Genomic DNA, 242436 nt, shown 5'->3' on the forward strand with positions numbered 1-242436 from the left:
ACCACAAACATGGCAAATATTTCCCTAGCCTTTCCTCAAATTTGACAGAGTGTGCACTGAAGAAAAAGGAATGCCCAGATTTCTTGAGGATAGTTAGAATGAAGTCACAGCTGACACTGATATTAGGGAACCCACCCTACCACCATCATCTTCCAATAACAATGCCACCTAATAGATTCCAGAGTGTAAATAGTGTTTGGGCTCAAATCCATCTCACTGTGAATCCAATAGATCCAGGGATGCACTGTTGCATTTCTCTAGTCTCTGACTGCCTAATAGGACTAGATATACTTAGAATTTGGTCCTTAGTTTCCTGAACTGTGACTTAAGGGACATTATGATAAAAAGTTGCAATCCATCTTCCCATCCAGCCAAGATAGTAAATCAGAAGCAATATCATCTCCCAGGACTGCAGAATTAATTACCAACAAAGTGAACCAGGGATAGTGATTCTCATAAAATATCTAGTCATTTCACCTATCTAGCCTCTGCAAAAATCATATGGATCATGATGGACACCAGTGGATCACTATAAACTTAAAGTGGTATCCCCAATTATAGTGTCTGTGCTAGATAGAAATTTTATTGGAGAAAATCAACTCACCTCTGGCACTTCATTTGTAGCTATTATTTTGAATGCTTTATTCCTTTTTTAAAAAAATGCTTATTTATTTTGAAAGACAGAAGAAGACGGGGAGGGGCAGAGAGAGACATGGAGAGAGAGCATTCCAATCTCCGTCCTGACAGCACAGAGCCTGATGTGGGGCTCAGTCTCATGAACCATGAGATCAGGACCTGAACTGAAATCAGGAGTTGGACACTCAACTGACTGATTCCCCCATGTGCCCCTTGAATGCTTTATTCCTGATTCTTATCAATAGAGAGGATCAAACGCAGCTCACCTTTACATTGCAAGGACAATAGTAAATCCTCATAGTCTTGCTCTAGGTCTGTGTTGTATACTGTTGTGGTCTATTCTGTAGTTATCTCAGTCATCTTGATATTCTGCAGCACATCATGCTAGCCTTCTATATAGACTGACATTTTACTCATTCGACCAAATAAGGTGAATGGGTCAAGTAATTTGAATGCCCTAATAAAACACATATGTCAGAGACTAGGCTTTAAGTCCTTAATGATTAAGGGCCTGCAATATCAGTGAAATATTTAGGGGTCCACTGATCTGGAACATGGAGGGACACAGCCTTTGAAGTAAAGCCTAAGAGCCTGACTTTGGTACACCAAGTAACTGTACAACTGGGAGCTGTCCATCCTGAGCTTGGTATTAACAGAAACTCCTCCCCGCCACACCAAAAAGTTGAGAGGCATAGAAATAAACTACTATATAAAGGAAATAGATTTAGGAAAAGACGCAAGTAGTCCAGAAGATGAAAAAAAATATGACGTGCTGGGCTAGACCATATCACCTCTGTTGCACTGGTGCCACTTCCTCAGCTCACATCTGTGGCCTCATGGGAAATTCCCTATAACCAACTGAGGAGAAAGAAAGATCTTGAATCCAGTTCAAAAACAGTTTGGTATGCCATAGTGGGGTCTATAGAAATGGATCACTGCAACAATAAAATCTTGCTTAGGAGTGACTAAAAGAAGAGCATAGCCGCAAGGAGACTCTCAACAAGTCGGTAGATAGGATGACCCATTTTCTGGGTGTTAGTGAGCTTTTCTTCTTGGTCAATCCACTGGTTGCACAATGGGCTAATGAACAAAGTGGCTATAGTGTCAGGCTCAGATCCTATATAGAGATCCAAAAGAAGGGCTCCAGGAACCAAGGGGTAGAACTGGGATCAGCCTCTCTCACTATCTTTCTCAATTATCCAGTTGCAGAACTTGTTTTTGTTGGGTTTTGTTGTTGTTGTTGTTGTTGTTGTTGTTGTTCCCACAACCTTATATCTGCTGGATTAGAGACCCTGATTCCAAGAGGAACGTTGCTTCCTAGAAACTGTATTAAATGTTTCACTGAACTGGAAATTGAACTACTCTGAGCTCTTCATGCTAATGGATAAATAAGAAAAGCATTACTGTATAGATTGATTTAACTGACCTTGACTGTTATAAGAAGCTAGGGCGGTTGCTATAAAATAGGGTGGCAAATACAAGTACATCTGGACTACAGGACTCACTGGGGATCACCTCTTGATGATTCTGTGCCCAGTGACAGTTGTAAATGAACACTCACAACAACTATTGCCTGATCAAAGGAAAACCACCAAGGGTTCAACCTATCAGACAAGCAACCTAGAACAGCTGAAATGCTAACTGACGGTGAGAGAAACTGTAATGGTTGACAAGGGAGGGAGCTGATAAGTATTAGCTACGACCCTGGGACCAATTGCAACAGTGAGGACTACAGTTTGGTTTGCTAACCCTGTGTGAATCTTGTTTAAGGGATTGAAAATGACTACTGTCTAGGCCTGGCCTTGCATCTCACTTCTCTTCTTAAGGAAGTAGAGAAAGCATCTTGTCCTCACACAAGGTCTACTATATTATAACAGGAAAAAAGTAAATCTGATTGGTGCAAGGGATGTGATGTAAGAGACACAGCTGATGTATCACCCTAGATCCACCCATCCCTGCCTACCCCCATTCTACCCAGGCATCAACCATTTGCAAATATTCAAAATATTTTCAGAGTGGTTAAGTCCCAGCCACTGCTGTTGCCATTGTACACTACGGATCCCCACATGTATCCACTACTGACATGGAGAGCCTTCTGTGCTGCAAGCCAGAGGTTCTGGCTGCACCAATGGCTGCATAACACAACCTGGACACACAAGAAGTTAATGCCTTATAAGGTGGACTTCACCATGGGAAAAAAGGAGATGTAAAGGACATCAGGAGATTTCTTTCCTACCCTTCCTTCTCTTCAGTGGATTGCTCTGAGATGCAGTCTTTCCATATGGCTTCTCTGGAGACATTCTGAAAATCTAAGCAACTGTCTAATTGTGTTGTGAAGCTGTGGCCTTATCAGTAACCCATCTCTTTGAATTTTCACTCCTTCCTTTTCTGCCACAATTCCCTTTTACCCTCATTCTTTCTTCTCTGAGAATGTACCCTCGCCCCAGTAAAATGTTAGCGTGTTAGATATTGCCATAGGTAATTTTTCTGTGATCCTGAGCTAAGGTGTCAGCTATTTTGGTTTTTAAATAAATATGTGATTCAGGACTCTCACTTTCCAGTTCAACAGGTAAAGAGCTTACAAGTCACCTACTGCAGCCCAACAGCAAGTAAAAATCTGAACAAACTGAAAAATCAGCACCTCTTAGATCTGACAGAGAAGTGAGGTCATAGGGCAAACTGCTGCCCTAAAATTGGAAGAACACAGAGGTGAATACAGAAAATCACAACTTACCAGAACAGAAACCCATCAGTAGATAGTTCCTTGGGAACCAGTGCCAGGGTAGGAAAACCTGAGCTATACTTGATGAATTGCTACATGCTCAATGAGGACAAATCGGGAAGTTAAAAACTCTAGAGGGACCCAGTCATAGGAAGGTCCCCACACTTTTGCGAGTTTTACCTCCAGGAGCTCTACCAGGTCCTCACAGTGAATATTGGAAAAAATCCCCTCAAGCTTCCAGCAGTGGAAGGGAAAAGGAACTTTGTTGAAACATTCCAGAGGGTTCTGTTCTTCTTAACAAGGCTGTCCCTAGGAGAAACTATTCTACCTGAACTTAACCTGCTGGGATTTTATTAGAGCCTAACCAACTAGGGAAAAGGAAAATACTCAACTAAAGCCCTTCCTAATCCATCCTGTCCCACCTAAGAGGGGAAATATTGAGAAGTACTGGTGAAGTTCACAGTCCAGCGCACAGACTCACCAAAAACCAGAGACCTAATCATAGAACTATAGAATACTTCCCCTACTCACACACACATTACCATCATATGACTAAAGACCTAGATATACTTGTTCCCTTTACCCAGTACATCATGTACACCTTTCAACCAAAAATTACAAGGCATACTAAAAGGAAAAAAATACTGTCTGAAGAGACATAAACAAGTATCAGAACCAGAGTCAGATACGACAGGAATGTTGGAATTACTGGAACAGGAATTTGAAAAAAAAAAAAAAAAAACCCTGTAATTAATATGCTAACAGCTTTAATGGGAAAAGTAGGCAACATGCAAAAACAGAACAAGAACATATAAGCAGTGAGATGAAAATTGTAAGAAAGAATCAAAAAGAAATACTACAGATCAAGAAACACCTTTGATGGGGTCATCAAAGCCCATCTTTTGGGCTTGAAAATGTGACAACAGAAACTTCCAAAACTGAAAAGAGAACAAAAGTTGAAAAACAAAAACAAAACCAAAAAACAGCACAGAATATCCAAAAACTGCAGGACAACTATAAAAGGTACCATAATACACATAATGAAAATACTAGAAGGAAAAGAAAGAAAACAACAAAAGAAATATTTGAAACATTAATGATAGAATTTCTTCAGATTAAATGTCAGATACCACAGATTCAGGAAGCACAGAGGACAGCAAACAGGATAAATGCCAAACAAACAAACAAACTATATCTTGGCATTCAAACTGTGGAAAATCAAACATAAAATAAAAATCTTGAAAAAAGCCAAGGCGGGGGGCACCTTACTTATAAAGGAACAAATATAAGAACTACATCCAACTCCTCCCCAGAAGCCATACAAGCAAAAAGACAGTAAAATGAAATATTTAAGTGTTAAGTGAGAAAACCTATCAATGTAGAATTCTGTATCCTTCAAAAGTGAAGAAATACAGACTTTCTCAGACAAACAAAAATTAGAGAATTTCTTCCCATTCGACCTACTTTGCAAGAAATGTTAAATTCTTCAGACAGAAGAAAAATAATATAGGTCAGAAACTCAGTTCTACATAAAAGAAAAAAAAGGAGAGTATCAGAGAATAAGTGACGATAAAGTAAAACTTTGCTCATCTAACAATTAAATTTGTTCAAATAATACAACAATGTTTTCAACTATGTGTGCTTGTATGTATATGTGTGTGTGTGTATATGTATATGTATATGTATATGTATATGTATATGTATATGTATATGTATATGTATATGTATATAAGTGAAGTGAATGACAATAATGACACAAGGGACAGGAGGGAAGACTTTGAATTAATTTTGCTATTATAATGTACTCATACTACGTGTGAAGTGTAGTGTTACCTCAAAGTGAATTAGGTATAAATGTATATTGCTAACTCTAGGGCAACCACTAAAAAAAAAAAGTAAAATGAATGGAATCATATAAAATGCTCAACTAAAACCACAAAAGGCAAAAAAAAAATGTAGAAGACAAAAATAGGAACAAAAAACAAGGGCAACAAATAGAAAACAGTAACAAACATGGTAGATATTAATGCAACTATATCAATGATTACTGTAAATGTCAATAAACTAAGTAAGCCAATTAAAAGACATTGAGTGGATCCAAAAAAAGACCCACCTATATGTTGGCTGTAAGAAAGTACACTATAAATATAAAAACACATACAGATAAGCGAAAGAAGAGAAAAAGATATACCATGCTAACATTAATTTTTTATTTATTTTTAAATATTTATTTTTGAGACACAGAGCACCAGTAGGGGAGGGGCAGAAAGAGAGGGAGACAGAGGGTCTGAAGCAGGCTGTGCACTGATAGCAGCGAACCTGATGCGGTGCTTGAACTCACTAACTGTGAGATCATGATCTGAGCCAAAGTTGGATGTTCAGCTGAGTCACCCAGGCACCCCGGCTAACATTAATTTTCTAAAAAGTGAGGATAACTGTACTAATTTCAGACAGAGCAGACTCAAAGCAAGAAAAGTTATCAGGGTTACAGATGGACATTACATAATGATAAAGGAGTTGGTTACCCCAAGAAGATGTAATAATCCTTAATGTGTATGCACCTAACAACAGAGCATCAAAATACATGAGGAAAAAAATGAAATAGATGAATATACTATTATAATTAGAGACTTTAATATTTCTCTATTAGTAATGGACAGATCCAATAGGCAGAAAATCAGTAAGGACATAGTTGAACTCAACAACACCACAAATCAATTGGATATAAGTAATGTTTACTGATTACTTCATCCAAAGACAAGAGATTACATATTCTGCTCAAGCTCACATGAAAATTCATCAAGACAGATGACATTCCAAACCATGAAACACACCTTAATAAATTTTAAAGAATAAATATCATACAATGTCTGCTCTAAAAGCCACAATGGAATTAATTAAACTAGAAATCAACAGTTGGAAAATCCCCATATCCTTGGAGATTAAGCATCACACTTCTAAATAACATATAAATCAAAGAAGAAATGTATATTCATTAAATAAATTGAACCAATAATTAATAACCTTCCAAAACAGAAAGTACCAGGCCCAGATGGGTTCACTGATGAATTCTACCTAACATTTAAGAAAGAAATTATACCAATTCTCTACAATCTCTTCCAGAAGACAGAAGCAAAGGGAATACTTCCTAACTCATTCTATGAAGTCAGTATTACCCTAATACCAAGACCAGACAAGTCCTTGGAAAACCATAGACTAAAATCTCACTTAATATCTCTCATGAACATTGATATAAAAATCTTTGACAAAGTATTAGCAAATAGAATCCAACAACATATGGGATGAATAATACACTATAAATCAAGTGGGATTTATGCCAGGAATACAATGCTGGTTCAACATTCAAAAATCAATTAATGTAATCCATCAAAGCAACACGCTGAAGAAGAAAAATCACATGGTCATATTAACATATTCAGGAAAAGCTCTGACAAAATCCAGCACCAATTCATGATAAAAACTCTCAGAAAACTAGGAATATAGGGGAACATTTTCAACTTAATGAAGAACATATACAAAAAACCAACAGCTATCATCACAATAGTGAGAAAATTGAAGCTCTCCTGCTGAGGAAAAGAGAAAGGATGTCCACTCTCACCACTGCTTTTCAATGCACTAGAAGTCCTAGCTAATGCAATAAGACAAGAAAAGGAAACAATAAAAGGAACAAAATTAAAAGTATTCAAATTGGAAAGGAAGGAATAAAACTATCTTTGTTTTATGACATGATTGTCTACATAGAAAATCTAAAATAATTGGGGGAAAGGGGGAAAGACTATTGGAACTAATAAGTGATTACAGCAAGGTTTTAAGATACAAGGTTAATATACAGAAGTTAATTGCTTTCCCTATACCAGGAATGAACGTGTGGAATTTGATATTAAAAATACACTAGCATTGGGGTACCTGGGTGGCTTAGTTGATTAAGTGTCTGACTTTGGCTCAGGTCATGATCTTCTGGTCCATGGGCTTGAGCCCTGCGTTGGGATCTGTGCTGACAGCTGAGAGCCTGGATCTTGCTTTGGATTCTGTGTCTCCTTGTCTCTTTGCCTCTCCCCTGCTCACATTCTCTCTCTCTCTCTCTCTGTCTGTCTCTCTGTCTCTCTCTCACACAAAAATAACATTAAAAAAATTTTTTTTAAATCACTACCATTTACATTAGCCCCCCAAAAATGAAAAACTTAGGTATAAACCTAACAAAGTATGTAGAAGATCTATAGGAGGAAAACTATACAACTCTGATGAAAGATATCTAAGGAGAATGAAATAAATGGAAAGGTACTGCATGTTCACAGAAAGATTCAATATTGCCAAGATGTCAGTTCTTCCCAAACTGATCTACAGATTCAATATAATCCCAATCAAAATCCCAAAGTTATTTTGTGGACACTGACCGATTCTAAAGTTTATATGAAAACCAGGGGCACCTGGATGGCTCAGTTAAGCATCCAACTTTGGCTCAGGTCATGATCTTGTGGTTTGTGAGTTCAAGCCCTGTGTCAGGCTTTGTGCTGACAGTTCAGAGCCTGGAGCCTGCTTCGGATTCTGTGTCACCCTCTCTCTCTGCCCCTCCCACACTCACACTCTGTCTCTCTCTCTCTCTCTCTCTCTCTCTCTCTCTCTCTCAAAAAACAAACAAATAAATAAATAAATAAATAAAATATTTAAAAACGTAAATAAAGTTTATATGAAAATCAAAAGACTCAGAATAGCCAACTCAATATCAAAGAAGAAGAATAACACTAGCAAGGTTGTGGAGCAATGAGAACTCTCCTTCATTGCTGATAGGAATGCAAAATAGTACAGCCACTCTTGCAGACATTTTGGAAGTTTCTTACAAAACTAAATATATTCTTATGCCATAGGATCTAGTAATCATGTTCCTTGGTATTTATCAAAACTAATTGAAAACTTATATCTATACAAAAACCTGCACACAGGTATTTATAGCAAATTCAATCATAATTGCTGAAACTTGGAAGCAACTAAGATGTCCTTCAGTAGGTGAATCAGTAAACTATGGTGCATCCAGACAATGGAATATTTTCAGCACTAAAAAGAAATGAGCTATTATACTCTGAAAAGACATGAAAGAAATTTCAATGCATATTACTAAGTGAAAGAAGCCAGTATGAATATGCTATATGATCCCAAGCATATGACATTATGAAAAAGGTAAAACTGATGGAATAGTAAACAGATCATGGTTTCCAGGGTTTGCTGGAGGTAGGAATGAAAAGGCAGAGCACAAAGGATTTTTAGGGCATTGAAACTATTCTGTATGATACTACAATGGTGCATACTTATCATTATACATTCATCAAAACATCAAGACTCTATAATGCCAAGCATGAACTCTAACGTGAACTACGAATTTTGGGTGATGATGTGCCAACGTGGGTTATAAATTATAATAAATGTGATGTCGATAGTGGAGGAAGTTGTGCGTATGGGGGAGGAGGGACAGAGAGTATACGGGAACTCTATCTCCTACTCAATTTTGCTGTGAATTTGAAACTCTTTAAAAGACAGTTCATTAATTTTTTAAAGTGCGGTATTCATGGATATCATATGTACAGCAACATAACTTTCTAATTCTTTCCTTCCATTTTCAACTACCATATGTAATAAGTTTCTAATTGTTTGGACATCTGGAACAAAACCAGTATATCATGTCTCAGCATTTCTACCAGCTTGTGACTCCCTAAACACAAGTCCCTATTGTCATAATACTAGTACCCAGATGAATGCCTAGCCCAGAGTAGATGTTAACTAAATGTTTATTAAAGGCTTCAGGAAAAGCAATGGTAGGGGAAAGAAAGGGGAAAGAAAACCATAGTAGGAGCTGCAGTAACCTTACTTGGCTATTTCCTACCCCCCCCCCCCCCCCCGTGACCTTGGGTAAATCACATGTCCATTGAGATTCATTTTCGGTATCTATAAAATGGAGATAACCTCCACTCCTTGTGAAATTGTAAGGACCAAATGAGATGCACCACCTATAAAAGTCTTTTTAAGTTGCAGAATGCTTTAAAAAAAAATCAGCTACTCTTACTCATGGCAAATGACTACACAGATACTACATTAAAAGGGAAAGAAAAGGAAGAAAGGGCTGGATGGAAACAAGGAAATGAGAAAGTTAAAGGAAAACAAAGATATACTCAGTTATCACCATTCAAACTACTTGGAACAAGGTTCCGTACCTCTTCCTCCTTCCATGCACACGACAAACAGATACCAGACACATGCTTTCTTTCACATTTTCCTCATGTTCTCTTACTCACCAATTTTTCAAATGTTTACCAAATGCAAATAGGTACCAGGCCTTGAGCTAGGAAAAGGGCACAAGGCACAATCACAGTCCTCAGAGAGGTCTAAGTCTAGTGGAAGAAACAGACATGTGAACAGATTTATACAATGGAGTGGAATCAAAGCCCCCCACCTCCCACAAAACCCTAATGGGTTGGGTACAGGTAGGGGAAAGGAGATGACACAGAAAGCTCTCTAGGGGAAAGGATCCCCCAGGACACATCATGGAAAATATAGTCAGCAAAGAAGGAAAGGGCATTCCAAGACAGAGGAGACTAGGCGGTGGAAACAGACAAGGGCATCAAATCAAAGAAGACCTTGTATGCAAGGCTATGGAAGCTTATTTCATATATGATGGGGATCCACTAAAGGGTTTTAAGATGGCTTGGTCAGATTTATATTAAGAAGCTTTACTTTCACCCTCTGTGGATATTGCTATTGCTGGAGACAACTCTCCCAGGCACCTGTTGCCACTCAGCCTTGGAACAGTCTGTCTGGTCTCTAAGAAAGGAGTCAGATGAGAAACTTTGACACTTCACAGGGCTTGCTGTAGTCACACTTTGCAGAGACAGGGGGTGTCTTGCTAGTTCTCAAAAGAAAAAAAAATTGGAAAACTTGTTAATATATTGAGATTTTACTTGCTATGTGATTTCTTTGTGACTGAATGAGTCCTTGATCCATCCTCCAAACAAGTGAAATCCTAATCAGGAGTCTAATCTGAACACTGAAAGCTTGTAGTAAAAGTCAAGCATATTGCTTCCTCTTCTTTATTAGCAGTCCCACATAGTATGTATGAATTTGCTCTCTCCTTTTTTTTCTTAAGTCCTATCAGGAGAAGAATACTACTTGTGTGGGTAACAGACGCACACGGTGCTGGGGGGTGGGTCTGATAACCCATCACTTGACATCAACCATTTATGTCACCACTAGACCACTTTGAAATAGGGTTAACATCCAAATGTAAATTCTTGGATTTTTTTTTTTTTATAAGAATACCAATTCCATCAAACAAGGCAGCTAACTTCTACCCCTTTGCAAATGAATTTCAACAACTTTACATCATGTCAGTCTCTTTTAAGATAAGGGTACTTTAAAAACAAGCCAAGGTCTAAGGATACAACTTTGTAGGTTTCGAACCACCCCCAAGAAGACAAAAATATCTCAGGTTCATTAAGGGAATGAAATTGGGTCCCTCTCCCTTTCACCAGGACACAACTACCCCAACCAGCATCCCAGTGTTTGTCCAAAGAGAAGACCCTCAGCACTGGGGAAAAGTTCTGAGTTGGGGACTTAGGGCCATCAGGGTGCGATTGCTTTTCACCCCGCTCTTTCCCCACACAACAAAGCTTCAAGTAGTCTGATTTGCTGAACCCAGCATCTTGCCTGTCCCCACGCCCAGGGCAGGATTTGGGAAGGATTATTTTTAAACTAGCAATAGCAACACAAAATGCAAGAAACTCATTACATTTGATTTCTTTTCAAGTTACCTTACAAATATGGTCTTTAAATCATAATGAAAACACTCAGAGACATAAATTGCTGCTTAAACCTATCCCCTGTAGAAGCTATCTTCTGCTGTGAACAGATGAAAAGGAAAATATTTCTGAGTGCTCTGGGTCCCTTACTCAGCAGTCACATATGAGCTGCAACTGAAAAAAACACTCACCAAGTGTTTAAAAATCTGCTTTAATTATATTTCCATGAATTCCAAGAAGAACATCATTGCAGTTAATATTACAAAAAAGCAGAGAGGGACATCTGAACATGCAATAAAAAATGGATTCACAGTGAAAATAACGTATGTTGGTTCTAAAATATAGTTACGTGGCTCCGTGAAGGGAAAAGGTTTCTTCTAATTATCTATTTACTTGGATTTTATTATGAGAAAAATGCTTTGTTTTTTTTTTTTTTGCTCGACAGCTTTGGGGATGTTTTCAATCTGTGCTACAATTACTGTTAGCGTCTGACAGAAGTCCCTCGTTCTGAAAGCCATTATTTGCAGTCTATAATTTAATCAGAAAATTCAAAAGTACAACAAATAGCTTGGCAACTGTGTTCTTGTTACATACAAAGCCGTTAGCAAAAATATGTAACAAAATTTATGTAAAACAAACAATTTTGTCTCTATATACAGAAGTTTGTTTTCTCCCTCACACCCTCCCAGCCTACTCTAAAATGAGAGGGTGTGGGGGGAACAGCTACCAATCTCCTTTGAACTCTTATTCTGCCTGGGGTAGAGAAATCTTAAAAGGTAGGGTAACCCTTTCAATCTTCTTTTAGCTGAGTTATAAAAATGAGTTTGGGCTTCTCAGCAAAGAAGGAAAACTAGGAATGATGACGATAGCTTTAAAATAAAGAATGTACCCCTTTGTCCTTTGCAAAGTTTCTTAACGAACTCAGCAATTAGAGAGTAAAACTGACTACATTTGTGACTGTGATCTGAGGACACAGAGCAAAGGGGGTGGTAAAGAAACGTACACACATCATAACCCAAGCCGCTGAGAACTGTCACACCTAGGGCATGCACATATTTCTTACTGACGGCATTTACACTTCGGGGAAGAGAGATCATATGCACATGGGAAATGTCACCCCAATCTATATACAAACACATAAACAGGAAGAACATGTGGAGTCAAAGGGAGACCAAAGCACAAGTTTAAAAATACATTTTAAAATCATTTCAAAGCCAAGACCGTATTTACCGAAAACTCTGACAACTCTACGGAATACCTTGTAAACACTGAAAATGCAGCTTTACGTAATTCACAGTCTCAAAAGAAAATAAATTTCTGGTTTGTCATCACTGTTTGGCTCGGTCTGCAAAACAGAATTATCCGGACAAAACTGGTCGACGTAGCCAGGGCGCAAGGCTGCGCACGCCCCTTCGGGGATGCCGCGGCCCTCCGGGCCCCCGGCTTTGGTGCTCCTCAGATAGCCTGCGATGTAGGAGCCGGTGGAGTGCCGGTTGCCCGCAGGCAGGGGCGCTGACGGCTTGTTTCGAAGAACCACTCCTCCCGCGTGGCTGGGGTTTACACCTTTTTGCTTGTTGGCTTCCTGCTTTTCTTTGGCACGACTGGCAATATTGCGCACTCTGCTCTGACTTCTGGATGACAGCTTTCTGACCAGTGCCCTAGGGAACTGGTTGGCATCCTGCTTTGAGTAGAGCACTTGACAGCCCTCGTCCTGGTCAAAAGACACAAGCTTCCGCAGCTGCTCGGTCAGGGCGTCTATAGGCTCTAAGGACTTTGTCTTCACAGTCACACCCTTCTTGTCTCTAATGCCAGTTGTAACAAAGCTCTTACTGATACACTGGTACTTGCTTTCGAAGTTGCAGGCAATGTCCTCTGACGTTAGGTCCCCCAGACTTTTGGATTTGCAAGGACTGGGCAGCTTCAGAGCAGGCAGGGGAGGATGTGTGGGCTGCTTGGGGATGGGGGCATGCGTGGCTTCATCACTAGACAGGGGCACACAGGTCTGGTTCGTTTTTGCATCTGAATTTGAGCAGGTGTTATGCATAAAACCAGCACCCTGAAAGGCTAGACAGGAAATGCTTTGATTTTTGACATCTTGAATATTGTTGAAGATTTCAGAGACAGAAGAGTGGACAGTCTCTTTACAGTAGCCATTTCTCAAACCTCTTTGAAAATGTTCCACCACATCCTGACCGTACTTCAGTTTTAAAGGAGAATCAAGGTGACTTGTGTCCTCTCTTCTATATTCATAGGCTGTTATAGACAGGTTTTCTGAGTCCTCATCCATTTCCACGAGACTGCTCTCTCCAGAATTTAAACAGAGAGTGGCATCGGCTATTACATCTTCCAGCGTCGAGTCCGTGCAAGTGGCAGGGCCGTGGTTCTTTAGCATTTCCCAGTCTTTTCCATGGTTGGGACTTTTTGGTAACTGGCAGTGAGAAGTGTTAGAGGACCCAGGCAGGCTGTTTTCCACAGCCCCCGTCTTGGCCTTACCAGAAACGTTGTCATCTGGTTTGGTTTTAGAGACAGGAGTGCAGGTAGTTTCGCAAACTGTGTGTGTGGAGTGTTTGGAGGTCTCGGGACTTGAGAAAGCAATTGGCTCAGGAGATGAGCACAGGAAGGATGACCTGGGTTTTCCCATGGAAAAGTCATGCCTGAAAGGCAATTTTCCATCTAAGGGGGGCAAGGGAGAATGACGTGACACGGCACTGGCACCATGGACGTGAGAAACGACTGTGAGGTTTGCCTCATCGCTGGCCTCCTCACACTGGCCAATCAGGGCAGAGATGGAACTGCCCGGCTCGCTCTCATTCGTTAAAGTGACATCGTCAATAAGATGGGAAATTTCACTCTCATGCAGAACGGCAGTGGAATGTGAGTCAGGTATGTCAGAACAGAGCGTAGAGACGTCTGACAACGAAAAGGATGTTGCAGCTCGGCCCTTACCCCAGTGACCTTCCAAGTTCTTAATCTCCAAATTGCTTTGAGAGAAAATGCTTCCTGACAACGTGCTTTTCTCTTCCACAGAGCCCCCCACATTGCCACTTTCCTTGGTTTTCACACCACACAGACCTTGTGTTGGAGTAACGGCAGGATCAAGAACCAAACGCTGCCGCGGGGAGAGGGATTGGCTGGGGCATTCATGTTCCCGGCAATCACTTGACACGTTTGCTTTGGCTCTCCCACCCTTAGGACCTGGCACTCCCCACGGTTCTCCCGTGATTGCCATGCTGGCAACAGACGTGGTGGAGTTGCCTTGGCTGATGTCTTTGTGTAGGAGAGCGCTAGAGGAAGAGGACAACTTTCTGTTGAAATTTGGAAAATGTTGGTCTTTTACACTTGCCTTCCCTTTTCTTCCATCCTTATCTTCTGCTGAATGAAACAAAGAACATTTTAGGTAACATGTATCGCTTTTTATAGACCCTGCAAACACTCATGTTTGTCTTCAGACAGACAAATGGAGAATGCAGATCTGTTACATCGTGACAGAATATAGTTATGGATTGCAGAGGTTTGTAACAAAGTGTCTGTGTGATGAATAAATGGTAAACTATATTTATAGGAATTTCACTGAAGCTTCCCTTTGAGTATCTATTACATCAGCTAAGGATGTAATATTCATTGTCAAAAAAAAATGTCAATGAGTTACCATACTTTTACAGTGAGGATTACCTTAAGTTGTTTCCTATTCAGATTTGTACTACACAGAAGCATGGCAATAAAAATAGAACAAGACAGTTCTGTTAAACGAAGTACTGTGGTACCTGCAAGCAAGATACTATAAGCTTTCAAAGTTACACATGTATTAGTAAAAATCACAAATCATATTATTTTAAAAAACATCTTGGCAAAACAGCTACTTTAATCAGGTTCTGAAGCAGGTTAGAAGGTACAATAAATGTATTAAAATACCAGTATCTATTTGAGGTGTAAAACTAAAGACTTGGTCACCAATTCTATGCTGGTGCTAATATCTAATTTTTTGTTAATCATATTTTTGTTTTTAATACACAAATTTCATACTGCATTTTCCCCTAAAAGAGGCAGTAAAATATTGGGCACCATATGGAAAGCTATAAAAACACAAAATTCACAATACTTTGGGCTACTCCATCATGCTTAGGATAATGCTAGGATAATATCAAATGTTCAATTATTCTTGATCTAATTAATAGCTTTTTTTAATGCTTTCAGTCAGGATATATCAAAAAGAAGAATTTACTTAACTTACCAAATGCCTTCCTAACTAAAGAAAAATCCATCATAAAAAGTTTGATAAACCCAAAAATTATCAAGGAAAAAATGAAATACCCTATGATGTTACCACTCAGAGATAGCTACTGTAACCTTCTTTAGAGGGACAAAATTATATACAGAATTTTGTATACTGCATTTTCCCCACTTTTTTTTTTCTCCATTGTAACTTGAATCATTGCATGGCTATGTTTGTTCAATTGTTACCATAAGTCTCATATAATATACATGAAAATGACAAACTTATATAGCTATTAAAGGGAGGATACACACATCAACTAAATATTGCTTTCTGGGTTAACCAGTATTGATTTCTATTGAGTACAGATTTATCTTCCCCCAAAATGGGGTTCTGAAATAAACTTTAAAGTATGTATTTCATCTCTTCTCTGACACTGCTCCTAGCAAAATTTCAACCTTTAAACTCTCTTTTTCTCTTCAAATAAGCCATTCAAAAATTCATTTGTTCCCTTAGAATATCTTATAATAAAAATCCACATAAGCAAAATGAAGTTTGTGAGAAAAGAGAAGACTGAAATTAGATTGATTGATAACAGGAGTATTTTCCTAAAGTAAATAGGTATCACATCATACTTGTCTGACTGGATTCCGATTTAATTAAAACTCTTGTTGCAGAGACATCAAATGGACAGTTTTGGTGCTTAAATTACCAAGGGCGGGGGAAGGAGTCACTGACACAATTCAGGAGCTCTTTGGTACCGTGCAAAGCAGGCATCATTCTTTATCAAGTTCTTGATATGAATGAAAAAGCATTATGCTCAGATTAAGAAAAAGATGGGTAATGCTTGGTCCCTATGCTTGAGGAGCCTATAACCGGACAGGAACCATGGACATGCTTCCTTCCCTGCCAGTATCTGGGGATCAAGGAAACGAGACCACAGGAAAATATCACCTGAGCTACCTCTTGAAGAAGCAAAGATTTCTCAAGTAAAGAAGATGGCTTGCTGTTAACATCTGGCTTTACTTCATTCTCCATAAACATTTCCAATCATGGAAATGTGTTATACATTGGGGAAAGAAATGCAACTACAGGTAACTTCAGAAGAATCACTATGATTCTATTTAACCTCAGAACCATCAGTAACATTTGTACCCACTTGGTAAAACAAGATCTCTGCTCCTATTTTGCAGGTTTCCCTGCACGGCACCTCGCAGACCCACGGGCTCTGTACCATCACACCTGATCATTGCCCTCTCATTACAAACTTCGATGTTATTTTAAGGCTTTAGGTGACTAGAAAATAGCTCTTCTACCGCCCTCTTCCCAAAGTTTAAAATCCTGTCTAAAGGTAACATTAAAAATTACTTATTTTTTAGTATATTTTTACTTTGACTATAAAATGTCAACCAGGTCCTAATGGTAATCAGGGACCAGAATATGGGTTCAAAGGATTTATTCTTAGAGAAACGTAAAGCATCTTACCCAGGGAGCTTTCCTTTCCGTCAGTGTCCTTTGCTGTTTCAGATACAGGTAGGGACAAAGCCCCCAGCAGACTTTTGTCAACAGGCATAGAGACAGGGCGCTCTTGCAGACTCCGTGTGGTCCTCCTCAGGACACCATCCTGATCTCTCGCAGCCTCAGACACAGAATCCTTTATCTCTACCATTTCTTGGAAGCCCATTTTGCTCTTTTTCCTGCCTTTGGCTGGAGCGCTGGCAGTGCGTCGCAGAATTCTATCTCCAATTGATCGTTTCCGAACATAATGGGAATTGTTTTCTGAAGAACCGTGTCTGGGATTCTTATTGAACAATCCCTTCAGACCTTGGAGCTGTCTGTTCTGAAGACACAAAAGAATGAAGCACAAGTTAAGCAAATCCCACTGTGGCAACCGCTTGCCTTTGACATGACAGCTCCATGAAAAATGAACACAAAACAAAATTTTACAGCCATTGAAGTATATTCAAACCAAGAAAATGGCAGCTCACAGCATGTCTACACAACACCATGCAAGTCTTATTGACCTTACTTTGTGAGGAGGCAGCCTTCCATTTTCACCACCAAGCTACCCAGAAGTTTCCTACCCAGAGATGATGAGGTGATAGGAAAAGTTTCCACACTTAATAGACTGTTATGAACTTCGGCCGCCTTAAAGCAACAGATGCATGTTTCAAAGTGGTAAGCAGGAAATGGAGTGATATGAGAGAGCATGCTGCCATAACCATTTAAAAAGAAATATGTCGGCAAGAACAAAGCACCATGCTGAGAAACTACCTTTGTAGCTCCTAGAAAGTGCAATATAGTATAACTGGGGTTGAGTATTAAAGGACTCCACTGCAAGGGAAAAAAACAAAACACAACAAAACACAATTTGGGCTCATTCAAGAAAAGTGGCACAAGTAAAAACCAAGGAGAAGAATAAAAATGCTTCTATAAACCCTTTCTTCCACTTTCGGTGAGTGTTAGTCACAGGTTCATTCGTTGCTCAGCTCATCACCTCCGCATTGTGGATTATGTATCCCAACCCAAATACACCTTGAAAGTAATATATAATGTGACTTGAGGAAGACATCTATGTAGGAACATGGAAATCCTATGGAACACTTTCTTTTTCACATTTTAATTTATTTCTGGTTCAAGTTTTAAACGAATTCTGAATTTTATTGTTTCCCTCAAGCCTGATAAATGCTAGAGATACTACTACTTTCGTAACCTGGGATTCCTAGAAATTCAAGAATCATTTTCTAACGTTTACATTTGTGTGCAATTGTGCCAGAGGAAGCATTTCAACAAACAGCATGGGCAGAAACCAAGGATTAAACACAGAACATCACAGAATAAAACTTCACTACTCTTAGAAATTACAATCCTTAGTGCCCCTCCCATAGCAGCCGATGTACAGCTAAACATTATACCCTCTAATTCAGCCTGAATCGGTCCACTCCCTAGAATTTGGCTTGTAGTTATAACAGTATTAATATTAACCAACATTTTTGAACATTTACTATATGGTAGGCAGCTTTCTAAGGATAAGGATAGCGTATTGACGAGGTAGGTACTATTTTTACCCTACATTTATAGCTGAGGAAGATAAGGCACAGAGAATATATAGAAGTCTACAGGAGACTTTCTAATAAAGAACACTGGACATTCCAAGGTGCTAGTCAATGCTCTTACAGTCCTTCCAAATCACATCTGGTCCTGGAAATTCATTCTAGTGGCCAAATCCCCAATTACTTGGTGTGCCTACAGGATAGCCCATTGATTTGTAAACCTCAAGTGAGCTGTGTACTGAAGAGAACAGCACGAGGAGAAAAATAGGTTACATTTTTATAGTCTATTTCTTAAAAGAAAGAGTCCTTATAAAGTCCTTAAAATTCCCGTGGGTGGGGAGTTTTAGGTTTTCAGTTAAATACAAAGGCACCAAATGAACACCTCCTGCCTAGAACTGGCTAGAATCACAGTCTGGTTAGTACTCGTAATTCATCAAACATTCTGAGACACTACATTTCCTGCTGCAGCCAGCTAGGTCCTCTTAAGTATTTCAATAAAATTTAACGTTTAACTATGTATTTATTGTTTTAGTGAAACAAATGATCATCTGAGAGAATAGCAGTTTTCTCATAATCCCAGAGAGCCCCCCTGGGTGGAAGCAATGAGCACACACCCCAGAACAATGGAAGGAACACATGTGGATCAAGATGGGACCGGATAGGATAGCACACTGGGCTCGCTACGCTTCTCAACAGTTTTCTGCTAAAGAACAGCTTTGCCAAGATGTATGTTCCTCTTAAGCGATTAGTCAAAAAATAAGTTTGTTAAGGACTGCATTGTTGCTGCATGTGGCTTTAAGCACTACAATCTTTCTCACCTTTCCATAGATTTCATTGATTGTTATGTGGACAAATATGGATGCTTCTGTCAGTCCTTCCAAATAGACATGCCGGTAGCCTGATAAAAGCAGAGAAAACAGTTTCTTTTTACTTGAACTTACATTTGGCTTTCCCATTGGTGCAACTGAATTAAGTATTTGACTTTACTAGAATTCTTTACATTTCATAAAACATGTCAACACTCATATAATACGTAGTTTATATATCATATATGCCATATGTTGTGTATATCACATATCATATATTAAGTTTTCCAAAGAAAACTGAATGGTCAGCCTAGAAAGGAAAAGCCAGCCTATACCTACCCGGCACTAAGCTGCTGAAGGTCACGGTTCTTTGTCCAACAAAGTCTCGTCCAATCGGATCATGATCCCACACAAGGAACCGAACCAAAGCTATTTCTGGCATGTGTACTGTAAATGTCAGGGTTTCTTCCCACACAGGGTTAAATCCTCAGAGAAATAGGAAGAGAAAAATTAGAAAAGCAAAGGGCTTGACTAAAAATGAATTGGCAGCATCGCCTGCAAAGCAGACTGAAAATTGCTTGCAATGGTTATTAAACTCGTGAAGATGACCAAGCCACTCCAGGATGCCTTCCTGAAATAAAGCCTTGGAATTTGCCCCATTGCCAGAAAATAATTGGTAGGAAAATTGCCTTTAAATGATTACATCAATTCTAATAATCTTTGATGCCAAATTGCATTGTAGGGAAAGTTCCTTTAGGCAATTTCAGAATGCTTCAGTAAGCTCAAAGAGTACCTTTAGTAGTGGTCTAAGAATAATGTTTTAGGAAAAAAAAGGAAAAAGAAAAGAAAAGAAAAGAAAAGAAAAGAAAAGAAAAGAAAAGAAAAGAAAAGAAAAGAAAAGAAAGAAAGAAAGAAAGAAAGAAAGAAAGGGAGGGAGGGAGGGAGGGAGGGAGGGAGGGAGGGAGGGAGAGAGAGAGAGAGAGAGAGAGAAAGAAAGAAAAAGAAAGAAAGAAAGAAAGAAAGAAAGAAAGAAGCAAAAAAAAAAGAAAGAGAGAGAAAGAGAAAGAGATACTTTGCCAAATATAATCATTCTTCTCACCCACAAAAGATTCTGCTACTATAATAATCACCAGCAAACATTTTATAAGGTCCTGTGCAGGTTCCAATGCCACTGTACATATGGCATCTTACTTAATTCTAATGGCAATCCTCTAAGGATGGCAAGACAGGGTTTTGGGTTTTTTCTAATTCAGAAAAAAATACATACTATTTTTCAAAACTACACAACTTTTTAAAATTACACAAGTTATAAATGCTTTTTTAAAGGTAAGAAATGTAAGTATTTATAAGTCATTTTGTAGTTGAGAAAATTGATATTCCGAGAAAAGAATACACCTAAAGTCACACTAATTACAGAGCTGAATTAGACTACACCCTATTGTTTTCCAGTGGCTTCTCATGAAGCTAGACCTTAATACATGAAAGATACATTTTCATAGCCATTGAAAATAAATAGAAAGGTATATAATTCAACGCATATTCTCAAAGTAAAAATACACTTATTTCTTGATAAAATTTTCTCAGACAAAATAATTATATAAACTGCTAAAAATTCAAATACTCTGTAAATTTGTTTCTCTTTTCTAAAAATGCAAATAAGTTTTATCAAATACAGCAATCAGAAGGCATCAGCCACCTGACCCTATTAAATGCCTCAGGTAAGGAAATAATTATGGACTGAAATCACTGAGATGCCCCTCCTGAACAAGAGAAGAGACTATGTTTTTGTTAACTTAGTAATGACCTCTCAATTACTTCTGAGACTAAAACAAAAACAAAAACCAGAAAAAAACACACCACCAATGGGCATTGGTAGGAAAATGCAATATAGGAAGTTTGCTTCCTTTAAGCATGTCATTTCCTAAAGTCATAGGCTTATGCTATTCTTGAATCCCCAAATTCCTTTCCCTAAACTAGAAAATACCTAGGGTCTCACTATGAACCTCTAATTTCCTGAATGTTCTGAGCATTGAGGTTTAGAGTTCAAGTATTAATGACTAGAGACTGAAAAAAAATAGGTATGCCACAATGTTTGTCAAATATATGAACAAACCCCATTTAAGAAGATTACAAAGAAAAAGACATGAGGCTTGGGTAAAGAAAGCTTTGTTTTACATCATGACCAGAATACAAGAATGCTGCCAACAGACCAGATGCACATATCAAGAAGTCAACTTGCCAGTGCATGCTGCACTTGCCTTTAGAGTTTTACATGCTCCAGAAAAAGAATGAAAAATCATCAAGACATGTAGGCTTCATGAATGAGAGCTTTGAAGCAACTATGTCATGAAAACACAGAGGCATTTTCCTAATTTTTAACCCAGCCCTTTAAAATAACATTTATTCTCTTTATTAGGGAAAACACACACACACACACACACACACACACACACACACACACACACACACACACACAATTTGCTTCAAAAGCAAAGAATTTAGGAGCCTAGATTACAACATCCACCAGAACATACCATGCACCAAACCCACATTTACTCACTTTTATGTGTTTAAAAGATTTTAACATAAAATTCAAATGGCGGTTACAAATTTTAGGGATCTGTTTCTTTTCCACATAGATAAATTTTTCTTTTTCAGTACAAATTTTATTTTTAGAGCTTCTAGATAAAAAGTAAACAGATTATGAGGGCACCTGGGTGGCTCAGTCGGTTAAGCGCCTGACTTCAGCTCAGGTCAATGATCTCGCAGTTTGAGCCCCGTGTCAGGCTCTGTGCTGACAGCTCAGAGCCTCGAGCCTGCTTCTGATTCTGTTTCCCTCTCTCTCTGCACCGCAGCCACCCACCCACCCCCCGCCCCCGCCCCCATTTGCGCACGCGCTCTCTCTCTCTCTCTCAAAATAAATAAATAAATAAATAAATAACCAACCATTAAAAAAAGAAAAGCAAACAGATTATCATCTTACCATTGTCATCTACTACGCGAGTTTGATCTTTACAGCAGTCTACTGGCAATCCAATAATTTCAACTTCAACAAAAGGATCAATGATCTACGTAAATAAAGAGAGTATTATTACAACTGATACATTTCTATGTGTGTGTTAATTGAGAATATTGGCCACATTTCAACAGCAAACCATTTTATTAGGTGCTTACTAAGAAAGAGAAACTGAACAACAGATTTAGATATATGAAACATAACTAGAAGATTAAATTTTTGTTTGCCAGTATTTACTGATGCTACACAAATTTTATCCAATGAACCCACAAGTCCAGTTCAAGGTATATACCCAACAGAAATGAGACCTTTTGTCCATGCTCAGAGCAGCCATATTCATAATAGTCACACATTGGAAACAATCTACATGTGTATCATGAGTAGGAGGGATGAATTGTGGACTATTCATTTCATGACTATCATACAACAATGAAAAAGAAAAAGTTCTGGTACACAGACATAACGTTGAGCAATTCAGACATAGAAGAGAATATACTAGGGGTGCCTAGCTGGCTCAGTTGGAAGAGCTTGCAACTCTTGATCTCAGGGTCGTGAGCTTGAGCCCCACAGTGGGTATAGAGATCACTTAAAAAATAAAATCTTAAAAAAAAAAAGGAGTACATTCTATAAGAGTCCATTTACATACAAGTTGAGCATAGCACAATTAATCTGTTGTGATAGGGGTTGGTGTTTGATTTGAGGGTTGGGAATACCTATTTACTGGAAGAGTGAATAGAAGCCTCTTGGGGGGTTCTCAGATGTTCTGTCTGGATCTGGGTTGCATAAACAATAATTAATCAAGCTATCCACATTTGATTTGTGCACTTTACTGTATTTAAATCAACTGAGTACTATAATGTAACTTTAATTTTTTTTTAATGTTTATTTATTTTTGAGAGAGACAGAGAGACAGTGTGAACAGAGGAGGGCCAGAGAGAGAGGAAGACACAGAATCTGAAGCAGGATCTGGCTCCGAGCTGTCAGCACAGAGCCTGATGAGACCATGACCTGAGCTGAAGTCAGACACTTAACTGCTCTTTTAAAGTTATATTAGGTCAAAAAATTAAAAGACTAAGAAGGAATCAATAGAAAAACTGAATGCTTCGTCTTCTTTCCCACATCCCCTACATCCCCTATCCTCCAGAAGGGATCCTGATTTTATTATGCAAATAAGCTCTTTTATCATGCAAGTTCTGGATAATGAGCAATGAAAGACTGGAACCTAAAGAGTCCAGAAAGAGCAGATCTAAAAGTGTAAAGGAGAGACTAATGAAGTCTGAGAAAACATGTTCTAGGAACTGGGGAAGTAAGGGGAATATGGTGTTTTGGGGGGAGCTTCAGGGAATAAGAGCTAGAAGAATGCTGGAAAAACATGTTGAGAAAATTGGGTGGATACACATACTTTTTGTCTACTACATAAACTCTGATGTTTATTCATTTTCAATAGGGCATTTTATGCTAGAGGTTTTTCCTTTTAATAGAACCCTGGGCTAAAATTGGACAATTGGGTAGCTCAGATTTTGGGGGGCAACTAATAAGTATGACTTCTGACTTCTGTTCATAAGGAATTCAAGAAAACCACAGACTTGAAGAGCAACTTCCTGCTTCAAAACTTGGCTCCTGTGCTGCCTTAGGCAAGTATCTGTGCTTCAGTTTCCTCAAATGCAAACCTGAGACACCAGTGTCTGCTTCCACATACGGTAATCCAGCTGAGATGCTGGAAGAACAGAATTGGATGGTTGGCAGCAAGACTGGAAAGAGGTGTGGGAGGTAGAAGTCCAAGGAGATGGTAATATATCATATGTGGAGAGCAAAGACAAGATGAAAATTTAAGATGACAATCAGTTTTCTGAATGAAAGCAAGACTAATGGTTATTTCATTCTCAGATGGATAAACAATGTGAGAGATCATGGGTTGAGAATTCAGGGAGCCTGGATAGGGGGAAAAACTGTATCTTTATCTTATCTTTATTTTCATTAGCTTATGACTAAAGCCCAATATAATAGTACTAGAATTGTAATTTTGTATCTGGTAGAAATCATGGATGCTTTTGTGTCCTATTACAGTTGTTGCAGAAATTTCCATGTATCATCTACATTTATCACGGCTTCAAAATTCTAATAGTTAATAAACCAACCCCTAGATCCTGCTATTTATTGCATTAATAGATATATGCATATCACAATTTATTTTTAATATTTTGATAAGTGAATTTCAATATAACTGATTTCCAGTATATCCCTACATATTTTATTTTATGCATCAAAATTATTATTCTAGAAGGGGTCCAGATGGCCACATTATATACCAAAGGGTTCCATGGCTCAAGAAAAGTTGAAATCTCCTGATAGAGAACCTTATAAGCCAAGTTAAGGAGATTGGGTTTTATTTTAATGACCAAAAAAACCATATTTCCTCATATATATAAAAAATTACTCTAACTCCCCCACACTATATATTAGTTACAAAGGTAAACAGATAACTAGACAATGAAAAACACCTGGAAGAAGCCCCCTTATTCAAGTAATGTGATCAATCACTGAATAAAGTGACATCACACAGATCCTGATGTGATGTACTGAGAAGGACACAACATTGCCCAGGGAGTACTCCTGACAAATACATTTATGTTTATTCCATTCATGAAGAAGCAATCAGGACATTAAATTCAAATTGAAGGACATTCTAAAAATAACTGACTTGGGCATTTTGTAAAATGTCGATATCATGAAAACAAAACAAGAAAGCCGGAGGACTGCTGTAGAATTTAAAAGGACCAGAGAGGGGCACCTGGGTGTCTCAGTCAGTTAAGCCTCCGACTTCAGCTCAGGTTATGATCTCACGGTTCGTGAATTCAAGCCCCACATTGGGCTCTGTGCTGACAGCTCAGAGCCTGGAGCCTGCTTCAGATTCTGTGATTCTCTCTCTCTCTGATTACCCCCCCCCCACCTTCATGCTCTGCCTCTCTCTGTCTCTCAAAAATAAACAAACATTTAAAAATGTTGTTGTTGTTTAAAAAAAAAAAAAAAAGGGCCAGAGAGAAATGACAATTAAAAGCAATGTGTGATCCTTGATTGGATCCTGAATACATAAAGAAAAAAAAAGGACATAAGGACAATTTGGGGATAACTGGAGAAAACTGAATATTGATTTTATATTAGATAATATTATTGCATGAATGTTAAAAGTCATGCCTTTATTATGGCTATACAGGAGAACGTTCTTATTTTTAGGGGATAAATGCTGAAGATGGTATGTATTTAGGGGTCAAAGGTCATAATGCCAACAATTTATTCTCAAATGACTGCAAAGAAATGCAAATGTGTGTATTTGCACTTGTGTGTATATGTATGTATATATACACACACACACACACACACACACACATAAAATATACTTATGCACACATACATAAATACATTTACACATGAAAGAGAGAGAAAGGAAATGTAACAAATTTTGTAATTTTATAAGTGAATCTAGGTGCTGGAGATGTGGCATTAATTTTACTATTCCAACTTTTCTGAGGTTTAAAAATTTTCAAAATAAAAAGTTTGAGAGAAAAGGTAAGAAGTGAGTCCTCATTTTTGCAGACAGTGAAGAAGAGAAAGAAGGAAAGGAGAGGTAAGGATACATATTCTGACACTGCCCAATTACTCCTGCTGCTTAGAGGACAGAATGGCCACAGGGAGACCAGTCAGCGGGGAGGTTACCACAGCAGAACTGACAAGAGACAATGGTGGTGTGGATTAGGCTGGAGGCAACCGAGATGGAACAAATGGTCCCATATGAAGTTCCTACTTTCTGAGAAGTAGGACACGGTGCCATCTGTTGAAGATGAGAAGGAAGTGATGAGAACACAGGTTCGAGGAGAGAGAAGGCTGGAAATGGCCACTGTGGAGAATGGGAACGAAGGTTGACAAGGTGAGGTGGATGGCCGCAGGGTATCACGGGTCAGCTGAGATTTGCAACAAAGAGCTTAGGGTGGAACCGAACACCAGAGCTGTGTGGTGTCCCCAGTCAACATTCAAGATCCAGGCAAAGAGCCTGCGGTGATAGACCTTCTCTGAGAAGAAGGACATGAGCATGCCTCCAAAATAGAAGGTACACTGCATTCCAGAAGGAACCATGTGTGCTTTGCCCATAAGTCAGTTGATATCTGATGAGCTGAGGTCAGTGCTCATTTGTGAACACATACACATACACACATAGAGAGAGAGAGACAGAGAATTCTGAAGATATTTCAGATACAATATAAACATAATAAAATAATCACGTAATTAACATGTTCATACATGTGGCTTACCTCGCCTCGGTCTCCAAACATGGAGTCTGGAGGTTTGGGGAGTTGCTGTCCGCTGATCACTTTCAGGATGAGCTGCTTTTTGGGGTTGGCAGGAAGTGGATCACCAGAGAAAGGGTTGAAAGTACCTAAGCCAAATAAAGCGGAGGTTAAAATCTGAGGCTGGTAACATGGGAAAACACACACACACACACACACACACACACACACACACACACACACACAGTTTAAGCATGTAGAACAAAGAAACAGCAAATGCTGAATTACTACAGTGTTTTTTAGAGAAAAGAAATGATCATGTAACTATCAGTGTGGCTTTTGACCAAAGGCAATGCCAGCTGGCATGTCTATAGCTGTGGTTTTTGCTAGAATCCATGCTCCCAAAGGCAAAAGAATGGGCCAATTTGAAACATCTGTGATGCAATTATCAATCATGGCATGAGGGAAGAGAAGCATATTATTGGAATGCCAATAGTGTAGAGAAGAAGAGCAGTTATGTCAGATGTGAATAATCCCCTAACTTAAACTATCATAGGTATAGACAGTGAATATAACAAACGGAAAGAAGACCTGAAACTGAGTAAACAGAAGAGTAAGAAAACATGCAAAGCATAAAATCCAGAAGGCACATCTGTCAACGCTTTTTTACCTGAATTGTTAAAAAGCCAATTTGGAAATTTTTAAAAGAATTTTAATGAGCAGAGCCAAAAAGAAGTGTTTCTTGATCTAACGCTACATTATCTTTTCTTTTTTGTTAGCGCTAACAAAGACTAAAAGGGCTTGGTACAATGGTTTCAGGTGGTATTTTAATTTTGCTAGCAGGTTTCAGACTCACTTATACTCACGGAGTTTCTGAAAGACGGGGCTCAGACCTTAAAAGGCAGCACAATTTTATAAGTGAGCCCAGGGAGTATCACGCTGGGACACTGGGTTTCAGATAATGATCCATGGCTATCCACGTCCCCCTTAACATAAAAAACCTCACAAGAGAACATTCTAAACACCATGCTACCCAAACATTAAACAGTTGTGACAATTTGCATGCCAATACCTTAACCTATCTATTTTTTTAAAAATCATGTTGCAGGGGCACCTGGGTGGCTCAGTCGGTTAAGTGGATGCCTTCGGCTCAGGTGATGATCTCATGTTCACAGATTCGAGCCCCACATCAAGCTTTCTGTTGTCAGTGCAGACCCTGCTTCCAATCCTGTTTCCCTCTCTCTCTCTCTGCCCCTCCCCACATGCTCTCTCTCTCTCAAAAGTAAATCAGTATCGGGGCACCTGGGTGGCACAGTCGGTTAAGCGTCCGACTTCAACCAGGTCACGATCTCGCGGTCCGTGAGTTCGAGCCCCGCGTCGGGCTCTGGGCTGATGGCTCAGAGCCTGGAGCCTGTTTCCGATTCTGTGTCTCCCTCTCTCTCTGCCCCTCCCCCGTTCATGCTCTGTCTCTCTCTGTCCCAAAAATAAATAAACGTTGAAAACAAAAAAATTAAAAAAAAAAAATAAATCAGTATCAAAATTTTTTTATAAGAATCATGTTGGAGAACACTGATGTATCACATTTTGCAGAGAGTTCCTTCAATAAGGTTACCTGCATTCAGAGAGACAACCATGAAATGAACACACACCTTTGCACATTTGCTGGGGTTTGAGGACATAGCCACAATTGCCATTTGTCTTGAATTTGGCTCGATTTAACTGCATCATTCGCCCTTCAGACTGGTAGTTCAGTGCCACTGTGCAAGTTCAAAGTTTGAGAGAATTAGGCAAGACAGCAGCATAGAGTCAGGACATACAGAGAACCGCTTCTTCCCAAGGCATACGCACCTAGCTGGCAGCCTGCGTTCCAGTACGGCAGAGGGTTGAAGTTACTGGAATCAATGCGGTAAGCAGAGGGGTAAATCCTCGTGAGCTGCTTTTGGTTATAAATCATGAACTGCTCCGATTTCTGCTGAACCACCTGATGGGCTCTTGTTTCGCTAAATGATAACACATTCCCTGTGGTGCCTGGCAGTTTTTAATAAAGGAAAAAGAAAAGTGAGAGCCCCTGCCAAGAAAACACCAGTCACCAAGGACTTTTACCTACGTCAGATTATACCCATAATAAAATGCAGAGCAAAAGAGTGAATTCAACCAGAGTAGCAGTAGCTTCTAACCAAGAAAGATCCATAAAGCCCCATTCTTTAGCCATTTTGAGGACTCTTTAGCCATTTCGAGGCCAAATCAGAGGTGCACGTCTGGCTGGCATAACTGCATGTTTCTGAGTCCCCTGTTCTCCCAGGAATTCAAAACATGTCACTAATTCATGTCTATCTGGCTAATGTGATGAGGGCTGGCACAAAAATTGCTTTTTAGGGGCATGAGTCCAACAGAGTATCTTTGCCAAAGATATAGACAGTCATGGATAAATAAAACTATGAAACTTATTCCTGACCACAGGGAGACATTCATTGAAGGCATTCATCTGCAAAACATTCATGTGAAACACATATTAACGGATAGCATTCAGGGTCCAAGAAAATAAAAGACCAATTCCAAAAAAGAAAAAAATGAGTTTTAATGTTAACTTAGAATTATGAGTTGGAGTAATAGTGGAGGAAGATTTGTAAAGAGCATTATAAAAAAATAAAATCTCAGAAACAAGAACCATCATCCACCCTCCATACATACAATGAGAAATATAAAGGGAGGAAAAAGAACAGGAAGCCTATATTAACGTTTCCTGACTATCATCAGGAGGTGTCAATCAGGGCCAAGGTGGCTGCCAATTTGAGGGTCATGATGGAGGTAACCTCCCACCAAGCATTCAATTTCCTACCCTTTCCTCCCAATCCCATGTCTATAATGCCCCTACTACTCCTACCCCTTCACCAAACATCCACACCCTACCTCCAAAATGACCAGCCATATGTGTTCTGAAAGAAGCCAGCCTAAATAAAGAACCAAACTTGCCCAGAGCCTCATTCCCATTTCAGTGTTTACTCTGACAAGCTAAATATGTTGGAACCCAGACTGAGGGACACAGCTCATATAGCCAAGGAGCTGAACTACAGAGTCTTGCTGGGCCAGCTGGGCCAGAACCATACCCACACTGCATGTTCATTGGAGCACACAGTTTCCCAGAGTCCCTGTTGTCCTCAGGATTGTATACCCTTAGATATTAAATGCTGGCCAAATGACTGCCAGTTACACTCTAGAGATGGAACTTGGGATGATCATGTATACAAGATAGAGGCAAAGAAATAAGAGCATTGCAGTTTTTAATTAGATGATTTCCCTCATATAGACTCTTTCCTTATCACATATATTTTATTGACATACTTATTAACAAAGTTTACATATGTCAAGCATACTAAAAATAATCTTCTGCAGATTTTGATGAGCAATGCTTTAAACAAGATAGGAAGAAATACGCTCTTTTTGACAAGCCACATTCAGATGCACAAACGCTATAATCAGTACCACTGTTTTCTATGTCTCTCCACATAAATATGTACACATTATCATTAAGATGACCTTACTAATTAGGCACATATAAATTAGCATATGAATAGATTTGAGTTGCTTTGCATTGGGATAAGACATGCATTCATTATTTAATGCTCATTTTGTGGCCACACACACACAACAAAAACTCCTAACTTCAAGAGCTAAAGAGTACTCAATATTATTTTCCATTAAGCTAAGAGAATTATGATTACTTAAAGTATTTATTAGAAATTATATTCCTCTAGGGGCACCTGGGTGGCTCAGTCGATTAAGTGTCCAATTCTTGGTTTCGTCTCAGGTCATGATCTCATAGTTTGTGAGTTCGAGCCCTGCATCGGGCACTGTGTTGACAATGCAGAGCCTGCTTGGGATTCTCTCTCTGTCCCTCTCTCTTGGCCCCTCCCTTGGTCTCTCTCTTTCTCTCTCTCAAAAATAAATAAATAAAAACTTTTTAAAAATTAAAAAAAGAAATTATATTCCTCTAAACCAAATACACCTGTAACACCATTAAACCACTCACTGAGTTTATTTTCTAGCTATGGGTGGTTATTATAAGGATGCATTGTTCACTTGCTAAGAAAACCACAGTTTCTCATGTTCCCTCATGTGAAATTACTTTTTTTTTTAATTGTCACCATTTGAAGAAGGAATCAACACAAAAGGTAAGAAAATCTGTACACAGAAAAAGATACACTTGTGGAATGGGAAAAACAAAAAAGACAGATCTGAGGGAAGAATCCTGGAGGTTTGTAATGGACAGAAGACTCACCAAAATGTCATTTTCCCTTCACTAAGACTTGTTGGGAAAATGAGAGATTTTTAATTTACATTTCATTCCACTAAAATTAAAATTAGATTGAAAAGCCACATGACTGTACTTCATTTCTATAAGCATATTCAGTAACTGAACAAAATAGAAATGAGAAGGGAAGAGGGTAAAGGAAAGAAGAGCAGAAAAGTCCACGGTAAGAACACCTGTGACTAGGATTTCTCAGCTCAACACAAGGCAAATAATAGGTGAAAAACAGTGAAAAGTCCATCCTTCTGAAATCCCTGCTCTTTCTGCTAAAACTTCAATTTGTGCATGAAATTATTTTCATCAAAGTTGGGGTGCCTGGGTGGCTCAGTCAGTTAAGTGTCTGACTCTTGATTTCTACTCAGGTCATGATCTCACAGTTCATGAGTTCAAAGCCCCACATCAGGCTCTGCACTCTGGGATTCTCTCTCTCTTCTCTCTCTCTGCCCCTTCCCCACTCTATCTGGGATGCTCTCTCTCTCGCACTCTCTCAAAAATAAACATTAAAAAATAAATAAATAAATAATTTTCATCAAAGTAAAAACTTCCAATGAGAAAATATGGGGCTTTTTGAGGTGCTAGTTTAGCCAATTAATTTCTTCTTTCTTCTGGTCATTCACACTAGGAACATCCATCTGTTACCTGGCCACCAAACTAGGTCAGGTCTCCATAGTTCACGCCTTGGGCAAGACCTTGCTGTAATGCATTTGTCTTTGCAGAATAATGAAGTCCTCCTCGGCCCTGAAGGAAATTTCTCTAGCTCCAGCCAATCAGGCAACCACAGTAATCAATATACTCCTCCTGGTGAACTAAGCATTATACTGGCAGTCAGTTTCCTGACACTTACGTTGGATTCTACACAGTTCCAGAAATGTGTGCTGATGATTAACAAACAGTTGACAAAGAAAGGTCAAGAATTTATCCTAGAAGAAAAACTCAGTCCTTACCATCATCCACAATGTCTTGGGCTGCCACGGAGTTTGTATACACCACCAAGTCAGAGAGCTCTCGGCAGAGCTTCATGGTTTTCCTTCGGCGACCCAACCTGCGAAATACACACCCAGGACTAAATGTCATTGTAGAGCTGGAAGACGTTCGGGCTTTTGGTTACTCAACCTTCCCTACCAGCTCCTAATGGAGCCAGGATTAGGACCCAAGTTTGATTCCTAGTTCAGCTCTCTTTCCAACACAACACCCTAACTCATGTGGTTTTATTCAATGCTCATCTGAGAATCACAGGGTCCTCTTATGTATTTGTGAGTTCTGTCATGAAGGGCTTGATTGCCATTGTTACCCAGGTAGTGAGGAACACCAGAGTTCACTGGACATTTCCTCCACTTTGGCAGGAGAACCTGGACTTCTATTTGAGAACATTCACAGCAGAGGTCTCCTGGAAGGTGATCCCATCACTCTTATATCCTTTACTGTAGATATGTGTTCAATTTTCTGTACCCTAAGGGTAGGAACCACACACATCCTCTCTGCCCTCACTAGTTACTCTCTTATGTATGAACATTCCGTCAAAGTGAAGCTAAATATAAAATTTAATTGAGCACTAAATGTCATCCATTCCTACATGCTCTTAATTTCATTTAATTTCAGTCTTTCAATAAAGACACAGGGGTGTGTGTGTGCATTTATCTATGATAAAATTTACATTCCTCTGTGACTCTACTGTATACACAAACTGCCAGAAAATCATCTTACTCATCTGAAATTCTATTGGCAATAATAAAAAAAAAAGTAGCTAATATTTTTGAGTGCTTAGTTCATTGGAATAGGGATTATTGGGCTAAGTAGTTTACTTCCTTTAATCTTTACAATGAGCCTAAGAAATAGATACATATGAGAAGCCTAACTTGCCCCATGTTAATGTCGAAGGAGCAAGAGTTTCAAGTCTGGCTGATCTCAGATGCCTGGCTCTTAACATGTGCTCATGACCCATCTTCTCCTTTAGTCACCTAGGAGAGCTCCCTGTACTAGCTCATGTGGCCCCTCTCTCTTCTCTATAGCTACTGCTTGGGAAGAGTGTCAGGCACAGTGTAAGTCCCTTACATGTCTTATTATCTCATACCCAGTTGATCTTCACAGGTCCTGCTGCACTGAGCACTTGACCATGTGACTTGATTCTCTAGATACATACAACGAAGCAAGCTGATGGGGGTGGAGAGGCTCTAGGAGGCTGAGCAAAAAACGTGGACATTCTTACCTGTACAGCTGGCCAGTTTCCTTGCCAGAATTCTGCTGTGTGTCTTCCTCATCATCAGTACTATAAGACTTAGACCGTGATTTTGTGGTTTTCTGCCGGAAAAATCACAATAAACTTAACAACAAACTCACTGCATCAGGTACATCTACAATGTATGGAGAATGGACTCGGCATTATAATATATACAAAAAGGACAATTACCTGGAAGAAAACAAATTAACCAAATATTGCAGCTTGCCTTACTATCAATAACGAACATGCCTATGGTCATAATCATATTAGAATATTAAGGCAAAACTGAAGGTTTCATGCTTTAAGACTGACTTCTAAGCCACATAAGCTATAGATTTTAGAAAGACTTTATTAGTCATGCATTGGAGGTCTCCATGAATGGAAGGGTCAGAGTTGTCACATCTATTTAAATGACTGTAAGGGGATAAAATATTCTCTTATTTAGGAAACTTACTACTCCTGCTGACTCAAAAAAGGCAAATTTGATTAAAAAAAGACAGTAGTAATTTTTTTTCACGAATAACTTTTTCCTGCTTTTGATCAGCATGCATTCAAGTAACTGCCTAAATCAAACTACACTTTTGAGATTGTGGTCCATTTTAATTTCTAGCAAAAGGATGAAAATTATTACCCACAGGATTTAGGGTGAAAGGCTGTAGGACTAAAGGCTGTCAGAAAAAAAGCCTTTTTGGAATGATGCAGTTTCATCCCAACACATTAGTGATAACCCCAATATTTATCAATACGTAACAGAAAAACAAAAGATGGGGAGGGACCCTCTAATTGCAGAAAACCTTGCCACCAAAACTACGCCTTCCACAAACAAAAGTAAGACCTTTAGATGAGTTCCCTGGATATCTGAGGACTGCAGCTTAGGAAGGAAAAGGGAGCCCACCCCCGCGTTACCATGGGGCCATATCACTCTCCAGATTTTCTCTTACTCAACAAATAAAACCCCAAGCTGGCACAAACACACTCAGGTCTATTGCACTGATAACAAGGCGCCAATTTAATCTGGATTCTTCTCAGGTGTTACTGATGTTTTGAGAACCTCAGGGAGCACAGTGTGGGAACCCTAGCATCTATCTGATGATTTCATGTTCCAGCTTGGCCTATCACCAAGCTGGCTAACCTCTCCAGCTTCCTATTGTGTTTTTTAAAAGGACAGAACAGTAACAACAATTTTAAAGGATTATTGTGATGATTGAATGAGATAGGTGGAAAGTCACTGTGTCAGCTACATAATGTTAGCTTTCAATATAAATAATAAAATCCTGTTTATTAAGATAAGCTGTATGTAGTCTTATGAACATTCATTCATATGATTTGAGATATAATACATTTTAATTCTATAGCAGCTAAAATATTCCATGAAAGATTTACTTTGGAAAATAATTTTAATTCAAATGAGTAGTTGTAATCAGAAATGAAATTTTCTCCAATTCTACAGATCATCAGTAACTTGAGGTATTATAATAATAGATCTGTCTTTTTAAAATTCATTTTTTAAAAAATTTTTTAACATTTATTTATTTTTTGAGAGACGGAGACAGAGTGTGAACAGGGGAGGGACAGAGAGAGAGAGGGAGTCATAGAATCCGAAACAGGTTCCAGGCTCTGAGCTGTCAGCACAGAGCCTGACACAGGGCTCAAACCCACAAACTGCGAGATCACGACCTGAGCCGAAGTCGGATGCTTAACGGACTGAGACACCCAGGCGTCCCAAAGTTCATTTTTAAATATAAAATGTAAAATGTAGAAATAAGTAATGAATCGCCAATGGCCTAGTATTTGGAAAAATGAGGATATGTTTTCTTTCTATATAGATGTGACATCTTATTAAAGTTAACGTACTACATAATCAGTTTTTGACCTTACTCCTTTACTCAATGTTTTGCATGCTGAGCTCTTCAGAGTGATCATCTTTCAATGGCTGTATAATTATTCATTCTGTGAATGAATCATGGACTGAATAAGTCTTTATAGATGAACATTTTTGTTGTTTTTAATTTTTTATTATAATGACTACCTTGTCCAACCTTTTAATAAATTATCCTATTGATGGAGCAGGAAACTCCAGATACAACACTACTTAAAGTACAGGAAATAGCCTTACAGAAACCTCATGCATAAAGTTTACCATTCAATAATTGATTTCTTGTATAACACATTTTACCTTTTTATTGAAGTATAGTACACATTTAGAAAAATACAATCTTAAGTACACAGCATGATGACTTTCCACAAAGTGCTACATCCAAATGAGGATTAGCTGTCCAAAAGCCTTCTGACTCTCCCGTTCAGTCATTACCTTCTCCCTAAAGGTAACTACTATCCTGACTTTGACCTCATTGATCTTTTTTGCCTGTTTTTAAGCTTCATATAAATGGTATCAAACTGTATGTACTACATTGGATCTGGCTTCTTTTGTTCAATGTCATGTTTATAAAGATTTTATTGCAAAAAGTTGTAATTGTGTCATTTTCATTGCTGAAAAATATTCCCTTATGTGAATATATCACAATTTTTACACATTCTGTTGTTGACAAACATTTGAACTGTTTCCTGTTTATTCTATTACAAATAATGTCACTATAAATATTAGGTATATGTCATGAGGCTGAAACACAACAATGGAACTGATAAGACATGGTGCACAATACAGCGTTAGTAGATACTGTGAAACAGTGTGAGGTAGTTGCACAAATGCACACTCCCATTGGCAGTGTATAAAGATCAAGTTGCTCAGCATCTCCACTAACCCTTAGTGCTGTCAATCATTTTATGTCTGCTATTGTGATGGATATGTAGGAAATCTCATCACCATTTTAATTTGCATTTCCCAGAGGATTGATAAGGGTGACCACCTTTTCCATATTAGCCATTTGGAAATCTTCTTTTGTGAAAGCCCACTCAAGTCTTTTGCCCACTTAAAAAAACAAAACAAAACAAAATAAAACAAAACTATGGGATCTTTTTATTGATTTATAAGAATTCTTTATATATTCAAGATACAAGTCCTTTGTTGGATATATATATTGAAAATACTCTTACCAGTATGCTCTTCGCTTTTTGATACTTTTAATGAACAGAAGCTCTTAAATTTTAAAGTGGCTTATTAATCTTTTTCTTTTCTGGAGTCCTATTTAAGAAATCTTCAGTTATTCCAAAGTCACGATGATACTGTCCTGTTACTCTCTAGTTTCTTGAAATTAACTGAATCATGCACATTTGTCGCTCTTAATTCATACCTTATGTTTTCCAAAGTTGGTCATGAGGGATCGTCCATGTGATTTCTTTCCATTTTCCTTCACGTCTGGATGCTGAGTAAATAAAACATAATATGACTATTTCTCTTCCTCCCTCTTTTTTTTCCTCAGTTCTGGTGGAATGGCGGGGGAACCCTCTCTGCCTTAGGGAGAGCAAACAGGTCTTATTCATTTGTTGCTGTTCCACACCTTCACTACTGCAAAGGTTGTGGGATTTGCCTCAAGAGAGGGAGACACTGGCATGGAGAGGTCTGGGCACCAACCAGGAGACAGTTAACTGCCAACAACTTCCCCTAACTGGTGTCGAAGGCCTCTCAGTAACGCCCAGCTGTGCAGGTCCCTCCAGAGCCTGTTCGCAAGGCTCTCTACAGCACAAGGTATATTCTTTTGAAATGCCCTGAGTGGGGATAAATCATCTTCAGTTAAAAGGTAGATTTAATTTTGAAAAATGGCCAAGTCGTTAAGAGCTAAATTCTGTTGAATGAGAAAAAATAATAATCACACTGATTGAATACTGCTATTTGGGATTTTAAAACACTAAAAATAAATAAAATCCAAGCACATCTATTAGATAATAAGATTGGTTTTGTTTGTTTAAGTAAACCACAGCAGAGCTTATCTGTTCACTGAAATTAATTCCCTCTGTGGTGAGCATTTGGAAGAGGTATTGTAGCCTCATGTGGGTTAATTTTCCAGGTTAGAGATCTCCTTGCTCAAGCCTCACTAGGGGAAAGAAAGGACACCCTGGGAAGAGGGTTTAGACTCTTTTTCAATCGTCATCCCTAAAAATATGTATTAGCTGGTTCACAGCTAATGACATGATATAAGAACAGATAGGCAGGCCCCATCCTCCTAGGGCTCTGGCTAAACAGAGAAGAAACAGAGATAACCACATAAATGGAGTAAATGTGGGTGAGCAAAACTACTTAAAATCAAAAGGCCAGGGAGGCACTGACATATATCCATAGAGACTAGTCAAAGATGTAATTTGGGGTGGGGAGGAGAAAAGATTAAGACTTGGTTGGGGAAAGAGACAGTTCAGAAAATGCTAGAGCGGTGGGATAGGGGGATTACAGGGTAATTTCATTTGACTGGTTAATGTATACTGACTGCCTTTCAAGATCTATTGAAGCTGATCATTAAATGTTCAAAAACCCTGGAGTTAAGAAGGTAGCCAGAGAAGGTCATTAAAAGTAACACCTCTTTCCAAGTTAGGAGACCCAGTTCTGACACTAAGTAGATAAATGTCCTCTGGCAAGCCCTTTCTCTTGACCTCAGTTTTCTTACCTGTGAAATGGGAAAAGAATGGATCAACTAATCTCAGAGCTCCTCTCTGCTTCTAATAGCCCATCTACTGGTCATGGGACCATGTCATTTATTGTCTAAAACAGAACCCTTTTAAGAGTGAAATGAGGCACTTTTAACAATTATGCTGGGACAACAGGTATGAAGCAGGGCTGTCCCATATGAGTTGAGGTATATGGTCACCCTATTTGGTAGGCACCTATCTCCAAGGATTATGCTAAGTGCATTCCATATACTCTTATTTAGTATATACAACCACCCTCAGAGATAAGTACAGTTAAAATCCCATTTTACAAATAAGAAGTACAGTGAAGTTGGATAATATGCCCAAAGTTACAAAGCTAGTAGCTGATAAAACAGGGGTTCTGTGTAGCTCTAAATCTTCTCTCTGGCTTGTCCCCACCAACTTCTCCCATTGCACACCACCTCTTTACATAGAAGGGTTATACACACAAATATCTATCTCCAACTTGACCTCCCCCTGAGCATCAGTACCACATTTCTTAATGAATCCATGGATCAGACATTGTGCTAGGAACTTGGCATGTATATGAAGACGACAGCAAGGAAAACAGATGCAGACTCTGTCCTCACTGGGCTTGCAATCTAATGGTGGAGACAAGCGAACAACACTGTGTGATAAGTAATAAGACTTATGATGGGGGAAAGTGCAGGGCATGGCAAGATGGCAGGGAAAGGCCATCTACCCAGACTTGAGGATCAAGGAGGACTTCCATGGGGACAGGAGGCAAAAGCTGAAGCTGGAAGAGGGCAGACATTTTCTTTTTTATTAAAAGTATTTTTTTTTAAGTTTATTTATTTATATGGAGAGAGAAGAAGAGTGAGAGTGTGGTTGGGGCAGAGAGAGAGAGAGAGAGAGAGAGAGAGAGAGAGAGAGAGAGAGAGAATCCCAAACAGTCTCTGCACTATCAGCATAGAACCTAAACAGGTGGCTAGAACTCATGAACCATGAGATCATGACCTCATAATGGAATCAAGAGCCAACCAGGTGCCCCAAGAGGTAGACATTTTCTAAGTGAGATGAGAAGGAAGAAGTGTGTGGTGGCCAAGGGAAGAGCAAACACAAAGGCCAAGTGCTAAGAATGTGGTACTTTCTAGGAGACAAAGGAAGTAGGATGTGTGTGTACTTGTACATATGTGCACAGATGGACAAGTCAGAGCTGGGGCCAGAGCATGGAGAAAGGATCTTATGGGCTACATCCTGGAGTGTGAACATTATCTTCCAAACTTTCAAACTTCCAAACTTATCTGTGAATGGTTTAAAACATGAGGATGGCATTCTCAGATACACATTTCTGAAATATCACTATGGTAGTGGCATACATGAGAGATTGGAGTGGGTGGGATGGCAAAAGAGTGGGAAAAGTCCATTTAGGGAAAAACTACAGCCATCCAGATAGTTGCCACTGGTATGTAGAGAAGGGAGTAGATTTCAAGGACTCCAAAGAAGGCAGGCATCTTTCTTGGTCTACTAAATTCTTCCAGGCTGAAGGAGGAGCACTTCATTCTTATTTAACTGAAGTAAAAATAAAATAAGCTCTTCCGGGCTAAGACAGCACAGGAGAATACAGTGGTGCACTGCTGAATGACAGCCCAGCAAGAAGGAAGCTGGGGTGACATGCTGCCCTGAACCACACAGCATATCCTCAGCCTTGGATCTCAACATGCACGTATATTCAACACAGATGTACTTCCCTCAACAGTAACTTGTCTTTGCTTGTCTACTGAACCAAAACCATGTTTTGAAAATGAACAGTAGTGTTAAAAACCTCAACACTTTGCAGCCCACTTTATTGAAGGCACAAGCTCCACTTTCTCAGTCTACTGCATCCTTATAGTCACCCAGATTTAATGGAAAGTAAAGAATAAGCAAGAGGGGAATGAGTTTTGCTCCACCACATCTTGGAACTTTGAGATCTCTTACTATCTTACCTGATAGGAAAGTTACCATTGGAATTTCTTTCATGAATAGCAAAAGAAAGATGGGTTTAATATGTTTTATCCAAAATCTCTAAGACCTGCTGTGGCCTGTCCAATTGGAATGATCTAGGATGGAACAAAAAGTTTTCCAAAAGCATCAGGGGGAGCGATTAGCCCAGATTAGCTAATGAGAATTCAGTAAGAACAAGAAGCAGAATCAAACTGAGCTAACCAAATAAGCTACCCAATTTTATAGACATTTGTGTGGCTAAAACTAAGTGGCAGGAAGGAGAGGGTGAGGGGGAGAACCTTATTGCTATTTATAGAAGTTTCTAAGAAAATTCAAAATTGCATGATCAACGGTAATGGCAGTAATGCTGTAATTTACATTTTGGTTGCCTCCCCACTATTCCATTCTGCCCCTCTAACATGCAGCTGCAGAGGGGCTGACTTTGGCACCACTTCCAGGAGTAAGTTGTCTTATGGCATTAACAAGACAAGGCCTTGGCAAGTTATTGTTCCAGGAAGGAACAATAGGTTAGGGGTGGGCACATGAGCTAAGCTGCCCAACTAGAGCTCAGCACAAACTCTAGACAGTAACCACGACACTAGGTTGTCACTTAGATTCAAGGGTGGTCACCCCATATGGTCCTCCCACTAAGTGAGGATTCCTGAGTCCTGAGAGACAGGAGGTCCAAGCGGGGAAGTCTGTTACTGGCTGAGCCAGTGAGTTCATGGATCTCTAGGCCAGAATAAGTGCCCTGAATGCCCTGCAAGGGTAATAGCAATAAACCCACCCTCCTTCTTCCCTGCCCATTTCTGATATTTCTACTAGAAGGTAGAGTTAAAATCGCAGCCAGAGCCCAAATCATTCATTCATTCAACAACTTAATATGAAAGTCGCACTAAGGCCCAGGCACTATAATAAGCCAGAAAAATCATGGTTATTAGGACTGACATAGTTCTTGTTTTCATGGAATCTATAATCTAGTTGAGAAGACAGATATTAAACAAATAATTGCAAAGGTGTAAAAAAAAAAAAACAACCTTCATAAAAGAGAAGATATAATGGGAAGCTACCCTGGACAATATAAGGGGGATAACTAACCTAATCCCAGGTCAAGGCAGGACTCATTTAGGGCATCACACTGAAGGTGGAATTTAAAAGACTAAGAAGAAGTTAGTAAGAGCAGATGTAGGAATGGAGTGTTCTGGGCAGAGGGAACAGAATGTGAGAAAGACCATGGCATACAGACAGTTGTGTTTAGTGGGACAATGGTGGGAAGCAGTGTGATAGGGAAAATGAGAAGACTTGAGAGGTAGACAAGGATGAAATGACACCTTGAAAGCCTGGTTAAAGAGTTTGTAATTCATCCAAATCCTAATGGGAAACCACTGAAGAATTCTGAATAGTAGAGAGACATGATCAGATTTACCTTTTAAAACATCATGCTAATTTCAGAGTGGAGATTAGACTGAAGGAGGGCAAGAGAGGTCTAGGTGACAGTTGACATTGGCCTAGAACAGGACCCAGCCATGGACAAGGGAAGAAGACAGACGGAAGACACACTCAAGGAGGTGCAATCAATGCAGCACAGCGGATGACTGGCTGGAGAGGTGGGAGGGTGATGCACGTGGTGGGCTCGAGCTCCTCCCACACCCGAGCAGGCAGGGCAAGATGGGTCCAGGGCCACCGCACTTTGTCCTGAGGATCCCAGTGAAGCAGTATTTGAGTTATTTCCACCCCTGCCCATCCACTTTTAACAATTTCTCCCATCATTTTGCAATAGGAGATTTTCATTTCTCAAGTAAGATGAGGATAGAAATGCAAGAAACTGGAGAAGCAGTTCACAAATGACAAATGATTAGAAACAGAGTATGAGGTCCATTCTTTTTCCTGTTGAAGGACAAGTCCAAGGGAGAATTGTATACCTGTTTCAGATGTGCATTTAAGCCTTCGTGTGTGGCCTTCAGTAGTGCCCTCACTGTGAAACTATCAGGATCTTCTTTGTCTCGAATCTGAGATTCTTTTAACAATGACTCCAGTTTTTTCCTTATGAAAGACTCCACCTGATGCTCAGTGGTCCCATTATTCTGCAAAGAATTAAGCAATGTAAATTATTTCCCTGAAGAAACACAGAATCAGTTAGAACACACCCTTCATTCAAGCCACCACTGCTTTTATAATTTGATTATCTTTCAATTACCAGCAAGAAGTTAAGCACGTTATACGATTTTGGTCCTTCCCTCCCCAACACACACACTGATCCACCAAAATAATGATTACTATGATTGTATTCAACCCTCAAGAACCTTATAAGGTCTTATTTTATTTTCAGGGATACAGAATCTGATGTTTAGAGAAATCAAATTGCTCAAGGTTACAAAGCTAGCAAGTAGCTGAGGCAGAATTCAAACTTAGGTTTCCTAAATGCTTCCCACCATGCTACACTGCATCCTCGTGCGTGCTCTCTCTCTTTCCTTTTCTTTCTTTTTCTTTCCTTCCTCCCTTCTTTGTCCCCCCTCCCTCCCTTCCCCTTTTTCTCCCAGAAAGTTAGGGGAGGGGAGGGGAGGGGAGAGAGAGAGAGAGACAGAGACAGAGAGAATCTCAAGCAGGCTCCACACTCAACGTGGAGCCCAATGTGGGGCTCAATCTCACGACCCTGGGATCATGATGACCTGAGCCAAAATCAAGAATCAGACACTAAACCACTGAGCCACCCAGGCACCGCTACATTGCACTTTCTTTTTTTTTTTTTTAATGTTTATTTTTGAGAGAGAGAGAGAGAGCAGGTATGAGCGAGGGAGGAGCAGAGAGAGAAAGGGACAGAGGATCCGAAGCAGGCTCTGTCTTGTGCCACAGACAGCTCAAACTCACAAACTGTGAGATCATGATCTGAGCCGAAGTCGGACGCTTAACCAACTGAGCCACTCAGACACCCTTACATAGAGAGGAAGCAAAGGAGAGTTTTTGAAAACTAAGTTTTCTATATCTACATAGGTAAATTTGAGCAAAAAAATATGCTATTTTTTTCTTAAAATTTTTAATGTTTATTTATTTTTGAGAGAGAGTGTGTGTGTGTGAGCACAAGAGGGGCAGAGAGAGAGAGGGAGACAGAATCCAAAGCAGGCTCCAGGCTCTGAGCTGTCAGCACAGAGCCTGACGTGGGGCTTGCACTCATGAACTGTGAGATCATGACCTGAGCCAAAGTTGGACACTTAACCAACTGAGCCACCCAGGCACCCAAAATATGCTATTTTTTAAAAATCACTTTGCTTCACTGAGGGGAAAATAATGCTATGGAAATCTTTGGAATTGAGAATTATTCTGAGATAAAAATTTCTTTGGTATCTCTGATCCCAATATGTAACTAAAGAGAACTCACTTACTGACCTGTGCTATGATTCATCATTATAATTATGTTAAGATCACAAATATTTTGGATAATAAAGCTATGCTCACATCCAGATGACAACTTAGGCAATTTTCAGGTGAACAAGGGACATAGATTTCCTTGAAGTCTTGCTTAGCACGGCTTTTTGGGCACCTTGCTCTGCCCGACACCAGTAGCCCTGGGCTCCTCAGCTCCTTTCCCCTCTCCCTAGACCCAGTAATTGTGCTTAATTCTTCAGACACCTGCTGGAGGCCAGCCCCAGACACAGGGAAGGAGAGCGGTCCTCCTCCAGGAGAACAATGCCTCTATTCCTCACCAAAAGTTTAAGGCCTGTTTTCTACTTGCACATTTGTTACTAAGAGGTCATTATATTTAAACCCTGTAGAACCAGGTAGTTTTCTGGTAATGCCTTCCATTTTCACAAAATCTTATAAGAGAGAAGCAATATAAATGTCCTAAGGGAAATTTGGAAAAATAAGCCTCCACCACAGTAGGTTGCTGACTTTCCCTGTATTAAAATCACATGCACAAATGTCTTTAATATATCTAGTTAACAAGGCACTCTACTTCACTGGAGGCCCTCAGGTCCTGAAGGAAATGTAAAGATGGAAAAGAGCTGATCTGCATGCTGCCTGTGCCTGCAGAGATGCTACAGATGCCTATGAAAGCACAGATATCCAGTACAACAGCAGTTCCGAGAAGGAGCATGGCATCCCTGCCCGAGCGACCAACAAATCGTCCAAGAAGAGCTGGACATGTCTGGGGCTCAGCAACAATGAGGAAGACAGGGGGGTTCCCATCCTCCATAGTTCCGGCGAGGTTTCACCTTAATAATGTGTGCTCTGTACACAGGAGCAGACTAGTTCTCCTCGAGCACGAGTTCACAGAAGAGGGTACTGGAGGATAAAGCTAGAAATGTATGTTAGGGCCAGATGGTAGAGGTACTTGGATTAAAGAGGTATGGAGCTGCTCGAAGTCTCTGGGTAGGTACGTATCTGAGTAATATTTTAGAAATAATACTAACCTGGCAGCATGGGCAGAAGGAGGACAGGGGCCTGCAGAGGAAAAGCCAGACACATTGGTTCCTACACCCAGTACTAGACGCCTAGGCTGGGGAGGGATTCAACAAAGATGAGGGTTTGAGAACAAAATTCATGTTGTGTAAAACAAACCCATTGAGCTGTTACATGCCAGGTGAGAAACATTACTAAGGCACAACCCCAATGTCTCAGAACCCTCGGTGTCATGGACAAGACAGACACATGAATGGATAACTACACAAGCAGGTGCAAATGGTAGAAGTCAGGAGTGTCAAAGGGCATACAGAGGAGGGGCACCTCATCCACTCCCGGGAGGGTGGGAAAGACTTCCAAGAGCAGAGGAAATTGTAGCCAACCCTTAGATGATGAGAATAGTAGTTTCCTGTGGCTGCTGTAACAAGTTACTACAAATCTGGTAGCTTAAAACAACAGAAACTTTGGGGTGCCTGGGTGGCTGAGTCAGTTGAGCCAGTTGACTCTTGATTTCAGCTCAGGTCATGATCTCATGGTCGTGAGATCAACTCCCAGTGTCAGGCTCTGCACTGAGCATGGAGCCTGCTGGGGATTCATTCTTTTTCTCTCTCTCTCTTTCTTTCTTTCTTGTTTCTTTCTTTCTTTCTCCCTCTCTCTCTCTCTCCCCTCCTCCCTCTGCCCCTCTCCTCTGCTCATGCTCTAAAATTAAATAAAATTGAAAATTAAAAAAAAAAAAAAACAGAAGTGTGAAATCAAGGTATCAGCAGAGCTAATCCTCCCTTGCTTCTTCCAACTTGCGGTGGCTCCTGGCATTCCTTGGCTTGTCAGCCTAACTCAAGCCAGGGCCTCTTTTCTTCACATAGCCTCCTTCTGTGTGTCCCCTGCTTCTGCTGTGTCTTCTCTTCTCATGAGGACACTCATCATTGGATTTTTAAGGCCCACTTGGTTATGGATCAGGATGACCTCATCTCTACAGCCCTAAGTTAATAACATCTACAAAGACTCTTTTCCAAATAAGGTCTTAGGTACCAGGGGGTTAAGACTTGAACAGGCTTTTTGGTGGCCACAAATCAACCTCCTACAATGAATAAGAATTGACGAATGTGACAGAGAGTACAGTGACAGCATTCCAACATGGGTAAAGGTGCAGAGAAAACCAACAGTATCAATAAGAATAGTATCCATATGAACATGGAAAAAAGCACAAGGAAATATAGAAAAAGCAACTAAGACTATATATCATGCTAAAATTCACAAAGTACAGTCATATACTAATACTTTATCTGAGCTGCCCAGCACCCTTTAAGGTAGCACTAGGTTTAGCCAAATTTTATATTCATGATATAGAGGCAGAAAGATTCAAAACTTGTCCAAAAACACATGCCTAGGAAATGGCTGGATTGGGACTTGAACCTGAGACTTCCAATTCAAAATTCTGTGTCTATTTCACCATATAATGCTGCAGCCATCCCTCTCATACTGTTACAGAAAAAGATAAATTCTTGACTCTAATTAACCATGAGCAGGCTTATATTTTGACAACCATTATCCTTTTTTTATAAAGTTTTTTTTTTTTTATTTTGAGAGAGAGAGAACATATGTACAAGCAGGGGATGGGTAGACAGAGAGGGAGAGAGAAGATCCCAAGCAGGCTCCATGATATCAGTACAGAGCCCAGCTGGGGCTCAATCCCACGAGCCATGAGATCATGACCTGAACCAAAATCAAGAGTCTGCCACTTAACCGACTAAGCCACCCAGATGACCCTTGACAGCCATTATTCTTATAGGACACCTGGGAACTATATCCCCACAATCCCTCTGTGGGAAATAGTAAGTTTTACTTATTAAGTTCTGAAGGAAAAGAATTCCAGGTCAACACATCGGATCAAGTGACCAGAGCCTGGCAGGGAGCACATTTGTTGGGAGGACCAAAAGAGAAGGTATACACAGCATCCCCAGAGAGCTCCTAGCATGCCCAGGCCATATAGAATACCCTAAATAAATATCAGTCTCCTTTTCTGGCTCAGGGCTGCAGAAGCCAGAGATAGTGAGGAGATGAACTGTGGCTGCTATGCCCAGATACTTTCACTGTCAGCAAAGCAAAGCTAAAAATACAAAGCCTGGCCAACCGGTGCTGGAAATAATGAAGGCTTAATACAAAGGCTCTAATTATTCACCTCACATCCTCCAAACACTGGGAGTTGCTGAAGGAATGATATTACTGCCTGTTGATCTTTCTCTTCTCTGTGATGTACCGCACAAGAAAATTAGTAGCCGTGGAGAACAAATAAACGTGTGGCTGAGGTTTCATTAATGTGTTATCATTTGGTCCTAGAACCCAGGAGCACTACTGAAAGAAAGCTGAGACAGACACTTAACCCCTCGACCTGTTAGCCACTGTGCAGTGGCAGCAGGAACCACAGCTGAAAGCCACATGCATCTCACTCTTTTGTTCCTTGAGCCAGTGGTAGAGGAAGGATGCTGCAGTTGCCGGGGGCAGGGTGGGGGTGGGGTGTGGGTGGGGGGACAGGAAGCAGCTCTTTAAGATGGTTGGGAGTAGTTTCCACCAGAGAAGAAATCCAGGTTCCTAATTCCTGTTTCTGAGAGGTAAATCAGACCTAGGAATATCTACCAAAAACAACACTTCCTTGTTTTTTCTCCAGTGTAAAATTGAAGGACTGGAAAAGTAGACGGTCAGAACCACAGCTACTACCCCAGGCTGGGAGACAGCAGGAAAGGGGAGGAACTGGATTGGAGGGGCTGCCCCTTACAGAGGGACCCTCTCAAACAGTGGTGCCCTACTTCTGCTGCCCACCAGAACCCCCAGGGAGTGTTCCCAAATCCAAGACCCCACCCCAGACCAATTCCATGGGAATCTCTGGGTTGGACCTGGGCACTGGGATTTTTGAAAGCTCCCCTGTCATTCCAATGTGCAGCCAAAGCTGAGGACCTTTACTTTAAAACAAAACACTGGACTATCTCACCACCCCAAAGTGCTTCTTTCTCCACATCCAGGCTAAAATCTGGAGACAGGAAGGATAATACGTCAGCCACCCTTTGTGAGGGCCTTAGAGCTTTCCAAGCCTGGTATCTGAAGGTCTTGGGCTAAAGAACAGCTGCTTCTCAGCCATCCAAGTGTGTGCATTTCCTACTATCCTCTACTGTCTCCTGCCTGCTCCTTTAGCTCTCTTAGAGGACCCTCTGTTCAAGGTCCAGCTCAGGACTCACATTACCAATAATGGTGCTGCTACTGCTTTTCCTGTTACAAACAATATCTACTATTTATTGAGCACAAGTCATATTCCAGAAACTGTTCTGAGTCCTTTACAGGGTGTGCAGAAGTAGTTACGTGTTACTGTACAAGGGCTCGGTTAAAACTTGTTGGAAGGCTTCGTATTTATGGGGTGAGCTTCATGTACAAGACAGCTAATATTTGTGCCTAAGAGGCTGGCTGAATATAGATTCACAGAACACAAGAAAAAAGATAGTGAATAACTCAGTATTAGAAGAAAAACACCACTGAAGTTGAAATATAGGGGTGGAAAGTCTTTAAGTCACATTGACATTAGGGGATCCCGTAAAAATGAATAATGGTGAGTTGGCCTCACTGAATCAAATCTGTTAGATAACTGTACTGTGGTTGAAAGGAAACTGTCCCCTGTGTGTTTTGAGCTGCGTGATTCTTGAGTCACTGAACACACTGGCTTTTCCATGGGGCTTACATATATTGGGCCAGATTTTGTCTGTGGCTGAAGCCACAAAATGTATCAGGCAGAAACCGAAAGGATTCAATTAATTCAACAATTGAAAGATTGAATGAACGAGCAAAAAAATTTTGGTATAGTTTGAATCCCTTAGTTAGAAGTAACCATAGACCAGGAGGAATAAGAAGACCTGTGTGAGGGTCCTGCCTCCCACTCTGCTTTTTACACCAGGTAACGTGCGGGAACCTCAAGTCCTGTTTCTGGCCTTTGCATTTGCTGTTCCCTCTGCCTGGAACATTCTTCCCCATATATCAGCACAGCTAACTCTTCACTACTTTCAGGTGTTTGCTCATATGTTACCTCCTCTGTGAGATCATTCCTGGCCAACCTATCTAAAACTTCAATAGACTCTTTACATAGTACACATGCACATGCCCACACACACACACACACACACACACACACGCCCACACACGTGCATGCCCACATATGCGCATGTGCACACACACACCCACACACACATGCCCACATATGCACATGCACACACACACACACACACATACACACTTTCTACATGTTTTCCCTACCTTACTTTTTTCCCGTTAGTACTTATCACTGCCTAGTACCTTATACAGGTTATTTATTTGTTTTACCTCTTATTTATCCCCTCTTTCCCCATTAACGTGTAAACTTCATGAAGGCAAATATTTTTGTGTGTTTTTTGTTCACTGATATGTGCCCAACACCCACAACATGATGGCTGCATTTCCAAAAAGAGATGCTCAATAAAAAATGTTGAACATGCCCATGAGTCTTGTATAAGTCTGGTGAGAGTCAGTGACCTGGTATTCATGAATGCTAAGTTAAAATTTTTATTTATTGCAATAATTCAGATATAATTTGTAAATCTGACCACATTCTGTTAACTTAAAACTGAGGTTAAGAACTTCCTCTAAGGTAATTATTGGTTTCACATAAGCTATTCACGGTACATCCTCTTTTGCAGAAATGTGATCGGGCAATTTACATTCAACACTCAGATAAGGCATCTGAACCCTGTGCAGACAATAAGACTATAAACTGACTGATTACAGAATTACACTTTGGTTTTCTAAACATGGCACTGCCTTTTCTCAGAAGAGCTCAAAAACAGGAAAAAAAGATTCAAAAAAGTGAAGTAAAACTTTATATATTTCCACTGGAATATTGGTTCCTTTATGTATTTTCTCTCCTAGAGTGCAGCAAAGAGATACCTGTAAAATGTCACAAGTTAGGTGCTCTCTGCTTTTACTAAAGCCCAAATCAAAGAATCCAAATAAAAGATCATACGTATCTTTACAGAATCATGTTCTAAACTATCTACCTATATGGCTTCCTAGAAACCATCTAGGAGGCTTTGAAGATGGGAGGGGTCAGCTGGATATTTTCACAGGTGAAGTTACTGATTCGTTTCCATAAAACTACAGCTAACTCTATTTATAATTATAGATACTTCACATGAAAAGTTAGGAGTTCACTGATAGTAGAAGAAAAATTATATAACTGGGTGGATTTAGAATCTAAAACAAGTTGGGTTTTACTCAGCAATAAATGACTACGTTGTGGTAATAGCTGAATTTCCATCGCTCATTTTCCCTAAAAACAGTATTTTCTAACTACATACTTTAGTCAAGCCTCTCTGTTCCCTACTTTCAAATGATAGACTACTCTGAAGCTGCTAATCAAGAGATTTTGGAAAAAAGATGCAAAAATAATGAAGAGCAGAGACAAAAATTTGGTTTATAAAATAAAAGCTTAAAAAATAGAGCTACATTATCCATAATTGCATGTAAGTAATTACAAAAATAGTAAATAACTGGAAGAGTAAAAAATAAACTATTTAATATATCAACCATTTTCACTAATGTAAATCTATTTAGATTAATTTTCTATGACTATAGCCCTATTGGTGGTACTTGACTGCACTAATATAAACTATAAAAGGGAACAGATTAATACAGATGGTAATTTTTCCTTTTCAGTTCAAGCTGAATCTTTCCCACTTCATCCTTTTTAAATTGCATTAGAGTCAAGAAAAAAGTGTCTACTGAGACAACAGCTGTCACTGTACTTATGTCCCATTGGTAATAATGCCGGCTCCCTTTGGTAACTATAGGAAGTCATACTCATTACTATTATTTCAAAGAGAATGGACTGTTTTTTGCAATGTAATTACTGCATTCAGGGCAATGGTGTAAATTTGAATATTTTGTACAAAATTTATCTAGTTTTTTTTTTTTTTTTTGAGAGAAGAATAATAGTTCTGATATTTAGAGGAATACTACTTATCCATAGAAATGAAACTGCAAACCCTGTAACAAACTAATGTCGGGCTGGGGTGGGGGGGTTACTCTCAGGCTGCCATGTGATCCTGACAATCATATGAGTTGTAGAGGTGAGAAATCCTAGCCCCCCACGAGGAGGTGGGGGGGGTAATCTGTTTAAGTTCTACATTTCCTCTAGGTTTGCATTTCCTTTAGATTATCTGCCTAAATGATGCTTTTCTATGAAGGCAGCTCCTTGATCTCAGACAGGGGTCTGAAGTACCACGCAGACAGCAAACTACCCTATGCCATTTTATCCAAGATGTGGCAAATTAAAGATTTATCCAAGAGTCCTATTTCTGGCAGAGCTTGGAAACCCTCTGATCCAAAGTATCTTCTCAGGACAAGGATGGGCATCCTAGAGGAGCAGACCACATGCCGTTGGGTTCTGCAAGCCACCCTTGACAAGCAGCATAGTGAGGTTGCCAGCAGGAGGCAGAGGAGACAATGCTAAAGCCAGTTTATTTCAGCAAAGACTGTGACATTTCCAACAGCAATCTGAGTTTTGACAAAGTTGTAATAGGAGAGGATTTGTCCCTAGATAGAGGGTCAGAAAGGTTAATCACGAACATTCCTTCCAACTGTAAGACACAAAAATCCTTGACTCAAGAAACATCTAAGTGTCTGTTTCCCCAAAAACGAAGTAACTTTCAACAAATATCCCTTTTGCACCACAGCTACCATATTTGTGAGGATTCCAACACAGCAGTAATTCCTACCGCAACATAATGAGGGTAAAAATTATAACTAAGGCTGTAACTTACATAATGGAGCTTGAATTTGCACTCGTCCTCAATTTCATCTGCGCTGTCTTCGTCAGAAACTTCCCCTTCCTCTGCATCATCCCCAAGGTGATAAGGCAACTTCTTGCCCTGAAATGGAGCAACACGCCCAATTTAAAAATGAAAACACTGTGCATGTCTGATGTTTGGGGCAGGTTCACTTGATTGGGAGCATCTAGAGCATGTGCCTACATCCTAGCTCCGAGAGGCTGCAAAAGCCAAAATGTCTAGCATGTTCAGCCACTAGGAGGGGATTCCTTAAAATATAGGGATGGGGGGTAGGGGCGGCTGGCTGGCTCAGTCGGTTAAGCGCCCAACTTTTGGTTTCAGCTCAGGTCATGATCTCACAGTTTCGTGGGTTCAAGCCCCACTTTGGGCTCTGCACTGGCAGCGTGGAGGTTGCTTGGGATTCTCTCTTTCCCTCTCTCTCTGCCCCTCCCCTGCTCATGCACTGTCTCTGTCTCTCTCAAAATAAATAAATAAACTTAAAAAACAACAAAAACAACATAGGGATGGGGAGAACTCCTTAAACATGGAAGGATGTTCATATGCTTGGCAGCCAAAAATAATGATAAATCTCTAAACATCCCAGACTGCTAACCAGGCTGATCTTCTCTAAACTCAAGCCCCAGTGACTTCTCATTCTCCCACTCTCCACACCACTATTGGCCCTCTTCAACATGCTGGATTTTCTCCTCACCCACTTCTTCTATGCACAGGACCACCACCATAGTCAGGTTTTCAGAGAACTCTCCATCTCTATTTTCCTTTTTTTTTTTTAATTTTTTTTAATGTTTATTTATTTTTGAGACAGAGAGAGACAGAGCATGAACGGGGGAGGGGCAGAGAGAGAGGGAGACACAGAATCGGAAGCAGGCTCCAGGCTCTGAGCCATCAGCCCAGAGCCCGACGTGGGGCTCAAACTCACGGACAGCGAGATCATGACCTGAGCTGAAGTCGGACGCTTAACCGACTGAGCCACCCAGGCGCCCCTCCATCCCTATTTTCCTATACCTTCCCTGATACCCAGAGCTCTTGACCTTGGGTCCTTAGCACAGTGATAGTTTCAAAGCTGATTAAATCATTTATATAATGAACACAAAATCTTTATTAAGACTCTAAAGTCTTGGGGTTTGGATACTTAAACATTTTCTTCAACGTATAGAGGATCATTTATAGGATTGAAAGGGTAAGATTTAATTTCCCTTTGTAATGATATGTATTTTACTCCTTATTTGTATGTGCTATCTGCAAAGTGAAAACTACACTCTTTCCATTTCACACAAACATTTGTAGAGATAGATATAGATACATGCATACATACGTATATATAATTCTAAGTAAATACGGCGAACATTTTTTAACTTTCTCTGTATCATTAATAACAAAACAGCTCACAATTAAAGCATTTATGTCTATATATTGATTTAAGTCTTTTCTGATACAGAAGACTTCTATAAAATGAATTTATTTTTCTTTATTTTAGAGGGCACTATAGAGTAGCTATGTTAATATAGCAGCATCAGAAATAAAGTACTCAACCTAATGGTGACCAGACGTGTTCAGGAACACAAGACATCAAGTTAATGACCTCCTTCATTTATGCACCACCAACTACTTATTCAGAGTCAACTCTGTTTTGGGTACAATGACAGATAACCAAGATGGATCTGTCCACAAGACATTTGAAATATAATGACAGCAATTCCCTCTTTGAAATAGAACAAAGCCAACATATTTTTTAAATGTTCAGCAGAACAGAGCTACCAAATATGAGAAGTAACATCTGCAAGTAAGGAGTAATAATCCTTGAATGATATAAACAGTTCTGATACCACAAGACGGAAACAAAAGTGTAACCGTGATGGGCAAGCAGTGATGAGCTAGTAGGGAGCTGCACCAAGCTTTAGTTCCCCTTCATTTAAATGTGGTGGCAGGTGGGAGAACACATTACTATGGATGCTCAGAGCATCCATAGGTAACCTAATTTTCCTTCCTTAAAATTGAATTAAAAGATATGAGGGCTATATTTTTTACCAACTCTTCCATATTTCTGGTTCTCAAAAGTAATTTATCCAGGCAAATAGGAAGAAACGCAATGCAACAGAACATTGTTTCTTGATGCTTCTTATCAACAGTTACATCTAAGGAAAATTATAGAATAAATTAAGGCAGAACTTAAGGTGACTTAAGGAACTTAGCTGTGGTCCAGTAGATACAAACAAAGAATGTACAGTTGTCTTTTAGGGATCTCTTTCCGATTTACATACTATTTCATGCAGGAGTTATCAAGAATTAGATCAATTGGTCCATGATACATACAAGTATTGCTAGAGACTGGAATGGTAGCTACCATTCAGCTCTAAGCTATATGACCCAAGAAGAATGGTAACGACTCTGTGATTCACATCTGTAAAAAGTAAGAAGCTTAGACCAAATAGTTACAGTTTCTTTCGGCAATAAGAATCTACGGAAAATTACTGTTTGTTATTATTTTTGTTCAAAAGCCAACTTTTGTTTACTTTTCAGGAGATATGTGTGTATACATATACTTGGAAAGCATGTGTATTATAATTATAATAATACACAACTTGTCAATCTCTAAAGTGTTAATTGGCCACTAAATGGTGCCTTTCGGTTCAAAGGTGGCTCTGATGACAAAGGTACGTAGGAAAACCCATTCCTTTATTTTTGCTTCAAATGGAAATGCATTGGTCCATAGATCTAGGAGATCTTCTTAAAGTCTGAAGAACATTACTACTAGCGAATGAACCTTAGATGCCTTCATATGCTCACAGTCCACACTGCTGCCACTCCTCCCACTGAGTGCCCCAGATCAGCTGGTGCATCCTGGTGCCCATAAGCCCTAGGACATTCTATGACAAATGACCCAAAGTCCAATTATGCAGAAGGGACTCCGTGCATATCAAATGTCTTAAATTCCACTGTCCAAAAGGGAAGCATTTCAATCAAATGGACTTACTCCGCGTTTAACCTTCTGACTGCTTGCTAAAGACTACAGGAAACATGGAAACATTTACAAGGCTACTAAGGTGACATTTAGCTTTCTAACCCAGCAATCAGTTTTTACCACAAGAGTTTGCTTTAGCAAGATTTCAGGAAAATTGACCTTAATGTTATCTCTTACATTATTTGGAGCTTTTATTCGAAATGCTGTCCCACATACAAATGCCTGACAATACCTCTTTGATGAATTCAGTCTGTAATTTTCATTTAACTGATAGAAAAATGGGTTTTGACCTATTCCAAAGATGAATATTTCACATCTTTCCTATTTGCTGCCCTCCGTTAGAGACCCTATTAAACTATTCCTAGGAAATTACATTGTTTGACTTTCCCATGCCTCCTTTGTGATATCTGGTTTTTTGGTACACATTGCTGTTAAGTAAAATATGACCCGATTTGAATATTAATACCCTCTTGCTCTTCCTTAGGTTTTTGGTATCAAAATAATACAACTATCCAAGGTGGATTTATTCCAAACACGTAAAATTAACAGGAATTAAGTAAAATCACAAAGTCAGCCCTGTGAGATTTCAAGTAACTGTTTTTCTGGCTATTCTTCGTATTAATAACACTCATTGCAGGTAGTAAATTTCCTCCCTCAGAAAATCTGTTCATAAAATGTCATTCTCTTCACCTACTGCTCCTTCACATACACATGAGTCCTGTGGGGCATTATGTCTGTGCCTATGCTCTGCTTTCAAGTGAGCTCTTCTCACTTACATAACCAAGGGCTGATCAACCGTAAAGACTGTTTGTTTTTTCCTTTTTCCCCCCTTCTTTTTTTTTTGACAGTTATTGGAGCTTGAAATGGGAGAGAAGAATCTGAAAGAAATGCTTTCAGATGTGGACACAAGGAGGCTTCTCTCGCTCCTATGCACATACTTCTGGCCAGTGTAAACTATAACAGACTCAAATATTAAACATTTGGCTTACAGTATTGATATTCTCACTTCACAAAAACAACTCCCGAAATATGTGGTTAGTCAAAAACAAGCTTTTTCTTAAGGTATAACTATTAATAAATTGGAACAAGATGCAAACGCAAATCTAGGCGACCCTTCATGGATTAACTCTACTATTCTCCTGATAAACCAGTTTTTAGTCCTTAAGGGAGGGAGGGCTTAGTTGGTCATTAATGCCTTTCATTGCATTTCTGGAGGTAATTACCTTCACTAGGATTTTGCCTTTCAAACTCTGAGGGCTTGGAAGCTGTTTGGTCTCTCCTGTGTCTACAGATGACAGGTCCAGCTTGTCTCCAAATATTCCTTTCAGGTACTGAGCAATCTTCCTCTGTTGCTGGACACTGCAGTGATTCTCAATGGACAGTATGACCGGGAACCTAAGAGGATAGCGACATATTCTAAAGGCATCAAGTATAGGCAACTCACAGGGGTGTTTGAAAATCACTCTATATATTTACTATGCTCTTATAGTCCTAATGACAGTATTTGTGAAAGCAGTACTGACTAAAATGAGAAAGATGAAAGGAGCAATTTTTAAGAAACTCCTCTAACCAAATATATTTTGCCAGGCATGATGGCTGAGCAGAATACCCATCATGTGGGATGCCCTCATTTAATATTTTGCTTTTAAAAAAGGTACATACATTATGTCTCTTTTAAAAGAAAAAGAGAGAAAATTTTAAGAGAGATAAGCCTAAATAAAAAAACTCATATAATGTAATTTTGTCTTATCTATTCAAAAATCTAAAGGAGGAAAGAACATATAATCTTCAATAAATGGTGCTGAGAAAAACTGAACAGCAACATGCAAAAGAATGAAACTGGACCACTTTGTTATAGTACACCCAAAAATAAACTCAAAATGGATTAAAGATCTAAATGTGAGACCTCAGACTACAAAAATCCTAGAAGAGAACACAGGCAGCAATTTTTCTGACATCACCCATATCAACATTTTTCTAGATAGGTCTCCAAAGGCAAGGGAAATAAAAGTAAAAATAAACAATTAGAACTACATCAAAATAAAAAGCTTTTCTGCATGAAAGAAACCATCAACAAACAAAACAAAAAGGTATCCTACACTAAATGGGAGAAGATGTTTGCAAATGATATATCCAAAAAGGAGTTAATAACCAAAATATAAAAACACCAATCCCCCAAAAATCCAATTAAAAATGGGCAAAGGACCTGAATAGACATTTTTCCAAAAAAAAAGATGTAAGATGGCCAACAAACACATAAAAAGATGCTCAACATCACTCATCATCAGGAAAATGCACATCAAAACTACATAAGATATCATCTTAACATCTGTCAGAATGGCTAAAATCAAAAACACAAGAAATAACAAGTGTCGATATAGAGGTATATGCAGTTGGTGGGAATGTAAGCTGGTACAGCCACTGTGGACAACAGTATGAAGATTCAAAAAAATAAAAATAGAAATATCATATGATCTAATAATTCCACTACAGGCCTTCACCCCCCAAAACCCCAAAACACTAATTTGAAAACAAACACACCCGTATGTTATTGTAGCATTATTTACAATAGCCAATATATGGAAGCAACCTAAGTGTCCACTGATAGACAGATGGAACAGGAAGATGTGGTATACACACACACACACACACACACACACACGCACGCACACACACTAGAATATTACACAGACATAACAAAGGATGAGGTTGTGCCATTTGCAATAACATGGATGGACCTAAAGGATATTATGCTAAGTGAAATAAGACTGAGAAAGGCAAATTCCAAACGATTTCACTCATATATGGAACCTAAGAAAAAAAAGCACAAATGAATAAACAAACAAAAAGCAGAATCAGGCCTATAAATACAGAGAACAAAGTGATGGTAGCTAGAGGGGAGGAGGGCGAGGGGTTGGGCAACATGGACGAAGGGTAGTGGGAGATGCATGCTTCCAGTTATGAATTGAGTAAGTCATGGGAATAAAAGGCACAATAAAAGGAACACAGTCAATGGCATTGTAATAATGTTGTATGGTGACGTTGGTAGCTACACTTGTGGTGAGCATAGCATAATGTGTAAACTTGTCCAATCACCGTGTTGTACACCTGAAATTAATGTAACATTGTGTGTCAACTATACCAAAAAAAATAAACTTCAGTATGAAAACTTAAATAAATTCAATTTTCAAAAAAAGTCTATAAGCGTCTAAGAGACCACAGTGTATCATTATGTGCTGACATTTATTCTAAAAATATATTATCAGCCCCCAGTTTGAAAACTACTATTGAGGATAAAATATCATAATGGAATTTTGTGATTTATAGCATCCTATGCCAAGCATTTTAAAATCATTTGTATAAAATTATATACTAGTCTTTACTTTCAGAAAGGAAAAAAAGTCAAGCATTCACTCCCCACAAGCCCTCAGATTTCTGTGCAGAGTATGTGAAACCCAAGCAGACTGATTACCAAAGACAGCCTGGGGAGCTGGTGGCCAAGGCAGAAAGGGAACAAGGACTAATTACTGATCTTACTCTTCTTCTGATTTTTTTTCTTCAGAGTAAGAAATTATTTCAAAATTAGCTTGTTGTGGTTTTTTTTCTACTTTTCTATCACATATCTTCTGAAGTAATAGGCAATATCTATTTTTCAGAGTACAAAAACCAATATTTAAATTGGCTAATACATCTATGTAGAGAAAAACAATTTATTTCTGGGCTTGTCTGACAATAGCACATGCTCCACAGAAAGGGTTATGACCTCCTGAAACTACATTCTTTCCCCATTAGTAAAACCTGATGCCAAAGGTACTATTGGAGATGAACCTTTGTGACTGGAGTGGGTTATCTTGCTATAATCTGTTTGCTCTTGCAACCACATAGGTTTTATCCCAGAGTGTTAGAGAGAAAAAGAACAAACTAGCAAGAGATTGTCTATGCAATCACATCAAGGGGTTCTAACAACGAATTTTTAAATTAGCAATCTGTTTGGGGCCCCGAATGGCTCAGTTGGTTAAGTATCTGACTCTTGATTTTGGCTCGGGTCACGATCTCATGGTTCATGGGTTCGAGCCCTGCATCGGGCTCTGTACTGACAGTGCAAGCCTACTTAAGATTCGCTCTCTCTCTCTAAATAAATAAACTTAAAAAATAAGTAAATAAATTATTAATTTGTTTATAAAAAGCCTATTAGTGTTTAATGATGCTAAACATAAAGCAGTGCTTCTCAACAGGGGAGGGGGGAGACTGTACGGCACCCTTCCCAGACAGATAATTTGTCAACATCTGAAGACATTTTTGGTGGTCACAATATGAGGGACGGAAGGAGTACTACTGACATTTAGTGTCTAGAAGCCAAGGATGCTGCTAACTATCTTACAATAAACAAGACAGTTCCCCATGACAAGGAATTACATGGTCCAAAATGCCAATAGTGCCAAGGTTGAGAAATCCTGGTATAAGGAAGGCCTAAGAAAGGAAAGAAAAAGACTGAACTTTCAAAATGTGCTCAACAAGCATAGTAACTTTTAATGTGAAGTGCTTTTCTAAGTATTCCCAAACTTGAAGCACTGTCAAGTTATCAAAGGGTCCTCCAAGGTAGCACATCTTTTCAACACCTAACTTCACATTTTGGAAAATAATGGCAAAATCACTTCATCAACTTCGCTAAATCTAGTAGCAATCAAGGTAGAAGAGACCCATCAGAATTCAGTACTTGGGATTCTTCCATATAGCAGATACCATAAACTAAACCTGCCATGCAGCAAGTGTCTCTCATTAAAACGGCATTTTTAACCTCATGGTTAATAAATAAGAAGACCAAATATTAAAAATTCTCAAGGCCACTAAATTCTATAAAATTGATTTTATGCAACTGTAATTTTCTTTTTATTCAAAAATCATTTCTTAGCTTTACGGTATATTGCAGGCATCTGCTAGGCAATAAAGAATGAATAAGACAGGGGCGCCTGGGTGGCTCAGTCAGTTGAGTGTCCGACTTTGGCTCAGGTCATGATCTCCTGGTTTGTGGGTTCGAACTCCGCGTCAGGCTCTGTGCTGACAGCTCAGAGCCTGGAGCCTGCTTCGGATTCTGTGTATCCTTCTCTCTCTGCCCCTCCCCAACTTGTGCTCTGTCTCTCTATGTCTTTCAAAAAAATAAATAAATGTAAAAAAAATTTTTTTTAATAAAAATAACCATTAAAAAATCTTTAAAAGAATAAAAAAGAATGAATAAGACAGAGCCCCATATTTTCAATGAGGTCTTGGTCTTAAAGACTCAAAAGAAGGAAGGAAGCCAACAATTGTAAGAGGGTGCTATATAGATATAACAGAAATATGCTCAGAATGCTAAAAGCAGGGAAAGGAGCATTTAAATCAGATAGTGTAACAGTAAGTTTGCCAGAGGGACAATGTTTAAGCAGTCTTGTAGAATGAATAAGAATTAGACACGTGGAGTAATGAGGAAGAGTGTGCCGGGCAGAGGGAACAGCATATGCAAGGTAGGGAGATGTGAAAGAACTGGGGTCACCAGAGGATCTGAAAGACAAAGGAAGAACCCTCCATCTCTGTGGAGCATTGGTGGAAGACGACCCTGGAAGAGAAAGAAGAGGCCAAACCTTAAAGGGCACATAAGACATGACTGTGTACTACAGGGAGCTTTTGAAGGACTTTAAGAATACAACATCATGCTTATAGTTTCAGAAAGGAAAACACTGCACCAGTGAGGACAATGGCCCAAAGAGAAATGAAGAGAAGGCAATGGAGTCAAAAGATAATTTAGAAAGTATAACTGACAAGAATTGGCTGAATTTAGAATGACTTAGTTTTTGGCTAAAGACACTGACTAGGTAAGTGCTACTCCTAACTAAAAGGAAATAAAGAGGGGCGGCTGGGTGGCGCAATTGGTTAAGTGTCCAACTTCGGCTCAGGTCATGATCTCACGGTTTATGGGTTCAAGCCATGCATTGGGCTCTGCGCTGACAGTTCAGAGCCTGGAGCCTGCTTCGTACTCTGTGCTTCCCTCTCTCTCTGCTCCTCTCCTGCTCTCTTTCTCTCTCTCTCTCTCTCTCAAAAATAAATAAACATTAAAAAAATTGGAAGGAAACAGAGCAAGAGAAGGTTCGGCAGAATGAAATGCTGACTTTGGCTTGAGATGTGAGCTCCATGGTGGTAGGAGTCATCTCTTTTGTTCAGGGTCGTGCCTCTCTGCACCTGTTACAGTATGCCTGACTTAGAGTAGGCACCATTAAATATCTGAATAAATAATGACATTTGTTGATTCCGAGGTATGTATGGGACACTCAGATGAATTTTTACTAAGAATTTTGCTACACACCTCTGAAACACAGGTAAAAGTTCTGGACATATAATTAAACAACCCAAAAGGAGAACAATGGCAACAACTTAAGAAATAGTGACTAAAGGAATGAGGAAATGGAATAGAAGACCATAGGCCAAACAAACAAAACCAAGAGAGAAGCAATGACAGCATAGAGGAGAATGTTATAATAGAAGCCCCAAAAAAGCAACTATTGAGGAGAAAAGAGTCACCATTATCCAATGCCAAGGAGGAGTCAAGTAACACAAGGATGCTAGACACTTCGGTATGTATAGGACCATCCAGCAAGTCTGAAAACCTAGCTGTTACTATTTTACTGTATGTTAATATAATATCAACAAACTATTTATCATGTACAGTAACCTGTGTTTCCAAACTTTACGAACACTCTATAGAAATTTTCAGGTCAGTCTTTGCAAGAACATGCTTCAAGGAAGCAATGTCTTGAGAGAGAATGGAGTACATAATAAATGGAGCATGAGAAAGTACAAACATGGAGCCCTTATTATTTGCTCACAATGTTTTGTTGGCAAGGAGGGAGAGAATGAGGGGAGTAGAAAGGGAGATGAAGACTCAAGGCAAGATTGTGTGGTGTTGTAGTCATGGTACATCAGCCAATGCTCTCTATGCTGGCTTAGCTCCCAACTGTCGCTATACTTACTCATTCTTCACAAAGGCATGCCTGTTGATGGTCTCCACAACATCTCTGAAGAGAATTTTTGAAGTGAGAGTATAACCGTGGTGTACTACTGGCTCTCCATCTGGGCCATCCCAACAGTCAACTGTCAAAAACAGAACTTCACATCAACAACACAAAGTTTCTGGTTTTGCTAATATTGCTGGTAATATCAGACAAACATTATTTTACTATTTGAGATTATGCCTATTATGATGATGACAAAGATGTCAAACGGAGAGATGGGTGTTCTGGCATATTTATCAGAATAAGGAATTAAAGATAATAAGTGATTTGTCTCTGAGTACTTACAGTTAACAAAGATGTCACATTCACAAGCAGCCCAGCATTTACCAAGAATGCTCATTAGAAATCGATCTAAATCCAATCAAGCGGCCCAAGGGTAGTGATATTTCTTAACAGGTTGCTCCGCTAATTTCACTTCTTCCTCTTCAGTTTACTAAGGTCTTTTAAGAAGCTGCAGTGGCCCTCCCAAATCGATAACAGGGTTTTTCATTACTCCTCACTTAAACTCATTAGGTTTCTATTACATTTTCATTTTATTAATTCCACAATAGCTCTAAAATAACACTGACTTCCTAAGTTCAAATCCTCAGGCCCTGCCAAGATTTATATCAACATGGGCAAATGATTTAATCATTTAAAAACTTGCTTTCCTCACCTATAAAAGAAAATCATGGTAGCATTTGCATCATAAGTTTGAGTGATGACTAAGTATATGTAAAGCTGCTTATAATACTGCATGATACATAGTAATTATGATTATTATTGATAATACTGTTATTGTTATATGTATAGACAGCTTCACTGGCTGGCTCCCAGCTAGAGAAAGACAACCACTTCCTCACCATCTACCCTTAGAGTTTGTCTTCTTTGTTTTACACTCTACCACCAGACTAGATTCTCAAAACAATGGTTTCACCACGTTGTTCCTTTGCTCAGAAGACTACTCAGTGCATAACACAGCATCCAACACATACACAGTAGGTACTCAGTAGACACAGGCTGAATTTATTAATATCCTATAGCTCCTCCTGCCTGCTTAACCCCAAGGTCCTTATCTCTTGTACTACAGACTAGCTAGCCATTCACTCAGTCTGTATCCACTTTCACCCTGGCACACAGCTGGACTACACTGCCCAGCCTTCCCTTGCAGCAGGGTGTGGCCATCGAATTGTGGGCAGAGATTATGTGCACCATTTCCAGGTCTGGTCTGTGAAAACTTTCCCTACAAAGCCATCCAGACTCTCAGCTTCTGCTATCACTGCAGAAGACATGTGCTGAAGATGGCATGGCCACAAGATGGAAAGAGCCTAGACCCCTAAATCATTGCTTGAAAGACTCACCTGTAAGGAACACCTATTTTGGACTTTACATAAGCAAGAAATAAACTTCCTCTGTTTCAAGGAACAGAGATTTTAGATTTAATTCTTAAAGGAACCACAGTTGCCTTAATTAATATCGTAGCTTCTGTCTGACAAATCGATCTTATTTTCTCTTACCCCTGAACTCACAGACTTGTTCTTCCATTACACACGTTTCCTCACATAGGAAACCTCCATGATTTTGTGTCTTTCATTTAAGGTCAACCAAAATGCCCTCTTTCACTTTCCTTATCTAAATCCCAGTCAAGGCTAAGCTAGGAACCCCCCAAAGAATCCTGCCAGCTCTCATGACATTGCCCTTCCTTGTGGTAGTCTGGTAGCTCTGGTTGCCAGAGCCGAGAGAAATCAAAAATCTAGACATTACTCCTGTGAATTTTCCCAATTTTTAAATATCAGCAATTAATCTAGTTTTTAAATTACAATATGAGCCAAACATTCTCTGGCTAATGGAATGCCAGTTAAAATTCTGACTTTTAATTAGGGCCAGACATTTCATGACTACACCTGTTCTTTATTTTAGTACCTTCCTCATATGTGTGCTTTGTATACTATGTCAGGAGATGCTATGTTTATTTATTCTAATACTTTCAAATTGTTCACCATTACCATAATGTGATTCGATGGTAAATTTTATGTGTCAACTTTGCTAGACTATGGTGCCCACTTATTTGATCAAGTACCAGTCTAGATGTTGCTGTAAAGATATTTGTTAGATGCGATTAACATTTAAATCAATAGATTTTGGGTAAAGTAGATTATGCTCCATGAGGTGGGTGGGCCCCATCAATTAGTTGAAGGTCTGAAGAGTAAAGACTCCCATTTCCTGAAAAAGGAATTCTTCTAAAGACTGTAATGTAAGTCTCCAAGCTGCTGGCATGCTATACAGATTTCAGACTAGGAAATCCCCATGATCACGTAAGCGAATTTATTAAAATCATTCTTCCTCTCTCTCATATATAAGAGAGAGATCCCATTAGTTCTGTTCCCTAGTACAGTCACCTATATTACAATTAAACATTGGCTATAAATTATCCTTAGGGGAAAAAATGAAAAAGGTAAAAGGAGAAAAAAATTTTCAAGGTTAACACCACAGGAATATAAAAAACAAATTTTAAGAATAAAGATGCCATTGAGAAGATCAAAGGCGGGGCGCCTGGGTGGCGCAGTCGGTTAAGCGTCCGACTTCAGCCAGGTCACGATCTCGCGGTCCGTGAGTTCGAGCCCCGCGTCGGGCTCTGGGCTGATGGCTCAGAGCCTGGAGCCTGTTTCCGATTCTGTGTCCCCCTCTCTCTCTGCCCCTCCCCCGTTCATGCTCTGTCTCTCTCTATCCCAAAGGTAAATGAACGTTGAAAAAAAAAATTTAAAAAAAAAAAAAAAAAAAAGAAGAAGATCAAAGGCTTGGAGATACTAGCATGAAAAACTGTATTATGCCTTTGGGCCTGCAAATGAGGTCAAATGTATCAAAGACATTTTCTAAGAAGAGAAGCTCCATCCATGTTTTGACATGTACTTGATATTCTTTAATTTGTCTTTGGATATGGGTGTGGAAAGAAGGCAGAGATGTTTCAAAGGTACGTAATTTGATTAATTTATACTCTGATTTAGCCCCCTTGTGGAGGAAAGGCGGCATAACGGTTCCTCATAAATGAACTAATACCCTTTCAAAAAGAATGAATGTAGACAAGGCAATGCTATGCCTTATTTGATTGTCATGTACACATAAAAATAGCTCTTAAACCACATGGATCATGAAATAAGGTGCTCTTTTCCTATTATTTATAAACATAGGCAGAATATCCATAGTCAAGGATAGCTCTTCTAAAAATGTTCACACTTTAGATCTATTTCATCATCTATCCGGTGAATAAGGATAACCACACTCCCAAATGGTACCAGCATCCTAACATGTGGCAATCATAGCCAAATTCAAATGACAGGGAAGTTTCCTGTAAGAACTAATGCTGTAATGGGAATGCTAGCAAGGTAGAGACCCTCTAACTAATTCCCATGCCCACAAAACTGCCAGTGGCCCATTTTTCAATCACATCACACATTAGAGCCCTCCAAAAGCACTTGGACAAAGAGGTGGTTAGTTCTGCAGCCTAGATGAGCAGCTAAGATGACAGCTTTTCATAATGGAACTTAAAAGTACTCCATCCTGATAGCACTTCCAGAGATAACAGAAAGGTTGTAAACCAATTATAGCAGTGATGCAACATCAGTTCCATAATGAGAATGACAATCCCCTGGACAGAACATCCATATTTATTAGGCAACTTGGGCTGAAAATCAAGGGAAGGTAAGGCCATGTAAAAAGTGTTCTCAAATTGATTTGCTGACAAGCCCACTTCACCAAAAAAGACTTATTAGTCTTCCCCAATACTCTCTATGTGTCTTTACCAAAGACATTCCTACAGCTGTACTAATGGAGATGGAAAACACAACATTATAAAACTTGAAGCTTGAAAGTGGAGAGATTCTTCAGGTCACAATACCATGAAGAACCTGTCCAGAATCATTATTCTCTACCTTGAAGTGCTATCCTTGGCAAAAGCTGCTTCAGAAAAATGTCTGTGGTAACTGAGATTTTCAATCCATGACCTGCTACACTCTATACATCAGGTTCTTTAAATATTAGCTCCATCTATTTAGGAGTAAAAACAGCTTCATCTGGACCCAAGGTAGATGACATATCACTGGGTATATATACACTGATGTCTCCAGGTCCAAACTTCAGATGCGAACTAAGATCTCGAAAGCACAGCGCTGACAGAAGTTGTTAGGAAAGCACAAAAGATCATGTCATCAAATTCTAAGTCTTTGGGAACATCTAGTTAGACGGTAGTCCTAATCTTGAACCAAGCAAATTCCTTCTTCTCAAGCCAACGTCCCCTCAGTGCTTCACTTCAGTTTTTCTAGCTTTCCTTATGTGACTGATGACTGTCATTTGATCCGTGTTAGGGCTGATCATGCCATTCAAACTTCCTCCTCCAAAAAGCACATAGACTTCCCAGGGAAAAGTGGAGCAGGGGAGTTAAATCAACTTGAGTTAAAACCTCAGGTTGCAAGCTTCCCAGCTATGGAAACTTGAGCCACTTAACCTACTCCAAGATGGGGTATCCTCTTAAGGAGATTATTCTATCCCCCTTAAGGTTGTAAGAATCAAATGAGAATGTATAGAAAGCACTCACTCAGGACCTAACTCACAAAAGGGGCTGAAATCATGGTAGTTCCTTCTTACAGTACATTCAAAGCCAAAGTGATAACCCTAATTTGGAACAGGAAATAGGTCAAGGACAAAGCTGATCAAGTCTCCCAAACAAAGATAATTCTTTTTTTTTTTTTTTTTTAAGATTTTTTTTTTTTTCCAACGTTTATTTATTTTTGGGACAGAGAGAGACAGAGCATGAACGGGGGTGGGGCAGAGAGAGAGGGAGACACAGAATCGGAAACAGGCTCCAGGCTCTGAGCCATCAGCCCAGAGCCTGAAGCGGGGCTCGAACCCACGGACCGCGAGATCGTGACCTGGCTGAAGTCGGATGCTTAACCGACTGCGCCACCCAGGCGCCCTTTTTTTTTTTTTTTTTTTTAAACAAAGATAATTCTTGTCCTCAACAAAAACCTTCCAGAAATAGTAGTTTGACTTTCACTGTCCACTTACAGATTATTTCAACAGAAATAATTCAAGTAAACCAAATACAAGGGGAGGAATTTACTGACACGAACTGGTAAGGGAGATATTTGACAGATTGCGTGTCCTTTAAAATTACACCGTAACTGTATATATCCTCAGCTTGTGTGAATATCTGGAGCAGACAAGCTCCTACTAGAAAAGGAGAGCCAAGTAGCTTCTTTCTATTACTTTGGTGAATGGCAGTTAGGAAGAAAGAAGGGACGTACAAGGGAAGGCCCATATTCAATAACATCTACTGCACACAATTTCTAAACATTCTCATTTTAAAATCAAAAGACACTAAAAAAGGCTAAGACTAAAAATCATTTGTACCTTGCTATAAATTGTCTTAATCAGATAACTTTCCTTCTTAATAGGCAAAACTAAGCTGGAGGATTAGATGTTCTAATTCAGTATAAGGAGTTGATCATGGGAACATGGTTGGGCTTGGGTAGGACACTGATTTTTGACTAAAAAAGCAAAAAAGAGAAGACCAGTTACCTGGAGGACCTGAAAAGCAAAATAAATACCGTACGGGACACAGCACTTAACAAAATTGCAAAACTGTCTGGAGTTAACTATCATTTCACGGAGTCACTACAAGTCATTTTCCATACTTGGCCTCCAAGGAAATGTCACCATTTAAAATGATAGGCAACCATCACTGTGAATCCAAAGAGGCTTTTTGCCCAGGGAATCTCTGTGCATGTCAGACACGTAAAACTTCCTGAGTACTGAATGAACAAAGGGTTGAATAATGGCTGAGAGCAGAATGTCATCTCAAGATCTTCTAAAAGGTTTTTCTTTATGTTAATATTTTATAAGCATCTTCATTAGTTGCTTAAGCTACTCGATTGTCAGTCACTCATTGTCAGTAGGTGCTCTCTGCATTGACTGCAAAAATGACATCTCTTAAAGCATAAATTTCCAGAACACTAAATTTGTAGTGGTTCTAACTGCTCTGCATGTAGACAGTTCTTAATGCCTGTCCAGTTTTAAAATGTTAATTGACCCTGATAACATGCCAGAAACTATATGACAAAGGCCCATCTAGTTACTAGTCTTATCACCCTACTGCTTTATTCATTTCCCCTACACTGTTTCACCAGCCCAGGATGTGCTGTTATCTACTGCTAACTCCCAGCACATCCCCACCAAAAAGCGATTCCCCTTTGTTCCATGGAATCTCCATTCCATCACAAACTCCCTTCTATCATCCGACTCTTTTTGGAATTCTCTTTCAACCTCCTCATCTTAACAATCAGCTTACCTTGGAGGACACTACTTTTCTCCACAGATGTTTTTTAGTATAAATCACAGACCAAGAGTCATTCTCTAGGGCTTTTTTTTTTATGTCTAATTTGTTTATTTTTTTTAAATATGAAATTTATTGTCAAATTGGTTTCCATACAACACCCAGTGCTCATCCCAACAGGTGCCCTCCTCAATACCCATCCGCCATCAACCCTCAGTTTGTTCTCAGTTTTTAAGTCTCTTATGTTTTGGCTCCCTCCCTCTCTAACCTCTTTTTTTTTTTTCCTTCCCCTCCCCCATGGTCTTCTGTTAAGTTTCTCAGGATCCACGTAAGAGTGAAAACATATGGTATCTGTCTTTCTCTGTATGACTTATTTCACTTAGCATAACACTCCAGTTCCATCCACGTTGCTACAAAAGGCCATATTTCATTCTTTCTCATTACCACATAGTATTCCATTGTATATGTAAACCACAATTTCTTTATCCATTCATCAGTTGATGGACATTTAGGCTCTTTCCATAATTTGGATATTGTTGAAAGTGCTGCCATAAACATTGGGTACAAGTGCCCCTATGCATCAGCAGTCCTGTATCCCTTGGGTAAATTCCTAACAGTGCTATTGCCGGGTCACAGGGTAGATCTATTTTTAATTTTTCTCTAGGCCTTTATTGCTATTTTTAAACATTTTTTCTCCTACATCCATTAAGAAAAAAAATCTCCTTACTTTTGAACCTCACTTTATCCAACTCTACCTTTCTGTAATCTTCCAAGTGTCTTTCCTATAGTATTTTTTTCACATTTAAATATCTGGCTTAGTTTTTAATCTCCAACTGTTAATCTTTAAAATTTTTAACATTTAATCTACCTGTCAACATCCTTTGTGAGGTAAAAGTACAGGTGGGCAACTTACTCTATCTTTTTACCTTTGACCTCTCCAATGCTAACAATCCCATCCCCACTCTACTTCATTCATGCCCACCCATGACACACCCTGGATACAGTCGTCACCTGTAACTACGTCCAAAAGCCCGCGCTCTGTGATAACAACTCTCTGCTCTTCTTTTGTGTGTGTGTGATGACAACTTTCCCCATATTTCTATTCCTTGGAGTTTTCTAGTTTCCTTACCTCATTAATGGCCCCTTATTCATTTATTTTCCTTTCTTAGACTCACCGACCTACTGACTACTTACTTAAGAGTGCTCACCAACACCTTGAAGATATTTTATATGACCTAGAAATCTAGAGGCATGGATCAATTTTATAATCTATCTTCACTGCTCCTATATCTAATCTGATGGGAGTGAGGTGGGAAGAATCTAAACATGCAGATCTTGTATAACAAACAGACTGTTTTAAGACTGTTTTTGAAACTAGCTAGGAACTTTCCCAGTTTATCTTGTCAACTCCTCTCCCGTTGTTTGTTGATCTTCTTAAGCCTCCAAGCTAACTTCCACTCACTTTACACTTAGTAGATGATGCTCTCATCCCAGAGAAAAGACAGGCTATCAGACATGAACCCTTTCAAAATCTGGTCCCCTTATCCCATCTAAAAACAAAACCTGTGTCCTCATTTTCTCTTCTTCCAAGTGTCAAAATCTCCCAAACTTGTATCATCCAGTTTTCTTCTACTGCAGAAAAATGCCAAGTGACTAACCCATAGCAGATTAGCTACCTCCAACTTCTCACTAACATGTCACCAAAACTATCTATCAAAAGACACGAGAGGCACCTGGGTGGCTCAGCTGGTTGAGCATCCAACATCAGCTCAGGACATGATCTCACAGTTTGTGAGTTCTAGCCCCATATCAGGCTTGCTGCTATCAGCCCAGAGCCCGCTTTGGATATTCTGTTCCCTTCTCTCTCTGTCCCTCCCCTAATCCTGCTCCTACCCTCACTCTCAAAAATAAATAAAACATTAAAAAAAAATTTTTTTTAAGACACCAATAACCTCCTAGCTGTTAAATGCAACCAGATTGGATAATTAATTTTTACCTTATTTTACTTTTCTGTTGCATGGGAAATTTATGACCATTTCATCCCTTAGGACCCAGTGACCATTCTAAGTTAATCCCCATTGGTTACCCTTGCTCTTCCTACATCTAAATGCTGGATCACTTCACTACTCAGGCCTCATTCACTTGTCCACTCGTCTCTGTAAGTGATCTTGTACACTTTCATGATCTTAAATATCACATACAAAACTCAGAATTATGGAGTGCCTGGGTGGCTCAGTCAGTTGAGTGTCCAACTCTAGATTTCAGCTCGGGTCATGATACCAGCATTGTGGGATTGAGGCCCATATCAGGCTCCACACCGAGCATGAAGCCTGCTTAAGATTCATTCTCCCTCTCTCTCCCTCTGACCCTCTCCCCAATTCGTGGTCTCGTTCTATAAATAAATAAATACATAAATACATACATACATACATACATACATACATACATACAGAAATACAAAAGTAAAACACAGAATTAAATTATCTTTATCTTGCCTGGATCTTTCCATTGAGTTCAGATATTATTATCCAACCGACTGATAAAAATGTCCATGTAAATGTTACAAAGTCACTATAAACTCAACTGATGGAAAACTCAACTCATTAACGCTCTTCCCCCCAGATTTCCCACATAATGTGAGGGCACCATTCATTTACTACAGCTCTCACCCTCATTCCTTACATCCTTTACTTCTTGCATTGGGTCCTGCTGGGTTTACTTCTTTAATATCTATGCAATTGTCTCTTCAACTCACTCAGTCCAGTGAACCCTTCCTTGGTATCACTGTAATAGCCTTCCTACCATTCTCTTTGCTCTATCTAGCTTCACTCTTCTTCCCTGCCACAAACACATATTCTAAAAAACTTGTCCTCCCACACAGTGACCCAAATGATCTTTCTAAACTGCAAGTCTGATCATATCACCATATGTATGAAAACCTTTCAATGAACCCGTTACCAAAAGCTAGAGCTGAAATTTCTCACTACAGCACTCAAATCCTTTACCTCTTTATGACTGACCCAAGTTTATTTTCCCAGCCTACCTATTTCTCATCGCATTTTATTTCACATCTTACTCTTTGTACCAACACTTCTCAATATGTATATGATTTGCCTGGAGGAATTCTCATGTTGTACTACTGTTTTTAATGGCCACCCAGTCTATAAGATTGTCAGCTCCTTGAAGGCAGAAACCATGTCCTATATCTGTGTCCTCACAATCAAGACCCCACAAGAAATTTAATAGATGTTGCTGACTGATGAAATGTCTCAAAAAAAAAGTTATCCTGAACTATCTTTGTCATTGTTTAAATTAAAAAAAATCTTTCTAGGAAAACTTTCATTTTCATCACAATTTTGTAGCAACTGAAGGTGTGCTTCCTAACTTCTAGTACATCCCTCTCTCTCTCCTCCTGATTGGATAATAAGGAGGATCCAGAGAGCATCATGAGTAAAGAATGACTCTACAATAAGCAGAAAAATGGTTCTGATTAGTGTGAGTACATATTTTAAGTCTCCATCAACACACAGCAGAGCTCAGACAAAGCACAAACCTTCCACACAGCGACAGCCCTCTTGTAGCACCCGTGCATACATGTCCACTTTGGACTGGGAAAGGAGCTGGTCCCCCGTCAGGTATGTGTTGTGAGAGGAAGCGATGTAGTAGTTGCACAGAGGCTGATCCATGTCCTGGTACACTTCATGGTGCAATGGATTAAATATGTCACAAGCAGGACTACGCATGAAGTTCGTGAACCCTTTGGAAGAAAGAGAGAGTAAAGTACTTTAGCTTTCAAAGTGTACTTAACTGACTCCATCAGGGACAACAGAGATCAAAGTATGTTCATAGCAGGGCAGCTGGGTGGCTCAGTTGGTTAAGCGTCCAACTTTGGCTCAGGTCACGATCTCATGGTTCATGAGTTCAGACCCCACGTCAGGCTCTGTGCTCAGAGCCTGGAGCCTGCTTCAGATTCTGTGTCTCCCTCTGTCTTTGCCCCTTCCCCACTCATGCTCTATTTCTCTCTCAAAAAATAAACATTGGGGCGCCTGGGTGGTGCAGTCGGTTAAGCGTCCGACTTCAGCCAGGTCACGATCTCACGATCTCACGGTCCGTGAGTTCGAGCCCCGCGTCAGGCTCTGGGCTGATGGCTCGGAGCCTGGAGCCTGTTTCCGATTCTGTGTCTCCCTCTCTCTCTGCCCCTCCCCCGTTCATGCTCTGTCTCTCTCTGTCCCAAAAATAAATAAATGTTGAAAAAAAAAAATTTAAAAAAATAAAAAAAAAAAAATAAACATTAAAAAATCAGTTCAGGCTCTGTGCTGACAGCTCAGAGCCTAGAGCCTGCTTTGGATTCTGGGTCTCTCTCTCTCTCTCTCTCTCTCTCTCCCTCCCCCTCTCCCCACTTCACACTCTGTCTCTCTCTTTCTCTGTCAAAAATCAATAAACATTAAAAAAATTTTTTTAATTAAAGTATGTTTTAATGATTATCTTACTTACTTACACTCAGGACAGGTACTATGAGGAATACTAAGGCAATGAGAGATTTGTTTCAGGTCAAATAGTGTTAAAAACTGAAACATGAATGGGGAATAGCAATGTGAACATAAACTACAGAAAAATAAGTAGGCTTTTCAAGAATTGTGATTGAGTATGAGAGAGGGCTTACTCCAAAGCCATTCAATAGCTACTGAACACAAGCTAGGATTATGCAGCATGATCTAATGGGTTACTGATGCAGTGTTAAAGCAATTTTTACACAAAGTGATACACTGTGCAACCATCAATTTGATAAGTTATTCATTTAAAAAACAGTACTGTTAGTGCCATGGGTGAAGTAATAGGTCAAAAGTTAGGCACAGCCTAAATTGAGAGTGTGGTTATTTGACTTTGAAATTGGTTTGGGAAGATGCTGCTAATAGCTAGCACATTTGTAACTTTAAAATAATGTTTAAAGATTATGCAGAAATACAGACAACAAAGTGATGGTTGCCAGAGGGGAGGGGGATGAGGGGTTGGACAAAATGGGTGAAGGGGAGAGGGAGGTCCAGGCTTCCAGTTATGGAATTAACAAGTCATAGGAATAAAAGCGCAGCTTAAGGATTAGAGTCAATGATATTGTAATAGCGACGTAATAAGACAGACAGTAGCTACACATAGCATAAGCTATACATTTGTAAAATCACTAAGATATACCCCCAGAACTAGTGTAGCACTGTGTATCAGCTATACTCAAACAAACAATTTTGTAGAAAACCCGATCAGTTTTTCTACAGTTTTTCAAAACATAATACCTAGGTAGAAGAGGCATTCGTTAATACATGAATAAATACTTGAATGACCACAAGTACTTAAGTGGAATGACATCGCAATTTATCAGGTTAAATTGCTTCAAGTCTTCAAGAAACTGTATCTGTATCTGTAAATATCCTCTGAGACTCTGGAGAATTTCTTCATGCCTATCTTTATGACAATAATGTAGAAATCATGTTTAATTCCATTTTGGGGGGCCCACCAAGCAAAACATTCATTTCTTGGTAAAGAAAAGGCCCAAATTAGTTTATCTTCTCTAGGTGTTTTAAAATGGTTCTTAATATATATAAGTTTTAAATTATTCCTTTCTTTTAATTACCCTCCACCGCAGGAAGTAAACATGTGGTACCAAACCTCCTTGTCCACACTGAGCCTGAAACCAGTGTGTGTGTGTGTGGGGGGGGGGGGGGGGAGGGCAGGAATCAAAACCAGTTAGATAAACCATGGCTTTGGATGGTCTTGAGGGCAATGGGGGGCCTTGGCGGTCCTTCATTAGATTATTGGTTCTGCCTGAAATTTGTTCTTCTCTTGGGTAGCAGCCTGAAATTTATTTCCCCACGTATTTTAAGTATATATAACTTACACATACATGTAGCTATATTCACATTTATGTGCAAGATCCTTGAAGCTACATTCTAAGTATATAACTCTGGGCAAATTACTTAATTTCTTTGAGAGCTTCACTTTCCTCAACTATATAATGAAGTAGTTGTATTAACAAAATTTGTGGCTCCAACAATATCTCCACTGCTACCAACTAGGTAAAAACAAGTTCATTGCCAAGATTTTTAAAGAAACCTGTACTTTCAAAGTCACTAATGTCATAGATTAGTTATTTGAAGACCAAATTTCCTTTTTTGAAATCACCAGGTTGAATCTCTTTCCAAAATTTGCCATTTGAGAGAAGTCCAAATATTTCTTGGCATCTATCACCCACATGGTGGCATCAGGTTGACTTGCTTAGAGTAGAACATGCATATGATCATTGCCAAAGTAAGAGAAATAGCAATATCATGGCATCTGTTTTATAGGAAAATATGTTGTTTTGTGAGTTTTATTTGAATCACCTGTAATCCATGAATATCTCCTGACTTCTTTTACTAAAAATTTTGCTAGAATTTAACTTAGCAAACTGAACTGAAAAATGAGAAATTAAGAAATTAGTTATTTTACCTTCTATGCCAAGAACATTTTTCGTCTTATTTTCTTCTGAAACTTCAAATTTCCTTATGATGTCAAGACAATAGTCTGTTGTCACATTGTTCATCTAAACAAAACAAAACATTAGTAGAGTACCTGCAATTCCATGAGATGTTTTCTTCTATGCTAAAAAGGCACATTGCTTAAGCATTCATGATATAGTGCAAAGTGATTTAATGAGCATTATTTGAGATTACTAGTGTCATAGCAACTTTATCTTTAGAAAATGATCTGAATCTTACCATGTTACCCTTCAGATTTAATCAGTGAAAACATCCCTTCAAGTAATAGACAAATGTATTCCATGAAGCAAAATTAATAAAATTAAATCAATAATCAGTGCAAATCCACTGTTAAAATCTACTTACTATAAGCTAGTAGCTATTTGCAAATTAATGTTTTCTACACAAACACTACAGTTTGCTAATCATAAATACATACAGAAAGAAAATGATCCCCTGACAAAACAGGATGTTCTAGGTAAATCCACTCATGGGTGTACATATCTACAGATCTTTCCACTGAATCACAAGAGCAATCTGCCATGGTGATTCAAGATCACAAAGGTTGGCAAGAGAAAATAAAACCAAAAACCTAGATAAAGCAGCTAGCATAACAAAGTACTCTGGAGTTAGATGGCTTTTGTCCCAATTAGCCATCTCATATTATTTACAGAGGGATCTTGAACTACTCACTTACCTTCTCTGTGGCTACCTTATAAGGTAGTTGTGAAAATGAAATGCATTACTATTAACATGTGACATCAAAGAAGCAGTGCATGCTATTATTATTGAGGCATTCTCAAGGTTGCTGCATGAACACACATACTTAGTGTCACTGGGCAAAGTACACTCTTCAGGAATAATTAATTAAATAGCAACATGAAGGGTGTGATCTTTTGATCAAAATTCCATTGAGTCCCACAGTCTAACAGTGACATTTAAAAATACTAATGAACAGTGATAGAGAAAACTAATCTTATGAGCCACTTCTCAATATTTCTCAAATATTCTATTATCTCTTAGGTTTGATGCTTATGTTTTAGTGAAATCTCATTTGTCTAAACAGTTTAAAAAAATTTTTTTAATATTTATTCATTTTTTTGAGAGACAGAGAGTACAAGCAGGGGAGGGGAAGAGAGAAGGGGAAACACAGAATCCAAAGCAGGCTCCAGGCTCTGAGCTGTCAGCACAGAGCCCGACGCGGGGCTTGAACTCATGAAACGCGAGATCATGACCTGGGATGAAGTTGGACGCCTAACCGACTGAGCCACCCAGGTGCCCCTGTCTAAACAGTTTAAACAGCACTTAAACCTTCTGCAGGGGAACAAAAGCTTTGTTTTGCAGTTTTTTTGTTTTGTTTTGCTGGCTTGAAATAGCATAGAATGCTTCCCCTCCCCCCCCCCCAAACTAGCTGCACAATGGCTGATGCATCCATTGAGCAAATTTTACAATCCTTCCTACATTCAGAGGCTTATATTAACAGACAACACCAGAAAATACCACAAAATAAATGAAATCATGATACCTGTAAAAATTCTATTGACCGAGTCAGGCTTTAAGCAGCTCATTAATTTGTCTGCTATATACTATCACGTGCAATCTGAAAAATAAGTAATTTCTCACAAAATTTTATAAAATTGGGGTGCCTGGTTATTTCAGTTGGTTAAGCGTCTGACTTCAGCTCAAGTCATGATCTCACAGTTTGTGGGTTGGAGCCCCGCGCCAGACTCTGTGCTGACAGCCCGGAGCCTGGAGCCTGCTTCAGATTCTGTGTCTCCCTCTCTCTCTGTCCCTCCCCTACTTACTTGTTCTCTCTCTTTCTCTCAAAAATAAATAAGTAAACATTTTAAAAAATTGATAAAAAAAATAAAATAAAATTCACGTGCCATGGGAAGCCTGAGTTTACACTGCAATTATTTGGTTTATGAGGCTGTTTGTTCAGAGATGTAGGGGCCTTGCCCTAGACTTAGGTCTACCTGGAGCCCATGTTTGATGTAACAAACATCAAAAATATCACCCTGGATAAAACTAATTGCAGTTGAGCAGAGAACATGTTATTGGTTCAAGATACAAAGCAGAACATGTTAGCAAAAAGCATCCTATTCGAGAAGTATTCAGTAAAGTGATGAAAATATCAGTAGGCATTCTAGGAAGCTCACAATTTTCTGGGCATTATATAACAATAAATGGGAAATAATCCACTTCCTATCAAAATTCAAGTATTAAGGATTAACTCAGTGAAATACAGTAAAACCCCATAATAATGAGAAATGAAATGTACATGTCAATCAGTTTCCCTCCTTCCCCCAACTCCTGGTCTAATTTAAATAACTCCCAATAGCAAAATCCGGCATTTCACAAAACTGAATTTTTCGGACCTTACTTAAAAAGCCATTGTGAAATTCTACTGTATGAAAGAAGGTTCGACATAGGTTAATGCTCTTTACTGTTTCTTTCCCCTTTGTTTTTCTCCCGATACCACATAGCTAATAAGGTGAAACGGAAAAGAACTTCTCCCTACTCTACTCCTATTTCTCATGAAGCTTATTTGAAAGTTCTGTTTGCTATCAGTATCTGAGCCACTTGCTGTTTCCAACATGAAGGACTCTTCTTACTATACCAGGCAAGTGTTGCTAAGACTGCTTTAAAAATCCTGGATTTAATAATGATTCTTTACATTTAAATAATGTAGTCAATGCTGTGCAGTTTATAAAGAGCTTTTACACATAAAATCTTAAATAGTTCTTACAACAGTCTCATAAACTTGGTGTTTTTATTCCCATTTTAAAATATGCAAATCTATGCTAGAAAAGGTTCACTATCTCAAAGTCACAAAACTAACAGGAGGCAAAATCAAGGTTCAAATTTCATTCTTCTGACTTCAAATCCAAAGCCTTTACTTTTACATTATACCTATTGTCTGGGTGTTTTTCTTCATCTCTACTGAAAAATCGAAACGCTTACTTTCAAAACGGTTTGTTTTTTTCAATATAGCTGAAACTCCTGAATCTTCTTATTTTTTGAGATGCTTTAAACTGTCAAGTCAGTTACTATAATTTGACTTCCTTGATTATTCCAGGTTGGACTCCATTCTCTTGTCCTAGTTTGCTATAATACTTTAATCTCAACCAAAAAAGACTAACTGGCCCTCATATTAAAGGTCAATCCACTTCAGGTGGACTAGTTGTAGAAACCAAAGTCATAGATCCCTATATAACAGTAGTATTCTGATACTAACATTTTATCCTCAGACTTCTTATAAGTTATCTGGCAAAGCTCTGACAGTGAGTATGAATTTCAAAACAAAGCCAGAAGTAAATAATTATATTTCTTATAGCTATGATTCCCAAAGCACACCAAATCCAAAATCATAGTATAATTTGCACAGAATTTTAATATTGCTAAACTCTTTTCATTTTTATCAAAGTAATATATATTCATAATTAAGTAAATCAAAACCAAGAAGCTTATGATTGAAAGCAGAATTTCCCCTCCTATATGGATAATCACTCTCCAAAAAAAAATAATGTCAACATTTCTAGATATTTCTTTTGGAAGGAGTCTTTATATTCCAAATTGTTATGTTAATGATGCTATTTTTATATACCTTTTATACACCTTTATACACCTTAAGCATTATCTATGGATGTTTTTATTGTGTTGGATAAAAAATTTAGCTTGTTTGAGCCAGCAAAACTAACTTTTTCCCTCTACCCCTCCACCTAGGATAGTTATATCTTAATTTTTTAATTTAATTGCTATTCAGTGTTGAATTATTCTGATTATGCAAGTGTTGGACATTGAGTCTATTGAATAATGACTGTGTTTCTTGAACATTTTTTGTTTTCAGTTTGTTAATTGCTGCTATTTCTACCCATTTGGTTAATTTTTAGTGTCCTCTCATAAATTCTTCCTCATGATGCTAATGGTGTCTCGATTACCAAGACAACAAACAATCCATGAATTCCACTTTTTTATCCCCTATAAGGGTCGTCCTTCTTCCAGATTGGTGGGATTCAGCACTTTATTCAGGGTTTGTTCTGACTTCATTCTGTCATTCTCATCAGAGAGTACTCAGAAAGTAAATTATTTATTTCTCGCTTGTATTTCTGTGTTCTTCCATGTGTGTTTTACTCTGCACGCACGTTCAGTTGACAGATTCACCAGGTAGAAAATTCTAAGTCAGAAATCATTGCTCCCATGTTTTTGGTTTCCAGAGGTGCTGTTGAGAAGTCTGATGCCATAGTGAATCTACTCCTTTTACAGGACCTGCCTTTGCTCATTAATCGGATCAGCGCTTTTTCCCCTCTCTCTTTCTGCAAACTTTTAGGGTTTTACTCTACCCTTGGCTTTGTGAAATTTCATTATCATTGGTCTCTTTTTACATCCAGTGTGCTTGGCACTGAGTGGCCCTGCTAGTCTAGAGAGTTCTACCTTTCCATGCTAGTCATTTTTTGTATTATTTATTTTATAATCTCCCTTCTATTTGTTCTTATCTTTTTTCTGTACCTCTGATTATTCAGAGTGGGCTTTCTGAATCAATCCACTAATTTCCTTATCTTTTCTTTCTACTTTTCATTTCTTTGTGTTTGTTCTATTTTATGGGCAATGTTCTCTTTATCTTCTAAGCCACTTAGTGAGTTTATTTCTCTGCTCTTTTTTTCCTCAGAACCATCTTTTCCCACAGCATACTGCTCTTGCTTCGTGGCTGCAATCTTCTGTTTCAGCACTCTGATGTTAAGGGTAGTTTTTAAAATTTCCTTCTCCCTGCATTGCCTCTATTTCCTCCAAGTTTCTCAATGCTATTTGTTTACCTTGGTCTCTGTATTTTATGGTCGAGGATTTCCTCAAACATGTGGTAAGCCTTGGCTATTTAAAACCCATTTTTAAATTAGCTATTGAAAAATGTATTTAAAATAAAGTCAGTAATAAATTGGTTGGAAGCTCTGTATTCACGAGCAGGCTGAGTGACTAGGGGGCTCGCTGTAGAATTCCCTGTCTGAACTATTTTATTAGATGTCTGATGCCTATATCTTCAGATTTTGGGGGTTTTCCTGGGACTGGTATATTAGTTTCCTAGGGCTGCTGTAACAAATTACCGCCAACTTGGCTTAAAACAATAGAAATTCATTCTCTCATAGCTCTTGAGACCAGAAGTCCAAATTCCAGGTGTGGGTAGAGTTGGTTCCCTCTGGAGACCCTGAGGGAGAATCTGTTCCATGCCTCCCTCCTTGCATCTGGTGGCTGCTGGCAAACCGTGGCATTTCTTGGCTTGGGGGCTTCGTAAGTACAGCCTCTGCCTCCATGGCCTTCTTCTGTGTGTCTGGATCCTCTTTTCTGTCACTTGTAAGAGCACTCATCATTGGATTTAGGGTCCACTCTAAATTTAGCATTATCTCATCTCAACATCCTTAATTTAATTATGTCTACCAAGACCCTATTTCCAAATAAGGTTACATTCAGAGGTACCGGGAGTTAAGACTTGGACTTATCTTCTGGGGCCACTATCCAACCCTCTATAGCTTGTCATAGTCTCCTATTTCCTACCTGTAATTTCCCTTATATAGAAACCTGGGAGCAGAGTGTTAGAAGAGGGTTATGGTTCTCCCACACCGCAAAGACATTCATTTCACTCCTGTACTCGTTACCTATCGCTCTGAAACAAGCCACCCAAACTTAGAAACTTAAAACAACAACCACTGTTTTAAAATCACATTTGTGCAGGATGGCAAGTGGGACCAGCTTTGGCTGGACAGTTATTTTGCTGTTCTCACCTATGGGTTATTCAAGTGCCTATAGGCACCTGGGCCCCTGACTACAGCTCAGTGTATGAGGGGGCCTCTCTCACATGTCTGTGGTTGGTGCTGGCTGTTGGCCCTGGGCCTCTTTCTCTGAGTAGTGTCTCATCCACAAAACCTTGGCCTGGTTTCCTCACGTGGTAGTCGCACAATTCCAACAGGGCAAAAGTGGAATCATCAAGGCTCCCGGAGGCGTAGGTTCTTTGTACATCACATCTGCTACAATCTATTAGTCAAACCAAATCCCCAAGCCAGACGAGATTAAAGGGACAGGAAAACAGATGGGAGGAGAGGCAAAGTCACCTTGCCAAGGGGCATGCATATAGGAATAGGAGAATTGCCACAGCCATCTTCACAGACTATCTACCACAATCCCCATCTTTTCAGTACTCAGGTGTGCCTGGTATGCCTCAGTGTAGACCCTTCTGGGCCATCTTTCTCCGGTTCTGACTTTTGCTTTTAGGCCAGGATAGAGGAAGGACAGTTGCTCTGCTGCAAGAAGTAGGAGACAGGATCTAGAGCCCTACTTCCAACCAGTACTTGGGTTTTTGACCCCTTCTCATCTCGTATTTTCAAGAGCATCACGTGACTTCAATTGTTGAGCTTTTCTGGGGTTCCCCTGGGCTAATGAAATTACTTCATGGTTTCCTGCTCTGTGGGCTTGAGTTTCAGTGCTCTGAGGTCTCCTTTAAATCAGACAAATTTCAAGATTTTGTTGTTCCTGTCTCCTCCCCTGTTCTCTTTGTCCTTATAGTTTTATACAGAAGAAAAAGACTCTTCCCTCTATTTTTGGTTAATTTCAGAAGGGAGTGGAGAAACATTTCTCAGTGAATGGCCCTTCAGTTTTCAACCAAATAAGTAAGAATTTTCCTCCCCAAAATGGCTACCTCTAACTCATCTTGAAATTAAAACACAACTTTCAAAGCATTTGAAGGTATGACTATTTCACAGAAAAATGCCATTTGGAACTATATTAAAGGCTGCAAAATACTACAAGATGTAATTACTCTGAAAAGTCTCTCAATTGCTTCAACTGTGAATAATTAAGTAAATGAACAGAAACTCAGGAATGACTCTTAAAGGAATGCTTTTATGATGAAGAAAATGCGTTAAAAAAAAAAGATAAAGGTACACTAGCCCCAAAAGGGATAGTTATAAGCAAATGAGTTTCTAAGTATTTATCATAGAGAGGTAAGGTTAGAATGACCATGACTCTCACGAAATCATTCTGGATTCAGTAAAGAATAATGAAGGGAGATGGTACAAACAACACTGGTAATTGGATTAGAAGAATCAAGGGAATATTTTAGCGGAGAGTTTAAAGACACAAAAGGGGCAACTGTTAGAAGTGCCACAATGAGATAATGTATAGATCTATGTCAGATAAACGCAGTTACAATAAGAAGAGGGCCCTCCAGCATGAGATCAGTAAAGCTCTGAAAATTCACCTGGAATTAACCACACATATGTATATTTCAGATGAAAGTGATGCATAAACAGAAGCCTGCTTTTGGCTTATCCATGGAGATAGCCTTTGTGCTCAGGAAACAGCTAGCTGGTTTTTCAGACTGTAAGGATGCTTCAATAGTCCTGCCTTCTCTTCTTCTCGCCTTAAGCCACAAGAAACAAAAGGATAGAAAGAGAGTAGAGGCTTGTTAAGAAAGGCTGTCAAGGGGGATGGGGGAATGAAATCCAATTATAGCTCCGGAACCAAAACTCTGAAAAAGCATTGAATACGAAACACATTCCGCCCCAGTGACCGTAAATGGAGAGTAAATCTGGAGGAGACATAGACTGATGGTAAATGGAGAGTAAATCTGGAGGAGACATAGACTGCCTTTTGGCAAACACGGGGGGGAAAATGAAACCAAAAAACCTCAACCAAACCTAGTACTCTGGAATCACAAGCTAGCGGATGTCAGTGATCTTTATCTGTGGTTGCAAGGAAGAATGAAAGAGAAATGTCAGCCAGCTGGTCTCTTCTAATTGGCACTTCTTCATGGATATAAAAGAGAGAATTTCTCTTAGCACATACATGTTTTAAAAATGAAAGACGTAATCAAACAGCATTTGGATCTGTCAAAGGTATAAATTCAATTTTCAGAGGACTTCAGTGAAATAAAAGTCTGACCCATGGGCCAATATTTGATTTCAGATAATCTTTGACATCACATATGGCCAGCAGTGATATTTTATTTCACAACTGAGTAAATCTGTAAGTTGAATACTCTGATGTCTACACCAATTTTATGCCATCAGAAATGAATGAATTACTGCCATATGAATGGTCAAATTGCCTCCAATTTGCTCCATTGTGAAAATCCCATTTTAAAATTCAAAATCCCACAAAACTCTTAACCAATGACTCTGATGCTGCACATTTTAGATTGTGTCCAATTTTTCTCTATTAATTTTTGTAATGTGTTTTATTTATTTTTGAGAGAGAGAGACAGAGTACGAGCAGGGGAGGTGCAGAGAGAGAGAGGGAGCAATTTTTCTCTATTTTAAAATGCACAAAGGGCACCTGGGTGGCTCAGTCGGTTAAGTGTTCGACTTCGGCTTACGTTATGATCTCATGACTGGTGAGCTCGAGCCCCATGACAGGCACTGTGCTGACAGCTCAGAGCCGGCTTCCAATTCTGTATCTCCTTCTCTCTCTCTGCCCCTCTCCCACTCACACTCTCTTTCACTCAAAAATAAATAAACCTTAAAAATTTTAAAAATAAATAAAATAAAATGCACAAGTGGAGCACCTGGGAGGCTCAGTCAGTTAGGCGTCGGACCTCAGCTCAGGTCATGATCTTGTGGTTCGTGAGTTTGAGCCCCACATCAGGCTCTGTGCTAACAGCTCAAAGCCAGAAGCCTGCTTCAGATTCTGTTTCTTCTTCTCTCTGCCCACCCCTTCTCCCTGACTCACTCTCTGTTTCTGTCTGTCTCTCGCTCTCTCTCTCTCAAAAATAAACATTAACAAAAAAATATTTTTAATAAATAAATGAAATGCACAACTTTACATCCTTTTTTTTCTGTACACGATTATTTCCTTAGAATGAACTATTAGAAGTAAAACAAATTGGTCAAAATCTTATAAATTATATAAAATTTAATAATTAAACTATCTGATGGAAAGATTATACCATTCTACAACTTCACGAGAAATCTAAGAAATGGATACCATGTTTGATAGTATTTTTTTTTTAACTTTTATATGTCTGGTGGGTGGAAAATGGTCTTTTCATTTTGTTATATATATTTGAATTACTAATGAAGGGTGAAATTTCATAGGTTTATTGAGTTTTTATGAAATTTTTCATGTTTCAAATGTTTTGCCTGTGTTTCTATTGGGTATTCATTTTTTCCCCTCAACTGCCTGTGACAGTACTTTCCATATTAAGGAATTTCACTATTTCTCCCTTTGTGTGTTACAAATACCTAGTTTGTGCTACACATTAACTTTATGGCATTTGATAAATTGGACCGCATATAAACTTAAAGCTTCAAGACATTAATATTTTCCTTTATGGTTTATGCATCTCGATATATGATAATTTTTTAAAACTTTCTTTCAGAGTACACCCATATGTAGCTTCAAGTTAATTTAGAAAATTAAACTGGATACAGGTAATTATCCACCAGAAGCAGATGTCATAGAACACTGGCTTCTGTTCTCCCCAATTAAGTCTACTGGTTGAATGTCAATGTAACCAAAAGGAGGACAGAAACACATGCCCCTTAGCAAGTGATATCCACTATTGCTATTCAAATGGACTAGGTTACTTCCACTCGTCCAAATGAATTTGAAGTCAGTAGCTTTAAATATTGTAATTTTAATTTGTCACATTGCTGTGCTTCTGAACATCTATGTCAAAGGGCCTTCACATTCATCATTACGATCAATGTCCAAGTTGACACTGTGAGGTAGGAAAGGTAGATGTAAGCTCCCTTTTATAGATAAGGAAATAAAGGCTCAGAAATGATAATGAATGATCTGCCCAAGATCCTCCAGCCAAAAAAGCTTGTAAGATGTGGAATGTAGGTCTCGTAGGCCCCTGATCTAATGTTCTTTCTTCTGTATTAGAGGAGCTCTCCAGGTGAGAGTGGAAAAAGTAGTTACCAGAGCAGAGAAGAGAGGAGTAGAGATGTATGTAGAAGAGCATATTTTCTGGGCAAAACAAAAAATCTTTTATTCCATCTTGTGTTCTACCTGTATTATAGCTAACTTTGTTAATGGAGAATTGCTCCCTTTGCCAAATTAGCAAACTAATTAAAATAACTGATTCTGATACAAGCATTTTGCTAACACTTAATCCTTAAGAAAGCAACATCAAAATTCATTAAATCTGATTCTCTTATTCCTAAAATGTGTGTGACTGTGGAATGGGGTAAAGTAAATCATTACCACATCTAGCATATTTTTTTTTCTGACACCATCCAAGTTTTAGATTCTCCAGCACTAACTGGGTGTCCAACAACACAATTTGGTTTGACACTAACTACCTGGAGTTAGCATTAGACCCCACAGGTTAAGGGTTCAGTCCCATAGACTGACCCATCTCAGATGCCAGCTGCAAATGAGGTGTTCAGGCTTCCCCCATTTCCGCTTGGCCCACTACAAATTTAGGGGCTCTATCAAAGAAAAAAACAGACCTAGACAGTAGTTAAAGCAAGAAAAACATATTTTAATCAGTAGCTGTTGCAATAGGGGAAAAGAGAACTCAGTACTGGCTCAGTTCCAAATACAGGATGGGCAAGGGGATTTATAGCAAGGATCAGGGTGCAGTGGAGGGAACATTAGAGGTAAGTGGGATTCTGGCTAACCCTACCTAACAGGGTTCTTTGCTGAAGGAAAGAAAGTGATCAGATATCACGTGGGAGATGGTGAAAGATAGGGAATTTTATCAGAAATCGAGTTGATCAGATATCAAGGATGTGGGGTTTGGTTAAAGAGTCTTAGCAGGATTCTTGCTACAGCTGGACTCTTGAGGACAAGGCCCAACAACAGGGCCTAGTCAAAAAAGGACTCAGAAAAGCCTATCTAGAGTTTAGTCAAGGAAAAGTCTCTGTCAGTTCCCATAATTCACTAGAATGACTCACAGAACTCAGAAAAGTGCTTTATTTACTAGGACTGGTCGACTACAAAGTGTACAACTCATGAATAGCCTTGGGGAAGGTGGTCAGAGCATCTGTGCCCTCTCAGGGCATACCCCTTCTGCTTCCCAGTCCGTCCATGTCGCTTCACCAACCCAGAAGCCCTCCAAACCTCATGGTTTAGGGGTCTTGGTAGATGTCCCATTATGTAGGCAAGATTGATTAAATCATATCCACCATTTGTGACATATTTAAAACCTAGAGGAAATTATGCTATGTGAAATGACACAGAAAGACAAATGCATTATCTCACTGGTAAGTGGAATCTAAAAAAGTCAAAATCATAAAAGCAGAGTAGAGTGACAGTTGACAGGGACTGGGGGGAATGGGAGGGTGTTGGTCAAAGAGTATAAAAGTTCAATTAAACAGGAAGAAGTTCTGGAGATCTAATGTATAGCATGGTGACCACAGTTAATAATGCTGCATTATATACTTGGCATTTGCTAAGAGAGTTGATCTTAAGTGTTCTCACCACACACACACACAAATCAGAACGGTGTGAGGTGATGAATGTTAATTAGATTGACTGTAGTAATCATTTTACAATGTACACATTATATCAAAACCGTACATTGTACACCTTAAACATACACAATTTTCATTGGTCAAGTAATACTCAATAAAGCTAACACCCCCTCAATCACTCACTTATTCTTCTACTTTAGTGAGAAACAGAGTTTAAGGCAATATAAAAAAAAGTAGTATGAGAAGACCAGCTTTGTTGACCACAGTTGACCCTACATAGTATTAAAATCAAAAGTCTTGTTTTAAATATATTTAGGGATTATCTTTGCTAATCGGGACTTAATTTACTTAGTCTTCTCATATAATCGAATGTCAATTTTCTATCAGAGTTATCAACGAATTACTAGATTGCTAGCTAAAAATGATGTCATAGTTGGACCTCCTGGGTGGCTCAGTCGGTTAAGCGTCTGACTGTTGATTTCGGCTCAGGTCATGATCTCACGGTTCCTGAGTTCAAGCCCCATGTCGGGCTCTGTGCTTGATAGCATGGAGACTGCTTCAGGGTTCTCTCTCTCCCTCCCTCCCTCTCTCTCTCTCTCTCTCTCTCTCTCTCCCAGTCTCAATAAATAAACAAACACTTTTAAAAAGTTTTAAAAAAAGAATTATGTCATAGTTAACAAATGCCTATCTATATTATTAGTATAAAGAAAACATAACCATTATATGTACAATGAAACACATGAGTTAACATCCGTTACTTTGTGGAAAAATGTGCATTTCTACACTCAACATATTTAAGGTAAAAAATTATACAAGTGTTCAACTTATCACACCCTCTTAAAAGCTGCTAGAAACATGTTAGAAATAACTCATAAATAAGATTTTTTTGGGTGGAATTGTGATATTTACCCATCTATCCTAAAAATAAGGTATACCTATATCCAACAGCAGAAGAAGCCTGTATATTCATAAATATTTTTGAGTAAACATGTAATTCAACAGTCTAATGATACCTTTTGTTCCACCTTCAAAAACTGAGCCAGTTCTTCCACAGTTAGGTGATCTTTCTTGTCACTGTAGCTCAAGAGCAACAAATAAAGGTCCCGTCTCAATGACATCATTTTGTAAAAAACACAGAATTCTTCAAATGTCAAAGTTCCCTGATTCTCATCTGTATCAGCTTCCTGAAAGAGGCATAGAATAAACAAGGCAGTGTGAGAGTTTGAAATAGGAAATTCAGCACAGAGATGCTGAGAAATAATATTTACTATAAAAAGGCTAGAACGCATATCACAAATGGTAAACACATTCTTTTAAAGCACACATGGAACCATTTAAAAAATGACTATTTATTAGGCCACAAAAAAAGTTTCATATTATAAGCAATCAACCTTATAAAAACCAATTTCTCTGATCACAGCAAATTTATAAACCAACAAAGAAAGCTTTAAAAAAAAGTAATTAGAGGAAAACGAAGTTTTCAATTTATTAGAAAGCAAGGTAGATTAAAAATAGATAATAATTCAAATCAAAAAGCTAGAAAAATCAAGCTAAAGAAAATATAAGGAAAAAAATTATAAACAGAAGCAAAAATCAATGAAATAAAGAACCAAATACATACATCAGCAAAGGGAGAGCAATTAAACCAAAAGCTGATCTTTTGAAGAAACTAATGAAAAAGAAATCTTGGAGAAAATGAATCATGAACAAAAGAGAAAAAATATCCGACACATTATGAAAATACCAGTCTCTAACCAGCTTCTGAATGTAATCCAATCAATACAGTTTTTAAATATAACAGAATCCCTCCTAATTTGACAGACATAGTTTATTGTTGTTACAGCTATCAGGATCATTGAAACCTCCTTGTTTCCTCTCCACAGAAGTCTGAAAAATCCATTTAGACTGATTTCTAGTTGAAATAATTTGTTTCTAGTAATTATTGAGCAAGAATCTTTCACCATGTATCTTCCTTCTGATTGGCTGAATTTGCCAGAAAACACTAAAATTGTTGGGGATATGTTATGAGCAACAAATCTATTTACACGATCTTCATTTTAAATGAACACAGTTGTAACTGAACGAAAACTGACAGGGAATGAATGGCAACTTGAAATGCATGGGTTTTATGACATATACTCAGATGTAGGGGGGTTAAACATAGCTTTGAAAGTCAACATGTTCATAAAAGATAGATTTTTTAAAAACTTTGTTAGCTTTGGGACAATTGTGAACACATATTTTAGCCAATATTTAAATCATACACAGTTTCGTTATAGGGCAGATTGCTGTTGCCTTCTATCCTTTTAAAGGTAGAAGGAGAATGGTGTATAAAATATCCACATTTTTGCTGTATGAGATGCTTGTTTGTAGAATCACCGCATTTTAAGAAACTGGGTCTAATGTTCAAATTTCTGTCCTAATTTTGTTTCAAAGTATCTAACCCTGGATACAGAGAAGAAACATTTTTCAACTTCCTTGTAAATGCTGTAACAATTAAGAACAGTAAAACTCTCACATTAAACAACAGCATCTAAAGACTTCAAAAGGAGCTATCCATAACTGAATAGATTATTTTAAAAAATTTTAGTTGAATCTAGCTCTACAACAAAAGCAAAGAAACCTCTAGAAAGGCTTCAATGTCTGTACCAGCAATTCAGCCAGAAGAAGAATGTTCCTGAGACAATGCTAAGATCTTTGGTCCTCTCACTCCCATGAAGGGCATTTACACAACCCTGCTAGATGCAAGACCTACAGTGGAAATGTTCTATCCAGAAATGTTCTATCACTTCTGGCTTTATAAGTCTTTAAACCTAAAGGTCACAGAAAGACCCCCTGATGTTTTCTTAAAGTTTGTCTAAAGGATTTACTTAAAATGCATAAAACATTTGACGTAAACATTTCCTGATTTACCCTCTACAATGTTTAGTGCATTAGAAATAAAAAGGTGTTGGGGCACCTGGGTGGCTCAGTCAGTTAAGCGACCTACTTCGGCTCAGGTCATGATCTCATGGATCATGAGTTTGAGCCCCGCGTCAGGCTCTGTGCTGACAGCTCAGAGCCTGGAGCCTGCTTCAGATTCTGTGTCTCCTTCTCCCTCTGCCCCTCCCCTACTCATGCTCTGCCTCTCTCTCTCTCTCTCTCTCTCTCTCACAAATAAATAAACATTTAAAATAATTTTTAAAAGAAATTAAAAAGTGTCTGAAGGGGGAAAACATATAAGTAGAAATAGATCAATAGCTTATGTTATTTCTTTATCTTACTTCCAAAAAGTACTCTCACATCATTATTTTTGCATGTATAGACTTTGCCTTTCTCTTTAAGCTTGGGCCTTCTGATTTAATCAGCAGCTACTCTTCAGTAAAATGAGCATTTTCTATGAAAAGGAACAGATGGGAGTGTGGGGCTCACAACAAGCAAAAGTGAGATGACACAGGGAGTACCAGGAACATGGCAAAACTTCCCATTAAGTTGAAGGACAGTTCACTTTCTTTGTGACAACACATTTCCCCTCCCAAGTCCCTCACTCCATCTCCAGGGTTCCTTCTATAGCATATTCCTTCGTCTTCTTTCCTCTCTCTTATGTTGTTCTCCAGTGCAACGGGACCAAGTTCCCTTCGCTGCAAACCATGTCCAGCCAAGAGCTTCCCAAGCACAGGCCCACTGTAAGAGGTCACAGAATGGAGCCAGCCTCCACCATTCCTCACTGCCCCTCATCCCTCATGTCATTTGTGCCCTTCCCACCTCTAAGGACAAATGGTTAGAAAACAAAGGAAACACAAAACATTAACCATCACACAATTTCACACCTTCTGCTTATTTTTATATGTACAAAATATCACCGAGATACAAAATATCACTTAGAAAATTATTGTAAAACATGGATTGTGGTTATGACTTATCTCCAAATAAGAGCACTTCCTAAATTAATATATTAGCTGTTAGTTATAATCTAACATTGTCTTTGCACCCACTTAACAGAGCTCACTTCTGCACCTCAGACAGAGGACTAAGTGCAATCCCAGCTGGGTGCCACAGAATAAGTCTGGGCCCAAGGATTTTCCTCAAGGACTGACCAACAGGGAAAGGGCATCTCATCTAATACCAACAGGCAGTTGAATGAACTTCTGGAGAGCTCCCGAAATGGTAGGAGTGATGTAGCACTTCTGAGAATCATGGATTCTAAATCTTAAACTTCTAAGAAACAAAACAGAGTCTCTTGAGAACTTAATAAGTGCTGTTTTTTTCATGTTACTAAGTCTTTACTCTGATCCTCACAAGAGCTCTGTGAGGTAGACACATGAGATGTTATCACCCTCTCGAAGGGACTTCACGGAGTTTGCTCCAATATCTAAGTGCCAGGTAGTCTTATAATTACTCTCTGAAAAGAGCAACAATAAAAAAGCATTTTAGGAAGTGAAACTGTGGACACATGCTAAGTTTAGGAAGTCTTTTTTTCCTTCATGAAACAAAACGCCTCTCTTTTCATCAAAGAAAAATAAAACACTACAGAGTAGGTGATACCAACTTCCAACATAACAAAATAGCCTTTGAAATATCTAAGTACATCAATAACATGCAACGTGTATTTTACAAAAAGCCAACCCATTTGTGAAAACATACCTGAAACATTTGTCGGACTTTTCTTCGGGGCAGATTGACATTTAGTTTATGCATCAACTGGTGTATCTCTTCGATATTCAATAAGCCATCACCATTCTTATCAGCTTCCTCAAAGGTCTGCTTTACCCACATGAAGAAAGGTCAAGAGAAACACTTTTTTCATGAAAATAAAAACTGCTCTCACAGAATACTCACAAGGACATTTATCATTAACACAGAGCTTGAGAAGAAATTCTTTGGAGAAGACCCTGCCTGCAATCCATGGACTAGTGATCTGCTACCAGTGACAACAATCAACAGGGGAATGGGTGCTTGGAGGTGATTCCCTTCACTTTGAAATGAGAGTCAAACCAAGTTCTTCTGGGAGTTTGTTTAACTCACACATTTTTATCCAATCTGTAAAGGAATACGATGTGATGAAACCTCAAATATACCAAATTTAGGCCTTATCTTCTTCCTCTATGACCTTCCAGTTAGCGTATTTTTACCTTCACAATACCCCACACTAAACAACTTTTTCAGTTCCCCTCAGTCCACTCCTACATTTAGAAACTGTCTAGTTCAATCTCCTCATTGTTCAGATGAGGATATAAAACTAGAGGAAGAGAAATTGTTAAAAAATGTTGGTTTACTTAGAGAAAGAGAGAGCAAGCAGAGGAGGGGCAGAGAGAGAGGGAGAGAGAGAATCCCAAGCAGGCTCCGCAATGTCAGTGCAGAACCCAGCACACTCCATCCCCCCAGGCCCCCCAGGTCCCCCAGCAGAAATTTGTTAAGGATAAATTAGTAAGAGATCCACATTTTTGGAAACTTAGTCTAGTATTCTTGTCTCCTATACAGCAGATCTGTCTCTATGCTATATTCATCTCCATATTACCAGCTTGGAAGGTTCTTACCTAAGAGCCTCAAATTTCTAAATCAAAAGCAAACCTCATATGTTAGAGGTTACGCTCAAATTGCAAGTAGGATATTCAGTGACTGAGGGTATGAAGCTGAGTTTAGATACAGAAGATTTACATCATGTGACCTGAGGTTTTAAAAAAAACCCTCATGGGGCGCCTGGGTGGCACAGTCGGTTAAGTGTCCGACTTCAGCCAGGTCACGATCTCGCGGTCCGTGAGTTCGAGCCCCGCGTCAGGCTCTGGGCTGATGGCTCAGAGCCTGGAGCCGGTTTCCGATTCTGTGTCTCCCTCTCTCTCTGCCCCTCCCCCGTTCATGCTCTGTCTCTCTCTATCCCAAAAATAAACATTGAAAAAAAAATTAAAAAAAAAAACCAAAAACCCTCAGGGGAGTGACTCTTGGGTTGTTTCACATCATGAGGAAGCAGAATAAATGGTAACCAATGGGTGATCTGAATTTTTTTTTTAAATGAATAATTCAAGGGGCACCTGTGGGGCTCAGTCAGTTAAGCATCCAACTCTGATTTCACCTCAGGTCATGATCTCAGTGTTCGAGAGATTGAGCCCCATGCCCTGACAGCATGCAGCCTGCTCCAGATTCTATTCCCCCTCCCCAGCTCACGTTCTCTCTCTCTCTCCCTCTCTCAAAATAAATAAATAAATATTTTTTAAAAATAGATGATTCATAGTTATTGGGGGTAAACTGCAGAAAGCAGGAATCACGTGCACACTTAGAAAACCAAACTGGGCTTCAAAATTTGAAGGGGAATAAAGGTGGTGGAAAGAAACCAGAAAATCAAAGTAAGGGAAGGCATAGGTTTAAAACCAACAAATAGGAGAATGAGAGTAGGTGAGAGAGGGGGAAATGGATAATATTTGCCTCAAGCAGATGATATCAAACTGATTTTCATGTTAAGTCAAAATACTAAAAGTATAACATAGCATATTTACATTTCTTAGGCAATTCAAATTATGATTGTAGGAGATAGGACCTCAGGAAGTAAAAACAACCATAAAGACTTATTTCTTCTAGATTTAAATACCTAAATACTGTAAATACCTTGTTTCACATTTTGTTCCCTTTATAACATTGGAAAATAACCAGCCCAGTTCTTTATAATTCAACTTCTCATAGAAGGACCTCATTATACATGACATCTGGAAGTTAACAGGTGACCCAGGACTAGGGTAAAAATAACTGAAGAATCAAAAGAGTGAAACATTTGGGCCAATTATTAATAAATACCTGAATCTCATTTTTTTTTCTGTTTTCTGGACACACAGTCCCCATCCATCTCTATTTCTTATGACTGTGGACACTGCTCTGTGTTCAAGGAAGTCATGAAATGAGTCCAAGAGCAGTCATATTTTCATCCTTTTATTTTATACTTCCTTACCAAAGCCTCTCAAAGATTTCTCCAGAGAAGAGTCAAGGACAAGCAAACCCTAAAAATGAGTATTCTGCCAGTACAAACCCTAAAATAGGCCTGTGTCTATAAGGCCTTCAGTGTCAACATATAAACTGGCCTTGACAATTGGTTTAGGGAATATGGGATTGGTAAGACATAGAGGTAGAATCCAACTGAGAAACAGACACTAGTCCTGATTCTGCTGACCTGGCACTGTGACAGTGGCTCACTTATGGCACACCTCTTGGGCCTTGCATTTCCTCATCTATAATGTCAGTGAACACAACTAGATGACCTTGAAGTCCCTTCCAACTCTAAGATGCTATGAAAGGAAAAACCATTCTCTCCCAGTAACAGTACACATGGTATACAATTACAGGTTAAAGTATTCTGATATCTTAAAGCTATTCTTCATAATTAAGATATGAGTACTCAAGAAAGCTCTAAATTAGTGATTCACATCATCATACAGAGTGAGTTTAAGAAGAGAAACAATCATTCTGCAAAGAAAAACTGGGATAGTAAAAACTGAATGACAGTTATGGCCTAGAATTTTCTATCAGAAAGTTAAAGGAAATTCTAAGTATTGAATGGTAGTATTTACCATAGGGTTGGGCAAACTTTTTCTGGAAAAGGCCTGATAGTAAATATTTTAGGCTTTGCAGCTCTCAACTGCAACTACTCAATTCTGCTACTGTGACACAAAAGAGGCTATAAGCACCACATAAATTAATTGGCATTGTTATGTTCCAATACAATTTTATTTACGGACACCGAAATTTAAATTTCAGATAATTTTCAGAATTTCACAAAATATTCTTCTTCTTTGGATTTTATTTTTCCAATTACTGAAAACCATTTCTTAGTTCAGGACCACATATAAAAAAGGCATTAGGCCAGATTTGCCTACAGGCTACAGTTTGCAGGGCCCCTGATTTACTGGGAAGGTGTAAACCTTCAGTTGACAACATCCTTTCGAGACTGCCCAAAGTCTTCCAGAGGTAATAATTTCTCCTGTGGGGTCAAGAGATAAGGTGGGGAAATCATGGAGGAGAATGGACTGGCGGAGAAAAATGCTGAGGCTTTCATGCTGGGGCCACTGAGATTTCAGACTTAATCTGAAGAGGAAAGCAAAAGATTTGCCAGTCCTTACCTCTCTTCAGCAATAAAATAGTAGCTATTATTTATAAGTGCTTAATATGTGCTGGACAGTGTTCTAAACACTTTGTGTACATCAATTCATTTGATCTTCACACAACTACATAAGGCACACACTATGATTAACACCATTACCATGTGACAGACAAAGACTCTAAGGCAAAAGAGTTTAAGTTACTTATCCAAAGTTACCCGGTACATGGCAGAATTGGGGCCAAATCCCAGGCAGTGCAATACTAGTCCTTAAACACAACACTGTATTGCTATTAACAGACATGAGTAATGCATCTACCTCCATGAAACATGGCCATATTCCAGAGATAACCTGAATTACATTTTACACTGGAGGGATTTTTTTCATACAGCCACTTAAGATTCACTATTCTCATTATTCATTCACAGCTGAAATTTTCAGGCCTATTTGTAATGTTGTCCTCAACTAATGTAATTAAATGTATGTCCAACCAAAGATGTTATTCTGTTATTAAAATATTACCTACAACCCTATCAAATCCTGACAAATATGTATGAGGATTGTCCTCTGATTCAACATAACTATTCTATTTTTGACATCAGCTTCTTTATTATTAATTTCCTCTGTCCTTTTCTCTCCTCACTGACACAAGCATCAACTGTTTCTATATTTCTTATAAAATTATTCCCTGTGCAATTCTTGGGTACGTTTGCTTTCCAAATAGCATATTTTCAGAATATGAAATCCCTCAGCTGTCAACCTGGTTAATTCAAACACGAAAACTTTCTATTGCCAGTAAACACGGGCAAACGAAATCAGGTTCAAAAAGCTATTGAGCTAAGCTAGTATAAATTCAAATTAGAATATTATAACTTTACGATGTTAAATGTAACCCCCATTGTAACCATAAAGAAAACAGCTATAATGTATAAAAGGACATGAGAAAGGAATTTAAAATTTCACTATAAAAGTATCAACCAAACAAAAAAGACAGTAATGCAGATGCAGGAAACAAAAGACAAAAAAGTTATAACACATATAGAAAGTGAACAGCAAAATGAGAGAAGAAAATCCCTCCTTATCAGTAAGGAGTTTAAATGTAAATGGATTAAATTCTCCAATCAAAACACAGAGATTGGTAGAATGGATTAAAACACATGATCCAACTATATGCTGTCTACAAGAGATTCACTTAAGATCCAAAAACCTGAACAGGTTGAGAGTGAAATGATGGAAAAAGATATTACATGCAAATAGTAATGGAAACGGACCAGAGGTGGATTTACTAGTATTAGACAAAATAAGCTTTAAATCAAAAAATGTTTCTAAAAGATAAAAAAGGACATTATATGTTGATAAAAGTTTCAAATGTAACAATTATAACAATTACACATCCAATGACAAACCAAAATATATGAAGCAAAAACTGACAGAATTGAAGGGAAAATAGACAGCTCTACAGTAATCGTTGGAGAATTCAATATCCCACTCACAATAAAGTATAGAAAAACCACATGGAAGGTAAGGAAATAAGAGAATATAAACAACAAAATAAACCAACTAGGTCTAACAGACATGTACAGAACACTTGAACCAACAATAACAGCAGCATACACATTCTTCTCAAGCACACAGAGAACATTTTCCAGGATAGATAATATTGTAGACCTAAATTAAGTCTCCAATTTAAAATTTTTTTTTCAATGTTTTTATTTATTTTTGGGACAGAGAGAGACAGAGCATGAACAGGGGAGGGGCAGAGAGAGAGGGAGACACAGAATCGGAAACAGGCTCCAGGCTCTGAGCCATCAGCCCAGAGCCTGACGCGGGGCTCAAACTCCCAGACCGCGAGATCGTGACCTGGCTGAAGTCGGACGCTTAACCGACTGCGCCACCCAGGCGCCCCAAGTCTCCAATTTTTTTTTTTTTTAATTTTTTTTCTTTCAACGTTTATTTTATTTTTGGGACAGAGAGAGACAGAGCATGAACGGGGGAGGGGCAGAGAGAGAGGGAGACACAGAATCGGAAACAGGCTCCAGGCTCTGAGCCATCAGCCCAGAGCCTGACGCGGGGCTCGAACTCCCGGACCGCGAGATCGTGACCTGGCTGAAGTCGGACGCTTAACCGACTGCGCCACCCAGGCGCCCCAAGTCTCCAATTTTAAGCACAGATATCATTCAAAGTATCTTCTTTGACCACAATGGGATGAGATCAATAACAAAAAGAAAACTAGAAAATTTACAAAATTATGGAAGTTAAACAATATACTTTTAAATAACCAATGGATCAAAGAAGAAATCATAAAGGCAATTAGAAAATACTTAAAGATGAATGAAAATGGAAACAACATATAAACTTAGGCAGTGCTAAGAGAGACATTTACAGCTATAAATGCTTACATTCAAAAATAAGAAATACACTTGAAGCTACTGTAACTGCATGTCAACTATACTTCAATTAAAAATAAATGTTTTTAAAGATGAAAAATAAAATTTAAGAAAGATCTCAAATTAACATTTAACTTTACCACTTAAGGAACTAGAAGAAAAAGAAACTAAATCCAAAACTAGCAATAAATAAGTAAATAAAATTTAAAAATCCAAAGCTGGCAGAAAAGGTAGAAAATACGAAAGATTGGAGGAAAGAGCAATGAAATGGAGAAAGAAAACAACAGAGAAAAAAAATCATTGAAATAAAATGTAGGTTTCTTTGAAAAAAAAGAGAAAGAATTCAAATTAATACTAAAATCAGAAACAAAAGTAAGAACATTATTACCAATTCTACATAAATAAAAAGGATTTAAAGAGAGTACTATGGTATCTTTCTCTGTATGACTTATTTCACTTAGCGTAACACTCTCCAGTTCCATCCACGTTGCTACAAAAGGCCATATTTCATTCTTTCTCATTGCCAAGCAGTATTGCATTGTGTATATAAACCACAATTTCTTTATCCATTCTTATGTGGATCCTGAGAAACTTAACAGAAGACCATGGGGTAGGAGAAGGAGAAAAAAAAAAGTTGGAGAGGGAGGGAGCCAAATCATAAGAGACTCTTAAAAACTGAGAATAAACTGAGGGTTGATGGGGGGTGGGAAGGAGGTAAGAGAGGGTGATGGGCATTGAGGAGGGCACCTGTTGGGATGAGCACTGGGTGTTGTATGGAAACCAATCTGACAATAAATTTCATATTAAAAACAAACAAACAAACAAACAAACAAACATTTAAAAAGAGAGAGAGTACTATGAACAATTGCATGCTTACAAAGTGGATAACCTAAATGAAATGGACAAATCCTAGAAACACAAAACCTACAAAGACTAAAGCACAAAGAAAACAAAACATGAACAGATCTATAACTAGTAAGGAGCTTGAATCAGTAACCAAAAATTTTTCAACAAAGAAAACTTGATACTTGACCTTGATAGCTTCGCTGGTAAATTCTACCAAACATTAAAAGAACTAACACCAATCCTCAAATTTTCCCAAAAAATTAAAGAGGAGGGAACATTTCCTAACTCATTCTATGAGGCCAGCATTATGCTCATAAACCCAGGCAAAGATACTACAAGAAAAACAAAAATACCAATAAACAATCATGCAAAAATCCTCAACAAGATACTAGCAAATAAAATTCAGCAGTATACTAAAAGAATTATACACCATGACCAAGAGGGATTTATTCCTGCAATATAAGGATGGTTCAACATATGAGAATGGATTAATGTAATATACCATATCAACATACTGAAGGAAAAAACCACATGATCATCTCAATCGATGCAGAAAAAAGATTTGACAAAATTCAATACCCTTTAATGATAAAAACACTCAACAAAATAGGAACAAAAGAAAACTACCTCAACATATTAAAAGCCACATATGAAAAAAAACACAGTAAATATCATATTCAATAATGAAAGACTGAAAGCTCTTCCTCTAAAATCAGGAACAAGGCAAGGGTGCCAGCTTTCACCATTTTTATTCAACACAGTACTAAGTTTTAGCCAGAGCAATTAGGCAATGGGAAGGAAGGAGGGAAGGAGGGAGGGAGGGGAGGGAGGGGAGGGAGGGGAGGGAGGGCATCCAAATTAGAAAGAAGTAAAATTATGTTTGTAGATGATATGATACTCCACAACAAAAGCTGTTAGGATAAATGAATTCAGCAAAATAGCAGGATACAAAGTCAACACACAAAAATTGGTTGCATTTCTATATATGAACAATAACAATCTGAGAAGGAACTACAAAAACAATTCCATTTATAATCACATCAAAATAATAAAATAGGAATAAAGGAGGTAAAAAAGGTGCACAATGAAATCTACAAAACATTGCTGAAAAATTTTAAGAAGACATAACTAAATGAAAACACATCCGATGTTCATGGATTGGAAGATAATTTAGTTAAAATGTCAATACTACTAAAGGAATCTACAGATTCAATGAAATTTCTATCCAAATCCCAATGACATTTTTCTGCAGAAATAGAAAAACCAACCCTAAAATTCATATGGAATACCAAGGGACCCTGAGAAGCCAAACCATCATGAAAAAGAACAAACTTGAAAGACTCACACTTCCTGATTTCAAAACTTATCTCAAAGTTACAACAATCAAAACAGTGTTGTATTAGTATGAAGACAAACACATAAACCAATAGAATAAAACAGCTCAGAAATAAACCCTCATATCTATAGTCAAATGATTTCTGACAAGGTTGCCAAGACCATTTTATAGAAAAAGGACAGTCTTTTCAACAAATGGGCCTGGAAAACTTGGATATCAACATGCAAAAGAATGAAGCTGGACCACTACCTAACACTATCCACAAAAATTAACTCAAAATGGATTAAGGACAAAAATGTAAGACCTAAAACAATAAAACTCTTAACAGAAAAGAGAACAAAATCTTCATAGCATGGGATCTGACAATCATTTCTTGGGTATGACACCAAAGCACAGGTGACAAAAGAAAAAACAGACAGGGGCACCTGGGGTGGCACAGTCGGTTAAGTGTCTGACTTCAGCTCAGGTCATGATCTTATGGCGTGGTTTCAAGCCCCTCTTTGGACTCTGAGCTGACAGCTCAGAGCCTGGAGCCTGCTTCAGATTCTGTGTCTCCCTCTCTCTCTTCCCTTGCCCCACTCGTGCTCTGTCTTTCTCTCCCAAAAATAAACATCAGAAAAAACAAATTGGACTTCATGAAAAATTTAAAAATTCTGTGCACCAAGGACATTATCAATAAAGTAAAAACACCAACAGAATCGAAGAAAATATTTTCAAATCATGTAACTGATAAGTGATTAGTATCCAGAACATACAGAACTCTTAAAACTCAACAACAGAAAAACAAACAACCTGATCCAAAAATGGAGTGGGGGAGATAAGAGTGCGCATCAAATTGTTAACATCAGTAACCTTGGAGAAAAAGGTGCAAAACTGATAGGGGTGAAGAATACTGATGTTTTCTTTATGCAACTCTGTATTCTCTGGCTTACCTCAATGAGCATGCATTTCTAGGGTAACTAGAAAGATCTAACAAAGGGGGAAATTTTGCTACCACTTAAAAAGAAACAATATGCCCATTTCTCTTACTGCTCTACTTCAAGGCTTATGAAAGTCATTTATATAAGTGGCTAAAAGCTCTGGAATACTGTGAACTTGTTCTAGTTGACTGGGTGAGAATAATAACTTCTAGAATTGATTGTCCTCCCCTACGGCAATTTTCCTTCTTTCTTCCTTGTTGAAGAACCTCTATTTGGGGCGCCTGGGTGGCGCAGTCGGTTAAGCGTCCGACTTCAGCCAGGTCACGATCTCGCAGTCTGTGAGTTCGAGCCCCGCGTCAGGCTCTGGGCTGATGGCTCGGAGCCTGGAGCCTGTTTCCGATTCTGTGTCTCCCTCTCTCTGCCCCTCCTCCGTTCATGCTCTGTCTCTCTCTGTCCCAAAAAATAAATAAACGTTGAAAAAAAAAAAAAATTTAAAAAAAAAAAAAAAAAAAAAAAAGAAGAACCTCTATTTTGTTCAGGTGTGCAAGAACCATGAGCTTTAACGAAGGCAGAAGGGGTATTTTGATGGATGTTAGTACACCTGTCTCCAAAGTACAATTCAAAGGGTCCTCATAACCAAGAGGAGCCCCCTTTTCCCACTATTTATGTGTGTGAGGCTAAATTTTCTTCATGCATTTCCACCAAAACAATACAACATGCAGACTGAAGGCAGAAACAGATAGGAGAATGCATGTGTTCTATCCAGATACACATTAAAGAGACTTGCAAAGTGAAAAGCAACACTACTCTTTCTCACAAATTTGTTTTGCTTTGAAAAATAGTTTTCGGCAGCACTTGGGTGGCTCAGTGAATTAAGCATCCAACTTCGGCTCAGGTCATGTTCTCACTGTTCGTGAGTTCCAGCCCCGCGTCGGGCTCTGTGCTGACAGCTCAGGGCCTGGAGCCTGCTTTGGATTCTGTGTCTTCCTCTCTCTCAAAAATAAACATTAAGATGAAACCCACATAAACAAAAACTCTATATAGAGTCTTTAGTTTTTAAGCATGCAAAAGAGTCTTGAGCTCAAAGCCCAATTACGCTAATTGATTTATTTTATCGAAGACTGGTTCAGGAATGGACCTGCAGTAACAATTCTGGCCAATGATGATATTTAGTCTTGGGCTGGGGTGGGCATCCTGGAAAGATTTACATTGCTCTTAAAAAGAAGCTTTGTGAGAAGAAACTATGCTTCCTCTGGGCAGAGCTGTGTTTGGAGCTGCTGCCCAAAGCTGCTGTACCTCTGTCTGACCAAGGGGCAACCCACCCAAGGACCACGCCAACATGCTGAGAACGGCAGAACCCAGGTCTTGGGTGACATCACTGAGCCACTGATTAACCAGTTCTTGAAGTGCCCTATCTCACATCTCCTGTTCATGAGAAATGAATATTGTTTTAGTTTGAGGCACTATTAATATGATTCTGTGGTTTAGACCAGAAAGCAATTTTATTCAGCATTTTGTTTGTTTTTTACCAAATGTTAAGGAGTTAAGAACCAAATGAATAGAATAAAGCACAGAAAGTTCCTTTCTATGTTTGCATTTTGTTCATTTATGAATCCCAGGTGCCTTTATCTGCATGCTGTGAATATTGATGAAAATATCATGGCTCATCAGCTCAGACCTTCCCACTGTCAAAAATCCTTTCATGGGCTGAATATTTCCACTCTGCTCAAACAATACCCTGGGTGTGGAATTATAACTAGAGCAGCACAAATTTATCACTACTCTGGGGGACAAATTTAGGACACACATTCCAATAACAGCAAGGAAGTAGGACTACTCCCTTCATAGATGGGGGCACACATGTTTTAAGACCCTTCAAAATGTGCAGAAGGAAACCAAAACAGTCAACAACTCTATCGCCCTCACTTTACACATAAGGAAATTGAGGCCAAAAAGGCCATGTCACATGACCAGCTCCATAGCAGCAGAAGAGGTGCCTTCAGACCAAGCATGTTAACTATTTATCTTGTCAGCACTACAGGACCTCAAGAAATGAGTTTAATAAAGGCGTCTCAGATGAGTCTCCCAGTTTCTTGAAGAATTTAGAGAAGGTAAATTGTATTGTGTAAAAAATGACTTCCCCTTCAGTATCAATCAGTTTCCACACTGTAAATTAAAGAGAGAGAGAGAAAGCAGGAAGGAGCTTAATACCATGTGTGTAATTGGAACTCAAAAGTACTTGTTCAACTAAACTGACTTGATTACAAAGCAGGATTTGTAATCAAATAAACACTTTCCCAGCTATCTAATCTCTCTTAGGAAACATTAGGCTGCAGTTGGAGACCTCTCAGATTGTGGAGCTAAATTCAATCTCCTCAGAAGAAGCCTGCTCCTGAGTTCATGCAAGCTTAAGTTTCTGTATGTTCTACGCATTCATTTACTTGGGATGAGAGTGAGGAGAGAGCAGAAAGGTGCTAGGGGTAAAGAAAGAGAAAGAAAGAAAAGTAGCTTTAAGCCCCAAAATTATAGGAAAAAATAAAATAAAGTCTAATACACACACACACACACACACACACAGCTCAAAATTAACATTCTAGGGAGGATATTGGTCGTGGGTCCTCTGCCGCTTGGCAAGTGAATCTTCATCACTGATGCCGGCCATCAGGTACTTGAGGCCTGTGATCCAGGTGCGGGCCTCCTCAGGGTTGGAGGTGATGAGATCCAGAGACTCCATGTGGTTGCCATGGTAGATGGTAAAGCAGCAGCTGGGATCGAAGTGCCCCTCAGCTTGTCTGTGGAATATTTCAGACTGCCGACCTTCGGTGACTTTGTAAATGGAGTCAATAAGTACTGTGAGGAAAGTGAAATGCAGTTATGTGGCACGTGGAGATATGTACATGTATTAAGAAAAAAATAGCAAAATCATCTTAAATTTTAAAAATAAGCATGAACATGGGGCGCCTGGGTGGCTCAGTCGGTTGAGCATCCAACTTCAGCTCAGGTCATGATCTCACGATTTGTGAGTTTGAGCCCCACCTCGGGCTTTGTGCTGACAGCTCGGAGCCTGGAGCCTGCTTCAGATTCTGTGCCGCCCCCTCTCTCTGCCCCTCCCCCGCTTGTGCTCTGTCTCTCTCTCCCTCTCAAAAATAAATAAGTGTTAAAAAAAATAAGCATGAACAAACTCACTGTCTGTGAATCATGGTATTAAGTTCAAAAGTGAACTATAAGCCCTGTCATTTCCTGCCATTAACCCTCTCCACATACCACTCTACCTTCCTGCACAGCCTGGATAATGCCCTCTCAAGCTTTTAGTCAGGATATGTTGAAATTTATGATAGGAAGATTGATGTATGCATCAGGGCAAAAAGACTGGTAGAAAAAGGAGATTATGAATACATCAAATTTATAGTTTACATATTTGCACAGGGAAAACATATGAAGACCTCGAACCAACCTTGGAGTTTTGCAACACATATAAGATGACAGTTAAAAACTGGAAGGGAAAAAACCGAATAGCAGAGCTAAATGTGTTGAGCATTTATAGAAAGAATGCTAGGATGATGAAGGGAGAGCAGGGCTTGGAGAGGTAGAGAGAAACAAGGTGGCATCCCAGGAGAAAAAGTGTAAGATACAGAAACATGAGATCCATTCCAGGACTGTTAAATAGGCCATTTACACCAGACTATAAAGCTCAACAGAGAAAGGAAGCGGGGGATAAAGCTAGAAAGGCTAGATCAGAGAGAGCCTGATATAAGAAACCAGAGATTGGCATCATACAGGTAAGAGAGCAACACTGCAGGTTTGGATCAGAGAAGCACTAGCAGGGACAATTACTTTAGACTAAAACAGTACTTTCTTATTTGTTTGCTTGTTTTTAAGCATGAATCAGAAGTGTTGTAATCTTATTGATTTGCCCCTATACCCCATCTTCCCTTCCACTGTGCCTTAATGGCAGAGGCACAATTTTCTTCTGGTATCAACTCATTCCCCAAATGATTCACAGGGAAATGAGCCCACACCCACTCCAGGGCAAGTTCTGGTGAGTCTAAGCCATTGAGGTGGCCCCATTCCTATTTCTTATGATTACTTTAGGCGTAGGAATGTAATTCAGTTCTAACCAAGGAGACATGGGGTAGTCTGCTTTGAGGCAAAATTCTGGAATGAAATCCTCTCTCCAGAAAAGGAAGCACCATGTTGCTGCTGCCTTGACTACAGGGCCAACACACTAGGAACAGAGCCAAGAGCACTTGGGAAAACAGAGCTAGAGACTCATGTCCACGCCTGGGCCTGCTGATCTCTAAAGTTCTTGTTATGTGAGACGATATATTTATCATGTAAGTCTAATTTAGTCAAAGTCTTGTGCTACTTGAAGATGAAAGTATCTTAACAGACAAAAGCAGAAACTAGCAAAATGGAGATTGGCTAGGAAGTTTCTCAAGAGGCCCAAAAGGTAAAGAGACCACAGACCAAGGAGATTCCTATGAAACAGGAAGGAATGAGATGAGACAGCCATTACACAGGACCCAACAAGGACTTGGTGCTGAATGTACAAGGTGTGGGAGAGAGGGTTTAAGTAGGAGTCAGACCAAAGCTCTTTTGCTTAAAATCATTAGAACAATTTTGTTAATTCACTAATCAGTTACCGTGCTCAGAATAATGCAATATACTTTAAAGCCCACTGGATTTATGATATCCTTCACCTTTTATAAAAAAAATAAAAATAAAAGGCCTCGGGCTATAAAACATCACTAAAAAATATATCATGTCTCCAACACAGGGGAAATATTAACATTTACAGCATTCATGGGCAAGAAAACTTTTATGGCGTGAAACTTCCAAAGAAATAAAAAGGCAAAAACGGTCACTACTTATTCAGTTTCTCTGTATCCTTTAGCAACTGACCCCAAATCTTGTAAAAATATCAAAGTTTCACAGATCTGAGGCTGTCAAAGAGCCCAGCCAATATAACCCATGTATTACTATTTCAAGCCACGAAAAGAATTCAAAGGTTGGTCTTACTTTTTGCCTTCTCACTCTTCCTTGAGGGTCTCCATCGGAGGCGGGTCCGATGTTCATCCAGGTAAAAGAGCCGGACGAGCCCTTTGGTTCCACGTTTCAGTTTGATCATCTGTGTCCCGGACTGCATCACACTCATGCATCTTTCAACTACAAAAGAGATTACAGCACTTTCAGCTCTTACACAATGCACATGCAGATGGGTGTTCAGAAACTTCACTGTCAAATAAAACCTCTGATTTACTCCTAAAGATTTCAAGGACCAAAAGACAAAGTTGGTAAAGGAAATCTAGAAAGAGCTATTGAGGAATTGATTCACCAGTCTTAAGCCAGTGAAAAGCCTTCCTGGTTGAAATAAAATTCTACTTCCAGATAAACAATGCATTAATGCTGCACAGAGCCATCTTTTGTTCTAACCAGCAACATATTTTTTGCTATGAGACTGATCATTTGATACCTGGATTTAAGTTCATAAAGCAATTCTCGGACTTCATATTAAGTCTTGTGAGTTTTTATATAGCCAGTTGTAAAAACATCTTGTAATAATGCTTTCACATACAATCAACAGAAACAAGATCAACAAAATGTTAACAATTTTTGAAGTTGGATAATGGTTACTTATGGGTTCACACTATTAGATTTTTGTGTATATTTGAAAATAGATACATATCATTTTTAAAATGTGATTAGAAAACAAATCATGTTTTCACAAATGAACATAAAACAACTGTTGATTAATGAAATAAACCACTAAGATTTTCCACCTAGAAGAACAGCTTAGTGATTGAATTCAGGTAATATCCAAATCACTCACTGTCCAAGTTAAAACTATCATTTAGGGACACCAGGGTGGTTAAGTCGGTTAAGCGTCCAACTCATGATGTCACGGTTCGTGAATTCATGTCTGTACTCACAGTGCAGAGCCTGCTTGGGATTCTCTCCTTCCCCTTCCTACTGTCCCTCCTGCCCATCAAAATAAATAAATAAACTTTAAAAAATAAATAAAATAAAATCTTTTTTAAAAACTATCATTTAAATTCTCTCTGCTTTGAGATGAACCTTGTTAGAAGTGGTCATCTGTTGGTGTTGCCTGTTTCCCCTTCTTTGGTAACTGGAAATACTCCTTTCCCATTTCATGTGCTTTTGGTGACCCCCAACTAAGAAATGGGCACCTAACTTAAGCTAAGAACAAATTTGACTCCTTTCCAAAGAACACAAATCCTGATCTGACCATTGAAAGAAAACAGAATGGAGCCATTTCAATGGCCAAGACTTAAGAGATGCTCTTGCTTGGCCATCCTAAGATGCCATAGTTGTTACAGTTATCCTTGAGGCTGACATTTTCCCTTTGATTCTGTAAGTTATCCAATATTCTTCCAAATACTTTCTCATTATATTAGCCAGAGATAGCTTTTATTTCACCTGCTAATACACAGGCACATATATAACCACTAGAGCACTAGAAACATCTAGTTCTGAGTACCTATCTTATCAAGCAGTATGCTGTTAGAAACAGATAAATCAAACACAGAAAACAGATTCCAGCAACATCAGACTTCAGCTTTTTTGACTAAGTATCTTGCCTTTACCAAGAAAGATAATGTGATCTTAAAGCTTAACACTGTACGTGCAGGGTACTCGCTAAAAGTAACTTCAATGTAACCAACTTCCAGTCTTCTTCACATGAAGAGCCTTTTCTTTTCCAAAGAAATTAAGGAGGAACTGCATAGTATCAAGCATCACTTTAAGATTTGATATTGCAAGGAAAGTGAAGTATAGGTTGCTCTTTCTCATTTTACTTGACATCAAATAATAAAAATACAGCTTCAGAAAACAAACACAAACTTAAAGTGTTTAACTTGAAGCGCAGAGCAAAATTTGAGATTTGGTTTTGCATGCATTAGAAAAGTCACCCACTACTGAGCACCATTCATTTAGGTAACAAAAGCCCAGATTTGAATTCTTGGCAGCCACACTGACCATCTCACACCAGTAATAAGAGGAAGAATAGAGAGTATCAGTGTATCAAGATAATATCATCAAGTCAAACCAACAAAGCCAAAACTCCTAGAAAAACCCAAGTACTTGACTGACCACTGATTATAATAGGTCACATCAGGGTGCCTGGCTGTCAGTAGCACATGTGAGTCTTCATCTTGGGGTTGTTAAATTCGAGCCCCATGTTGGATATAGAGATTACTTTAAAATATTTTTTAAAGGAATAATTTTGATTCCAAAACCAGACAAAGACCCCACTAAAAAGGAGAACTACAGACCAATTTCCCTGATGAACATGGATACAAAAACTCTCAACAAGATACTAGCCAACCAGATCCAACAATACATTAAGAGAATTATTCACCATGACCAAGAGAGATTTATACCTGGGCTGCAGGGCTGGTTTAATATCTGCAAATCAATCAATGAGATACATCACATTAGTAAAATAAAGGACAAGAACCACATGATCCTCTCAATAAATGCAGAGAAAGCATTTGACAAAATACAGCACACTTTCTTGATAAAAACCCTCAAGAAAGTAGGAATAGCAGGATCATACCTCAGGGTGCCTGGGTGGCTCAGTCAGTTAGATGACCAACTTCAGCTCAGGTCATGATCTCACAGTTTGTGAGTTTGAGTCGCGCATCTGGCTCTGTACTGACAGCTCAGAGCCTGGAGACTGCTTCAGACTATGTGTCTCCCCCTCTCTCTGCCCCTCACCTGCTTACTCGCTCACTCTTTCTCTCTCTCTCTCTCTCTCAAAAATAAATAAAACATTACAAAAAATTTTTAAAAAAGAAGGATCATACCTCAGGACCATAAAAGCCATATAAGAAAAACCCACCACTAATATCCTCAATGGGGAATAACTGAGAGCTTCCCCCCCTAAAGTCAGGAACACGACAGGAATGTCCACTCTTAACATAGTATTGTAAGTCCTAGTCTCAGCAATCAGACAACACAAAGAAACAAAAGGCATCCAAATCGGCAAGAAGGAAGTCAAACTTTCACTCTTCACAGATGACATGATACTCTATATGGAAAACCCAAAAGATTCCACCAAAAAACTGCTCGAACTGATTCATGAATTCAGGAAAGTCACAGAATATAAAATCAATGCACAGAAATCGGTTGCATTTCTATACACTAATAATGAAGCAGCAGAAAGAGAAATCAATGAATCAATCCTGTTTACAATTGCACCAAAAACCGCAAAATACCTAGGAATAAACGTAACCAAAAAGGTGAAAAATCTATACACTGAAAACTATAGAAAGCTTATGAAAAAAATTGAAGAAAACACACACAGACACAAAGGAAAAACATTCCATGTTCATGGATTGGAAGAACAAATATTGTTAAAATGTCAGTACTACACAAAGCAATCTACATATTCAATGCAATCCCCATCAAAATAATACCAGCATTTTTCAGAGCTAGAAAACAATCCTACCATTTGTATGGAACTAGAAAAGGCCCTGAATAGCACGAGCAATCCTGGAAAAGAAAACCAAAGGTGGAGGCATCACAATTCATTATTTCAGGATATGTTACAAAGCTGTAATCACCAAGACAACATGGTACTGGGAGAAAAACAGACACTCATATCAATGGAACAGAATAGAGAACCCAGAAATGGACCCACAAATGTATGGCCAACTAATCTTTGACAAAGCAGGAAAGAATATCCAATGGAATAAAGACAGTCTCTTCAGCAAATGGTGTTGGAAAAACTGGACAACAAGATGCAGAAGATTAAACCTGGACCACTTTCTTACAACAAAAATAAACTCAAACCTGGGGCGCCTGGGTGGCTCAGTCGGTTAAGTGGCCGACTTTGGCTCAGGTCATGATCTCACGGTCCGTGAGTTCAAGCCGTCGGGCTCTGTGCTGACAGCTCAGAGCCTGGAGCCTGTTTTAGATTCTGTGTCTCCCTCTCTCTGACCCTCCCCCGTTCATGCTCTGTCTCTCTCTGTCTCAAAAATAAATAAACGTTAAAAATAAATAAATAAATAAATAAACTCAAAATGGATGAAAGATCCAAATGTAAGATAGGAAGCCATCAAAATTCTTGAGGAGAAAGCAAGCAAAAACCTATTTGTCCTCAGCTGCAACAACTTCTTCCTCAACATGTCTCCAGAGACAAGGGAAACAAAAGCAAAAATCAACTACTGGGACCTCATCAAAATAAAAAGCTTCTGCATGGCGAAGGAAACAATCAGCAAAACTAAAAGGCGACCAAAAGAATGGGAGAAGATATTTGCAAAAAACGGTTAGTATCCAAAATCTATAAAGAACTTATTAAACTCAAAACCCTAAAGACAAATAATCCAGTGAAGAAATGGGCAAAAGACATGAATAGGCACTTCTCCAAAGGAGACATCCAGATGGCCAACCGACACATGAAAAAATGCTCCACATCACTCATCATCAGGGAAATACAAAATCAAAACCACAATGAGATACCACCTCACACCGGTCAGGATGGCTAACATTAACAACTCAGGCAACAACAGATGTTGGTGAGGATGCGGAGAAAGAGAAACCTTTTGCACTACTGATGAGTATGCAAACTGGTGCAGCCACTCTGGAAAACAGTATGGAGGTTCCTCAAAAAATTAAAAATAGAACTACCCTACGACCCAGCAATTGCACTACTAGGTATTTATCCAAGGGATACAGGTGTGCTGTTTCAAAGGGGCACATGCACCCCAATGTTTATAGCAGCACTATTGACAATAGCCAAAGTATAGAAAGAGCCCAAATGTCCATCAATGGATGAATGGATAAAGAAGATGTGTGTATGTATGTACATACACACACACACACACACACACACACACACACACACACACACAAACACACAATGGAGTATTACTCGGCAATCAAAAAGAATGAAATCTTGCCATTTGCAACTACGTGGATAGAACTGGAGGGTACTGTGTTAAGCTAAATTAGTCAGAGAAAGACAAATATATGACCTCACTCATATGTGGGATTTAAGATACAAATCAGATGAACATAAGGGAAGAAGAATAATATAAAAACAGGGAGGGGGACAAAACATAAGAGACTCTTAGATATAGAGAACAAATTGAGGGTTGCTGGAGGGGTTGGTGGTGGGGTGGATGGGCTAAATGAGCAAGGGTATTAAGGAAGACACTTGTTGGGATCAGCACTGGGTGTTATACGTAGGGGATGAATCACTGGATTCCATTCCTTAAATCATTATTGCACCATATGGTAACTAACTTGATGTAAATTAGAAAATAAAATAAAGAAATGCTCATCAATTAAAAATAAATAAATAATAATTTAAAATACATCATAATAATAGGTCACAGCAATTTTGGAACGGCAATTCCAAACACAGGGTTATGTAATGAAGTAAAGCAGAGAACAAGGAGACTTTGTCTTTGACCTAAATTGGTTAAACTTTAAGAAAATAAAACATCTAAAAGGAAAATTTATTAATGGTAGTTTAGAGCTATGGTCAAGAACACAGAGTCTGAATCTACACAACCTGGGATAAAATTCCAGATCTACCACTTAACTAGCTTTTTGACCTTGGGCAAGTTACCTAATCCCTGTGCACTTCCATTTCCTTATCTATAAAATGAGGATAACAATCTTCAAACGTTTAGGACTGAGTAAGCCAATTCATGTAAAGTACTAAAAACGGTGCCTGGCATATCATAAACACTATAAATGGTAGCTACAGTTATGGTTTTATTATTGACAGATATACTATGGGAGTCCATAGAGAAAGGAGAACACAGTGGGCTGGAAAGGGGAAAAGCGTGGTAATAACACAGTATCAGTGAATGCCTGGGGACGGAAAGAGTAGAGGTATGCTCAGAGGGTAGGCAACGATGGGTCTCCAACTTTGGAAGAGTGACTCAAAAGGAAAATGACAAGACATATGATTATGGGCTGGATACAACTAGGCTGTAGGGGGTCGGGATGTTGGTAGAATAAGATCTTAATCTATTGGCAGTGAGAGATTCACTAGACATTTCTGAGCAAAAGATGGGCGGGATAGAAACATAATTTAGGAAGATGTCTCTTTGGGAAGAGAGAATAAAATAAATTGTTTAAACAATTTTGGAAATTATGGAAACTGAATTAACTGTACTGTCAAAGATCTAATAGCAAGTGCTACTTATACATCTGACACAGTGTCCTCTACTTTGTTCACACTGCCCCTTATTTCTCTTTCCTTTTCGCAGTATCCCCCCACATTTTTTAACCTAGAATGGAACTGCTATGGCTATAAAATCTCAACACTTTAACAGGGAAAGCATAATGATATAGAAGTGTAATCAGTTATTTGAGCTAATAAATACCACTTACCATTCAGCAAGCATCATTCAGAGAAACCCAAATATTTTAGAAAGTAGTATCCAATCCTTCAATGCGGAAGTGCCTTTATATTATATATTAATATCCACTAGCTTCATATTTACCCCACCAATTCAGCCATGAGCTAAGACTTCAGCTTCATCCACTGCGGTAAACAAGCATATATGATAGAAACATATTTGGCAGAGCTAGGCTCTGAACAATGTGCTGCTTAAATTCTTTACGTAGCTGCTTTTTGCTTCTTATCACATAGAAAAGCCATTTAGAGTTAAATTGAAAACTCAAGTTCAGTGGAGTCTTGAGAGTCATCTAACGTATCTCTCCCTTCCTCAAAACCTCATTGTAGACAATCCATTGAGTAGTAAAGCTAACCAAAAAAGGACCAACCTCAGTCATTCTTTGGAACTCATTCAATGTTGGAGATAAAATATTCTCCCAATGTCATCTAAATCACAAAGTGTCAGCTGAAGCCAACTTCTTTATGTTCTGCCTTCTGTAGCGACAGATAACAGTAGTTGCTACCCACATAGAAGTCATTCTCCAAACACGCCAGATGGGTAGATTCCATAAAATAGGACAAGAAACAAGGGAACAAAGGAAGACTTCCAGTGACAGGTAAACAGGGGAAGAGTTCCAGGGGCTTAGAATGATATAACCTTATCACACACATTCTCAGGGCTGGAAGGTGTCTAGGAAAATCTGCAAATGCAGGTCACAAATGCAGGCAACAACCAACATAAGCACAATCCCTTTGATTCTACATTTTGTCTATGATAGCCTTAATATTTTTAGAAAAGAAGTTTATTTTGATACAGCGCAGCAACATTCAGGAATATTAAAAGAGAAACACCCATAACACACATATTGTTTTTGTCTATTATGCTCCAGACTTCAATATGTACACAAATTTGACATACTGGTTGCAATCATGATATTTAGGTCATTTGGCACGCTGCTTTTTTTCATTTGTATAATAAACAGCTTTCCATGTTTCTACACAGTCTTAATAATTATCATTTTAATGGCTGCTAACAAAATAGCATAAATATTTAAAGAGCAAAACAGATGAGAAGACTATATTTCTAACTTTATTACATAATTAGAGTTTTAAAACTCTTAACAGAGTTTTATCTGTAAAACGAAAGGCGTAACAAAGTGATCTGCAAGGTCCTTTAGAATTCAATTCTTTAAAAGGATTAAATCAATCATTTCTGCCCTTTAAAATAAGTAAATTTCCGTAGGGTTTATTGGCTCACTAAAACCCTCAAGCAGAAAATGCTATAAAAAACATACTTCTGATTTGAAGTATAATAGAGAGTATATATCATTGGGAGGAGAGATTCCCAACATTTCCACTAAGTGCATATGACATCTAAGAGGGTTTAACTCTTTATGCCATGCTTGAATTAGAGGTCATCACATTCTGGTAGGAATGTCTAACATATCACCTGATGTGAATTTTTTAATTGCTTTATTGCAGTACAATTTATATACATTAAAATCCACCTGTTTTAAATGTACAATTTAATGCCTTCAGTACATCTACCAAGTTGCGATCTTTTTTTTTTTTTTTTTTTTTTTTGAGAGAGAGAGCCTGTGCACGCACATGTGCACAAGAAGGGGAGGGCAAAAGGAGAGGGAGAGAATCTTAGCAGGCCCCTGCTCAGCACAGAGCCCTAAGTGGGGTTCAATCTCATGACCTGACCTGAAATCAATAGTTGGTCAATTGAGCCACCCAGGAGCCCCACTGATCTCATTTTAGAACATGTCCATCACCCCAAGAAGAAACCTCATGTCTACTTGCCGTCATTCTCTGTTTCACCCACAGCCCTAGACAACCACTAACCAGTACTGTCTCTATAGAGGAGTCTTCTCTGGATATTTCACATAAATGAAAATCTTACATTCTGCAGTCCTGTGTGTCTGGCTTCTTTCACTCAGCATATTTTTGCGATTTCTACAATGATTGTGTTCATTTGTTTTTTGTCTTCTCTTCCCCCCTCCTTCACATCACATTAAACTCTTCCTCAGCCATTCAGGGTAAAAATGATCCTAAACAGGAAACTGGTTGAATAAAATAATATATACATACATACAGTGGACTACTATATAACTGTAGAAGAGAATAAAAAAGATCTCCATAAACTGATATGAAATAATTTCTAGAAGGTATTAGTAAGTGAAAAAGGCAAAGTATAAATAAGCATATATATATAGTATGCTACTTTTGTGTAAAAAAAAGCTTGGGATTTTTTTTTTAAATATACAAATACTTATCTTTACAAAAAGAAACACAAGAAGGATAACCAGAAAACAATGAAGCTGGTTACCTGCAAGGATGGGAGAATATCAAGTGGAAGGGAAATGGGAGTGACCTCTCTTGGTATCCTACATGTTCAAAATTAAAATTAACTCAATAAGAATGAGAAGGAGAGAAACAAACACAGAAAGTAAACAGGAACACAGACGTATACATATTTGTGTATGTATATTTGTATGTTTGTATTTGTATGCATATATGTATACACACACACAGGGACCTGCATGTATTTCCTAGCGCTGCTCTTTAAAAGGCCAAGAAGAATATAACCTCCTGCACTAATAAGCAAAACCAGTGCCCTGCTCATTCTGTGCTCTAAATGTCACCTTGAGACACTTTCTCACATACGGGGTCACAACCATGTCTGTGTTAAGGCCATATGAGAATATCACTTGCGCTCTTTTGTAAACACATTTATTCTGGGACAATGCTCATCAAACTGTGCATTAGCAGGTTTAAAAAAAGGTCCAGTTCCCCTGCAAGAGAATCTTTCAGCAAAAGGTACATGAAAAATGTGAATTGATTTCTTGCCAGCTTCTACCGATTAGAGTAAATCTGAGTGACTGAAAGGGATTAGCTTCTGGAAACAATTTCATTTCTATGTGGAAAGTGTCAAACAATGCAGATAATGTTTCTCTCAAAGGAAGGAAAGGGAGATTTCCTAAAATCATCAGAGCAGAAGAATAGGGTGTTTCATTCTCCACACGGACCAAAACATAATTTGGGACCCATTGCCCAGTAAGTACTGAGACAGCTTGTTGATGGGCCATGCAGCTGGGTCTCAGGGTCAGTCCACAGGTCGGGGCAGAAGCAGAGGGGCAAGAAGAGTTCTACTTCTGGCTCTGTCACAAACTGGCTGTGTGCATTTTGGAAGGTCAAAGAATATCTCTGAATATCCCACTACCCTCAACCTAAAAATGTATTTTCCTCTAAGTTGTATGACTCTGTAAAAAAGCTGATCTAGCTTTCACAAGTATTATCTTATCTTTCAAGAAGATAAAATTCTAGTTCATCCAAAAGCCTTTCAGAATAACTTTAAAGAAAAAAAAAAACTGATTAACATCTGGGTAGCTTACCAGAGACATGAATTTTTAAAACGATCTTTATATAAAATATAACTGCTCTTCACAGGGAATGGCTTCACTTGAAAAGCTCCTGCTTGCCAGCAATGGAGGCTTAAAGTCAAATCATATCAGCTTATGAATAAATGTGCTTACAAACAACCATGGAGTGTGCTCCACTCTTAAGTCCTGATTCTTCCCAGTGAGGAGCAAACAATGTAGAGTTCATTGATTTTTCTTTCCAATACCTAAATCACTCCTGTGGAGAAAATTATTTGAAAGGTTTTTAGAAACTAATTGGTTGGCAGTAACATTTTGGAATTTGTTTGCAAACTTTATATGCACATAGTCAATATGTTTGCAAAGTTGATAAATACGTATGGGGGATTTAGATCAAAGAAAGGGTGAAAGGAATTTATCAGTAGTTTTTATATGTCAGAACCTTTTCTTCTATTTTGTTAAAGCCTTCCAGATAACACTGTCTGTTTTAATGAGACCTATTTTGTATTCAACAATTATTTCTGCTCCATAATTGTTAACCCTGGGAAACAAATGAGATACAAGAGAGAACTCATAGCAATATGATTTTGTTGGTTTTATTTAATGTCACCCTATGGGGGAGGGGGATATAAGTTAATTTCAAAAATTCTAAATTTAGTTCTGTCTAATATGTAAAGAGTTTTCTGCTTCAATAGAAGAAATGTCAGTGTTGCCACCATTCCACAATATGGCTATAAAATACATACATACTAGATTTTTATTCCATCATTTATTAAGTAATATGACATTGTACTGGATATTTAGAAGAACTCCCAAGCCACAATAAATACTGGCCTTTACTTACAGAGAACATTGCCAACTAACAAGGCTTGCTCGTGGTTCTCCACCTTGGCTGTAAATCAAAATCACTGAGGGACCTCCTTAGAAGCATTGAGCACAAAGCCCTACCACACACCAATTAAGTCACCATCTCTAAGAATGGGGCTGAGCAGGGATTTTCCTGGGAATCCAGAGTGAAGACTATTGACATATTATCTCAATTATTCCTCTAAATATCCCTGTGAAGTAAAGATGATTAAATGTCCCTCGCTGTAGAGTGAATCAAACAGACTCAGAGAAGTGAAGAACTTGTCTGAGATAATAAAGCTAGTAAATGGCAGACAAGCTTTGACACCAGGTACCTTGATTTCCCAGGGCAGTTCTCTCTCCATTTCAGTGCACAGAATGTCTGCCTTCACGTCCTGTCCAGGCCCCTAACTGGCTCATCACTGGTACGTTTTTTAAGCAGTCTTGATTCCAGTGATCTGATGTATAGAAATAAGGAATCAGATTTGCTGACTCTTAAGACCTCTTCTAGCAAATACTAGGAGTCTATAACATATGGTCTAGCTACTAGAAACTTCATGTATCGTGGTGATACTGCTTCATGGTAATGATAAGACTGGTAAGTAATACGTAAAATTAACAATAAAATAGGGAGGGGGTATAAAAAAATAAGGACGATAAGGACCAAGGAAGGCCAGGGTGGATCGAGGTGAATTCCAGAGGAGACAGAATTTAAGCCTGGCCCCTGAAGATCATAATAAGAACACTTGGTGCATTTTTTTCCAATTGTTCTTGTTCTGGGCCTGTGCACATTTCCCCTCCACACTTAGAATGTATAAATGGTAGTTGTAATTATTTTAAATGAATTATAAATACTCTGTTTGCCACATTAAAAAATTAGACTCTATGGGTGCCTGGCTGGCTCAGTAGGTAGAGCATGTGACTCTTGATCTCGGGGTTATGAGTTCAAGCTCCACACTGGGTGTAGAGATTACTTTTAAAAACCTTTTATAAATAAATAAACTCTAATTCTGGTTTGTTTGTTTGTTTGTTTGTTTCTTGAGAGAGAGAGAAGCATGAACAGGGAAGGGGAGAGGAAGAGTTAGAATCTTAAGCAGGCTCCACGCCCAGCACCGAACCTGAGGCAGCGCTCGATATCACAACCATGAGATCATGAGCTAAACTGAAATCAAGAATCCGACACTTAACCAACTAAGCCACCTGGTGCCCCTAGACTCTAATTCTTGTTCTTAGTAACTAGAAAGCCAGTTTCACTTATTTCTCACACCTAATCTTCCTGGCTGGTTTCTTGGGTAACACTGGGCAAGGGCAGTTTATTCAGCTATATGAGTAAGACTTAACCTTCCTGGAAGTCAGAAAGATATTGTCTCTCAGTTCTACAAGCGCTGTCATGGCAGAGCATAAAAGTATTTCTACTGGGTATGTTAAAAAGAACAAGCAGTTTACCATATCACACATTAATTTCAAAGTGCTAGCTTATTATTTGATTGGCGGTTAGATCAAAATGGAAGCGTACATGGCTATTAGAAGACAGAAGTTGAATGCGCTCTTTGGACAAATCCAACTTCTCCTAAGGTAGCAACTGGTCCCCAATCTTGGCTTTCTTTAAAATACAGACTCCCAGACTACATCTCCAGAAATTCTTGTTTCTTAAGAATCTGCATTTTAAAAGCTCCTCTTCATAATGCTGAGACCCATTTTTGGAGACCACAGCTGGGCACCATCACTTAGCATGGTGGTCAGTGGGAGCCAGTTTCCCAGGCACAGCCCTGGGACTTAATTCAGTCACTTACGTGAAAGAAGCAAAGACTTACTCAGAAGCTCAGTTACCTATTAGGACATTAGCACAAGGTTTTGCCCCCCACTGATAAAATAGGAAACATCCCAACTTAAGCAAGGATTAGAAGATATGAAATTCTGATATTCAAATAGTCATTCACGATTGTTTCTCTATAAACTCTGTCTCCTTGACAGCTGCTCAATACTTCATAATTTCAGATCTGTTATAACTTGTAGGTAGCTGCTGAATAGGACAGAGTGTTAAGCCTTAAAGACCAATCAGCATTTTATCCAGAAGTTGAAAAAACGTCTCTACAGGGTACTGACACAGTGTGCTGCACATAGTACATACACAGAGCAAGTATTTGTTCAGGTGGTTACCGTCTTACTCATTTCTTAAAGCGCACCTTCCACCTACCTCCTGCATTTACTTGAATTACATTTTAAAAGAGAATGCCTGTTCTGTATTCCAACAAATTCGCATACCCCCAGAATCCTCAATTCTTACACTTGAGCCCCTATTTCCTTCACTAACTATTGACTAATGGAGTCGATTCCTTTTTTTTGGTCAAAAACAACAGCAGCAACAACAACAACAACAACAAAAACAACAAAAGACAAAAAAGCTTAACTGATTTCATGCAAACTGTCCTAATTTGGTCCATTGAGGTCCTATTTTAAGGCTCTCCATCAAACAGTGAAATAACAGAAAATGGAACAAGAGATCACATTTCTCTAGAAAACAAAGTATCCCTCCCTCCAAGCCTTTGTTGCTCTCAGGCCAATGGCTTCTCAGGAGGTTTCAGAGACCAACTTCTGAGCTAAAGCAGGCCTGGCACCTTCTGGCCACACAGCCTGTTGGAAATCAAGTCATATGGCATTTAAAACAGGCAACTTATTTCTGGGGCAGGTGTTTTTGTGGGGAAGAAAAATCCATGCTTAAAAAAACATAAAAATAGATATCTGTGTGGTAAGGAAAATGCCTAGGAAAATCCTCTCAGGTTTATGTTTCAAAAGTCATTTGTCCTCATCCAAACCCTGGTCCTAATATCATAAGCTTCCCATTTTTTTAAAAATATAATACCACATAAACATCATTGAGTAACTGAGTATTCATACAGCCTATTAGCAGCAATTGTGATTGGAATTGCTATCCCTAATCACTGCACTGTAGATCTTAAATCACTTTTTTAAATAGAAAAATCTAAAAATGGGAGAAAATTTAAAAAAAAACCTGAGAGCTTCTTTCAAGCAAAGTTGGCATATATAATCAGAGCAGATGTGCTATAAAGTTTTCTAAATAGTCAATCCCAGAAAAAAAGGCCAGCGTTAAAACCATAACTATCTGGATACAAGTATTCTTGAGTCTCTCCATTCAGAAATAATTGCACACACTAACACATGCACATGTATGCGAACATGAGCATTCATGTACTTCTTTAGCAGTGCAAGGGTGACTACCAAGCGAGAATACAGAGTTGAAAAGTGACACATTTACCCTATGTTTGGTGGAATGATTCAAGTAAATCTTGGGAAGCATCCAAGATTTGACCATGAAAAAATGTCACAGAGGGCAGAGGTAATGTTAGGGATGGGTCACACAGCACAACAGTGGCATTGACAAGAAGAAGCAACTGGAAGCAAAAGTTTTGATGGTGAAAAAGAGTAACATCAAGAAAGAAAAAAGATAAGAAAGAGCTGTAGCCCAGGGAAAAAAAGTAAGAGGTGGGTAGGAAAAATGATGACCCCCTGATAGCCATCTTAATGTCAGAAGCATAGGTTGTTGGGAGAATCATATCTGACATGGTAGGTCAGTGAAATATAGAATATATATTTCAGCCACTACAGGACATACAGTTTTTAACAGCTAGGCAATGCTGTATAACAAAGTCTGTCCTCCTAGAAGCTTTTTCAGAGTATAGATTCCACACATTCTATAATGTAAACAAAAGACAGAAGTCCTAATGGAAAGGATGATAAATTTAACACTGTGTAAATCATAAGCAAAATTCAAAATAAACAACAGACTAGAAGAAAATATTTGCAAACATACATAATAAATGAAGGACTAATATCTATGATAGAAAGGGTTCCTGCCAGTCAGTAAGAAAAAGACAACAAGCCAATTAAAAATAGGCAAAAAAATATATATTTATAAACACAATTCACAGAAGAAATGACCAATAAAAATACAGAAGAAAATGCTTAACCTTATTCATGGTTAAAAGTTTAAAGTCAAGGCAAAACAATATTTTACCTAATGAGCACCAATTATAATGTTATTAAAAGCTATTGTGGATGAAGTTGTGGGGCAGATAATAAGATCATAAGTTGAGTAACATTATTTGAATCAATTTAGCAATATTTATCTAAATTTACAAGAAAGATGCATTTTGACCTTGCAATCGTAAGACCAGGGATTTATCCTGTATAGAAACTGGCATAACGAGGTGCGCCTGGGTGGCGCAGTCGGTTAAGCGTCCGACTTCAGCTCAGGTCAGGATCTCGCGGTCCATGAGTTCGAGCCCCGCGTCAGGCTCTGTGCTGACAGCTCAGAGCCTGGAGCCTGTTTCAGATTCTGTGTCTCCCTCTCTCTCTGACCCTCCCCCGTTCATGCTGTCTCTCCGTGTCTCAAAAATAAACATTAAAAATTTAAAAAAAAAAACTGGCATAACGAAGCATAGAGATAAAGATAAATGGCTGATCAGTGCCACCTTCTTAGTAATTGTTTAAAAACAAACTAGAAATAATCTAAATGTCTATGAGGTTAACCATAAAATGTAATATTAAAGAAATTATGGGTGTCATTAGAAAGAATCTCATAGATCTTAATTTGCCAAAATGGAAAGCTGTCCAAGATACATTGTTAAGTGGGAAAAAAAAAAAAAAAAAAAAGTTAACGGGGCACCTGGGTGGCTCAGTTGGTGAAGCATCCAACTTCAGCTTGGGTCATGATCTCATGGTCTGTAAGTTCGAGCCCCATGTCAGACTCTGTGCTGACAGCTCAGAGCCTGGAGCGTGCTTCAGACTCTGTGTCTCCCTCTCTCTCTGCCCCTCTCCCACTCACACTCTGTCTCTGTCTTTCAAAAACGAATAAACATTAAAAAACATTTTTTTAAGTTACAACCATTATGGCATAATGATGCTACTTGAAGGTATTATAGTCTCAAAAATCTATGAAATTTGTAGAATGAGCATAGTACTTGAAGAAACAAAGATACTTAATTCTCACCTTAAAGTCTTTTGTATTGTTGAGGAATTTTTTTTCTCTTTGCCATGAGCAAGTACTGCTTTGAAACATCTTTTTAGTAAACATATGGGCAATGTTATATTTACCTTAAAATTGCACATAATTTGCAAGAAAAATCAACGGAAAATACTGCCACGCCTTTATAACTGCCTATTGCAAACATGATGAAGCAAAACGCAAGGCAAAAGCCCTGCATGTGAATTCTGGCTTCACTGCTCAGTCCCACTGTCACCTGGCCTACTCTGTTGACTCTGAGCCAGTCTCCTCACGTTAGACACAAAAACAAAGTACAGGGGCGCCTGGGTGGCGCAGTCGGTTAAGCGTCCGACTTCAGCCAGGTCACGATCTCACGGTCAGTGAGTTCGAGCCCCACGTCGGGCTCTGGGCTGATGGCTCGGAGCCTGGGGCCTGTTTCCGATTCTGTGTCTCCCTCTCTCTCTGCCCCTCCCCCGTTCATGCTCTGTCTCTCTCTGTCCCAAAAATAAATAAACGTTGAAAAAAAAAAAATTAAAAAAAAAAAAAAGAAAAAAAAACACAAAGTACAAAGAATGTCTTGCTCAATTCTCAGCACACATTAGACTCTCAACAAATACCAGTTTTTTCCTTCTTCCTATATGATATCAGAGCTCAGAAAAAGCAGTGACTCAAGGTATTGTCAGCAGATTCTGAATCACTGAAAATTCTATGGCAGGACAATAAAACTGCTCCCGAATTTTGAAGGAACTTAAGTTTCTATGCTACTCCAAGCAATGTGGCCTATCCCGGAGCATTAATTCTGTTCTCACACAAATGACTTCAAACGTAACTCTCCAACACCATCCTCTACCTTCAGTTTTATAAAGGCCGGTATGTTAGGCTGCCAGATGACAGAGCTGGGATGTCTAATAAGAATCTTAAACCTAAGTCTAAAACCTATTTCTCTCCAGCCTCTCCATCTCAGTAAATGGCTCCACTACCCTCCCAATTGTTTGACCCCCAAATCAGGAAGTCATTGTTTCCTTTCTCTATTCCTTCACAAAGCCTTGATTCTTCATCTAGGCATAACCCAACTTCACCATGTCTATCAGGATGGAAACCCCATGATCCAAACCCCACATCATCTCTCTCCTGGATGTCTCAGCATTCCAGATGGCCTCCCTGTTTTTCCCGCATAAGCAATTCTCCATCTCATAGCTAATGTGGTACTTTTTCATTTTATTTTTTATTTTTTAAAATTTACATCCAAATTAGTTAGCATGTAGTGCAACAATGATTTCAAGAGTAGATTCCTTGATGCTCCTTACCCATTTAGCCCATCCCCCCTCCCACAACCCCTCCAGTAACCTTCAGTTTGTTCTCCATATTTATGAGTCTCTTCTGTTTTGTCGCCCTCCCTGTTTTTATATTATTTTTGTTTCCCTTCCCTTATGTTCATCTGTTTTGTCTCTTCAAGTCCTCATATGAGTGAAGTCATATGATTTTTGTCTTTCTCTGACTGACTAATTTCACTTAGCATAATACCCTCCAGTTCCATCCACGTAGTTGCAAATGGCAAGATTTCGTTCTTTTTCATTGCCGAGTAATACTCCATTGTACGTATATACCACATCTTCTTTATCGATTCATCCATCGGTGGACATGTCATAGCTAATGTGGTAATTTTTAAAGATCAATTAGACTTTTTGAAACAATCCAACAGCCTCCCCCAGGAAGCATAATTACCCCAGTAAAGTGATGATACTATCACTCTAGCCAGTCTCTCCTTTTCCTGTTCTTTATTGATCACTGGGATCCATACAGTTCCCCAGTACACTTTGCACTCACTGCTCCTTCTCTCTGGAATGCTTCCCCCCAGACTTTTGCATGGCTAAGGCCTTCTTGAAATTCAGGCCTAAGATTAAGTAACCCACAGGGGTAGATCCTGACACCCAAACAGAACAGGCTTCCTGGTTGCCAGTTATTAATAGCCATTTATTTGTTTATTTTCTGGGTTTGCCCCACTAAAATGTAAGTTCCACAAGGACAGAAATGTTTTATTTACCCATGATTTCATGTGCAGAATAGTGCCTGGCACACATTTTTGGCCATATGTTTTTGTTCATTAGATTAATGAACCTGTGGTTCTCAATGAACTGATCTAAACAAGATCCCCAACTCTTCTATGTTGCCATGAAAAAAAAAATTAAATAGTATTTTATGAATAGAAGCTGGGGGTCAATTTGTGTTTATCTCACAAACAGTGATTTTTAGCATTTAAACCAAAGATTTGACTAAGGGTGAATACAATTGTGAAAAAATAATAACTATTAGCTTAAACAGTAATCAATGTGTTGTCTCTTCTGCTAAATATTGAAGAACATGATTTGGAAGTGTTTTATTAGATTTTTCAAAGTATAGTGGAGTAACTCAGCTGGCTAGAAAACTTATCCAATCATAATATTTTATTCTCTTAGAACTCCAAGTTCAGGATAGGTAAACTTCCTAAAGCAGGTCTTCGGGTTGTCCGCAAGATTTCTCTGTATTATAGATGAGGCAGCATATTATAGGCCCTTTCAGTTTTTCTGGGACTTACTCCCTCATTTGGTGTCTACCATCTACATGTGCTTTTTTCTGTCTGACTCCAGCACTAGGTGAACCACACAAAAGTGAGTTTCTAACATTGCATTTGGATACTGTAGATCATGGAAAAAGGAGAAGAAACTAGAAGGCTTTATACCAAAAACGCCAACCAAAGTTGTTTCTGGATTGCAAAGCTACACATGATTCATAATCTTCTTTATTCTCTTCTGTGTTTTTCATTTTTTTTGCAGTTAACAAGTGATTTTTTTAAATAATACAATGAAATTAAATAACTAATTAACTGGGGCACCTGGGTGACTCAGTTGGTTAAACATCCAACTCTTGGTTTCGGCTCATGGCATGATCTCATAGTTCATGGGCTCAAGCCACACATTGGGCTCCACGTTGACAGTGCAGAGCTTGCTTGAGATTCTCTCTCTCTGTCCCTCCCCCATTCTCACTTTTTCTCTGCCTTTAAAAAAAAAAAAAAACCACCCTTAAAATAAATAATTAAAATTAAAGCTTAATTTTTTAAAACTATCTAATATGCTATTTGCCCATATGGAATAAGAACTGAAAAAAGATTTGAAAATTAAAAGACAAATAGTAAAATGTTTTAACATGATGAAGGAAAATTTTAGAATTCACAATATTCTTTATCACTCACCACAAAACAATTTCTAATTTTTAATTTTTAAGGGAAAAATATCTGTGTTATTTTTAAAAGTAATTTATTTATCTAACCCTAAATTCAGATCTAAGTTTACTATAAAAAATTATACCGGTCCACATTTATGTCCTACATGCCTGACTTAGAGCCAGAACTAAGCATAACATAGGAATCAATTTTGGTAATTTGATAAATTCACAAGAACACAGAGTAGATTCCCAACAAACAAATACAAGCTTTAAAAATGGGATGGTGTTCCACTGTACACACTGTATGTTAGCTAACTTGACAATAAATTATATTTAAAAAAAATTTTTTTAATGGGATGGTGCTCTCACATGTAAGTGATTGTATCAGCCCCATATAATGCTAAGATTATTGCTAAATGCAAGGTATGCTGTATTTGAACAAGATGCATGCACTTGAAACATTAGGACTTCAGTTTCAAACAAAGCACTTGAGGAAGCAGCACCAGTAAAGACCCAGGAGATGCACAGGCCTTCCCAAGATGCCTACTCACCCCACATTATTCACTACAGGAATGAACAACATATAGGCCCTCATCCCATAAGGCTGCTTCCCTCAAGATCTATTCACAGGACAATTATGTCGCGTGCTATTTTGAATTTGTGCAACTGATTCATCACTCCAATTGCTGATAAGTACTGTAATCAGAAATTCTTTTCCTCTAGCAGAACAAGGGCAATTCAAACATCAGAATTTATCCCTACCATCCCCATCTGAAAGATAAAAAAGCCCCAACGAAGCCTACATCTTCAAATCTCAGAAAACATTTGCAGCACTGTGAAGGCAGTGTGATTCTAATGATAGAAGAAACTTTTGATGAATAATGCAAAAGCATCTGTCAGAATTTAGGAAACAATTACCAATACTGGCCATTTAACCAAGTCCATCCTAGGTGAACAAGTGACTCTGTTTTGTTTTACAAAACAGAAGGACTCTGTTTTGTTTTACAGTACTCAACTCAGGAACGTAAAAATAATCGAGGTTCATTTAACTGAAATCACATTTCTGATCAATGTACCCTTCCTTCTGTTCTTGCAAGGTGTGGATCCAAGGTTTTAGCCACACTGGCCAGCTTGACTCACCTAAAGCAGTTTTCAGTAGCTTCACAGAGACCACTGACTCTGTCATATGGTGGATGTGGCTGGGGAAGGCCATATCAGCAAATGATAATTATTGTGTTGGAAAAGAGCTGTTCTCAGTGGCAGAAATATTCCAACTATTGGGGCACCTGGGTGGTTCAGTCAGTTAAGTGTCCAACTCTTGATTTCGGCTCAGGTCATGATCTCACAATTCGTGAGATAGAGCCCCACTGTGCTGACAGTGCGGAGCCTGCTTCGGATTCTCTCTCTTTCCCTCTCTCCCTCTACCCCTCCCCTGCTTGCATGCTCTCTCTCAAAATAAATAAATAAACTTAAAAAAAAGAAAGAAATATTCCAGCTACAAAAACACTACAGGTGGAAACCCCACAAAACCAGCTGATTTGTAGTTTAAAAATATTCTATTCCAATCCACTTTAGCACACACTACTCCCTATATTCTTACTGCAACAACAACCAAAAAAATCATATCTTCTTTAAATCAATTACCATGATTTAAACCAGAATATGGAATTATTGAGGGCAACTGAATCAAGCATATTACTTTCTGGAGCCATCATTATATCCATGAACAAATCAGCTGTAAAGCAGTTTATCGTTGGAGATTAATTATTTCCCAGTCAAAAATGCAGCTTTAAAATATAATTTTCTGCTTTGTCCTTTGTATTCTGAGACAACTAGGTCTAAGTCAATTTAACTATCTCAACAAAGCCATGCCCATGTAGGCACTTTAAAATGCTTGTTCACAAAAGATTTTTAAGGGTTCTGCTTAAAGGAAGATCTTAAAAAAGAAAAATAATGTTCCTGGCATAGTTTTATTTAAAATGAAAAGAATGACTAAAAAACAGTGTGTATATATAAACAAACATACAAATAAATAAAATGAAGGAAGGAAGACACATACGCCAACTTTCTTAAAGTTTTATTTATAAGAATCTTTTATTAGTAAACTAAAGAGGACAGTCTATGCATGATCTATAACATTAATATTATGAATGCTCATAGTAATCACATTAAGAAATTAATCTCCATTTGGATTTTTGATATTAATAACATGCTCATTTCCAACTTACCAATTCCTAGGTTGCCTTCCTTTCCCTAGCCCACTTAACACACATACACCAAAATTCTTTCCTGGAAAAGAAAAATCACTTTACTTCTACTACTAACATTGCCAATGATGTCAGCAGGCTACCTTAAAACATTTCCAGACTCGGCATTTCCCCCTCAAGTGTGAAAACCTCTTATCTGCTTTTTTACAATGGTGAGTTCTATTTGATGGGGCCAACAGGGAGAAGGGACAGGAAATGTGGTAGAGCATGCAAAGGGTCACCCTTGAGGGTTGAGAGTGTTCTACAGCTCCCTCTACCTACTATTCAGATGCCCATCTCCTTAAATACATCACAATCCAAAACTGCGAACGCCCTAAGAGGCGATGTATTTTCAATGTCATAATCTTGTTTAATTTATTGCTTGTTTCTCCCACGTGAATGCAAGTCCCATGAGGTTAAGAATTTTTATGTTTTTATTACTGCTATATCCCCCCATACTTGCCAATGAAAACTCAATAGATAGTTGATGAATAAATCAAAGGATAAATTATAATAGACTCCATGCTGATGCATTCCTGACTCCATCATGTTTTTGTTTTGTTTTGTTTTTTTTAATTTATTTTTAAGACAGAGAGAGACAGAGACAGAGCATGAGCAGGGGAGGGGCAAGGAGAAAGGGAGACACAGAATCCGAAGCAGGCTCCAGGCTCCGAGCTGTCAGCACAGAGCCTGACGCAGGGCTCAAACTCATGGACTGCAAGATTGTGCCCTGAGCTGAAGCCAGACACCCAACTGACTGAGCCACCCAGGTGCCCCCTCCATCATTTTTTTTTTAAGTTAAGGTAAACATATGTTTAGGAGGCTATGGGCTAAAACCCCTATCTTCTCCAAATTCCTTTGAGTTGTTTGAACATGAGTCAATAACTAATCCTAAAGAAGGCCTATAAATTGTCCATTGCTTATCACCTTAGGATTGTAGGAAAACTTACATTTCAATATCAAATTAATTTAACTGTTAAAGTAATTTCACATATCCTTCCTAAATGAATAAGGAATAAGCACTCTTCAGGGTAATGCTGAACAAGAGGAGCCTCTTCCCCAAATCACACCAACAGGGGCATCACCCTTCTTGTTTTGTCTTATCTCAGGCTCACAGTGATGAGAGAGACTGAGTCTGCGGGCAGCAGGTCACCAGGACCAGCAATGGGCAGTGGGACATCGCTGGACACTTGCAGGGAAATGAGGATCAAATGAAAACTAAAAGGATCCACCCTAGAATGGGGGTTCAGAGGTAGGCTCACTGTCTAGGATGCAAAGCTGAGGTGTGGCTCTGGAGTCCAGAAAGGAGACTGACGAAAACCACTTTCAATCGCTTTCAGAACTGTTGTTTAAGAAGGGCCTGGGAGGTACGAAAAAGTAGAGGGAGCCTCTCTACTGAAAACTGAACCAAACTTCATGGCAAAGAAAGAAAGATCACAGACCCAAAGAGAGGGGGCAGATGGGAGCAGGGAAAGGTGCTCAGGGACCAACTATGTCTGTACCATTGTATCTCTTTAAATGGCAGAGGGGAGCCCTGGATACCTGGATCATTCTTACACCATTCTCTGTGCTTGTCTGTACAGTTGAAGTATTCCATATGGAGGGAGTATAGTTCAATGGTAAAAGCATAGATTATGGAGTGGTGGACCTCAGGCAAGTTCTTAACTTCCCTGGACTCACTTCCTTCATCTGTAACATGATAATGGTATCTCCTTCAGTCAAGATTAAATGAATTAATATAAGAAAAATGCTTAGAATACCTGGTATATAATAATGTCGCACTCTTAAAGTGCCACTTCATAACTGTAAAAATTAAAATCTCCCAGCTCTACTACCAGCCACGCACACATGGCCACAGTCGGCCTCCATCTCCTTGTTTCCTTCTTGTCCACTTCTCAAGCACTCCGACTTCCCAATGTCTGGTGGTAGTTCTTTTTACACCACTCGGTATTTCTCAAGCCCTGTAGCTTCTGTCTCCCTCCATCTGGGCTTTTCCGTCAACTCTAAAGGCTGGGAGCAGAGTGCCCAAGGGGAAGAAAGAAAGAAGGTACAACCCTTGGGTCTGAGCTAGGAGCAGTTATTGATAATCTAAATCCTACAGCCAGCTCTGAGAGTATTACGTACATTGTGCACCCACCCCAAGGGTTAGAAACGCCCTATATCTCAAAACAAAACAGGCTTTACAGCTATAGTACACCTTGGTTTTTTTGTGGGTTTTTTTTTTTGGGGGGGGGTGTTTATATTACATACACTGCTGCTTAAAATGGTTGGCTTACAAAATAAATCCTACAGAGACATCTATTCCTTGTAGGCTTTTTGCCCACAAATCTAGAAGCTGCCACCTCATGAAAAGCCATGCCTTAGGGTAGACCACAGCATGGAAAATTGATTTTTAAGCACCTCATCAATTATTGCTTTTCCTTAAAAACTCATTATTAAAATATATGCATTGAGCTACTCTTAAGAGTCTCATGCTCTACCGACTGATCTAGCCGGGAGCTTGAACTACTCTTAAATTACTGTTTATATGTTTTATGATGCTAGTAAGCAAAGGATCAACTACACATTGCCTAAACAATAGCTTTTTCAACCTCACAGAATAAAAAGTTTGAAAGATAGTAACATGGTTAGTTTATTTCACAGTGCAAGAATTTATTAAAACCCCAAGTTTCTTCCTAAACTGATAGGTTGCCAGATGGCTGTGGTAGCTCCAGGCATCATATCCTTGTGTTGTTTCTTGGTATCTTTTGTTTAAGAAGAAATAAAATATTCTCAGAAGTACATTAATTTCCCTCACATCTCAGTGGCCAAAATTGGTTCCTACCTACACCAATCATTTGGAGGAAACTGGAATAAGGAATCTGACCAATATTCACCCAGACTGGGCAGATGCTCAGGCTTCCCTTAAATAAAGGATTTACCTGCCAAAGAATTTGTTAGAAAAAAGGTGGTTGCTGTTGGGCAACAATATTAACATAGCAACTTTAGATCAAAATACAATTCTGGGAAATTTTTCTTTAACATTTATTTATTTTTGAGAGACAGAGAGAGAGAACAAGCAGAGGAGGGGCAAAGAGAGAGGGACACACAGAATCTGAAGCAGGCTCCAGGCTCTGAGCTGTCAGCATAGGGCCTGGGCCTGATGCAGGGCTTAAACTCATGAGCAGTGAAATCATAACCTGAGCTGAAGTCGGACACTTAACCAACTGAGCCACCCAGGTGCCCCAGGAAATTTTTGAAATAGAAGCTTCTAGATAGGATTTAACTTTTTCATCTTCAACTAAGTAATTAGATTTGGTGTTTCAAAGTATAATCCTAGGACTTAAGCTAGTCGCAAACTGGCTGTGATGGGTCCAAAGTGAAATGAGTGAAAAAAAAAAAACAAAACTGAAAGACTTTAGATACTTTTACATTTGACAGGTTAATTTTATAGCTCTTAAATCTAAGAAAAATTTGGAGCTTTCTTCGTGTCTTGGTATTTATTAGTAGTAATTGATTTTTATTATAGTCTACAAAATTATCAGTCCACAATGGCCTGAAAAATTTTAAAAATTCATCACAGACAGACTGCCCTATGCAATTTGTCTAACTTTAGTTTAAATGTTACAAATAGTACAATTTAACTTTACTTTTAACTGTCATAACCAATCCCAGGAGCTTTTTCCTCCAAACTGGATTAAGGTCTAGGACTCTTAGAGATAAGTATGTAGTTTAAACATTGCACAATTCCCTTGAATGTAAAAACTGCATTAAAAATTAAAACTGGGTAGGACTAATGATCCCTAAGACAGAGGCCGATTACCTGGTGGGCTAGTCAGTTCCAGAAGAGGCTAGACCTTTAAATTTGGCCATCCCTTAACACAGTATATAGTAAAAAGGGAGTAGGAGAAAGTTGGGTAGAATGTGACAGAGCAGTATCACTGGAAAAAAACATGTCAGGTCTTGTTCTATCACAAGATGAGAGAAGTCTTTATGATGAACAAAATGTCATTGTCATTGAAGAGGGGATTCCAAGTTTATCTTACTTTTTCCTTCAAACAGGAAAGATTACCTACATTCAATTAGCACTTCAACTCTTCTGCTATGGAGATGTGTTTTGTACATGGTCCCATATCTTATCATATTTATTTTCCTGGTAGAAATCCTATTAATTCTTGTACCTCTCCATAAAGAAGGACAGGACAGACCTTAGTTAAGTGAAAATTAGGAGATTACCTCTGCCATAATTAGCACACATCAGTAGCACATTTTCATAACCAAAGAACCTCTCACCTACTTCGGTATGTTTATTCAGCGGATTTAAAGTAATCTTTCAAATCACCAAGTGCAAAAATAACATTCCATCTCAAAATGTATTCAGATTGGGCTCTTGGATGAAGCTTTAAGAAATTGTTAACATACCATCTTCTTATGAAAGGCTCCCAGACATCCCTTAGAGCACTAACCAGGCCAGAAGGGAAACAAGGTTAAGGATGCTAAACTGATTCTCAAATTGAAGCTTGAAAGTAAAAGTCATTCTGAACTTTAGCACATCCACTAATGGCATGTGTTAGTGGGTTGCTTCCTTCTCCTTATTTTTTTCCCATTGGTTATCATGGCACAGTTCTCCAAATGATTTTTTGGGGGTATTCCATTTTAGGAAGTCAAGTGCAGGTATGCTCCCTCCCTCGTTATAGGAGAAAGTGGTTTCAAATATTTAACAAATAGGTTCACCTACTGGTCTCTTTAGAGAGGTCTACTACTTTTCATCCACTATCACCCTAAGAAATCTAGTGATATGATCCCTTCAACAGTTCCCATTACTGAACTTTAAAAATACAATGCTATACCCTCGGCCATGCACAGTCGTCCACCAGGAGCAGTTCTCACAGAGGGCTAAATGTAAGCCTCATTAAAGAAAGAGGCAAAACTCCATTTGTTTCAGACTCTGCTACCTATATTTGTGGACATGCACAATAGCTGACTTTGCCATCAAAGATCATCCTTCTTTTCCTGGAGCAGCCAGCTGTGACTTCATTTTGAACTTAGGCTATGATTTTTCTGATTTTTCTCTTTGCATGTGCATATTTATTTGTCACAACTTGAACTTTGAGCTACCTCCAACTCTAGAAAGGATTTGGGCAAGTTGCCGTGTTCATAATCTTAAAGCCTCCAGCTTCCCAGATTGTACAAAAATCTATCTTCTGTTATTTAATTAATGTCAAACTCAATGTCATGCAACATTGCTGTTGGAAAATCTCTATTTTTCGAACATGTCTATTCTCCTACACATAACTAGAATGAATAAAACTTCTAAATAAGTCAAAGGCATCTGTACAAGCGAAGGATGAAAGAGTTTAACTGTCTACCATAATATTGAAACAAGATCTGGGGGAGAATATTAATGAATAAAGGATTATAATCCTGGGCAGGCAAGTGAATACAGCTTAAATATGCAACATTAGTTTCCTCCAAAAAATGAACTAGACTTTAAACTGCATATGATCATATCCCATGCATCTATATATTATATAGCACCTTAAAAACCCTAGGTAATAATTATTTAGTAAACAAACAAATGAGTAAATGAAAAAATTCACAAGATATACAACCTGGTTGGAAAGGTAAATTCCCAGTTGCTTTAAGCTTCTCTTAAATAAACCATGAAGATGGCAATTATCTGATTGCCTGATACCAAAGACAAAAGCCCAAGTCTATTTAAAGACATCTGAGGGTAACTGGCAGGGGTGGGGAGATATCAAGTGTTGATATCTAACACTGTTCTCTGTGGTTTTATATGGAAGTACTCTGAACACTCCTATCCAGCAAAATAGCTAACTGCTTTCACAGCCAGTGCTACTCATGTGACCATCCCCTAGGTTCAGGGGAATAGCAGAAAGCCTATCTTACTCTGGTCCATCAGATTTACTTTCCCAGGATGCAAGAGTACCTGAGAAGCTAGTCCCTATCTCAGCTGATCACTTTCAGGAAAGAGGACCAGGGGGTGTGGCGTGGCCATCAGCAAGCATGTCAAAGCAGAGAAACGCAATCTGCAGACAGGATGAGGCAGGGGGCAGGGAGAGCCCCAGAGATGAGAGCTGGGGCCTCGAGGTCTACCTATGTATGCATCTAGCTTCAGTCTCTTGTGAAGCCTGACCATCTTTGAGTTTCTTGAGCTGACTCAATATCCAAGATGTCTGGATAATAAATGGGGGAGGAGGGAGGTAGAATAAAATTAAGAACTGAAGAGAAAGGATGCAATAACAGTCTGGACTTCCTTTGAGGACTCTATAAACCACTGAAGGGCTTTATGCAGAGTGACCAATGATCAGGATTCATCTTTACAGACACCACCCTGGCTAAGAATAGAGAATGGGTTGGAATGGAGCAAAATTCCAATGAGAAGACTTTTATGGTAATCCAACAGCCCACGGTCCCAGGGAAGTATTTGTTGCTAATGCATGGTACTCCTTGCTGGCATAATTTAAAAAGATGGGCTATATCTTTTCAAAAGGTCATGTTTTATGTAAGATCTCTAAACATTACATGAAAACTCATTCTTTGCTGCCCTATTACAATAAATTATAAGACTGTTAGTCCAAATGCTCCATGATTATGTAATTAAATCATTAAGACTAGAGATTAAGTCACCAGGGAGCTTCCATTATTTAACAGTGCTGTATTTCAGAATCACCCAGGGACAGTATCACTCTACTGCTCTTTTAGCACACTCTCTAACATTTCTCCCTGAATGCTGGAGATCCTTTCCTAAGCCTCTGAAAGTAAATTTCAACAAATGAATTCATAAGGTAACACTTGGTAGCAGATACTTTTGCTAATTTCACAAAATCTTTCTAAATCCCTTAGGATTTGCAGTTTTCTACACTTCTTCTAAATATCACTGAATATTAACCTGGCTAAAGAGAGGTAGAGTGGAAGTTAGGCACTGAAATGGGGACCAGCATGGCTCTGTAATAAGAATGAATTCTGGGGGTGCCTGGGTGGCTCTCTCTGTTGAGCGTCCAACTTTGGCTCAGGTCATGATTTCACAGCTCGTGAGTTCGAGCCCCGCGTCAGGCTCTGTGCTGACAGCTCGAAGCCTGGAGCCTGCTTCAGATTCTGTGCCTCCCTCTCTCTCTGCCCCAACCCACTCACATTCTGTCTCTGTGTCTCTCAAAAATAAATAAACACTTAAAAAATTTTTTTCAATTAAAAAAAAAAAGAATGAATTCTGCTTTCTACAACTACCTGAGCCCCATATAGATGCAGTTCTTGGAACACATTTTCAAAACTGACCTTCAATCCAAAAAATAAACCACAAAAACAAACACCTTTTAAGATATTTCATTGACCCTGGCATTTATCCTTTTTTTAATTAAAAACCTTAATAATTAATAACTCAAGTCAATGTTTCCTATAGATCCTTTATAGATCATGTCTTAGACTTGAATGGTCATAAATGTTATACTGTCTCGTATTTCTATTTGTATAATAAACCAAATAAATACTCCTTAAATATGCTTGATCCATTTTATGATCAAAATGTGAAGGCAGGGGGAGATCCTCATCAAAACTCAAGCTTAGGGCACATGAATCCTGCAAATTAAAAATTCATATTAAACCCTCAAAAACATCTACTGCTTCTCTGGCAGAGAAGTTATTAGACACTAAGCCAGAAATTAATACTGTTTAGATCAGCCAAAAATCTTAATAAAACCACTAATTCAAAGACCCACCAGCTGCTGAAGGGTTGCACACTAAAAACTAGGTCAAGTGTAATTTTTTCCAGTGACAAAAATAGCAAAAGCTTTAACAATTTTTTTTTTTAAAAAGAACTGCTAAAATTTATTGAACACTTATTATGCACTCACAATTCACTACTCACAGAGACTGGCATGGATGGAGTCACTCAATAATCAAAACAACCCTAGGAGCAGGTACGACTATTCACTCTATATTCAGCAGAAGAATTTGAAGCCTAAGTAAGCTAAATAACCTACCCAAGTTCACCCAACCAGCAAGTGGGAGAGCAGGATTCCAGCACCCACACAGAACTACTGCCTGAAGCCCAGATGTTACTTGGGATTTAACATCACTGCATCCTTTGATAGACTGAAAGAAGGACAAGATTCACTCAAGGTAAACTGCAGGTTCTTCCACGCTACTTCCACTATCATTTTCTTTTTCTTTTTTTTTCTTTTTCCTTTCTTTTCTTTTTTTCCCAACAAGCTAAACAGTATCTGCAAGCAAGCCAGGGAAATGAGGTGGACAGCTACTTGGTCCAGCGATTGGTCTTTCTTCCGTCTGCTTCATCTCCTGCTCACTTCCAGCTGGTACATCTAGTGACCTCTTCACAGAAGGAGTCATGTTACGGTGGATGGAGGTCTACAGCCAGCTCAGTGCACTTCAGAGAGACATACGGAATAAATCCTTAGTGTCTGCTTGGTGGGCCGGGCTTTTCCACAAACTAAAGTGGTCCTGAGCACTTTGAGTGTTCTTTCCATTCTACACCCTGCAGCTACGTCGTCTATATTCTGATTGGTTTCACCCTACATTGTCTAACTCACTTCATAATTGTTTGTATATCTTGCTTACAAGTTATACAACTGTTTATCAATACATTCCAGAACATGACTGTATTTTCTAAAACATGTTTATTACAACTTATCTACGACTCTGAGGTAAAACTTTATCTTTACCAGTAAGGGCACCATCACTTCCATTGAAAGAAGCCTAAGAGGGGGCACCTGGCTGGCTCAGTCAGTACAGCATGCAGCTCTTGGTCTCAGGGTCATCAGTTCAAGCCCCACTTTAGGCATGGAGAAGAAAGGAAGGAAGGAAGGAAGGAAGGAAGGAAGGAAGGAAGGAAGGAAGGAAGGAAGGAAGGAAGGAAGGAAGGAAGGAAGAGAAAGAAAGGCCAGCCAGCCTAAGGGATTCCACTCTACTACAGTAGGTTCTAAACTCTCTACCAATCACCAGTTTAAAAAATACCAATCACCAATTTAAAAAAGACAAATGTATAAATACATGGCATCCTGAAGACTTCTATTGTATATCATTTTACTATCAGAACAGTCCTGTGGCACCCAGAGGTGAAGTGCATTTTCCCAACTAAGGGTCATGGGAAGCCACACCCTCAAGCTGGGAGAGACTACCAGTGCATGGGGAGGAGGGTGCAGAGAAACAGCAGGGCACATGTTCTTTCTGGGATGCAACTCAGGCTCTCTGAGGAGTCCACATAATTTAAGTCCACCGTACACACCAGTCATAATTATACGGCAGACACTCGGGCAGGGTGTCAACAAAGAAATCAACCAAGTATGGTCAACTATTTCAGTATTCCCCATTAATACTGTTGGCTACAGACACCAAAAGGACTTTTTCTAATGCATGTGAATATCCCTCCACTGTCTTAGATTTTTCTCCGATTTGTGTAGTAGAGGTCGGGGGAACTTCCATTACATGAATTTCAACAAACTAACCTTAGTTTAGCCCACCAAATTTTGTTTTGTTTTATGGGGATATACTTTAAGAATCACTGATCTAGAGCACCTGGGTTGCTCGGTTAAGCATCAGACTTGTGGTTTTGGCTGAGGTCATGATCTCCTGGTTTCCTGAGTTCAGGCCCCATGTGGGTCTCTGTGCTGACAGCATGGAGCCTGCTTGGGATTCTCTCTCTCTCCCTCTCTCTCTGCCCCTCCACCCCTCATCGCTCATACTCTGAAAATAAATAAATAAAACTTAAAAAAAAAGAATACTTAAAAAAATAATCACTGATCTAAAGCCTTCCTTATCCCTAGTGATTAACAACTTATTCTAAATAACTGTCTCTCTTCCATACTAACTAGTAAAGAATTTTGCCTTTTCCCTCATCTCTTCTGGACATCAAATTTATGTTTGGGCTTTTTAAATAACCAGGGAATTAGAACTCAATGTAGAACTAGGACCAAACATTCCTGTTTTCTGGTCCAGGGAGACAAGGCTTAAGGCAAACAAGCACTTAAAAAAATCCATGATAATTAGCTAACCCAATTACAAAATAGGGAACAGCATGCATACCGATTCTTTGTCCAATTTGGATGGTGTCAGGCACTTGATTGGATACTGGCAGAAAATTCACATGGAGAACTGTTCTCATATACAAGAACTGTAGTATTTGAATTTCTATGGGCTAAGGAAAACAAATTCTCCTGGTAAAATGGCTCTCAAACACTGGGACCCTAGAAATCATTTCATCCAGGGAAATTCGTATTTTGGCTTTATTTTGTTATGTGTTTTCCTACAAATAATTGTCCATGTGACCAGAAATGCACACTTGCAGTCCCCATTATTTTTTTTTTTTAATTTTTTTTTTCAACGTTTATTTATTTTTGGGACAGAGAGAGACAGAGCATGAACGGGGGAGGGACAGAGAGAGAGGGAGACACAGAATCGGAAACAGGCTCCAGGCTCTGAGCCATCAGCCCAGAGCCCGACGCGGGGCTCGAACTCCCGGACCGCGAGATCGTGACCTGGCTGAAGTCAGACGCTTAACCGACTGCGCCACCCAGGCGCCCCTGCAGTCCCCATTATTGATAAGAAAGGTGAGTTTAAGGTAATCAGCAATCAATCTACACAAGAAGCAAAAGAGCATGAGATAGTTTGTTTTTGTTTTTGTTTTTGTTTTTTTTACCTAGGGCAGACACTGCTCATTGCTTATATAAGCACATGGCCATGTGCCTAACTTAAAAATATTTCCCAGCCTCCTTTACATATATGGGTGGTCATGTGATTAAATTCTGGTCAATGTGGTTTAAGTACAAGTTCATAGCCATGAAAGGTTATTTCTATGAAAGGTATTTTAAAAGTGGGCAGGGGAGCCTGGGTGGCTCAGTTGATTGAGCATCCAACTTCTGCTCCAGTCATGATCTCACAGTTCATGAGTTCAAGTCCCATGTTGGGCTCTGCACGGACAGTGTGGAGCCTGCTTTGGATTCTCTGGTGTTCCCTACCCTCTCTCTGTCCCTCCCCCACTCATGCACATGCTCTCTCTGTCTCTCTCAAAAATAAATAAACATTAAAAAATTGCTTTTAATAAAATAAAAAAATAAAAGGGGGCTGATTCAGTTAACAAGTTCCCTTTTGCTCTTGACCCTTCCTGCTATCTGAATGTAGATTTGATGGCTGGAGCTGCAGCAGCCATCTTGTAATTACAAGGCTTCCTTGAACAAGGAAGTTAGCTCTCTCCCTTATACCATCATCCTTCTCCTTTATATCACACAGTTTAGTTTCCAAGAAAGGAAATTCAAATCTTGATTTTATGCTGCCATGTTCTGTGTACTTTCATTTTACACCTCCAATTACTATCTCTGGATCAGAACAAAGGAAAATATTCACTTCCTAACAGTCCCCTTTTCTGTTGGCTGGACAGGCTCCCCTTTTAAAAATCAAACCCAAGTCAGTGTGGTGGCAGTGACACGCAGCCAGTGGAACTCCTGTAAAAGTTTATCTCTGAATAGAGACTGGAAAACAAAGGGATATGGGCAAGTGCATTTTTCACCTATTCTCAGTGAAGTTCAGCCATTTCAACAGTACACAGCCCTAGACTGTACAGGAAAGTGATGAAATAAGAATACTCTTTGTTTAGTAGTACTTCATCACTTTCATAGCCCTTTCTCCCACATAAGCTCACCTATTTTCCACAGCAACCCTATGAGACACAATGGGAAGGAAATATTGAGCCATCTTCCCCTGAAGCCCCAATCCTTATGTCTGATTGCTCCCAGACATCTCCATCCAGATGTCCCCATACCCTAACACCACAAGTATGAAATAAAACTCTCCATCAGCCCCACTGTTTTAAGTTACCCAGGATTTGTTGTTAAATCCTATTATGTATGTAAAACACACAGACATGAAAATGACAGTCATGAAGGAAGAAGTCTGATATACTCTCTAGTTTCCTAAAATTAGGAGGCACCTGTGCTACCGGAAAGCCACGCAGGGAAGCACAGGGGGGTCAGCCAGGAGGCAGAGGGATTGGGTTGGGGGTGGGGAGGGTAAAATGAGGGCAAGAGCCTTTGGTGTGGTTTCCACAGGAAGGAATGGGCAAAGCAGAATAAGCAGACTTAGGTTGGCTGGTTTGATACATTTTAGCAGGCTCTGGGGCCTAGGGCCTGCTCCTAGTTGTCTGGTACTTGGCCTTGGGGTGATTAGGAAAGGTGATTATTGACCCAGGTGTGAGAGGCTGAAAAAGGAGATGACTGGGAGTGAGGACTCAGGATTGGTTAGTTTGTATAGGAAAAGTATGCTCACAGGTGAGTTAACTATTAGTAGAAATTAGCTAACCCTGGGAGGGGCAGTCCCTCCAGGGTCTATAAGGCCCCAAGACGTGAAAGTGTCTGAATACAGCAAATAAAAAGTGGTTCACACACCCGCCTATACGTTGTTCCCTACCTGGTTTCAGTCCCATGAATGGGTGTCATCACCAACCACCCAGTGGCTGAAGCTAGACACGGCGTCCCTACGGCCTTCTCCGTTCTCCCACACTACACAGCCTGGCCTCTCCCTCCTGCATGTCTCCCCTCGCTCCCCTCACCACTCAGTCCTTCATCTCCAAGCAGGGCTCTCTCCATAACCTTTTAAATGGCATCCTGGAGGCTGGTAGTGCCATGGACCTATTTCTCCTTCTTCCCTTCTCTCCTTCTCATCACTGACAACCCTAATCCCTTCAATGTGCAGCTTGACCCTCCTGAGTCCCGTGCTCAAATTCTTTGAAGATTTTCTTTCATCCTTTGAAAATATGAGAAACTGTATCTTCAACTTCCTCAATAAGAATTCCCAAATATCCTTGAGTAAAACTGGCCTTCTAGGAATAGCCCCTTTTTATTTTTTTATTTTTTTATTTTTTTTTCAATATATGAAATTTATTGTCAAATTGGTTTCCATACAACACCCAGTGCTCATCCCAAAACGTGCCCTCCTCAATACCCATCACCCACCCTCCCCTCCCTCCCACCCCCATCAACCCTCAGTTTGTTCTCAGTTTTTAAGAGTCTCTTATGCTTTGGCTCTCTCCCACTCTAACCACTTTTTTTTTTTCCTTCCCCTCCCCCATGGGTTTCTGTTAAGTTTCTCAGGATCCACATAAGAGTGAAACCATATGGTATCTGTCTTTCTCTGTATGGCTTATTTCACTTAGCATCACACTCTCCAGTTCCATCCACGTTGCTACAAAGGGCCATATTTCGTTCTTTCTCATTGCCACGTAGTACTCCATTGTGTATATAAACCACAATTTCTTTATCCATTCATCAGTTGATGGACATTTAGGCTCTTTCCATAATTTGGCTATTGTTGAGAGTGCTGCTATAAACATTGGGGTACAAGTGCCCCTATGCATCAGTACTCCTGTATCCCTTGGGAATAGCCCCTTTTTAATCTTGACACTGCTTCAAATGAACTAGGGGGTAAGGCCATCACAATTGGGAAAACACACGCCTAAGGAGAGAACCTAACCGAAGTCCTTCCTGGAGCAGCTCTCCTAGCTAGCCGGCCTCATTCCCTGCACAACCTGCCTCCTACCTCAACCTCATGCCCCTGACACACCACTAACTCTGCAAATGTAAGCCTGTGGACACACCATGCCTCTGATAGTCTTTGACTTATTTTGCTGGGCTGGCTTTGGATAAAACAGCTCAATGAAACAAAGTGGTAAATACAGGGGACATACCTGTGGTGATGTTTAAATATAACCATAAATTATCTGACACTCCTGTCATGGAGACATGAAGTCCAAGTCCTCAAACTCTGGGTATGGGCTAGCCTTAGTGACTCATATCTAACAAATAGGATGCATCACCAGAACACATAGGATATAGAGTCAAGACTCTCTGCAGCTGTGCAAAATTAACCATCACCTTCATTCTTGATTTACAACTCTCTTCCCAGAGAGTGAAATGATTTTGTATAAACGCAGTATCATGCAGGGCCAGCCCCAATTGCTTTTCCTGTTTAGTAGGCTGAGGATGTAAATGCTTAGCTAATAAAAAATGCATGTATTCTTAACCTGAGAGTCAATAAGAAAAATTAATGTGCTCCCCCACCCAGCATAACAATAAGCATTTGTGCTCCCAACAATTAAGTAACTCCCTACATACACTTTAACAGTCCCAGGATGAAAGACACTTGACTTGCTTCATTCAAAAGTACTTTAATAAGAATGTTCCTGGGGATAGCACTATCAAGCCAAGGCACATTTCCTAAACCTCTTGCTCCCAAACTTGCAGAATCTTTTAGATAGCTCAAAGGATACAATTAACAGGAAATTGCATTTCCTGTGCAGATCAACAAAGCAGCCAATTTAGGAGATCAGAAAGGAAAAAGATGTACAAAGAGCATTAAGAAACAAATACCCAGTCTTTGGATCCTCTGTCCCTCTTTCTCTCTGTCCCTCCCCTGCTTAGGCTCTCTCAAAAATGAATAAACATTTGAAAATTCATGGGGGCGCCTGGGTGGCTCAGTCGGTTAAGCGGCCGACTTCGGCTCAGGTCATGATCTCGCAGTCCGTGAGTTCGAGCCCCGCGTCGGGCTCTGTGCTGACAGCTTGGAGCCTGGAGCCTGTTTCAGATTCTGTGTCTCCCTCTCTCTGATCCTCCCCTGTTCATGCTCTGTCTCTCCCTGTCTCAAAAATAAATAAAACGTTGAAAAAAAGAAAATTCAAAAACAATAATATAATAAAATAAATAAATAATAAATTAGAGGGCACCTGAGTGGCTCAGTTGGTTGAGCATCCGACTCTTGATTTCGGCTCACGTCATGATCTCAGTTTGTCAGATTTGAGTCCAGAGTCGGGCTCTGTGCTGATGGCGGTGTAGAGCCTGCTTGGGATTCTCTCTCTTCCCTCTCTCTGCCCCTCCCCTACTTGCTTTCTCTCTCTCAAAATAAATAAATAAGCGTTTTTTAAAAATTAAAAATAAGCAAATAAATTAGAAAATTTATAAAAATTAAACCCCTGAGACAGGAGAAAAAGAAATGATTGAAGACAGGACAGAGTAAACATTAGTTTTCCTATCCACTCATCAAGGAGTTTTGAGTAACTATGGAACATCTAATCCAGTTCTGTCTGAGAATTCTGAGCCTATGGCAGAGCCAAATCCGGGCATTTAACTTCCTCTCTTCCATTTCCCTAGTACTGACTGTCTTCCCTATATGAGGAATTTTGGCAGCGTTCTGAGAAAGAGCAATTTGTGTCTTCAACCTGCTGAGTTTACTGCAAGGTGATAAGAGGCCTGGCTCATTCTTTCAAACTGAAAGCTAAGATTACTTGAAAATTTGACCCTTGGATCAAAAGAGAGAGAAAGCCTAATTAGTGATAGAGTCATCTTAAAACCTCTTGTAGGAGTAGCATATCCATAGGGTCACAGCTCAGGACTTTAAATTCTTCCCCAAGCCCAGTGGGCAAGGACGGTAGTGGTGGAGATGCCCTGATACCCAGCTTCGCCCCTCCCCCATTCATCAAGTCAGATTAAAAATGAAGAGACAAAAACTGGAAGAAGAACTATCACAATAAGATGTTGGTGCCTTCGTGGCTTTGCGAGAGATAAGAAATCATTAAAAAGGAGTCTTTAGGGGCGTCTGGGTGGCTCAGTTAAGCGTCCAACTTCGGCTCAGGTCATTATATTGCAGTTCGTGAGTTCAAGCCCTGCGTCGGGCTCTGTGCTGACAGCTCAGAGCCTGTTGCCTGCTTCCCATTCTGGGTCGCCCTCTCTGCCCCTCTCCCACTCACACACACACACACACTCTCTCTCTCTCTCTCTCTCAAAAATAAGTAAACATTAAAAAAAATTTTTTTTAAGACGTCTTTAGGGAAGGCGGGGGACCATTTGGAGTCTCAAAAATAAATAAACATTAAAAAAAATTTTAAGGCATCTTTAGGGAAGGCAGGACCATCTGGAGTCTCAAAAATAAATAAACATTAAAAAAAATTTTTTAAGGCATCTTTAGGGTAGGCGGGACCATTTGGAGCCTAGGTATGTTTACATGCCTCTGTCATGGTATACTTCTCAGCAAAAGGACTCTCCTCCTTTACAAAGGCCCACTTTCCTGGCAAATGCTCAGCTTCCAGCAGGAGAAAAGCCTAGTCACACTTAAGTTTCCCAAATTGCCACAATTATTTATATATCTTGCAGCAAGTAAATACTGGGTGTCTAGTGTGTACAAGATGTATTTCTAGATGCTAAGGATACAATGATGAACATGACAGAATGCCTGTCCTCATTAACCATGAGTGAATGACAATATACAACAAATTAGACAACAAGGTATTTCGTAGTATTTGTCATTAGTGCTACAAAAAGAGCAAGACAGAAAGAGAAAGCAAATGACAGAGGACATGACAGCCTGGGGTGTCAGGGAAAGCCTCTCTGTGGAGGCTGCTTTCAATCTGAGCTCAGGCTGAGCAGCAGTTAGCCAGGGAAAAGACAGTCACGAGCAGTCCATCACAAGGGCTGAACACGAGCGGGAGTGCTGGGACAATGTGCTGGGAGGGGAAAGAGGACCCACTTCACAGGGCCTCTTAGGTCTTGCTAAGGATTTTGGTTTTCATCCGAAGAGCCAGAGAAATCTACTGAAGTCTTTCAAGAAGGGAGAGGACATGAGGAGGCTGGCCTTTTCTACAGATCACCCTCCATCACCCTGTGGCATGGAGGACAGTTTGGGAGGACAAGAGTGTGGCTGAGGGGACAACTGGAGAAACCCACGTGCACCAGGACAGACTCAGGGCAGAACTGAGCTATGTGGGCTCATAAATTGAGGTCTTCTCCAACCACTGTTCTTCACATATTTGTTCCACATTGATTTAGAAACATGTCTGAAACTGCTTGACGAATGTGAGGCAAAGAAGCCTCTCTTTCTCTGCCCTTCAGAACGGTCTAGCCTGCAAATACCCTGACCAACACAACAAACCATGACACTCAGTAGACCCTGTCCTCCTCCTGCAGGCCATGTGACAAGGGCATATCCTTCAGGTAGGACCATCCCATACGGTGTGCTGGTTGTACAGCCCACAAGTAGTGCAGTGCACACCCTATACTACAGTTCAGGACAGCCCTATTGGCTGGTGGGGAGGGTCAGGGTCTCACTTCTCTACCCCCTAGTGACTTCCAAACAATTTTCTCCATCTCCTCTTTCTAGTCATTTCCCTGGTCAGCTAGCAAGCTGACTCATCTTTACCCCAGCTCTGACTTGGATTAGAATGATTGTAGTAGGGGGGGCGCCTGGGTGGCGCAGTCGGTTAAGCGTCCGACTTCAGCCAGGTCACGATCTCGCGGTCTGGGAGTTCGAGCCCCGCGTCGGGCTCTGGGCTGATGGCTCAGAGCCTGGAGCCTGTTTCCGATTCTGTGTCTCCCTCTCTCTCTGCCCCTCCCCCGTTCATGCTCTGTCTCTCTCTGTCCCAAAAATAAATAAACGTTGAAAAAAAAAATTTTTTTTAGAATGATTGTAGTAGGAACAGAGGGACAGAAAAGAATTCCAAAGTCTACTAAGAAGTATAATTGGGGCACCTGGGTGGCTCAGTCAGCTAAGCGTCTGACTTTTCATTTTGGCTCAGATCATGATCTCACAGCTCATGAAATTGAGCCCAGTGTTGGGCTCTGTGCTGACTGCACAGACCCTGCTTGGGATTCTCTTTCTCCCTCTGCCCCTCCCCTGCTCTCCTGTGTTCAGTCTCTCTTTCTCTCAAAAAGAAAAAAAAAGTAGAATTAATAAAACTCAAAATGTGTGAGTTAGGGCAAGGGAGGCATGGGGAAGGACAGTGTCACACTTTTACAACTTCCTGTGGCTTCCTCAAAGACCTGTCACATAATAAAAATAGGTATAGGGTGCTTTATAGCTAATGTCTTTTTATTTTCATTATATGACGTGACTATCACAATAGTCCTGTGAGACATGACAGGTATAACCCTTGCTTCAAAAGTCAAACTCCCCAAAGATCACACAATTAGTATACAGGGAAAGAAAGAAACAACAACAAATAAAACCCAAGGACTTCTAAATCTAAATCCATACTCTTGCCACTAAAACACATTGCCTATAAGTGCCATAATAATCTAGCAGTGCCACAAACAAGCACTCCGTGGGCTCCTTGGAGAGTCTGCCAGAGGAGATGACCACTAGCACAGCTGGCTGGAGGCCCCTCAAATCAAATGTAATTTAGCAGCCTGGAATTAGCCTTAAGTCACCAAACTGGAATATTTCTTTTAACTGCAAGAGAAATGACAAAACACGCTATAAAGAAAGTCAGGAATTGGGGGCATCTGGGTGGCTCGGTTGGTTGAGCATCAGAATTTGGGTCAGGTCATAATCTCATAGTTTGTGAGTTCAAGCCCCATGTCAGGCTCTCTGCTGTCAGCACAGAGCCCACTTCGGATCCTCTCCCTCCCTCTGTCTCTTAAAAATAAATAAATATCAGGGCGCCTGGGTGGCTCAGTCGGTTGAGTGTCTGACTTCAACTCAGGTCATGATCTCACAATCTGTGAGTTCAAGCCCCACGTCGGGCTCTGTGCTGACAGCTCAGAGCCTGCTTTGGATTCTGTGCCTCCCTCTCTCTCTGCCCCTCCCCTGTTTGCACTCTCACTCTCAAAAATAAATAAATATTAAAATAAATAAATATTTTTAAAAATTTTAACATAAATAAAATAAAATAAAATAAAATAAAATAAAATAAAATAAAATAAAATAAAATAAAATAAAGAAACTGAAAGAAATGGGTACATATATTTCCAGTACATGTGACAGAACTGCATTTGCCTCATATTCAGTGAGCTCTTACAAATCAATAAGAAAAAGATTAATGGAGGGGAGCCTGGGTGTCTCAGTAGGTTAAGCGTCCGACTTTGGCTCAGGTCATGATCTCATGGTTCGTGAGTTCGAGCCCCGCATGGGGCTCCATACAGACAGTGAGGAGCCTGCTTGGGATTCTCTCTCTCCCCACCTCTCTGGCACTGGCCCACTCTCTCAAAATAAATAAACATTAAAAAAAAAAAAGAAAAAAGGTAAATTGCCATAAAAATGGTTACAGACTTGAGTCAATATGGAGAAGAGAAAATTACTATAAACATGAGAAGATACTAACATCTTACAATGTTAGCTAATGAAGATGCTAACAATGTTAATGATTCAAGAAATGTAGCTTAAAACCATGATATCCTATTGTTGCCTGGATTTAAAAGGCTGACATCATGCAGTGTTAGCTAGAGTGTGGGTAAACAGGCATTCTCATCCACTGGAGAGCTTTAGCCACATCCAAATTTTCCTATTTTTCAAAATTGCAAGTTCAGTTCTTGGCATTTACACACTGCACAAGGGTACAAAGGCATATGTAAATGAGTATCTGTTATGGCGTGATTGTAAGAACAAAAAACAAACAACGGTCAACAGAGACCTAGTTACTTAAAATATGGTACAACATAATATTGAAAATACAGCTGTTAAAAGGAATGGGACAGATGGGTAAATAACAATATGAATAAATATAAATAGCGTGTGTGTGTGTGTGTGTGTGTGTGTGTGTGTGTGTGTGTGTAAAATGCAAAAGAGAAGAAAATAAAGCAAAACCAGGGGTGCCTGGGTGGCTGGTTGGTTAAGCATTTGACCCTTGGTTTTGGCTCAGGTCATGATCCCATGGTTCATGAGTTTGAGCCCTGCATCAGGCTCTGCAGTGACAGCCCGCTTGGGATTCTCTCTCTCCCTCTCCCTGCCCCTCCCCCACTTGCACTGTCTTCATCTCTCTCAAAATAAATAAAAAAACTTTACAAAAATTTTAAAGAATCCAATTCAATTAATTGAACAGAATGTATAATAAAATACATTTTTAGTGTTAAGGTAAAGTATGTTTGCATGTGCATAGGGTAAAAGTTAGGAAAGGACATACACCAAACTGTCATGAATATGTACAAAGGGTAAACAGCAAGCAGGAGAGTGGAGGAACATATCCCAAAAGAGGGCATTTACATTTTACACCATATACTTCCGCACTCTTAAAATTTCCAGTGACAACCACATATTTATAATTTTTTTTTTAATTTTTTTTTCAACGTTTATTTATTTTTGGGACAGAGACAGAGCATGAACGGGGGAGGGGCAGAGAGAGAGGGAGACACAGAATCGGAAACAGGCTCCAGGCTTCGAGCCATCAGCCCAGAGCCCGACGCGGGGCTCGAACTCACGGACCGCGAGATCGTGACCTGGCTGAAGTCGGACGCTTAACCGACTGCGCCACCCAGGCGCCCCTCACATATTTATAATTTTTAAGCTAATAAGAATATCTTAATATGGAAAAACTTCTGGAACTTAATGTCCTTCAGCAAGTAAACTATAACACTGAGTAAACATCCTCGATTATTACTCACTTTACTTTTCAATCGCTCTCGGTTTCAATATGAAATTACCTTACCAGCTGATCTCACATGAAACATTAATAAAAGAAATCTCTGCTTTCTTCTTCCACTGTTGCTGACAGGCAGATTAAATGTTCCAATTATCTTCTCAGATGTACTATTTCTAAATCCAAATCCTTGGAAATGATCAATATTCCCTAGGATAAACTAGAAGGAAACACGAATATCTGTTGGTCACCATTTTTAAGTCCTAACTTTCTAGGCTTTCCTCCCTTCAGGAATCTCTAAAAATATATACGTTATGCCTCAGAGCCTTTGGACCCATGCAGTTAACCATGCAGAACAAGCTTATTAATTTGACTTTCTCAGTGAACATAATGATCAAATCATTCTAAATGAGCAGGAAGCCAGGGCAAAGTCCAAGTTAGAGGTTAGCATTGATTTGACTTTACATCTAACCCTAACTCTTATTTTTCCAAGCATTCCAGGAAAGTTTGGGCAATAGGGAGCCAGTTAACTTTAATCACTCATGCTGCTAGATCCCTCAAACAGCCATAACATTTAAACTAAAAAGCGCCCCATTAAACCTCTTACATCTGATTATTTCATAGATTGCTATTAATCTGCATTTGTACAGCATCATTTCTCTAATGCACACAAAGAAACCAGCACAGCAGAGATCAGTAGACTAAGATTATTATCAGCCAGCATTCGTTTGAGTCAGTAGGACAAATCCACATTCTGTTATAGGAGACCACAATTCCCCTTGAGGTTGGTGAGGGAGAGAGTTGTTTTTTGTTTGGAACCCTGTTGAACACGTTCACATTTTCTGAGCTCACTTTGAAGATAGCTTTACATGTTCAAGATCATTTATTCACCATTTATTACTAGGTATCAACTACCATTTATAAAGTGCTTATTATAAACAGGAAGATCTTTAAGTCCTTTTATCTCATTTACTTCTCCTCCTCTCTGCTGCTTTCAGACCATGACCCCCGCCCCAAACACACACCTAAAAACAAAGCACATGTCTGTGCCTATACCACCTGCTACCTACCCTCCTACAGTTGTGAACCACCCCCCAGGTATTCTCTTTCATCTCTCGATTTCTGTACCAACTTCTACTCCTGCAATCATTCCAGGTAACATTGACTTAGTATTGGATGATGCATCCATACTCTGGCATTTTAGTTCCTGGATCTCTTCACTTCCAGTAATCTTGTCACTCCCCTACCTCAGCCTCCTTCTTCAATGGTCCCACCTAGACTCTAATTATACAATTACCACTAAGTGTATAATTCCTAGAATCTTCACTTCAAGCTTTCCACTAGACTGCCACCACTGATTCGGTTTTCTTTTTTTTTTCTCTCTCTCTCTCTCCCTCCCTCTCACTCTTCTCTGGTAAAGATCCTATTATTCAACCCCATCAAGAATTCCAAATCATTGGCTTTTTTTTTTAATGTCTTATCCCATAGCCCTCCTTACACAGCATCGGTTCCACAGCCTTGCATAAACATCCAACTCCTTCATCCCACTCTCCCTCACCAAAGTCATTTCCTATTCTCCACCTTCTCTGTGCCTACATGCAATTGGCTAGAACAAAATAAAGGAAAAAGGCTCATTTTTAAATTTGTGTCCTCACTTCCCAATGGGCCTTCCTTTCCCTTCTCAGTTTATTACATCACACTCTAAAATGACTTCAACGAAGCTCCTCTCTTGAGATCTCCAGTACCCTTCCCATTCTCAACTAATAACTTTGCTTCTAATTTCACTAACAGTGGAAACAAGTAGAGAAATTCCTCATTCCACTACCATGTTATCTATGTCCACCTGTTCTGCTTCCTCTCTCTCCTGCATCATCGATTTGTTTTCTTTCTACTAGATCATTTGTAATAGTCTTCAAATACTCTATAGAAAGTCCCTTTAAAAAATTCCACCCCTTGACCCAACATCCCTTTCTAGTGACCACCCCATGTGTCTACATATCTTTAGGGGAAAAAATCCTCAAAACAGTTGTATCTCTCTATTTCTTTCCCTCCCCCTTTCTCTTCAATCCATCCCAACCAGTCTTGCATCCTCAAGTCCCCACTCAAACCATGATGATCAGACATGTTCATGACCTCCAAGTTGCCAATCCCATGATCATTTCTCAACATTCATTGTTCTCAACTCTGCAGTGGCATTTGACCCAGCTGATCACATCCTTCTCCTTGAAAAGCTTTCCTCCCATGACTCCTGGGATATGCTATTCCTTTGGTGTTTCTCCAATCCTCCTTGGTTTCCCTTGCTGGATGATCTTTTCCCTGGGCTCTCGAGTCTGGGGAAAACCAGGACTCAGTCTGTGACCTTTCATTTATTCTTTAGTGATCTTAGCAAGTATTATGATCTTATCTATACTCATGATTCTAAAATGTATATCTACAAAGCTATGCCCTCTCCCTTGAGATCCAGAACCAAGCATTCAAACTGTCTATCAACATCTCCATCTAGAAATGTCAACCTTAACATGCCAAGGAAGAATTCTTGTCACACACACACACGTATACCACAAGCACCACAACAAAAAAATGCTCTTCAATCATGTCTTTCCGTCTCAGGAAATGACATCAGCATCACCTCATTTATCCTGAATACTTCTCTTGTACATCCCATATCCAACCAACCAGGACATCCCACCAAGCCAACACTTAAAAATCTGACCACTTCTCATAACCTCCCAGTTACCACTTCAGTCCAGTCCACCATCTCATGCAATAACATCATAACTAGTTTCTCTGTTTTTCCTAAGTCATAAGCCCATCTTCTCTGGTACCATCTAAGAGGTCTCTCTAAAGAGGACATTATCACTTCCCCCTTAAAACCCTGCAATAACTTCCAATTACCATTAGAAAAAAAAATTGAAACTGCATGGTCTGACTACTTCTCTGACTCCATGTGCTACTATTTTTTCTATCATTGACTTTACTTCCACCGCCCTGGCATCTTTGCCATTCCCTCCTTACCCTGCCATAAGGCCTTTGCAGTTACTGTATCCTCTTCCTGGAACATTCTGCATTTAGCTGTTATATGGTTCACTTCCTCACTTTATTTAGGCCTCTACTCAAAAGTCACCTCATATAAAGGTCTTCTTAGATCTTTCTAAGAATTCCCCATTAGTCAATATTTCTCAGTTGCACCACTTTATTTTACGGAATCAATCTTTTACCGAGTCAATCTTCCAGCATCCTTACAGATAATAGAAACTACCTGAATCCAGATCTGTCCATACACCCACCAAAGGAAAGCAAGAAAAACCATCCATAACCCACACCCAGAGAATAACTAGGAGTTAGATAAAATTGTGAATTTCAATTTACATATAAGTAATAAAATAAAGAACCCAACATAGCCAACCTCAGAATTAGACATCAACCATGTAGAAAATAGAAGGAGATAGTGGAGTCCTAGAAGTGGTTGAAACAAACAAAAATCTCTTCTGAAAAGAAAAGCTACCTACTAAAAGGCTAGTGAACTGAAGAAAACAGAAAGGAAACACTTTTTTTTTTATACAAAAGAGTAAGATTACTAAATAAACTTTAAAATGCAGATTCGTTGGGATGCCTGGGTGGCTCAGTTGCTTAAGCATCTGACTCCTGGTTTCGGTGAAGGTCATGATCTCTCAGTTTAGGGAGTTCAAGCCCTGCATCGGGCTCTATATGTTGACAGTGTGGACACTGCTTGGGATTCTCTCTCTCCCTCTCTCTCTGCCCCTCCCCCCACTCACGCTGTCTCTCTCAAAATAAATACACTTTTTAAAAGAATAAATAAACAAAATGCAGATTCTTCAAGAGAGAAATAAAACAAGAGACAAAAACCCTTACTAGCAAATATACTCAAGAAAAAAATGACATAGCATAAGTAAAATAAGAAAATTATAGAGTAAAGAATATTGAAACAGAAGATATGCTTAATACCAAAAGACAATCTTTCATTAACTCTAAGCAAATAAATTTGAAAACCTAGATTAAAGGGATGCTTTCCAAAAAAGATGCACTTTCCCTAATTTGATCCCAATCAGATAGTAACTCAAATATCAATTTTCATAGAATAGAGAAAATTATTCCCTCAGATAAAAACTACCCCCCAAAAGAAGCACCAGACCTATGTGGCTTTATGACAGAAGTTCTACCAAATCTTCAAATAATTTGTAATCTCTATGCTACTTAATTATTCCAGAACATAGAAAAAGAATCATAAGCTGTTGCCAAATTTGTTTTATGTAGCAGCTATAATACTGATACCTAACTTGACTTCATAATAGATTGCACAAAAAATAACTACAGACAAACCTCACTTATAAAATGGCCTTCAGGGCATTCAAAGAATACCATTCTTTGCAAATTGGTGCAGCCACTCTGGAAAACAGTATGGAGGTTCATCAAAAAACTAAAAATAGAACTACCCTATGACCCAGCAATTACACTACTAGGTATTTATCCAAGGGATACAGGTATGCTGTTTCAAAGGGACACATGCACCCCAATGTTTATAGCAGAACTATCAACAATAGCCAAAGTATGGAAAAGGCCCAAACGTCCATTGATGGATGAATGGATAAAGAAGATATGGTATATATATACAATGGAGTATTATTTGGCAATCAAAAAGAATGAAATCTTTCCATCTGCAACTATGTGGATGGAACTAGAGGGTATTATGCTAAGCGAAATTAGTCAGAGAAAGACAAATATTGTATGACTTCACTCATAGGAAGACTTTAAGATATAAAACAGATGGACATAAGGGAAGGGAAGCAAAAATAATATAAAAACAGGGAGGGGGGTCAAAGCAAAAGAGACTCTTAAATACAGAGAACAAACAAGGGTTACTGGAGGGGTTGTGGGGGTGGAGATGGGCTAAATGGGTAAGGGGCACTAAGGAATCTACTCCTGAAATCATTGTTGCAGTATATGCTAAGTTGGATGTAAAATAAAAAAATAAATTAAAAAAATAAAATAAATGTTTCTGGAAGGAAGGAAGGAAGGAAGGAAGGAAGGAAGGAAGGAAGGAAGGAAAGAACACAGGGAGGAAGGGAGAAAACAAACCATTTCTGGGGCACCTGGGTGACAAAGTCAGTTAAGCATCCAACACCATCTCGGCTCAGGTCATGATCTCCTGGTTTGTGAGTTTGAGCCCCACATCGCGTTCTGCTCTGGGAGCACAGAGCCTGTTTGGGATTCTTTCTTTCCCTCTCTCTCTGCCTCCCTCTATCTATCTCTCTCAAAATAAATAAATAAAGTCCCTCCCCAAAAATAATACCTTTCCTGATTTAAAAAAACAACCACATGGGGCGTCTGGGTGGCGCAGTCGGTTAAGCGTCCGACTTCAGCCAGGTCACAATCTCGCGGTCCGGGAGTTCGAGCACCGCGTCAGGCTCTGGGCTGATGGCTCAGAGCCTGGAGCCTGTTTCCGATCCTGTGTCTCCCTCTCTCTCTGCTCCTCCCCCGTTCATGCTCTGTCTCTCTCTGCTCCTCCCCCGTTCATGCTCTGTCTCTCTCTGTCCCAAAAATAAAATAAAATAAACGTTGAAAAAAATAAAAAATAAAAAAACAACCACACAATAAAATAGAAATTAAAGGATATTTCCATGTGTGTTGTGTGTGTGTATCCCTCAGTCACAAAGCTAACATCTTATTTAATAAGGAAACACTCAAATCATACTGCTAAAGTCTGGAATGAGCCAAGGATACCCATTATCTCTACATAACATGATATTAGAGGAGGCATTAGCCAACACAATCAGACAACCAGACACACAGGCCAATGGAACAGAACTGAGAACCCAGAAATAAATCCACTGCATATATAGTCAACTAATATTTGACAAGGGAGCCAAGATTATTCAATGAGGAAAGGACACTCTCTTTAATAAATGATATTGAAAAAACTGGATAACCACACACAGAGTAATATTGGACCCCTGTCTTACACCACTCACAAAAATTAATTCAAAAAAGATTAAGATTTAAACATAAGAACTGAAATCATAAACTCCTATAAAAAAAAAAAGTACAGGGATAAGGTTCTGTGACTCTGGCCCTCAGAATGATACTTTGGATATAACACCAAAAACACAGCAAGAAAAGCAAAAATTAATAAGTGGTATGACATCAAATGGCACAGTTTCTGCACAGCAAAAGAAACAATCAACAAATGAAAACACAACCTAAGGAATGGGAAAAAACACTTGCAAAACATACATCTGATAAGGGGTTAATATTCAAAATATATTAAAAAAACTCATGTAACTCAATAGCAACAACAAACAACCTGGTTAAAAAATGGGCACAAGACCTGAATAGACACTTTTCCATAGATGACATACAAATATTTGGCTACCAGGTACATGAAAAGATGCTTGCTATCACTAATCATCAGAGAAACGCAAATCCAAACCATAATGAGGCATCACTTCACACCTAATAGAATGGCCATCACCAAAGAGTCAAGCAATAACAAGTGCTGGCAAGGATGCAGGAAAAGGGCAACTTTTGTGCACTGTTGGTGAATGTAAATTCTACAGCAACTATAGAAAATGGTATGGGGCGCCTGGGTGGCGCAGTCGGTTGAGCGTCCGACTTCAGCCAGGTCACGATCTTGCGGTCCGTGAGTTCGAGCCCCGCGTCAGGCTCTGGGCTGATGGCTCAGAGCCTGGAGCCTGTTTCCGATTCTGTGTCTCCCTCTCTCTCTGCCCCTCCCCCGTTCATGCTCTGTCTCTCTCTGTCCCAAAAATAAATAAACATTGAAAAATTAAAAAAAAAAAAAAAAAAAAAAAAGAAAATGGTATGGAAGTTCCACAAAAAATTCAAAATAGAATTACCATATGATCCGGCAATCCCACTTCTGGGAATATATACAAAGGAAATGAAAACGGGATCTCAAAGAGATATCTGCACTCTTCTGTTCGTTGAAGCATTATTTGAAACAGCCAATACATGGAAACAAGCTAAGTGTCCATCAACAATAAAGATGTGGTATACATATACATACACATATATACATACATATATACATATAATGGAATATTTATTATTCAGCCATGAAAAAGAAGCGAATCCTGCCTTTTATAACAACATGAATGAAACTTGAAGGCATTATGCTAAGTGATATAAATCAAAGACAAGTGATATCACTTATATGTGGAATCTTAAAAAAGCTGAACTCACAGAGACAGAATAGTGGTTGCCAGAGGCTGAGGAATGGGCGAAAACAGGGAGATGTTAGTAAAAGGGTATAAATTATAAATTACAAATTATAAATCAGTTCTAAGATGAAGAAGTTCTAAGGATCTAATATACAGCATGGTGATTATAGCTAACAATACTATATTAATATACCTGAAAGCTGTGAGGAGAGTACACCTGAAAAGTTCTCATCACAAAAAAATAAATGGTAAGTATTTGACATGATGGAGCTGATTTGAGGGTGGCCATCATTTCACAACATGTAAATGTACCAAATAAAACACACTATACACTTCAAACTTATGCAATGTTATATGTCAATTCTATCTCAATAAAGCTGTGGGGGGAAAGTCAGTCCTTCTTGGGTTTTATGACCTGCTACAGGGGAAGATCAGAAAGTCCTTCCTGTACATGCCATTTCTCAAATTCCTTTAGCTTAAAATATTCGACATGCCACGGTGCCATATTCTGAGGTAGCATGTCTTGAACCCCATCACAGACCATGAAGAACAGTAATCCCTAAGAGTTGGGAATCAAATGGAGTGAGTTGAATGGTTACTCCAGCTTACTGCCTGGGGAGATTTTCTAGACTTAGAAAGGGGTAACCCAGGAACAGCTTGACAGTCTCTCTGGGTTGAGAAGACAAAGTTGGGAGTCCCAGGAGACCAAGCTAGGTAGAGTTCACAGGACAGATTACAGGAGAGGAGAGAACTGCCTAGAGAGAGCCCTCTGGAGATTTCGAGAGGGTCCCCTTTCAGCCTTCAGCTGAGTACTGATTAGCACATGTAAAGAATTAGAAGAAACAAGAGTTAGAACTCAGTTTAACTTTACAATAATAATATTAATGGAGTCAGAATATACTACCTCAAAATATGACACCTTGGCATATTGAATATTTGAAATAGCAGATACAGGAAGAATTCTCTGTATTCCTCCTTTTCCTCTGAAATAGGTCACACATAATACCCTCTTGTGAGAGGTACCCTTCCTTAGCCTCCTTATAAGGAGCATCCTTACCTGTGAAGACAGGGAGGCCAAAAGAAATCCAAACACAGAGCCAGTGTTCAGTTTCCCAGTTTACTACCCTTCGCTCATACCCTTTTGTCCTAAAACTTTTTTTTTTTTTTTATTACTCTTCACCAAACCTAGTATAGAAACATTCAGACTTAACTATTTCTTCAGGTCTTCAATTCCTTATGAAGGCTCTTGTGTCATATAAAACTTATATTAAATAAATTTGAATGCTTTTTCTTATCATTCTGCCTTTTGTCCATCCAACTCACAGAGCCCCAGCCAGAGAACCTAAAAGGGTGCTAGGAAACTGAAACTTTCCTCCCTTATATTATTTCGAAAATATTTATTAAATTATAATATGTGAAACTAGTGAGAAAAAGGTAAGATACTCCCTATCATTTCCCATTATTTACTCCTTAAGGTTTATCAGTAAAGGACAAAATAATTTAGTAAAGAATATGCTTTAAAAAATAAAACTTGAGGGGCACCTGGGTGGCTCAGTCAGTTAAGCATCCAGCTCTTGATTTCGGCTCAGGTCATGATCTCACAGTTCATGAGATAGAGCCCTACATCCAGCTCTGTGCTGACAGTGCGAAACCTGCTTGGGATTCTCTCTTTCCCTTTCTCTCTCTGCCCCTCCCCTGCATGTGCTCTCTCTCTCTCTCAAAAATAAACAAACATTTAAAAAATTTAAATACAAATAGGGGCGCCTGGGTGGCGCAGTCGGTTAAGCGTCCGACTTCAGCCAGGTCACGATCTCGCGGTCCATGAGTTCGAGCCCCGCATCGGGCTCTGGGCTGATGGCTCAGAGCCTGGAGCCTGTTTCCGATTCTGTGTCTCCCTCTCTCTCTGCCCCTCCCCCGTTCATGCTCTGTCTCTCTCTGTCCCAAAAATAAATAAATAAATAACGTTGAAAAAAAATTTTTTTTTTAATTTAAATACAAATAAAAAAATAAAACTTGCTTTTTTTTATTTTTTCTTTAACTTTTATTCATTCTTTTGAGAGACAGAGGTGAGTAGGGGAGGGGCAGAGAGAGAGGGAGACACAGAATCCAAAGCAAGGTCCAGGCTCTGAACTGACAGCACAGAGCCCAACATGGGGCTTAAACTCACAAACCATGAGATCATGACCGGAGCTGAAGGCAGATGCTTAATTGACTGAGCCACCCAGATGCCCCTAAAACCTGATTTTAAAGAAGTTTGGGGGCACCTGGGTGGCTCAGTCAGTTAAACGTCTGACTTTGGCTCAGGTCATGATCTCATGGTTCATGGGTTCACACCCCGCATTGGGCTCTGTGCTGACAGCTCAGAGCCTGGAGCCTGCTTTGGATTCTGTATCTCCCTCTGTCTGTGCCCTTCCCAGTTTATTCTCTCTCTCTTTCAAAAATAAACATTTTTTAAAAAATTATAAATAAATAAATAAATAAATAAATAAATAAATAAATAAATAAATAAAAACAAAGACACTTGTTTCTGGGGCATCTGGGTGGCTCAGCAGTTAAGCATCTGACTTCATCTCAGGTCATGATCCTATGGTTCCTGAGTTCGAGCCCCGCATTGGGCTCTCTGCTGTCAGTATGGGGTCTGCTTGGGATTCTCTGTTCCCCCCTCTCTGCCTCTGCCTCTCTCTCTCTCTCTCAAATAAATAAAACATTAAAAAATTTTTTTTAATAAAGAAGTTTGTTTCTATTAAGTTAATCTCTATTTATCTTTGATGCATCTACTTCAGTCTGGCTTGCTCCAATGGTTGAATAATCCTACCTAGAAGTATGCCTTTCATAGTTGGAAAGAACTAGTCACACATTTAATTATGCTTTCTCTCTGGCTGCCTGCCAAAAGCAATCACAGTTCAATATTACAGCTTCTCCTTCAGAAGTAATTAAGAAGTTAATCTTACTTAGAACACATAATTACCCAGCAGACCACAGAATCAACTTATCTACTTGTCATGAGTTAAAGCTCAAAGAAGCAGTACCACACTGAACGGCAACATCCAAACTGTCTCTGTAGCTATCCCATCAGCACCATTTGGAAATGTGTGGAGTCCATCACCACCCACCCATCACTGGAAACCAAGCCTCCCCAGCTTCTTTGAAGCATCAGGAAGCAATGGAACTGAAGCCCATGAAGGACACTGGGCACAAGCCATTGAAGTTCCTAGTCTGTCAGGATAACAAGGGATACATCTGAAGAACCAAGGAGCCCTCTGGAGCTCTAAACTGCAGAATATTCTGGGGCGTCTGGGTGGCTCAGTCAGTTGAGCGTCCAACTTCGGCTCAGGTCATGATCTCACGGTTCGTGGGTTCAAGCCCCGCGTCAGGCTCTGTGCTGACAGCACAGAACCTGGAGCCTGCTTCGAATTCTGTGTCTCCCTCTCTCTCTGCTCCTCCCCCACTCATGCTCTGTCTCTCTCTCTCCTTCAAAAATAAATTTAAAAAAATTTTTTTAAACTGCAGAATATTCTTTTACTGCTCCTCAGCACCAGCCAGGGGTGAGGTGTTATTCACACGTAATCCCTTTCAAACATCAGTCAACCATTAGAGGAAAGACCCTTCTGCTTCATTTGACACTGGTATGCCAAGGGCCTACTATGTGACTTACTTAACATGGAAAGCATTTCTTCACTTCATTACCTATACCCATGGATGGGGGAGCCAGAAATATTCTAGAATGTATGGATCCTTCAAGAAAGCACCCACACCTGATCAAGGTGCTGCCCACTCTGTGTCATGGTCCTCAGGGCCTAATAGGCTGAACACAATCAAAAGTCAGAATTTTTTTTGTTAAGTTCATTTATTTATTTTGAGAGAGAGAGGGGACACATGCACATGCAGGAGAGGGAGAGAGAGAGGGAGAGAGAATCCCAAGCAGGCACTGCACTGTCAGCGTAGAGCCTGATGTGGGGCTTGAACTCATGAACTGCGAGATCATGACCTGAGCCCAAACCAAGAGTCAGATGCTTAACCGACTGATCCACCCAGGTGTCCCAAAAGTCAGACTTTTCTTAAAAGTGCAGACCTGTGGCCATCTGAACACACCATTTTTGGGTAAACTATTGTTCTTTTCAGAAGCCAACAGCCACTTTTAGCGACCTATTGTCTCTCCAAGCTGGCTCTTGGCACAAATTCTGAAATTCTTAAGAATGTTGCAGAAACTAAAGGCATCTGAAATTGACACTGCAGCAGAAAACTCCAAGGCTATTCCCAGCCAGTGATAGCAGGCCTCATACTATAAGGCTTTTTCAATAGTTGAGCCCCTAGAAACCTGCCGTGTACACAACACTATACTAAAGAATGTAGAGATTTATGAAGGAAAATATACTGTTTCTGTCCCCAAGAAACATATATTCTCTCCTAATATCCTAATATCAGAGGTACTCTTAACTACAGCTGCACCTGAACTTTAGCTAAATTATTTCAACTACTGCAGGAGTCTAGTGGTGAGGCTGGGTGGCTAAAATAATTCTTCTACTTATTTTCCCATATTAGTCTCATGAGTTTTGTCTCATTGTGCATTTGGATTTTACATTATTTAAAGAAAATCAACATGTTCCTTTTTTAAAAAAATCACTTCTTGGAAAACAAATTGACAATTCTCTTTTTCCTATGTTACCTTAGAATGAGCGGCTCCCCTAGGGTGACTTCACAGGTAATTCAATTTCATATGAAATTTACCAAATAACACAGGTCTGATGTGCTCTGCAGAACATTCCATATAGCCCAAATCCCTATCTGCCTGCAGTTTTCAAACATAATGCCACATGAACAATTGGCATGTTGAAGAACAGGGGAGGATGGTCCCCTCAGTGAATCAGCAGAATTTATAGAGAAAGCCTACCAGCTGACCCAAATTGGAGCTGTCATCCTCCATATCCCAGCTGGGGGGCCTATCACCTGTGTAGTTCAATAAAGACCTTAAAAGTACTGTTTAGATAAGCTTAAGATATAGACCTTCACCAGAATTAGAGGAACTACTGCCATAATCTAAAACCTTTTATGATAATCCTGAGACTCGGCAAAGTAGGAGGCAAGAAAGAAAAGAGAATGCATTGCAACCAAATATCTCCACCCCAGTGAGAACTCTGAACTATTCATTGCTTTTTTAAATTTTTTATACGTTTATTTATTTTTGAAAAAAGGGCGGGGGGCAGAGAGAGGGGACAGAGGATCCGAAGGAGGCTCTGCTGTCAGCCCAATGTGGAGCTTAAACTCACAAACCGTGAGATCATGACCTGGGCTGAAATCGGACACTTAACCAACCGAGCCACCCAGGCGCCCCTCATTGATCATCTATGTTATATATTTCTTTCTCCCTTTTTTTGTAACTAAAAGGGATAGTAAATCTTTCATTCCAACTGCAAAACTCGAAATATTTTATCAATAAACAATTATTGAGCATGGACTCCGTGTAGGACATTGTCCCTGTTCTGCAAATTTCTTAGAGCAATATACCTGAACAGCTAAATTCTACAAAGATTTTCTAAGTATATACCTTGTGTTTTGGCATCCTTTTAAAATCCAACTGCTCCAAACAAAAAGACGAAAGAGAAAGCTACAAGTTTGTGTGTACTAAACATAGCTGCAAAAACACCTCTTTCATAACATGTGATTTAATCAATTTAGGCAAGTGCCTTTGGTCAGATTTGGGTAACTAAGAATACGCATGGAAAAGTAAATCTTGACCCAGTTCTATCATTAACCAACTGCTGAAACCTTTTGTTCCCTTATTCTCTCTCTTGTTCTGCCCCTCTTCCTTACTTTCCATAAACCAGCCAAAGTATTCAACCTTCTGATTATTACAGTTAAAGAGACTGCTACTCCAGATATTAACTATCTATAAAAGTAACTCCCAGCAAAATTCTCCCTGTCTCTCAAAGGTAAGGAGATATGTGCCCATCCTTTTTGTATCTTCTGTCACTAAGCTACACATGCCTCAAGCAGGGACAATGGGCTTATTTACCTGACCATCTTTGGAACCAGGTATAGTGCATGTGCATAACAGCTACCAAGCATCAATAAATGTTAGCTCAATAAACTTCCCCTCAATCATCTAGCTTTATACCTCTACATGTTAAATGTTGAATTTGTATTGATTGGCTGAGAGAAACTCTTATTTTGCCGATCATTAGAGAAAAAGAGTTACCATCAAATTTGCACTGCCATTGTTCAGGCTGTTATATCTTCAAGCTAGCAAAAGCCAGTCTATGTAATAAGCAGAAATAAACATTAATGAAGACAGTGCACTTACAATATGAAAGCATTTCTTAGTCAACTGTCCATTACTCTGCCCTTTACTCCCTGCAATAATCATTTGTTTAATATTTGCCAACCATAATGAGTTGAATAATGATGTGCTATAATGATGACTGTTTGGTGACTGTTCCAATTATAATGATGAGAAGGGGCATTTACTTATGTTTAGAAAAGAACCTGGCAAAGGCAGCACAGTAGAGGGGATTCAGCTGGGACTGAACTCAGGGTGCCTGATTATCGTGGCCATTTAGCTATTCAAAGAGTGCAAAGGAACCTACAGTGTTCATCCACTTTAGTGGAGAGGCATCTCTCCTCCTGAAACTGCCTTCCAGCTGCATAATTTTTGAACTACAGAGCTCTAAAAAGAGATTTCAACCCCTCAGTAAAGATTCCCTGAGCATCTGCTACATCTCAGACACTACTAAACACAAATGAATAAGACCTCAGACACTCACAGTCTGGTCCAAAGGTTGGCAAACTTTGTAAAGAGCCAGATGGTAAACATTTTAGGTTCTGCAGGCCATACAGTCTCTGTGGCATTCAACCAACTTTGCATGTAGTGCAAAAGCAGCCTTATAATATACATAAACTATTGAGCATGGCTGTGTTCCAATAAAGCTTTATTTTCAAAAGTAGGCATTTGGCCAGGTCTGGCCCACAGGGTATAGTTTGCCAATTACTGGTCTAATCTACATGTCAGGTACACTTTTTTAAAAAAGCAAAACAGTGAGATCTGTATTCATGAAGTTGTCCTTCTTGTATCTGTACAATATTTCAGAATTCATGAAGCTATTTCATGTCTGATGCCTCAAAATTTAATCTTCATACCAACACACAGCCAGGGCTGGAACTAGGATTTAAGCTTCTGCCTAATAGGCAGCAATTACTATGTGTTCACCAAAATTCATTTCCTCTTCCTCCAGGGCACACACCAGACTACACTTCCCAGGATCCTTTGTGGTTAGGTCTGGCCATGTGCTTAGGCTCTAGCCAATAGAATTTAGGCACTGCCCATTAAAAACTTCCTCATAAAAATCTGCACAGGACTGTCTATTTTGTTTTCCCCTTTCGGTTGCCTGGAAAGGAGACACACCTCAGGTAACCTTGTGAGTCATATGTTGACAACAGCAGAACCACAAAATAGAAGGAGCCTGAGCCCCTGAATCACCACCTGGAAGAGAGCCACTCATCCAGGAACACCTGTGAAAGCAGCAAGAAATGTGTCTTAAGCCCCAGAAATACACAGATTTAATAATGTTACAATAGCTAGTACTGCCTTAACTAATACAGCTGAGGCATAGAAGATGAGTTTACCGTGCTAATGAGGCAGAAGAGATCATATTTCTGACAAAGGAAATATCAAGAAAAACAAAGGATGCCTTCAAGAAAGAACAAATTGTTGTAAATGGTTTGACAGTAAACTAGCAAGGCTGTGGAAGGAGAGGCAGAAAAGATAAACAGCGGGAAAGGACGACACTGAAGGAAAAGGACTGGGAAAGAACAAAAGACAGCAATTAGACACTGAACCAGAGGAAGAGGCTGGAAGCAGTGAGACCACCTCTAGGGTCTCAGAATAGCACTGGCCTAACCAGAGCACAGCTGGGAGCCAGCAAAAGAGTGGTTTGGTTTTTTTCTATGTAGCCAGATTGTTAACCAGATTTGATTTTTATCTTTTATAAATGTAATATAAGTTAATTATAAATGCACAAAGAAGTATGAAGAAAATCATACAGAATACTATAGTCAAAGATAACTGGTACTACTAGTCCAAGGCATAAACTTTTGAGCTTACGTTACCTTTTTTATGCACATACACTTAGGCATTAAGGAAAAAACTATCTACTGGGGCACCTGGGTAGCTCAGTTGTTTGGGTGTCCAACTCTCGATTTCAGCTCAGGTCATGATGCCAGCGTTGTGGGATCAAGTCCTGCACAGGGCTCTGCACTGACAGTATGAGTCTGTTTGGGATTGTCTCTCTCTCTCCCTCCCTTCCCCCCCGCCCCTCTCCCCTGCTCATGTACTCTCTCTCCTAAAAAATAAAAAAATAAAAATAAATTAAAAATAAAACCTATCTACTAGTGTACATTTAGGTTGTTCACCTTTTCTTGCTATTACAAAAAAAAAAAAAAACAACTTCAGTAAACATTCCTATCACCCGATCATTGTCCAAATGTGCAAGTACTTTTAAAGGAGTAGCTTCTGAAAGTAAAACCACCAAGCCAAAGGGTTTGTTTACTGTCAAACTGCCATCCAGAAACACTAATTCAAATTCCTACTGGCAGTATAAAAAAGTGCCCATTTTCACATACCTCTGCTGATACTACGTATCTGGGGTTTTTTGTTTGTTTTTTAATCCTTTGCCTGTCAGGTAAGGTAAAAACAAACCGTATCTCATTTTTTTAATTTTTGAAACACAGATAAACAAGCCCTCTTCTTGTATTTTTTAAAACATCCTCTCCAGGGGTGTCTAGGTGGCTCAGTCAGTTGAGCGTCATGGCTCAGGTCATGATCTCGCAGCTCATGGGTTCAAGCCCCGCGTTGGGCTCTGTGCTGACAGCTCAGAGCCTGGAGCCTGTTTCAGATTCTGTGTCTCCCTCTCTCTCTGCCCCAACCCACTCACATTCTGTCTCTGTCTCTCTCAAAAATAAATAAACATTAAAAAAAAAAACCTCCAGCCTGTGGGAAATCCTAAACACATAACACTTAGAAGTTATCTTTGGTAAAGGGACAGTTTGCTTAATTTATGCAATTGTCTAAGTGATTAGAAGCCAGGCGACTTTTTGATTTGAAAAACAGCATGAAAGAAGTTAAAACAAATGATTAAATATTAGTTCTTCTTAGGAGATATGAAGTATTGTGGGTAAGCTGTGATTATCAGAATAGAGTAATAAATTTCCACATTTACATACTCTAAATAATCTGTCTTGCTAATTAAAATCAACTAAGGATTTGTTTAACTGATTGTTTCCTGATGTTTTTATTTTGCATCTTTGTCATACATTTGACTTTGGTTTTGAGTATGTAGTAACTAGGCAAAAAGAGTAAGTATACAGGAATCAGAGGAAAAGACAAAAAGAAAACTGATACAGGTTGTCAATCCAGAGAGAAAGGGGTGTGTGTGTGTGTGTGTGTGTGTGTGTGTGTGTGTGTGTGTGTGTGTGTGTGTGTGTGTCACAGATACTAAAATGAGCAGGTATGTGTGATTAAGGGAAAGATATAACATTTAATTAAGGCTTATGTACCAACCACTGGGCAAGACTTGTCACACTCATCATCTCGTTAATCTTCGCAGTTCTTTGAAAGGCAAAGAATCAGTATTTTTTAAATGAGGAAAAGGAGTGCCAGAAAAATTGACACAGGTGATTACCTAAAAAATTAAGCTGTCATTAGAACTTTTTTTTTAATGTTTATTTATTTTTGAGAGAGACAGAGACAGAATGCAAGTGAGTTAGGGGCAGAGAGAGAGGGAGACACAGAATCCGAAGCAGGCTCCAGGCTCCGAGCTGTCAGCACAGAGCCCGACGTGGGGCTCGAACTCACAAGCTGCAAGATCATGACCTGAGCCAAAGTCGGATGCTCAACCGACTGAGCCACCCAGGCACCCCTGTCATTAGAACTTTCAGTTGTCTGCTACTATTTTACTCCAGATTCCATATTGTGCCCCCCACTGTACCAGAGCAGTGAATAAACCCTGGATTAGAACTTCTGGGGCTCACCCTGATACCAGCGTCCCTCTTTTATCACTGGGGATACAAGGAAACAAAGAAATGATAAAGTAAAAAACAGAACAGGTTGTGTGTGAGAATGGGGGAAGATTATAGCACTATGAATAAAAAACAAGAAAATAAATTAAGTGCTGAGTAAATGAGAAATTAAAGAAATTGAACAAAGAAGTGTCAACTTAAAATTGCATCCAAAAGACAATAATAAATGAGTATAGGATAAAGAAGTAGAACAGGGGCGCCTGGGTGGCTCAGTTGGTTAAGTGTCAGACTCTCAATTTCAGCTCAGGTCATGATCTCAAGGTCGAGGGACTGAGCCCTGCGTCAGGCTCCATGCTGAGCGTGGAACCTGCTTGAGATTCTTTCCCCTTCTGCCCCTCCCCCACTCATGTATGCACACTCTTTCTCTAAAACAAAACAAAATAAAGTAGCACAATAAAGCAATGGAATGGAATAAAAACGCATATTAGTCAAAAGAAGAAATTAAAAAATAGAAAAAGTAAAGCAATAACTAGAAGCCACAGAATTATAAAACCGGGTGGTTCAACCAAGAAATGTTATATCCAGCCCCTTAAACTTGACCTGTTCCTATGGAAAGGACCCATTTTCCATTCTGCTGCTACTCATTATCATATGCCACTTTCTCCACCACCCTCTTTAAATGCAGTGACCAAAACTGAACTCTGTCTTCAAGTAAGGGTGATATCCACCCACTGAAAAGAAACAGAATGTTAGCCAGGTCCCACGGCATTATTTCCACTGATCATTGACAACTTTAGAATTCATCGGTTTGTCGTTCTCTATGATCTTCAGGGCTTTTGCCAGACCTGCCAATATTTGTGATTTGTGTTGCTTTGGATTTGTTCTTATTTTTGTTTATGTTTACTTATATTTGATAAAGAGAGCGCAAGCGGGGGAGGGGCAGAGAGAGAGGGAGACACAGAATCTGAAGCAGGCTCCCCAACTTTGGGTTTGTTCTTAATGACACTCTCCTGAATTTGAACAAGAAAAATCGTGGAAGGCATCCTAGAAAGATCCCCTAGCCCAACATAAATGGCAGACAACTGCTCCAGCATCTTAACAACTAATATACATCAGAGCCAAAGTAATACCAACCATGGATCCTTATCTTCATGGACTCACATGTGGCTTCATAAATAAATATATTCTAAATTCTACTTCTGTGAAAAGAGAAAGGAAATAAGAAAACTAAGGCAAGGAAGGTTAGAAACTAAAAGGAGGACTTTGTGGAAGACTGATCACAACCAGTATAAGACTGAGTGCCCAGGGAGCACCTGTGTGACTCAGTCGGTTAAGCGTCCGACTTCAGCTCAGGTCATGATCTCGTGGTTTGTAGTTTTGAGCTCCTCATCAGGCTCTGTGCTGACAGCTCAGAGCCTGGTGCCTGCTTCAGATTCTGTGTCTCCCTTCCTCTTTGCCCCTCCCTCGCTCATGCTCTCTCTCTCTCTCTCAAAAAAAATAAATAAATAAACATTTAAAAATATCTTTTAAACAAAAAACCTCAACACCAATAGATTGCTCACAGTATAAGAGGCATTTAGTGACTAAGTCCAGGCTGAAGTCCTATCTTGTGTTCATATGGGGGCTCAACAAGTAGCAATAGGAAGGTAGGTTATGAAATGGCCCACACAATTTATGTTTTTCATTGTCCTTGTTGCTCACATAAAAATTTAATTCCCTATGAGACCTGAAGTATGGTGTGGCTCCTCTGTACGTGTGTCCACATAAGTATGCACACTCCTGGAAGAATGTAAGTCCAGATGTGAAAAAGAATCAACTGTGGTTACACCTGAGGAGTGAGAAAGGCAAGGGGAAATTTTACTTAGAACTCAATATAAATCAATATTGCTTGGTTTCTTAAAAACAGTCAGCAGGTATAATTTTGGACATTCAAAATAAAGAATAAAGAAACAAGCAAATAATGACGAATGAATTTAGACACGAGAGAAAAAATGTGCAAAGAGAAACTATAAAAGAGAGTAACACAACTGTCCTTTAAAGGGGTCTTATGGGGCGCCTGGGTGGCGCAGTCGGTTAAGCGTCCGACTTCAGCCAGGTCACGATCTCACGGTCCGTGAGTTCGAGCCCCGCGTCAGGCTCTGGGCTGATGGCTCAGAGCCTGGACCCTGTTTCTGATTCTGTGTCTCCCTCTCTCTCTGCCCCTCCCCCATTCATGCTCTGTCTCTCTCTGTCCCAAAAAATAAATAAACGTTGAAAAAAAAAATTTAAAAAAAAAAAAGGGGGGGGTCTTATTTTGTCCCTTCTCTTCTGATTTCCTATCTGCATTTGGGAGAAGGGGGGGCCTCAGACCCCTGGCTGTATATGTCAAGTTTTCTTTTCACATGTTACCTGGAAAACCAGACAGTACTGACATTGATTTTAAAAAGCAAGAATCAACAAGTCGCTGAATTAGATGAAAACCTTATATTACACACATCTACAACCATGACTTACTCTTTAAACAGATCAATAGAAACAATCATTTACCTTTCTTCAAAGAGATGGCTGAAGTAACTCTAGCTCACTCATGATAGCTTCTGTGTTGTTGACAAGTAATTAGAGATAGTAATGGATTGTTTGTCAAAACCTCAATGACTAGGGTTCATGGTCTTAATACGCCTGAACCAATTTCTCAAGTAGATTGCAGGACCCTTTATCAATCCTTCACAGGATTTTTTTCCCCAAAATACCACTTTTTTTTCCTTAAAATACCAGTCTTTTTCCCTAAAATACCACTTTTATATCACCTGTCAAATCCAAAGCTTATCATCTTCTTTCCTTCTTCATTAGATCCAACCCAAACTCCTCAGGGGGATATTAAAAGCCTTGCTTAGGGGCACCTGGGTGGCTAGTCTGACTCAATTTCAGCTCAGGTCATGATCACACAGTTGATGAGACCAAACCTCGTGTTGGGCTCTGTGCAGACAGGATGGAGCCTACTTGGGATTCTCTCTCTCCCTCTCTCTCTGTGCTCCTCCCTCACAAGGACTCTCTCTCAATAAACAAGTAAGTAAACATGAGGGAAAAAAACTTAAAAATAAATTAAAAACCTTTGCATGATCTGGCTCCACCCTAAGCATTCTTACCCCACTGCTTTCCTACACCAAACCCTGTTTATCTGCCTCACAAGTCTTTTGTCTCTTAATCAATAAGTACTCACTTGCAAGTCTATTTACTCAAGGGAACAGCATATGCAGAAAGCAGAAGTTAAATTAAGAGGTCTTTATAGAAATGGTAATGCTTTTTGTTTTTCTTTTAAACAGAGAAGACAATCAATTGTTTCTTGCCTATTTATATTACCAACTCCAAGTAAGTAACAGTATGGCTAAGAAAGAGAACATGACTGACTGCAAGTCCAGGCTCCAAAGTCTGCTCACAGGATCAAATGTCAGCTCTACTAATTACAAAATTACAGTATGATCTAGGGCAAGTTATTTTTCTCTCTGTACCTGAGATTCATCATCCCAAAAGCTGAGATAACAACTATGGTCATCTCATTGAGTTCTGATGAACATTGCTAGTTGTCAAAATTACTTTTAGGTACTCAGTTTTTTCGAATGAATTTGATGCCATCATCTGGTATAGAAATCTCCAGAATCCAACCTTTTCTTCAGATACCATGTTCTGAACCAGTACCCTTAATTAAAATTAAGCAATTAAAAATTAAATTAGGTGATTACTTGCTCTGGTGAACATTTATATAGTCATAATAACATAATTTTATGCAGTCATAGTATGTAAACTTTGCTTATTGATATTAAACTTTTAAAATCAACCTATGATTGAAACATGGAAGGAGTAATGATGAGAAGTTAGAGAGACAAGTGAGAGAAAGGATGGGTAAAGGGAGTACTATGGTCACAGGTAGAGTATTTCCATTTGGCAGAGTAGGAAAAAAAGTTAACTGAATTGTTAAAGTTACAAAGATAGCCAACCAATAAGGTAACTGAAAGAGATGTGGGGATGCTACTAGTGGGCTAATACCTCATCTACCGTAGAAGAAAATCAATAGAGAATATCAAAAATTGAAAAATCGATAGGTAGTAGAGTAAGTACATCATATAGAGATATGAAAGGAACACTAAAACCCTACAAAAAGGATAGTAAGACTTAAAAGTAATTTATTTAGGAAAGAAGTGAAGAGGGCTAAGAGATAAAATCATACTTCTTGTACTAGTTCTTTTATACTACTGTGTTTAAGATTTTCAACTGCTCTTGGGGCACCTGGGTGGTTGCCAGTTGAGCGTCTGACTTCAGCTCAGGTCATGATCTCGCAGTTCATGAGTTCAAGCCCCGCACTGGGCTCTGTGCTGACAGCTCAGAGCCTGGAGCCTGCTTCAGATTCTGTGTCTCCCTCTCTCTGCCCCTTCCCCGCTGATGCTCTGTCTCTCTCTGTCTCTCAAAAATGAATAAACATTAAAAAATTTTTTGAAAGATTTTCAACTGTTCTTAAACATAAGAAAATGTAACTCTTTTCTCGGAAGATGGTGGACATTCAGATGGAGCGTGCCTACCAAAAACAGTCAACCACCTTTCAAAATAAGAGGAAAATCCTGCTTGGAGAAACTGGCAAGTAGAAGTTCCCGTGGTACTATAAAAACATGGGTCTGGGCTTCAAGACTCCCAAGGAGGCCACTGTGGGTACCTACACTGACAAGACATGCCCCTTTACTGGTAATGCCATCTGAGGGCAGATTCTGTCTGATGTGGTGACCAAGATGAAGATGCAGAGGGCCACCGTCATCCCCTGAGACTACCTCCACTACATCTGACAGTACAGCTGCTTTGAGAAACACAAGAACATGTCTGTGTACCTGTCCCCGATTCAGGGATGTTCAGAATAGTGACACTGTCACAGTGGGCGAGTGCTAGTCCTTGAGCAAGAGTGTGCACTTCAACATGCTCAAAGTCATGAAGGCCACTGGCACCAAGAAGCAATTCTAGAAATTCTGGGACTATACATCTGCCCACACCCCACACCCCCAAATAAAGTTATTTTCCCAGAAAAAGAAAGAAAGAAAGAAAGAAAGAAAGAAAGAAAGAAAGAAAGAAAGAAAGAAAGAAAGAAAGGTAACTGAAAAAAATCTATTCATAATACCAACTGAAACCACAAGAATAAACCTAACAAGACATGTAAACAAGCTACATGAAGAAAACTCTTAATCCTCATCGACGTGAAAAAAGACTTAAAATTTGGTGAGTCCTACTTTGTTCCTCAAAGGCAAAACTCAGTGTCTTAAAGTTGGTGATTCGCAGGGGCGCCTGGGTGGCGCAGTCGGTTAAGCGTCCGACTTCAGCCAGGTCACGATCTCGCGCTCCGTGAGTTCGAGCCCCGCGTCGGGCTCTGGGCTGATGGCTCAGAGCCTGGAGCCTGTTTCTGATTCTGTGTCTCCCTCTCTCTCTGCCCCTCCCCCATTCATGCTCTGTCTCTCTCTGTCCCAAAAATAAATAAAAACGTTGAAAAAAAAAAAAAAAAAAAAAGTTGGTGATTCTCCTCAGTTATTCCATAAATGCAATGCAATTCCAATTAAAAAAAAATCCTAACAGAATTACTTTGGGGACATTCCAGGCTATTTCTAAAATCATCTAGAACAAAAAAACACATGAAAAGAGAAAAAAATTTGAATGAGAACAATGATAAAGAACTTGCCCTACTAGATAGTTCAGAACTAGACTAATTGATCTATGGAACAGAATAAAGTACACAGTATCATAAGCTTTACCGTTTTTGTGAAATAGGGTAATCATAATTTTTAACAAAGTTAAATACCAAGAAATGATCACTGACCTCCCTACTCTAATGTTATATTTGAGCTGATTATGCAAGCTTCATGACAACATTCAAATCAATGTCTTGTAACCTAAAACAAAAGGTTGAGTTGGGGTTCTCTGAGCTTCCTGGGAAAACTATTTTCTGTTGTCTGTAAAAGAAATACAGGTACATAATCAGGCACAATACTAATAGACAAGAGGTCAGAAACTTGGAGCGGAAATGTTAAATTTCACATCAGGTAATATTACCTACTTGTAGCTAATATATTCCAATTGCAAGACAGTGATTGGATAAAATGTGGAAGGAAGAAGCAGGGTGAATTCTAGAGCAGCTTTGATCAGGGGCAAAGGACAGCAATGTAGACTTCAGAGTCCCGTGTTTTCTCATGAAAGATCTAAGCTAAGAAACTTGGGACCATTGTGTTCTCACCTATTTACTGCAAGAGCCTTCTGGTCTCCCTTGCTCTAGCTTCATCCCTCCCCTCAGTCTCTAAACTGTTGTCAGAGAGATCTTTCTGAAATTCAAATCAGATTAATCTCTCCCCAGCTTAAAACCTTCTCCTTTGGAGTGGGGGGTGAGGGAAGGAGGATAATGTTCAAATTTCTTAGCCTGGATTATGAGGTCTTTAGTATAACACCTGGCCCTGGCCTACTTCTTCATCTTCAATCCTTGCTTATCTACCAGATATAATCCTTCTTATTCTTCAAAGCTTAGTCAAATGTTTCAACCTCCAGAAATCCTTTGCTTACTTCTCTATGCTCAAGCTACCACTGGAATATATTCCTCTATTACAGTGCTACCATAATTACATTGATATAAGCATGTCTTTGCAATATACTATGAATTACTGAAAAAAAAGTTAATACTTTTATTCACTTTCATATCCCCTACCAGCATTTTGTACATAAAGCATTCAATACATCTTTGATTGTACCAATTAACTAGTAGCAGTTATGGATTCCAACAGAAACTCCCCTCCCTTGTACAAAGTAGTTTTCCCCTCCCTTGTACAAAGAATTCAAATGACATAAAGAGAGAAATCACAAGTATCTAAAATGCTTAGCATCTTCTAAAAGCAAAAATCTGTATGATTAAAAAGAGTAGGTCCAGCCATCATCATCTGGGAATAAGAGGGCTCAATTCCAGCCACAGATCTATTTCATGTCACAGAGGAAAATGTACAGCCTGGTTGTTTGGTTTTGTTTTTTCCTCCTTAAAAGAGTAAGATTGCTATGGTTTCTTCCTGCTCTAGAAATCTAGGACTCATTCCTACATTGACATCAGCATAAGGTATTCAATACACAGTGTGCACCCTGCTGTCATGTAGGTTATACTAAGCCAAAGGGAAAATTAGTGGCAGATGCTACCAAGGTTCTAGGTCAAAGTGTTTTTTATTTGCACTCCAGAACAAATAAAATTTCTCTTCAATTAAAGTAGATGAAATGTGCATTACCCTTATTTCTATATTTATGTCATTTTATATTTCTGTGGTCCTTCCATCTTCCAAATGCTTTCAGAGGCATTATACCAGTAATTCTTATAATAACCTTATGAAGTAAGAAGTAGTATTATCCCTAGTTGCTAAAAAGGAAGTTGGGGTTCATAGACATACAAGATTATAAAAACGCTTGCCTTATATGCCTAAAGCTTCTGCTGACTTCTGTTTTTATGTTGCAACTCAAGTATCTTACAGTATATTGAATGTAGTAAGAATCACTGAGATAACTTCCAACTCAGAGGCTTATTATGTTATACTAAATTTTGAGGCTAATAGTATTTCCTTAAGTATATGCATAAATACACACAATATAGGAGCAAGCATGAGTTTTACACTTAACACAGTTTTACCACTACAGATATGGCATCAAAACTCAGGTTTCTTCTCTCTGGTCTTTCTGGCTCTCAAAGAACATTTTTCAACCTTATATCCCCATCATTTGAAACAACTTCCACTAACATCGTTCAATAATAAATACAACTCAGGTTTGATGAAAATTAGAATCTACTAATTTTAACACACTATGAAAATGAATTGATCTCTTTAATCTAAGACATATCATTTAAAACTGTTCTGGAATTCAGAAGAAAGATTTCTTTAAAAATAGTCTTGCTATCCAGTAAGATTAATACCAAGATAGGCAGGCAGTAGAGAAAAATTTTTCACTCAGCAAAATGAATCATTAACCTGAATAATTGAAAATGTGTTAAGTAACAGATGAAATATATGCTCATGAAAAAAAATCTCTGGTAAGACCATATCTGTATGTGAAAATATCTACCCTGAAACAAGACACCTTAAATTCATCTACCTTAAAAGCTTATATATGACTAGAAAAACTCATTGCAAATGTCCATACTGTTTCATTTTAACTTTAATTCAGTCTTAAAGATCATTATATGGTCAAAGTAATGGAAGTCATTTTCATCATTACTTCCCTGATGTGCAAAGCAAGAGAAACTTGACAGTATGCTGTGCATTTCAACTTACTCCTATATTCAGCATACGAAAGAGTTGCCAAACATATTAAGACAAAACTCTAAATGGAAAATCCTTCTGACAAACTGCATGTTGAGTTAACCAAATCCCCAAACCCTAACCTATTTCTATATAAAAGATCCTTCCAAGGCTTAGAAAACTCGGTCATGCTCAGAAATCTCATCCATGATCTATATTTTGAATAAAAAGGAAGCATCAAGGCTGGTTACTGTGAACATGACACACTGAAGTTGATACCATGAACTAGCAACAATCTCAAGACAGGCTCTCAGCGCACTGGCATGATAAAGTCACATTTGAGTAGACACACATGAATAATCTGAAATCACAGACGAATTTCAGTTTGAAGACAAGTTTAGAAGACATTTCTTGACATGTCATTTATTCTGTCTGAACAGGCAGGAATATTTCTTATAATTCAAGAACAGTGTCCATCTATTTTAAATTTCTGATCTCCTAACTCACACTTTCAAATGTTTCTCTCATGCTACAGGAGCTGACAGACTCTAAGAACATGATACATGGATTCTGCCTCCATTTTATCTATGCTGAGTACTTATACCATGTCATTTTATAAAGCTAATTATTTTTACTATCCATGACCATCTTTAATTGATACAAATTGGGAATGATTCTGTCCAGATTATTGTAAAAAGTTAAAATACAGCTTTAGTCATTTTCAAACTGAATAAGACTTGGAATGTTAAAATTAAAACTCACTATTCCTAAGTGTCAGACACATAAAATTTTTAAGCACATCTATATCCTTGACTTGTAACCTAAGAATACAAATGATTTTGTCACTGACCACTTTATTACAATGTACTCCCAATTCATCAGCATGCAAATTCTACTGTTACAAAAAGTACACATTGGCAAGAAAAAAACACTTTGCCTGATCAAAAATACTTTACCTTTTCATCTCATATCGAAATAGAATACCTCAAATATGTTGTCAAGAGTTCAAATAAATATTTAAACTTAATTAAACATAAGATAAAATAAGAAATATTTACCATCTTTTACTAGGACTATTACACTTACCTTAAAATTAGTAGTATGACTCTTACCTTTTTCTGGACTCAAGTTTTTATACACTTCAAGGTCTGCCATTAAATTTAATATTGTTATACATTATTGGCAAGAGCAGTAAAATTTCTCTCTAAAGGCAAAGCCTTTTTCTGATACACATCTCCAAAAAGGAAAAGAAAAAAAAAAAAAGGCAAAGAAATCCTCAGCAGCCCCAGGAACTTGGCTCATTCTGCCCTTTATGGCATGAGGAGATCTTCACAATCCAGGCTTTACAGTGTGGAGAAAATAAATCCATGAGATATGATTATAGAACTTTGTCCCAAACTGAAAAGCACAGCCAGCTAAGAACACTGGAAGCATCTGCTCAGGGCTGCCGCTATTGTGGGAATGCAGGCGCTGTGGCTACTTTGGGTATGAGACATGCATGCTTAGTGCAGGGCTTAAAACCCTCCAGGCATTATGCACATTTAATGTCTGGGAAGTGTAGGTCTTTAACCATCAAAGAAACCCTCCTCACCTACAGAGGCCATTGAGAAACACTGATTACCATGGTAGTGACGCAGGCTGAATGCAGAAAATGAACATGCACACACACAGAGAAACACACAGAAGCACACACACAGACACGCACACTCTCGGAAGCAAACATCACTCCATTGGAGGCAAAAACAAGCCATTAAAAAATAAGCTATCTGTGGTCCTCTACACTGTACACTACTTTGTGCCAGTCAGGGTGAGCACATATTATTGACAGCATTGAAGCTTTTCCTTGATTTTTGTCCTTATTCCACACACAAACGTAGCAATGATTATAGAAAAGACTGGAATGTTTCCAACTTAGATTGAACGAGGTGACAGTTTCAAAATACTTGGCAGTAAAGGCTACTTCTCAGGTAAAAATCACATGCCTGTGGGTAAGGGAAGTAGCAAGAATGGGTCTGAGAAAGCCAGTTTTTAGTGAATGAACAAGCATATTATCAAAGTACAATTTTCCCTAAAATATACATAAGAATTACTTGTATGTTTTAATCAACTTCTTCACAGAGATAGGTAGACAGACAGACAAAACAGGCAGGCAGGTCTTTCACAAAGCAATTTACTGTAGTCTTGCATTTAAAAGCTCTAACTAGGTCTCTCCATCCTGAGCATTAACTCCCTTACTCCAGGATTCTCTACTATCAGGGCCCCTTGCCATTTTCTTCTCTCCAGCTTCAGCTGTGCCCCTGAGACTCCCGTTACCACCCATTCTGTACATGCCAGCATCAACCCCTCTACTCCACTCCCATTAGGACCACATAGCCCAGATCACTAACCCATCCCTCTCCTCAGAGGCATCAAGCTCTACTCCATTCCTATTCACCTGTTTCCCAACTGAATTGCCCCTCACCCAATTTGCAAACCCCACTGTTTACTCTTAAACACTCTGAGAAATCTGAATGTCAAAGATGTATGTGCAAGTACAAATAATTAGGAGATCCTTCTTGCAAGATTGCATCTGATATACACAGAAAGAGAGAGAGAGAGAGAGAGAGAGAGAGAGAGAGAGAGAGAGACATATACACCTACCCAAAATAGCAGTTAAGAGTCTAGGAGCCCATCTGCCTGGGTTCAAATCCTGACTCTGCCACCAACCATCTGTGTGACCATGGGCAAGTTATTTAAATGGTCTGCTCCTCGATTTCTTTATTTGCGCAATAGGCATAATAATAGTTCCCATTTCAAATGTTATTGCAGGAATTTAATACACATAAAGTGCTTAGAATCAATTATTTTATATTATGATGATTATTATCATACTATGGTTATTAGTCTTGAAATCCTTTACATCAACACAGAAATGCAGTGGGGTTCATTGGTTAGTCTTAATGAACCAGTACTTTGAAAGTAGAGTGGTACCCCCAAATTTGAGGTATCTCAGAAATTCCCACTCCTGTTAAATTCAAACATTTAATACTACCAGATAATCTTATACAAAAAGACAATAGTGTTCCCATAACACAAAATTTGTGCAAAGTGATGGGTTTCTAATTCCTGTGACTTACCAGAACCAAAGCCACCTGAAAAGCAAAAGGCATCTTTCGGTCAATCTCTCACTGCGTCCAGGAAAGAGATGGAGGCCAAAGTGCTCCCAAGGGAGGCTGGGAAAAATCTCCCTCACTCTCCCTTCCAAAGATTCCCCACCACAATCTTGTGATGCTAACACAAGGTAGGGTCAGGAGAGAGGAAGGGGGCAAACTGCTCCTCCCCCTCCTCATCCATAGGGAGTTTTCTCCCAATAGGTTCTTCATGCTTCTGGCCCTCTAGCCCTCAAAGCTCCCCAGGCTCCTCCCTAGAAAGGCTCAAACATGAAGCCCACCACCACAGGGATGGGCAGTGCCTCAGGTTTATCCTGAATGGGATGGTGAGCACTCAGCAGCTCCACAGAGCAGATGGGAGCTTTTAGAAAACAGGCATGGCCCATGAGTATGCATTTGACCACCAAGGAAAACTCAAGGATTTTTTAGAGTTCAGAAATATCTACACCTTATTAAATATCCAATTCTTCAGCAGCAGCAAATAATTCTCTATGCAGCCCATTTGAAAGACTCCTTTGAAACACCTATTCTAGCGTTGGCAGAGACACTGGATGACTAACACATTGCCCCCTAGTTACTTCCCAGAGTTCTCCCAGCAGAAGGTCATGTATAAAGTCGAGGTCAACAGGCTTTAAGGGGTGGTGATGCTTCCTTTGACTGGGTCACCCAACAACCATACAGCTTTAGAATTTTTAACTTCTTACCTGAAATTCTCATTTGAAAAGACTGGGCATTTTCCAGATTAGTTCCAGCACAGTAGTTGGCATACAAAATAGGTACCTCATTAGATGTCTCCAATTTCTAATCATTAGACCTAATAGGAAATTCTCTTCCACCAATCAAGTGAAAAAGAAAAGTGTCTCCGAGTTCAGCTTCTCAATTTACAATGAGTGAACGACTTTAAGCCCCATCTGACGACATTTTCCTCACCTTTCACACCTGAGTTCTACTTCAGATTTCTTATAGAAACATCACAGAGTAACAGGCTACAGCATGGGCTTCAGAGTCAGATGGAGGAAAATCTGAGTCCCAGCTTTCATGACCTTGCGGAGTTACGGGTGGGGTGGCCAGGTAAAACAGAACACCTAGTTAAATTCAAATTTTGGATAAACAACAAAAAATTTTTTAGTATAAGTATGTCCCATGCAAAATTTCCTATATTTTTATTTGTTAAATCTGACAACCCAACTGAGGGGGCCTGAGACTAAAATATCCTCATGTGGAGCCTGTAGCACCCACCTCATAGGGTATTTCTGAAGGGTAAATGAGCTAGTATAGGCCAAGAGCCAACTCCCCGTACTTGGACAAATAAGTATGCAATATCCAGAAGTTAAGTGAATGGCCACTCCAATCACTGGGTGGATATAACTTTATTTAATTAAGTCACATGCTAAAGAGGTTGTACACTATACTGTCTCCACACACACCTCAATCTCACCAGCCACATAATTCCAAATTGAGACCAACTCAGGGCAAAAGCATGGCATATATCTCTGCCTCAAGACTCCCAAGTCCAATTAGACAGCCTACTGACACCAAACATGGGAGCCACATCACTTCGTGAGGCCATTATTATAAAAGCTACCATTTACCAAACACCATAAACATTACCTTCTCTAATCTTCATGAAAATTCTGCAAGGAGATCTATTAGTATTCTTATTTTAAATTTAGGTAAGGAGACAGATTCAAGTTGGACAAGATGCCCAAGATCATACAGCTGTGCTAGAACCAGAATTCGAACCCAAGCTAACTCTAGGTCAGGCCCTGTCCACCGGCTCCATGTTTCAGGCCAGATGAAAACCATCTAAAGATTTCAGGCCTAAGTTCAGAATTCTTCACTCTCCCAATTAGAGAATGTTCCTCATTGTCAGAAGCTGTTAGGGCCTCTGGCTTAGGAACACAGAGATGCTTAGTAAGTAAAATCATCTGGAAAACCATCATTTCAAATTAGCCATGCAATTTTTTATGTTTTTTAAGTTTTATGTGCATTCAAAGTAGTACAAAAGCAAGTGGAACTCAGTGGTAACTTCACAGTGAAAGAGCCTCTGGGTGGTACCGAGCCACATCCTTGCACAGAACCTGTCCTTTACTCTCAAAGCACCTAGGTAACTTAGCGAAGGGTAGATTTCACAGGAACTTTCACACACTGCTGATAAACCGTAAATTAAGAGCATATATTTTGGGGCGCCTGGGTGGCTCAATCGGTTGGGCGTCCGACTTCAGCCAGGTCACGATCTCGCGGTCCATGAGTTCGAGCCCCGCGTCGGGCTCTGGGCTGATGGCTGAGAGCCTGGAGCCTGTTTCCGATTCTGTGTCTCCCTCTCTCTCTGCCCCTCCCCCGTTCATGCTCTGTCTCTCTCTGTCCCAAAAATAAAATAAATGTTGAAAAAAAAAATTAAAAAAAAGAAAAAAGATACAAACTAAATATACGATTTTTATTATGTAAAACGTGTATATAAACACAGAATGGAGGACTAGAAAAATATATGAAAAAGATTAAGAATGATATCTCTAGGTATTTTTATTTTCTTCTGAAGTTTAACTATATTTTAATATTTTAGAACTAGCACTTACTTCTTTTGTTCAGGAAACAAAACGACATTTTTTAGAGTACAGCCAGTTTAGTAATACTCAACTAGGGAAGAAGTAATCCCTTCCCACTGGTGTATTGAAACAATGAAGAAATGTCTTTGAGAATTACTGACATTTATGGAGCACTGACTACATTTCAGACACTGCTCCTAGCATTGCACATGCCTTATTTCATCCTTACAATGCCTGTACAAGTGAATTAAGTATAATCCTTTCTCTAGTTTCAGATGTGGAAACTGAGGCAGAGAGAAGTCAAGTCACTTCCCTGAGCTGGCCCAGCAAATGAGTCATAGACCTGAGATCTGAATCCCCCACAGCCTGTATTCAGGACCAATGCTCTTCACCACATAAGGCAGTACAGAGATCCTGCGATCTATTTTTTCATCTGAAAGCCTTGTACAGCAGCACATAGAACTATTAGAGCTTAATTCCTTTTATGAAATCTCACTGTGCGCTCAACTACACAGGGAGCCCCAAATCCTCAATATAATGTAGCAAAATCACCCATATAACTACACAAACAGATGAAACCCCAACAAGAATCCTACACATACATACAAATTCAAAGAGCTAGATTTCAGGATACCCCCAAATGGATGCTCCAGGGAGATCCATGCTACCAGGATGAGCGAGCACATTTGCTTCGGTAAGTCAGGGGGATCCTCCACTGCGGCATTATTCTGCCCGAGCCTCCCTTCTTCACCCCAAGCTGCTTCAGGTCATTCTGGGGACACTGGGCACCAGTCCTTCAACAAAATCCCCTGACCACTCCAGACCATCTGTACTTACTAGCTCTCTTAGGCAATACCTGGCTCTCAAGTAGGGGCAGCGCCATCCAATTAGTGGGTCTATGCAAATCACAGACATCTAAGAAGAGCAGCTAACTGAAGGGTAGAGACCTTTGCCCCTGAGGGTCTATTAATCTATGGGATAGCACTGGAAATCTGCTCTTGGTTTATATTTACAATGGACTCAACTAAGGAAAGCTGCTGCAGTCATTGCAGATTTGAAGTTACATGGATTAAAAAGAGTAGGGCTCCTATATCCACTCAAACCAGCACAGCACACACCCATGACCTATTCATCACCAATGCATTTAAGGAGATCACTATTATATGAAGCTCAGAAACTCCTGTCAGGACTATCCCAGAAAACTGCTAGAGCTTTTGCACCAAGTGCCATGGAACAAAATGGAATGTTACCATGAGTTCATCGTCAAAGAAAAAGTTAAGGTGCTCCACAAAGGGGTATGTAATGTCCTTAAACGCTCAGTGGCGGTAATCATGATAACCTTGCCACTCCTGTGTGGTGCTTTCCATTCTATCCCTTACAAAGCCCTTTAAGGAACAGATGCCTCAGTGAACCTGACAACTATATGAAGTGGGAGAGGCACCAGGATCATCTTGCCTTACAGATGTGGAAGCTGAGCCTCAGAGACTCTTCATGACTTGCCCAAGATCACAAAAGTAACAGCAGGGTGGGAGGGAATACCTGAAACTGGACTTTCTAATCCAAACACAGGGTTCTTCCATATCATGTATACACCCTTAACATTACTGCCAGCAAGAAATAACTGCTAGACAATAGAGTATAACCAAGAACTGTAAACCCAGTGCACTACAAAAATGTCATCTGAGAGCCGAGGAAGATCTGGAGGAACATAGGTTTCTATCCAATGACTGTTAAACTATGCTAAGAATGGCAGAAACAAGGATTCTATTTAGGCAGCAGGCTTACCACGGCTGTTTATTCATCACTGGAGACAGAGAACTACGTATTCTAATGATATGGAACATGTCCTATAGATCACACATGCTTGTCAAATAAACCAGTTTGGATTTCTCCTTCATTAAATACCTGATGTGCATCAGTGGGCAGTAATTGCTACACATTTTTAAACGTCTGAATCCCAAAACAAACTAAGTATTACCCATATTTAATATTGCTATGTTCCACAGGACAGAGATGAGCCACCCTTTGGCCCCACTGCCTCTTTGAAATGATGTTTCCTTGATGATTTATTGATCTCTCTCTCAAGACTCTTGGCGTTAAAATTAACATTCTCATTTTTTTGAAAGATGACTATTGGTCATGTCACTTTAAATTTTATAGGTTAGCATAAAAATTTACAGGCACATCACTATCAGTTTCATGAAGATGTCAATATAATTCAAAATAAAATCCTTGGTAGGCTCAGAGCTTGATTTCAGTTTGAGCTACCCACAAATAACTGAGACCTCACGAGCAAGTTTTTGTACACAGGCCCTGTAAGAAACCCAGGAGCTTGCAGCCAGTGAACACTTAAGGCACTTGAAATGGTTTTGGTAGAGACATGGAAAATGTGAAAACTCAACTGACATTTGAGTTTCATGAATTCATATCTAGATATAAATAAAGGTACCTAGACTTTATAAAGTCAGCATCAATTGTTTAGATATCTACCATCAGTTCTGATCAGTGTTAATTATAACATCAAGAGAGGGGAATTAACCAGAGATAGGTAGGCACATGGGAATCTCTAATAGTTGTTGACAGTGACATATATTAAAACAAGTATCTTCTCTTGGGGCTGAAGCTTTAATTAAATTCTCAAAACTTAAGTAGTGACACATTCAAACTCCCCCACAGCACTCAGGAGACATGTGTATCATTGAACAGAGAAGCCCCTTTACCTCCCCCCTTGGGAGGAGAGACTGGACAGATGGAGTGTAAGAGTCCAGAATTAACCCGAGGTACTTGTACTCCCCAGCACTCCAGCCAAAGCAGGACCATTTGCTTAAATAATAACCATGCTTGTGCCTATCTGATATTTATTAGAGGACGTTTTACATGCCTTAATCTGACATCTCTGAGTTTAATAAAAAGTAAATGATATTATCTGCCCAGGCATTGCTTGGCTTACAGTCAAAGAGGGATTATAATATGTGCATTCAAATGGGAGGCACACGTGGTCATCATAATGCAAACCCCCTTATCCGTTAATACTGAACCCCAGAACACTACCTATACAGCTTGGTCCCATGAGGAGTGCAAACACAAAGATAACCATAGGAGAAAGGAGTGAGGGAAAGGGGAGAAGGAGATTCTAGATTATTAAATGACCTCCCTCTAAGCAAAGCTCTTCTGAGTACAGAGTGGAGAGCAACTCATATCCCTGAATGCAGTCAGTAGTCCCAACAGCTCAGGACAAACAGACAGCAGCCACATCTCTGGAAAGTGTCATAGGCCACCCAAAGCCAAGGCCTGGTTAAGGAAGGACAAAACTGCAAGGTTCATTCTGCACAGCCAGCTGACCCCAGCCCCAGCCTGTTTCAGAGCTGTTTTTGCCTCTGTGCAGCTGACCAGAGACGCTCTTGAGAACAGGAAGCAGGTTCCAGGGAGAACTGAATGGCCATAAGCACCCTAAAGGACAGGAAGAAGATGCACTCCTCTGAAACTCTAATCCCATAGTGTCTGGGAAGGATATTTTAACAACAAAATATGACCTTCAGGGCAAGGATGACCTTAAAAGACCGAGGCAGAGAGACCCCGGCCCTCTTTCTGGAAGAAAACCAAGGAAAAGGATTGTACTGACTTCTCTGGTAACAATTTTCAATATGTCACAATGCAAACATTATCACAACAGTCTAAATTCCTAACCTAAATTACTCTACAGAATTGAAAAGTCGACCCCTTTGTTGCTTTCTTGATGAGACAGAATATGGTCATCCTCCACACCTTCAACAGTGCATTTCCCACGTATTCCTTTCCAGTCTCTCTTCCCTGGGTCAAGTAATGTCATTTCTTCAGCCTTTCTTTCTTCTTCTATTATTTCCCCCAACAACAATCCTGGCTTATTGATCTTTTTTTCTGCCTAATAGCCATCCTATGTAGGTGGGACATAGCCACAGGGAGGACTACAACATAAACTCCGAAAAAAGGAACAGCAAATTTCCTGTCTACAGATGCACTCCCGGGGCCTACAGTGCGTCAGGCCAGTTGTGGGCACCAAGGAGGTCTGAGAGCAGGGAGACCGACCTGAACACAGAAGCTCAGATTCCAGAAAGCTGTCCAACTGCCAGGAAGACTCTGGGAATAAAGCAGGACCTCAGACCCCAAAGGATGATGGAAGGAATCCAAAACTGGGGAGCATGAAGAAAACCAGTTACTGCGATAGGAGTATATGTTAAGGCTGAATGAGGGAACGACCACAGGAAGTCTTTTCTCTGTAAATCTGAGAGAAGATGAAGATGGAAACTACTCATGGGCTGTTCCCTTGACACAAAAATTATTATCAACTTATTAAAGTTTCCCAAATGGCCTTCTAGTAAACACACTAGCCCAGAGATCTAGGATGAGAGAGAGAAACAGCCTATGGTACCAAAAGAAGGTAGAGATCCTCAGGAGAAAAGGAGAAAGGGAGTTCCAAACCGAAAGAAACTAAGCACAGTGGAGCAAGAGTTAGGGGCACGGAGTAGTCGAAAACTATGTGACAGCTATCAGATATGGAATCAAAACGACACAAGTTCAAATCTTGTTCCCACCAGCTAGCTCAGCAACCTGAGCCAAATTATTTTAAATTCCCCTAAGCCTCAGTTTCCGTGTCTACAACAGTACCTACGGTATCAGATTCAGAAGTTCCTGGCCCAGTATAAAAGTCCTCTAAGCAGGACCAGCTACATAATCTCTGGGTCCAGTACAAACTGAAAACATGGGCCTTTGTTCAAAAATAAAGAATTTTAACAGGGCACCTGGGTGGCTCAGTTGGTTAAGCCACCGACTCTTGGTTTCAGCTCAGGTCATGATCTTCACAGTTCGTGAGTTCAAGTCCCGTGTCAGGCTATGCGCCAGCAGTATAGATCCTGCTTGGGATCTTCTCTCTCCCTCTCTCTGCCCCTCCCCTGCTCGTGCGCTCTCTCTCTTTCTCTCTCTCTCTCTCTCTCTCTCAAAATAAATAAATAAACTTATTTTTTTTAACGTTTATTTATTTTTGAAACAGAGAGAGACAGAGCATGAACGGGGGAGGGGCAGAGAGAGAGGGAGACACAGAACCGGAAGCAGGCTCCAGGCTCCGAGCCATCAGCCCAGAGCCGGACGCAGGGCTCAAACTTACGGACCGCGAGATCGTGACCTGAGTTGAAGTCGGACGCTTAACCTACTGGGCCACCCAGGCGCCCCAATAAACTTAATTTAAAAAAAAATAAAGAATTTCAAGATGGCAATGGTAAAGCATTAAAGCAAGTACCCGTCACACACACCTCGGGCCAGCCCAACCCTGAGAACTTAGTTGTTGTTGTTGTTGTTGTTGTTGTTTTAAGACTTTTTGTTAAATGTTTTATTTACTTTTGTGAGTGCACAAGCAGGGGAGGGGCAGAGAGAGAGTGACGGACAGAAGATCCAAAGTGGGCTCTGCACTGACAGCAGCAAGCTGTATATGGAGCTTGAACTCACAAACCGTGACATCATGACCCGAGCCGAAGTCTGTGTCACTCAACGAACTGAGCCACTCAGGTGCCCCATTTAGTAGTTTTTATGATGCCATAGCATTTTCTCTATGTTTGTTAGTGTCCTTCCCCAGGTCTGTTTCCCTATAGAGATCAGATTTAAAAAAAAAAAAAAAAAAAAACTTTCAAAAATAAAGGACCTAAAAAAACATTTAAAGGGCCTTACCAATTTTAAATTAACTTAAATTGATAATCGTGCCATGATTATAAAAGGTAATATCCCCATTCTTAGGACATATATACTGAGGTATTTAGGGGCAGACCATGAGGTGTGGAACTTATTTTCAAATTATTCATAAAAAATAATTTGTGTGTGTGTGTATGTGTGTAGAGAGTGAGTGTACAAGTTTGTAATGATAAAGCAAATGGTGTTAAAGTTAACAGTAAGTAGGGCACCTGGGTGGCTCAGTCGGTTAAGAGTCCAACTTCAGCTCAGGTCATGATCTCACGGTTTGTGAGTTCATGCCCTGTGTCAGGCTCTGTGCTGACAGCTCAGAGCCTGGAGCCTGCTGCAGATTCTGTGTCTCCCTCTTTCTCTGGCCCTTGCCCACTCATACTCTGTCTCTGTCTCTCTCTCTCAAAAATAAATATTTTTTTAAAAATTAAAAAGCAAGTTATCAGTAAGTAAATCTGGGTAAACACAAATGAAGTTTCTTTGTTGTATTCTTATTCTTGCAACCTCAATTCTTGAGGAGCCAATTACTTCCAAAGAAAAAGCTTCCATAACATAAAGTTCCCACGTGAGCTTGGGGGGCGTGGAGACGGAGGAAGAGAGCAACAGCAAAGGAGAGGCAAGGCTGTAAGCTCTATACAGACAGGGGCCATTTCAACTTTGTTAACGGCAGAATTCCAGCATAGAACTTAGGTCAACAAACATTTAAGGCAGGAAGCAGAAAGGAAGCAACATCCTGTGCTCAAACTAGCTTGGGGAATAAGGACCCGGGGCAAGGACAGATGGTTGATAGTTATACCAGCACTTGGGAACCAGCAAGCTGCCTCCATTTAGCATGAGACCAAGAATCGTGTGAATATGGGCGAACAGTAGCACATGGTGTGTACCACCCCCTGCACCACACTGAACAGGGCCTCAGTTCTTATCACTTGCTAATAGTTCAGGCAAACTCATCTTAGGCCCACCATTTGACCTTCCCAGGCTTCAGGATCCTCACTGACAGAATGTGGGAGATTACGAGTGCATTCACTTACGGGGCATCTCCCATATGCCAGGCCCTAAAGTCACATTCCCTGTTCTCTACAGCTTTCATTCTAGAAGGATCTCACAAACTGGATGCAGATTTTCTCGAGATCCTTGTGGCCTTTTCCAGCCCTGAAAATTCCACACAAAAACTATGGGGCTTTTTACTTAAAAAATAGCACCAATATTATGGTATAACCACTCTCTGAAGTAGTCATAGAAAATGGAAAAAAAAAAAAATAGGGGCGCCTGGGTGGCTCAGTCAGTTAAGCATCTGACTTTAGTTCAGGTCATGATCTCAGTTTGTGGGTGCGAGCCCCATGTCGGGCTCTGTGCTGACAGCTTAGAGCCTAGAGCCTGCTTCAGATTCTGTGTCTCCCTCTCTGCCCCTCCCCCACTCATACCCTGTCTCTCAAAAATGAATAAACATTAAAAAAAAAAAAGAAAGAAAATGCATACTCTCCTAAAGGTGAAAATATATTCAAGTGGCCTATGTTTAACTTTTTTAAATTTATTTTTATTTTAGAAAGAGAGAGAGTCAGAGGAAAGAGAGAGAGAGAGAGAGAGAGAGAGAGAGAGAGAGAATCCTAAGCAGGCTCAGAGCACAGCCTGACGTGGGGTTTGATCCCAAGACCCTGGGATCATGACCTGAGCCGAAATCAAGAGTTGGATGCTCAACCAACTGAGCCACCCAGGAGCCCCTATGGTTAACTTTTTTTTTTTTTAATCTACATACACATGGGCAGTGAAATGCTTGAGAACATACACAATTAAGCCTTCTACCAATAATCAAGTTGATTTTTAGCTACCAAAATTCTTGTTCCTTAACAAGGTATACAAATAATAAGAATTTCAAAAATTTAATAAAGCTCTGTGGCTAGAAAAAAAACATTATAAAAGATAGAAATACTTTTTAAAGCAATAAATTTAGCAATGAGAAAAATAACTGTAAAGTGTAGAATAATAATTAGTATTAAAATTAAAACATCCGAAGTGTTTTAATTTTCTGCTTCATTAGTCCTCCTCATTCACAGTCAACTGGCATAAAAATGGTTACAAAGGCTAATTTTGTTAAAGACCTTGGAGAAAAGAGGAAAGAATTGCTCCTTCATGAATACTAAAGATGATAAAATAGGAAACCAATGACATTTTATCACTTTATAGAAATTAATCTAATTTAAAAATAATTTAGTACTATGTTTTATGCAGAACTTGTTATGTATCCAAGAAAAAAATTTATAATATTAGTATCATGGTACCTACAGTTGCCAGATATTAAACATCTGCACTGATTTATATAATTTAGGACAAATGGTAAGGGACAAGAGATCAAAAATATAATTAAAGATTCAAAATAAGAGGCATATGAAAATAGTATTTCCCAGATGGATTCTCAGGAGCTAAAGTGGGAGCACAGATCTATGAAAGTTGGTCTCAAACACAGGCTGCAAGTTGAGATGCCAAGTATTTGTCCTTCAAAAACCATCCTCAAGGACGCTGACGTAATTCACAAAGATCTGGACACTCTATTATTTTTTGGTAGATGCAAAGAGGGACCACTTTAACAAGTTAACTTCTACAACTAAAGGCTATTCTTCTACAGTTTTACAGAGCGGCAGCTTTAAAAGCTTTATCCTTAGAAATGAAAAATGTTCTAAATGTCCTTTGGATTCATGGAGTCAACACTTTACCAGATAGTAAATTACCAGATAGTGAAATCATTACTTGATCCAAATGCTACATGGATTATATTACTCTATTTGTAAAGTTCAGCACCTGGCTCCCCACAGAGAGTTAATAATCATTTATTAGCTACGAAGACAGATACAAAAGTCACTTGGATGCCACCAGGTGGGGAGAGCCCTGTCTCATGGAACCCTGCTGCCCTCGATGAAGGGCCAAACAGGGCCAATGCCCAGAACTTTCTGCCCTGTTGTTGCATCTCTGCAATGAATATCTTCTTAGTCACCTGGCTAATACACAGAGGCTTTGAAATGCTTTCAGGTAAAATTCCTTTTATGTCACAATATTCCAATGCTGTAAAGAGCTAACCATTTCCCATAACCAGAAAGTGAAGAGATTTACAAGAGGTATCCTGCAGAAAATCCATATAGCATTTCGTAATACTTAGCTCAGATCATAAAGACCAGTTGAACTGCATTAGCAGAAGGTTGGCATTTAGAATTAACTCTGCCAATAGCTGGTTGGTATGAATATGAACCAGTCACCTTCTTATCTATTAAAAAAAGAGCGGTTTTAGTGAGAGATTTATAACAGATTACTTTGAAATATGATAAAAACTAAGGACTGTGTTCATAGAAGGATGCACAAATGTATACATATATACATAGCGTGCTTTGAATAATGTTCAATGATTTCACTAATGTCCTGAATCCCAGTCACAGGTTCAGTTTGGAATCCTTCAATCAGATGGCTTCCCAAGTCCTTGCTAGTTCTGATATGCCAGGCATCATTGCAGACCAGGGTATTGCTTATATCCTCAGCTATACCTTCCTAGGTTTAGACATAGGAGGTTCATATTTTTAAGTCCATTCTACAAAGAAAATTACCTGGGCATTTATAGCTTCATGTCTCCCACTTGAAAATCTGAGCACTGTGGGGGAACCTGGGTGGCTTAGTCAGTTAAGCGTCTGACTCTTGGTTTCAGCTCAGGTCATGGTCTCATGGTTTGTGAGTTCGATTCCTGCATCGGGCTCTGTGCTGACAGTGTAGAGCCTGCTTGGGATTCTGTCTCCAACTCTCTCTGCCCACCCCCCCTGCTCTCTCTCCCTCTCTCAAAACAAATAAGCTTTTAAAAAAATTTTTAAAAAGAAAATCTGAGCATTGGGATAGCATTTGGGGTCTCTGTCTTTAACTATATCCCTTACAGACAAGTTTCCACCATCCAAATGTATCATTTGATGGGAAACAGTTCTTCTCTTCCCCCTAACTCCCTTCCTCTCCCAATTCTTCGTTGGAGGTAGGAATATGCTCAAGGGCTCACACCTAAGCCCAGTGGATCTCAGAGAAGTGTTTACACTTTACAGTGTATACAAATCACCTGGGTATCATGTTAAAATGCAGATTCCAAATCAGTAGGTACCAGGTGCAACTCAGAGTCTGCATTTCTAACATGCTCCCAAGGACCACTACAGCTGATACCAGTTCTCAGCCCCCGTGCACTGGTTCCCTAAGTGTTCTTCTCAGCTTAAAGGCAACTCACATTGGTGTCTCTGTGGAGTTCTTCAGTAGCCCCTAAAAGATCTAGAAGCCTTTTTAAAACACGCAAACCCACACCCTCAATTGCTTTAAAAGAAAAAAGTTTGTGTAACACATCATTGTATCAAAGTAGAGAAACCCCAGGATTTAAGAGTCTGACAAACCTGGGTTTGAACACCATAATCTAACAATGTGGTCTGATAGCAAATTGTTTACTTCTCTGAGTCTCATCTGTAAAACTGTCTTGTTGAAAGACTCAAGAGAGAGAATGCTGGTAAAGCAACCACCATCACCAATTTGATTCAGGATTAACTCAAATTCCCTGATGGTGCCCCAAGATTATTCAAATGCAGAATCCATGGATTCCTCCTGACTAGGTCTAAATTTAGTTATCTTAACACTAGCCCCAAATTGCTGTGTCCGCCATATAACCCCATGTGCAAAGAAGGAGGTATCAGGCAAGCACACAAGTGATCCAAGATTTCTCATTCACACTCTGAAACTTCTAGGAATAACACAGGGGTCCTCAGCATTAGTTTTCTCACACGAAGAGAGATTAGGGGTGAAACAGATGTCTACAAGGGCTGACAAAGTTTGCCATCTACAAAAAAATGTATGTGTTTCTCTAAGTCTCTAGGTACCCCCTTTACCAAGGTAGATAGGCAAACAATTCTAATGATATGCAGGATTACATCTGATGTATTCCAAATGATGGCACTGTTCCCTCTAATTCCTGTGTTTCATTTTTATTTCTCTATCAATTCTTAAATTATCCTGCTGTGAACTGGGTAGTAATCATTATGGATTAATCACAACAAAATACTATTTATATGTTCTTTGTTACCTATTCTTCTTAGGAACCTTCCCAAAGTATTTCTGTTCATCATCAGGAGGCCATGGATAACATTGTGAGATCAGTTAACGCTCAAAGGTTCATTTTTGTATCATGTAACAGATATATTGGCTATAAAGACAAATCACGGGACACTAAGAAAACATATTAAAAAAGAGTAAGAAGTAAGGGTACCTGGGTGGTTCAGTTGGTTAAGTGTCCAACTTTAGCTCAGGTCATGACCTCATGGTCAGTTCAAGCCCCGCACTGGGCTCCGTGCTAACAGCAAAAACCCCACTTCGGATCCTCTGCCGTCTTCTCTCTGCCCCTTCCCCACTCATGCTCACGCTCTCTCTCTCTCTCTCTCTCTCCCCTCTCTCTCCCCCCTCTTTCTCCCCCCTCTCTCTCTCAAAAATAAACGTAAAAAAATATGAAGTCTGTTAGGAAAGAAAATATGAAGGTGAGCATATCACTTGCCCCCCCCACACACACACAACGCCTCTGCATAAAAATCAAGATTTTCAAGCATCCCTTTTGCCCGGAATAAAGAAAAATTACATACTGAATTATATCAGTAAACTAATACCTGATTTAGCTTACTATCATTACCAATCAATGTTTCAGTCAATCAACAACTTTAGTCCTCGGGGTACCTGGGTGGCTCAATACGTTAAGCATTCAACTCCTGGTTTTGGTTCAGGTCATGATTTCAGGGTTCATGGGTTCAAGCCCCACATCAGGCTCTGGGCTGACAGTGTGGAACCTGCTTGGGATTCTCTCTTTCTCCCTTTATGTGGGGAAATAGGTTCTACTTACATAAATGGGTAAGAAGAAAATCTTAGGGCAGAAAGACACCACCACAGGATGAATGCACTCGAGGTTAGCTAGCGAGATATTGTAATGGGATCATGAGTAACTTGTTATACCACCTGCAAGAAATTGCTTCCCAGCTGACACCAATGTACCTTGATCACAAACTCCACTTTCCTCCCAGACCCTTTGCTTCTTACGTAGGCAAGTTGATGATTACTATCTGATTGTTTTCTCCATGTTCATGTGTGTAAGATCCTATTTTCTTCATGTTCTCCACGTGGATAATAACTTGTTTTCTCCATGTTCATCACGTGTGTAAGATCTTGTTTTATTAACATTCACCACGAGGATAATGTCTTGTGAGCTCAAGAAAATACGGAGAGTAAGCTCCTGTTCAGGGCTCTTGTATCCTCCGGAACATTAGCCTCTCTCATATTCAATTCTGCATCCACTCTCTTGCTGGATAAGAGAGAACTCCAGACTCATAGTCTGTGACACCTTTCTCTCTGCCCCTCCTGCATTTGCGTGCACTCTCTCAAAATAAATGAACTTTAAAAAACAAAATACAACTTTACTGATTCTCACCCCTCCTAGTGCATCAAACTCACTTAAAGATAAATATATAGAGATATAGAGGTATAGATATATACCTAGATAAAAATGTAGATATAAGGAATCAGTGAATTAAGATATCTGGGTCCCACACCCAAGAGATTATTTTACTGGACTGAACTAGACCCCAAGCATCAATATTTTTTAGATTCTAATGTATAACCAGAGTTGAGAATTGCTACTTAATCTTTGGTTTTTCAATCATTTTAAGAAAGCAGAGACTTAAAACACATACTGAGGGGCGGCTGGCTGGCTCACTTGGTACAGCATGCAGCTCTTGATCTCAGGATTTTAAGTTCAAGCCCTACATTGGACGTAGAGCTTGCTTGAAATAAATAAATAAAACACATACTGAGATTACTGTTTTCTGTTTCTTTGATCTTTTCTATACTCTCCAACTTGTTTTTACAGTGAGGCTGCATTGCTATCACCAGAAAAATAAAATGGAAAAAAAAAATGTTTTAAGGAAACCAGCATCCACAAAATCCCAAGCATAAATGACCCTTCTACATTTTCCCTCTTCCTCAATATTCACACTGTTTGTGTCCATATCCTTCTTATTAGATGTCCCCTCTTCCCATACTTTTATGATTTAGTACAATACAGGCTATCATAGAAAATAACCATTATCAAATTCATGAATTCTACAGCTCTGTATCTGCCACCTTAAGTCCGGGGTTTTCAATCCACCAGAATCTAATTGGCTGCCCATTGGCATCTCCCAGGGAGTTCTAAAAATTCCCCCACATCCTGGACACACCCCAGACCAATTAGATGAGAATCTCGGAGTGGGACACACAACAGTTTTATATCCCCAGGTGACTTCAACGTGCAGCCAAGGCTGGGAACCAGTGGCTTTAAGAGTTAATTAATACAAGTCTCCACATCTAGCAGTAAGCTCCTGCTAGCTTAAAAGCACAATACCTTGGTGTAATTTCAAAGAATGGTCATTTGTGAATATGCATCGATGTTCAATTTCAGGTTGGCAAGGAATAAAAATAGACACTAAATAATAAATGTGTTCACTGTTCTCCCTTTTAATTGGACATAAGTCACCATCTTTTATAGTTAAATATGAAAAAGTCTAAGAACACTGTCACATATTCTGACCCAGTTATAAAATAGGCAAAACAAAATTGGACAAAAAATGTTTTCACAAACTCTGCATTTATCTTACTCAGGTCAGTGTTATATCTGAGTGACTTTGCTACTTGGTAGTCAGAATTATAGTCTTATATTGCTTGAGATTCTTAGATGAAAGACCTAGGTGCTGACCATTCTTCTTGTTTGTAAATGTGAAATAAAGTGCATCTGCTAAAGTTTTAAAGAAATCCTGTTCTGTTTGATTATTCTTCTCATGTACCCCCAGGCCTCCTATCCTCCTCTTTTACAGAGAAAACTGGTGCTTTTGTTTTGGTGCAGGTCTGTTCTATGCTCTCTGGGGTAAGAATTAGCCCACAGACAACACTCACTTCTGTGGAATGAACATTTTTCAGACACAAGAAGCAGAGAATGTTAACAGTATGCAAAATACCGCAATTAAACAGGTTTTGCTGATAGTGTTATTTTAATGAGTGAAACCTCCATATTCAGAGTTGAATAAAATAAACACACATATGACCAACATGGAAATTCTGGAGGGTAGTCTTAAATGAATTCAAAAAGTCTAAAATTCTTTTAAAGAAATGGGTTTGTCCTTTTCCACTTCAAGCCATTACACATCTGTAATAATCTCTTCTAAAGCACACTCGGATTCTCAGCAGAAGTGGCCTTTTCCTTCTCAGTCTCAGGAAGGAATGGTTTATGGGTATTGCTTTGTTTTCTAAGGCAAAAGCATGAGTGAAGGAAAGAAGAGGGTCTGCAGCCAGAGAACTGATGCATTCCACAGCACAAAGATTAAAAGCTTAGCTCAGAGTGCAAAAATAATGAAACAGTAGGTGGTTCTTATCTCCCCTCTTGAGTGAATTCACTCTGCAGTATTTTACTGAGCACCTACTATAATGTATGCAACGTACTGTACAACGTACCAGAGATAGAAGTCAGAAAAGTCTCTATTCTCCTGGAACTTAGAAGGAATGGGGCGGACAGAAATTAAACTGGTTTTCATGAAACTATTGTATTACCACAGGGATAACACAGTGAGTCAGCAGTGCAGGGTGACAGGAGAGCCTAAAACAGGAGCCTGACCTAGTCTGGGAAGTCAGAAAAGGCTTCTCTGCAGAAAGGACCTTTACTCCGGGATCTGAAGGAGGAGTTGAAAGCTGGACAAGTGAAGGAGTGAGTTTTGTGAGCATGGAATGCAAAAGTCCACACAGCCAGGGCATAATGAACGAGGGGAAGAGCAAGTTGAGGCTGGCGAGGCCAACTGGTACCAGCGGGACAGTGGAGTTCTGCTGCAGACGTGAGTCTGAGGATCCAGACGGCATCAGCAGAGTGTCAACTGAGAGGGTGGACATCTGGGTATGGAGCACCGAAGGGCAGTCTAAACCAGGGTGCACCGTTGGGAGTTACCAGCATGTGGACGGGAGCTGAAGCTGCGGAAGGGTGAAACCACTCCACACTAGGCCACGAGCCTTAAATATGAGATCTGAATATCCTTTGACACCAAGAGTTTGCACTTGTAATAACCTCAGACATGCTTGCTGAGCGAAATGAGCCCTAAGGTAATACATAAAGTATCAAAGGTCTATTGGGATGACTTTTCATTTACACAAAACAAAAGAACAAACTACAATTTTTTATTTATTTTATTATTTTAGAGTGAGCGAGAGAGCGTGGCAGAGGGGCAGAGAGAGAGAGACAGAGACAGAGAAAATCTCAAGCAGGCTCCAAGTTCAGCACGGAACCTGATGTGGGGCTTGATCCCACGACCCTGGGAACATGACCTGAGTTGAAATCAAGAGTTGGCCGCTCAACTGACTGAGCCACCCAGGTGTCCCCAAACTGCAATTTTTAACCTCTGTTTTGATAGCTGCAAAATAGAAAGGTATTGTGACTACAAATGCAATCACTAATAATTATTACTGTGGTCCAAGAAAAAAAAAAAAAAACCTGGATCTTTTGTGCAACTAAATTAAATAATTACGTTGCCCTGAAACAACCCTGAATCTACTCACGGAAAGACATTTCATCCTCCCATCAATCTCTGTGCATACATTAGGCACAGAGGAGGAAAAGACAATTGGGAAAATGAGAGAGCAGGGGAAAATTAATTATAATTATGGAAATGCAGCTTAAAGAACAAAGGCTTAAATTTGTAACACAGGTCTAAGGGGAAATAATTCTCATGAGCAGCCATTTACAATGTGAGAAGTCTGCAAATCTGAAGGAAACGGTGACTGTTTATTAGACATGTTATTTCTTCTTTCTAATTTAGTAATCAGAAAATTGGTACTCCCAAGCATAAAGGAGTAAAACAATCACGGGCCTTTCTGCTTGGTTGGACAGCCAATGGCCATGGTTTAAGAGAAGGAACTCGAAGGTCCAACAGGAAAGGCCCGCCACAGATCTCACTTAACTGCAACAGGCTTGTGGCTCCTAGCAGCTGAAGCTAACGCTTCAAAGACTGAACATTGTTACTTCTCACCAACCTAGGCTTCCCAAATATCCAGACCTTCAGTTTGCCATTTTGCACTCGACTCAGATCTTTTCATCCCCTCTGTCATTACAGAATGTGAGTGGCCTCGACATAGAAAGCATGACAAGAAAGAGATCACTGTGGACTCAGTTACCCAGGAAAATCTCCCCATTAGATTCCCAAATGGGGAAAAGAGGCTGAGACATCTCAGCGTGGATTTTTGTAAATCCAGATCACTGCTTGGTTCTGATCAATCCAGCTACCTAAACTTGAGCAAAGCAAGCACAATGAAAACCACCAGTACCTTTGGGGAAATGAAGTCACCCTAATTCGAGCTGGTGTGGACAAGAATCAGAGCGGCTCTGGAGGGGTCAGAAGAAACCGTCAGGGGTTAGGGGGATAGGATTCCACCCAATCAAAGTCACATTACCTGATCCCCTATTATGTGTACAGCCTAGAGCCTGAAGGGCAGGACAGCACTCTGAGGAGTGAAATCAGAGGAAGCACCCCTCGCTGCCAGAGACAAGAAGGGGAAGAGCCAGCAAAGAATGTTTCAGAGGTTTCTTCAGCCTTGTGGGACTCGCCCCTATAACAGTGTGAGAAGAGACAAAACAGACAACAGGCAGTAAGGCTGGGAAGAGCAGACAGCGGCTGTATACCCCTTCCCATCCTCCAAAGCCCACAGCAGTCTGCACACAACTCCTCATGAAGAAACATGGAGATAAGAGACAAGTAGGGCCGGACAGTTGCCCAAGTGTCCTCAGGGGAAGGGAAGCCATGCCTCAGCCAGAAGCAATTAGGAACAGACAATGAGGGGGGCTGGAGGGAGACAGCAGGCCCTCTCTGAAGAGTCCCTGGTGAGGGGCCAAGTGAAATTAAACGTCCACGGAGATGGACCCAGAGCAGGTCTTGATCACCTCGCCACCAAGGACATACAAACAGGTGCCCAGGTGTGGGCTTGAAGAACTTTGCTTCCCCATCTCTCTTCCTTGTACCAAAACCTGAGGAGGAAAGTCCGAATTCCTCTTCAAGGGGAAGAAGTACAGTAGAGCCACATGAACCCCCACCATCACCCCCCAACAGGCAGCTCAAGCCTGTGCTGGGAGTCAGGGAGGAGATGGGGCTTAAAGGAGTTTGAGATTAATGTTTTAAATTAGATCAGACCCTCGGTAATCAAAAAATAGCCAAGAAAGTAATAGAACCTGCCCAAGATGTTGCAAAGAGTACTTTTAAAAACTTTAATTGGGGAAAGATTAAATAATTTCTTGTAAATGCTACACTAACTTTAGAATACTCAATAAACCAGCTACAGATGAAATGCCCATCGTGGAGGAAGATAAAAAAAGAAATTAACTTGCAATTTTAAAATATAAAATAAATAGCATTTCATTGAGGCTTTCATTGAGAATTTATTTTCTATAAGTCTAGGAAATGAAGAAACATCACGTTTCCAAAAAGCTATAGAGTAAGTCTGTTTCATACCAGCTCATATTAAAGGTTATTTCCTTTGTGTTATAACTAATATATAAGTATCCACTTTTGTAAGGCTGGCTGTGATCTGTCTCAGACCACAGAAGGAGGAAAGTGCATAAATCAATTTGGTCAGTTAATTCACAGCAAATTCTCCAATTAACCTCTGTTTGAAAGTGGGATGAGGAGAGGTTAAAAATAAAATAAAACAAAAATTTTTAAGTTTATTTATTTTTGAGAGAGACAGAGATGACATGAGTGGGGGAGGGGCAAAGAGAGAGGGAGAGAGAGAGAATCCCAAGCAAGCTCTCGCTCTCAGCACAGAGCCCAATGCAGGGCTCATGAGATCATGACCTGAGCCAAAACTAGTCAGACGCTTAATCGACTGAGCCACGCAGGTGCCCCAAAAATAAAATACTTTTTTTAAAAAACCAAGCACTGGGGCGCCTGGGTGGCTCAGTTGGTTAAGCATCTGACTTCGGCTCAGGTCATCATCTCACAGTTCATGGGTTCAAGCCCCGCGTTGGGCTCTGTGCTGACAGCCCAGAGCCTGGAGCCTGCTTTGGATTCTGTGTCTCCCTCTCTCCCTGCCCCTCCCCCGCTTGCATTCTGCCTCTCTTTCAAAAAGAAATAAACATTAAAAAAAAATCTTTTTAAACCAAGCACTTAGACATTTAGAAGTCATTTGTCCTAAATCACAGCATTTTGCTGGCATGGAAAGTCTATCCCACAGGGAACAACTCACCCAAAGTGACCCAGCTGGAGGGCTGGCCCTACAGGGTGCCATGACCCTATGCAAGGCCCCTATAAGGCAAGCCATGCCTGCCTTTGCCTAAGCCTTCACTGCCTCTGGCATATTTGCAAGGTGCACCAGAACATCATACACCTGAAAGAATGCTTCATTCGATGCTTTCTGCCATAATGGCAGATCCTTTGGGGACAGGGGGTGAGGGAGGGGAAGGGGAGACTTGAGGAGAGGGCTAAAGAGGATCTACTTCCAGAATTACTTCTATTGCAATTTATAAAATTTAGAACTCAATACATTTTCTCCCATTTGGCCAATCTTCATTTATTCCCACCCTTTCTCTCAACTTGTGTTTGATATTTTTTGCATGCAGTGTAAGTCACCAAGAGACAATACTTCTTTTTTTAAGTAATCTCTGTGCCCAACGTGGGGCTCAAACTCATGACCCCAAGATCAAGAGTCACATGCTCTACCAACGGAGCCAGCCAGGTGCCTCCAAGAGATAATACTTTCGATTTTAATGATGCTCACAAAATCTTGACTGTCACTGCATTAATAGTAATTCTATGTGCACTGGTATTTTCTGGACCTAGAACATGTTTATACAATCCTCGGATGGAAAAGCTAGGCTTTAGCTCAGTAATGACACTAATATAAAATCTAGTGATGTCCCCACCTCCCTAAAGCAGGCAGGCTGCTGAAGTCATAACTTGTTAATAAAATGGCCTAATTAATGAGAACCCTAATTCACTTCTGCATAATTTCATTCTCCTTTCATATACAGCAGGTAGGATCTGGCATTCTTCCTTCTTTTTCCAGAAAAGATGGAATGCCAGTGTAGGGGGAGGGAACTTCTCCACTCTTTTTTTAATATAATGATGTCTTTCCTGAAAGCTTGCTTATCTGTCCTAAGTACTGGTCTCTCCATGGTTAGGAGGAACTCATGAGCCCAGCACGTGCACACACACACATGCACACACATCCATTCTCCCTGAAGGGAAATGTAAGTTTCTGCCAGTACAAAGCTAACTACAGAGTTAGCAGTCAAAAGAGATTCTTACCTCCTCTTAATCAGTATCTTGCCAGACTTTCCTTCCCACATCCTGGCCTATAGGATGCTCTCATTCACCATACACACTTTCTGATGTCTGACTACGCAGACCTCAAGCATTACTGCTAGAGGGAACTTTGGAATCTGGCAAAACCCTCATTTTAGAAGAGAGAGAAAGTGAGGATCCCCTAGGTGACAAACGCAACACAAGTTGGTAGTGAAACTGGAAACAGAGCTAATCTCCAGGATCCCATCCCAGCTTACTTTATTTCATAAACTGGTAGTTAAGTTTCTAAATTTACTGAGTAGGCCTCTGGCCAGGAAGGGAGGTTAGATAAACATTAAATTAATGATAAAATTAATAATAGATAAAATTAATTCATTAAATTAATTAGTTGTATTAGAAGGTTTCTTGAGGCAAAGTAAAAGTATATAGAGAGCAATTTTTGAAAAGACATATTCCACATTTAATAAGAGAACTATTCTTCACTTTATCTAGGTGGGAAGACGACTCATAATTCGGTTTAAAACGTTCCTACTCTAGGGGCACCTGGGTGGCTCAGTGGGTTGAGCGTCCGACTTCGGTTCAGGTCATGATCTCACAGTTCGCGAGTTTGAGCCCCACATCAGGCTCTGTGCTGACAGCTCAGAGCCTGGAGCCTGCTTTGGATTCTGTGTCTCCCTCTCTCTGCTCCTCCCCCGCTCATGCGCTCTCTCTCTCTCTCTCTCTTTCTCTCTCAGAAATAAAGAAACTTAAAAAAAAAAAAAACAACCTTTCTACTCTAGATTTGTGATGATCATTCAGAAACATTCATAAAACATGATAGCAACAGAAATAAACTTCATTCATTATAAGTTGGGGTGACAACATGATAACTAAAATGAAAGCAATTAATAATTCTTTCCAACATCACAATTATAATTAGCAGTTCATGAAAACAAAAGTTAAGTCACCTCTAAATTTATTCTATTAAGGAACTCAAATGTGTGGGAAAAAACTTATGTGCATAAAAATTATATTAATTGCAAATACACTGATTATTGGTTTAAGAATCTGTCCCAGGTCAGGAAAAAAAAAAAAAAAACAACTATAATTCGTTGCAACCAAGAGAAACAGCTGAGAGTGTAATTTTCAAATAAGAATATTTCATGAAACTAGAACCTATTAAAATCAGATTCATACAGGGATGCCTGGGCGGCTCCATCAGTTGAGCATCTGACTTCAGCTCAGGTCATATCTTGCGGCTGGTGAGTTGGAGCCCCACATCGGGCTCTGTGCTGACAGCTCAGAGCCTGGAGCCCGCTTTGGATTCTGTGTCCCTCTCTCAGTCTGCTCACCCCCCACCCCCCACTCCTCTCTCAGTCTGCTCACCCCCCACCCCCCACTCATGCTGTGTCTCTCTCAAGAATTAAATTTTTTTTTTAATTTTTTAAATTAAAATTTTTTTAGGGGCGCCTGGGTGGCTCAGTCAGTTAGGCGTCCAACTTCGGCTCAGGTCGTGATCTCGCGGTCCGTGAGTTCGAGCCCCGCGTCGGGCTCTGTGCTGATGGCTCAGAGCCTGGAGCCTGTTTCGGATTCTGTGTCTCCCTCTCTCTGACCCTCCCCTGTTCATGCTCTGTCTCTCTCTGTCTCAAAAATAAATAAACGTTAAAAAATTTTTTAAATTTTTAATTTTTTAAATTAATTTTTTTTTAATTTTTTAAATTAGAAAGAAATAAGATTCATATTACACAAATCATTCTTTGCCAAGTTTTGTTTTGCTTTTTTTCTATTTCAAACATCAGGTGCATAAAAGCCAAGTACAGAAAAACCTCAGCTACTGGGGCATCTTTAATAGGTATACAAACCCTTTAGATTCAATAGATTCCCTAGAAATCTGGGCAAAGGACAGATGAGTGAGAAATACAAAAACAGCTTTTTATAATTCCTATCAGGACCCCTCTCATCACTGAACACAGAATTATGTCAGTTCAACCAGGTCATTTTTGTCAGCCAATATACACCATTTCCTAACTTTTCCAGATATTCATTCCTACCATCAGGATTGTTGCAGAGAAAAGAGAAGATAAAACACTGGACAGAAACAGACTATTAACAGTGTTTCTCTTTGGGTGGTGGGATTGTAGGTAACCTTCCAAATTGTTTCCAATGAAAACATACTACCTCCATACTCAGAAAATGAGACTATGAACATGCTTTATGAACTGTGAACCAGTATACGAATGTTACATTTTTTATTTTTACTTTTGTTGAGCATTGTAGCTCATATAGTTCTCATTCTAATGTAGCTCTTTTCTCCTGACCACCATGTAAATCTGTATGTAAAGTGTCTGGCCAGCACAATTTGCACAGCCAAGTCTATACAGTCTAGAAGTCGAGTATCTTGCAGAGGAAGTGGTTCTTTTCTGTTTATAATGGAAGAGATTTTGTTTCCTTTTGTTTTGAATGATTTGGTTACGTGAGGAGAACTATCAACATAGACCATGTGAAGCCAAGCTACTAAGCAAAAAGCATCCAACTACTCATCCCATATTCCAGAAGCCCCTTCCAAAAGAAGTCTGGTATTTCTGACTCAACATGTCCTGCCATTTCTCTTCTCTCAGAGATGTTCTGAAATCCTCTACAAAGATACTATCATCAGTGGTCCCTTGGCTTAAAATATACAAAAACTCCTCACAACTCTCCGTTAAGTTAAAGAAGTTCATGTCTTAACAGATATTCATGTTCACAGAGGTAAAGAGGAAGAGTAGAGGCATCATTCTTTCCTGATAAATATCCTCACGCAGAGAAATCCAAAATGATACTTTACACTATCAGAAACACTTAAAGCTACTGCTTTATTATAAATGAAGAGAATCATAATTCTAACTGGCCTTAATCCTTTTAATCTTGGGTAGATCTAAGATCCCTAAATCCTTTCAAAAGAGGAATTCTTAAACGTAAGGAACCAATTCTTATTTTAAGTATTCTACTGCCCCCTTGTGTATCTCATGTTTAGTGGGAAAGGTAGCTCACAAAATACAGCAATTTTTTTTTTTATTCTCAGAAATACTTCAGTAGAATCCCAAATATTAGAACTAGAAAGAAACTGAAAATCAAGACCAGCATGTTCATTTCACAGGGGACAGAAGGGAGATCTTGAAGGATTATATCATTTGCCCCAGATTATCACAGCGCTAGTTAATAGCAGAGCAGATACTGCTGAATGGAACTTAAGCGTCTGAGTGCTAATTTCTCTACTGAAATGGAGACTGCAGCCTGGAAGAAAAGAAATAATGGTGTTTTGGAGTTAGAAAGATCAGAGTTTGAAAGATCACCACTTCACAATTTTCCCCAAGCCTGTTTCCTAGTTATAAAATGGGATGAATAATAATTATTACAAAGTTGTCCGAAGAATTAAGTATGACCATGTTCATCAAGCCCTCAGTAAGTATCTGCAATACAGTAATACACGAAGTGGTAATACAACTATAAAAATACATAGAAAATTGTTTTAAATTGTTATAGCCTTTGAGATCTCTGGACAAAGGCATTCTAAAATACTATCTGGCGGCATTTAACTCTAAACTTTGTCTAATCGGGCACAAAATAAAACTTGAAAAAATAAAGCTAGTTCTTCTGTTGTGTTGCTTCAGTTATCATATTTATTCTTTTTTTTTTTTATTACCAGTAAGAAAATTGTGACAGAAAATACCCCACAGCAAATGCTGAAGCAGTGAACAGAACCCTTAGATGAAGGTCACAGAAAAACAAAGCAGAACTCAGTGTCCCAGTCACGGTATAAGGTCACAGCTCCTCTGTCTCCTTTGCTAAGGGCCCTGCATTCACCACTGCAAGGCCAGGAGAGCCGGTCTGGAAAGGTGGAGGCAGGAATTTTACTTCTGACCTTGCTAATAATTAACTAGATCAACTTGGGCCAGTCATTTCATCTCTTTCTTGACATGTAAGATAAAGTACTACTTACCTCGTAAAGTCCTATAGTAAGGTAGCATAATAAATGTGAAACAAGCATTGTAACCTCCGAAGTACTTTAATAACCTCTGAAGTAAGTAAGCTAAGTTTATCTTAAACTGAAAGCAATAAAAAAGCATAAGTCTGTCATCAAGTAGGGGAAGAAAAACTAAACTTGGTAAGTTGAAGGCAGCCTAGATTACAGGATGTTATACAAACAGCATTCTGATCCCTGGGAAATTTCTCTCTACCCTCTACGATGCCCCTGGCTTTTGATGAAGATTACTCCCAAAATACTGGCAACATGGAAATCTTTGACTCTTAAATAAATTTCCCTCAAGGGTATCCTGATAGCAGGATTGACAGAGCTTATCCCTGACTATATATCACAAAACAAACGCACCAGCAGGGTAAAGGCAATTCATCTTAGTTTGCCAGGAAAATGACTAATATTGATTACTCTCTGATTTGTGGCTGCAGTAATCCTGATCCTCATAGGCAAGTGCTGTGAATGGCTCTGTTCTATTTTTATAGGTGGCCTGAGAGTGTGACACACACCACGCTGGTAAGGAGCACGGACTGGTGATCCACATATGTTAACTGAACACTTACTATGTGTCTAGCCTCCCAGAATTTCAAACATCAGAAAGAGGTATTACTGGAGTTGGCAGCATAAAAGAGGAAAGGCACTGATATAAACTAATGTGTAAAGAAAAAAATGATAACAGCATTATGGTTATTGAGATGGGCACATTGCTTACACCTGTAGGGAGTAAGTCCACTGGGGCTTCTCAGGCAAATCATCCATCAACAAGTTAACTCAAGCTCTTGATTCAACCCAACAATGACGCCATATTTGCATCCAGAGTGCTAGAATAAAAGTGCTGTCGGAAACAAAATAAAAGATCCAACTCCATAAACATAAAAGGCAGCTCACCGTGAAACACACTGTTGTCCACCAGAAAATGCCTGCGGTACTGCACACAGTTTCTTTTCTCCAAGTTCCAGTAGCTCATTGTCAGAAGATTTCTGGCACAGCATCAAAACCAAATTGCTGTCAAGGGAAACAGAATGAGACAAAAATGAAGAAAATGGCAGCCACACGCTCACCCCGGTAACACAATGCATCAGTTACCCAGCATTATGAGGCAACCCATGCAGCACACAACTTCTCCACACATGGAAGCAGAGTCCCGTACGTCCTGAGAAATTTCCCACAAGCCTTCCCAGAGGGTAGAACATCATTTAATGCACGAAAACGGTAGCTTTTTCAAATAGCACTTTTCAGGGCGCAAAGTTATTGCTGTCTCAAGGGAAAATAAATCTACCATTCGGGAATAAGTTTCAGGACTAGTTTATGGGCTCTAGGCCTTGCCCATATTTGACCAGGACTCAACCCAGCCAATGCTGGTAATGTCTCAGGAAATTTCATCTGCAGGAGGGAGGTAACAGGAGGGTGACTGTCATTACCAGTTGGTGAATTTGGTGTCAGTACCACTCTGGTAGACTATGCAATCAATCCACAGAAATCTTAGAAATTAACAGTGTCCATGGAGCAATGGATAAGCTAAACACAGTAACAAAGCCTGCCTCCTTTTGGATTCACTGGTGGTCCATTCAGTACCATTAAGGTCTGGATCAACCCACACTGAACTTATTGGTGTAAGTAGAGCTGGGCGCAGGCCTCAAGCAGGGTGAACAAGCAGTGTTGCCTGCCCCCACGTGAGGCTTTCCCCTCCACAGAGAAACACAATGCTAACTAGAGCAAGGGCTTGAAAAGCAGAGATTTGAGCTGATGAATTAAACTCCTCCAAAAGCTGATGTGCATAACCCTGAACAAGGCCCCCTTTGTTCACAGGATTTGGCTAAAGCAACTTTTCAGAATTCCAGCTTCTTTTCTGGTCACGGAATAAGGCCAGGCAACACCAAGCAGGGCTGGCATGAAGGAAAACCCACAGGTGGGAAACAATTTGTTATCTGTCCTAGTAGAACAATCTAGAGTTTTGTAAAGATACTCCAGGATGAAGTCAGCCACCCAGTGAAAAAAATAAATCATCAGAGCTTTGTCTATTCATCAATGGAACAACTGGTGAAAGTCCCTAAAACTTCTCCTTGGCTCAAAGGCCCATTCTTAACCCTCTCTAACAGCAATCTTATCTGACTCCTACCTATCCTACCTTTCTTCTGGCTCCATGCCTCAACGCCTACTTCCTGCCTTATCCCCACCTGGCTAAGTCTGGCTGCCTGCCGCCCCTACTCCCTCAGGCTGAAGATGAGTCCCACCACTCCAAGTTAAAACCACCTGTGGATCCCATTGTAAAATATGACAGAAAACAACTGATTATTGGAGACAATGTCCTCCTCCAATCCAAGTGAATACTACAAAGAGCTCTCCTCTTAAAAACTATTTTTAGGGGGCGCCTGGGTGGCGCAGTCGGTTAAGCGTCCGACTTCAGCCAGGTCACGATCTCGCGGTCCGTGAGTTCGAGCCCCGCGTCGGGCTCTGGGCTCATGGCTCAGAGCCTGGAGCCTGTTTCCGATTCTGTGTCTCCCTCTCCCTCTGCCCCTCCCCCGTTCATGCTCTGTCTCTCTCTGTCCCAAAAATAAAAAAAAATAAAAAAAAAACAAAACTATTTTTAGGGGTGCCTGGGTAGCACAGTTGGTTAACCATCTGACTTTTGATTTCAGCTCAGGTCATGATCTCACGATTTGTGTGAGAGCCCACATCGGGCTCTGTGCTGATAGTGTGGAGCCTGCTTGGGATTCTCTCTTGCTCTCTCTTTGCCCCTCCTCTACTCACATGCTCACTCTCTCAAAATAAGCATTAAATAAATACTTTAGTTATATAAATAATGTGTTTGTATACATTTATTAATTTTTTAATGTCAACACGAATTCATCAAAAATTTTTCAAAATTAAAAAAACCCCGCTTCCCTCATTCCACATCTCTCTCTTGGAATGAACACCTTTGTTTGGTGTGTATCATTCCAGTTCTTTTCCTATGTATTTACATATGTATGTATATATACAATACATACATGAAATTTTATTTAAATTTATTTATTTATTTTGAGAGAGAGAGCACAAACAGGGGAGGGACAAAGAGAGAGGGGGAGAGACAGGATCCTAAGCAAACTCTGCACCATCAGCACAGAGCCTGATGCAGGGCTCGAACCCATGAACAGTGAGATCATGACCTGAGCCTAAATCAAGAGTCAGATGCTTAACCAACTAAGCCACCCAGGTGCCCCCAAAGACATCTATATTTTAATAATACCATTTTGAAAGAACTGGAAATAACTTTTGGGATTATCAGTAGTACCCATTTTCTTAAAAAAATGTATTGTTTATTCATATTAGAAATATTTTGAGGTACATGGAATTAAAGAGAACCCTGTCTGTATTGATGCTCATTTTTCCTTACTCACTTGATTTTGTGGTTTCCTGTGTCATTCTTTTGCCCTATTCATTCTCAATCCAAGGAAGTTTAGAGGCATCTGAAGGTGAAAGAACAATGTGCATTTGTATATAGTTAGCAAAACACATGCATATACCTGACTCTCACTTGGCGTCCTCTTAACCAGATGAAAGAAGGAAAGAAGAGGGTGTTAGCATAAGTGGTTCACCCATGCTGCTAGGCAAAGGTGGCGGTGGGATTTGAAATCATATCTTCAGATTCCAAACCCAAGATTCTAGCCATAACAGGCTATAAAGAACTAGACTGTTATGTAATGCAGTGGTTTAAAATTTTTTTATTTTTTTAAATTAATTTTTTGGTGGTTTTTAAATATGTCCTATAAATTCTTGTACATTTCTCCCTCTCTTCAAATGGTAGAATCTAATTCGCCTTCCTTTGAATACGGCCTGCATTCAGTGATTCATTTCTAGCAAACTCAGCTGTAATTGATGCTGTGTAATTGGTTCCAAAACTACATCATAAAAAGGATACAGCTTCTGCCTTGGCTCTCAGAATGTTCACCCTGAGAACCAAGGCACCATGTTGTAAGGAAGCCCAGATATGAGTGTTCCAACTGACAGCACCAGCTAGGCCCTCAGCCAACAGCCAACATCAATGAATCTATTGACCATTCTAACCCCAGCCTTCAAGTATTCTAGATGAAGCCCCAGAGACAGAGGTACAGAGACAAGCCATCTCCTCTGTACCTCATCTATATTTCTGACCCACAATAACAATGAAAGCTAATAATTATTGTTGCCTTAAGACACTAAGATTTGGGTAATTTATCATACAGCAATATAAAATGAATATAGGTAACATCCTCAGATACATTCAGTGAGGACTGAGACCTTCAACTCTTTGAGGACAGAAAGACAAATTCCCACAGATGTATGTAATGCAGATATTTGATCACCAGTCCTCTACGGACCCACCTTTCCAACTTGATCTTTTTACTCGCACTATAACCATTGCCCTTTTCTTTAAGGGCTGGTTAAAAAAACCACTGCCTTCCTGAAATACCCCCCAGGACCTCCCCCTCCAATTTACCTGAAACTCTCTCAGGCACTGAACTGCCATAATCCTAGCTACCAGTTATTGAGTACCTACTACGTACCAAAAAAATTTTTTTTTTAATTTTCAAGTTAGCTAACATAGTATAGTCTTGGCTTCAGGAGTAGATTCCAGTGATTCCTCACTTACATATACCACCCAGTGTTCATCCCAACAAGTGCCCTCCTCAATGCCCATCACCCGTTTTCCCCACCCCCATCAACCCTCAGTTTGTTCTCTGTATTTAAGAGTCTCTTATGGTTTGCCTCCTTCTCTGTTTTTATCTTATTTTGCCGTCACTTCCCTCCCCTTCCCCTATTGTTGTCTGTTCAGTTTCTCAAATTCCACATATGAGTGAAATCATGATATCTGTCTTTTTCTGACTGGCTTATTTAATTTAGCATAATACCCTCCAGTTCATTCCATGTTGTTGCAGATGGCAAGATTTCATTCCTTTTCATCACCGAGTAGTATTCCATGGTATATATCTACCACATCTTCTTTATCCATTCATCAGTTGATGGACATTTGGGCTCTTTCCATAATTTGGTTATTGTTGATAGCTCTGCTATAAACATTGGGGTGCATGTGCCCCTTCGAATCAGCACTGCTGTATCCTTTGGATAACTTCCTAGTAGTGCAATTGCTGGGCTGTAGGGTAATGCTGCTTTTAAATTTTTGAGGAAACTCCACACTGTTTTCCAGAGTGGCTGCACCAGTTACTAAGTACCAGTTATTGAGTACCTTATCACAGTTCCTGTGATAAGGCTTTATTGACATCATGGGGTCTCAACCTTGACTACACATTAGAATCAATCTCTTGGGAAACCTTAGAATCCCAGATCCCAGGCCACACCCTAGACCAATTATATCAGAATCTCTAGGGGTGGGACTTAGGTGTCCCTCCACAGGTGATTTCAAAGTGCATCCAAAGCTAAAAATCATTCTTCACGTATATTATCTCTCCTCCTTGAAGAAACTCTTCTGGGTGGGTGTTTTTAGGAAGAAGAGGCTCAGAGAATATATACGGTTGAGCTAGAGCACAAACGTCTAAGTAATTGAACCCTATGGCTTCCAGGCTATAAGCCTCCTTACTTTGGTTAATTACTTACACATCTTACCTCTCCTGGCATCTGCTTGCTGCTGAAGGATAGAAGATTGTAAGCTGCCTCTGGGTGCCCGACCCGGGCAATGCACACTGCAGGCCCTTAGTAAACATTAACGAGGGGGCGCCTGGGTGGCGCAGTCGGTTAAGCGTCCGACTTCAGCCAGGTCACGATCTCACGGTCCGTGAGTTCGAGCCCCGCGTCAGGCTCTGGGCTAATGGCTCGGAGCCTGGAGCCTGTTTCCGATTCTGTGTCTCCCTCTCTCTCTGCCCCTCCCCCGTTCATGCTCTGTCTCTGTCTGTCCCATAAATAAATAAAAACGTTGAAAAAAAATTTAAAAAAAAAAAACATTAACGATGCCTTCCTTATATGCCCCATTTCCTGGATTCCTACTTGTTGAAGACTGAAGGAAGAAAGGGCTCACTCTGGCCTCTAGAATCAGAGCAAATGATTTCAAAATCTAGAGATGATGGAGATGGAGATAATGGAGTTAGTAGGGCTGGGGCAGAGAAAGAGAGAGTTGTGCAACAAACTCAATCTTGGTTTAGATCAGATTTAAAAGATCCCAGGACCTAGTGCTCACCAAGGGGAAGCAAGTGCTCACCAAGGGGAAGCAACTGAAACAAACCTTAGAAATCAGCTAAGATAAACCTCTCATGTTGAAGCCAGAAAAAAAATCTGAGGCCCAGAAAGGATGAATAATTTGCAGAATAGCATAGCTGTTAGATAAAGCTGGCAGGAAACCCAGCCTCAGGAGTCTCAAAGCAAGGATCTCTTGAGTGTTTCATGGTCCCATTTTTGTGAACACGATATGTGAAAATATCTACTAAAATATACTTTCATTGATTTTTCAAAAAAAAACAATTTAGATTACATCAGAGATGTACTTCACTGCACCATGTACTCAATTTGAAATTGGTCGATTTTCAAACAAAAGCAAAAGATGTTTAAAAACTGATTCAACTTGGGGCGCCTGGGTGGCTCAGTCAGTTGAGCGTCCGACTTCAGCCCAGGTCATGATCTCGTGGTCCGTGGGTTCAAGCCCTGCATCGGGCTCTGTGCTGACAGCTTGGAGCCCGGAGCCTGTTTCAGATTCTGTGTCTCCCTCTCTCTCTGACCCTCCCCTGTTCATGCTCTGTCTCTCTCTGTCTCAAAAATAAATAAACATTAAAAAAATTTTTTTTTTTTAAAAACTGATTCAACTTTCTTTTGGGACTTACAAAATGCTCACTCCACCTCCTAAGAGGTTTATGGAATGTATATGTTACATTTAGAACTCTTTAATAGAACATACAGATCCCCAATCCTTGCAATGATTCACAAAATTAATAACTTACAATGACTAAGAAACATTGTATAGGGAAGTAACTGTTATTAAAACTGGCTTCAGATTCTGCCTCCAGAATAAGGTTAATAATTTTTTTTTAGTGGATGGTAAAGTTATAGGAAATGCTGTATAAATGCATTTATCTTTAACTGTTTTTATCCATTTTTAGAGCTTTAAACACATAGAAAAGCTCAAAAAACATACATAGTGATATCACTCACCACCCAGAGACAGCTGCCATGGACACTGTGGCCTATTTTCTTTTTTTAAAACACAAATCAGATCCTACTGTTTTGTAGTCTACTTTTCTTACTTAGTAACTTACTCTAGCCATATCAATAAATATATTTCTACAAGATAAATGTAACTTGAGAAAGAAGTTGTAATCAACTCCACTCAAAGACCCCCACGTTCCAAAAACTCAATAAGAAATAAGGCAGCCGTAAGAAATGAAAGAAGCCATACAAGCATGCAGAGAGGATGCATGTATCAGAGGCACCGATAAACATCCACAAAGTTTAAATACTCCTAAGTTTGCTTTATGATTAGTATCTTTTATCATCCTTCTACATTTATTCATTTTTGCCGTTTCATCTGTAGGTTCATGACTAAAACTGCCAATGTCAAACTATAGGACAATCAGAAAACTATAGCAGGACACCACCAACAAAGAAAACAGAAATTCTAGCATGACACCTTTTTTTTTTTTAATTTTGTTTACTGTTTATTTCTGAGACACAGAGAGAGACACCGAGTGCAAGCAGGGGTGGGGGCAGAGAGAGAGGGAGACACAGAGTCAGAAGCAGGCTCCAGGCTCTGAGCTGTCAGCACAGGGCTCGAACTTACAAACGGCGAGTTCATGACCTGAGCCGAAGTCTGACACTCAACCGACTGAGCCACCCAGGTGCCCCTAGGATTGATACCTTTAAGAAAAGCAGGAAGTATTTTCAGTAAAAAGCAAAGATGTTTAAAAATGCTTTTAGATATGGTAAATATAAAAATATATAAACCTTGGTTTTTTGAGCATAATTCATTCCGGAAACATGCCTGTAATTCAAAGCACTTCTATATCAAAGTAAATTTTAAGAACCATTGGCTCAGTTGTGATCATGTGACATCCAGCGTCACATACAAATTGTATTGCAAGACATCACTCGTTTATTGAGTTAAAATTTATTAGAAATGTTTGCTCATCGGGGCGCACGGTGGCTCAGTCGGTTAAGCATTGACTTCGGCTCAGGTCATGATCTCAGCTCAGGTCATGATCTCGTGGTTTATGAGTTCGAGCCCAGTGCCAGGCTCTGTGCTGACAGCTCAGAGTCTGGAGCCTGTTTCAGATTCTGTGTCTCCCTCTCTCTCTGCCCCTCCCCTGCTCACGCTCTGCCTCTCTCTGTCTTTCAATAATAAATAAACGTTAAAAAAAAATTTTTAAAGAAATGTTTGCTCATCTTGTGGAACACCCGCAGAAGTTACTCATAATCCAAGGTTTTACTATACACTGGAATATTACTCAGCCATCAAAAAGAATGAAATCTTGGGGCACCTGGGTGGCTCAGTCAGTTAAGTGTGCAACTTCAGTTCAAGTCATGATCTCACAGCTCATGGGTTCAAGCCCCACATCAGGCTCTGTGCTGACAGCTCAGAGCCTACAGCCTGCTTTGGATTCTGTGTCTCCCTCTCTATGCCCCTCCCCTGCTCATGCTCTCTCTCAAAAATAAATAAATGTAAAAAAAAAAAAAAGAATGGAATCTTGCCATGCAATGACATGGATGGAGCTAGAATGTATTAGGCTAAGCTAAATAAGTCAATTGTAGAAAGACAAATACCATATGATTTCACTCATATGTGGAATTTAAGAAACAAAACAGATGAACACATGGGAAGGGAGGAGGGGAGAGAAGAGATGAAACAAACCACAAGAGATTCAACCATAGGGAACAAACTGAGGGTTGATGGAGGGAGGTGGGTAGGGGATGGGCTAGATGGGTGATGGGTACCAAGTAAGGAAGGCAGGTGTTGTGATGAGCACTGGGTGTTGTAAGTGATGAATCAGTGAATTCTACTCCTGAAACCAATATTGCACTATACGTTAACTGACTAGACTTTAAATTTAAAAAAGGGGGGAGGGGGATTGCTTTTAGCACCCTCCAAATTAAAAAGAAATCCTTCATACAAACAAGTACTTAACTGAACTAAAGTCCCCTCAGGAAAAGCTCCAGAGTGGCAGGCATCTGCTGGTTGTCGTACCCAACCCTCCTTCCTCTGGCTTTCCTCTAGGAAACTCCTTTATGTCCATAGACTTAGCTCATGTCAGCTTATCCCCTGACCCAGGTGGGCATGTGGTTTAGGCCTGTCAAATCAGAGACCTGCACCCTCCAGGCCACAGTACAGGAGGTGCACATCTTTTCAGACCACCGAGAGTCAGGCATAGATTTCTGTTTGACCTGTTGGAGAAAAGAAACTTTTCTGTTAGACTTAAAGTTGTGAGCCCTCAAAACCTAAAGTTCCTGGCAGCCATCTTGTCCCTACAAAGGTACAATCTGCATAATCCAACCCAGAAGAATGGAAAGAAACTAAGTCCTATTGGATCCATCCCCCCACTTTTTAGTTAAATGAGCCAGTACATTCCCTTTTTTGTTTAGTTTTGTTTAAGCCACATGGAGTTGAGCTATCACTTGCAGCCAAAGGGTCTTGACGGGTGAAACTTGTCAGCAAAGCAAAATGTAAAGACAATCCACCTGGCAGTTATGAGCTCTCTAGTCTAGTTTCATCTCTAACAATGACTCAGGGGAGACCTTGGGCAAGTTGTTTTTAACTGGTCCTGAGTTTCACAATAGAATTCTGTATTTTCTTGGGATTTCCTTAGAGGTAACACTGCATTTAAGTCCTTTGTTCTGGTAGCAAAGGATCCCCTCACACCCTTTGAAGGTGTATGAAGCACAGCAAAACCTGAAACTTTCTCTTTAGCTTTAGAATTCCCTTAGTGGTTTTTCTTGGTTGTCTTGTTTTAATCATTCTTCTTTTTTTCTTTAGTTTATTTATTTTGAGAGAGAGGGAGAGAGACTATCCCAAGCAGGCTCCTCACTGTCAGCACAGAACCCTATGCAGGGCTCAAACTCATGAACTGTGAGATCATGACCTGAGCGGAAATCAAGAGTCCTAAGGCTTAACTGACTGAGCTACCCAGGTGCCCCACCCCAAACCTCAGCATTTTTTAAATGTGTGGCAAACCCATATCAGTGCTTTAACATGAGTTTTATGAAACACTACAAATCTATTCAAGTCATTTGAATGGCTTAATAAAAGATAAATTATTCAAGTTTATACATGGAAACCAGAGTTCTAACATTGTGCTAAAGGAATCAAAAGACAGAAAATCTTTGAGAGAGAACTTTGCAGGGTGGAGGGAACACTATACATACATTCATACACACACACACACACACTTACACATACATATATAATTTTTTTAACTCCAGTACAGTTAACATACAATGTTAAATTTGCTATGGGTGTACAATATAGTGATTGAACAATTTCATATATTACTCAGGGCTCATCAAGAGAAGTATACTCTTTTTTTTTTTTTTAAGTCAAGGGTTTTGTAACTTCGGGTTTTTTTTTTAATTTTTTTTTAACGTTTATTTATTTTTGAGAGAGAGAGAGAGACAGAGCATGAATGGGGGAGGGGCGGAGAGAGAGGGAGACACAGAATCTGGAACAGGCTCCAGGCTCTGAGCGGTCAGCACAGAGCCCGACGTGGGGCTCGAACTCACAGACCGTGAGATCATGACCTGAGCCAAAGTCCGACACTTAACCGACTGAGCCACCCAGGCGCCCCAAGAGAAGTATACTCTTGGCGCTCCTGGGTGGCTGTCTGTTAAGCGTCCAACTTCAGCTCAGGTCATGATCTTGCGGTTTGTGAGTTTGAGCCCCACATCGGGCTCGCCGCTGTTAGCCTGTCAGTGCAGAACCTGCTTCAGATCCTCTGTCTCCCTCTCTTTGCCCCTCCCCTGCTTGTGCTCTCCCCAAAATAAATATATTTATTAAAAAAGATAAGTGTACTCGTCATCCCCATCACCTATTTCACCCATCCCCCAACCTCCTCCCCTCTGGTAACCATCTGTTTGTTCTCTGTAGTTAAGAGTCTCTACAGTTAAGAGTCTGTTTTTTTGTCTCTTTTGTTCTCTGATCATTTGTTTTGTTTCTTAAATTCCACATATGTGTGAAATCATATGGTATTTGTCTTCTCTTTGACTTACTCGCTTAGCTTATTTCGCTTACCGTAACACTCTCTAGCTCGTTCCCCGTTGTTGCGCTTCGTTTTCCTTAAGTAGAGGGATTGGTCTGCTACATGCTGACTGCCTCCTCTACCTCTTTACCTACTGCAACCGCTGCTACTACAGCCCGTTCTCCTTTGACACCCCTCTTCCGTCAAAACTGACGTTCCTACTCCCATTCCTCCCATTCTTTCTTAACAGGATATTATTTGCAAATCCCTTTATGGTTTATACCATATTTCCATTTGTATCCTCTTTTTTTTAAAAAACTGACACTGGGGCTCCTGGGTTGCTCAGTCAGTTAAGCGTCTGACTTCAGTTCAGGGCACCATCTCCCAGTTCGTGAGTTCAAGCCACGCATCCGGCTCTGTGCTGACAGTTCAGAGCCTGGAGCCTGCTTCAGATCCTTGTGTCTCCCTCTCTCTGTCCCTCTCCCCAACTTGTGCTCTCTTTCTCTCTCTCTCTCTCTCAAAAATAAACATTAAAAAAAACCTGACACTTAGAATAGCCCTATGAATCATGGACCATGAAGTATGAGTTCAAAGAAGTTAATAGGAAACAACAGGTTGCAAACCTATGTCCTCTGACACCAAATCCGCTGTCCAGTCCATATCCTCTGTCCAGCAGTGTTCCATCCCTGACACTCAGCTTCCTATGGAAAGAGCCTAGGGCTGTGTTACTCGTGATAGGTAAGACTTATTCTTCTCATTCCCACCCCTCAATCCAACTCCACTAGGGGCCAAAGAAGGGCAGGCGGCAGGAGGCGAGGCCTAAATGAAATGTTACTTCAAAAAAAAAAAAAAAAAATGCATACTTTGTCCCTGCAGCCGAGAGCCTTTGAAGTACACAGATTGGAAGGGATAAGAGTAAAGTGTCAGTTCTCTATCAAATGGTGGGAGGTTTCTTTGCAATGAAATTTGAGTGAACTACTTGGACCAAGTTCAGAAACACCAAGGCCAAATTTTCTAGCCAGCCATTATGTGAAAACTGTTTGAGGAGCTCATGTATTCTCCAAATTGCTAACAACAGTGAAGAACGCTATAGCCAAAAATCAAAATATAATGCATAAACTCTGTTGTCGGAAAGGAATTAATAAGGATTATGGGCAACTCCTCCCTACTATCCCAAACTGTATCTTTATTTATAAGTTAAATTATAAATTAAAATTACAAATTAAAATAGCCCGGAGAAAGCAGAGTTGATTTCCATTAGTAGATACTATAGCATTTAACTTATATGGAGAAGTGATTTTCTTTAAGCCTTGCTGAGAGATAAAAGACATAATTAATAGGCTCTGACAGCATTATTCACAAAACAGTAAGAAACAGGAAGGCATAGGGGAAAAGACCACAAAACTGTCCAGCACCACATGGCCTTTGACAACACATTTGGGAATTTCTGTACCCAGGCATCCCTAGAAGGTCAGAATTCAAGTCAAATCCAGTTGAAAGCTAAGATTTCAAAGAAAGCTTCTCTTCTTGCATTTCTGCACTAATTCTGAGTTACGAGAATTACACAGTGCAGGGATGAGGTTTGAGGGCCATAGCTCTTCTTCCTCTGGACCAAACCCAAACTGATGGCTTTAATGCAGTTCAGAACCCTGGGTGAGGCACGGAGGGCCTGGGCCCCACTCCACTCCTCAGCTGGCAGGTCACTGTCCTGTAGCCATCTCCCACCCCCATTCACAAGCTCCCTCCTCCACTTCCCACAGGTTTTCAAGCACTGCCAAACTGGTTGTCAAAGGGCTCTACAAACAGCCTGATTCCATAGCTAGCCCCCCTCCCCACTATGTACAGAAAGGAAAGAAATAAAAGGGCACTTTGTTCATTTTTTTAGGCTCACAGGGGACACCACTAAACCCTAAGTTCCTGGTGTGTTTTGTTTCTTTACAGCAATCAGGAGCTGAAAATGCTCTGAGCTAGTTGAGCAATGAGCTGCAATGCACCCTCCAAAGACCCATGGATGCTTCATTTAAAAAGGCTGGCTTAAAATATAGTATGTATCCAGCACTTGACAGAGTACCTACCTTTCACGTCACTAATTCCTCTTCTGGAAATACATCAGAAAAAAATAAAGAAATTTTATGTACACATAAAAATGTTCACTGCATCATTTTTCATGACAGAAAAATCAGAACTCTAAATATCCAACTATTGGGTTAGCATTGACGGTCATACACATATTAACAATTGTGTTTGCAAAGACTCTGTAAATGAGTGTGGAATATGATCATGATATCATACTATATGAAAAAAAAGCAGGATATGAAACATCAACTAGGAAAAACAATATTGCATAGAATAATGGATCCTGATCTTAACAAGAAAAAAATACTTCCATGTTTTACCATTAACAGTCATGTCTGTTGTAGGGTCTTTGTAAATTATCATATTTTTTAAAATATTTTTAAATGTTTGTTTATTTTTGAGAGACAGAGCATAAGCGGGGGAGGGGCGGGGAGGAGGGAGTACACAGAATCTGAAGCAGGCTCCAGGCTCCGGACTGTCAGCACAGAGCTCAACGCAGGGTTCAAACCCACGAACTGCGAGATCACGACCTGAGCCAAGGTCGGCCGCTCACCCAACTGAGCCACAGGCGCCTCGTAAATTATCATATTAAGAAAGCTCCCTTCTATTTCAATTTCTTAAAGTTTTTTACACGACATTAAACATTTTAACACACTTTCTCTGCATGTGATATGATCTTTCACCATTAATTTGTTAATATGATGAATTTTCTAATGTTAAATCAACCCTGCAATTCCAGGATGAATCCAATTTGTTCACAATATATTGTCTTTATTTTATTTAGGTTTTGTTTTGTTTTACTTTGAGAGACAGAGCGAGCTGGGGAGGGGCAGAGAGAGAGAGTGAGAGAATCCCAAGCAGGCTCCACACTGCCAGAGCATAGCCTGATGTGGCAACAGACTCCTCGTACTCACAAACCAGGAGATCATGACCCAAGCCAAATTCTACAGTCTGACGGTTAACTAACTGAGCCACCCAGGCACCCGTGTATTGTCTTTTTAATACACTGATGATTTAGCTTGCTCATGTTTTATGATTTTTTCAGGTATATTCCCAAGTTTGGCCTATAATAGTTTCCATTTTTAATATTGTTCTCAAGACTTTTCGCATTGAGACTATAGCTTTATAATATGCATCTCTATTCCCTAGAAGGATTTATGCAAGTCTGAAATTATCTTTTTCTTGAATGTTTGGTAAAACTTGCCCATAAACCCATCTAAGCCTAGACCTTCCTTTACGGAGAAATATTTGGCTACTGGCTTATTTTATTTAAAAAAACAGAATCGGGGAGCCTGGATTAGGATTGAACACTTGATTTCGGCTGGGGTCATGACCTCACAGTTTGTGGATTCAAGCCCCTTGCAGGCTCTGTGCTGACAGAGAGGCATGGTTGGGATTCTCTCTCCCTCTGCCCCTCCACTACTTGCGTGTGTGTGTGTGTGTGTGTGTGTGTGTGTGTGTGTGTGTGTGCGCGCGCGCATGTTTTCTCTCTCTCAAACTTTAAAAAACATAAATAAAATAAAAATTATAGGATGACTTAGCCTTTCTATTTTTTTGAATTTAGTTTTGTTAAGTTATAATTCTTTAGTAACTTACTCTAAGCTTTCAAATGTTTTAGCATAAATTAGCTCATAATATATAGTCTTTTTAGTTCTAAAACATCTGCTTTTCCATTCCTAATACTGTTTATTTGTACTGCTCTCTTCTATGCAAATCAATCTCACATGTTTATCAATATCACTAGCTTTTACAAATGAGCCAAAATTTGTCATTATTAATCCTCTCCATTGACTAACATGAAATTATTACTATTACTCTTTTCTATTTTGAGTCTATATTGCACCTTTTTCAAATTTTCTAACTTCAACATTTAGTTAACTTTCAGGTTTTCTAATATAGGCATTTATACATACATTAGCTGTTTTCCCCAACCCTGAATCTTGACCCACGGTATTCCTCTAGTTAAAAATATTTTCTGGTTTCCATTAGAATTTCTTCTTTGATCCAAAGTTCATTTTGAAATATTTCCATACTTATTCATAGTTATATTTTTGTCAGCATCTAGCTTAATTGCATTGTGGTCACAGATCTGGTCTGGATGATGCCAATTATTTAATAATTATTAAGGCTTGCCTGATGTCAAAGCTTGAAGTCACTTTTTATAAATATTCTATGTGTGTTTGAAAAAAAAATGTGTATTCTGCAGTTTCGAGATAGTGATCTTCACATCTATCAACTCAAACTTATTCAAACTATACTGCTCAAATCTTGTATTTGGTCACTGATCTTTTCCCCACTTTATCAAGTACTAAGGAAATATATTAAAATCTCAGTAGGAATACAGTTGACCTTTGAACAATGTGGGAGTTAAGGGTGTCAACACCCTACACAGTTGAAAATCCATATATAACTTTGACTCCCCCCCAAAACTAATAGCCTGCTGCTGAACTATAGTCTTACAGATAACATAGTCGATTAACACATATTCCGTGTGTTATATGTATTACATAGCGTATTCTTACAATCAAGTAAGCTAAAGAAAAGGTTAACAAAATCATAAAAGAAAATACATTTATAATACTGCACTTACTGAAAAAAATCCGTATGTAGTTGAAACCTGTTCAAGGGTCAACTGTATATGTTTCTCATTACAGTCCTCTCAATTTTTGCTTTATATTGAGCATACAAGTTTACCATTCTGTGCTAAATAGACCAAGTCACTCAAAGAAAGACAAATCTCATATGATTTCACTCATATGTGGAATTTAAGAAACAAAACAAACAAAGGAAAACAAAAGAGACCAACAAAAAAACCAGACTCTTAATTATAGAGAATGGATGGTTACCAGAGGCTAGGGGGGGCGAGGGGGGCGGTGAGTGAAGTAGGTGAAGGGGATTAAGAATATACTTATTGTGATGAGCACTGAGTCATGTAAAGAATTGTGGAGTCACTATGTTGTACACCTGAAACTACTTTAATGCTGTATGTTAACTATACTGCAATTAAAATAAAATTTTAAAAGGTTTATCACTCTGATGAGTTGAAACTTTTTAATATGATCATTTTTGTTGCTGAATATGTTTTCTTGGCATTTAAAGTCAATTTTGCCTGATGTCAATATAGCAAGCTTTCTTTTGGTTTGTAATCACCCATTCATCTTTCTCTATTCCCTATTTAACTTCTCTGTATCCTTATGTTTCAGACATGTCTTTCATAAAGAGTAAATAGTGAATTCATTTTTCATCCAGTGTAACAATCTTTGGTTCCTTCAGATTATACTTACTGATACAATTATATTTATTTCTATACCTTATTTTGTACTTGTTATTTGTCTTACTCATTCTATATCTCTTTTCTCCACTGTTTTGACCTCAAAATTTATTTTTTTCATTTCAATTTTCCCCATTAGCTAGAAAGTTGTTCAGTCTTTTACTGATTTTTAGTTGTTGCCTTAGAAATTTTAACATGCACACTTCACTAACTGAAATCTAAATTTAACCAGTACCTTTAACTTCCTCCAAAACCATGCAGGAACTTTCTAAGATACTAACTCCTTTTACTTCTCCAACGTATGTCATTTATTTTATCTACTTCCCACTGAAGACACTATTATTTTATATAGTATGTGCCTTAACTTACAGTTTTTTCCCTTTCTTTGCTCTTCATCATTTTTTGTTTCTAAGACCTTCCATCTGGGAATAATTTTCCTCTGTCTGAAGTGTACCCTTTGAGTGAGGATCCTCTAGAACAAACTGTAGAATTTCTGTGAAGCCTGCAAAGTCTTTGCTTTCATTTTTTAAAGGTATTGTTAATGGAAATAAACTTATAAACTGACAGTTAATTTCTGTCACTGCAAAAAAGATAGTATTTTTTTGTCTTCCAGCTTCTATTGTTGCACTATCAGGATAATCCATCATATCTTTAAAGATAAACGGCCTCTTCTTTCTGACCTTAAGATCTTCTCTATCTTTTATATTCTACAATTTAATTTTATGTGATTTGACTTCATGATTTATGGGCAGTGATGTTTTTTCTTGGTCCTTGAAATTCTCAGGCATTATCTCTTTAAATGGTGTCTCCCCTCATTTTTTTTCTCCTCTCTTTCTGAAGCTATAACTAGGGGCCTCTGGGTGGCTCAGTCGGTTAAGCGTCTGACTTCAGCTCAGGTCATGAGCTCACAGTTCGTGGGTTCAAGCCCCATGTTGGGCTCTGTGCTGACAGCTCAGAGCCTGGAACCTGCTTCAGATTCTGTGTCTCCCTCTCTCTCTGCCCCTCCCCTGCTCACATTCTCTCTCTCTCTCAAAAATAAATAAACATTAAAAAAATGAAACTATAGCTACACTTATGTTGGATCTGAATTCTCCAACTTCACATTGATTAACCCTTCTTTTGGGTTTTTCATCACTTGCCTCTCTGTATTCCATTGAAAATTTTCTTCAGATGAATCCTTCAGTTGACTATTTCCCTATTCAGCTTGTATTCATCTGTTGTTCAATCCATTCACTGAGTTCTGATTTTCAATTATTCTATATTTTTCAAGTTTTATATCTGGTTCTTTTTCTTTAAAATTTTTTTTTAATGTTTATTTATTTATTTTTGAGAGAGCAAGGAGAGGAAGGGCAGAGAGAGAGGGAGACAGAATCCCAAGTAGGCTCCATACCGTCAGCACAGAGCCCGATGTGGGGCTCAAACCTGCGAACCATGAGAACATGACCTGAGCCAAACCAAGAGTCGGATACTTAACTGACTGAACCACCCCGGCACCCCCTATATCTGGCTCTTTTTCAAAGCAGATTGGTTTAGTCTTTACAGTTTCTTGTTCTCAGCTCACATCTTGTTTTCAGTCTTTTTTTTTTTCTTTTACTATTAAATGACTATTTTCTTTCTAATTGTATTGATAGGGATTCTCTGAAGTCTAGAACAAAATTAGATTCCTCCAAAAGAAAGGGGGAAATTGGCTTCTGTGCAGTATGAGGGACAATTCCAATGCAGGAACTTTTTTTTTTTAAATAGGCTCCACACCCAACATAGGGCTTGAACTCCCAACCCTGAGATTAAGATTTGCATGCTCTACCAACTGACCCAGCCAGATGCTCCATGGGAACCCTTCAAATCAAATTTTCATCTTGAGGTTTTTCTGACTACCTAGTTATTGTGATTCTACATGTGCATCTGTATTAGAGCTGGTTTAGTTTCACAAATTCTCAGCACCAAATATCAAGCATTTGTTCAGAACCATGGTTTTCAATGGGTGAGTTTTCTTATACTCTTAGTTTAAAAGAGAGATGAGTTTTTTCTTTTTTATTCTAATTCAACCTTATATTGAGCAAGACACCTTCTGAATTCCCAGCTTTAAGACCAAAGACTCCCAAAGACCAAAGGACAGATGTCTGCTGTCCCTGTGCCCTCAGGACCATAAAAATAGTCACAAGTCAACAAGTTAAACTGGTTTAGCAAATGTCTTCAAGGAAAAAGCCAGCTTCATTGCAATAGACTTCTCTTCACTTAGCTTTTGTCCTGAATAGTCATTACATTCATACTGGTTCATTGCATCTAAAATACTATTTTATCCAGCATCTTTAAGTTATTTCAGCCAGAGGGTTAGTAAACTATATTACTAGGAACAGAATTCAATCTTGGGAATGCACGTTTAAAGCCACAGAGGCTTGCAGTTTGAAAGCCAAATCAGGATCTGATCTAGCCCAAAAATGTATTAGTTCAGTGCCTGTTGATATTTTAAAACTTCCTATATGCCAGGTATTGTGGTAAATATTTTGTAAATATTGTTTTATTTAATCCTTACAACGATCCTACGGGCTAGGGATTCTTATTATCCCCATTTTACAGAAGCACAGAGATGTTAAGTAATTACCTAAGGTCCACAGCTGTCTAGTGACAACACTAGAATTTACACTTGAAAAAAATCTAACTCCAAAGAACGCACTTTTGTTTTAAAGGTTGCACTCTTAAGATCCATGTAATTTGCTTCTCAATAAATAACGTAAGAGAAGGAAAGAGGGGAAGACTAGGAGAGATAGCATGCACTACTAGATATGATAGAGTCCTGATGAAATCCAGACTCAGCCACTTATAAGCCTTTCCACTTCCCTGTGCTCAGCTCAGGGTTGGCATATTTCCATCATTTTTTATATATTTCTGCATTTTAAAAAAGTGGGCACAAAGGGCTGATTAGAAATGAAGACTGCATTGATAAAACAACACCCAAAGGAATGACTGGTAATTAGATTTCAACTCTCAGTGGCCATTAATCTTGCAATCTAGCCCAATATTAACACCTCTGATTACATTTGAAGACTTTTCCTGGTGAAAACTCTAACAGCAGATTTTTTTTTTATTTTAAAATTCTAATTTTATCCACTATGTGTAGGTCTAACATCCAAAAAACCTTGATTCAGACTAATAGTCTCTAAACCGGAAATTTCCAAACTTTTTAAATATTGAAAATGGACTTCAGAATAGTTCTGCTCCCCATTCCTTCATATATAAGGATGTCCAATATCTAATTTCAGAAAAGGCACTCCCGGGGCGCCTGGGTGGCGCAGTCGGTTAAGCGTCCGACTTCAGCCAGGTCACAATCTCGCAGTCCGTGAGTTCGAGCCCCGCATCGGGCTCTGGGCTGATGGCTCAGAGCCTGGAGCCAGTTTCCGATTCTGTGTCTCCCTCTCTCTCTGCCCCTCACCCATTCATGCTCTGTCTCTCTCTGTCCCAAAAATAAATAAACGTTGAAAAAAAAAATTTTTTTTTAAAAGAAAAGGCACTCCCAGAGAAGGGCAGATCTCCCAGTTCTCCTGAGTTCATCTTACCCTCTTCTTGTGTCCACTTACCCACCCAATAATGATAGAAGGGAGCTCAGTGATCACAGGGAATGTGTTGGGATTCTCATCTTCGCCTGCTGCGTTCCCTACCCCTTCCGCTCAGCAATGATTGTAGCTCCAACAGGAGATCTACTTCAACTGGTCAATTAAAGCTCCAGTCAACATCACCTCTCATTCCCAACGAAACAGCAGGGAAGTTGCTCCCCTTCCTGTGCCCAAAAATAGGAGTCAAGGAGGCTTTAAGGTGCAAAAGGTTGTAACTGTTCGCAATTTACGAATCAAGTAACTCAAGAGTATGTTCTGAGCCATACTATAGGCCCTATAGTTACTGAGGGGATGGAGAGATGCCTAAACATAACACCAGTCATTAAGAAACTAACAATCTGGGGCGCCTGGGTGGCGCAGTCGGTTAAGCGTCCGACTTCAGCTCAGGTCACGATCTCGCGGTCCGTGAGTTCGAGCCCGGCGTCGGGCTCTGGGTTGATGGCTCAGAGCCTGGAGCCTGTTTCCGATTCTGTGTCTCCCTCTCTCTCTGCCCCTCCCCCGTTCATGCTCTGTCTCTCTCTGTCTCCAAAATAAATAAACGTTAAAAAAAAAAAAATTTAAGAAACTAACAATCTAAGGGCACCTGGCTGGCTCAGTTGGTAAGCATGCAACTCTTGATCTTGGGGTCGTGAGTTCAAGCCTCATGTGGACAGCACACATTACTTAAAAAAGAAAAGAAAAGAAACTGACAATCCAGATGGGAAAACAGGGCATACCTAGAAAGAGGAAAGATTGATAAAAAACCTACCCTGGAAAGGGCAGGATATATGAAAGATGGCAAATGAAGCATACTGTAGGAGTCCAAAAAAGGAAAGCAAGTCACTCAGGAAAGAGTGCCTTGGAGGGTGGGATAGTAGAGACAGATCTCAAAGGATCAGTAGGCTTAAAAGAGGGAAGAAGAGGGTGCCTGGCTGGCTCCGTTGGTAGAATATGTGTCTCCTGATTTGGTGGTCTTGAGTTCCAGCCCTACATTGGGCATAGAGCTTACTTTAAAAAAAAAAAAAAAAAAAAAAAAAAAAAAACTTTAAAAAATAATAGTGAAAAACGGTTAGGTGAGAGGGACATCTTAGGAGAAAGGAATCGTATATGCCCAAAATACTGCTCTCAGTTATCGAGGTAAAAATTACTCACATACATTATTAGTATGCTGTTTAATGTAATGTGATACAACAAAGAACATATAAAGAAATTGATAAAAATAACATTTCACCAAGAATGCTTTAAACATAAATTATTCAGAATCTAAGTCTTGAGAAAGACCTCTCTTTAGAAGGATAATAGCAATAAAACATTTTTATAAAGATTTTAGCCTAATGGGGTGCCTGGGTGGCTCAGTTAGTTAAGCATCTGCCTTTGGCTCAGGTCATGATCTCACCCTTCAGGAATTCAAGCCCCACGTCAGGCTCTGTGCTGACAGCTCGGAGCATAGAGCCTGCTTCAGATTCTGTATGTGTGTCTCTCTCTCTGCTCCTCCCCTGCTCATTCTCTCTCTCTCTCTCTCTCTCTCTCTCTCTCTCTCAAAAATAAACATTAAAAAAACATTAAAAGGGAGGGGCACCTGGGTGGCTCAGATGGTTAAGCATCCAACTTCAGCTAGGGTCATGATCTTGCGGTTCGGAAGTTTGAGCCCCATGGCGAGCTCTATGCTGACAGCTTAGAGCCTGGAGTCTGCTTGAGATACTATGTCTCCCTCTCTCTCGGCCTCTTCCCTGCTCATGTGCTCGCTCTCTCTCTCTCTCAAAAATAAAATAAACATTAAATTATTTTTAATTAAAAAAAAAGATTTTAGCCGAAGATAATAGTAATAAAGTTAAAGTTTAGTTTATCTAAAGCCAGCAGAGAAATGATCAACAGAGAGTCCCTGCTATATGCAGACATAGGAATATCAGAAATTGGTCCTCAAAGCAATAGTTACAAAAGTAAATGGGATATTAAACCTGGATTGGTCATAAGAATTCTCAAGCTCAAGAGAGCATAAATACAATCTAGTCAAATATGTTTAAGTTGTGGAAACTCAGCTTTGTTTTTCATGTGCTAAAATTTTAATTCTTTTTGGGGGAGGTACGGCGTGTGGGTGGCTAAGTTGGTTAAGCGTCTGACTCTTGATTTTGGCTCAGGTTATGATCTCAGTTCATAAGTTGAGTTCATAAGTTTCATGACCTCAGTTCATGAAAACGAGCCTGCTGACAGCCTGAAGCCTGCCTTGGATTCTCTCTCTCCTTCTCCCTCTGCCCCTCCCCTGCTCATGCTCTTGCTGTCTCTCTCTCAAAATAGACTTAAAAAATAAAATAAAAAAGCAAAGCAATACCATGGGGCAAAGTCAGTCTTTTCAACAAATTGTGCTAGAAAAGCTGGACATTCACATGTAAAGAAAGGGAACCCAGACACAGACTTTACATCCTTCACAAAAATTAACTTAAAATGAATCACAGATCTAAATGTAAAATGCAAAACTCTAAAAGTCCTAGAAGATAACACAGGAGAAAATTCAGATGACTGACATTTTAGATACAACACCAAAAGCACTGCCCATGAAGGAATCAAGTGATAAGCTGGATTTCATTAAAATTAAGGGGCGCCTGGGTGGCTCAGTTGGTTAAGCGTCCGACTTCGGCTCAGGTCACCATCTCGCGGTCCGTGAGTTCAAGACCCGCGTCGGGCTCTGGGCTGATGGCTCTGAGCCTGGAGCCTGCTTCCGATTCTGTGTCTCCCTCTCTCTCTGCCCCTCCCCCGTTCATGCTCTGTCTCTCTCTGTCTCAAAAATAAATAAAACGTTAAAAAAAAATTTTTTTTAATTAAAAACTTCTGCTCTGTGAAACACAGTGACAAGAGAATGAGAAGACAAGTCACAGACTGGGAGAAAATCTTTGTAAAAGGCACAACTGAAAAAGGACTCTTATCTAAAATATACAAAGAACTCCAAACACAGTAAGAAAATAATCCAATTAAAAATGAGCCAAAAGTCTTCAGAGGCACCTCACCAAAGAAGATATACAGATGATAAATAGGCATATGAAAAGATGTCATTCATCATATATCACCAAGAAATAAAAATTAAAACAATGACGAGGGGCACCTGGGTGGCTCAGTCTGTTAAGCATCCAATTTAACCAGATTTTGGCACAGGTCATTATCCGACAGGTTCATGAGATTGAGCACTGTGTTGGGCTCTTTGCTGACAGTGTGGTGCCTGCATGGGATTGGGATTCTCTCTCCGTCTCTCTCTACCTCGCCCCTGCTCGTTCTCTCCCCCAAAATAAATAAATAAACTTAAAAAAATAAATAAAACAATGATGAGATACCACTACACACCTGTTAGAGGAGCCAAAATCCAGAACACTGACAACACCAAATGCTGGCAAGGATGTGGAGCATGAAACGTTCATTCACTGTTGGTGGAAATGTAATAGGGTAGAGCCACTTGGGAACAGTTTTGGTGGTTTCCTACAAAACTAAGTATAATCTTACCATACAATTTTGCAATCATGTTCCTTGGTATTTACCCGAAAGAATTAAAAACTTATGTTCACAGAGGCACCTGGGCGTCTCAGTCTTTTAAGCATCCAACTGTTGGTTTCAGCTCAGGTCGTGATCTCACAGTTCGTGGCTTGGAGCCCCACGATGGGCACTATGCTAACAGTGTAGAGCCTGCTTGGGATTCTCGCTCTCTCCCCCTAACTAATTCGTGCTCTCAAAATAAATAAACTTAAAAAAAATTTTTTTAATAAAAACTTATGTTCACAGAAAAACCTGCACATAGATGTTCACAGCTGTATTCATAATTGTCAAAACTTGGAAGCAACCACGATGTCCTTCAGTAAGCGAATGGATAAAGAAACTGTGATACATTCAGACAATGGAATATTATCTAGTGCTAAAAAAAACATGCTGTCAAGCTATGAAAGAAAAAAAAAAGCATAGAGGAAACCTAAATGCATACTACTGAGCCAATCTGAAAAGGCTACATATTATAGGATTTCAACCATATGACATCCTGAAAAAGTCAAAACTATGGAGACAGTGAAAACATCAGTGGTTGCCAGAAGTTAAAGGGTGAGGGAGAGATAAACAGGCACAAAACAGGATTTTAACAATAGTGAAAATTCTCTGTACAAATCCATAATGATGGGTACAGGTCATTACACACTTGTCCAAACCCACAGAATGTACAACACCGAGTGAACAGTAAGGTAAATCACGTACTTTAGGTGATAATGATGTGTCAGTGTAGGTCTCATCAATCGTAATCAATGTAACCACTCTGGTGGGGAATGTTGATCATGGTAATGTTGATAATGTGGACAGGCAACGCACACGTGGAGGCAGGAAATATATGAGAAATCTCTGTACCTTCCCTCAGTTTTGCTGTGAACTAAAACTGCTCTAGAGAAATAAAAGTTTTTTGGGGTGCCTGGGTGGCTCAGTCGGTTAAGTGTCTGACTTTGGCTCAGAGGGTCATGATCTTGCGGCTCCTGGATTCGAGACCCACTTCCGGCTCTGTGTTGACAACTCAGAGCCTGGGGCCTATTTCAGATTCCGTGTCTCTCTCTCTCACTCTCCGCCGCTGCCCCCGCCCCCGCCTGCACTCTGTCTCTCTCTCTCAAAAATAAATAAACATTAAAAAAAAGAAAAAAGAAAAGTTTTTTAACAGAGAATTAAGAAGCTCTACATGTTGATACAGAATGATAAAACACATGGTTATAAGAAAAAAAAATGCAAAATCAGGTGGCTGGTGCACTACCACTTTATTTTTATTTTTTTTTTTTTTAAATTTTTTTTTTTTTCAACGTTTATTTATTTTTGGGACAGAGAGAGACAGAGCATGAACAGGGGAGGGGCAGAGAGAGAGGGAGACACAGAATCGGAAACAGGCTCCAGGCTCCGAGCCATCAGCCCAGAGCCTGACGCGGGGCTCGAACTCACGGACCGCGAGATCGTGACCTGGCTGAAGTCGGACGCTTAACCGACTGCGCCACCCAGGCGCCCCACCACTTTATTTTTAAAAGGAGGGAAAAAGCATCCATATGTATTTGCATGTACAGTTCCCCCCTTATCCACACAAGATAGGTTCCAAAACCCCCAGTGGATGCCTAAAATGGTTGATAGTACCGAGCTTTATATGAACTACGTTTTTTTCCCTATACGTACCTATGATGAAGCTTAATTTATAAATCAGGCACGGTAAGCGATTAACAACTACTAAAGTGTACCAATTATGACAGTGTACCGTAAGGAAAGTTATGTATGTAATAAATGTGGTCTCTCTCGCTCTCAAAACACCCTGTACCTACTCACCCTTCTTGTGATGGTGTGAGATGTCAAAACGCCCGCGAAACGAGAGGAAGCGAGGTGAATGACGTAGTGTTAGGCTGCTACTGACCCTCTGATGATTCGTCAGGAGGATCTTTTGTTCCCAGTTACTGAAACTGCGGAAAGCGAAACCGCAGACAAGGTGGGGACTACTATATATATTGTATACATAATTACACATGTGTGTTGTTCTGAAAAAAATACACAAGAAATGAATGATACTGTTGGTCTATTAGAGATATAACTGGATGACTAAGGGACAGAGGTAAGAGAGGATTTTCACTAAATGCCCTTTTAAGTTTTTTAAATTGTTAAGCATGAGAATGTAGGACCTATTCAGCTATTCTTTTCCAGCAAATAAATACACAGCAATAAGAAGAATTTTGTAGACAGATGTACACTTTTTTATTTATTTCACCAAAATGGGATGAGAAACTTAAGAATGTGTTGAGAACTGGTCCTGACTTGAGTTTTTGCTTTTGACTGAAACTTGGACACTAAATAACAGATTTCACATTTCTCTCTTTTGATGAGTGAAAAAAGAAGTTTGTAAACAGTTTGTGTTCACTCTCTTCTAAGACTGTATTTTAATGACTTACCCAGTAAACAGAAAAATACTTCCAATTCGCGACTCATTTAAAACAAAACAAAACACTATGGTTCAGAATAAAACACTTGTATACAAGCTTTTTTTTTTTTTTTTTTTTCAATTTGAGAAGAAAAGATTCCTCTGACAATCACATTCAGACACTGCTCAGGAAAATAAAAGAATAATCACGTTACAGATTTCTCTATGGGGGAAAGTAATGGGCAGGGGACTTTCTAGCCTTTGCTCCATAAACACACTCCCAGTCTTTAGAGAGGTTCAGCTGCTCAGGAGTGGGAAAGTCTGATTTCCACTGGCCCATGGAGTCTGGCTGCAACCAATAGGTGATGTTTTATGAAAGAAAGAAAACAAATCAAAAAACTTCCCCAGCCCTGTTATAGACATTCAGAAGAGTTTAAGAAAACTGCTCTTACATTACTGAATGTGAGGGGTGCCTGGGTGGCTCAGTCAGTTAAGTGTCTGACCCTTGATCTCAGCTCAGGTCTTGATCTCAGGGTTGTGAGTTCAAGCCCCATCTCTTAACAAAAGCAAAACAAAACAAAAAACTAAATGTGAAAAAACAATTACTAAATGTAAACTTTGGTGAGAGTTAAAAAGCTAGTAAGAAAGAATACAAATCAAAACCCCAAAGAGGTATCACCTCACACCTGTCAGAATGGCGAAAATCAAAAACATAAGAAACAACAAATATTGGTGAGGATGTGGAGAAAAAGGAATCCTTGTGCACTGTTGGTGAGAATGCACACTGGTGCAGCCACTGTGGAAAACAGATGGAGGTTCCTCAAAAAATTACAAAGAGAATTACCCTATGATCCAGTAATTCCACTATTGGGTATTTACCCAAAGAATATGAAAATACTAATTAAAAAAGATATATGCACCCCTATGTTTAGGACATTATTTACAATAGCCAAGATATGGAAGCAACCCAAGTGTCCACCCATAGATGAATGGATAAAGAAGAGGCGCTATAGATAGAAAGAGAATAGAATAATATTCAGCCATAATAAAGAATGAAATCTTGCCATTTGCAACAACATGGATGGACCTAGAGGGTAAAATGCTAAGTGAAAAAAGTCAAAGAAACCCAAATACCATATGATTCCACTCATGTGTAGAATTTAAGAAACAAAACAAATGAACAAAGAAAAATGACAAACTAAAAAATAGTCTCTTAAGTGTAGAGAACTGATGGTTACCATAGGGGAGGCGGGATGGGGGATGGATGAAATAGGTGAAGGAGAGTAAGAGGACACTTACCATGATGAGCACTGAGTAATGTATAGAATTGTTGAATCACTACATTATACACCTGCAACTAATATAACTCTATACATTAATTATACTGGAATTACTTCCCAGTCTCCTACTTTTACCACTTAGGAGTCAGGATGTGATTACTTATTCAGTTCTTTATTATTCAAACCCAAGCATTCTTTTTATTTTTTACTTTAATTTTATGTATTGAATTTAAGCTTCAAAATTCAAAAGGCACAAAAGGGTATAAAATGAATAGTTTACCTCGTATCTGTCTCTCAGCAACCAACATTATTAGTTTCTTGTATATTCTTTCAGATATATTCTATATGCATACAAGGAAACCTTACCTTTTTTTTTTTTCTCAACCTTCCCTTTTCTTCTCTTTTACACAAATGGCTACATGGAACCATGTCTTTAAATTGAAATAAAACTCAAAAAACTTTACATAATCTTAACTCCTTATATGAACACATTACTCCTGTCTATAAAGAAATCTCCTTTAAAAAGACAAATTTCTTTTCAACATCTCCCATATCATTCAAAGTTAAGAGAGAGTTGTTTGGAAGAAAGAAAAAAAAAAACGGGTGAGATCTAAAAAACTAAACTGCATACAATTACACAACAAATCAACTCACTGAATTTCTGGTCCAGGATTCTGATTGATCCCTGAAAAAAACTATAGATCTTCAAAGTTCCCACCAAGGGTAGTTTTGCAGAGGCAACATTAACACTCCATGGAAACCTGTTCCGGGGTCCAAAGGCCCCTTCGATGAAATTCAAGAGGGAGAGAAGAGGGAAGTAGGAAGCTAAATTCGAATGTTTGGTTCTTGTGGATTAGCAACAAGGAAGTGAAGGCAGATGAAAAGAAGCCAGGATTGCCTCAGATCAGTTAATCAGTAACACATATGCTAGCACTAGATCCTTCTGCCTTTTAGCGGGAATTGATAATTCATGGGCACCTGAATGTCTGGACAAGTGTGTAAGTCCCTTGTTAAGTTAAGAAGAACCAGCCACAGAGAAAAGAGGCTGCTAGTAGGGTAAGCCACAGATACTCAAGAAGAGGGAAACCTTGGAACCTGCCGGGGTCCTTCCTGTGTAGTACCCAAAGCCAAGACTGATTTCCAAAGTGGAGTCCAGCATCCATTTTCTGAAACCCTCAAACTTCTCTTCCCTGCTAGAGTCAGACATAGGGAGTAAGAAGGGCCAGGAGAGAGGTGTGCTTTTAAAGCATGGTTTGCTACTAAGAACACTAGACCAAATGTCTGCCAGCAATGTCAAGGTTCAACGCAGCTCAGCTGTGTTAAGTGCAGACATTCGTAAGCTTCAGTTTCTGCGTGGGTAAACCAGCCCAGTCCAATCCAGTTTCAATTTCTCAACAACAAAGCAGAGCTGTTTTAGGGGCACCAAAACTCCAGCTTGTTTAGAAATTTTCCTCAACTGGACCACCTGGGTGGCTCACTCGGTTAAACAGCCACTCTTAATTTCAGTTCAGGTCATGATCTCACAGTTCATGAGATCAAGCCCCGTGTCAGGCTCTGCACTGACAGCCTGGAGCCTTCTTGAGTTTCTCTCTCTCCCTCTCTCTCTGCCCCTCCCCAACTTGCATACACACACCCTCCCTCTCTGTCTCTCAAAATAAATAATCTTTAAAAGAAAAAAAGAAATTTTCAGCAACTATCCAAGATAGTTATTATCTAAGTTAGCAATTATCCAAGATAATTCTGATCTCCAATTGGAAAAGCATTACAGGAAGACACCCACTGGTTCATTCCAGCAATGTCTCTCACTACTATTTCAAGAAAATAAGTGGGCAAAGGTTACAGAAGATAAAACTAATATTTAAGTCTTAGGATGCCAGAAAACACACATTAAAACCATGAGGGGTCCTCTTAGACCCGCTGCAATTTGAAAACAATCCAGAAGTGATAAATAAGTGAGCCGCTTTGATGTAGAAAAGCCCCTGCAGAAGAGAAGCTAAACACCACTCACTTCTAAACAAATAGCCAACACAGTTTACAAACAGTCTTGAGTGTTTTTCTGGAACCAGGGCTGAATTTATAACCTCCTAAACTCCACATAGGGAATGCAGCTTCTTCACTCACCAAACAGCTGATTAGAAATGTTTCTACCTGCCTGTACTTTGGATAGAAGAGTTTGAAAAGAAAACCAACCCAGTATTTTTCATAAACTTAGTCTTTGTTTCCCAAGTGGCAACATGATCTGATAGAACACATAGGCTGAAAGACCCAGGCTCAAATTCCAAGTCTGCTCCATGCTGGCTTAGATCTTGGGCAAGAAATGAACCTCTCTGAGCCTCATCAGGGACATGAGAGAATTCCTGCCTCCTGATTATTGTGGGCTTTAAAGAGACACACAGTAAATGTCGAGCCACGTGGTCAGAACACATTAGTATTCATTTTCTCCTTTTCTTGCAGAACACCTTCAAATTTTTACTAAATAACCAGAAAAACTGTTTCCCATTACATTAAATCATAATGATGCCAGAATTCCTCAGACTAAAATAGATAATAATTGAAAAAGCTCTTCTGCATATATGCAAACCATGTGTTCGTATGATATACACATGTGTATAACCAAATATATAATCAAAAGGTACTCACTGTCAATTCTACTCAGTGAAATTAAATCACAGGACATTGCTGTTTATCATTTTATGTCTACAGCTATAGTAACTTCAAGTCTAGAGCAAGGATTTCATATGTGCCTGACCTTGATTTCCTGGAAATAGCAGAATCATTAAAAATCAGAAACTTGGCATCTTCATCCCAATTCTGCCATTTATTAGCCATGTGATTTTAAGAAAATCATTTAGCAACCTTGGGCCCTGGTTTCCTGACTTACATAATGAACATGATAGATTCATCTTTTTCTGCTCTGTAATTTTATGACTAAAATGAGGCACAGGTGCTTAGCTTAGTGCATCCAAAATGCAGTCGGTGAGAATGTTTTTAACTTTGCTATAAAAGTTCTCCTGGTTGTCCCCTCTGCACCCACCCTGTCCTCTTCTACTTTGAAGCACAGAAAACAGAGGCCCTGATGATAATAACACAAAGCTGTGTAAACTTCTTCATGGGCCCTTAAAACGCACTTCTAATTCGGTACACCCTACCACAGCAGTACTGAATTTCTCCTTAAACAAAAATGGTCACGGGTGTCAAAGAGATGTGAGTGAGTGTCCACTGAACTGTGTCTAAATGATTTTCCTTGTGAGGAAAGCCAGCCTGGAATAAGCCCCTACTAGTGAGAAGAGAAAACATGCTTCCCAGGCTGAGGAGGCATTGTTCAAAGTAATGAGTTCTGCACCACTTGGTCCACACTTCACAGCAGAGTCTGATTTTCATAGACAAAGAGCAATAACCAAATGGAGATGCTCTTCAGCAAGATTTTCTGAGCTGATTATTGTTATTAAACTCATGAGGTGGTGGAAAGAAAAAAAAAGGAGACTACAGTCTCCCTAACCTGCTACATTCTCCAAAAGAGGAAGGTTTGTCAACCTTGGTCAGTATTATGCCAGGGGGTTGTCTGTCATAGCTATAATGGATTTCGAGTCTAAACTCACTACAAATGCCTAGAATTATTCCAGCTCAAAAGTCTAAATGTTTAAATGCTCTACTGTATTCCTTTTATCCTTCTATCATAATTTTATCTTTTTTTTTTTTTTTTTTTTTTTTTTTGCCCAGAGAAATAACAGTCATGATCCTTGAAGCATGCAGACCAACACTATTCTTAGAAGGGAGCTGCAGGAGGTTTATTATGTCATGAAACATGGAGCCAGAACAAAGGACTACTGAATCACTCACCTTATCTTCATCTAAGAAACCTGAGAATTACAGGGTTTCCCTGTTCCTCTCAAACTCAGCACTGCACTTGTGAAGACAGCAAGTTGCAGGGCCCAGTCTATACTACAAAAATGTAAAAAAAAAAAAAAAAAAAACAGATGCACACAATGCTTCTCACAATATACTTATCTAAAATACTCAGAAACAATGTTCAGGATTATTTTAAATCAAAGTTTAAACATTTGTTTCTGAATCTAGACATATGATTGCTCAGCACTAAATCAACTGTTCTCCCTAAGAGTAATGTAAGTATTTACTCTGAAAACCTGAAACAGCATTAGAATTATTTCAGAACTCAACTCTGAGTTTATCGAAGGCAGGAATATAGATTGATTTATATGCCTTATATACAGTTTTCAATAAATATTTGTTGACTAAATGAATAAATCTCATTTAATCAAGAGTTTTCCCAGTATATTACATTAGGGCACCTTAACACAAAGCATCAATATTCTATTTTTATAATTCTATCCTTGTAATTATTTAGAAGACTGATTCTAAAAATAAGTTCAATTGATATTGATGATGTAAGAAAATGTATCAAACAGAAGCAGTAACTTTAACAGCTTTTATGCCGAATATGGTGCAGCAATAAATCTTGGCTCTGCCCATCAACCTTCCCTCCCTTTGTCTCCTTCCCAATGCCTGTCCCCAGCCTTCCCCCAAGCACTTGCAATCTCATTATCCCATGATCTGCTAAACTGCAGTTCACCTCCTGGAACCAGCAGAAACACATGTCACTGAGAATTACGGAACTGGAGCCAGTTACAAACCACCAAATAGGGTCACAAAGTATCTGAACCTGAAAATTAAGAGTGTTTCTATTTTTTTTAATTATGAGAAAAGGGGAAAAAACTTAATTGGACAGTTTTGAACATTTGAGCTAGATGGATTGCATAATGTCTAGGCATTTATAATGAATAGGATGGGAGAGATAACTTTAACAGCATGTTATTTGCTAATCAGCTGAAAAGTAATATTATGTTGACTTCATTTGCTGATGGTGGAAGGATATTGTCTGAAAACTTCTACCACTAATAAACATTTGCTACTCTTGAAGGCAAATTGTTTAAAAGTAGGATACAGCAAGACCATACCCCTAGTTCTTCATCTAAAGTATTTTTATGCCACACTTTATTCAGAAAGAGTTACTCCATTTTTAACTTTTACTATTTTAATTTTAACCAATATTTATTTAATAACAACTAGACATATTAATCCTGCAGCCTAGAAAAATGATCAACAAGATTCAGGTCCTTAAGATGTGTACCCTTGCCAAATGCTAACCTGTGTGTAAATAAGTGGGATTTCCTAAAAGGGATAGAAGCTGTGGAGACTCACAATTTCAAGAAAAGGAAAAGGACATTGTTAATGGGAAGCTTGAGAAATCTGACTGGTTCCCAGTAAGGCTTCTTGAAACATTCCCTGCAGATTAACCTCAGAAGTGAACAAAACTGAGGGGCAACTGGAAAAACAATCACCCCTTCTGGGAAAGCTTTTGTTTCTTTTCAGTGGCATTTTACTTCGGTCCATTTTGGAGCTCATCTCCTTCTCATAAACATGCCATAAGGAGGACACAGGTGCTCGGGTTTGCACACACTGCACTAACCACCTGCGCAAAGGAGGCCCAAGTCTGTAACCTTACTGCTCAAGAGCAAGGGTCTGATTGAATTTTTTAATGCCTCACCACCAAGGAAATATATTTTATTTAGTGGGGGTAACAGTTCAGTTACTGCCCCAATGATCAAAATGGTGATGCGAAACGGCGAGGAGGTGGGGGACAGTCTTCTATTTCAGTTTAGTTGGTTATTGTTTTAATGCTGAACTGCTAGTGTAAAAATGAGATCATAAACTCATTCCGAGTTACAAACAAAGAAAAGGAAGAGGAGAGAGGGGGCCGCAGACGCCCAACAGGGGACTGGGCTTAGGGGCGAGCCTGGTGGCATCTCGGACTCGCGGCGCCGTCGCCATGGGAACCCCGCGCAGGCGCAGAGAGCGACGCCGCGCAGCCGAGACTTGCCTCCACCTCCCCGCGCGGCGTCGCTCCGGTGCCCTCGTTTATTCCAGGAAAGGGTAATGGAGTAAATCCTCCTCGCGCTGAGTGTACCCGGCCTTCTCCGGAAAGGTCCTGAGTGGGGTCACCGAGCACAGGAAGAGTCGTGAGACTCCCCAAGAATAATAGCGTACTTTTCCTTTCTGGGAAACGCGGACCTGCTTTCTCCGCGCTGTCGGGAGGTCAGAGTACGGTTCTGGGGACCCCGCGTGTGGGTGAAGCATCCTGCAGCAAAGCTTCGCCCTCCAACGGACGAAACCCCATCCACCGCCACGGGCGACTCGACAAGTCATTTCTGGCGCGGGCACACGCACACCCACGTCTTCTGAATTACGCCCCCCAACCAACCCCCTCCAGGACTAGCCGTGGTCCAGTTCGCGCTGGGGGTTTGGGGGATCCCCACGCACAATACTCACACAGCCCCTTAAAGAGCGCGTCCCGGCCGGGACTGGGAAGAGGAACTTGAGCCACCTGCTCATTTGCACACCTGGTCTGGTGTACCAGTCCTCGTTCTCTTTCCGCCTAGCTCCCCCCAAAGCACTGACCTGCTCAACTTTGAGTGTACGGCAGTTGAAGGATTCCTGGGAGTCCTTGGCACAGGAGCAACCTCCAAAGTGCTGGGGTGGTGAATTGTGGGCCCCTGTGACTTTCAACTCCAAAACCCCGTCGAGGGACGGAAAAGCCCCCCAGAAGCGCACTTCTCCCCACCAGCCAACAGAAAACCCTGAGACGCGCAGGGGAGAGCGGGGCGCCGCCGCCACAACCTGCTTTCTCATTCAAATCCTTACGCTAACACTGGAGCCCCCTCCCTCCCGGCCCCGCAGCTCCTGAGGAAATCAGGAACTGGAGCTGGAGAGAGCGGACTGGAGCTCCCACCTCCTCCAAGGGCCCCAGCCGGCCGGGGGTAAGGGGTCGAGGGCTGGACCTGGACCGCCCCCCACCCCCGGGCGCATGCGCCCTTACGGGGCTCTCAGGGGGCAAGAGCCAGAAGCACTGGGAATAAAGTCTTTTTTTTTTTTTTTTTTTTTCCCCGTAGGTTTCAAAGTTTCTCAAACCCAGGGACAACTCCTGGATTCTCAGTTTGGGGCTGTGTTCCCAAGAGCCTCGGTGGTTGTAGGATAAAGGAGTTTCGAGAAACGAAGTTGGAAGCGAGGAAACAGAATGGGAACGGTTTGCAGCTTGCACCAAAGTAAAAAAGTGTCAGAACCACACCTTAAAAGAAAATCCCAAACCACCCATCTTATGTCACCTTCTCTTACCATTCTAAGAAAATAGCATTTAGTATGCTGTTATAACCAAGGAAATCTGCCTTGAGTAAAGTGCAACTAAGACGAGGAAGAGGGAGTGTAGGTAACCCTCTCTCTGCCTTTATTCCCCCCACCTCCCACCGTCAGTTCTTCCAGATGTTTCTCCTAAACGTTAACGGGACAGTTATTCAATCGATCAGTTTAGTGCCTGGCAGACTCCAGCGGCCACCCGGCAGTAAGAGCTTGGCCAGGGCGGAGGAAAGCTTGCACACAGTAGGTACTCAAATAGTGATGCAAATGATGAAATCTACTGAGTGCAAAGACAGGTGATTGACTCGGTTGGTGCGGCTGCTGGAACGCTGACTACCGCTAGCCTCGGCAGTCACGGGGTGATCCGGTCTCAGGATTCCAGGATTTGCATTTATCAGCCTTCATTCAACCTGCCCTATTGTTAGTTCAAAGCCTGGCTGGGAGGGACTTCTAGACTCTGCTCCTCACTCACCTTCAGTTTAAAATTCTCCACCAATAAGAAGGTCCTAGAAAAGCTGGCAGCATAGGGTTGGCAGGGATTTTCTGGGCTTAGTGACAACATAAACTAAAGTCATTTTCTTTTTCATGCGTGAATTTGCTCAGGAAGTTACAACTGAGCGCTCGAGCTTGGAGAGAAGGGCCGGGCTGCCTGTCCGCTTTGACGGACAGTTAGTGTGGGGGGTGGTAGCACCGTGACCTCTCAGCGCAAGATCTAGGGTTTCACCTTTTCATCCCACTTAGCCGATACCATAGAAACAACCCATTTGTATTATTCAATTCAACAGAGGCAATTACAATGTCACAGCAAAGCACCATGGGCATGAAGAAACTTTATCCTGAAAGCAATCTTGGACTCTCAAAAAAAAAAAAAAAAAGCCACCGGAATAGTCATTTGAATTTCTTCATGCCAGGCTACCAGGGAAAATGCAATTTGGAAAAACACATATAAGGTCGTTTGGCTCCAAAGAAAGAAACCTCCCAATTTTTTAAATATGTCCATACAAAAATCCTCAATTTATAAGAAATTAAACAGGTAAGGTAACTCTTCTAACCCCAAACTGCTTCTTGTTTTGCATGCAAACATGTGCTGTTTAGAGATTTGTTTTGCTGGTAATCTCCATGGTGAACAGGAAGTCCAAAAAGAGAGAATGAGAGACGCGCACACACACACCAAGACAACCCTTCACACAACCATGGAAGTTATCCACTCCAAACCTCCTGTGTTTGTCTTTCTCATACCTGAAAACCCACAGATGGGTGTTAAAATAAGCTCAGACACCAAGTTTCAAAACAAGAGCATTTGTTTGTGATGCAGTCTTTATTTTGAAAGTTTTAATTTCCATAATTTCAAGAACTTCAAATTTCTTTACGCAATGTTTCAAACCTACTAAAATCAAGGCAAATACCCATATAATACTCCTGCTCCTTTACACCTTTTTTTTAAATAAAGCATTACAGATACAGCTAAAACCCCATTTCCTGGCCCTCCTCCCTCCCATTGTGTGAATCATACTTAATCATGGTTTTAAGTGTTTAGGACATATGGATATATCCATAAATCTTTTAATGTAGCTTTTCCCTGTGAGTCCTTTTTTTTTTTTTTTAACACCATTAATCAGAAAAATCACTAACTAAAACCAAGAAAATATTGTTACATTGCTAAGTGTTTAGAAGCCAGACAGAACTATTTTTCCCTGCTGGTGACAGGGGGAATGATAACAAAGGGATTAGACAGTGGGTAGTAAACAGCCTCTCTAGGTTACACAAACCCTTCCATGGTTACAGAATGGTCAATAGAAAAACAAAACAAATACTACCCCCTTCCTTCACTGGGTACAAGAGAATTGGGGGAAAAAATGGGATCTAGATTAACACTTCTTTGGGCGGGTAAAACAAAAGTCCTATCTAAGTAATACCTTTTTTGCATGGTCTCTTGGTCACCTAAACACTAATCTTTTAGTGTGGATTTACCCCTTTTCCAAATATAAGGGCTTCTGCTGGTAGCTCAATTCAAGGTTGAAATCAATCCCGCTGAAAAGTCCGGAGTTGAATCTTCCTTGCTTCCCCATACACGGGGACCTCCATCTGTACTGCAAGTTCAGCCAAGCCCTTTACAGCAGTCCTTTGACTTAACCTCCTCTGTGCAGTAAAAGGGCTATGAAAGCACCGATTTTTCTTAAATGCCATTTACTGGTGAAAGACATCCTTCCCCACCCCCACTCTCCTCTGGCTTCCAGAGCGATGACTCTCATTAATTATACTGGCACAGCACTGTCTGGCCTCCCTTCTAAATAGCTGCCAGATTTCTACATATCACCTCTGCCTTGATACAGAATGTGCACTGACAACAGGATCACAGAAAATCCTGTAAAAGGTGCCTGATAGCTGGTAAGATGATTGATGTGCTTTGAGGTGGGCCTGCTGTGCTGTGCTGCGCATCATAAAGGGTTTCTTAGAAAACTGCACTAGGAATCTCTATGTTGGAAGTAGATATTTCTAGCTGTACAAAAAGGGTGGCTTTCAGTTGCAAAAATAGGCATATTTAAGATACTCGAATTTAATCAGCAATAATCTGCAAGTTATATCCATAAGGCAAGAAAGTGAAGGAGATGAATATTATCCCTATTTTAACCAATGAGCCAAAAAGTCACAAGAATAACCAAAGAGTTTGACAATTACCAAGGAGGAGTTATATCTCTCCCAACACATTTCTTGAGTACTTGCCATGTACCAGGCACTGTGCTAGATGGTAATTCTTAGCTGGAATTCAGATAGTACTCCTAAAGTACAGATCAGTAGCTCTCCTAACGGCCCTACTTTTAAATACAAATAACAAAACCACAACTCAAAGTAGCTTGAGTAAAATAGCCAGTGTAGTGAGTCCCACCTTACAAAAGAGGCAAGGATAAAGGCTTCAGGAATCACTGGATCCAGGAAATCAGAATTCATCATTTCTTTCTTATATTCTCACTTTTGATCCTTCCTTTTCTCTCCCTGCTTTTCTCAATGTTTCTTTGTTTAATGTTTGTTTATTTTTGAGAGAGAGAGAGAGAGAGCACGAATGGGGAAGGGACAGAGAGAGAGGGAGACACAGAATCTGAAGCAGGCTCCAGGCTCTGAGCTGTCAGCACAGAGCCTGACGTGGGGCTCGAACCCACGAACCGTGAGATCATGACCTGAGGCAAAGTCGGATGCTTAACCAACTGACCCACCCAGGCACCCCTCAGCGTTTCAACCTTACTCTTTCCTATTACATAGGAGCTTCCTCTATAGGCCAGTGGGTAGAGAAAGCATTACCAGAGACAGCTCCAGGTCTCAATCATCTCAGCTAGTGTTCCCAGGGTAAAGAGAGGATTTTTTTTTTTTGCTTTTACTATCTGTAAATAAGATTGTAAGAAAGTGGGGTGCCTAGGTGGCTCAATCAGTTGAGTGTCTTTTCAGCTCAGGTCATGATCTCACGGATCGTGGGACAGGCTCTGCACTGTCAGCACAGGATTCTCCGTCTCCCTCTCTCTCTGCCCCTCCCTGCCGCACACATACTCTGTCAATTAAAAAAAAAAGAAAGAAAGAAAAAAGAAAAGATTGTAGGCAACGATCCTAATTGACCTGGTTCAGGTCACGTGTCCATCCATAGGTCAATTAATGTGGTCAACAACAAGTAGAGTGTATATATAGCCAGTCTCTGATTATATACCCACCCCTACAGCCAGGAGTTGGGGTACCTTGAGTAGCAGCCCCACCAGAACTATGTGGAGTCAGGAGGATTTGTCCCCCATAGGAAGGGGGCTGTTCTTTCCAAATGAGGGTAGGAATGGATTCTGACAGGTAAAAAGAGCAAGGGTCCCCTACTGTGTCACCTCCTGAATCTGCCACCAAAGATAGCCATAAACACCTTTGATAGATTCCTATGTGTATGACAGACATTAAAAAAAAATGAGTAAAGAAACTTCCTGTGTCCATTACGAGGAACTGAGGGGATGGGCAGTATAAATGCCACCAATCTTTCCCTCCCTAGCTACAGAAGCATATATCCCCACATGAAGCATATATCCCCACATGAAGCACATATCCCCACATGAAGCATATATCCCCACATGAAGCACATATCCCCACATGAAGCATATATCCCCATATGAAGCATATACCCCCACATGAAGCATATATCCCCATTTGCTAAGCTGAAAAAGGAGAGAAAGGAACATAAATAAGCAAGATGGCTGACCTTGAGAAGAGTGGCTTTGTATTTGTGCTTTTCACTTTTTATCACAGAAATTTTCATACATACACAAAAGTAGAATAGTACAATGAAGCCCTACATGTTGATCACCCAACTCTCAATAGTTATTAATATTATGAAAATCTTTTATCTATTCAGGAATGTGACGGATTCACTGAATACTTAGTTTCATAAATTAACACATTTTTCCCTGTTGTGATCTTGGTTAATGGAAGGAATGCATGCCTACAAAATAACTATATTAAATAAGACTACTACATGTGAAGCTCTTAGCAAAATGCCTAGCACAAAATAACCTCTCAAAAATCTCAATTATTGGGGTGCCTGGGTGGCTTAGCCGGTTAAGCATCCAACTCTTGGTTTCTGCTCAGGTCATGATCTCATGGTTTGTGAGTTCAAGCCCCACGCTGGGCTCTGTTGCTGAAGGTGCAGAGCCTGCTTAGGATTCTCTCTCTCTGCCCTTCCCTTGCTCATGCTCTCTCTCTCTCAAAATAAATAAACAGTCTTAAAAAAAAAAGTCAATTTTTTAGGGGTACCTGCCTGGCTCAGTTGATGGAGCATGTAACTTTTGATCTTGGGGTTGTGAGTTCGAGCCCCACGCTGGGGGTAAAGATTACTTAATAAATAAATAAATTACTGGTATTACTTGCAACCTATTTAAAGCTTTTAAACATTAGCAAAGTCTACACACTGAAATGTATTTGGGCTACAGAGGAAAACAAATTAAGGCTAAACTCCTTGACAATAGACAATAACATTTTTAAGTGCTCCATTTAAAAAAAATTTTTTAATGTTTAATTTTGAGAGAAAGAGTGTGTGTGAGTGAGCAGGGGAGGGGCAGAGAGAGAGGGAGACACAGAATCTGAAGCAGGCTCCAGGCTCTGAGGTGTCAGCGCAGAGCTGACATGGGGCTCGAATTCACAAGCAATGAAATCTTGACCTGAGCCGAAGTCACACGTTTAACTGACTGACTCACCCAGGAGCCCTGTAAGTGCTCAATTTTTAAATGGGTGATTTGTAATTTTTATAGCACAAGCCTATGTAATTGTTTCCCCCTTTCTATATGAAAACATCAAAAATATTACAAGCAGGGGCACCTGGCCGGCTCAATCAGTGGAGCATAGGGCTCTTGATCTCAGGGTTGTGGGTTCAAGCCCCACATTGGGTGTAGCGATTACTCAAAAACAAAAATCTTTTTAAAAGTATATTATAAGCAAATGCACTTTTCACCTTACAAATAGTAAGACACATGTTAAACTGTCAAGCTCAGGAAAGAGCTTGGACTAAATATCAGAATTCTGAATTCCAGGTTCCCTACTTGAATACCTTGGCAAAATAATCCAGCCTTCAATGCTGGGTGAAGACAAAATAGCAGAATTGAGTCTGTCTAGGTTAAATCCATCAATTCAACTAAGATTTTCTTATACCTCAGTTATACTTCTTAAGAGACTCTCAGTTCCCAGCATAGAATGAATACTTTTTTTTAAGTGAATACTTTTTTTAGAAGTTCATTTATTTTTTTTAATAATCTCTACACCCAACATAGGGCTCAAACTCACAACCCCAAGATCAAGAGTCCCATGCTCTTCTGACTGAGCCAGCCAGGAGCCCCAGAAAGAGTACTTTTTAAAAGGCAGGAAGGATGCTAATTAAAGTGAACTTACTCCATTTTCTGTTTTTCTCCAACTTACTTCACTGTTTTCTCCTGGTGGTTGGGGGTCAGGGAATAAAGTATTCTAGAGAATATTTGACAATAGTATCAGCGCCCCCTTGACTTCCTCCTAAGAGCTTCCCAGCCCAGCTCTGTGACTTTTGTTTCCAGAAAGACCTCCCACAGAGCCGGTATCTACAATTTTCAAGATAGTCAGTGTCTGCTGGGCAGGACAGACATAATTGAAGTACTTTCTTGGGCCCAGAAAATAATACTGAAACTCGGATATCACATATTTTCATTACGGAATATACTGGGTTTCTCCTCCCATACCACCATTAAAAATTCCTGTAGAATCCTATAATATAATAAAAAGAAAAATGCATCTTCACAATCTATTCAATTGCGGACCAGTCATCTAATACAGCAATCATTTTTATAGACATTGAACAAAAGTTTAGGCAAATGAGCAAATTGTAAGGCGAAGAGAAAATGAAGAGAACTGGTAAGCCAGAACGCAACTTCTAAAGCTTTCAAAGCTGAGGAGGAGGGAAGGCAATTTACACCATTAAGGAAAATTCTCCTATTTCTGTACTATTTGGAATCCTACTGGCGTATGACCTCTCTTATTATTAACACCCATTTTTTTAACCAGAAGACAAACATTTAGGTTTTTCCATACATAGTAAAAGGAAAAACTGCATTTTAAAAGCCATGTTAGTTTTTGTTTTTAAGTATTTGCACTAAATATGTATTTAGGGGGCTTGATTTGCCCAAAATAAGTATTGTTTTCAAATTTGACAAGTTTTAAAATATTCTTTCAGACCACTGAAGGCAAATTAATCTTCACAATGTAGGATCATATGATGTATAGAGGAAAATTAGAATGGAAAAATAGATTCTGGTCAAGGTGAGTAGGCAACAAAGAAACGGTTCACTTCATACTGTTTTGTTTTACGATTTTTTTTTTAAAGTAATCCCTACACCCAACATGGGGTTCAAACTCACAACACTGAGATCAAGAGTTGCATGCTCTGGGGTGCCTGGTTGGCTCAACCAGTTAAGTGTCCAACTTTTGATTTTAGCTCAGGTCATGATGTCACAGTTTGTGAGTCTGAGCTCTGCATCAGGCTCTCTACTGTCAGCCCACTTTGGATCCTCTGTCCCCTCTCTCTCTGCCCCTCCCCACTGGTTCTCTTTCTCTCTCTCTCAAAAATAAATAAACTTTAAAAATAAATTTAAAAAGAGTCGCATGCTCTACTAAGTCAGCCAGGCATCCCAGTCTACTTCATTATTTCATTCCTATTTAACAAATATTTGTAGAATTCCCAATGAGCAAGAAACTGGACTAAATGCTGTGGAGAAAGCAGAAATGCTCCAGTTTAATAAGGTACGGTTTGAGTTGCAGGATCCATTCCACTTTGGAAGAGAGAGAAGACAGGTAATTATAATATAATGTCACAAGCACTAAAATAGATATGTGTTCAGTGTTGTGGAAGAACGGGAGAGGGCACTAATTACTCAATTTCATTGCTAAAGTATATATAAACTATGTTTCGAAAACCAAAACAGGAAATAGAATCATCCCAATACATCAAGTTTAAAAACTCTGCTTCTGTCTCAATTACTTGTTGTCCTCACTTTAGTTATGGAAATCTATTCATCAGGCTTCTTCAAAAAAGTCCTAGAAAATGAGATCTGCAGTTTTTGCGCGTCAAAGCCAGTGCACATATTCAAATATTTACAACATGCAAAAAAATAACAAAACAACCCTTCTCTTTGCTATGTGCAATGCACTGTGATATATTTTACTCTGTCCTGTTTTTCTTAGCCCAACATGAGGCTTGAACGCAGGACTCCAAGATCAAGAGTTGCATGCTCTGCTACTGAGCCAGCCCTGCGCTCCTGCTCAGTTCTTTTGTTCTTTCTTTTTAGATTGCTGGAGGCAACTCATTAAATTGATTTCATATCTCACTAATAGATCATGGCCTACAGCTGAAAAACACTACTCCAATATGTCCTTTAAAAATGATAAAGAGGGGCGTCTGGGTGGCTCAGTTGGTTAGGCAACCGACTTCGGCTCAGGTCATGATCTCACAGTTTGTGAGTTCGAGCCCCGCATCAAGCCCTGTGCTGACAGCTCAGAGCCTGGAGCCTGCTTCAGATTCTGTCTCCCCCTCTCTCTACCCCTCCCCTGCTCACACTCTATGTCTCTCTGTCTCTCAATAATAAATAAATGTTAAAAAAATTTTTTTTAGTAACAATGAAAAAGAGGGGCACCTAGCTGGCTCAGTTGGTAGAGCATGCAACTCTTGATCTTGGGGTTGTGAGTTCAAGCCCCATGTTGGATGTAGAGATTACCTTTAAAACATCGTAAAAAAAAAAAAAAATCATAAAAAAAAAAAACCATGAAAAAGCATGGCAGTAGTGCTCAGAACAGAAGCAGTGTGGTCAGGAGGACCCCAAGTCACACCTTCTGCCCAGCAAATTAATAGATATCAAAGCCATATAGGAATAAGTCTCTGGGAGAAAAAAAAAAAAGGCCTGTGATTGCTCAACCCTTTAACCATGAACCCACATGAACAAAAAAGGCCCTCTAAAGTTGTCCAGTCCCCAAAGGGTGAATCCTCCCTAATGGAGGATCCTTTGAAGAGACTGTGGAGTATAAGGGCAATCTTCTGGAGAGCAGAACTGGAGCATCCAGATTGACTGACCAAGAAATTCACACACTGCAGGACTGAGAGTCATCATTTTCCCTGTCCAGCTGAGTAAGTAACATGCTATGATCTACTGACATCCCATTTTCCCTCCACATCCTACATTCCTTATGTATTGGGTGCATTGACATTTGGCCTTATACT

At 39.6% G+C, this 242436-nt stretch overlaps 1 protein-coding gene and 1 pseudogene across 8 annotated transcripts; one reads left to right on the forward strand and one right to left on the reverse strand.

The window, feature by feature from the left end:
- Positions 1-11358: 11358 nt before the first annotated feature.
- Positions 11359-233213, reverse strand: PLCH1 (phospholipase C eta 1). 8 transcript variants are annotated; one of them, XM_086674568.1, is made up of 24 exons: positions 232956-233213; positions 200125-200241; positions 103642-103788; positions 101229-101472; positions 89697-89826; positions 86087-86257; positions 73637-73730; positions 70710-70913; positions 60808-60928; positions 55030-55201; positions 50818-50925; positions 41509-41670; positions 36313-36384; positions 33050-33141; positions 31788-31906; positions 28383-28562; positions 28184-28291; positions 26559-26683; positions 22219-22303; positions 19575-19721; positions 19248-19327; positions 17651-17710; positions 16862-17216; positions 11359-14532 (listed from the first exon to the last, which is right to left on the reverse strand). In XM_086674568.1, the coding sequence occupies exons 2-24, from the start codon at positions 200201-200203 to the stop codon at positions 12455-12457; spliced, it is 5133 nt and encodes a 1710-aa protein (XP_086530694.1). In that variant the 5' UTR covers positions 200204-200241; positions 232956-233213; the 3' UTR covers positions 11359-12454. The 8 variants fall into 8 exon arrangements, with proteins under 8 accessions (XP_086530694.1, XP_086530696.1, XP_086530695.1 ...); XM_086674570.1 differs by having other exon boundaries at positions 31788-31885; positions 232956-233212; XM_086674569.1 differs by having other exon boundaries at positions 11359-14535; positions 31788-31885; positions 232956-233212.
- On the forward strand, positions 166752-171037 carry LOC112849377 (small ribosomal subunit protein uS17 pseudogene; annotated as a pseudogene).
- Positions 233214-242436: the final 9223 nt, after the last annotated feature.

The sequence above is a fragment of the Puma concolor genome, chromosome C2 (genome assembly GCF_028749965.1).
Source record: "Puma concolor isolate L17-30 chromosome C2, mPumCon1.1.hap2, whole genome shotgun sequence".
Lineage (NCBI taxonomy): Eukaryota > Metazoa > Chordata > Mammalia > Carnivora > Felidae > Puma > Puma concolor.

Coding starts and splice junctions, on each gene's coding strand:
- PLCH1 (XM_086674567.1), bottom strand. CDS start 200,203: ATGAGCTACTGGAACTTGGAGAAAAGAAACTGTGTGCAGTACCGCAGG. Junction 103,789..200,124: donor GGACAACAGTGTGTTTCACG/GTGAGCTGCCTT, acceptor TCTCTTTTGTAG/TTGAAAGATGCATGAGTGTG. Junction 33,142..36,312: donor CCAACTTTGGAAAACATAAG/GTATGAATTAAG, acceptor TTTTTCCGGCAG/AAAACCACAAAATCACGGTC.